Source organism: Diadema antillarum, unplaced genomic scaffold, assembly GCF_040938485.1.
Source record: "Diadema antillarum isolate AM-2024a unplaced genomic scaffold, OU_Dant_1.0 seq00000507_RagTag, whole genome shotgun sequence".
Lineage (NCBI taxonomy): Eukaryota > Metazoa > Echinodermata > Echinoidea > Diadematoida > Diadematidae > Diadema > Diadema antillarum.
In genome coordinates, this window is record NW_027271462.1 from 793,522 (window position 1) to 1,056,612 (window position 263,091).

A 263,091-nucleotide genomic window follows, 5' to 3' on the forward strand; every position below is an offset into this window, starting at 1 on the left:
TGAGAGGCAACGCTTGGCATCACACATAATGCTTGTTAATGTCCAGATTTCGTTGAGTTTAAAGACGTTAGATCACCGATCACGATGATTTGTAATAATGAAATAACTGCATAGAAGACCTTTCGTGTAGATGTATTTTACTAACACAGCAGCAACACTAATGCACTCTGAACGGATTTCGTCGCAACAATCAGATCATATTGGAATAATTCGATTAAAAAAACTTGAAACCCGCGTCGACGCGATAAATTCGTTTCCACAATTCAATCTGCTGTCTCGCTGCTCTTTTCGCACATGGATAACATTGAACTGTTCGTTATTCGAATTTGTTTGTGCAAAATATCCGTATGAAGGTGAGTTGACTGTAAGAGATTGGATGAGCAGATAGGTGTATATGAGTAGGTTGAGTGTTATCTAGGGCCATCAAACAAATTGGTCGCTGAGGCAGGATGACTTTTTCTTGTTGTGGTCTCTGTCTTCTTTATAGGTTTTTTGTTTTGTTTTTACCTAGTCATCGCTCTCACCCTCCCTCTTCCCCTCAGACTCTCCCCAGAGTACTGTCGTGATGTACGGAGCTTCAGGCTGGAATGATTGTTCGTGACTTTTAATGGATGAACATCTCCCGATGCCGTGACCTTTGCCAAGGACTTCGTATTGGAGTAACTTTAAGCCACTTTGTAATTACCCGTGCGCATGTTGGTACAAACAGCCTTTCTACATTTCTCAGTTAATTGATCAGGCACTCCACTCGTTTTCAAAGCGACATTATAATGCATTAAGCTTGCCCTGTCTGACTTTCATGGATTCATGTTCAAACAAAGGATGAACTTGACCTTAATGGTCTGTCATTAACAATGTGGGAAGCCGAGAGAAAGTTTTTAGTTTCTCCTGTGGTTGTGTGTTTGTGTTTATGAGTGCATTGTTTTTAACAATGTATATTTCGTGTAATATGCTTATTGCTTGTGTCTACAGGAAGAGTCTGAGGATCCTTTTTTGGTGTATGCTTTTGTACATGACAAATAAAAAAACTCTGAATCTAAGTTCACCAGTGCTTTGCATTGACTGCGTTAACATTTTTTTTAATGGTGCACCACATCCATCTGACATCAACAAGTCGTTCATGAAAGCCTGGTACATGTATTTGGCAATAATGGAATATTACATCGTTGTTAAATACCAGGCTTTCATGAAGAAATTGTACATGCCAGGTGGATGTGCTGGCGAACACCATTTACGAGGATATGGCATGCATGGATAATCTTTACACCACAGACGCATATATCAGTGCATAAAAAACAACAAACAAACAAACGAAAGAAGCCATAATGTGTGTTGGTATACACGATTTTTTTTTCTGCTCGTGCGCAAAATTTAATTGCGAATTGGCTTTTTAGTGGAATAGGGCAATTAAACCCGGCGAAATTCTGGTTAGTGATAACGTTAGAGTAAATATTAGGGTTAGGCTTACTTATAGGCCTTAAAGTTTGGGTTAAGGTTAGGATTGGGTTCAGGATTAGGATTAGGGTTAAGGTCAGGGAAGGGTCCGGGGTAATTGCCCAGGGGTAATTTCCCTAGACCCCGTTGTCAGAATGAAATCACGTGTGAGAGCCAGCCCCTCCTTCACCTTCCGATAAGCTGTAGCTTCGTTCCCGATGGCTGCTGCTGGGGCCTTTGAAGAAGGCTTTCCCAAAGTGGGTACACCCTATGTATTCTTATGTATATTGTGGAAAAAGGTCGGGTTCATTAGAGTTCTGTGGGTCCGAGCCACGAGCCCCTTCGCCCCCCCCCCCCCCCCCCCCTCCTTCTCCTCCTCCACCGGCCCTGTAGTTTGCATAACATGCCGTGCGTGTGACTGTGCGCAGCTTGCGGACGCGCGCATTGATCGATGATTGCAACTGAATGTGTAAATGATCTATTCCGTTCGACCCTATCTCCTCTTAGTGTTTGATATTTTTAATTTCTTTTTTTCACTAACAAAACCAATATGGTCAGTCGCAACATATTTACAAAAATAACCCCATGTGGGTAGTTATACGACATTTTCCCAATATGATGGGTTTTTAAGTGATTTTCGCTAATTTTCTCTCTCCTTTTGATGATTTTGTTCTGCTGGGAAGAGGCAATGCCGAATGCTGACACAATTTCGTGTGGATGTGTGGATTTCTGTGTGGGCGCCTCCGGGCGGACATTATGTGAACGTGATCTTGTCTACCTTGACGAGGAAAAGACAAACAAATACACACACACACACACACACACACACACGTATGCACGTGTGAAAAGTTTTGAATACAGCAGTATGGGCTGTTCGTAAAATTTTCGCGGTTTTTCATAATGGAAAATAAGTTATAAAGGTAGAAGCACCAGGGGTAGGTCTGGTGACTAATATCCTTGATTGCAGGAATCCTTAAGAAGATGTCGACTTATATTTCATTGTACCACTTTTTTCTCTGTCATCAGGGTAGCACTATTGTTTATTCTTACTCGCATACCACAAACACACACACATACACAACCAAAAAACCAAAAATAAAAAAAAATCATATAGACGTTTCCATTTACTCAATCCTAATAATTGCTGTTGTTGTTGTATTATCATTATGTACATAATGCTGTATCTTACTTCAATATATTTCCCCGGATTACAATGCGCTTAGAAACAATTAAGCGCTATATAAGTGCTATTCATTATTGTTATTATCATTATTATCATTTTCATTAAAGAGCAAGAGGAAGAATATTCATTTGTATTATGTGCATAATTATATTGTACATCTCATTATAATACATGTTCATACACACACACAAACATCTATCATTTCAATGTACATCTTGGCACACACACATAATATTATGTGGATTCTGAATTGTAAAACGTAGTGAACATGGTTCCGTTTTCTGTGCATCATACAAAAGAGAACATAAGGTGTCATCACTTTGGGTCGTCCCCCCTCGCCCCCCCCCCCCCCCCCCCCCCCCACACACACACACACACTTCTTTTTTTATTTGGAATTACGTAAGTGGATCTAAAAAGAAAAAAATAGAGATCTTAAAGTGTGAGCGCGGTAAGGTTATGTTTTTCCACTGAAGACCTTTTTTTTATTTATCATTATTATTATTTTTTTTCTTTGCTTCTCAGCAAACCCGGAAGTGGAAGGGGAGAGATGAGCTGAAGATCTTTTTTTTTTCTTTTTTGTTAGCTTATGAAACCACGCCGGCCCTGGTGATAGTGATATACGATAGCCCACGTAATGAAAGAGCATATCAGCTTTCGACATTCAAAATGAAGAGCGCGTTAGCCTTGGTTGTGTCCATGCCCTTAGCGTGCTCTGTCCTCTTCATTTCGACCTCGTCCGCCCCTTTCATTGCTCTATCACCGGGCTGCTTCCACCGGGCTACGACCTCGCATGGAACATTAACTGAATTGCAAACATCAAACATTGACTCACTTTCCCTCGATCGCAAAATCACGTTTAATCAGAAACAAAGTTGAAATTCCAGCTTGAATATCAAAAAGCTCTTTTTTTGTAATGTAGGGCCTACTTGTTAACAAGATACGTGTATATGTGTAAGGGAGTTCACGGTTGTGATCTGCGCATGTGCAGAACAAAGGTCAAATGAGAATGTCTGTGTATTTGCCACTGACTTTAAAACGTAAAGAAGTCTTGAGCAAGTATGAGAATCTGAATTATGTCAGTACAATGTATGTGTTTCAGATTAAATTGGAATGTACAGGTGTAAGTCATTCATCAACACTGTTTAGCATAATCTCTCCATGTACTTTGTCAACATTGATTTGATACAAGATGACATGCTTCAAGAAGGAATTCTTGATCGCAACACATGTCCATGTTATTTCAAAGTCTGTACTAACCATGAACTCCCTTATTTGTATATATATATATACACACACACTTATATATATATAATATATATACAAATAATTGTATACCCTAATAGGAGAAGAGAGAGAGGGAGCGATTCATTCTGCTCCAAGTTTAATGTAAGCGAAATGTCAGCATCAATTACCCATATCAACATATTATAACCAATATAATATCCTCAATGTCCATATCAGTAGGTACCTCTCCAGTTTAGTCTTGGTAGTATAGGCGCGATAGAAAACAAGAAAATTGAACGAATAAATACGATTCAATCCGTTCATACGAGTGTATTAGTATCCATGGCGACGACAATATGGAAGCAGGAAGACAATAAAAAAAATGTATGTAGGCCTACATAATAGATGTTTGTATCATCGTGTTGTCCAGGAGGCAAATACGCGGATGAGGCGCCGATATTTTCTGGACTTATTTCAAAGAACCATGAATGAATCATGAACAACTCAAAAGTTTTCGGCGTACGCTCAAAACAACACAGGACACATATCCGGAGTTTAACAAATTAATCGATGTATTGGGTAACAATAATAAACATTAGTGAGGACATTGGTAAGAATTACCCACACAAGATACCTTTGGGACAGTCTTAAACGCCCGAGGCGATAGCCTTGCCAAATTTGGATTGAGTGTTTAATCGGTATCTGGGGAGTGTGGATAACTATAATTAATGCTTTCACAAATGACGTGCGTTATTTGTTTTATAAAACGATGAAGCAGATCCTTGTCGTTTCGTAAATCACCCTCATCTCAAAGTCCAGCCGAAAGATTTCAAACATAGGCGCATTACATTCTGCAGCGGCCATTTTCATGGGTAAATGAAACGACGAAATCTTTTATGGTCACCATCTTGACATGAAAGTGCTAATGACTGGTCATTATACTTTACTTACGACCGGTTGTAAGCACTCTACAGTATGTCTTTCATAAGCAAAATAAATGCCTGCGAAGTCACATGTCCGCTTTCAATCAATCGTTTGATTAAGATCTGCTTCATCTGCTTAATTATTTCATGATATATATATATATATATATATATATATATATATATATATCATATGTATCTATAACAAATAAACTGGACAACAAAAGAAAGTACCCACTTCTATCAAAGGCTGTACACAAAAATTCACCACCTAGAAATGAACAATTTTTCTACACAGGTATGCTGCAATATCCATTAGTAATCACACACAATAGCAAGTGATTCATCTTTACTACAAAGAAAAAAAAAATGACATGCACAGCATCTTGGTCACTGAATCAAAAGTCACAAAATGCAACAGAATGAGCCTTATAAGCCTTACAAGACGTGGCATAATTTTCCTGATGGAAGCTTGCTTAGACCAGAGTAAAGTAATGTCCAGTCTAAAGAGCTTACTGATTTTATTCTGAGAATTAGCATAATCACGAAGGATAGCATCCTTAAATACAGAATACACTCATTAACATCTTTTTGACAAAACTGGTGTTCACTTTGACATATTGGTTGTTTTAAAAAGTTATCCATTCAGTGACCGTTTTTGCATGGTGGAAAGTGCTGTTGTGTGGGACTTTTGATTCAATGACCAAGATGCTGTGCATGTCAAGTTATTCTTTGTTATGAAGACATTCACTTATTTATGTGCATGTGATAAGTAAGGGGCATTGTAGCACACCTGTGTACAAGAATTGAATATTTCTAGGGGGTGAATTTTTGTGTGTGGCCTTTGACAGAAGTGGGTACTTTCTTTTGCTGTCCAGTGTATGTATAACTTACCTTCTTGTGAATCTGATAATACCCATTGTGAGTACGCCATCTGATGTTTGCACGTTTATGGGATTAACATCGTGATAGACAGCACTTTTAAATAATGTGAAAATGATTTGGCACACAGCACACAGTAGATGTACAATGCACGTAATACAAAACGCGCGTGCGCGCGCACACACACACACACACACACACACACACAGTGTGAAGATCAGTGTGATGTCCGCAGGTCCATTAGAGAGGTACAAATAACTACTAGTCTTGTATTATACATTGTATTATAATTTCACTTTTTCACAATACCATTACAGACGAATTTGTTGCCACACTGCACAGTCCAACGTCAAACTCAACTGAAAGAACAACGGCATCCTCTTAACACACATTGTACAAACTCAATCCACTTTCCTGGCGATTCAAGTGCAAATTTACAAAAGCTGGAATGATTAAAACAATCCATTCGACGGAATGATACAAAATATCTCAAAAAAATTCAGAGCAGATATGCTTTCAACAAATCTTTTGAATATTCAACGATATCCTTCCATAAATATAAATACAATGTTGAAACCATTTTCTTGTAACCTTGAACATGTACATCCTATTTCGGCAATATGCGGCATTTCTGGTGTGAATGCTACTGAAACACAAAGCTTTGAAAATAACCCTGATATTTCTCGCGATCAAATCTCGTAATATTACTTTCAAATTATAGACAAGCATTCTTTTCTCTCCTCCTTCGCCGATATATCCCTATAATGGAATAAACAACGGCTAAATTAATCCACACGCAAAGCTAGTTCGTTCATTATACGTAAAGATAGACCATTATGATATGAAGACAAATCTCCAGCTTAAGTTTACATGGTAGCACCCGATAAAAATGGAAATTAGGGAATGGGATGAATGCTCTCGTAGAATATTGATGTACACAGTAATAGTGTTGGGTACATGGAAGTTTACATCCTTTTTGCGACTACTTTGGATTTACGACACAACTTGGGAGGACACAGTGTATTTGTAGATAACCACACGCTGGAAATAAACCTGACTGTCTGGCTTTTATCAAAGTCCCGTTATACTAAGATCGCAAGTCAAAGGATTCAACTTTCCAAAGGTGATTTGGTATGCCTCAACTTTTGGCTTGGGATACTGTATCTATGCTTATGGATCAATACATAATCACTTGCTAACCTATGTGGTACTGACATTTCCTGGATATCTTCCATGGAAGGATAATTAGAGTTTGATAATATCAAGACAAAAAGGGTTTTGGCTTCTATCTCGAGAAAAGAGGCCTGCATGTCTTTAAATACGATACACAAATACATCCAATATGTTACGCGTTTGTCTGAGCAAAAACCAGGCGTCTTCTATGCCATGAGCATAACGCAATCAACTACACCAATAACATATTTATAAAGCACTTTGAGCATAATGAAGCAAACACTATATTGTCATTGCAATGAATACATGTACATGCATAATGCATTGAGCACATTATGTGATAATTGATGGTGAAAACTTTCAAAAAGTTCCATGACCATGGACGAAGTCATGATTCAAAATGTTTGCGTGCCGTTTTGCCATTTCTGGCGTGGTAGCATTTATTTACTCACATGTGTTAATATTGTTGCTGTTGTTTCCTTTTTCTTCGACGCACTCTGAAGACGCCAGTTTCGTTTCATAGCCTAATTACAAAACAATAATCAGTATCCTAATCCAACTTGAATAGTAGACCCACCATTAAGCAAATGTAATGCACTTAAAACATAAGATAATGGGAAGACTTCACTTGAGTAATCCATTATGGTGATCTGCAAGTTGGATTCAACGGAACGACCTTGATCTATGGATTTGAAAGACCTGTCAAAAACATATCTTTACTGCTTTTATCCACGGCTTTTATCTGATCTCCCTCATTTTCCCCGATGATACATTCTCGTGCGAACATCAATAGTATTATGAGATGTTATCAAAAGTGTGATCTGATTTAAGGTATTTAAAGATACAACCTTGTATATCAGAGCAACCATGCCACTAGTTTTAAGATGATACATGTACAAAAACTTGCAAAAAGAATTGCATTGGCCCTAAAGTTCTTTTGGCCCTTTGTTTTCCTGCTTTATAATATTTACGATTAAGGCTAAATAAAACAGTACATGACTGGACACTTACTGCACAACATCTAAATTGATTGCACACTTTCAAAGAAGGAGCCTGCCAAGAAAATAGATAATAAGGGCACGTTAACACCCAGCATGGCACACTGTAAAAACATCGGTGTTAGATTTAACACCATGGGTGTTAAATCCAACACCGATCAAGTGTTAATAGAGGACCACACCCACAGGTGTAGAAAATGTATTGTGATGGTGTTGAAAAGTGTTCACCTGGCACTTCGTAGTGTTAATTTGACGCTGCTTGTGGTGATATTTTTGACACTGTGCTGGTGTTAATTCAATGATGACACCGCATGGTGTTGATTTGATATTGGTGGTGTTAATGTCAATGGTATAACACCCGTCCAGCTTCAATAAGAGACCACACCAACTGGTGTTACTGTGGTGTTAAAGTGTTTGCACATTTTTTTTCAAAAATCACGTACTTTATCGGAAAATTCTTGATCGTCTTGTTGAAGTTCAAAAATCAACAAGAAGTGCAGTTACTAAGAAACTCTTCAAAAGACAATTTCATATTTTGAAATGACACCCAGAGGTGTTAATCTTACACCATAAATGAGCACCGAAAATTTAACACCAGCTCGGTGTTTCATATTTAACACCGGACTTTTTGCAATGTAACGGCAACAGGCACGTTTTTGCTATGATGCGCCAAAAGGAATCATGTCTTCTGGCGCACCACAGTAACCAAAAAAAAAAAAAAAAAAAAAAAAAAAAAAAAAAAAGGACCGTTGCTGTTACTGTGTTCGGTGTGTAAATGGGCCTTTAAGCTTATACAACGTATACAGTACCACAGTCCCTAAATCATGTCATGTATATAGCAAGCCATGATGCTCCTAATATGAGATGATGTGGGCTCTTCTGACTACAGATTCCAGCATGGAAGCCTTGCTGTTCTCACAGTTTGTCAGAGTTAATTTACAAGAGGGATAATCATGCATTTAGAATTAAAGTTTGGTAAGAAATGAAAGACTACTGCACATGGCAAGACTTTGATGATCAGTTTACTTAAAAGGGAACGAAACCCAAATATACATGTGGCTTGAGTGAATTACAGCAATATTAGTTGACTATTCTAACATTGAAAAATTTTTACTTTTCTAGCATAACGAAGGAGCACTTGACTTACCTAGTCCACAAAGTAGGGGAAATAAAATCACCCTAACTTATGTAAGTAAAAATTTGAGGGAAGGCATACAATGTGTACTTTTCATTTTTTTTTAAATGAAATTTTGTTGAACTTTCTTTGTTTTCGTTACATTGTTCTTTATGTGTGGTGTCACAAACTGCAGTAAAGTGATGGCTGCACCAAATTTTCAAAATTCATAAATTTTGAACCAATTGTCTGATTTTCCTCAGACCTTCATTTCCATGTTCTATTATAATTGACTGCATTCACTCAATCCACACATATTTGGGTGAAATTGTCCTTTAGGCCTAAAGGGTAATGATGACTATTTCACACTGAGCATATTCTGTAGCATTTTGAAACTTGCGACAAACTTCAACTTATTCACCAATAGCACAGAGTACAGACATCATTGTAGATGTCACACTGCACAGGAGAACAGTAAGCATTATGCACACTTGTTCAAAAGTCTGACACACGTTTTTTAAAGGGTTGGTAAACTTTTGTTGAGATGGGGTTTTAGGATTCCAACTTTTTTATGGCCATTTTTTTTTTTTTTTAGCTGATGTGAAACCTCTAATGAAATATGAAAGATAGTATCATTCCAAGGGGAATTCAAAGGTTATTTGATGAAAATTGGTTTTGAAATGGCTGAGATATCCAAAAACAAAGGGATCTTAATAAAAGGTGGGACCCACCTTTTAGTAGGATCGCTTTGTTTTACTTTTTTTTACATCTCAGCTGTTCTACAAATGTACGACCAATTCTCATCACATATATTTTGAATTTCTCTTCGAATTGTATGCTCTTTAACAATTCATAAACTGGTTTCTAAATATCTCATAAAAAGTTAAAAGCTGAATCCTCATCTCAACCAATACTTTGCTGTCCCTTTAAGAGCAAGGCTAACCAGATCTGCATGTCTGGCTGAGAACACCAAACTTCAGATGTCATCAAGGTCATCAACATGTCACTGGTATATTCACAAAAATTACAATTCATAACCAAGTTTGTAAGTCTTACATGAAACCTACTGCTGTACACATCTTGAATTACCAGTGTGTGTTTGTATGCGTGTGCTGGTGTCTATGTTTCTTTGCTGATATCATCCACAAATCATCCTACCCTGCAACTTACATCTCTGCACACACATACATTGTAAACTAGTCTTTACGAATACTAGATTATGTAAAATACACTGGCCTCCATCAGTGTGTAGACAATGATATTAACAAAAAACCTTGGGGTGCCAACAGTCAAAATTTAATTCTAATCACTTGCCAATATCATCCAAAAGACACTGCTTTGTGTTTTAAATTGCCAGTACACAAATATTTCAGTTCCCACCATATACAAACAAAGCTACACTGTAAACTGAAAATACAGTATGAACGGACAATAGGGACGGTGATGTAAATTCCTTATAACATGACTCAATAGAAGGAATCACATGTATATGTAGTGCACTAAAAGTTTGTCCATTAATTTTCTTTGGATAATGATCAATTAAGCACCATGCTCACTTAGAAAAGAATCAAACTGATGATGCTGCTGCCGCACTGACAAAAATTTTTGGTTCCATATTCAAATACAGATCGTAGCAGTACAGTATCATCATATCAATTTAACTCTTGTAAATGCAATAATGTTCTATCTCTCAGTTTAGCGCCCTCTATTGTCTGCTTCAGATCAGTGAGTTCCTTTTTAGGCATGTCATTTGTTACAAGGAGCACATCATCAATGCTCACTGAACATTTCCCTTCCCTGAGAGCAAACTGGACTATGCTCCTCAGCTGTTCTGAATTCCGAAAGAGGTTTTGGACCCTGGCTCCGTTTGGCAGGCGAACTGCCAGAAGTACATTTGCAGATGGATCCTCGGGCTCTGAACTGCTTACTACGCTTGATCTCGATGAGGCCTCCGCATGACTCGCGCTTTTACGTCTGGCAAACTGCTGCATACGAATGGCTCTCCGCGATACGCTCTTGGCCGACTGAGGGGGAGGTACTGGCCGTGGTGCTGTCCTTATCTCCATCTGCGACGATGATCGCTCGAGCACTTTAATCCTTTGCTCCCTGATTTCACTGCTCTCTCTGTCAACACTTGTTGGCAAGCTCGGACTACCTTGAGGTGATCCACGTTCTCCATGATCACTTGGTGGGTGGTTGTCCTTCTCCTGTCCAATTCCTGGAAGAGGCATATATTTGGCTAGGGAACTTCTAGCCAACACTTCCCTTTGGGCTTGCTGGCTAGTGTGGAGGTCTTTTGACATTGCCTTGGAAATGGATGCGACAGCTTCACCACTCTTGCTCTCTCTATTCTTACTGCTATGGCCACTTTTGACTGGTTGAGAGGATTTCAGTTTCAGCTTCACCTTCAAAATATTCCCTTCACTCTCATCCTCTAGGCCATCGCTTCCGCAGCTCCTGAGACCACGTAATCCACCAGGTTTGGGACTAGAAGAGCTGGACAATACTGAAGAGGATGAACTGCACTCAGCATCTGTTTGATAGCCTTCTGGTGTGGATACTGGATTGCTCAGTCGAGAGCAACTTCTCGTTGATGGGGTCTCCACGGCAACTGCAAGCTCGGGATGAGGACGATCATCACTGCCTGATGTCCTCTCTGAAGATATAGTTCCAGCAGAATGATACTCATCATCCGACCCATCCCCTACGATACTCGAAAGGTCAAGTCTCGGAGGAAAAATGCCTCGATGCTCAACTGGAGAGTCTCTCGGTAATGATGGCTCTCCAACAGGTGATTCTCTTGACGGCACCCTGCGACGCAACTCCTTGGGCTTTGGTTTATAACTGTGCTGCTGCAGCACTGAGGATTTCTTGGGTGGGGGAGATGGAGTGTAGCATGAGATACCACTATCCTTTGTCTCCAGCGGTAACTTGGCTGATGCTCGCTGTTCAGACTGCTTAGCTTCCATGTTGGACCGTTGACATTTTGTGTAAAGTGTGGCATGTTAGAGACATCAGGGAATGACTCTGTGAAATATTGCTGTCCCCCATGCAAATGACGCAATTGTGGATGATCAGCAAACAAATTTGTCTCAAGAGCTTCTCTGAAGAATCATTTAAGTTATTGTGATTGCTGAAAATGAAGGAAGCAGATGATCAGCAAACAAATTTGTCTCGAGAGCTTCTCTGAAGAATCACTTTAGTTATTATGGTTGCTGTAAATGAAGGAATCATTACTGCCAAAACACTGCTGCTATCTGATGCCAACCCTAATCCGTTTCCCACGGTGACTTGCAGATGCTGATGTTCAACAATCTTTCTCCATATTTCCTTTGATTTATGCCCTACAAGAAGGAAAGAAAGAAAAAAGGAAGTGTTCAGTTATACATAAACTATCAAGCTCACCCAGGAAAAAAAAACAACAACAAACAAACAGATAGACAGAAGCAAAATTTCACACAGCTGCTAAATACATGGATACGATATAGTACATTTAAACACAGTAATGGACTAGTTTAAATGCAGATACGTTATCTTACTTCCTAGTATGACCTAACAAGTTGTTGTCATTGTCATGCTTGTGCAATGTCAATTGTATGCTACACAGTTGTTCTCCATGAGAAATGTTTCTCTTTCACATTCCAAAAAGTGTCTTGAAAAAAACAAAACAAAAACAAACAAACATCAAAACTTTGTTTACTCTGCCTTATCTAGGATCTCAGTGACTCTTTGGTAACTTATAAGTTATAAAAAGATTTAATTTATGCAGTCCGTAGTTCTCTTCCTCCTTTAGTAACTCTTCACGCTAATATGTGCTTTCACGATGTGTAACAGATGTCTATCTTTCAACTTTCCTGCGTTTCACTAGCACTGTTTGTATGCAGGTACAGTACCCAGGTCGGCAATTGTGCACTCCTACACTAGGTCTACAACAAATGACAACTAACATGATTTGCAATAAGTGGGGCCGTGATTCTTGCTCGTCCGGAGTCATAACGGGATCGGGAGAAGCTGGGACAGGTTATTATTTAAAAAAATGAAAAATAAAGACGTGTTCAGCCTCAAGGCATCTTGATTCTACAATCACTCAAAATAAAATAAGATATCAAGTCAACAAAAAAGTTAATACGTTTCTAGATCTAGTCCATAACTCACCTCACGTAGCTCATTACGAAGTCTTCGCAAAGTCAGTAAATTTCAATCTTGATAGCGTCATGTTGACAAGGGAATATGTAGGTCAAAGGTCAAACTTTCAATACGCGTAACCCACATGGCATTCTGCAGAATGATTTTTTTTTTTTTAAAGGTAACTCCCCCTACTAGTATCTGACACCTCTCCCGACGTGTCATTTCCGAAATTACATCTTTATTCTTTTGCATACTCGTGAAATAGGCCCATCTTCAAAGTTCAAACGTTGATATGTATAGTTCCCTTGGTAAATTTTGATGCTCAATCATCAGTGGCGGATCCAGAGGAGGGCGCAAGAGACGCGTATGCCCCCTTTATTTATCGTTAAAAACAAAATAAATAAAAAGAAAAAATTAAATGAAACCCGGCAGTGGCACCAAAAATAGTAATCACCACAACCCCCCCCCCCTTTACAGAATTCCTGAATCCGCCCCTGATCATGCCTGCGTGATACCTTATTCAAAGTTGGAAATATCCTGTAAACTGTTCCCGTGATTGGTTCTCGCAATATTATTCCTGACGTTTTCTAGGTCCATTTTTATTGGGATTGAGCTTTCCCAGGATTATATTCGGATTTATTTCATTTATTCATTCGTTTGTTTGGTTGTTTATTTTATGTATGTATGTATGTATGTATTTATTTATTTATTTATTTATTTATTTATTTATTTATTTATTTATTTATTTATTTGTTTATTCATTTATTCATCTATTCATTGATTCGTTCAGCCATTTATTCATTTACTTATCTAATCACACTAACATTCACTTCTGCTGATATCCAGCAGACCTGCTTTTTCTATATGATATACAGCATAAATAGTCTTTCGAGTAAAAACGAACAATATGAAACTAACAAAACAAACAAATAAGCATTTATATATATTATTCTTTACAATTATCATTCTTATTTTTCATCACGATTACTGTTATCATCATCATTATCACTATAACTATTACCTTGATTACCATCATTTTTATGCATGCTTAAATAGACGTGATAGACAAGAGCTGTTCTTCAAAAACCAAAACATAAAAAATAAACTCAAGTCAACAATCCCAATAGAATGCGACTTTCTGGACTATCTGTGTTCATATATTCTACAATGATCAAATACTAGTAATGTTTACACTCTAATGCCGATGACGTGGCTATCTATAATAAACTTTAGGGGAATGGAACGAGAACAGTGTTTAGTATCTTATTTTTGTTTTGTTTCTGCTGATAGGCCTACTACGTGTATTACATTATCAACATAACTTGCGTAATTTGTGGTTGCAAGAATAAATGACACTTTTTGGTGACCCCCCCCCCCACTAAAATAATGATAATAATAACAATAATAATAATAATAATAATAATAATAATGATAATAATAATAATAAAAAAAAGAATAATCGCGATGATCGCTATCAAAGGTGTGAATTATGAGTATTATACAATCAAACCTGTCATCTGCTAATTCTATATTGTACATGTATTTCAGAAAAGTGACTCAATTAGTATCTTGTTCAAGCTATTTTCCAACTCATATAAGAATCATTCATTCCTCTCCATTAAGGATATCAAAATTGGTTACCATAACGAAGCATGTGACACCCCTAGCAGATTATCCGCAATGTGAGACATGATGGAAAAAAAAAAAGAACAAACAAAACAATAAAACCTGTGTCCGTGATAAGTCATAAATCTAGAGCTTATTTCTGTTGTGTTTGGCCTTGGGTCGGTATAATAATGTTATTTGAGAGCGACTCCCCCCCCCCCCCCCCTGCCCTGCCCCCTGCCCCCTGCCTCCCCATGCATGCCCCCCCCCCCCCCGTGCACATCGTTAGTTATAAGTAGCACACACATCCTTCTTTTAAAAAAAGGACAACAACAGCTTATTTGAAATGTTCACAGGGCCTGCGCAACGGGGAGGGGGGGGGGCTGGGCAGGAAAGCATTGGCCACCTTCCCTCCTCCCCTATTTTTTTTTTTTTTTTTTTTTGCATAATACATATTCTAAGGTCTTACGGGACTCTTACCACCCCCTCCCCACTTTTTCGCAAAATATTGTTGTATAGGGTTTGACTTTTTTGTTGTATATCCTCGCTATTCAGCAGCCGATATGTTGTTAGAGGAGTTTGATTTTGTTGTTGTTGTTTTTTTTTCTTGTAAGCAGATTTTGGGACACAATAACTGTCATCCAGAATGTCTTCTCTCCATCATCAAAATGAATCGACGTCTCTGTTCCCACAAACTGGACCTCTTCACTTTTAAAAACGTATCACCGGCCCTGGGGGGCGTTTCATCAACGAGTTCGTCGGAGTTTTCACCGACAAATTTGCTATCAGCCAATCAGACGCAAGGATTTCATTAGATTTTAACAGTTGTCAGTGTAAATCCTTGTGTCTGATTGGCTGATAGCAAATTTGTCGGTGAAAACCTCCGACGAACTCGTTGATGAAACGCCCCCCCCCCCCCCCCCCCAGTCTGAGTTTGTATTTTGTTTATGTTTATTTTTGTTTTGTCTTATTGAATTAGCACACTGAAAGAACTACACAATAAATGAGTTGAAAGAAAAAAATTGCAATTTAATGAATAAAGAAAGGATGAATCAAAATGCTGTTTGTAAACAAACCAACCTCCATGTACTGTAGCTACACCACATGGCGAGCGCACCGAATAACTAACTCCCTGTGCGGCAACAATAGGTGTCCGTCACCTTGACGACCAACACAGCGGCCGCATCAACAATGCAACTCGTGCAGCGCTCGGATACCACACGTACACGTAACCACACACACCGTACACGTTGACGTTGTTTATCGGCGATCTCCAACACACAATTGTCTAGTGTACTGTGTACATGTACCTGTTGAATGTACCTGCACAACAATCCGTCACTCCATCCTTGTGAGTTCGGAACACGTACACCTGCTGACTCTCTTCTCTTCTCTGCAATATTTGAAGTTTTTAGAATACAAAAATGGCACACGGAGATCCTAAAAAGTGGTCGCTTCCTGGATGGAGAATAGAGCAAAGATATTCAGGGGGTGTCCTCATTGGCAACTGGTCCGAAGAGAGACATAAGGTAAGTTTCTGTAATGTTTTTCGAGTTTCTTGTACTGTGCACGAGATACCTGCACCTGTTGCATGTTTGGTGTTTGCGTGCAGCCGACGCTGCCCCGCTGGTATTTACCTAGTTACCGCTGTTCGCTTAATTTGTGACGCATTATATACGTTAGAAGTCTACCGCACACACTCAAGTATAACAACTAACGATAGAAGTATAACAACTAGAAAACAGTGAGTATTTGTAACTTGGATTTAGTAATTGTCCATTTTTCAAAATCTTGTATCAAAGAAAAATAAACTGTGCAATAAAATTTTACTGGAATATCTTTCCACCGTTTATAACTCTAACGTAAAACGCGTAGGGTCTACGTAGTTTTCAAAAGGTTTGAAAAACTTTTCCAGTTGAATTGGTTGTATCAAATGTTGGCGTTCTCTCCAAATAGATCGACGATTGTGCGTGAAAAATGTGTATGACTAGAAGTTCTAGATCTTAGATACATAAGAGTAGATGCCTATTTCTAATTTCTTCCAATTGATCTGTAGAATCTAGATGGAAAATGGGCAATTCCCCCTACACTTTTTAGAACGTGTTGTCCAATTTGTGTTCTAGCAACATGTATTTCCTATGGCCTAAGAATGGCAGAATGTAGTCTGTAGAATCTAATCTGTGCTATAAAGTCATGATGTAGACTAAAGATCCCAAAGTAACGTGACACAAACAAATTACCAACTATTGCAACAAGATTTCCAGACAATATGTAATACAACAGAAGGTGGAATGTACTTTACAACAAGAAGAGATCTCTTTAAATTCTATTTGTGGAACAAGATTGAATATTGTGTAAACTAGTCTGACAGTTCAGCTCAGTCAAGCATTCATATCATGTTGTCTTAATTTTTTTATTCATATTTGCAGTTCGAGAAAGGAGCACACCGGAATACATCAACTCAGCGAATGGATTATGTCCACAATAGGAACTTCCAGCCTGATATCATGACAAGAAGAGCAGCTAAAATGAAGAATGAAGTGAGTTTTGAAATTTGTCAGAATCACCTGTAAATAAAGAGCATAATATTTGCACTAGATCTATGTGATTACCCAAAAAAAAAAAAAAGGGTCATGTTGTATACTAGGGTTTTCTTCTTTACTATCTTTACAATGTTACATGGAGGTGTGACTTTTTGTCACCAGACAAAAATTACTTTTAATTAAACTTTTTGAGTTTCAATCAAACACTTTTATATCCATTTCATATCAAATATAGTTTTGATTATCTGTCTGTTGTTTCCAGAATTTGATTGATTTGAATTGACTAATGTAGAGTTTAAAAATAGATGAGAATAGATCATCTTGATTTTGAATACTTACATCTGTATATTTAAATGCATGTTGCACAAATTGAAGATGAATTCTTCTTTGTTACTCCAGTCTCGTAGAACTTTTTCAGAAGAAGCCAGATTTGCTTAGGGACTGAAGTTTCAAAATTACTGACTATTTATAGAGACAACTATGAGAGTTTACATACATTGTAAGTAAGTTCACTATGTACAGTCCCCTCAGAAGCATGTAGTCACACAGCCACAGGCCTGTCTTTAACCCCTTCTTGGCCATAGACTTTGGACAGTGTGTACAACTTCACCCATCTGTTCCAATCGACACTTGAATCCTGCAGGTGATTAACAGTTTGTTACAATCGCTTTTTTTTCAGGGTCTTGATCAGACGCTGGTCTTTGCCCACCACAACAAAGACTTGAAGAATAACCTCATCTCCTGGTATGACGAGCAGTTCAACAAGCGAGAGCGGTCAGCAGAGGACACCCTGCCAGAGCTCAGGCACTGGGATGGGCAGAAACTAGCCTGGGAGCCCGAGAAGTCGGATCATCCTCTCAAAGGTACATACACCCACCAACTCCTTTTTTTTTTTTTTTTGTCTTTCTTTTTGATTTTGAAGTCAATACCAGGGCATTTCTTGGTTGATTCCATTGCTTAGTAGTACCATTGGTACTCAACAAGTTCTGTGGATTTAAGAGCACTATTTTTGGTAACTATGCGTGATATGGAAAACCTCTCACTGTTGTGATTTAACTTTTCATCAGCTAATGGAAGGTCATATCAAGTCAGTTACTGAGAGGATAGAGATCCTTGTTTCAAATGTTTTTTAAGATGATCATAATTAGGTGATGCTTGTATGCACAGATGAGGTGGTATTATGTCAGCTACATTGCTCTACTGATCACAACAATGTTATTGACGCATCTCCAATCTGCCCTGAAACTTTAGATTTCTGGTTTTGTTGGCATTTTTTTTTTTCATTGAAGGCTTCTTGAACATGTCTTACAGAAGCTTACACAATTAAAACTGTGTCCTATTTTCACACAAGCATTGGTCAACCTATCAATGTCTGTATTGTGTATTTACACGTACCAAATTTAGATATGAAATTTCATTTCTCTTGTCAATTATTTTCTTGCCCTTTGTAGGGGAGCCTACTAACTTTGGATTGAAGTCTAAGCTGCAGAAGAAATGGTACGAAGAAGAGGCTGCAAAGAAACTCGGCGAGTATCACACGACCTACGGTCTTGACTACAAGAACAAGCCCGCCTCCGCACTCGTCAGGCAGCATTATGCGCCACAGAGGGCGCTATCATCGCGCATGCACCCAGTGAACAAAATCAACAAGGACTTAAATCTGCGGAGCACGTCGATTCTCCAGACACCCGAGGACGTTCACCTCAAGACGCGTGCAGAGGCTGTGACGCGTCACCACGGACCTCCCCCTGTCTCTGTATGATGACATCGCTGTTGTTTGAAATTGTTTCTTTCTCATGATGAACTTGCCGAACAAAACAAAACACTTCTGACCAGTGACATGCAGTTTTTTGTGGAAAATTTTTTGCTTGACCAACTTTGATGGCGGTCACATGATGGATCATGTAGATGTTATCATCCAAGGAAGCACATTTCATGATGATGAATGCAAGGGATTACCGGTAGAAATTTTGTAACACTGACATTGAACAAACGAGAGAAATATGTCCTCTCCTTCCTCAGTGTTTTCTGTCCATATGTATCACTGACATTGAACACACAGGAGAAATATGTCCTGTCTTTCCTCAGTGTTTTCTGTCCATATGTAACACTGATATTGAACACACAAGAGAAATATGTCCTGTCCTTCCTCAGTGTTTTCTGTCCATATGTAACACTGACATTGAACATACAAGAGAAATATGTCCTGTCCTTCCTCAGTGTGTTCTGTTCATCACTAGAGTACAGGATGACTTCATGAAACATGCAATATTATCCATGTTTATGTAAAGCATGCTGAAATCCGTCCGCAGAAATTGGCATTATAAGTTTACGTGGATGGTTTTATTTTTTTGTGGGTTGTTTTTTGGTTGTGCTTTTGGCCAATCACATCAGTCCATGTAACTCTTACCTGTGTGCTAATGATCTATGCAAAATGAGGTTTCTCTTTGTATTTCTTTTGTATTCTTACCGGGTATTCATCAATAAAGAATCACCTGTGACTTCAGTAGTGTCAGATCTGTAGATTATTCAGTAATGTAATTGTCTGTCCAAGGCTGGTATCATGATAAAGGTTTATGCAAACGATAAAATTGTTTTAGTAGTTAGCTGGTCGTTCTGTGTTAAATCTTTCTTCCAAATGCAACATGTCTGATGGTGGTGACAAATAATGGTTTGTTCCTGAATCTGGATTCATTCCATGAAATCATGTAAAACATTGATGTGACAGATTATTGCATCTGACATCAGATATGTAACTTTGGTGAAATCATGTAGTGAATGATTGATGATGTGAATTGAAGCTATAAAAACAGATTTTCAGTTTCACTTTCTTTGCTGCATTACCTACATTGTAACTATAAGAAGTCACATGATTTTATCTTGAATGCCAAGATCCAGTCAAATTCAGTGGAAAATCAGTTAATAATGAGATCCTTGGGACCAAGACAATTTGTTTTTCATATCAGATATTTTTAGTCAACAACAATACAAACAAAGGAACTTAATTCATGGGGACCAGAGAAATCGATTTGTTATATCAGGTATTTCGTTATATTAGATCTCTTTATACAATGTATCGAGTTACCACCGTATGTTATTTTCATGAAAATTATGTCGGAACTATTTCTGCATGTATACTCTGCTTCATGTAGCATTTTTTTTTTTCAGAGCCATCTTTTGATAAAGTTTATGCAAAATCAAGCATTATTATGCAACAAAGTGATCTGAACAACCCGCCTGACTTCTGATACGAACATGTTTGTCCGCTATGTGGCAGCTTGTGTGTATTCTATGCTATGCAAACTTGTATTTATTGACTGTTGGTGTAAGCATGTAATATTTTTAGCCTGTATACATGCATATGGAACATTTGTATATACATACAATATATATGATTATGGTAGCTACATGTATATCAGGGACCTCCCACCCCCTGGCTGTATATTACAATGAGCTTGACAAGAACACAGCATTTATCAATAAAACAATGGAAAATTGAATACAAACAAGTTGTACATGCATTCTTTTGGGAAGTGTGCCTGAACTTTCTTGCTTTTGCGTCACAAGTAGATATGTAGCAAAGTTTTAATACATTGCAGTACATGTGTACAACATGTCAAGACAGCACAATACAAAGAGAGATGGCAGTCTCTACACTGTATTGCTTTAATGCTGTTCCCAGACATCTTGCATACATGTACAAACATGCAGTTGTGAGACCATTTCTCCACTGAGCAGATTCCATTTCCACTACTGTTTTACTCTGGACTGTGAAGTCTAACACCAAGGGTCTTCATTTGATAGAAACATTTTGTAGAAAGAAGGATACATACCGGTAATATTCATGTATGTGTGGATGGATGGATGGATGGATGGATGTAGGTAGATAGATAGATACATACACATACATACATAAACACACTACATACATACGTATGTACATTCGTACCCATATCGATAGAAGATTGATGGATGAGATTGATTGATGGATAACAGAAGTGCACTGTACAGTGCACTCCTGTTATAACACGATTACAGTGAAATTCCCCTCACAAAGAAGTTTAACTGTTAACAATCTTTGGACACAAGCATCACAATACAAACCAGTCTGACAAAAATACAGTCCACTAGAAGCTTTTTTTTTTTTTTTTTTTTTGGTGTTGACAGCGGCAATTTTTTATCTTTTATTGTTCAATTCTAACCATTTGGCATATTTCATACAAAATCATATCATAATCAAGAACTGCAATTTGTCTGTCAACATGATTTCCACGATGGTAATGATATGTGGAATACATTTCCTTGAACAAACTCCACACTTTCAGTTGTACACAGCCCTCCATAAGATAGAACTTATTTTTTTTGGTAAAAATCACGTAGAGCACATGCCAGAGCTTCCTCAATGGAGCAATGGTATAAAAATTTGTATTATTGATTACAACGAACAGAGATAAACAAGAAAACAACACAAAAAATAAACCTACAACTGCATTTATGCCAATTACATGTTCATGTACACTTTGTAGAAATAGTAAGTACAAGAGAAACACAGGTTTCTTTTAATCTTCTTACAATCAAACACACCATCAGATTGATTTGCTGAGGAAAATCCCCCAGCATTCAAGTAACATTGTTTCACCACCCCATCATGGTGAGTCTACACACATAGGGGCGTATCTTGTGAAAGTTATGAATTCATGGGAAATATAATCCTTTGTGTTAGAATGCCCCCTTACAACAACAATAACAACAAAACGAAAAGTCGAGATTAGTTCAGAATGCAATTGACAAGTTATCATAATTCCCCAAACATCAGAAATGCTCCTCAAAAAGACAAGTTTACCACATGAAGTGAGAGATGCAGAGTTTCCCTTTAATATCACAGAAAACAACGTCAAGTGTCATCTTAGACAGGTATTCTCTTACCTCCCTCATAATTGTGGCTGCATTGCAAGAAAGATCACTGAATTACTGTGGCAATCTCCGATTATCAATGCTATTACTGTGCCAAGCGCACTCCTCATTCACAGCCATGCATTGCACTGCCTGCCAACGTGTTTATAAAACATTTGACCCACCACACAAATAAGGAGACATGCTATCGCACATACGGTCTGCCATCACACTTGAACACTGGCGCAAATTTGCCGGTCGGCCGAGACACCTCCCCTACAGTGTCCACAAGCATAACCGAGGGGTAATATATTCAAGAAAGAGGAAAGAAAGAAAAAAAAAAATGTAGAACACATGAACAGAGGAGAGCCAAGGCATATATAGAAATATCATTAAGTATACTGACCTGAAAACACCATTCCAGTTTCTGTCCAAATTTGCTGGAATCTATTACCATCTAGATCAAGGTATACTATCAAGAATCAATTTGAAACTGTCAAAGTCTTGTAGACATTAAGGTGGTTGTACATGCTGTACAGGTCCTAGGCACTTGCTTAACTATGCCTAACATACACCAAAATTTTCCCCTCAATATAAAAAATAAATGAACGCTGCTGGCACCCTCCAGAGCAGAGGGATTAAAACCCACTGTGTGTTGTGAGAGCAGAAAACCTAACAGTATTGTACACACTGTCTAATGTCAATGGAACAGACAGGGTTACCCAAGCATTCACTGAACTGCAGAAACTGGGTTTTGCACTCATAGGGATCTACTTTTATCATACTACCAACCCTGTAGTCAAACAACAGCATTACGATACTTTTGTGTGCCCGTTTCCTTTCTTATACTACACATGGATGCAGCATGAAAGGTACGTTAACACTTCACATTGGCTGATTTGGTCGACTCACAAAAGAATATAATGTAAACCAACAAATTTTGTTACAAGAGCTGCTAACTTCTTATTACATGTTAGAACCTTACAGTCACTGTAGCCCTTGATATCACAAACAAAACATGGCATACATTACAGTAATTCAGTGTATACTACACATGCCATGTCCTGAAACTTGATACATATTGCCAAGGAAAATTTGTAGAAACATTTGCATGAATAGAAATAATGAATAGAAATAAGTGTGGATGATTACCAAAAAAAAAAATAATAATTATAATAAATAAAACAATTATACTCTTCCCTAGACAGTTAAATACAATTCATATAATAAAAACAGAGACCAATGTGGCAGTTAATTCAATACTTCGATAAGACAAGATTAACTTCATACCCAATACTCACTGGCTATACGTACATTAAGAACCCTTGTGCAAATCAAGAGACAAAGAAATCAATGACTTTGATGAAACAAAAACAAAAAAATCTTAAAACTGTACATAACCTAAACAAAGATAAGGACTAAATATACTCAAAGAACTTGCTATAACACACATTCCTGCTAAAGACAGACTTTAAAAAGTTGTGAAATACCACATGGATAATACAGAAAAATATGTATATATATTTTCTTATTTTTCAATTTACAGCACTAGTGAAATAGAACGTGTCAACATAAATTAAAAGAGCAATCCCCAGTGTTCTAAATAAACTTAATCTACTTAATCTACATATTGTCAAAGTCATGTTCAAGGAATAACATGAAAGATGGAAATGAAGCAAGAATAAACTATAACTCCACCAAAAACCCTCTTTTCTTCTTCCGAGTTTCATATCTTATGAATTCTAACGGCATTACAAATTGTTTCAAAACATCTTTTAATGCTCTTTGAGATGCCTTCAAACTAGCTTGGAGTAGCCTTACACTAATGATTTAGCCAAGCGGAGGAAAGTGACTATTTCCAACAAGGAACTCCTATGAATGAATGGCAAGGTGGAGACATTTTAATAGGACTTTGAGGATTGAACAAAACATTTTCTTCTCTCCGAAGCAATCTGAAATGCTCATGTGGATAACTGTAGGGACATCACAAAGGTCACACTTCCTCATCTATTATCATCTAGCAGATTTTTTTAATGCAATGCACAGCAAAAGGCATCTCAAAATGATTACATGAAATGGGAAAAGGAGGAGGGGCGTGGGCCATATTCTAGCGTTTGAAAGAAGGGCCCCAGCGGGGGGCCGAGGCTGCCGGATTCGAGGCGGAGCCAGGACCCCCGATGGTGGGGAAGTCGTTGATGTTGGAGGTGTCCGGTGGCTTGCTCCAGGGGGCGTCACGGATGACAAAGCCTGTGTCCTGCCTCTTGGGTTGCTCCTCAGTTGAGCGGCTCGGCGCTTTGGTGTATCGCTGAGTCTCCTCTTCTTCCTGGACATCAAAGAGCTGTGAAGGTGTGACAACAAGAACTAGATTGAGCTCTCTAAAGCTGCCGTAACCCTGTAATTTCACAATGTTTTAAACTTCTGGAACACGTCTTGGAAATTTGCTTATCCACTCACACTGGCAGGTAAACTTCTCAAAGTTTCAGTGCTTAGTATACAAATGACCCACAGGTCTGAGTGCTTCAGTCGGAATTGTGTGCATAAGGTAGCTATGGAATGCTTAACCCATGAGGCAAAGCTGAGCGGGTTTAGGCTTAATTCCATAGTTACCGCACGCGCACTACATTCCGACTGTCGCACAAAGAGACATGTGCATCATTTGTGTTATAGAATGGGTAAGTTTCTTACCAAAAATGAATTTTTTGATCATGCTATCCTATGACAAATTCACTGGATGCATTTCCTTTTGGCTTGCCATAGACAAGAGCCCGAAAAATCATGCATCCAGTATTTACTGGATGCATGATTTTTTAGCCAATAGGTGTCTCGTACTGAGTGCGCGAACGCTTGCTTAGTGCGCGAACTTTTGTTACAAGTGCGCGATAACATGTTTACCACTGTGACTCAGCGTGCAACCAGTACAAAATCAACACATAGCTCTTGACCAATGAGATCGCAGGATTCTCATTACCCATTCTATAATAAATTTTGTAACTTATGGTCACTGGTGTGCATGCGCAACAAAGAAGGTACGCGCTATCTGACTTGACAGCTTCAGGGGCACTGCAAACGGGAAGTGGACTGGTCGAGTGACAAACTTCACGGAATTTTAGTTCTATGTGTTCAGACTAGACATGCTTCAAGAAGATTTGTGGAGGTTTGGTACAATTGCCCCAGTTTTAGTGGGAAGTTTTGCAAGTTTTCAGGAATTTTGTGGTCACACTGGCAAAACTTCAAGAGCTTAACCTTCAAGAACAATGTTGCTAGTGTGCCGCAGCTTAAAAGACAGATTACAGTATCCCCCTTGTATACAATTTTATATATTTTGCAGTGAGCTCTCTCACAGATAAATCCACTCAGCCTTGGCAAATTATTACAGTCTTGCAACACACTCTCTGAAAAACAAACCTACCTCTTCCCAATAAGGTTCTCCAAATATTTTGTTACATTTTGTATAAAGAAAATGCAGATGAGACAAACTGTACAAACATCAAATTGACCAACCAACAGTACAAACATCAAATTGACCAACCAACAGAAACATCCTATGGAAATATAAGCTTCATATTCTTTGCCAGTATCAATCAGCCACACACTCTTAAAGGGATTGTACAGTTATGGTTGAGACCTGATTTCAGGTTTCTAACATTTTTTGGTGAGATAATGAGAAACCTCTTATCAAATGTGAAAGAGCATGTAATTCTATGAGGAATTCAACGTTTATTTGATGAAAATTGGTTTTGAAATGGCTGAGATATCAAAAAAGAGCGATTCTAATAAAGTGTGGGACCCACACTTTATTACGATCGCTTTGTTTTACTTTGTTTTTTGATGTTTCAGTCATTCCAAACCTGATCTTCGTCAAATAAACTTTGAATTCCTCTTAAAATGGTATGTTCTGTACTATATCATAAGTGTTTTCTTGGTATCTCGCAAAAAGTTAAAAACCCAATTCTCATCTCCACCAAAACTGTACTATCCCTTTAACAGAGACGCCAACCTTGTAAACAGCATTGTGGCATTCTGCTGGCTTAAAAGGAGTATTTTTGGTGGAGAAGCAGTATCCTTACCCTATATGAAATAGAAATGTGTCATAATACAAACCAGCATTTCTCAAGCTGTATTTTTGGCCAGAAGAACAGCACAAATACAACATAAAAGTAACAGTTAGCATCTCTGCTTGAACTCTTCTTGAAACTCACATATTCCTCCTCCAGGTTCTTCAGATAGTCGCAGCATTCGTCCACGGCCTCCGCCTCTCCCGAGACGACGACCAGATTGGGATCGGGGTCGTCCTCCCGCGGGAAGCGGATGTCCACTTTGTACGTGTCCATGATTCGGTTTGATGGCCTTGCCCCTGGTACCGATCAGCCGCCTGTGGATGCGGTGATCGATGGTCAATTTCTGCACTACCTGCTCCTCCTGAAGTGCGGCGGAAGGTTTGGGGGGAGGTGAGAACAGAGAATGAGGGAATGTAAAATTAGGAAGATAATATTTCTCCCAACTGAGATAATTTACTACCATGTGATGCATACAAAACCTCCACTGACATGCATTCTTTGGTTGAGAATGAGAAGGGCGTTAACCCTAACTAGGCCGGGCTATTTAGGTAGTTGATAGAGCCGGGAGGGGGGCCTCCCAGCCCCCCCTCCAGATCTCGGCCATCGACCGCGCGATCGCGACGAAAATTGGCACACACACTGCTTATGATGTAATCTAAAATACCATGAAGTTAATTTTTCAAAAAAATCATCATTTATGCTAAATTATGCTAATTTATGCATGATGATGCATAAAATCAGACTATTTGGCATAAATCACAAAAATAAGCTCAAAACAGGCACATTTTTTGTGTAAATATTCTTTTTAGTGTCCCTTAGCAAATGTAATTAAAAAAAATTGTGATATCAGAAAAAATTCTTAAGTATTTTATTGTTTTTTGAATTTCTTATGTATTTCTCTGTTTTTGGACTTTATGTTTTTCATTCTATTTTTTTTTTTCGATGAAATTTGTCCGCGACATCGCTCCCGAACAAGAAAATATGTTATTCATTGATTTTAATCAATAAAACACCCAAATAATCATGCTTTTATGAAATTTGCCTAGTAAGCACAGTTTGCATTGAAATTGTACACGAATTAACGTTTTTGAGCAATTTTTGGTCTGACATGCATGTACATATTATGCGTAACTTTGGAACCGCACGGCCCGGGCGTCGCAAATTTGGTGTCAAAAGATGCGGGAAGACTCGAAAGAAAAAAAGTCATGAAACGTCGCGGCGATAGCTTTTTGCGAATGCGGAGCACATCGCGCGGGAACATCGAAGGGGGGGCCTCGGAGGTCCCCCCCCGGCCCTAGTTAGGGTTTAGTTGCCTCGAACACTATGGGTTTAGTGGCAACTTAACACCCTTATCATTCTCACCCAACAATATGTTTGATTTCTTTTGAGGGACTAGGGCCAAAATATGGTGAGGGTTTTAGCAGGAGCTAAAATTCATGTCTGATTATCTTGTAAAAATAATGATTTTTCAAAGAATCTAACTCTGACCCTAAACACAGGACCAGCATAGCATCTCTGTAATCTAAACAAACTCACTCTTACACTGACAGCATGCACCTATGCCAACAGCCGACCAGGACACTTGCGCAAATTTGACTTCCGCCCTGCCCCGCATTATGGCATGCCAGTGCGCTTTATTTAGTGGTTCATAGTCCATTTTTGGTCATGTCGAATTTAGAGTAGAAAACAAAAAATGCATAATTAATTTGTTTTGGTGGGGTTCTTATTAAGTAAACTGCCTACATATAGTGTTGTTTTTGTGCCAGTTTTGGTAAGACTAAACAGTCTCAGACACAAAGCACAGTACAAACAGTAACTTTGCACAGGCATCATGGCCATTGCATTACAATTAATTTTAACTACAAATCATACAAACTAACAATAATATTTCACATATGAAACTCATTTAATCAGGTAAATGTGCACACACACACACACACACCACACACACACACACACACATACAGTACACACATCCGGGTCCCATTTCAAAAAAAGTTGATATGACAGCAACTCTTCCTGGAATGGCAATTGTCATGGGAACGACGAATCCAGTTTTCTGATTGGCAGTTGCAGGGGAAAGTTGTCATTCCAACAAGAGTTTGCTATCTGAACAACTTTTATGAAATGGGCACTGGAAATTTGTATGTCACCACGTACCAACTCCTTGACGATGGCCAAAATTGTCCTCCTTGGCTGCCTCAGCATTGGCTTCGTATCCCTGGATGGTGATGCAGTCCTGGTTCTCATGGTCCCGGGCGGGGAACTGGATGTTGACTTCATGCTTGGTGCGGATCTTGCCAACCACCGCCCCCTTGCGTCCGATGATCTTGGGGTGGTACTTGGGGTCCACAGAGATCTCAAGGGTGAAAGCCCGCAGACGCTAGAAAAAACAAACAAACAAAAATTTGAAAATCACAACATCATCTAAATGAAGTGAAGGTCAATTTGCTTTCCAATATTACGACGAAAATTCACCATTGTCAGAAATAGGGGTAAAGGGGGTCAGTGATAGATCATGCATCTGAAATTCAGTTTTCAACATCAGCCTACCAACTCATCGATGGAGAGATTTCAGCAGGGCAAGACCAGACAGCAATGCTTCATGAAAAAGTCATGAGAGATAACTGGACAGATATTATACAAATATTGCCTTTTTTGAGGTGTAATGTAACACTTCACCTCACCACAGGAGAAATCTTTTCCCAGCACTCAGTGCTGGGGGAAGTTTTTGTCTCAAGGAGAAAATATGATTCCTGAGGGACTGTCAAGTATCATATTACAACAAAAAAGGCAATATTTGTGATATAATATGGTCTACATAAATACACAATATTTCATTCTAGCCCCATAGGCAGCCAAATTCTGGAATTACATTGCCTGACGTGTCATCGCTGCAACTGATATAACATTTTCAATCCTAGCGCCATTAGTCACATGACTACATCAGGACCAATCACAAACCAGTATTTATGGAGACCATTCAATATAAAAAAATGTTTGTATCAGCTTACCCGGTCTTCTTGCTCATCATCCAGCTCCCTGACCCTGTCCTTGAGGGCCTGGACGGCCCGGGCCACATTGGATGGGGTGCCCCTGACTCTCACGATGTCTGACTGCTCACTCGCTGGCGGTATGGTGATGTTCACCTGGAACAAGATCACGCAAAAATTACAAAACATCAGTACAGGGGAAATCTTCGTTAACCCGTTGAGGACGAGTCCCGAGTATACTCGGGCAGGTGTCTATGGGAAATGCGCGTTGTAGCAAAATCAATCCGTCCTCAACGGATTGAACTGCTTCATGTGACTTCACAACTGTCGGCATTATTTTGAACAACAGAATACAGTCATGTTCAACGGGATCAACATCACAAAAAACTTTTACAACAGCTTCTCATCTCCATGAAATTGTGGGTGTCATATGTATCACAGTTAAGACATCACATTGTCTCATGTTTAGACACCGGGTAGTTTGTAGTCCTCGATGTTAGCATGGCACTGTGGACAGCTGCTGACATTCCCACATCAAATTCTTGGATGTACTGCAGGAGCCCTATCCCTTTCCAGATTCAGTGTATACACTCATTAACTCATTGATTCCCAGGAAGCATGGACGGTTAAATTTAAACAATACTTTACTCAATGATTACTAAGAGACAGGCAGCAGTACAATCCCAACCCTTTCATGGGTTAAGTGAAAGCAATAATTAACTTGCTGATTCTCATGGGACATCAAGCAGTAAAGCCCTTATCCCACTAAGGGCAAAGTGCAAGCAATGATTAACTCCTTGAATCTCAGAAGGCAAGGCAACAGTAAAGTCCAATCCCTACCAGGGTAAAGTGCACACAATAATGAACTCGTTGATTCTTGAGGGCCAAGCAGCCCTACAACCTTAATACCTTCACGGGTAAATTCCAAGTAATAACTAACTCTATGTGCGCCATGGTGTAAGCCCCCTGTGTGCCATGGTGCAAACCCCCTGTGTGCCATGGTGTAAACCCCATGTGTGCCATGGTGTAAACCCCCTGTGTGCCATGGTGTAAACCCCCTGTGTGCCATGGTGTAAACCCCCTGTGTGCCATAGTATTTAGAGAAGTATGTCTTGCATGCTTTAGAAAAACATTCCGTTTTTCCAAGGCCATGTAAGTTTTTATAGAAATGTTTATGCTAGACATATATGTAGTGGGCAAAATTGTAGAACAGTTTCTAAGCTTTGTTGTGATGTGAATTTAATGACAAAGCTATGATTATTGTTCTTGCAAATGGCCAGTAGCTTCATTAATGTTCAGGTCTGGAAGGCATGACTTCTGCAGGCACGACCACTGCAGAAAGTTACAATTTACTTGAAAAACCTCTATGAAACACCACTATTCTATCACAAGGCAGTGCCAGCTACATGTACATGTGTGAGGAATTAAATTGTGCGTGAAGCTTTCATTGTACAGTGGCATTTGGTGATTCATCGTTCTGTTGGGGCGGGTTTGTGCGTTCAAGCAATATAAGCAAACTTGGCACATCGTTGACCGAGTCGAGCATGCGAATGTGACACATAAAGAGTTAACTTATTCATTCCTCACATCATTATCCTCCATCATACGTCTGACTCCAGCTCCCTTGGCGCCGATGACATAGCGGTGGTAGTCAAAGGGAACCATCACTTCCTCTACGATCGGAACCAAAGCCTGCACAGGAGAGAGCAATGAGAGAAAACCAAAAAATCAGAACAACAGACACAAACTTTTTCTAGCCTTGTCTAGAGCTTGCATAATCATCTTAAAGTGATTTCAACTGCTGTTGTTTTCATAAATTGAAGCATCAGTTCAAAATTGTCCTTTGTTGTCACTATGGGCAAGTCAGATTGCATATCAGTTGGAAGATCAAGTGAAAAGGAGAAAGAAACCAGCCTGGGATTTGAACCTGTATCTTCTGCATGACCTTAATAAGGAAGAGTCAGAGAAATATCTTTAATTCTCTCAAGAAAAAAAAACAAAACACCTTCTTCAATCATGTAAAGTAAAACTGGTAACACAGCATTAGGGACCTCTCAACTACCAGGAACACGGTAAATGTACTACTGCACATTACGCACAATTACCTCTTAATTCAAATCTTCCAAACTTTCCTTGAAAAATTTGAGTAACTTATGTTTTTTTTTTAGAGTGCCTTTAAAGCAACTTGATTCTAGGAAAGCAATTGTTTCTTTTGGCCATGAGCAACAGAAATGAGTGAAAAAAAAACTTTGCATTTCTGTGCAGCGCGACTAACAAAAGATTAAGAAAATTAAAGAATATCACATAAAATTACACGGCACAATACATTTGAAAAAATACAGGTCCATCACAGGTTTATAGCACAAGTCCTTCTCACCTGACATGATCTGAATTAGGAGTAATTTCTTCACTGGTGGTTAAATTAAAACTTTCATTACAAAACAAAAATGAAAATCCAAGCCAAACATGAGAACAACCTATCATAGCAAAAATGAAACAAAAACACACATCCATCTTCTACTAACAGAGACACAGACACTTTACTTGGTTAAATATGCAAAGCTACTCGATCGGGTTTTTGTTGGCACAGATTCCCAGTTTCTGTTTTTTCTGGGGTTACAATTTCCTTTGAAGCTGAAGAAATAAGAGACTTCATACCTTCAGGGCTTCCTTGGCGTTCTCACAGTTCTCCTTCTTGCCGGTAATAATAATGATGTCCTGCTTCAGAGGGGCCCCATCTTTGTCCCCGTTGGTCTCACCATTCACTGGCTCACCTAGAATCGCATCAAAAAATGCATAGAACGGTAAATTTTTGCAACTTTGACTGGCCAATCACAAGGGGTGGAGATGGGAGGGCTTCGAGGGGAAAAAAAGGCACCTCTTCAGAAGGCACAGTGAGGAATATTTAAAAAAAAGGAAGGTTGAACCATTAATCCCTGAATAAGAGATTGGTCGATGCATTTGTCGTTACAGTGGCTTTCATTTATTCTAAGATTCCGTCAGAGAATCTAGCTGCAATATTGATGTGATTCATGCTACTTACACAGATATGGATATGTGGGGCATCGCATTGCCAGTGATATCTTCCCTTTACAAAGACCCTTGAGTTACTCCATTATTGAAATGATGGTCACATTGGCAAAAGATTGCGAAGTTTAAGATCCAAAGGTTTGGCAGTGTGACTGCAAACTTCAAAAAAACTTCTTGTGTGTGAAACTTTTCGTGAAACTTCCCATCCCAGACAACCTTCTCAATCTTTGGGCAGTTTGAACGCCAGCGACTGAAACTTCACAAAGTTTATCACGTGACCTGTACACCATCTGCTTACTGGCAGTGCCTCCAAAGCATGCAGTCATTGTGATGTAAATGTATGCATGTTGACAAGGCTTATTCTCAGAAAATTGCAACTCTTAATTCACATTACATAATTTGAATGCTTTAGCCGCCACGCCTATGGGGCTGATCAAAGGATATGACGATTTTTGCAACCATCAGAAGCACACATATAATATACAACTTTAAAAATGACATACTACAGGACAAGTAGGCCTGTCTTTGAGGAGAATGCCAACTTCATTGAAAACACTGTTCCAGATCTTTCATCTCGGTGCTTTGCAAGTATGGCAAAAACAAAAAAAGTAAAAAAGGAAGCAAAACATCCAAAACTCACTGGCAGGGGCGTTCCTATCGGGGAATTTGATGTTCACTTCGTGTTCCCTGGTGATGCTCTGGATGCGGGAACCCTTCTGCCCCATCACTGTGCCGTGGAAACGCTGCGGGATCACACACTCAATCGAGACTTGTTGCTCCTGTTACAAAAACAAGCACGGTAAAGAGAATCGTGACTTTCTTTGATTTGCCACCCACAGAACAGGAGGAGAATATTCTTCCAACTAAACGTCATCCAAAAGATTTCACCTGTTTGCATTTTGCCATTACAGGGGTTTGCATGAAAGCGCACATAGGAGCACGCAAATGGGGTGATACATTTCAAGCTAAGGACTGACTCCTATTACAGATTATGCCCTACAAGTCATTCTTCAAATTGTACAATTTTTGTCCATTACAGACTCTTCCCACTATAGTCATTGAGCTTGCCAGCTGCAAACAATTGTTCAGAAAAAAAAAAAAAAATGTGCAATGACATCAATAGAAACACCTAGCTCTTATATTTCTTCAAGAGGTTAGGGTTTGGGTGAGCATAAAGCTAACCCCTGTGATGTAAAGATAGACATTCAGAGATTTACACACATATTTTTCTTCACTAATATTTCTGTTTAGTGTGTCTACAGAAAACGAACATAAATGACTTCCATATCATGAAATTACTAAACGTAGTAAATATTCAGCAATGACTTCATACCTAAAGGTGCACAGCAACTGAACTTCCTAAAGTCTGAATTTTGGTTACATAACAAACCATTGGGAGAGTTGTTATATGATGACTTAGTCGTATCATCTGATTCACATATCAGGTGAGTGTAATCTACATCTGTATCATGGAAATACAAAAAACAAAAACTAGAACACTCCACAATGTCTTCTGTTTAAGGTCACATCGTTAGGTAGTTGTTACATTTTCTCCTCCTTTTCATCATAAGTTGAACTTAAAAGTACCGTAAAAGTGGATATTTCTGCGCGACTAATTTTTCGCGCTGGGCCCAGTAAGAAGAGTTTCACATGTTTTTAATTCTGCGGAATCAAGACAGTAATACGGGAACATATGGCAAGCAAAAATATTTGCGTGCTTTTATTTTTTCGCGCTAGTGTCTGGCTGCGCGCAATGCGTGAAAATTCAAAAACTGCAAAAATTTTCACGTTTGCAGTATAGTTTTTCTTCCTGGTCATAAGGAAAAGACATCTCCGAGGTCATCACCCTCAGGATGAAGTCATCTGCACTCACCAGATCGGAGACAATCTGCAGGATGCGGTTCTTGGCGCCCTCGACACAATTCTTCGCTCCCTTGATGGCCACTTTGGTGCTGCTGGAGCCGTTGCGGGGGAAACTGACCGTCACGCCGCCGTACTCGTCGCCGATCTCCCGCAGGACCTGGCCGCGGCGGGCCACGAAGTGGCGGTGGTACTTGGTGTCCACGTCGATCTCCGCCTCGACGATGTTGTCCTGGTGATACATAACACAATGAAATATAAAATATAAGTCTCCAACATGCTGCAGTGTTGTCCACTTTTAATGTTAACCGAGCCTGCCAAAACATTTTATCATTCTGGTAGCACAATGAAAAATATGGAATTGCAGGTGAACATGCTAGTAAACTAGACATTTTTTCAGTTGCCCCGGGGCACAGGGTGGTTTATTGCCACTTGGTCTAATATCACAGTGATGGTCTACTTCCCAGGTCATCTAACACCACCAAGACTAAACTCATTTGGTCTACTATCAATTTCGTCTAATGCCCATTTGGTCTAATCCTCACTCGGTCTAATGCCCAGTTTGGCTAATATTCCTATCGTTTCATCTAATGACCAGATGGTCTAATCACAATTTAGTCTCCTTGGAGTATTTCCCATTTTGTCTAACAAACTGTGGGTATTAGACAAAATGGGCATAGCCCATCTGGAAGTAGACAAAATGGAAATGAATCCAAATGGTAGCTGGACTAAATGGTCATTCAACAAACTGGTTGTAATTGGAATGGGAATAAGACCATGTGGGTTGAGACCAAATGGCTATTAGACGAAGTGCGAGTAGACCAAGTGACAGATCCCCCACAGGGCCACTGCTAATGTCGAACCCTGCCTAACTGCTTGTTATCTATCCACTCACCAGATCCTTGATGAGGCTGGAAAGTCTCTTCTTAGCCTCCTCCACAGCCTCCTTGGTGCCGATGATCTGAATGAGAGTCTGGTCTTCGTCTTTGTCATTGGGGAAGACCACTCTGGCACCGGTCTCCTCCCGCACTTTGCGGATGTTGGCGCCTCCTCGCCCAATGAGGAAGCGATGGTACTCCCGCTTGGCGTGCACGTCGGCAGTGAAGCTAGCTTGCTCCTACAGATGGGAGACAGGCAGATTTTAAAGGCATAATTTACCATTTGCGGATGAAACAAAACCCCAGCATTAGTGCTTCAAAATAGGTCTATTGTAAAAATGTGAGTCAGGGATAGAAACAAACACTGTAAAATTTTGAATCGGTAAAATCGATGTCAAGTATTGCTAAATATACAAAATGTGAACAATAGTTATGACAAAAATGTTTCCAGACTAAACTGTGTACAGTTACGGTTTATTGAGAAAAATACAGATGTCTCTTTATATTTCAGGCTCTATCGCGAAAGTTTTATATGTTAAGATGTTTTGTGGTACAACAGACCTACAAATATGCATTAAATGTCATATCTTGAAAATTCTTTAAATCACTGTTCCCATAGGTAAACAGGACCTATAAAATGTTACAAGTAATCAGTTATATCCCCATTCTACAGAGATTTTCTCTCATTGGTCACTCATCAGAAGCGAAGTACATTACCGTCATGTATGTTGCTTCTGGCCACCCACCGAAGTATATCGGATCGTAGTCTGATGAACCCGACTTGGTTGGTTGACTATCATGCGAGTGTCAGACATGTCGCGCATCATCCTCAATTGGACAATCTTGCCTCATCGAATCACCACCCGACATGTCTGACACTGACCTGATAGTCGACCAACCAAGTCGAATTCATCTGACTGTGATCCGATACACTTCGGTAGGTGGCCAGAAACAACAAACTTTGCTTCTGATGAGTGACCGATGAGAGAAAATCTCTGTAGAATGGGGATATTAGTCACAACTAATCACTGAATATTCATGAATGTTACATACAATAAGGCTCTGCACTTTAAATGACAACTTTGCAGTGAAGATTGCTGCTGAGGCATGTATCCCAAAGCGAATACACACATTCATCTCGCTGCAAAAAGGAATCATGTGCTCCTTCTTGGATTACTCTTGACCACAAATGAAAAACTAGAAAAGCACTGGTCGTGTATTCATCCCTCATCTCTTGTTAAATTTGTGAACCCTCTAGATGACTAAAGCCAGAAGGCCAAAGAAGTTAACTTGCTTCATGCAAGCTGAAGAGAAAGCTTGAAGTGTGGCCAGAATCCAGAATCACTGTTTAAATCTCGTCCCAAGAATTGTGCAAATTTCGACTGAGTAAATGTGCATGACACATCCTGTAAGTCAACAATCATCTACAAATGCACACGCATGTGCGCATAGGCACAGTTCACGTTTTGCGCCTGTCTTGGTCAATGGATTAAATCTATTCTGTAAGTTTGAGTCAAAGTGCCTTTTTGAGTGTGAGGGTTGAAGTTCACTTCAGGACAGAAACAAACAAGGTCACAAATCATCAGTTTATAATCTGTACATGTATGTATTCACTGTACAGGATGCCACATTATGTCAGGATAAACTATTTGCCATCTTATTCTCGTGCCTAGCACACAGAAAGTACGACTCTGTCTTGGTCAGGAGGGGGGAGGGGCATTCTCACATATCATCAGTTTATAATCTGTATGTATTCACTGCACAAGATGCCACATTATGTCAGGATAAAATATTTGCCATCTTATTCTCGTGCCTAGCACACAGAAAGTACAACTCTTTCTTGGTCAGGAGGGGGGCAGGGCGCTCTCACCCGTTCATTGGTGAGGTCCAAGAGCTGTTTCTTGGCCTTGTCCACCTCTTCCTTTGGTCCGCGGATGGTGACCCGGTCGCTGCCGGAGCCCTCATTGGGGAAGTGGATGTGGACACCCCCGCATTCCTCCATGATGGCGCGGATCAGGCGCCCCTTGGAGCCAATCAGGGACTGGTGATGCTTGCTAGGAATGCGGACTTCCACTTCTGTGATGTTGGCCTGAAGAGTGGTAACAAAAGATGATCATGGTAATAATGATAACAGTGATAATGACTAATCATGACTTTTAAAGACACTTTTAATTCAGTAGTGAAAGCAGTCAGGATGATAACGAGCAAAAAGCAGATGAAACGAGAGGTTCATTTAATCATGCCAAAGCGGTAAGACTTCAAGGGCACTTCTACATTGAAGAGATGTACATCTTGCCTTCTTCATAACTCTTGAATACAAGTTTTACCCATGTCATCAGCTCGACAAATGACAAGTATGAAATGATTTATTCTCAGTTCCCGTGTTCACATTACTCCCCGCACTTGATGACCACAGCTGGACGCCATCAATTTTACCCAAAGGTCACTCTCCCCTCCAAATCTTGTTCCCGTACCCAACTTGCTTCAAGGGGACAAGTCCCAGTGAGAGTTCACTTAATGGTTTTTGAGGAGAAAGTACCACGGCGCGGGACTTTTCCTGCATCGCGGGGACTAATGTGAATGCAGGGTTAGTTACTGCAGAAACCTTTTTGGTCTCCATACCTAAACAACCCACACTCTAGATACAGTATCATTACAACAACTTCCACAAATCGATAAATTCTTTAAATCCCCGTTCCCACATGGCTTCCCACGTCTCCAGTTTCCATAGCAACGGAGGACTCTCACCAGCTCTCCTTCGATGGCCAAAATCCTCTGCTTGGCTTTCTCCACGTTGGCCTTCTTGCCGGTGATGACGATGGCATCGCTGTCACTGCTCTCAGTGGGGATCTCAATCCTAGTGTCCGTCTCTTCCTTGATCTGTGAGCAAAAGAGAGAAGAAGTTTGGATAAAGTGATGGGATCAGCAGCTCAAGTGTGAGATCGTTGCCATTCACCACCATGAAAATCGGTGCCTAACACACTGAAAAGATTGGAATCGCGCCAGCTACGTCGGCTAGTGGGAAGTCTCTCTCACAGCGTTCAATCTAAAGAAGCCTACAGATCCAGTAAGCGAAAGTCTCATCAAGCAAAAGGTAAACTGATTGTGACAAAATGAACTTTCAACCTGTGGTCCTTCACAACCTCACAGAGCCCAAACACCTGTGATCACAACCGCTGCTAACCATTCTCATACCCAGTTCCAAACCACTGCCCAGTCTTGTGTAGGGATACTTCACTTAAAACCAGCACTAAGCTATAAAAAAAACTGTGCCACTATTACTTCAATAATCTATGTAGACTGGGTTGTCGGAACAAAAGTGTATTCTTCAGTCACACACATAATAAGAGAGCAGTGGACGCAACATTCCTGAATTGCCATTTCATTTCATTAAGTGATTACACAAGAGGTCTCATCTCAATTATGTGTGCAAAAATACAGAATTAATGTTTTTGAAAAGTTCTGAATATTTTTCTTCTGATATAGAGTCACAAACCTCATAATTTGAAAGGTTGAAAGATAACTATACTTGCGGTGATCACTTTAGCCATGTCTTTGAGACTAAATTGTGTGCTTGCTAAGCATCCTCATCTCTCTCTCTCCCTCTCTTCTCTCTCTCTTTCACACACAAACACGCGCACACACACACACACACACACACACACACACACACACAAACATACACACACTATATACACAAGGGCGCATAGAAAGACATGATTATGCTAGAGGAAAATGGCAAACATTCTTGGAAATACGATTTGACAAAGCACACAAACACATTACGCAACACCTCGCGACGCAAGGAGAAAATATTGTTAAAAGCATCCAATTTGTAAAAGGGAACCACTATCTGTACCTTGTTGATGGTTGAACCCCCCTTGCCAATGATGTTCTTGTGGAACTTCTTGAAGATCGGCAGTGAGATTTGGTAGTTGTTTTCAACCTGCACAAAAAAAAAAAAAACAAGTCCATTAAGAAAATGTCACATCATCAGCGCTCAACAGACCTGAAGTGGTCGTGCAAAGTGCAGGGCAAGAGTGTGAAGAGAATACACAGTCTTCTGGAGATGCAATTAAGAATCCATGTTAATAGGAGGACATGTTCTGGTCAAAGTGGGTCTACATTGCATTTTATTTTTCTAGGTAGGTTTGATGGGAACTTTGCATATGAATCATGGTGCATTATTGCAAACTATCACATATATTTGCTGAATAAAAATGATAATATTCACACAGTATGTCAACTAGATCAACTACATTGTGTATATACTATGTGTGCCTGTACACTTTCAGCAAGGCCACAAAATTGAGCATTTTTCATCAAATTATCATGAAATGCTACAACAGTATGATGACAAGCTTAAGAATTTAAACAACGGTAAGCATGAACTAGGCCATATGATCATGTACTAATTCAGGCAACATTCACCAGCAACGGCAGGATGTTAGAAGCCTATGTTTGAGAACTTGAGAAATTGCTAGTTCACCTGAATGTATTTGCAGAGCTCAAAGGGCACAAAGATAATAAAATGAAGGGGGGAATCACTTTGTCGGGGGAAAAATATTGCATTTAGGGGAAAATATTGCTTTGAAGAAAAAAGAAAGAAAGAAATAAAGAAGCAGGAAACAAGAAAGAACTCACTAGTTCCTTGCTGAGTTCCTTGAGGAATCTGAAGCAGAGATCTACTTCCTGTTTGGGTCCACGCAGAGTCACCACATCACTCTGTCTGCCTGGGTCTGGGAATGCGATTTGAACCTGGCGGAGAGAAAGCATTCGCAGGGTAAAATAATGCTGAGGATGTGCATTGAACAGCGTCTAACATCAACAACCGAGTTTTGAAATCTTGCATTTTCTTTCATTCAAACAGAAACGTAATTAAAAACTAGAAAAGCACTTGGAGAGCACAAACCTCCTCCAATCCAGCAACCCACTTCCAAAGGGATTACACCACAATCTCTTTCTCATTTCCCCCCTTACACGCATGCAATTTCCCAAAATAGAAGCCTTTTGTTCACGACATTGCACGGCGCCTTGCTCGAGCAGAGCACGCACTTTAGTGCGGGTACGTAAACCTCCAGTACGCGCAGCTTGAACTCCAAATTCATAGACCTTATATGCCCCCCAAAAATGAAAAGTCCTTCAAAAATCCATAAAAATTCCCGGATCACTAAACAACATTGAATGAGGTGTTCCTTGTGTCAATATCGACTTTTCATGCAAGTTTCATTTTAATCCATACACATGTTTTTTTAGTTATTTTGCAAACAGACAAACCAATACCGATGATCACTTAACCTCCTCCTTCCTTGGCGGAGGTACAAAATAAATATCATTTTCCTCTTCAAAAATACAGCATAAAATCAATGAAATTAATCGATAAAATCTACAACATGGCACACATTGATTATCACGAGTGATAAGTCAAGTCCCTAATGCTCACCTGTTTGAATTTGTCCCTGATATCTTTGATATATTCTCCCTTGGTTCCAATGATGGTACGATGGAACCGGTGCTCAATGAGAATGTCCCTCGACTTCTCATTTTCCTGCAAGTAAATCATGTCGGATTCCTCAATTCATTGTCAGAGGAGGCAGGAAGGCATTTCAAACATTTTGTGTTAACAGTATCCCAGCCACATGCACAAACAGTCACATGTATGGATTTCGAGACAGATTTCACTCAAAAAATGAATATTCAACAATAGCGATGTATACTGTAAAACAAATGTTCGCATGCATTTTAATTTCAGATTCGCGTAATTAAAATGCACATGAAAGTTCTTATCTACACTATACGCATTGAATGTCAGAGGCAACTAGCGAAAATTTCATGCCGTGAAGAAGGCCATCAGCTCCAATTCGCGAAAATTTCATGCCGTGAAAATATCATGTTTTAGAGCAGTAATGAGTTGTACGTGTATCTAAAATCTCCTACACTGCATTCACACCTGCATGTTCAGACATTTCTCCAGAATCCACCAAAAGGACTTGCAACAACGATAGCAAAATGTATTCACAGATACACCTCTGAATCTTCTGAGACACATTCACAGCTACAGGTTTAAATGGCTTGTATAGATTTCATGCAAACAATAAGACATTTCACAGCCATGGCAGCATGTTAGCGTGGTTCAAAATTAGGATTGAATTTCAGAAATTGAATTTTCAATTTAGGACAAAATGTCTTTCTTGACTTGTGAAACAGGTTCATGAAAGTTTTCTGGCAATCTCAATCCAGTTACGAATATAGAACAATTACGAAAATGAATATTCAATTGTAAAGGAAATGCACACTATAAGAATTACCTTTTGAATATAAATATTCAACAAAAACGCAAATGCATATTCATGACCTCCCCCACTGAGAACCCAAGCACAAATAATCTCACCAGTCGCTGGGCAATCTCAAGAAGCTCCTTCTTGGCCTGGTCGATGCCCTCGGGGCTTCCCTCAATGCGGATCTTGCTGCTCTTCTCCTCGTCGCTAGGGATACGGATGGACACGCCTGTCTCCTTCTTGATGCGAGTGACTGGAAACGGAGAGATGACGATGATGATGAATACGCCAGTTTGGTGTTAGCTCATCGGCACATTGGGCCGAATGACCCTTCTTTTTTCCTCAGTCAGTTAGAGGCACTTCACTCTTTTTAGAGCGACATAATGCGTAAGCTTTACGTAACAATTTATGGGATCATTGATCCTGTTCAAACAAAGAATGAACTTGCATAGACCAGATGACCAGAATGATATGTCAATTAACACTTTGAAAAGCATCCATTTCATTATTTTGCATTGAATGTATTAACAATCTCTTTCTATTGATATTGCCAAATACCACTTTTGCTGTCAAGTGGATATGCTGGCAAGCAACATTTCTAAGGATTACATGAATAATAATTACATCACATGTGCTTATCCCAGTGAATTCAAAAACCAACATGCCTGTTGGTACAAATGACCTTTCTTCGTAGGCATGACAACTTACAAATCGGGAGTTGTGAGACAATTTTGTGGGTGGCTGAATTCATGATCAGGAACACAAATATCTATCTGCTTGCATGCACTTAGCAAATAAGCATGTGCATTAGTAATGGCGGCATCTGTGTGCAATTCCTGCTTACAACTGCGAAATATTCACTGCCTGCAGTAACAAACAAATTTTAGCGTCAGAAAAAGTTGGCATGACCAGGAATGACAGCAGAGTGCCGCTCTATTTGGTAACACAAGGGCTGCACGATGGGTGCATCATGACTCACTGTTGGCGCCGGCCTTCCCAATGATGTGCTTGTGGTACTTGGGGTCGATGTCAATCTCGTCGAAGGAGAGTCGGCTCTGGAGGTCGCGGGAGATCTCCTCCAGGGCCGAGCGGGCCTTTTCGACTTCTTCCGGAGGGCCTTCGATGGCGATGACGTCACGCCCTTCCTGGAACTCCACATGGACCTGACATATGTGATAAAACATCATTGTTTAACCATGGCTGGACAGAAGCAGTGGCCCAAGGCCACTAAAAATTGATGTCGCGCCACCAATTTTTGAAACTGGCTCACTTTTAGTGGCCAATTGGGCAACTGAGATTTAAAGGGGAAGGCTAGTAACTGATCAGTGGGAATCAGTGGAAATGCTGGGAGATGATTGTTCCAATCCTTATGGGATTCATTCAAGAGTTCATTGTATATCTATTGTTGTGTGAAAATGATTTGCCTCAGAATGGTCTCATATTCAAGTAATGTGCAGTTTAATGCTTCCAGGTTAGCGTCCCTGGTCAGTGACGGAGCATTAGGGCGGTGAGTTGGCTCAGTCGGTAGCGCGTCTGCCTCACGATCACGCGGCCCGGGTTCGAACCCGAGTCTGGACTGAGCAATGTTGTGTGTAAACATACCGTCCCCTCTAGCAAGAGGCAAAACACTCTGTCCCTCGGATAGGACATAAAATGGAGGTCCCGTGTATGAGAGAGTCACAGCTCATGCACGTAAAAGATCCCGCTTCATTCATTCATCGCAAAGAGCAGGGTGTCTAACCCGGTGAAGTGGTCCTACCCCACATCCAACTGGACCCCATGGAAGACCAGCTTAGTGTAGCTGAATATGGGCTATCCAGCCATCTTCACAGATGGAAAATGAACAACAACATTAATCTGCACATTACTTGAATATGAGACCGTTCTGAAGCAAATCATTTTCACACAACAATAGATATACAATGAACTCTTGAATGAATCCCATAAGGATTGGAACAATCATCTCCCAGCATTTCCACTGATTCCCACTGATCAGTTACTAGCCTTCCCCTTTAAAGTGGTTGTTATAACTGTTTTTATTTTTGGGCCACTTCAATTTGTTGTGTTGTTTTTTGTTGTTGTTGTTGTTGTTTTTTTGTTGTTGTTGTTTTTTTTTTTGGGGGGGGGGGCACCAAAATTTCAGACTTCAAGATCTTAGTGGCCTGAACCAACCATCAGACAAAAAAGTTAGAGTTGAGCTCCGGTACCTATTATCAGTCATCCTGCCAGAAGTGCCTGCATGCTACCAATTCTCTGAGCAGAAACAAACAGAAAGGCAAGCAAAGAAGACAACTACATCAACAATTAACTACATTTCATAATTTAAAAAAATATAACAATCACTCCATATGGACTTCAGATATTACTGCATACACAATTGAAACTCAGCAAAATCAAATATCAAAGTTTGTAATCATCTTTCACATACCGAAATATCACATACACACCTCAGCATCAAAGTATGGTGCCTTCATCACGCACTTAAACACAAAGGTTCCAAATCATACTCATTCAGCAATTTTTTTTGATGGGGACAATTCTGAAGAAGAGGAACCAACCTTCGGCAGATTCTGAGTGATGTTCTTCACATTCTTGCCCTGCCTACCGATGATAAACCTGTGCAGCCAGGCGGGTGCATACACCTCCTCCAACTTGATACTGTTAGCCTGACAGTTACAAGAGCAAAGCAAAAGACGGAAAATATTCAATATATTGGCACTGGTGTCTCTGGAATTAACCATTTCCATCAGAAAGAATGTACAAACTAAAATAAGAACCAAGCTATTAAAAGGTAATTAAAATCTTAGGTATAAAATGGGGGGCACCCACATGGCGTGAGATGGCTATCTTGAACCAAGTAGTAAGAAGGCTGCATTTAATTTTATTTGGTTAGAATCAATTTATTTTACATGACTGCAAAGGAAGCAATGAATGCTTGAAAGCAAGTCACATATGGTCTAATGGCTTATAATCTCCTCTAATGGTCTAGGCAAAGAGGATAAAGTGTCCTACCTAGGGGCGCAATCATCGCAACCAGGGGATTGACCCCAGCACTTCATGATTGAGAGTTGATGTTTCTTTCCACTGAGCCATAACCACTTCTCTAGCCATTAAATAGACAGCATGTACCCACTTTCCCGAGAAATAATATACCCCTTTAAATGTATACTCAAAAGGCAAAATATAGGGCAAAACTCATTTTGTATCTGTGTTTGTGTACACTAGAGTCATACTTTTGAGAAAATGTTCTTGGGAATGTGCAAAATAGGTTGATAATTTGATCTCCATGAACAATCACGCATTACACTGGTGAATAAGAAGACAGATACTAGAGAACTTGTCTGAGAAAAAGACAGGAAATATCACAACGTTCCACTGATGATTTATACCATGGTGAAGCATTCTAAAATCTTGACAATGTTGTCCTTCGACAAAATGTCAGAGGAGAGTCCTCACCTTGGCGTAGACCTGGGTGATGGCCGGTCCAAGCTGGTTCTGCTCACCCCTGAGGGTGATGGTCTCAGAGGTGCTGTCCGTCGGAGGAACCTCCACGGACACACCCGTCTCCTTCAGGATGTCGGCCAAGTTGGAGCCGCGGGGCCCGATAACGTAGCGGTGCTGTGACTTGCGCACCTCGAGAGAAACTGTGGTGGTCTTCAGCTTCTGTAAATCCAAGAATAATGACTGTTCACTTTCATTGAGTCTCCTAGCAGGTGCAGGGTGACTGTCTCAGTCTAGCATAATCAAATGATTCTGTATATAAGCTGTTATTTTCACAAGGTTTTAGTTTTTGTGAATTTCGCGAATCATTGTTGGACCGCGAATTTAACAACACGCGGAAATGTCGCCATGTACTTGGGTAATAGCGCACTTACGATATGCGAAAACAACATCTCCCGAAAATATCCATGATCTCCTCATTCGCGAAAATAACAGCTTATACAATACATCGTATGTCCAAAATACAGAGTCTTTGTAATCTCCCTAAAACACGCTCTCTTTAAACTGTCACTGCTCGTATTGCTTAAGTCTTCAACTGGCACTGAACATGATTCTGCACTACTATAGTGTTATGCTATACTATTATGCACTACTGTATCCTAACTTGAAAACACTCCCCTGCCTCTACATACAATTTGCATATCTTCTGCACTCTGTCCATTCAATACATAGGTGGATAATTGCAGTGTGAATGAGAACGTCAAAGTGGTGTGGGTAACAAAGAATCGGCCACGAGCCTTGATCGGTTCCGACAACTTGCCTTCTCCTCGTAAGTCCTCAAAATGACAGCCTTGGCCTCGTGCACCCCGTCCTTCTCGCCAGCGACGACAATCTCGTCCTTGCGAGCGCTGAGGGGCGGGACGCTGATCTTGGCTCCGGTCCTGGCCGACAGTTCCTGGATGAAGCAATTCTCTGGCCCGCAGATGAAGGGGTGGTACTTGTAGGGGACGATGAGGCGCTCAAAGGCCCTCTTGGCCTAAAATTTAAAAATGAACAAAAATACCTTTCAATCTTCTTGAGATGACAACGATAGAATATAAAGATATCTGCAAAAGCAAGCAAACATAATCTGGGGTGCATTTTCAAAACACAAAGAGTGTATCAGATATATTTTACCCCCGTCAAGGGAGGAGGTTATGTTTCCGTTACTGTTGGTTTGTTTGTTTGTTTGTTAGTTAGTTAGTTTGTCCGTGTGCAAAATAACTCAAAAAAGTAGTTAACTGATTTGAATGAAACTTGCAGGAAAAGTTTAGAATGATACAAGTAACAGATGACTAAATTTTGGTAGTGATCTGAGAATTTTGGGGGAATTTATGAAGGATTTTTGATATTTTGGCAGGTAGGGTCAATGAGCTTGGGAGTTCAGGCTGCGCATACTTGAGGTTTGCATGCGCGCACCGAAGTGCGTGCTCTAGTTTGTGCTAGGGCGAGGTGCGTCGTGCAGCTGAGGGTTTATGACGTAACAAAGGCTTTTGTATTGGGAAATCGGGCGAATTTCAGCACACGATGCTCTAAGTACCTATGGGTGGAAATCACTGATATCTCTATGGAAGAACAAGATCAGTGGTGGAAATGAGCTGCATGCTTGGCGGAGGTCTGCGCTCTCAGAGTGCTTTTCTAATTCTCAATGCATTCATGGTCCCCAGTGGAACCTCAGCTTTCAAATGACAAACATGATGACTCAATTCATTTGTAAATACTCTCATCTTGCAAACTTGACACCATATGATTGCAGTACATATCCTCATGAATGCTAACATCTGAAATTTCATTTATATTCTCTCACTCATTGCTCATTTGAAAGAGCCACTGCACCAATAAGGGATGAAAATAACCAGATGACTACTGATCATTCCTGGTCAGCATGAGTCATGTGTGTGTCCACTGCTCCATGCACTTTTTGGTTTTCATGTGGTAAACTTCTTTATGCCATGCAAGAGAACTTAAAGGTACAGTTTACCTCTGGGAGCAGTGATTTACAAAATGTTCGAGATATCACATTTGATGCATATATGTAGGTCAGTTGTATCACAAAACATCCTACCATGTAAAAAATTTGCAATAAAGCCTAAAATATGAGGAGATATCACTATTTTTCTCAATAAACCATAACTGTAGATGGTTTAGTCTAGAAACATTTTTATTATAACTATTGTTCACATTTTGTATATAATAATAATAATAGCTGGTTTTTTATAAAGCGCATTTCACACACTTCAGGGTTTCAATGCGCTTTACAGACTATTATTACCCCGGTCACTGGATACATTATTTCCAACCAGCACTAACAGTGCTCATTCTCCACTCCCTGGGGAGCATTCCAGCCAGTCGCAGCCATTTTACAGGCGCGCACATGCTGATCAACCAACATAAGCTTTCTCATCCTACCGGGTACCCATTTATACTCCTGGGTGGAGAGCAGCAATGTGGATAAAGTGCCTTGCTGAAGGGCAAACGTGTCGGGCTTGGCATGGGCTCGAACCCACGAACCATACCACGCTCATGTCGTTCACAGACGAGCGCTCTTATCCACTCAGCCACGACACCTCCACTGTATATAACACTTAACATTAATCATACTGATTCAAAATTTCACATTGGTTGTTTCTATCCCTAACTCACATTTTAGAACTATTTTGAAGCACTAATGCTGGGTTTTTGTTTCATCTGTAAACTTGGTAAATTATGCCTTTAATGTTCACTTTTCATAAAGTCTAAATATTGATATTTCATTTTGGGATGTCATGTGTGACCAATTACATGCATTGATGCCACTACATGGAAGTCTGCAATACTAGGGTAAGAAGGTGAAGTCAACTAGAGGAAAAGTCAGTATCAGGACTTGCGAATATAAGTTCTAAATGTAAAACTCTACATGGATGCACAAATATTGCTAACAAAGGGAAGGGTTGTTGATAGTGCCCCCTCCCAACAAAATCTGGGCAGGTTTTGGCAGCTCTTTACAAACCTGTTCGTCGGAGATGAGCTGCAGCTCATGCTTAGCCTGGTCGATGCCCTCCTTGGGGCCCTGGATGCGGATGAGGTCTGAGCTGTCCTCAGTGTTGGGGATGGTGATCTTCGTCATCGTGATCGTCTCCAGCTCCTTCAGCTTCTTCCCTTCCTTGCCGATGATGAAGCGGTGGTGGTCTTTTGGGATGGCGATCTGGATGTTGGCCTACCACAACGAACCAAGACAAGATACATTCTCTTTCATTTGAACAGGAATGTCAACCTTGTAAACATCACAGCAGTATTGGCAATCTGGATGTTGGCCTACAACATCACACCAAGACAAGATACATTCTCTATCATAACAGGGATATCAACCTTGTAAACATTGCTGCAGTAGTCTAAAGGCAAAAAAGGGCATATTTTTGGTGGAAAATTAGTATTTTTACCCTGTCCTGCAATAGACATATACGGAACATATGACAATTTGTGAAAGATCCTATTTTCACAAAACCCAAGTATTTTTGGTCAAATACCCTACAAAAAAATTAAACAAGAGACAGCTGGCATCTCTGTCATAAACCTACACCCTCAACATTAGTTTTGCTGTTTGTTTTTTTTTCTTCTCAATTGTGACCGTGCATCACAGAACCAACAAAAAGTCACACCTCTTGATTTTACGTGAGGACTCAAAAAAAGGTGAAGCGGGTCAACCAAGCCAATTTTGAGTTTTTCAAATTTTCTGTAAGAGCCATTCTTCCTCTACACCATTCTTGAGTTTGGGATAATAAAATGAATGGGAAAGTGGGTTTTCAGCGGTTTCTCTACAGCCCTTTTTTCTTAGAGTAAAGTGATCAGGTATGTCTTAACCCTAAAAAGGCCGGGGGGGGGGGGGGGGGGGGGGGGGGGGGGGAGGGGTTTGAATCAACCCCCCCTCGACATTTTTCGCAACTACTCCGCCGCGCGAAATTTTTTGACCGCGCCATTCGCTGACTTTTTACTTTCAAGTCTCGCGCATCTTTTGACACCATTTTTGCGAAAATCGTGCATACTGTTACGATGCTGCATAACGTTTTATACATGCCTGTCAGACCGAAAATGGCTCAAAAACGTGATTTTGTGTATAAAGTCTATGCAAATTGAGTTTTCTTTTCTTATTCATAAAGATATGATTATTTTCACTTTTAAAGGCTGAAACTAATTAAATTTAGCATAATTATGCTTGATATAGGTTCTGTCATAAATTTTGTGGAAAAAAAATGATAAAACAAAAGGTCGTAAAAACAGAGAAATACATAAGAAATTCATAAAACAATACAATTATAAGAAATTGACCAATTTTTTTTTTCAAGTACATTGTTAGGAATGCTACAAAGAATGTTTTCACCAAAAAGTAGGATTCTAGCTTTACTTTCTGATTTAGAGCAAAATGTATGATTTTTATGCATGCATTAGCATAATTAATTATCATGACGAAAATTTCCATTTCTTTTTGTATAGCTTGGTAGATTACGCCACAGGTAATGCACGTGCCAAATTTCATGGCGATTGCGCGATCAACGGCAGAGATCTCGGGGGGGGGGGGGGGTTGAATCAACCCCTCCCCGGCCACAGAACACCAAAAAAAGCCTGGCCTGGTTAGGCTTAAGAGGCCACTTTTCATTTCCTGAAAATGTTCTTCACTTTCAACTCTAATAACTTTTGAAAGGATAACACTACTGCTTTGAAAGTTGACATTACTCATGGACATAATGTGTTGATAGAGCATGCTCAATTTCAGCTTAATCTGATAATCCCTTCATTGTTGTTGCTGCAGTGGTTTACTTCCTGTTTTTTGTCCCACTCATCGCACAGGCAGCAAGGCTTAGTAAAGATAAAGCGCTTGAATAGACCCTGTACTTAAGAGCCTCTTTTCTCAGTTTACACTTTTCCAGAGTGTGTGATTTCTTTCCAATATTTAGATGGGTTAGCAGAGTCCATTTCAACTGAGTTATACATCATTTTAAAGTTTAGAGTCTGCTGTTTCAGAATCTGCCCTTAACAAAAAATCCACGTCTGGCCACTTTTTTGTTGGTTTTGTGGTGCAAGGTCACAATTGTACTTTCAATTTCCCATGTAGTCCAGTTTCCATGCATATATGCTCAGCTCATAGAATTTAATACTGCTTATATAAACTCATCAAGCAATATCCTGTGGTGAATCTTTGTATTCAAATGACATCATCCCTCTCAAATTCTAAACAAAGGTGTCCTTTATGCTCTAAATTTGGCAAACAGGTCTGGGAAAAAGAATAGTTTTCTTCTCATGCTATTACATTAGATAGCCCTACATGAATTTTGTCAAGAATATCAGTGCATAGGTCTGAAACAAAGACTAACAATCATATCCTGTTTGGCATTGATTCCATGAGGTGTTTAAAGGGGACCTGATTTTCAGACTTTTACATTTGAACAACTATAAATTACTCCTTGTAGTTTTACTGAATACAGAGTTTCAGAATCTATAGTGATTGGGATGAGGAATTAGAATGTTTTCAAAATTTAAACAAATCGCAATGAACAAGGATGATGACATGGCAGCCTCACTATAAGAATGCATGAGTTGGGGCTCACGGAAGCACAACAAAAAAAGAAGGAACATGTATGCATAGATGATACACAGGTGAACTTGCAAGCAAGCAGTATTGTAATGGAATTACACTGCCACATTTCTGAAATATGTGAGGCTCCTACATGTATGTCATCAACACTGTTCAGTGTAATTTGTTTAAGGTTTTTCAAAGTATTGTTTCTCTGCTCATGGACCACAATAAATTCCACAAATCTACACATGGAGCTGTCGATTTATGTACTACATGATGTGAAATTATGAAAATCGTCCGGAATGCCCGTTTAAAGTACCTGGGTCTGCAGTTTGTTCATCACTTCTCTCCTGGCTTTCATGACCGCATCCTCCTTACCGGTCACTACGATGGTCAAGCTCTGGTCCTTGGCCAGACTCATCTCAATGCTGGCATCTGAGAGAGAATCAGAACAGCATTGTTTCCATATTTCTATTTACAGATAGACACCCAGATACAAGGGGCCCATTGCATAAAAGTTACTATTATGGTAGCTTTGCCATCCAATGGTAACTTCCATAGAATTCTTGATTTTGATTGGCTGTTGAGTATTGTTACCATGGTAGTTACCATTGGATGGCAAAGTTACCACAAAAGTAACTTTTATGCAATAGGCGGCAGATGCTTGCTTTGAGTTTGCTATTAATGCATTACATATGATACGAAAAGCATAAAAGCTCATTCAACACTAAAAGACTCATAACAGTTGTATAATATCCATGAACTAGAAACAGATTTTCCTTTTAGGAGAACTCCAGCTGATTTTCAGATTTTTACACTGAGCTATAAATTGGTTATACCATGGCTCGACACTAAATTTTTTGTTTGGTGGCCCGATGGGGCCACCAAAATGCTAAATTTCAAATTTTTGGTGGCCCAAGAGAAAAATTTGGTGTCCCGAAAAAAAAACAACAATAAAAAACATTACAAGTCCTTTTTTTTAATGAGTCAAATATTTAAGATTTCTGATAGTAAGAATTAGAAGTTGGACATATCTACTCATAAATAAACTTCAACAAACTTGCAACACTCACTCTCAGGCATTCATTCAGTCCTTTTCATCCATCCTTTGAACAAATTTAAATGCTAATTTCCGGCGCAAAAAGTTACGAATTTATTGACATACTTTTCAAAAAATTTTGGTTGCCCGAGGCGGGCCACCAAATTTGCCCTTTTTTTGAATTTGGTGGCCCGACTTTCATTTTTGGTGGCCCCGGGCCACCGTTAGTGTCGAGCCCTGGTTATACTGAGTACAGAGTTTCAGAATCTATACTGATTGGGATAAAGAATAATAAGGGTTTTTTTTTTTCAAAATCTACAACAAATCACAATGAACAAGGATAATAACATAGCAGCTTTAACGTAAGAATGTATGAGTGTGGGCTCAATGAAGCAGAATAAAAAAAAAAGAAAGCATACATAAATTCTACACAGGTGACCTTATTACATTGTAAGTAAGCGGTATTGTAATGGATTACATTGCTACATTGCTGAAATATGTGAGCCTCCTCATAGATTCTTACAGTGAGCCCCCACTCATGCATTCTTATGGTGAAGCTGGTGCCTTGTTCAGTGCAATTTGTTTGGGGGTTTTCAGAGTATTGGTTTCTCTGCTCAAGGATTTGATCACTGATTAATTCCTGAAATCTAAACATGGAGCTGTCGATTTAAAGGACAAGTCCACCTTCATTCACATTAGGATTGAGAGAATGCAGCAATATTAGCAGAACACATCAGTGAAAGTTTGATGAAAATCGGACAATCCGTTCAAAAGTTATGAATATTTTAAGTATCTGCGCAGTCACTGCTGGATGAGAAGACTACTACAGTGTATGATGTCACATGCGTACAACTATATAAGGAAAATAAAAAGAGAATTTCACAAAACTTTACTTTTTGAATAAAGTGCACATTTCTTCGACTTGCTACTGAAGTATGTTAAGGGTAATATTATTCCCCCTGCTTTCTGAAAGAGAGAAGTCGAGTGTTCTTTTGTTATGCAAGAAAAATGGAAATATGTTGAATTTTCTTTATTCTTTCTTTATATTGTTGTACTCATGTGACATCACAAGCTTACTTAGTCTTTTCATCCAGCCATGACTGAGCAGAAACTTCAAAAATTCATAACTTTTGAACGAATTGTCCGATTTTCCTCAAACTCTCACTGATGTGATCTACTAATATTGCTGCATTCACTCAACCCACATGTCTATGAAGGCGAACTTGTCCTTTAAGTACTATATGATGTGAAATTATGAAATTTGTCTGGACTTCCCCTTTAACTCCCGTTTCTATCAATGATGTGAAGAGGAGAAATTTATCTTTTACATTGAACTGCTCTTCAGAATCCTATCAATGGTGCTTACCTTTCAAAGGGAATAACAAAGTTTTTGAATTATTGATAAGAAAGCATCTTTTAGTCTATTCCTCATATTTGTACTGTAATAATGGTAAAGTTCTAAAGGCTATGACTTAATGATATACAACCTTTCCCAGTGTCCACGGGCGACTGCGACAAATGGTTCCTGAACACACAAGAAACATGTACATCCTACTTTTCTGGTCATTCTGATAATTAAAGGAACTTTATGTACAAACGTAACTCCATCCAGTCCACTATTCAATACGAAATTCTGCTTTGAGCAAAAATAATTAAAATAAATGCAGCATCCAGGTTTCTGAATGTTCCTGACCAGGAACGAATCAATGTAAATTTCATACTACATGAATAGTGCATGATCTCATACACAATGCAATTAGCCTAAGTGCAGTACAGAATAGCTAAGGGTCTGATTATGCATTTGGAACACATAGTCAAGAGCAAGGCATGAAAGAGCATACAATATGTGCCAAGTATGCAATGGCAGTATATTTCTAGCACTGTAGGGACACGGGAATGCCCATGCCAAGTATTTCTGGTTATAGCACACGCCACTGCACTTCCAATGAAAAGAACGTCTGTTGCATAGTGGCCATTTAGCCAATCACAAATCATGATATGAACAATGGGTCCTATAAACATATAATTTTATGCTAGAATACAACTTATCATGTTCATTTGCCTTCGTTTGGAATTTAAAATTGTTATACTAGTACCCATCGTGTAGAGTAAAGGTAAAAGCATTAGCATTAGCAGGTCACTTACTGTAGTTTTTCATGATGTCGGCACAGATCTTGCTGGATTGGCTTCCGCTCTCACCGAAGCCTTGGTTCATCTCCTTGTAGCGGCGCTCTTCTAAAGGCACATGGAACACCTGTCAAAGGAGTGGACATAGTGTTGCATAAGAATTCACAAGAATCTACCCCCCCCCCCCCGAGAGAATATTTCATATAGAGAGAAGCGATGTCTCTGCAAAAACTTGAGCAAGATTATTTAACCCTAACTCTGAGGCCCCCCCCCTCGACGTTCCACGCGATGTATCGCTAACGCGAAAAGCTATCGCCGCGACGTTTCATGACTTTTTTCTTTTGAGTCTCCCGCATCTTTTGACACCAAATTTGCGATGCCTGGGCGCACGATTCCGAAGTTGCGCATAAATATGTACGTGCACATCAGACCAAAAATTGCTCAAAAACGTGAATTTGTGTACAATTTCAATGCAAACTATGCATTCAGGCAAATTTCATAAAAGCATGATTATTTGAGGGTTTTATTGATTAAAATCAATTAATAGCATATTTTCTTGTTCGGAACAATGTTGCGGACAAGTTTCATCGAAAAAACAATGAAAAACATAAAGTCAAAACAAAGAAATATATAAGAAATTCAAAAAACAATACTTCAGAAATTTTTTCTGATGCCGCAATTTTTTTTTCCTATATTTGCTCAGGGCACTAAAAAGAATATTTACACAAAAAATGTGCCCATTTTGAGCTTTATTTAGTGATTTATAAAAAATTGTCTGATTTCATGCATCATTATGCATAAATTAGCATAATTTAGCATAAATGATAATCTTTTAAAAATTTAACTTCGTGGTATCTTAGATTACGTCATAGGCAATGTGTGTGCCAATTTTCGTCGCAATCGCACGGTCGACGGCTGAGATCTAGAGGGGGGGCCTGGGAGCCCCCCCCAGCTCTATGATCTACCTAAACAGCCCGGCCTACTTAGGGTTAAATGTCAATAAATGGCATCTCACCACTCTTAACAAATACTACCAACAAGTCAAATTATTTCCAAATTGCCTCTTCCTCCTCACATCAATCTGTGGCAAGGTCATGAATGACTTGAAATCCATCAAGCATCAGCTAACTCTACTCCTACATGTAGGTAGGTTGCTTAGGCAAAATGGAGCATTTTGAAACAGGTAGGATTCAACATTAGAGGTGCTCTGGTGGACCCGGGCCACAAAAAAAAAAATAAAAAAAATTCAGGCCACCAAACTTCAAAACAGCTTCAAAACAGCTTAACGTTTGGTTGTATGATCAAGCAACCAAGATTAAAAATGGATTTTTATGGGTTTTTTATTTCCCTGTTATTACATTTCATTCTCAGGCCACCAACGTTTCAGAGTTTAAGATTTCAGTGGTCCACAAGGCCACAAGAACAAAAAGTTAGGGTGGGGCCTCATAAGAAGCCATGAGGTTGCAGTCAACATGTCCTTCATTTCGTCACTGCATCATGTTGACTGATGGACGAACCACTCACCTGAGTAATTGTGGAAGACTTGACTGCCATTTTGGCATATGAGGGTCCGCGGCCGCGCCCACTGACACCCCGGCTGGCTCTGCCCCCCACGCTGGCATTGTCCATGGGTGGCATGGGTGGGAAGGCCTCATCGTAGGTGGGCGGTTCCTGGGGCTCGTAGGCTTCTGCCTCAATGGTGAAACCGTTGGGGTCGACGGGCGACTGACCCGGCCCGTAATGGGCACTGCCATCGGGCAAGTATTGAGGATCCGTACTCATGGTCTAGGGTCGTGATCAAAGTCAGACAGTACCACTGGAAGAGAAAAGGGGTGAAAAGAAGAAGACAGGGGGGAGGGAACAGATGCAAAGAGTTAATGGGCACCATCATGATATGGCATTGTTATCAGAATGGCAAAAATTACATACGCCTTGATCTAAGAGTAGTCGTCTGGCGTTATCGACTGCATTCAATTGCGTAGTTCAATAATTTTCTGTACGATCAGTGTACTATGATACTCTCAAAACACGCAAATGCATGCAAACGTCCACGTACGCAGCTAGGTTGGTGCTGCCACGCCCCGCCGCGCCGGGCCACTGACCAGGCAGCCGCAGCAGCGTCGTACTCATGCGGATGCATATGGCTCGATGAGGCAATACCGATAGGCAGTATATGATATAGCTGTGTGTAGATGGAGGCGAACGAAGGAAATGTGCACACACCGATGGTCTACGCGCGGCTACTATTGCAGCGCGCACTAGTGCGTGCTGATTTATCAAAATCAATATTTCACAGTTTTGGGCGTTTTTTGTGATGGGATAAGAATTTTCTCTAGAGTTCTTAGGACATGCTCTCACACCTCTCAAATTTACATTTTAGGGGAGAGATTCCCTTTAAAACATATCCGGATATACTTGTGTGCTACAGACGTCTCCCAATTTGAATTCGAAAATATATCCATAATTCAGGGAGACTTTTATTTTCCAGTCAGGGCATGAAGAGATACATCCAATTACTAGTAATCAGCCTCATGTAGAACTAGAAAGACTTTAAAGCTCTGCCTGTAGTATAAGTTTCACTGTAGGGTGGGGGGGGGGGGGGAGTCCTTGAGATAAGAGACATGTGTACTTCAAACAAATTATCAAACACACAATCTGGAGCAAGTACAGCTGTATCTGCACACATGTACACAATGTAAATAGAGCGTTTTGAGAAATTGGCAACCTGAAGATGGTGCAACAGCAGTTCAATAGGTCAATGAGAGACTATGAAACAAAGGCATTTTAAACTCTATACATGCATGTACATTTGTACTACTTTTGGCATTTAAAGTACAGTCAGTGTACATCTGTAACTACAAGACCCCGTTTGTAGTGCGGGGCTAGGCCGAGCCCAGCAATTTTGTCCTTTTACACTGCAGGGCTCAGCCGTGCTTTTGATTCGAACCTTTCAATATTTTGTCGTAGTGGCGCTCTGCTTGTAAACAAATGCAATTTGGTATTGTCTGGTTTTCAGACCCTTTGCCAACTGAATTCCGTGGCAACAAAGTCGCCGTTCGGGAAAAGGCCTTTGCCGAAGGAAAAAAATTCTTTGCAGGACAAAACCACCTTAAACTATACTAGTTTTCGACGTTGAGGGGGTTAATATCCTGAATAGCGAAAGATACAGGCAGAGGGTTTGGAAGCAAGACTAAAATTGGCTGCGCATTTGGCACAGTATGCGTTTACACTGCGTTTACAGCCGAGCCGCGGCCGAGACCACCTCCAGAGCGAGACCAAATGCGAGGCCAATTTTGGCCTCGCATTTGGCCTTTTGCGCGTTTACACTGAAATGAAGGTGGGCTGGGCCGCGGCCGAGCCGCGGCCGAGCCTCGCACTGTAAACAGGGTCTATTATCTACTATCTACAAATAATGTGACACTTGTAAGTAAATTCCCATGGGAGCATACATTGTATTCAATCCCTGATTTCATTTGGCTTCTGTAGTTAAACATTCTGATTTCACTCTTCCATACATGTGTTCATGAAGAAGCAAAATTCTTTTTTCCCTATTCTATAAATTGTGCTGACACTGTTGCCAGGGCTGCACACTAACCCATTTTTTCTACTGGTCTGACCTGTCTGTCAGACCAGTAGGTGCCCAGTTTTTCCATCTTTTACTGGTCCATTCCTGAAAAAGTCACTGGTCACTGGTCAGACAGTGGTCTTTACTGGTCTGGACAGTTGGACCAGTGCCAGTATGCAGCGTTGCTGTTGCAGACATCCGGGCTGTGTGCATTGTGTAAATCAGTTAAGACGGTGAAGATATTCTCTTTTCAAGACATAAAAGACATTAAAGTTTTCAGGAGTTGTTGAGCCATGTATTTGTAGTATTGTTGAGCCATGTAGACTTGGCAGCTCTGCTGTTGTACGTGAACTACTTTGAAGACAATAGACAGGGCAGTGCACATTTGCTTGAAAATAAAAACAAGGAAAACTTAACAAGTGAAATGCGTAGCAACACTCGATCAAACAACAAGATCTTTGGTTTCATTTTGATTAGGATAGGGTACCATGCAAATTGAACTCTGATGACACACTAGACTATTGGGTCATTAGGTTACAATCGTGTCATTTGAAGTAGGTTGTTTGAAAGTACTTACTGAAGCGGAGCATCCGTTCCAACAGTATCACAGTACATGCTGAAAACTGCATTTATTTATTAACTGGTATGGAGTGTTTCAAGTGAGTCTTACAGTACATTGTACTTGATGCAGTTTATCTGCATGCTATACAGTACATGTACAGTATGTATGAGAGAAGTTCATATTGCTGTAGGAAATAATACATCAAGGTGGTCCATAACTTGAAATTTGAGCATGTTGCAAGCTCAATATCTGAGAATACTCCAGAAATTGCATGTGCGCAAAGAGTGCACATCACGAGCATGTAGTGCGCATGTAGTGCACAAAATTTCACGGCATATCGATATCTCTCTTTTTGCTGCTTATATTCAACGTTCTCTCTCTTGTTTGCACACAAATATGTCACTACTAGGTAGCTTGATGTTTTTTTATATTTATACATAAAATTTATTTTGAGCTTGTTGCAAATTCTTGAGGATGTTGCACAAGAGTTGAGGATGTTGCACAAGAATCTGCAACATGCTGAAACCCCTCGTGGACCACCGCTCATTACACGTTTGCGCGCAAACAGATATCTGCTTATAAAATGCAAGATGTCAACAAAAGGCAAAATGCAGACCCCCACCCCCCCCCCCCCTTACAGTACATGTAGGTGGTCTTCAAAGCAGGTAAAGGACAAGAAAGCAATATTTGGCTCCCTCACTCAACGTCTGTTGTTGTTTTTTTGTCACTGAAGGACAATGAAATCTTGACACTTATTTTTGGAGAGCAACTTACTGTGCAGTTTATCATAGGACCAACCAAGTACTGTAAATGCTATCACATTAAAGACATTCAGCCACAAAAAAAAACCCTATAAAATCTTATCCCGTTTCATCAGTCTTTTATTATATCATCTACACAGTTACCGATTTACTAGCCTGACCAGACGCCGTGCGAAGGACGCACTTGCGTTCAGCGACAGGGCTGTGTATAGTAACCGATACTAACCGAACTACGTGGACACACACCCAAGCCTCGCCTGCGTGGGTGGTTTGTGTGATTTATGGGGTCAGGATGGATAAAGGAGGCATAAAAATATTCACATAACTGTTGTGGCTAGCAAGGATGTTAAAAAATGGAAGCTATTGTATCGCAGACTTACTGCCAACTTTCTCACACATGATCACGGCAATTTTATGTGATGCAACATTTGTGAATAAATGTAAAGTTTGATAATCCTGCAGTGGAGAGCAAAGCCTACAGTAGGCACCCCCAATGGCACTAGCTGGCGCTGCCGCGTATGTGTACCAAAATTCAATATGCGCTGTGCGTCACTGTATCCCCATAGGCACTTACCAACGAAAGTGACAGCTGCCTTCAGAAATCTAACTTTTTAACAAGAAGAGAGAGGGTGCACGTCAACATCGTCGGACGTTTTTTGGGGGGGACGCCAGCCAAGCTCACAAATATCCTTTAAATCTTCAGTTATTGTTTTGTATCTGTTTACAAAATTGATTGTAATGTTTGTTTTTGATTATTTTTTTGCTCTTGTGTTGAAAGTATCAAATATGTCTTGTTAAAAAGTTAGATTTCTGGGGCCTCCCCTCGACCGCTTAGATGTTCACATCGGTGTGTGGTATGCAGTGCTGTGTTGTAGTGTATAGGTGAATGCATGATATCACAGCCATGGATTCCGGTCATTCACACAACCCAACCTTCTGCTTACAGTTGTTATTTTTTATACTGCTGTCATACAGATTCTTCCAACCCCCACCACCCATAGGAAATGCCCTGCAAGAGGAGTTGGTTACATCTGCAGCCATTTCTTCTCGTGGTGGCCACAAGCTCAGCTACATCAAGCTTACCAGATTCCAACACAATGAACAACAGCAGAAACGTATAGCATCTCTGCCTATCATCCCTCATCCTACTTCTTGCTGGGGACGTACAAGTCAACCAAGGACCCAGAGGTAAAGCTGCTTCTGTTTATCCCTGTGGTTATTGCGAAAAACCCGTAAACTGGTCACATCTTGCTGTGTGCTGCGACAATTGTAGTATATGGTACCACAAATCGTGCGAGGATTTGGACTCCAAAGACATGTCTCGCCTTGGCCATGAGAGTGTAGTATGGCACTGCTACAAGTGTGACACTGTAAACATTGACTCCTTCACTTTTAACTCGTTTGAACTTCGTACAACAAATGAATACTACCCGTTGTCTGAAGATGCTTCCTTCATCAGTGCTGCCTCATTTTACTCAGAGAATCCACCCAGTCCCATCTTTGTAAGCAGCCCAAAGTCACAGGGTGAATCAGATAGCAAGCTGTCAGCGCTACCTAGACGTCGCCACCGTACATCAGACAGCAAAAATTCTAGGCAAGCTTCATCTACCAACTCAAGTATTTGCATGGATAAGAAAACCAACCTGAGGGTCCTCACAGTCAACTGCTGCAGCATAAAGAAAAACAAGTCTGAATTTGCAGCCGCAGTAAACTACATCAAGCCAGATATCATCTGTGGTACTGAATCGTGGTTGACGGGTATTAAGCCTGGTTCATATCCTGCCCAGGACGCAATCAAGTCATCAGAAGTTTTTCCGCAGTCCCACATATTCTACAGGAAGGACAGGGAATCAGCCGGCGGGGGAGTTTTTGTTGGAGTCTCAAAACACACAACATCAGACAACAAACCTGAACTCTCAACAGAATGTGAAATAGTATGGAGTAGGATCAAAGTCAAAGGGGAAAAAGACCTTTTTTGTGGCGCTTTCTACATGCCACATCGGCACATGGAACACATTAGACAGTTACGGAGCTCATTGGAAAAAGTAATGAACACCTTACGAGATCATCACGTAATCCTGACAGGTGATTTCAACTGCCCAAACATTGACTGGGACCACCTCACTGTTTTACCAGGAGCAGCCGAGAGAGAAGTACAACAAGCCCTGATCGATCTCACGTTGGACTTCGGTCTTCACCAAATCCATGACCAACCAACCAGGCAGGAAAATATGCTGGACCTTGTCTTCACCAACAACCCTTCCCTTGTGAAGAGTTCAAACAGCACACCAGGCATCAGTGACCATGCTATGGTTGTCACAGACTTTGAGATCCTGCCCCACATCGTTAGACAAAACCAGAGAAAATGCTATATGTTCCAGAAAGCCAAATGGCCTGAAGTCAAGCAGGCTATTACAGAGCTATCTTCAATGATCCAAACTAAAACTCAAAACAAGGAGGACATTGAACATGTATGGTCTTTCTTCAAATCATCACTGTTCAAGATTCTGGATGAAAATGTACCCTCAAGGATTATGAAGGGAAGGAAATCTCTACCTTGGTTTTCCCATAATTTGAAACGCATGGTCAGGAGGAAGAAGAGACTCTACAGAAGGACAAAGATAACACAAAGCCCTGAAGGCAAGAAGAGTGCTTGGAAAAAGTACACAGAGTTCCAGAAAAAGTGTAAGAAATCATTCAAGGAGGCAGAAGAGAACTTCATCCTTTCCTCAGTACTTCAGGGGCTGGAAGAAAACAACCCAAAGCCATTTTGGAGATACGTGTCATCTAAAAGGCAAGATCGCACCGGAATACCTGCATTGAAACAAGCAGGAAACCTTGTACATGATAGCAGACTTAAGGCCCAACTTTTCCTCCATCAGTTTAAGTCAGTCTTCAGCCACCAGACATTCACCCTTCCTGAAACGCCAAATGTCTCTAGGCCCCGAAAGATCCAAGACCTACGCATCACGGTTGCAGGTGTTGAAAAGCTGCTTAACAATCTTAACATCAACAAAGCAGCCGGTCCTGATCTGATACCAAACACCGTATTGAAGGAGTGTGCAGCTGAACTTGCTCCTGGCCTCACTGCAATCTACAGGTCATCATTAAGCACTGGGTCGTTACCATCTGACTGGAGAGATGCACTTATTTCGCCAGTCTTCAAAAAAGGTGACATTCATCAACCCTGTAACTACCGCCCAGTTTCCCTTACATCAGTTATATGTAAGCAACTGGAACACATTATTTGCCGCCATATTTGTAAGCACCTTGAAGATAACAACATTCTATCCACATTAAATCATGGCTTCAGATCTGGCCACTCCACTGAAACTCAACTCCTCACTGTAGTGCATGATCTCTTGCTGGCCCACGATAAAAAGACCCAGATGGACATCATAATACTGGATTTTGAGAAAGCCTTTGACACCGTGCCTCATTCCCTCCTTCTTCACAAACTTCGCCTTTATGGTATAGAAGGCCCTATCCACCAATGGCTCTCATCATTCCTCACCAAAAGACAGATGAAGGTAGTAGTAGAAGGGGAACTCTCCGGCTCAGCAGCAGTCTCCTCTGGGGTACCACAGGGAACGGTATTGGGCCCTCTACTCTTCCTATGTCACATCAATGACTTACCAAATGTTGTCAAATCCCAGATCCGTTTGTTCGCAGACGACTGTGTCCTGTACAGGCCAATCACATCTCAACGCGACCATGTCAGATTACAAGATGACCTGTCCAGACTCCATGACTGGGCACGTACATGGGGGATGAGATTTAACACTGCAAAGTGCCAAGTGATGAGTATTGACCAGAAATCGTCACACTTCTACAGCATGGACGGTCACATCCTAAAGCAAACACCCCAAGAGAAATATCTAGGAGTTATATTATGTGATGATCTGAAATGGACCCCACACATAAACAGTACCACCAAGAAAGCAAATGCAGTCCTAGGACTACTCCGTCGCAATCTCCAATTTTGTCCAGAGCAATGCAAACGAACAGCATACATTGCCCTAACACGCTCGGTTTTGGAGTATGGAGCATGTGTGTGGGACCCACATCTTCAAAAGGACATCGACAACCTTGAACAGGTACAACGCAGGGCTCTCCGTTTCATCACAGGAGACTACACATCTAGGACCCCTGGCTGCATCACCAGCATGAGGCAGAGGCTAAACCTACCCACCCTAGCATCAAGAAGGCAGGTACTTAAATTATCATCCTTCTTCAAAGCGGTCGAGGGGTTGGTCCCGGGTCTACCCATTGAAAATTTTCTGACCAGAACAAGACCTAAAAGAAATATCAAAATTAAACAGTTCAAAGATCACAAAACTCAGAATATTCTTGAAAGACAAGTGATAAACCACGATAAAGGGTTTAAAGTTCATCATTGTAACACAGAGCAATATAAACATTCATTTTTTGTGAGCACCCCCCTCGCTTGGAATCACCTCCCAGCAACAGTGATGAACAGCCCATCTCCAGAAGTCTTCAGAAGCAAGATAGAAAAAAGCCACCTTTGTTACGATTAATTTAGTTCGCGCCCTCTCTCCCCGCTGCACTATACCACATGGTCCGGCAGCGTATTGATCCAGATCCAGATCCAGAAGCTGGAATTTCAGCGCAAATTGTGATGATTCGTGACGATATGTACCAAATTTGCAGCTAAAGTTCGTTAAGTTTCGTCTTTGTTTGTCTATTTACCTATATCAAATGCAAACTTCATTATTTTGTTTGACATTTTTGGAAAGCTTAGGTGATGAACGATTTCTTCAATGCACAACCTAAGCTGCACCAGCTAGCGCAACAGATCTGTAGTAGCTGTAAGTACTAGGGCACTGCAAGACCATTTTCAGACGATCTCGAGTCAAAGTTTGCGTGTTGTTGCATTTTCTCTGCGCACGCAGGAACAAACCTGTGCGTGCCTCTATAGGAGTTGTATACGTTGAAGTTTGCATACAAACAAGTACAATAGACATACATGTAATTACTGTCAATGTTATTGTGAATACGGACGCGCACAAGGTTCGATCACAGCTATCGCGCGATACTGGCAGTGGTTTGTGGTCAAAAAAGCAACACGTAATTTCTTGCATATTGTAATCAAATTTCGGGGTCAGTTTTTACTGATTAAAGGCATATTTTTGAAGTTCCAAGGCACAAAGTAAGATTTTGTGGTTTTTTACTTTGCAAGTGTTCTTTTGAAAAACGTAGAACATTTTGGGATTTCTAATTCTATTGAATGAGCCTACACTACCTAAAGCACACGATATCGCAATTGCGCAGTGTTCGATGTGTCAGCTACGCAGCAGAAGCACAGTGAGGCAGGCCTTTAGTGACCTTATCATTTGTCAAACAGCGTTCCATACAGCAAGAGAAGCTTGCCAGCTGCTCAGTGCGTGGTGGTTCATGGGATATCAAATCACCTTGGCAGAGACTCCAACCCCAAGCACCTTCTGATCTGGAGATTCTCCCACCTGAAACCCCAAGCAAACGGGAGACTCCAACTTGATGTGCGCGAAGTTCCTTGCTGCCGGGGTCCAACTCTAGGGTCCTAGATGTTATCTTGTGCTATCTAAGGCTTTTTTACAACATACGATGACACAGAGTAAGAAATCATTTCAAGCGGGAGAAATTAAATCTCAAGCGGGAGAACAGGAGATTTTGCAAAAATGGGCTTTCGGCGGGAGATCTCCCGTTGCAAACGGGAGAGTTGGAGTCTCTGCCTTGGCGTACGGGGAATGAGGTAGGCCTACCAGTACTACGCAGTAGCATAGCAGCAGTACTGATATTCATAATAAAGGACTTTAAGTGCATGGTTGCCATGAAATTTCAGGTGGCTCTGTGAGCAGGTGATGAAAATCTGAAATTAAAAAAGAATGAAAAGAAAGATTGTACCATTTGTGGATGTCTTCCTAAGAAAATTTCTGGAATCTGGATCGTGCGACTCCAGGGCCAGCCAGGGTAGGGATCCAAAATAAAAACCAATTTAGCACTGACTACTGAGCAGTTAATTTATCATTTATTTTCATTAGAATCTAACAAAGTAACATTAGAACATATTTCTACTTACATCTATAATCAACTAATCATATCATGATGTAAATTCGTCAAACAAACGTGATGTTCTAACGTTCTCCTGAGGAACAAGGCAAGGCGATGATGCCGATGGCTAAACCATAATTATACATTGGAGATGCAGCGACATATACATGTAAAGCCATTAAAGGGCCTAGGCCAGGTTATGTGTCAACGTGGCGTGTCACCCCCATTCATTCTCACGCGAGAGGCAGTGGTGCGTATGAGCAGTGAACGCTGTCATTATATACACGCAAACGCACAGGAACACAGGCACTTCGTCACTATAAAGAAACATTCTTCGCAGAAAATCTGGAAGATGAACATTGTCACAAATCGCACACAACTTACACGAAAGTGGTTACTGTTTGCCGGGGAATCCGTCCTAGTGTTTTCTTCTCCCCTTTAATCGCTCCACTTTTTGCGATTTTCAGTTATACTGAAAACATAAAAAGTTTCGTCCCTTTGCGCAGTGTAGTCCGTCGAAACGCAGACTAAACTGTGGCAATGACAAGTACAGCAGTCAGTGTGAAGAAGATTCATACGCACATATACATACAGTACGTACATCATGTATTGCTTACGTACGTACGCCGCGGAGATGGCGGAAGTGCGGAGCACGACCTCTATTTTGATAGATCATTATCAGACAAGTAACACCATTGGCCAAGAGTTGACACATGGCTACATTTCATCCAATGAGCATTTGCTTTCTGGAATTGCAGCGGAATCTACTCAGCACTGTGGTTATCATTGCACCTGTCGTAAATTCCCACCGTACCACGTAGGAGAAATTTATCGTGTGTCGTACATAGAGCCCGTCGACGTCGGATTAGAACGATGAGCTGATCAAGTCTGCAAAACCAGACTCCCCCTTTCTATTTTCTCAGCTTTTTCCTCTCTTCTGAATCTTTCAGGAAGAAAAAATCCTCTATAAATGCTGTTTCGTAATGGCAAATAATGATAACAGTAAATCCCTTTCTGAAGTACATTGAAAAATCTCTAATTTTTGGACGAACTCTGAGATCATCTTGCAGTTACAGATGAGTTCGCCCAAAAATTAGAGATCTTAACCCAGATACTCAAGGCAACTTTGTTATAATGATTTGAAAGATAGGGACAAAATAAGAATAAAATGAGGGTGTTTAAAAGATAAAAAATGAAGAAGTTCTCAGCCGAAAAAAGGGGGAAAAGTACAGACAGACTATTTATAGGCTCCCCACCCCGCGCCCTTCATTTCTGATCAAGTGATACTTTCTAAATGCTTATTAAATTAACATTTTTAATTTTTAATTGAATATGGCGTGAGGTTGCAATATGAAAGCACAGAATTGAATAGTAATTTAAATTGTGTTAAATGTGCTGCTGATAGCAATTTTGCTCAAATTATAAAGCATGACCATGTCCTACTTACTTAATACAAGCAAGATCAAGGGGCATTTCATGAAGCATTTTGTCCGACAAAGTTGTCAGACAAATTTGCTTTCAGCCAATCAGATGCAAGGATTTCAGTAGCTTGTAACAGTTTGTCGGAAAAATATCTGACCAAAACGTTTCATGAAATGCCCCCAGATATATACTCCGCATAACACGGGTTCATGTTAAGGTAATAATAGACCTATATATCCATTTCGTATTACTGATCAATCGCATCTTTCAGGAAAGACTCCGAGCCACCTTTGTTTTGTTTTGCATTGTGTGTGTGTGTGCATTTGTTGTGTGTGTGCGGTGTGTGCATGCGTGTGTAAGGTGTGTGTGTGTGTGTGTGCGTGTGTATGTGTGTTTTTATCATAACAGCGGCGATATCTCTTTTTGACAGGTATAGGTTTTTAACTAGTTTTATAATTTGTCTTTTTTATCATAACAACGGAGGAAAGGATGGGTAATTATGTATGGGGGAGTGGGGTTTCCCTTTATTTCTTTTTTTTTCTCTCTCTCTCTCTCTCTTGGGGGTGTATAGTAAAGTAGTACAGTATGTAATTATTATATGGCTAGGAAGGGTTAGTGATCGAGGAGTGGGATGGGTTTTATTTATAATATACTTTCATTTTTTTCATTCGGTCATTGCTGTACTATTGCCATTTTATTTGTTATATTGAAACATGAAAATGTATAATTATTTCATTTATCTTTAAAAGAATTATTCCCATATTTTTTTAGCTGAGTAATACCAAAGAAAATTGATGTATTTGTATTATTTGATTGGAAGTAAATAGATATTATTTGAAAAAAGGGTGTGTGTGTGTGTGTTATGTTTGTGTGTATTTGTGATGGTGATCTGCGATGTTCGTTAAAGATGAAACATCGATTATCGAAATATGAGATATATTCCGATCTTTCTCTGAGTTTAAAGTGGTTTAAAGGTTAATGCAGAAATGATATGTAATATATACAATTCAAATGATTGTCAAGGTAATTCTTTCTTAAGAGGAATGCTCATTTTCCGGAGATCAGTCACCGGATCACAGAAGGTGTAGGGAGGTTTCTCCATCTCATTTCCGAAGTACCAAGGAGTGACCAAAAATGCCAAAGTTTTACTTGATATCACCGACAATAACAATTCCCGTTTCATTGTTTAGGGAAACTTCCCAATAGCAGAAGAAAGTAAAGGTGCTTCTTGCAATGTCTGGTCGAGAGTATCACGAACAATAGTTCCGTGCATTCAGTGGGGATACAGGCCTTTTCTCGAGAGACGTACGGTTTCACGAGTAAGACTTCCTCGGCCCGGAAGTGGGGCAATGATATGTCAGAAACCACTTCCGCCGGGCTTTGTTTTTCACCTTTTTTTTTTCACTTTAAAGTGTCAGAGGGGCAGCAAGAATTGACATTTACTTGTGTGTATGTCTAGAGGGATAGGCTTAATGTGGGTCAAGAAAAAGGGTAATTCATTACTTTTTAAGTGTTTTCTTTTTTTCTTCATCGCAGAATTTGGTATAGAAAGTAGTCGCGAAATTGTCGTAAGGTGTAGTGTTTACAGATTCCCGCATTCACGGATTTGCAAAAGAACGGCTATCGCTGAACTTTGAATGACCGTGTTTTTAATGAAAAGGAATGAAAATCAATTTGTTTCAAGTTGAAGGTTTCAAGATTTCTGCTCGTGTATGTGTGTGTGCGTGTGTATTTGCGTGTTCGTGTGGGCGAAGGTATATCGTGTGCATTTTGCAGTGACTACAACTCTCAACTCTCCCAAGCTAAAGCAACAGATCATTGACGATAAGAATAACAAAGTACTTGCACTTTCTTTAACTTGGTCGTTGGTGCAAGCTTTCATAATCATGTTGAATTGGCTGCTGATAGAAAAATTTTCCTATGAAATACAAAGCATTGTCCTCCTCCGTAGGCCCTTATATGTATTTTGTATTTATCTTGAGATTGCTATGTCATGCCCGACTGTCATAAAGATTTTTTCTCTTTTACATTTTGGATTGTTTCTATTGAATTAATTTTCTTTTGTCACTGGTTTGGTTCCATATTTTTCTTGCTATTATTATACATGAATACACACATTATTTTGTTATCTCTGGTTGTTGCATCGTGAATATTTCGTTATTTTTGGTTGTTGCACAGTGAACACGGTTAATATTGCTCTTCCACACAAGTAATATTAATCAAGTTCACTGTGCATTTGGCAGTATAGCTAATTGAGCAGCTTCTCACACCATAATCTAACATGAAACCAATATTAAGAAGAAAATTAAAATGGAAGAAAAGTTATTAAACTATGTATACTATGTCTCGTAGTATTCAAATTCTGTCAGATGTCCCTCATGAGAAAGTATAAAATATCTTTAAAAAAATAATAATAAATGGCATTGACTAAAGTTAAAGACGTGAAGTTCAATTTATTTTTTTTTTCAGTTATCTTGCATGTCTAACCGTTTGATTCTCGCGTACAGTTTTCATATCTGTATAATTTTGTGTTCTTGTTTTTTCTTTATTACCATGTCTGTAAGTTTGTATTTTTTAAAGTTAAATTGTAATTTGTATGTGATGCAGGGCCCCTTGGTAGAGCAGTCCCGAGTTAGCTGAAAGAGCTATATCATGCTAAAAGAAAACAGAATGAATAGATACATAGATACATAGATAAGTAAATAAATAAAAAAATAAATGAATAAACAAATAGATGAATACATACATACATAAACAGATAGATGAATTACTTGATTAATTAACAAATAAATGAATAAATAAATAAATAAATGAATAAATAAATAAATAAATGAATAAATAGATAGATAGATAAATAAATAAATAGATAAATAAACAAACAAATAGATAAAATCTTGATTTAAAGAAAGAAGGAGGAAGAGAAGAGTGTAAAAAGTTTCTTTTTGATCACCTGATGGATCCCATAGCAGGGAAGTTCCCCTCCCTCATCCTCTCTTTCTCTCATTCATTCATCAACTTATCTCTCTTAAAGGGATGATATAGTTTTGGTTGAGATGGGGATTCAGGTTTCCAACTTATTTATGAGATAATGAGAAATCTCTTACAAAATATTATAGAACATGCAATTCCTAGAGAAATTTAAAGTTTATCTGATGAAAATTGATTTTGAAATGGCTGGGATATCCAAAACAAAGCGATTCACCTTTTAGTAAAATCACTATATTATGCTTTACACTGTTTTTGGATATTTTCCTCTGTTACATTTACAAGGAAAGCATACAGAATAATATACTGTAGCCGATACAGCTCATTAATTCAAACAATACACAGAATTTTGTTGTACTCGTTGCCTATTTATTCATTACAAGTATACATGTACTTTGACAGCATTTACAAGGAAAAGAGAATGACAACAGTTTTACAGCAATACAGCTGCAAGCACACACAATTAATCAATTGACTCATCACTTGAACAAAACAAAACAAAAAGTAAAGAAATGACAACCTGTCATCAAAGTACACAAATTGACAATCGAGCAATGGATGGTTGACGGATAATGTAACATTATCCTCATATACTGTACATCTACAGCTTCAGGAATGTCGGCAGCATTCAAACATCATCATCCCTGACAGATGCTATTTTTTATGGCACCAATAGTTGGGTGTTCTTCACTCTATGCATCTTTTGTATCTCCTCATCTTGATGGTCATATATATTCCTCTACCTTTGATGCACAATTAAATATATCATGTGTGTCTATCTCTTTCTCTCTCTCTCTTTCTCTCACAATCCTTACTCTTATCATCATTGTGATGGTTATATATATTCCTTTACTTTTGATGCACAATTAAATATATTGTGTGTCCATCTCTCCCTCTATTTCTCTCACAATCCATACTCTTATCATAGTGATGGTTATATATTCCTTTTCAACTTTTGATGTATAATTAGATATGTTATGTGTGTCCATCTCTCCCTCTATTTCTCTCACAATCCTTATACTCTCATCATCTTGATGGTTATATATTCCTTTACCCTTGATGCACAATTAAATATATTCTATGTGTCTATCTCTCTTTCTCTCACAACCCTTACTCTTATCATCTTGATGGTTATATATTCCTTTACCCTTGATGCACAATTAAATATATTCTATGTGTCTATCTCTCTCTTTCTCTCACAATCCTTACTCTTATCATCTTGATGGTTATATATTCCTTTACCCTTGATGCACAATTAAATATATTCTATGTGTCTATCTCTCTCTTTCTCTCACAACCCTTACTCTTATCATCTTGATGGTTATATATTCCTTTACCTTTGATGCACAATTAAATATACCATGTGTGTCTATCTCTCTCTCTTTCTCTCACAACCCTTACTCTTATCATAGTGATGGTTACATATTCCTTTACCTTTGATGCACAATTAGATATGTTATGTGTGTCCATCTCTCTCTCCTTCTCTCACAACCCTTACTCTTATCATTGTGATAGTTATATATTCCTTTACCCTTGAGGCACAATTAAATATATTCTATGTGTCTATCTCTCTCTCTCTCTTTCTCTTACAATTCTTGCTCATATCACCATGATGGTTATAGGACCTACATTCCTTTATCTTTAATGTTTTGACCTTTTGAGCTATTGTGCCCCCATCTCTCTCTCTCTCTCTCTCTCTCATTTAAAAAAAAAAATCTCTCCTTCCTCTCTTTGTGCGAACAGAGGTGACTCTTTTCTATCATTTCACATTTAAGGGAAGCGTCTCTCCAGAAATCAGATAAATTATACAGTCTGCGTAATTGCCATGTGCATCACAATACGAGCATATCCAACAATAACGACGCAAGCCGATACCACCAGTAATAATCATACATGTACAATGGAGGACAAATGCGATCATTACATGACAAGACATCAAATTTTGAGCTTCACATTAATAGAAGATACTGAATTTCATCTTTGGCCATATAATCAGGTAATTGACAAGATGAGGTCAGGGTAAAGTTTGCCTTTCGGGTTGTATGACGCTTCATTGCTAAATCACAGCCTATGCTTTCATTCATGATTTTCAACATTTCTTTACAAGCATTGTATCATCTTTCTTACATCAAATGGCAACATTTCATTTTCATTTTCATTTTACTTAATTTCCAACAACACAAAATACTTACAAACACATACACATAGAACAGTAACAAGAAGACAATGCCCTATGATGTATGGTTCTAGCGGAAGCTTAGAGATCTTTAAAGTCGTAATTCAGAAATCATTCTATCATACTTCACTCATTATTATAACATGACACCCATGATTGAACAAGAACCCAATGATTGCTGAGCAACCCCATTTTGAACTGATGGGACCAAGCATTGTTAATTTCCCACGGACGATGGTCACATGATTAACTTTCTTAGAATATAGAAAAATCTTCTTACTAATTTATGCTATATGCATATATAATCTTTGTATTTATGCCGTGAAGACAGGATGTGGGCAGTGTATAAGAAAAATTAATGTATTGGAAATTATACACACTTGAATATACATATAGCAAATTCACACCACATTTAATAAGTTGGCTTTCATGAATAGAGTAGAATCTCACAGACCAAAAAAGAAGAAAGTTACAGAATTTTCAAGTTTTCCCATGTCATCACAAATCAGTGTTATTAAGCTGCAAACCACATACTCAAATTGGCAAAGGAAATGATGTCATCACCTTCCTATCCTCTCATTAACTTCAAAAATCTTCATTCAATTTTCCTCCCCTTCAGAGATGAGATCTATGAAAATAAGATGTTATCCTTTGCATTAAATAAGTATAGTCCTGTGAAACCCTGGCAAACAAGGGTTTTGAAGGAGGATAGAGTCTGGAGTCGATGAATCATTGAAACATGAATTTACTATGCATATGTGTGTGTCTGTGTGCATGTTTGTGTGTGTGCCTGTGTGTGTACAAAACATCATGAAAGTTGGTGAGATGATGAAGCCATTATGGCATCCTTTCCAACTTGTAGGTGTTCACTGAAAACATAAGAAGCTAAAATAATCATGCAACTTTCTACTTTATAAATGTCTGATTTTGATGAAACTTCTCTTGAAATGTCACTTTGCCTGTTGAAGTCATCTTGAATGTCATTTGACATTTCACATTTAGCACATTTATGTGGAACAAACTGGTGATTCAGTTAATTTGTCAGAAAACTAAAAATATCAATCTTATAATAGCAAGATCCTCATCCTTGGTACATCAAATACCAGTACCATGTTGTCTTCCTTGTCTTTCTTTTCCCCTGAACACTACACTAGGTGCCATGGAAATTTAATTTGCATTTGAGAATGACACCAGAAAGGCTGTAGCTCCAAAGAAAAAAAAAACAGTTTAGTATTCACCACAGCATAAACAAAAAACAGGGTGTCCCTTCACAGTAGTAGAACAATTTGCATTCATTGTATAATGCCATAACTACATAAGTGCGGTATTTACTACATCATTATATCCAAATTCTGGCAGCTGATTGCTTGTAGATAGGCTTCTTCTGACAGAACAGTCTGCAACTATTGTGCGCTGCGATACTCAATTATTAAAGAGGAACCTACTGAAGCAACCTGTCAATTCTTATATTTTTTCTTTCCCATCATTTTTCTTGAGACACACACACATCCTTTTTCCGCAAAGGGAGATAAGCATGTTACAAGTTACATGAAGGATATGAAGATGACCAGTCTGTCTTTAAAAACCAAAACCAAAACTAAAATGAAAAATAAATACATATAAGTCGCAAAATACTGCTTCTAAATCTCCTCTATGCCATACTGCATATTTGTTATGGTCACACACGGACGGAATGTGGGTGATTTAGTGACCCATTAGGCATACCTTTCTTCAATATTATCAATCAAAATACTTAATACTTATCTGCATCAACATTTCTCCGTTTATATTTGATAGGTGATGAAGCACAACGTTGCTCCACAACTATTCTGCCCTGTACTTGAGAGAAAGTTTAATGAAAGAAGGGCAACACTCCCAATTTCGTTTTTTTTTTTTTTTTTAAATCTTTCTCTTCCCTGCGTCTGCTTCTGTCAGGCTAAACCCACCTCAGGTCGGTCATCATTAAAAACAGGAGTTTGGTGAAACACAAACTAGTGTACCAATAAGTGCAGAGGTCAATTTATGTTTGGCGACTATGAATTCGCAACCTCTCCAAGCGACAGAAACTGGTTGATGATCTTGCAGCAGTGTGTATAGAGAAACTCCAAATTGACTTAAAACAAACAAACAAACAATGAAACAAAATAAATAACAAATATACAGTGTATGGTGTTGAAATCTACACCATATTTTTTTACAACATGCCATTCATTTGCAAGTGATTAACAAATTGCCCCACATCGACACAAATACGGAGATCAGGAGGTCATAAGTTCAAATCCTGCCCAAGTACGTACACACATGATTTCTTTTGTCATGGCTACTACTAAAACACTGAGCAATTCAGTGCTTATTTACATCAGTGTAGAGCAAATTTGTTAATCAGTTGCAATAAAAGCAACTTGACGGAAGTAATTCATGAATTTGAATGCCATTCATTTCATTACCACCTTGATCACTCCAAGGGCTAAGTTATGCCAAGGCAATGGAGTTTTCATTGGACAAAAACTACACCCCTTATGTACTTCTAAATAGTTTTTAACATGCCGAGACTGACCATGGACTGAGAGAAGGGGGGAAAACCCCTGAACATATACACAAAGGAAAAATGGAGGTAATACTATCAGAAATTATCATACTCAACATTTGTACAAGTACACAAACATTGATACACGTGTAGTACAGTAGTGTAATGATGAAGATGACACTCGCCTATGCTTTGTAAATACAGTATGTACACCACATAGCTCGTACTACTGATACACTGTACACTGTACACAGAAAGTACATTCAACAAAGTAGACTCATGTGTGGGGAGACATACAGAAATTCACAGAGGGATGGGTTAGAAATACACAGACACATCTACCAGAAGGGCATGTATGATTGCAATTGTTCCACATGTTGTACTTTCAATTGAGGCAAAAAAAGAAGAGAAAAATAATAACTAAAAATACAATTTCGAATAATCATAGGCTTACCCATGTCTCAAATTGATACAGTTGCATAATTCCTTAAGAGTAAACCACTGTGGCAATTTTTTTTTTATATTGCCTGGTAGTGTTATCATCATTATTACTATCGACTGCATGCTTTGGGCTGATAGGAAGTACTGTATATGTAATATATTTCAAGGTTAAGTTTCAGTTAAATTTGCGAACCAGTTGATAACAACTAACAACTCGCAACAAAATATTGCCTCCCAACAACACAAATGTGCTGTATATCATTTCCAAGGTGGGAAACTCAGTACTTTTCCTCTTGAAAATATAATATTCACTGTCTTCTCATTCCATCACTGTGCCTTTTTAACCACTCTTGAAGTTGATTTACAAGTCCAAATTTGTGAAATATCATAGCATATACAGTTCTTCCTGCCAAGCAGCATTGTAGGTTTTATTTTTTCTTTTTAATTGAACAGAAGGCAGAAAGTCCCTATATCCACTGCAAAGAAGAGATATAGAGAATACAGGACTATATATTGCCATACCAATCCATGTGTAGTCCCACCTACGGTTATCTGTGTTCTCACTTTGATTCCAGCTGAGAAACATGGGGTGCATTGCACACAGATCCAATTGTACCCTGAACTGAAGGACATCTGGACTACACTGGGGGTAAAAACATAAAGTCATAATGGCATTCCTATTACCCTAGTCAATAGCGTCCTTTTTAGCTCAGAGTAAATACTCTGTAAAAAGTACAATCAATGGCGATCTCCCTCATACAACCATTTTTACTGTTGGTTATCATCTAAGATGGAAATCCCACCAAACCATGGCAGTAGTGGCAATGGTACATGGTATCTTACTCCAGGGCAGGTAATATGAGATATTAACAATGTCTTAGAAGAGTACGATGATTCATACACACGTATGTACATGAAAAAATAAAAAAAAAATTGGAAAAGCAACCTATCTCCCGAAATAAATATTGGACTATTGCAACTTGCCCTGTGGATACTTATCCTCCTCCCCCCATCAACCAGTGATGGGGCGTTACTATGGCCAATTCAAACAAAACATACTGACATATGGCACTTGTCAAACAGCTTTCTTTTCGCGAAATATTTTCGCACGCTCGCCTGGCAACTTGCACGATAAATATATTACGGACACTGTCCCAAAATGTTACTGCACGGCTACAGCTTCAGTGAGTCAAAGATACAAGCAGAAAATTTACCACAACATACCATGTTACACTTACAAGGTATCTACTAACTAGAGACTTGGCTGAAAAGCGTAGCGACTACAGCAGCATACCCATAAAAACAAATCTCCCTCGCTCTTTGTACATGACTGCGACACAAGTGGACAGACATCAAGAACATGTAAGAATTTTAGAACACAAACATGTGTCCCTGCACATGTAAAATGCACACCCTTTTGTACTGGTCAGATCAGATCAGATTCACACAACCCTGCAGCACAAAGCTATCAACAATTCATCTTCAGAAAAAACATACAAACTGACATACACAGGTCTCCTGTTTTCCTCTCTCAAATAAGATTGCAGTCGCAGTTGACTATGGCACAAAACATTGAAGAGAGTTAACATGCACTAAGACAGCACCATACTATAACCTCAACAGCAGGACACCCCTGGCACCAGCGAAGCAGCATCTACCATCAGGGCAGTTTGCGCTGAAAGATTTGATGAGCTATGAAAGAGGCTGGATATTTCATTTCAGTTTTCACATAGCATCCCAAGGTCACATCTTGATGTATCCTTTAAATCTCAACCTTGGTATTTCATGTTCCATTTATCAAAAGCATGAGTCATTATCTCACATTGTGATACTTGGCATTGTACAAATTATGTCTACTTGATTTCACTCCATGAGCTGGAAATAAGAGAGGAAAAGCGACTCGCCAACCTCACTGTTTTCCCTACCAACATTTCTTATTTGAAAGCAGTTATTTATACATATCATCATCAATTGATTGTGTGGGCCTGGCAAAGGTATACACAGAGCTCTGAAAGGACACAAACAAATCTGTTTATTCGACATGTTTCTGTCATGATCTGTTTATGATCATTTCAATGGTACACTCTGTATCTGTAAAATATCTTCAATGTCTGACCTCAAACATACACACACATTTACACTCCAGTTGACTTGGTCCCATCTTATGAAATCAATGTTGGTGAAAGTGAATGTCACTTTTCATCCTCGACAAATTACATATTTGGCCCTTGAAATGGAAACTACATTCCTGCATGCCAAATCTACAAGTTGCTGAATGTACGTAGGGAAAAATACTAGAGCCTCAAATACTCACAAATTCTACAAGCCCATGAACACTTTCATTAAAAAAAAGAAAGTTGAAAACATTGAAATATGATATAACCTTCAACACAGTGATTTTTTTTTTCTCTCTATCGACAAGACAATAAATGTCAAAGTGCAGTGGTTTGCATTTTTTTCCCCCCTGGGGAGTGTTTCATCAACGTTTGTCAGCGCTGACAACTTGAATCACCACAGTAACAGTCAGTGACCAGAGCATCTCAGCCAATCAAAACCAAGGATTTTGCTGAAATTGGTCAGCACCGACAGTTGTCAGCGCTGACAAGCGTTGATGAAACACCCCCTAGGACTGTCGGTGTTTTGTGTTCTCCTTGACGGAGGCAGTGATTATAATGGTTGCTGGAAAGTTGTTATGGCAACAAATTTTCACCAGTGGTACCCTGGTCATCACTGGATTTAACCTCTTGTGTACTTTGAGCGTCATATAACATTCAAATTTCATAGAATTGTACACATTGTCAAAAGCCCCTGGCAAAGAAGGGCTTATATCTGTACTTACAGTACACTCACGCCACCCCCAGGGGGAGCGCACACATGCCATATCCAACAATGATATGTAACCCTGCATTACAAAACCAACGGCGTTGCACAACCCTATTTGTGAGGACTCAAAATAGGTGAAATAGATCAATCAGGTAAATATTTAGATTTCTATATATTCTGAAAGAGCAATTCTTCTACATGATTCTGAAGTTTGGGATCATTAAATGAATGGGAAATTATCTCTTTTTCAATTCTTTTAAAGGGAAGATAAACCCCAAGAGCAATGTGGATTGAGTGAAAGCAGCAACATTAGTAGAACACATCAGTGAAAGTTTGAAGAAAATCGGACAATCGATGCAAAAGTTATGAATTTTTAAAGTTTTGGTGTGGGAACTGCTGGATGAGGAGACTACTAGAGGTTATGACGTATGAGTGGACAACAATACCAAGAAAATATAAAGAAAATACTACAAAATTCCATTTTTCAAGAAAATTACAAATTCCATCAACTTGATATTGACATTTGTTAAGGGTAGCAATTATTCCCCCTGCTTTCTGAAAGCGGTTGGTCCATTGCTCTTTCATAATTCTAGAAAAGTAAATTTTTGTTGAATTTCCTTTATATTTTCTTTGTATTGTTGTCCACTCATACGTCATATCCTCTAGTAGTCTCCTCATCCAGCAGTTCCAACACCAAAACTTTAAAAATTCATAACTTTTGCATCGATTGTCCGATTTTCCTTAAACTTTCACTGATGTGTTCTACTAATGCTGCTGCTTTCACTCAATCCACATTTCTCTTTGTGTTTACCTTCCCTTTAATGAACATTTTTTTTTTTCTCTTCAGTTATACATAGGCTTTCTTGAATCTAAAAATTCAGAGCATGAGAACCCTTTATACACTCTTATTTCGCATTAGTCATCACACTCAGAGAGTATGCAAAATTTCAGTGTAATCTGATAATCCCTTCATAGTGATTACTACAACATGGAGTTTTACATCCTATTCTTTGTCCCATTCATTTTATAGAGTACCGCTAGGTGAGATTCAGTACTTGAAAAGACCATTAAATTTAAAGCTTCTCTTCTCAGCACACACTCTTCCAAACAGTGTACTTGCTTTCCATTTATATTTAGATAGGTGAGAAAAGTCTACTTGGATTTGGATTTATCTATATATCATTTTAAAGCTCAGAATCTGCTCTTTCAGAATCTGCCTTAACTAAAAATCCATGTCTGGCCACTCTTTGGTGGTTTTGTGATGCAGGGTCACATATAATTTCAGCTAGTCGGTACAGCGCAAGGATTAACATTACAACGGAGCATTACAATAAGGGTTTGCCCTCTCAAGTCAGGAAATGGCCTTACGTATTACACAAATCCCCAGTCACATGGTAAAAGAAAAAAACAAAACAAAACTAGAAAGAACTAGAAGTTTGGCAGTACAAAGTGGCAACTACATCAACAAGAGGAAATACAGAAGTGATGAATGTAATGATGATGAAAATGATAATGATGATAATAATAACAATAATGATAATAATAATAATAATAATAATGATGGCAATGATTACAATAACAGCAGCAATAATAGTAAGATAGCAAAAATAAAAGCTTACATAGTGCACATATCATCATATTCATACTGATGTTCATGGGATGGACAAGACATCATTTTTTGTGAACTACCATTGTAGCTTTTCCATATGTCATGAAATCTTTGCTATGCTTGCCAATAACTTTCATGTGCCATGTGGTTGACAGTCTTTGAATCTCTACTTAAATACAGATTTCTATGTTAAAAAACAAAAACAAAACATAAACAAAACATTGAGAGCAGGGAGGCGTTGTATACTACTGCACAGAGGTAAGATGCATGAGGTAAGGAAATGCCACACGAGAGTGCTGGACTATCTACACCGTGGCAATAGCTGGTGTAAGTTACTAGATTCCATGGTCCAATCAATGGTTCATTCCATCACAACTGGTGAAGATGTTCTTCCCATTGTGCGAATCCTATGGATGAACCCCCCTCCCCTCCCCCCCCCCCCCCCCAAAAAAAAAGAAAAAGGAAAAGAGGACATGGTACCCATGATGTGCGGAATGAGAGTCGAGGGAATGGTATTTGCACTTTAAACAAAAATACACACAAAAAAAAAAAGAACCAAACAGAGACAGCATTAAAAGACCCATCTGCAGAAACAAATACAATGATAAGGAGTAACCTACATTTAACCCAGAGTAGCAAGGTGATTGCATACTTATATCTGCCCAAATACTGGCTGACCCTAAAGGCACTGTAAATTGTTACTCTATTATATAATTGTATACTTACTGAAACTTTTTTTCCTTGTTTGAAAAAAAAAAAAAAATTACAACAAAACATTGCCATCAATCTAATGAAACACACATTACCCTTAATTCTTAATGACAATGGATACCATTCTCTAAAATATACACTGTTTTAGACCTGTGCGGACCATCTAATAGGCAGTTTGACGACTTCAATTTAGGGAACAAAAAAATATTGCATTTAATCGGATATCACTTACGTTTTCAAAAGGAAAAAAAAGACAAAAACATTTTGACAACTTTCTGGACAGACCAGTTGTGAAAAACACAAAAGATGACTTCAGGTCACACATCATTAATGAAAGCATGAGTACTGGTTTGACTGAGGTTTTGTTTCGAGCATGCTGTTCTCACTAATACACGAAGCTCCAAACCACACACGCAATATTTTTGACATCGCAGACAGTCCAAAAACCTTTGACATTGAACCTGTCATTCTCATTTCTGGTTTTGCTGTTGTGTTTCTTTAAGATAGCAAGCGCGGCTCCTGAGTAAAATTTGTAAAGTCAACTATGCTTGACTATCTTATCATTCTGTAACATCTGAACATCATCTTATTCCAGATTTTGTTTTTCTGTATCTTGAATTATCATGAAGTATTGTATCACATCGCCTCAAATTCAAATGAGAAAAAAATATAAGATGATTATTGAATCACCACCCGACAATAAAATAGAGCTGTTTAAACATGATCTGTGTGTGAAATAAAAAAGAAAAGAATTGTTTTCTACTGATTACACTGGAATTGATTATTTTTTTTATCAAAAAACCAAACAAACAGAGATTGTATTTGTTGATATTAGTTGCAAATGGCAGTATATCACAGCAGTTATCATTTAGCTTCATTACATGTGCGTGGCAGCTGCAAACTCAGTACTGTGTGAGGTGTGCTACTAAACCAGCACAATTATCACGAGTGCTTTTCAAGCACATTTAAGTTTTCGATTGGATATATTCTGGGAAAAGTCAAGGTGCAAATAACTGGACTCGTTATCAATTCTTGAGGTGTCATAACAATGAAGAATGTGTTGCACTCACATACACTACAAATACTACCACTATTCCGTAAACGATATGCATAGATCACATGGAGAAAACAAAATGAAAGGAGAAATACTCTGATAGATCCAGGAGAGAGGGCAAATTTAGTCGCATTTCAAGTGACGGACGAGGTTTAACATGACTCAAAAAAACAACAACAAAAACCTCTCTGAGTCAATATTTGAGTATACACTGTAATTAGTGCATGTGACGCATTCAGGTATACACTGGCATGACTTCTTCTGTAGCATGTTTTTACACAACACATGACACAATGACATAAAGCACATGCCGAGAAGACAACACATACATTGTAGTGACACTTTGAGACTTTCGACGCCAATCACTATGTTAACGCTGTTTCCGGCAGTCTATTTTGCACTCATTTAAACACAGCTTGCACTGTTTTAATATTGCATACTGCAGTATTATCGACACATAAAATGGCTGACACTAACACACTCAGAGCACATAAGCTTAAATACCACTCTCCCAACAAGCACTTTTACCATCGAGCTACACACGTGTTGTCACGCCAGGGCCTCTCCGATGAAATACAAAGACGCAATGGCATTTGTTTGTTCAGATTCGCTCGCAGAAAAAGCCACCATTTTGATGCGATCATGAATGAGCCCCTATCGAAAAAAGTGATGTTCCCGCTCCTTCTTTGCACATGTTGATGCAGAACAAGTTACATGCAATTCGAAGAAACTATGGTCCTGATCCCATAGGCAAAAACTTTACCGTGTTCACTCTTCACGCAACGGTTTCTGTTCTGCTATGTATCTCTTTGAGTATCGTTCACACAAACTGCAAGTCATCTCTTTTCACTGAGCCCCAAATCATAACTGCTGCTCCATCATACTGTTGTGGGAGCTCCACGAGACGACGACATCGGCGACCGTGACTCCCACGCTGCTCCGCCTGGTCGACATGCCCGATATCGTCGTCCACCGGTGAGTCTTGGGGTCGTAGCGCTCAGCGCTGTTCAAACTGCTGCTGCCGTCGTTGCCGCCGACAACGTAGAGTTGACCATCCAGCGCTATTGTGTCATGTGTGCTTCTGAGGAAGTGGAAACAGAATTCGTGAATAGAACCAAAACTTTAATTTCTTGACAATGAGCATCAAATCTTAACAGAATCATCCCTGATGCTCCATGAAAATATTAAGAAATAAATTTTCTACACTTTATATTTCAGTTTAAGAATTGCTATAATTCAATAGAAAAATACAAAATACTAAGAAAAGTCCATGAAAAGTTCTGTGAGGTTGAATACAATCCAAGACATACTGTGCTGTCCAATCAAGTTTGGGAGATGCACAGAAATTATCATCTTGATGGTTAAATTGGCAACTCTAATTTTTACTGTGTATCCTTGGTTGTAGAGAGACGAGATGGAACTTGTCAAGTTCATTGTATCTGCATAAAATCATACGAAACCTAAGAAGCTTGGCCAGTTTCAAAGAGCAACAGAAGCTTTGATCTTCTAAACTGTGGTGCCAATTTTGAGAATCAGTTATAAATTTAGCAATTAATAGGCTTTTGAAATGTTACAATCAAAACAGACGATTATACATGAACAGCTTAAGGCTCAAATGTAAGACGATATCCTACTCTACCGTATGAAACACTACTGTAATAATAAAGTACACTCCCGTTAAAACGAACACAGTTATAACAAACTTCCGGTTACAACGAAGTAAAAATTCAGGGTGCAACATTATTCACTCTATGTATTTTTACTGTTTATTTGTTCAGTTATAACGAAATTTTGATATAACGAAAGAAAACTGCCAGTCCCGAGAACTTCGTTATAACGGGAGTCCACTGTACATAGTAAAATACAGACTAAAAAGATGCAGCACAAACACTGAAGAAACATGGTTTGTGGGATTTGACGGGTCAAGATACAAGAATTCCGTCCGGGAGACTGGACACTGACCTGCGGATGGACATGGAGGGGAGCGGCTCCCACAGGTTGATCTCGGGGTTGAAGCTCTCGGCGCTGCTGAGGCACATCGCCCCGTCGCTGCCTCCGACCACGAAGAGCTGGTTACCGATGACGGCCACGCCCATGCTGACCCGCCGGTTGATCATATTTGGCACCGAGGTCCAGGAGTTGGTCCGGGGGTCGTACTTCTCCACGCTGGACAGGTGTGAGGAACCATCGTAACCCCCTACAGCATAGAGACAGCCACCTGTGTGGCCATGGGGGGGGGGGGGGGGGGGGAGGAGGGAGATACAAGATTGGCATGACAGTTGGAGGAGAAAAGAGAAAGATGCAATGGCGTTGGGGATTGATAACTGTGATCGGTATCGTTTGCCTTAATCTGACCATGATCAGTGTTTGGAGTTTGATTTAACACAGTTGTTTGGGAGATAGCACTAACTCTAGAACTAGCACCAAACTTGAATTCACCCATTGTGCTTGCCCGAGAAGACCGCTTTTTGGTTAAAGATGAAATGAAGAACTGACTATTTCTTGTATTCAATATCACAGGAAAGTTGGACTTGAGAGAAGAGCATGTTTTAGCTCTGATATGATACCACATGATTTCTCGATCCCAGTAGCACACCTGGGGTACCAATACTACACTGAAAGAAGCATCTTTCTATTAAAGGACAAGTTCACCTTCATAAACATAAGGATTGAGAAAATGCAACAATATTAGTAGAACACATCAGTGAAAGTTTGAGGAAAATCAGACAATCCGTTCAAAAGTTATGAATTTTTTAAATTTTTGTGTTGGAACCGCTGGATGAGGAGACTACTACAGCTTGTGAGTCATATGCGTACAACAGTATAAAGAAAATGTAAAAGAAAATTCAACATATTTTCACTTTTTTCGCATAATAAAAGAGCACTTGACTTGCCTCTTTCTAAAGGCAGGGGGAATAATATTACTCATAACATTTGTCGGTAACGAGTCAGGGGAATGTGTACTTTTTTCAAAAGATGGAATTTTGTGAAATTCTCTTTATATTTTCCTTATATTGTTGTACGCATGTGACATCTAAGTTATTCATACACTGCAGTAGTCTTCTCATCCAGCGGGTACTGCACAAAAACTTCAAAAATTCATAACTTTTAAACAGATTGTCTGATTTTCCTCAAACTTTCAATGATGTGTTCTACTAATATTGCTACATTCTCTCAATCCTTATGTTTATGAAGGTGAACTTGTCCTTTAAGCATCCTGTCACATGTACACAACCCCCTTTAACCCGTTGGGGATGAGAACTGAGTATACTCGGGTAGGTGTCTATGGGAAATGTTTTAGCAAAATCAGTCTGTCCTTAACGGGTTAATACGCAAGAGGGAAAGAACAAAAAATGGGTGTCAAGGTCTTTGGAGACAAAAGAAAATGAAAGACATCACACATCAACATAGCAAACTTTGTGGATAGGTGGGACTGTTATACACTGTACCATACCATTTCTTGATCAATTCCACACTTGTAGTGCCTTACCTAGTGCAGCTACTTTAACGTATCTCCTCCTCGTCGACATGGCGGTGATCGACGACCACGTGTTGGTGAGAGGATCATAGCGTTCCACGCTATTCAGGCAAGACGCACCGTCGTAGCCGCCCACAGCGTAAATGAGCCCATTGAGGACCGCAATGCCGAGAGAGCTCCGTTTGGTGCCCATGGGTGCCACGTCAAACCAGGAATGGGTCTGGGTGTTGAAACACTCCACTGAGGCCAGGTCATGTGATCCGTCGTACCTGTAGAATGAAAGCAAAGCAAACTTGCTGACACACACACACTTCCACTGATATGTCTTGCAACCTACACGTATGCAGTTCCCCATACTATGGAGAGCTTTAGAAAATATCACAGGAATTAACACAATATGGTATCAAATGCCAATTTCTAAATAAAAAAAAGAAGACAATTGTTCTCTTGCACACTGGGAAAAAGTCAACAAAATAATGATTTTACATGCTTATTCAACAGCGCAAAATTGTTGCTGTAATGAGAAACCCACATCCTACAAGCTCTGTATTTTTAGTGGGTCCCTCCCGGGTTTTTTCACACACTGCATACTGACAATTATGTCACTTTCGTTACTTATTAACCAACCATTGTAATGTATCCTTACTGTCAGTTTTCAATAATTGCTTTCTTACGGTTCTATGTATGAATTTATATGCATCATTTTTGTCACTGAAGAAAGTGAGGTGTATGTTTATATGTTGGATTTCATAGTGTAAAAAATGAAATGAATTTGAACTGAACTGAACTGAACCTTTGGCAACAAACAACGACCAGTTAAAAATTTTAGTTGTGGTGGTCACTAGGGAAGTATTACACAGTGCCTATTCTGGTAATAGTCAAAACGGTTCCCAGATTGGGTATTGGGAAGTGGTTCAGGGGAATGATAGTAAAATGTGGCTGGCATTTGTGATTGAGTATAACATTTAAGATGACAAGGGTTGCAGGACTTGTTTTCTATCGATTTTTGGATGTCCCATGGCAACAAGCCCTTCAAATTACTCACAGAGTGCACTGTTTTGACAAATATTAGGTTACTTTCAGGGTTACAAATGGCCTGATGAGATGAGATAATCTATACTTTGAAAGTAAACTTTTCAAAAAAACTCACCCTCCAATGGCGTAGATCATCTTTCCGATGGCCGCCGCTCCTAACCTTGCCCTCCGGGTGTTCATAGTAGGCATGGCACGCCAGGAATTCAGGGCTGGTTCGTAACACTCGCACTCATTGTGTATTGCAAACAGACTGCCACCACCTGGCCAGAAAAAAAAAGGATACAGTACATCAAACTGGAAAGCCTTATCTAAAAGTGAAAAAAGTTACATCTAGTACTCAGCAGATTACTTCATACATACAGAGTATCTCTGCTCATTCCTACAATTCACCCTATCCCAGCATTCCTTCAATATCTTCCATCCAGTTACACATACTGTACATCAATTCTTCTCTTTTTTTTTCTTCTTCTTCTTCTTCTTCTGTTTTTGAAAGAGGGTTTCTTTAACATCAAGATACTATCGTCTTCTCTATGGAGAAACCATGTTAAAACGAGCTGGCTTGTGAGTTACTGCTTTGAACATGGTAAATTTGGTAAATTTCCTTGAATGTTTTGAGCTGACATCTTTTTTGAGTGTGTTTTCAACCAGGTACCAGGTAAACTCTGTTATAGTGAGATTTCGCAGCATAATAGATTTTTTGGTCTCTTGTCAGATGCCTTGAAAGTCACCCCTATCTCTATGAGTGTGAATCGCCCTCCCCTTCCCATAGTGGGGTGGCTTAGTGAAATTATCGTGACACGGCGGACAAAAGCATGATTTTTTCACCAAAGGTACTTCATGATGTACCTTCTCAAAAAATAGGGTGCTCCAAGAAAATTGATGCTGGGAAGGAGGTCAGAGGTCAAAGGTCAATGACCTTTATTTGTGAAATAGGTTTTTTGGCTATTTCTCAGGTCAGGAATATCCAATCTGGATAAAACTTGGCAGGAAGAATATTGAGAACAAGTAAAATATTTTGATTGAATTTGGAGTGAATTTTCCAAAGGTCAAAGGTCAAAGGTCAATGAACTTTTCCTAAAAATCATGTTTTTGTTTATTTCTCCAGGTAGGAAGATTCAATTTTCACAAAATTTGATATGAACGTTGTATAGAAGGTACCAAGAGTATAAACCAGGGGTCAAATACAATTGTTGATTTGTGCGTTGCCATGGTAACCCAAAACTAGGGTTTTTTAATTGAAGTTAGTTACAGGAGGCTATTTTCCAGTTTGGAAGAGATTCCATTTGAATAGGTACAACTGATCGACGGGATGTATAGAGGTTTGAAATACTTTTCATTAGTGTTAAGTGGTATGTTGCCATGGCAACTACATATATAGATTTTGGTTAAACTTAAAGGAAACTTCAGAACTTATGAATTTGAAGAGATTTCCATCAGGGTTGGTATAATTGATCAACAAAAAAGTCGCCAGACAAAGATTTGTCACCTTTATAGCATGTGGGTTGAGTGAATGCAGCAACAATAGTAGAACACATCAGTGAGAGTTTGAGGAAAATTGGACAATCCGTTCTAAAGTTATGAATTTTTGAAGTTTCTGCTCATGCAGTCGAGGCTGGATGAGAAGACTACTATACCTTGTAATGTCACATGTGTACAACGATATAAAGAATGAATAAAGAAAATTCAACTTAAATTATTTTCGCTTACAGAAGGATACTCGACTTCTCTTTCAGAAGGCAGGGGTAATAATATTACCCTATACGTCAGTAGCAAGTCAAAGAAACTATGTGAACTTTATTCAAAAAGTATGGTTTTGTGAAATTCTCATTTTATTTTCCTTAGAATGTGCGCATGTGACATCATACACTGTGGTAGTCTTTTCATCCAGCCGCGACTGTGCAGATACCTTAAAAAATCATAACTTTTGAACGGATTGTACGATTTTTTCCAAGCTTTCTGTGATGCTTCCTACTAATATTGTTGTATTCACTGAATCCACATGTGCATGAAGGTGGACTTGTCCTTTAAGGACAGATTCTGAAAGAGCAGACTGTAAGCTTTGAAATGATGTATCACACAATTCAAAGGGATTCCCCTAACCTATCTAAATAATAATACCGGTACTGGAAAGAAAGCACACACTCTGGATAAGTATGAACTGAGAAAAGAGGCTGCATTGTCTATTTTAGCGTTTAATCTTTACCAAGCTGTCTCATGTCATTATGTTCATCTTTTCTTCCCCCCTCCAATTTTCATTTGAGTTTGTCATTATTAATTTTTGATAATAAGAACGATGCCATAAGGCATTGTTTCTTAACAATGCTTCAACTGCTCCTTCAGGTCCAAAATCTACATCAATATATATTTTCCTGATCTCCTCAACATTCCTCCTTTTTGTGGATAATCAAAGGCAAAAACCCAAAATTAGTGCTTGAAAATTATTCTTAAGTGTGAGTTACGGATAGAAAGAACCTCTGTAAAAAAAAAAATGAATCTGTATAATCAATGTTAAGTATTGTTAATAACACAAAATGTGAACAATATTTCTATGATAACATGTTTCCAGACTAAACCGTCCGCAATTATGCTTTAATGAGAAAAATACTGATATCTCTTTATATGTTTGCTTTGATTGCAAAAACTGTATATGGTAGGATGTCTTGTGATACAACAGGGGGGCATTTCATGAAGCAGTTTGGTCAGATATGTTTTCTGACAAACTGTTACAAACTACAGAAATCCTTGCATCCGATTGGCAGAGAGCAAATTGGTCCGACAATTTGTCGGACAAAATGCTTCATGAAATGCCCCCAGACCTACACATATTATGCATAAAATGTGATATCCTGAACATTTTTTTCAAGTCACTCTCCCAAAAGTGTATATATAGGACCTTTAAGTTTTTCTTGTGTTTGTTCCTGGCAGATTACTAGTACACAAATGCTCCAATCCATGATGACCTAACGGAAATTAAGGAAATTAAAATGAATATACTGAAAACCAAAACTACAGATACAAATAACTTACTTCATTCTTCTCTCCCCACCCCACCCACCCCTTCTTTTTGGTTTCTTGATATACTAGTAGATCTAGCTGACTTTGATAATTGTCATTATGTAACATCATCTTCAATTGACAAGGCGATAAAACTTAACAATCATTTCATTATGGTGCTGGACTAATGGGGTTAGTTGAACTATATTGTTTTTAATGTACTATACTTTTTCCTCCTATCAATCACATGTATTTTGGGTGGAATGTATTTTTACATCAAGCATCATAGAATCAACCGCCTTTGGGGTCGGGAATTTTGTCATATTATATTGTGATTTAGATTCTGCTCTATGCTGATTTTGTTTTATTTCTATCAACTTTTTAAACTTCCCCATAGACTTTGTTCACCAGCCAACTACATCCCACCCTCTTTGGATAATGTGAACCAATCAAACATTGCTTTTACTTTTTAATAACATGTCAATACATAGCTATCAGGCCAAAAATATTCAAACCACTTTAAGTCTTTATGAGTGAAATGACAAATATCGAAATATTTTTAGAAATATTCAAATTGTCTAAATTCAACTTCATCTATGAAAACAAACTTTTAACCTTTTTAAACATTTGAATAACCCCCATAAGAAATAAGAAACATATAGAGAGGGGAAGTGCGGACTATAAAAATTGCTTACGGGAACCAGGTAATCCCTGCGCTAAACCTATGGAATTCACACAATCTTGGAGGAAACGGGTTAAATTTGTTAGGAAATATGTAGGGCAATACCCAAAACCTTAAGTTCTCAATGGAATATGCAGCTCTTCTACTGGTAAACTAGTAGTTCTGGGAGAAAAAAATGAGCTGTGACAGAGTCCTACACCTGGCTCAGTCATTGCCCAAGATTTAAAGTGTCTGAGCCAGAGTCACATGTCACTCTTTGCCATTTCTCTACAGGAGGTAGACAGTCCTAAAAAAATCCTTTACCAGAAATTATATCAAATTATTTAATGAAAAGGTGCTTAAGAAAACTGGACTATTCTAACACACCTCCCTCAGGTCTGCAACACAGACTAACCACCTGTTACTATAGGAAAACCAGTAAAAAATGGTGTATTACTGTAAACATGCACATAATATGTCGTGTTATGGGTCTGAATTTTAAGACTAGCAACCATGTACATTGCATTGCATTGTACAGAAACCTGGCGAATGCCCTGTGTATAGTCTTTGAATTCAGACATTATTATTATGTACAAATTAAGGGCATTTTCTCTTTTTTTCTGTTAGCGGATTTCTTGGAGCACCCCCTAATTTTGATCCTCACATATATACAAATGTCTGAGGAAAAAATGACACTTTTGTCCGGCGTGTCACGATTATCAGTATATTTGTCACTAAGCCACCCCACTACCATGAGTATGTGACATTATATCACAGTGGGTGAGTTTGTAGAATTTACCATACAGCCAAGTTTGAGGGAGTGCCATTGGGGGAGCCTGAAAAGTTTCAGCCCAGTGCAAGAGGGCATAAAAGGCATATTCCCTAGCCCGATCTCCCATCAACAAAGCTGGGTAGATCAGATCGGTGTGAAGAAAATACAAGAAACAAAAAGACGATAACGTCTCTGCAACGAGCAGGGTGCAGTGATCCAACCCACACACCCGCACTAAAAAACAAGTGAATAATGCCGATCCCTTGTGATTCGCCCCTGGTTACTAGCAATAGTCAGTAAATGGTATCAACCAGGCACATTGTGCCACACAAAGAAGGAGAAAACTTATCAGGGAGGAGGGGGTTAAGTGATCATTGGCATTGGTTTGTCTGTTTGCAAAATATCTCAAGAAGTTGTGAACGGATTTGAATGAAACTTGCAGGAAAAGTGAATAATGACACAAGGAACAGATGATTCAATGTTGGTTGTGATCCAGAAATTGTTATGAATTTTAGAAGGATCTTTTTTAATCTTTTAGCGTACAAAGTCAATGAACTTAGGATTTCTAGATGCGGGTACTGGAGGCTTACACACATATACTAAAGCACTAGCTCTGCTCGGGCAAGGCGCTGTGCAGCTGAAAGCTGATGAGGCAAACAAAATACTTCTACATGTATATTCTGAAATTGCATGCATGTATGGCTGAAAATTAATTGGTGGCTTGGCTGAGGTCTGTGCTCTCCGAGTGCTTTTCTAGTTAACTCTTTGAGACTCGCAAAAACTCACCGATAGCAAAGAGGACGGGCACCTGGGACGGGTTCTGCCGCTGCCTGGTCCGAGCGGTCTGCATGCTGGACCTCTGCTCTGGCAGCAAGTGGTACTTCATGGCCTCGATCAGCAGGTCCTTGCAGCCATTGCAGCCCTGGACTAGCGGGTTGGCCTCCACCTGGCTCACCAGGAACTCACGGTTGAGGAGCGGTAGCCGTACATACCTCAGGAGCTAGAGGACAGGGGACAGACATATAAAGGGCATGAAGAAGATGAAATACTTTGGAAATTGGCAGCAGTGAAACAGCTATGTTATATATGAATGAGCCAGCCCATGGTAAACTTTCTAATAAAACATACAGGTCCACTTTGTACAGGAGTGCAGGTTAATGCACATCACAATGTATTACATTGAGTTAAATGAATGACTGGACACACAACTTAAAGTAAACAAATATAGAAATATAGAGTGATTGCAGAGATCAGTTTTATATGATAAGGAGTTTTTAGACAGTCACATAATTTCACCAAATTTTGGTGAGCCTTCTTTGGTAGTAAACCATAAAAGGCAATGACCTTATCACACAATTCTCCCCCCCCCCAAAAAAAAAAGATAATAATAAAATAACAAAAATGAAAAAATGAATCTATGTGGATGGATTTATTTGAGTGTAAATTTCAATGCTCTGGCACATATAAAGACCATTCCAAATGATCATCAAACACATGTCCATGACCTCACCGCATCATATTATAACCTTTGAACCCAATGAATTGCTGCCATTACCTGACTGATGGCGCTCTTCCTCTCCTGCTCGTTGAACTGGATCCACTGGATGACGGCGTTGAAGACCTCTTCCTCCGACGTCACATTCAGCTGCTCGCTGGAAACCATCTGCTCCACCTTTATCACACCAAAGAGAATAAATCTTGTTAAGTCTTTCTGTACCAGTGACTTTGGACAGTGTGTTCAACACTATATAATAATAATTATAAACTCCAAATTTTATTGTCCAAGAAAGGAAATTCTTTTTGCCCAATTGATCGTGGGCCCGGCAGCCACTGAGCAGTGCCAGATCGACGTTGCTCTAACCTTTTCAACTGTTGAACGGCAAACAAGGTAGCAGCAACTCCCATCTTTTAACGTCTTTTGGTATGACGCGGCCGGGGTTTGAACCCACGACCTCCCGATTGTGAGGGGAGCCGCTCTACTCACTGAGCCAACACATCGGTCCCAATAATTGTTTTGGATATAAACTCCAAATTTACTCCCAATATATATAGGGTTTTTAGTGCCAATCGGGACACACATAGGGTTAAAGGCTAACAGACGAAAACTAGCTGAATTGTAGTGAAAGAATTTACCTCAAAAGAAATATCAAGCTGATAAGCAGATATATCTTTCTTTTAAACTTTGCTGCAGGGCTGCAAATCTTTGGTAGCATGAAAATTAGGGACTCTAAACACACACAGGGTTAAAGGCTAACACATGAAAACTAGCTGAATTGTAGTGAAAGAATTCACCTCAAAAGAAATATCAAGCTGAAAAGCAAATATCTTTATCCTAATTTTTACTGCAGAGCTGCAAGCCTTTGGTAGCATAAAAATTAGTTACACTGTAGTTCTTAGCAACCTCAAAAATTCCTATAATTTTTCTTTCAAAATTTTCATCATTTTCAATTGGCCCCTTTTCAAATATTTGAAATCTTCTGTAATTATATATCATAGCACCTCTTCAAATGATTCTAGACATTTTCATTTCTGCTGGAGTGGATGCAGCAGAGAAAGAAGTTGGCTCCATCCGCTTTCTCATTAATGGACAAGTTCACCTTCATAGACATGTGGATTGAGTGAATGCAGCAATATTAGTAGAACACATCAGTGAAAGTTTGGGGAAAATTGGACAATCCGTTCAGAAGTTACGAATATTTCAAGTATCTGCGCAGTCACAGCTGGAAGAGAAGACTACTACAGTGTATGATGTCACATGCGTACAACTATATAAGGAAAATAAAAAGAGAATTTCACAAAACTTTACTTTTTGAATAAAGTGCACATTTCTTTGACTTGCTACTGACGTATGTTAAGGGTAATATTTTTCCCCCTGCCTTCTGAAAGAGAGAATTCGAGTGTTCTTTTGTTATGCGAGAAAAATGGAAATACGTTGAATTTTCTTTATTTTTTCTTTATATCGTTGTACTCATGTGACATCACAAGCTATAGTAGTCTTTTCATCCAGCCGTGACTGAGCAGAAACTTCAAAAATTCATAACTTTTTAACGGATTGTCTGATTTTGCTCAAACTCTCACTGATGTGTTCTACTAATATTGCTGCATTAACTCAACCCACATGTCTATGAAGGTGAACTTGTCCTTTAACACATTGCTGACATCCTGGGGAGATATTCAAAAGGTTCTGCAGTGAGTCAACTCATCGTAGTGGCTCATAAAATTGTCAAATTCTTAGCATGGTTTCGATTAAAGCAAGGCAAGTTACGGTTTAATTAGGCTTAACACGGAATGTGCTCACTGAGTTTTCAGGCAAAGCCAAATTGCTAATGTTCCAGTGCTTGGATTATTCAAAGCGGCAGAGAAATCACAGTACCAGTACACGTAGTTTACTCCAGTACAAGATTTTTTTCAACATTAATAACTGCAAACGAGTAAAACGCTGGGAAATCATACGACAAGGGAATATAAAAGTTATGGGCACAATTCATTCCATCAGGATCAATAGGTATCATAGACAATAAATGCCTGCCAACCGTGGCAAAATATGCACATGCCACTCCATCATGTGCTTGCAAAACAATATGAACAGGGCACTCTGTAAACAGAAAAATGACACATTGAGGTTTTAAAGTCCAATACTACACCATGTTTAAGTTGACAAAATCTTTGAAGGTTTTCATGGTGGTAGAACATTAGTAGTAAAAGGCTTTACGGTGCACCACATATTCCTTCCTGGGTTTGTGTGTAGCCCTGATAAGAGCCTACCCACTCTAGACGTTTCACTCTACAAGCATGTTCTTAATATTTTCAGGAGAATTCTCATGAAGGACTACATACACACTGTTTATTTCTTTTTTCATCTGAGAAAATGGCTGGACAAGCCCAGCTGCACTAGCTGGTCTTTCATGGGGTCCAGTCGGGTGTGAGGGCTGGTTATCAGGGTTCCCACAGAAATTTGAAAACAGAATTCCATGACTTTTCCATGATTTTTCCATGACTAAATTGCTGCTTTCCATGACTTCCTTTCTGGCACGATTTCCAAAATCAGTACGTTATGATGGCCTCCACCTCCCCTCACAGCCATCCATTCCACCCACTATCTTACTCATGACATGTACATCTATTATCATTAGCATATGGGCTGTTTCTGACCAGGGTCAGCTTTCCACTGGAAACTATGTCCCGGGACTTATGTAGAATTTGGGATGTCACAAAACTGGGAAAAATGGAAATCATAAACACCAATTATAATAGCAGAGTATGATCACAGAGTATGAGAGTTGCGAGACATGACAAACTGGAAAGCTGCCATAGCCAAGAGGTAAATGCAATTCCATGACTTTTCCATGACCAAAATCCCCTTTCCATGACATTTCACAAATTTTCGAAATTCCCTGACTTTTCCCTGACTTTCCATGACCACAAATTTTTCCAGGATTTTCCAGGATTTTCCATGACTGTGGGAACCCTGGTTATGCACCCAGCACTTAGTGATGAATGAATGAAGTGGAATCTTTTATATGCATGAGTTGTGACTTTCTGACACACAGGAACTCCATTTTTGTCCTATCTGATGTCCGTATGACTAGATACAACATTGCTCAGTTAGACACATGGTGTTACCGTAAACCTCTCTTCCTCAAACGAACTCACCTCCTGCAAGGGAAGCTGGAGGAATTCCTCCGTGTTGACCACGTGGCAGAAATTGTGGAGGGCGTACTGTCGGGACGACTGCTCCAGGTCAAAGCAGCCGTGGGTGTCGGCGAAGCGTCGGATGCCCAGGCAGTTGGAGGGGTCCAGCTGACCCACGAGGAACTTGCAGCAGGCGTCCCGCACACTCTCCATCTGGAGCAAGCTGGCAGCGGGGAGCAGGGCCTGGGAGCATCATCCAGGGGTGGGGCAAGATGAGAGGGGTGGGTAGGGAGGGAATGGGGAAAGACTTAGATAGATACTGTATACACCATATATTTCACCAGGGGTTTTTATTTTTGCGAATTTCACAGTACGGGTGCTATTCGTGAATCTAACAATGGGCGAAAATATTAACTCTGATCCTCACATGAATGTGACGTACTTGCGTACATTTTTCTATCCATTGCTGTACTTCACGATCGCAAATTAAACCACTCACAACATTGTCGGGAAATCCTGATACACAAAGAGATTAGACTTGCTAGATGCATATAAGTATTGAGTCCAGTTTAACCACCATGAATGTAGTAATATGAGTGAGAGACAAGATTTTGATAATGATACGATCATTATCAGATTCATGATGATGTCATCTTACAGGAAATCTCTATCACAGAGAGATCAAACACAAGAGACCACTAACATTTTGTGAAAAACCTTCAAATCAATAAAACACATATTTAGCCCATGAACACACAGAAGATTCAATTTAACAACAATGTCCAAACAACAAACTGAATACAGCCAAACTATTATCACCCTTGCCAAGGAAAATAATTTTACATACTCACTTCTTGAAGGGTATACTTTTCACAGTCAGATTATAAATACATTTTATCAGCTTTCAATTTCATTGTAAGAGTCACAAGAGAGCATGTGTGACATAAAGAATTTTGAGAATTATGTACAGTATTATTAGAAAGTCCAAACATTTCTGCATCTGTGCTCATGTGTAAGAATAGGAACAGCCAAAACTCACACAGAGCACATATCATTAAACCTTCACCCCCCTGCTTAATAATCTCTTGCTTTCATTATTAATGCCTTCTCCGTTTTGGACTAATTATAGACATAACAATGTCAAAATAACTGAGCTTGGGTATTTGTTCCAGGTTCATTGTGACACTGCCAGCAACCAGGGATAGCCTAGTGGTAGTGTCGCTGCCCAGAAAGTAGTAGATGACAGATTTGAGTCCCATAGTTCTTTTTTTTCCCCAACGTGTCTCCCTCCCCCCCCCCCCCCCCATGTTTGATGAATTACAGATCAGCAGTTGCGATCTTACAAATATCATTTGCAGAGGAAGACAAATTGATGAAAATTCACAGCCTCAACTTGTTTACTATACCTGGACATTTCGTTCCCCGATCACGATCTTGGCTGTGTAGGCAAAGGAGACTAGCAGCTCCACGGCATCCGAGTCGATTTCATGGAGCGTGACCTCCGACCTGTGAGATTCTGACATATCATCTGTCAAAAAGAAAGAAAAAAAGGAGAATTTAAAAAAGAAGTATTATTAACCTTGGGATGCTAAGTTTCAACCTTTAAACTACAATCTGTGAATGAAATATGACATACAGTAATCTCTCAAAGATATAAATAGCTGATTCTGACTTACTTTGAAACAGGTTGCTATTTCTCACGAATCTCATCAAATGATGTTAAAGATTGTAAAAATTAACTCAGGAACTCAATTTGACTTCTAAATTTCAATCAAAATATCTGTCAACATTTCCCAATCAATAATCACAGCATGACTGAATTCCAGCGATAAAAGGTCGCACGTTGCTGCTTACTTGTAAACATGGCGTGGAAGTACGCACTGCACGACGCCAGAACCAGCCTGTGCGCCCGGATCTCGTGGTCGCCGACCCTGAGCACGATGTCGCACAGCGCCCCCTGCTGGCGCATCCTGTCCATGGCCAGGAAGGAGTCATTGGTATGTCGCTGGGCGTGGTGGATGGTGTAACCCCCAGAGGGCTGGCCGCTCCCTCCCCCACTGCCGCCACCACTGCTGCCGCCTGGACTGAGGCACTGGGAGGAGTGGGTGGGGCTGAGAGGGGACGGGGTCGTGACCCCCAGCACGGAGCTGGGTCGTTGACTCCCCGACGACGGGCCGCACGACGCCCCGCGGGGGTTGCCGGTGGTGTTGACGTGCAGTGGCCCCAACTCCATGGTACGATTCCTGGCAGGGATAACAATCAATTTCACAACATTTTAAATTACATTTCTGCACATTACACATCTTATATGTTATGTACATGTATTAAAGAAAGGACAGACGTAGGATTATTTTTTCTAACCATATCAGGGATGAGAAGAGCTATAGTGTTTTCAAAGCAGAACCAGGAGTAATAAAACCCTCCCTAGAAAATAGGATCCTGTATTAATCGCTAAAGTCAACACATAAGAACACACACACACACACACACACACACACACACACACACACACAATTTATCTTTCCTGGATACATGTGTACATCAGCAATCAAGATACAGTACTTACAAATGGGATTGTACGGCAAGCACTGTACAAGCAAAATTTTTAATTCTTCCACTCAGCTTCCCCATTTTGTGTGGCGAAAAAAAAAGACAGATTTTTTGTTCGATTGTTTTAAATCGATTTGCCTCCTAAAGAAAATATGACGGTACCTGCTTCGTAAGGCTATGCCTGTATCAAAACCAATACCCCATTTATACTAAGCAAAAAGAGGGTTCTGAAGCCTTCCATAGCAGCCTTTCAGCTCGGTATACACAGAATTCAGAAAAGGAGATCCGATCGGATATTAAGGTTCTGCAATCACCTACAGTAGGTGGTTTTTATTAGAGCCTCCTATAGCAGTATAAATGCTACAGGGTTCGAGAAGCGGCTTTTTCCCAACCCAGAAGTTATCACAGGCCATCGTCAGCTAACGTTTACAAACCAGCCATCATTACCAATCACCCTGCTAAATGACGCACAACTTGCACACTTTCGTGCTCAATCATGTTTGCCGTTATGTACGAAATTCAAAAGCCTGTGCCGTGTATCAGAGGGGAGCTCGGTTACCATGGGAACAGAGCCAGTTGGGCTTTCTTGGGCAAACCAGCCCAAGCAGTACAAACAGACAAGAGATTGGTTTTTTGAGCGCGCTTTCGAAACACCTCAAGGAGGCTCTGAAACCCACCTGCATGCTGCAGTATAAACAGGGCACAAGTCTTATTGGCGGGATGTCATTATGTAGGCCACAAGCCTTTTGCGTGCTAAACTCTAACTTTCTATTGACGAGGCATGTCATCCATTGCTTCAATATGGTTGCGGTATCAAAGCAATTGTCTTTTAGAAACATTTGCCGGGGAAAATAATTAACCTGTTCAGCAAGTTTGGTTGCAAGAGGTGAAACTCTGATGAGGTAAGATGGTCAATTGCAGAAAAATACGCAAACACAAACATACACACACATACAATTTTGTAGGTGCACAGTGACAAAAATACAATATTTTGGGGTACATGTAGTTTCGCTAAACAATTCACCATGCACACATGGATCTTTAAACCTCAAAAACCAATAAAAAACAGAAAAACAGCAACAACAGCAAAACACTTGATATTCTTTGAATTCCATCTACAGGTCACCACAAAGGAAGTCCAATGACCGAGATCTGCGCTGCAGGGTGAACCCTAGTACATTTCAGATATCAAGGGAACCATTAGTCTTGGCTTCCGGATTAAATTTCAAGTTTGTCGGAAAGTCTGGCCTGCGGTCAGGTCAGACAAATACCAAACACCGGCACTATCTGTCATCTCAAGAAGAGGTCAAGACTAGGAACGGAAAAGTGGGACGAGGGCAAGATGTCAGCTTGCTTGGCCCCTTCTCCTTAAAGATACCCCCATTATGAAGAAAATAAGGTCTCAATAAAAAAGATTAATGCTCAATACATGTAAATTATATACAACATTATGCATCACAATTTGCGACCAAGAAATAAATAGGAAGAAATGCTGATTTTTATTATGTGTCGGTCCTCTCACGGTGAACACTCCATAAATGTACAATAGTTTCTTTCATTTCTTACCTTTGGGGACATGACAAAAATTTGATTTTTCTTTGTAGTCTACATCAGTTCAATTTAGCACAATTCCATTTCCAATAATACCACATGATAGTATGCACACAAGTTGTACCTCAAACAACTAACATACATACAGTGTACAAGCAGGGTTAATTATACAGAAAATAAAAACGAACAAACAAAAATAACGGCATGCTCCAAAGTTGGATCAACTCGGTGCAATTTACAATATACACCCATGTTTTTGGGAAAGGTAGAATAAATCAGACAACATACCAGTACTGTAAAACATGATATATTCGCGGCATGAATTTTTCGTGAATTGGAGCCGACGGCCTTTTTTGCGGCATGAAATTTTAGCGAACTGCCACTGGCATTCAATGCATATACAATGTAGTGTAGACAAGAACTTTCGCGTGCATTTTAATTTCGCGAATCTTGGCGCTCGCGAAATTCGCGAAATTAAAATGCACGCGAACATTCCTCGTTTTACAGTACCCTTTGTACATAATACAAACAGAAAAATCCTTTTATGATAAAGAAAAAAAAACATACAGCCATTCAATTCAAAACACTGTTTTCCACATCGAAGTTTTTGTTCTTTGTTTGAATATTCTCTGCCAAGAGGAAGATGACCATTGTCTGTTTGGTGCAGGAAAAAAAAAATCAGTTGTATATTGCCATGAATATCCTGGACAAAGACAGTGACCACGCTTGACCAGTAGAAAGGAAAATCAGGCAAGCAGAAGGTCAAGCACACAACCTCATTCACATATCACCACTCTGTACACTGTATTCATACACTAATAGGGCCCTACATCATTGTACTCTGTACTCTGTTCTCATACACCAAGGATACTATTAAAGGGATGATACAGTATTGGTGGAGATGAGAATTGGGCCTTTAACTTTTTGCGAGATTACCAAGAAAACACTTTATGAAATAGTACAGAGCATATCATTTTAAGAGGAATTCGAAGTTTATTAGATGAAAATCTGGTTTGGAATGACTGAAACATCCAAAAACAAAGCAAAACAAAGCGATAGTAATAAAAGGTGGATCCCACACTTTTATATTAGAATTGCTCTGTTTTGGATATCTCAGCCATTTCAAAACCAATTTTCGTCAAATAAACATTGAATTCCTCATGGAATTACACGCTCTTTCATATTTTATAAGAGGGGGTTTCTCATTATCTCACCGAAAAAAGTTAGAAACCTAAAATCAGGTCTCAACCAAAACTATATGATCCCTTTAGAAGCTGTAGTATGCTAGCACTATGTGCAATGCACTGATTTTATACAGTCACATAATATAGGTACCTTGGAACATTGTTCTCATAGACTAAGACTTACCACGGTACTGTACAAATACACACTACACTAGTACAGCAGTGTACTTGTACACTGTACAAGTTGTACTCCATGGTACTTTCTGCTAAAAAAAAAAAGAAAATATTACTCACCTGATGTCAACTTGGTAGATTTCATGCAACTCTTCAAAAAATATCTCAGGCATACTTCAAGCCCAATAAAAAAAGATTGCAAATTTATACGAACACAAACTTGGAGCAAAAGCTTTGAGTAGAACTTTTCAACCCAGCATCAACGACACTAAATATAGTCTGTCATCAATTGGGAATAGTGCTTTCACCTCAACTGTTCCACTGAAAAACAAGTCCACAGACTCTGTAGACCTCTTGTCGTAAACACAGATGATGAAAACCTTTCGGCCGTTTATATGGTTGATTCCTCATTGCAAAACAAACATCAAAATGAATACTGTGACCTATCAGACTTGTTTGGCTTTGAAAAGCTCAAAATATGAAATTCCAAGCTGACAAATATTTTAGGTATGCCATTCATACTTGAACTATATGTAAAGTTTGAGCTCTACTCATGACAACATTTTTGTCTATCACACATTTGATCAAACAAAAGTGGATTTGTTGACAAAATTTCGGGATGTGGGCGGGGAATACACCGGTGCGAAGAGCTTCACAAAAAACAAGGTTAGGTCGTTGACTGTCAGAAATGACGAGATCCACCCGGATACTAGATTCCACGCATGGATGCACACACATTTGATAGGTTTATTGTTAAAACTTGATTACACACCGTCAGCTGGTCTGTTATACAATAGATGGTGTAATAAAGAACAAATCATAATTTTAACAAACTGCGGTTCAGGGAAATAGTCCCCCCCCCCCCCCCCCAAAAAAAAAAAAAAAAAAAAAAAAAAAAGAGAGAGAGAGAAAAACGCACACAATATCATCTTGATCCAAACATGCTGCAATAACAACTTCAAAGAATAAAAGTTCCCTAGAGATGTTTACCACATTAATCATAGTTTTCACCTTCAAATGCAATAAATAATGAACAGCATACAATGCAGATCACTGTTGCTCTTTAAAACAAAGAGCAGTTTTTCCCTTGGAAAAAAGAAAATCATCTGTTGATGGATAAATGCTAAAATCTTTCCCAAGACCATCAAATCCAAAAGTGGAAAAACAGAATTGAAGTTTCATATTTATAAATGTTTAATTTACAGAGTTTGCAAAGATTGGCTTCAGGGAATTTGCACCCATGGTGACTCATTAGAATCGCATGTTTTTGAATATTACATGAAAATCTTCCATTTAATATCAAATTGCAATTTTAGTTGATATTGTACTCAGCAAAGCACAACTGTCGTGCGGATTAAATTTCAACATGCAAGTGATATTTTTGTATATTTGTTTTTTATTGCTTTACAAAAAAAAAAGTATTTTATTCTGGCTACTACACAAAAGCAGTATGCTTCACAAAATTGTATATTGTGTGAAGTAAAACAAAATTTTCTGACAGATAATGGTAGTTCTAGCACCTTACCTGAGTCTGCGATAATACGATGACATGATTCCTTTGAAGACTTTGTATCGTTACTTCAACACAGTGATGATACACTTGTATATTCCGGCATACTTCAAAATATATTCCTATACACCTATCTCTTGTCATCCAAAAAAAAAGTCTGCAGGTCATAAACAGTGAGGTAAAATGGAATCTCTTCAAAAAATGGCATCTACTTGTCAACAGAGAAGTAAAGTTGAATTTCTGATGCGGCTATCCATGATGTACACCACGTGCCATGTCGGTGACAAATTCTGTCCTACAACAACTTGTGCTCTTCAGCTCTGTCAAAGTGTTTGCAGTTCCCACTATTAAACAGTCATGATCAAAAACAGCCGATCAATTTATATACAAGTAAACATTGTTAAATGGGAGGGTACTTGTGCAGGTCATGTGACCAAAACACACCTCCTGCGCCCAGCCTCTACACACACAGTGAGTCATCCTTGTTAGGGTCACACGGCAACGGGCATTGAGTGCCAAAGTGGGAGGAGGATGTCCTCTGTTATCCTTCTGATACCATGATCAGTTTGGGGATGATCTAGTGTGAGAAGTATCCTGGCCCACTGATATGACATTACAAACATGTCAAGATCATCTGGGTAGATTAGATAAGGGATCACAAAAGTACACACATACTCCATTCATCAGATCCATATTATACTTTAATGTGGGCACTTATACAGTACTTTATAATATGGGCACGTACCAGTACACTTAACTTCCAAAAAAGGGAAAAGAAGAAATCACCAGTGGCCCGACCCTCAAACAGATATTAATTTCCTGAACATGAAAGTTCATCAAATATTTTATACCTCTGAGATCTGTGAAATTTTTGTAACATCCTTCCCTTCCTGCCAAAGATATAAATCATATCCTACAGGCATGACTTCTGACATTGCACCAAGAACATAACTATGCTCCCAACCTTTCCACTTCTACTTTTTCCTGTTTCTGTTCCTAATATGCACATTTGTTTTGTATTTGATAATGATAAGGGTCACTACATGCCAGAATATAATTAATCATACCAGCATCTACGGTAAGCATACAAAATACTCTAACCAAGAACGTTCGTGGCATGAAACTTTCGTGTATAATTAGAGCTGATGGCCCTTTTCATGGCATAAAACTTTTTGCAAATTGCCTCTAGGACTCAATGCATTGTGTAGGCAAAATTTTAACATGAATTTTAATTGCAAATCTTGGCTCCTTGCATAGATTGGGAAAGTTTCAAACATATGAAAATTTCTGGTTATACAGTAATGTACATATTAAAAAGTCCTGCAACAGTTATTGCATATTGTACATTTCTATATGGTTACCTTTTCAGTTTTGATGGTTGAAATTGAAAGATATTCTAAAAATTCCTTGCAAAATTGTGTGTTAATTTGCATGTTTGACTTGCTGCATTTAAACACTGATTCTAAACCAAATTTCTTTATCGTCCACAAATTGTAACATACGGTACTTCTGTCATACTGACACCGCAACAATTTAATAGGGAGCTTTAGATTTTGACGCACAGACTTTTGAGACAACAAGTGCGCTGGACGTTCTCCTCTCCCCTGCGTCACGTTGAAAGTAGCTTTAGATTACGCTGGGATGCAACATATAAAAAATAAAATCGCACCCCATATGATCGGTGCATGAAGTAGTTCTCTACGTTGCAAACTGTGCGGACGTAAAAATAGCCCAGTACGCGTAGTGAAAAACTCAGGCGACGCAAGCTAAAAATAGATCGACTTGACGCGCGCTTCTGCGCAAGCTCAGAGCATGTTTTTTTCCTTTGAACGTCCGCGCGTCTAAAATCTAAAAGCTCCCTAATATCAAGTCTTCTGTACTATTGAGGTTTATTCACGGTATCATATGCTGTTTAACTGTATGATATGTACCTGTACCATACAACATTTGTAGTAATGATAATGGTTGCAATTTGTATTGTGCTATTCAAATGTAAATCCATTAAATAAATGCTCAAGACGCATTCAAAGAAAAAGGGATTAAGATACAAGAAAGAAAGAAGAAAAGCTCAAAAATCATGAGAAAGAAGTATTATCAAACTTTTTAACTCAATTGTCAATGACCCTGATATTGATGCATTTCTTAATACTGTAGGTAAGGTGGTAATGAATTACACACTAATACAGTAATGGCCCAGCAGATGCAATGTAGAGTATGGTCCGCACACTTCATGCATTTCTGCACACCAAAATTCAAAGGAAAGAAAAGAAACAGAAAAACTGTTAAGCTCTGTCGCATCACTTGCAGAGCATTTCCAGTGGGCAACAATGTGTGAAAGGTATCATGTCCAGCAAAATATAAAGAGAGAAAAAAAGGCAGAAACTACACTAAAGCACATGTGACAATACACTGTGTGACAGTGAGTCATCCAGGCATGTTTCATACGATACGAAGTATACAAATGTAGGAATTAAACTGAAAATTATTCAATAACTCCAACCCTTGAAAACTTACTTGTACATGGTTGCACTATCAAAGAGGAGCCAGCGTTGCATTTTTGAGAAAGGATAGGAAAAATTCGCGTAGCTTGCGACTTGCTCCAGTTCGTCACAAAAACTAGGGACAGGTTTTGGGGAGCTCCTGCTTATATACTTACCAACAACTCCTGAAACTATATAATTATTCCTCTTGAAATTCTTTGAAATTTTCACTCATGATGAAGAACAGCACAGGAAGTCCACAACATTAAGTTTGAATGCATTTTGTCCCAAACAAAAATATTAATCACAAAGAGCTGGAATATACATGTATGCCCTCATCCTGGTTTTTGTTGTGGTTTATAATTAAAAGCTGCACTATGTATTGTTGTCTTCCACCGGAGCGGCTGTCCATAATAAAAAAGGGGACCCCCCCCCCCCCCTCCCCTGCAATATCAGAGAAAATCAATACTTTCCAGCAATGGCTGGGGACTACAAGTTTGTAAAAGGAACAAACAGAGATTTTTGTCTTTTTAAATACAAATTTCACCTTCAATACAGGACACAAGTGACTCAATACAAAGAGACCACAATTACACCTCTCACTTCTAACAGAAGGCCAGTTGATCCTCAGAATAAGCTTTCGGGCTAACTGATTAATCATGGTCCACAGCCTTTTTTTCATATAATGTACATATCTCTTTTGACAAAGTTTGGGCTAACTGACCATGAAACATCCCAAACCAGGATAGAGTTTTTGACCATTGTAAAAGAAAGTCTACTGTGGAATCTGCTTTCCTTGAATAATCACACTATTCACAGAAAACATGACACCTGAAAGGTACTATGGGGGAATCACAACAACAACAACAACAACAACAACAAAACCTAACTTCGGTGAGAAATGTTTTGTGTACACAGTGAACAAAAGTGTCTCAATGTAGGGTTTTGTTCACAAATTCTGAAATGCTGGCAATCAGACATTCAAAGTTGTCTGAAACACTCAGACTCTTTTTTATATGGAATTATGGGACTTTCAACAACAAAAAAAGAAAAACAGTGAAAACTTTGGATTCAAAGTTAATGGGTCTTGATTTCATGAAAGATGTCAAACAATCTTCTTGTTGCGCAAGACAGGCAACTCATCACTGCATAATTACATGTCAGAGGTACATGTTTTCAATCATAGAACTTAAATTCAGATCCATCAGCCCATGATCATCTACAAGTCCACAGTAAAGTACTGGCAGACAAGCATGAAACTGCTTGGACACATAGGGCCTAGTTTATCTTTGATACGATGTACATATGTAGTCTACAAATTAACATTTGTTTAAAAAAATAGGCATTAAACAGCATGATTTTAATGCCTGTTGTGTTATATTCAGAGGAATATATCAACAGATCAAAATGCATCAGGGGCCTAATCTTTCATATTAAAGTTAAACAGTGTCTCCATGTATTAAGTGCATCCGTCAAAAACTTTACAAGTGTATTACTGTCTTCCTTACACCTGGAGTCTGTTTCATGAAGTCATCACCATAAGTCTTCACATAAATCTCGGAATGGCCAAATTCGCTCATGTACTACATACATTTGTACGTCTGTATAGTACAGTGTCACTTATACAAGTATGAGAGACATTTGATGAGAAGTAAAACCCATTTCATGAAGTCTCTCATAAGTGTGTCATAATATGAGCAAAAAATCTTATGAAATGGACCCAGGGCTGTATTGCTACATTTGGTTTGGTCTTTCTCTGAGGATCTTTTGTTCAGTGTGTAAAGGATACCAACAAACCTCCAGTCAGGCAATTCTAGAAATTCCTCAGAAATTGCTGGATGAATGATGAGTTTGGCCCTCAAAGCCGGACACGCACAAGCCACACTATGAAGTGACCAGGGTTACGTACAATGTACGTCACAGGTTCTCATGACTATTAGAAGAACTCTTTCAGGTTATGCGAGGTAAAAATGATTCATTGTGGTCCAGTAATGTTGCAGTTCTCTTAAATTTTGCCCTAGAATAATGTGTCAACTGACCACTAGACATTCCACACCAGACATGGTTTTTCATTTGAAATGTATACAAACGTGTAGTTTACTTTCAGAATTTTATAATTCAGATTGTGAATTTTCCTCTCATGAATATCAATTGTGCACAGCTGATGTTCAGAAAACAAAACAAAACAAGAGACCCGCGGGTCTAGCGCTCACCTGAGTATCGCAAGTTCACCTTTCACGCAGTCACTAATCTAAATTATTCACAGCTCTACCAAAATTTGACGAGGCATTCTCAAGTGGAAGATGAAAATGTACAATAAGGGCCCAATTTTTTCAAGATTCCTTAATTTGGGGGAATTGGGGCCCCCTGGGGCCCTCTGGGTGGGGCATGGTGCCCAGTTTGATAAATTGAGATCCTGACCACCTAGGGATGCTACCTGCCAAGTTTGACAAAAATTCATCATGAGGTTTTCAGGAAGAAGATGAAAATGTACAATTCAGGCCCCCATTTGGACCCTTCCAACCACCCCCCCCCTACCCCCAAGAGGGGCACCCCTGGATCTCCTATGAACAAACTTGAAACTACAGTCATTAATGTACTCACTCATAGTATTATCTCAGCTCTATAACTTCTGATTCTAGAGAAGATTTTTAAAGATTCCTTCATTTGGGGGGTTTGGGCCCCCTGGGGGCCCCCTGGGCGGGGCATGGTGCCCATTTTAACAAATTGAGATCCTAACCCCCTAGGGATGCTACCTGCCAAGTTTGGTGAAAATGGGTCATGGGGTTCTCAAGAAGAAGATAAAAATGTACAATTTAGGCCCCATTAGGACCCCTCCTCACCCCCCCCCCCCCCTGGGTCCCAAGGGGGGCACCCCTGATTCTGCCATGAACAAACTTGAAACTACAGTCATCAATGTACTAACTCATAGTATTAACTTAGCTCTATCACTTCTGGTTCTAGAGAAGAAGCTTTTTACAGATTCCTTAATTTTGGGGGGTTTGGGCCCCCCTGGGGGCCCCCTGGGTGGGGCATGGTGCCCATTTTAACAAATTGAGTTCCTAACCCCCTAGGGATGCTACCTGCCAAGTTTGATGAAAATCGGTCATGGGGTTTTCAAGAAGAAGATGAAAATGTAAAAAGTTTACGCACGACGCACGACGGACGACGGACGACGGACGACGGACGACGGACGACGGACGACGGACGACGCACGACGCACGACGCACGACGGACGCCGGACGAAGGGCGATCGCAATAGCTCACTTGAGCCTTTGGCTCAGGTGAGCTAAAAATCATATGGAGGCCAGATTTCTAATAATTGAATATAATTTCTGAAAATTGTTCAATGTTGCTTTTTTCCACACTTCTTGTAGCCTCTCTTGATCACAAGAAAATAGCTTCAGTTTTTGTACCGAATAAATTTCTGTTCAGACCTGAAACCCTGGGGTATGGTACATGATGTACATGTTGTACATGTACATGTTGTACGATGTATGTGAACAAATGTACTAACTAGAGTACTGGCACAGTCTGTTGGTTAACCTTGCTCAAGTCGACCTTGCATTAAGTTGAATAATCACCCTAGTCAAAGGTCTTTTCAAGTCCTCTTCTCTTTATATTCTATCAATTTTTATCCCTTTAAGTCAAATTTTCTCTAAGTCGAAGCTATTTCTTCAGTGCAAACAGATTCGACTCAGGTGAGGTTGACTACAATGTGTATAATGTCCGATGGTCAATTCAAAACATGTACACTGTACTACAAACAGGCAGGCCCTACATGATATTGGTTGATGCATGGAGGAGATGTACACTGTACAGTATGGTGTCAGCTGTTTTAATGCTCTGTCCCAAGGAATAATTTCCATAATGCAACTCATAATGCACACAGGCCTCTAGGGAATAAGATAAGGGAGTGTTCTGATAGAATAGCCATAGGATAGATCACTGGTACAAAGTCATGCAGTACCATTATACAACAAAGCTCTATATTACATGTGGTGTCAGTAACCATGACTTGAAATACAGATCTACGGGCTGTATTTATGCAAGATCTTTACACTCCTGCACCCTAAAAAGTCACGACTATTAAGGTAAACTATTATCCTTTAATGTGATACCATCACTATTAATAATCATTCAAGCTTTATCATCAGCACTCTTTACACTTGCCATAGTGATCAGAATCTTTAATATAGACCAGTTCACTATAAAGTAGTCATTACCATACTCAAATTGTATGCATGTTATCATAACAATGGTGGTTGCCCCTAACAACCAGAAAGCTTGCCTGTGGTTTGCCCAACATAGCATCAACTTATAATGCATGTAAACTGGATTCCAGGTATCATAGTTCTGATAGGTGCAATGAACTATAAAATGTACAGCAGTTAGTGGCCATGTCCTCTGGGATAATCTATGCATAGATTTGAATGCATAATTGTATTGATAGTAAGGTCAGTATTGATATAGAAAACATGCTCAAGTCATCATCACTGCTAGTTTATTACAATTTTTCAATTCTTTGTCCACAAGTAAGATTATACAAAATCCTTATCAATGCTATGGTTTTAATGACATGATATGATCACTGCAAAAATTGAATTTGCTATCAACTCATCATGACCACCACAACCCCATCTGTATCCCTTTTGATGCTACTGACAATCTGTCAGCATACACGATTGTACATTATCATTGGCTTACTAAGATGGTACAATTGTAACACTAAAATGGTTTCAAACTGCTCTCACATGCCAGACAACATTATCACTACAATCTGGAAATGTAATACATTCACCACGATGCAATGTATGTTGAGATTACTCACAGCTGACGCATTGCATATTACATAATTTAAATCCCTTGGTGATAACCATCTTTTATCAGTTCTTCATAAAGCTTGGCAAGCAAATTAAAAAGATGAGGACCTTGTACTGTGGTGATACTCAAAGCCATGTAAAACATCTTGTATTTTTGTACACAACACACTGGAGGAGTATTCAACAAGTGATGAATTGTACATGATACATTTCTTCATAGAGACTCAACAAACACTGCATTTCATAAAGAAGAATCTGACATGTTTAGAACTGAATCTTCGCCAGGTTGCAGGCTCTTTTTGATTGCAGCCACAATCACATCGATTCGACACACACAAGACACGATCTGGGACAACTCACCAGCATTCTATGCAAACAAAGCGTTTCACGCTCACGCACTCACCTTCTCCGTTTCATGGACGTTGCATCGGCACGAGAGCTAGACCATTGTCAGACTTCAGGGTGGAGGACAAAATAACAGAAAACGGTGTTGGAGACACAGGTCAGATGGAGGTACAGAATCGCACAAAAAGTCCCGCCAAATCCTCTCCTATTTTGAGATCCCCTCCTGCGCATGAAGACATACAACAAAGAGGTTATTAGTACAAAGGAATGGAGACAAACGATACACGGTGAAGGGCACCGGTGGAACAACTGGCCGGTGGTGTTCGGGTGGGGGGGGGGGGGGGGGGGGGAAACCACACCATAATGAGCTTACTCAGATGTTTAATTGCCAAATACTACACACACGCACACAAACAGTGTGTGTGTGTGTGTGTGTATAGTGTGTTTGTGTGTGACCCACACACCTCCACGTACACAGTTATACACTTGTATATACATGCATTTTGCATAACACAAAAACATAAACACTGATTTCACCTCTTTAGGTTCCTCACCCTTCGCTGAAAGGATTTGTTCTCATGCAAATAGCGGCACGTGCTGCGACAATTGCGAGTGATTGTGCTATAGCCCAAAATAACCTGGGTACCCCAACACCAGATCAATGTATTTCATTTATTCTTTTTCCAAGGCATCACAGCACTCTTGGTTATCGTCATGAGAAATCTTTTGTGTTTTCACAATCTGTGCTATTAATAACAATGCACACTAAACTTTTGCATTCATTGGACTCTTTCTCTAGTGGTAAAAAAAGAAAGAAAAGAAAATAGAATCATAACCCTGAGTAAATAGAAAACTTGTTTTTCAGTTGAACACCTGCAATGTTACACATGACAACCCAAAGTGGAATGAACTCCAAAGAAATGTCAATCAAACCTCAAATGAAAGACAATAAAGACAACCTACAAGTAAGTTATGGTCACATGAACCATATTAATGTGCATTCCATTCTCTTTCAAAGGCATTCACAATAGTTATAGTTATCTTTTTGACAAATATTTTATGCACACCATCATGACCTACAGCATAGTTTTCACAATCTTTGTCACCACAACAATGGTTGAATGTCATGATAACAATGAACACTAAACTCCTGCACGAACCCAGAGCTACCAAGTCTCACACGTTCTGCGTGAGACTCAAGCATTTAGGGGCCGTCTCACGATCTCACGCATGGCACCCATTTTTCTCACGCATCAGGCGAAGTCTGTAACTTGGGCCTATAATAATGAGCATAGCTCAAAAGATTTAAGTGATGGTTGCAATTGAAGGTACATTTCCCTTTTGTCTTTCAAAATAAGTAAAAAATGGACATTTAAGTATGCACCTGATCGCACCATTAAGAGCTACAAATTGAAAAAGCTCCCTACCGTAGGAGGCCACAGGAGGGGAAAACCCCTCCCACACCCTCGCTCGCTGGCACATTCGCACGCCGAAATGCCGAGTGATGCCGAGTCATGAAAATCTCACTCATAAAAATTTTTTGAACTTGGCATCCCTGCGAACCATTTCTCAAAAGGTTTAGAAAAGAACAAGATATTGAAGGAGTAACCCTGAGATGATGGAAAATATGTTTTTAGTTGAACTCCTCTACACATGACGAACCAAAGTGTCCAAGAAACATCAATCACAGATTGAAAGACAGACAATAAAGATGATTTGAGTCATGGTTGTATGATCCTGAGGTTTGTTTCATCAAAGTCTTGTGAGAGACTTTTTGCTCAAAGGACACGCTTATGACAGACTTTATGAAACGGATTTGAAAGTAATGTGTAGCTACAAATGATCGACTTTGGCCATTCTGAATTTTATGTAACGACTTTTACATGATGACTTCATGAAATGGACCCCAGGGGGTGTTTCATAAAGCTGTTCTTAAAGTTACGAATGAAAGAACGACTGGAACACATTCTGATGTGCTATACTTATCAGAATTTCAATAATTCAGAACAAGAACTGATCACCAGTCATTCTTAAATTTACATGTAGCCTAAGAACAGCTTTATGAAACACCCCCAGGTGTATTTGTTTTCTTTGAAAGGCATCACATTATTATTTCAAGAAATATTCTGTGCATGACTCTAGTGACCTACAGGGAGGCTTTCACAATCTTTGCCATCACAGCAATGTTGGAATACCGTACATCTCCAAAAAAATTACAATGGGACCCTCCGCAATGATAACTTGAGATATAGTGAATCAATCCAAATATAATTTCAGGGTATAAAACTATAACTCATTGCCCACATCTTACAGACAACCCCATTTGATTTGCTTCAGTGGTCAAAGAGAAATAAGGAGTTTTGTAGAGCATGTCAGGAATCTCTTCCCTCCAAGTTTTGTCCATTATCTTTACACATTGATATGCAGTTCCAAGAGCATCCAAGTGCTTTATCTTGGAAGAATCTTTGAAGAATGTGACCCATGACATGCTTTACAACAATCCACATTTTCTGCAAAATAGAGATAAGATGTTATACTTCAAGACCCTAAAGTAGCATTTAAACAGTTAAATCACATTGGGAGTTATCAATGTAAAAATCTGATTGTAATTTTTTTGCGGGACATACTGCATTGTGAAAACAATGCACATTGAATTTCAACAATGACAGTTTCTCCAATGTTTCAAGAAAAAAGAAAAGAGTGAAAAACCCTGAGTTGATGGTAAATATGTTTGCAGTTGAACACCTCTCGTGTTATAACATGTGTGAAAAACCCTGAGTTGATGTTAAATATGTTTGCAGTTGAACATCTCTCGTGTTATAACACGTGATAAACCAAGGTGTCCAAGAAATGTCAATCAAAAATCAAAAGAAAGCCCTCAGGGATGACTTTCGTCATGGTTGTGCCATCCAGGTGTATTTATTCTCTTTCAAAGACATCACGTTATCATTTTGAGAAATATTTTGTGCACACCTTAGATTAGTGACCTACAATGTACAGGGAAGATTTAACAATCTGCACCATTAGTAGGACAATGTGTGAATGTCGCAATAACATTGCACAATGACCTCCTCCGTGGAATTTTCTCTCATGGTACGAATTTTAAATGATAAAATGAACAACCCTGAGTTAAGGGAAAATATTTTTTTCAGTTTAACACCTCTAATATGACATATGACAAAGCAAGGTGTCTATGGAATGCCAATCAAAAATGAAATGAAAGAAAATAAAGATAGCTTCAGTATTATGATCCAGGTGTTATCTGTTTTTGTTCTTTTTTTTTTCAAAGGCACATGTTTTCATTTTAAGAAATATTTTGCACTCACCCTAGTGACTGAAGTTTTCAAAATCTGCACCATCACAGCAGTGTATAGTAATGTAATGCACAAAGTACCTTCTACATGGAATGTTTCTCCAATGGTAAAACAAATCAGAGAGAAAGAAAACAGAATATTCCTGAATAAATTTTTTAAAAACTTGTTTTCAGTTGAACGCCTCTAATGTTACACATGATGAAACATGTTGTGAATGCCAAAGAACTGGCCATGAAAATTAAAGATAAAGACAATAAAGATGACCTAATGTTATGGTCTATGAACTGGGTGCATTTATTCTCATTCAAAGGCATTTCATTGTTTTTTTTTATTTGACAAAATATCTTTTTGTACACTTACAAACTGTCAATGACCTGAAGGGAGGTTTTCACAATCAGTGCTATCGTGGCAATGTACGGTGTATGAAAGTCACGATAACAATACACACTGAACTTCTGCATGGAATTTTCCTACGACTTTAAAATAAAATGTCAAATGAATCGTATCCATGAGTGAAAAGATCGGCTGTTTTTCAGTTGAACACCTCTAATGTTACACATGACAAACCAAAGAGTTGTGAACTCCATCAAGATGCCAATCAAAAGTCAAAAGAAAGACACTGAAGATGGCTCCAACAGTTGTAGTCAAATGTAGCCAAAACAAGTACTTTTTTACAGTAATAGCAGGCACTTTTGTGGTTTCATAAAGTTGAGTACATGATTCAGTGTACACCACTCAAGATTTTAACTGAATAGATTTATAAAATTTTCTAATATATCTTGAAAGTACAAAGAAACCTGTTCCACCAGTCAAGCACTTCTTTCACAACCAATTTATCAAACATCATTAAATCTTTGAAATAACACCATACCAATCATAACAAATGTTTGATTGTAAGTGAAGTTAAGTTTACATGCTGCAGTATTTTATGAATTTTTGGCTAGATATTTGTGAAGTTTGTGTCAGTCCCAGACTCATGCAACAAGTTCTCAGCTTTATTATAACAGGGTGTTCAGACACATTTTTTTTTTACTAGAACGGTATTTATACTGTAGCTATATGATGAATTTACACGTCTGAACACTGACTAACGAAACAACATACACTGTATAATAAACAACGGTCAGAGCATCGTTTCGAACTAGAACTCGATAACGAATCAGCAATCCATGGTGTCCATTGTGCGTCTGAACGTATGGCAATCATAACGGTATAACTTGGTGGGGCTTAATGGGAGTGCGCACGAAAGGTGACCCCATACACATGTAGCTGTCACTCATGACCATTTGATGACAGCATGCGCAGTGGGAAAATGCACATTATCTATACAATGTTTTCCAGAACAGTCAAGATTAGCGTCTGAACGGTCTGTCGGCTATACGATGATTCTACGTTGTTTCTCTTAACATAGAGTTTGGTATCACTGGCTTGCATCTGAACAGGGGATTCGTTGCCAATCTGATGGATTTGAGCAAGTGTTCAATCATTAAGTATGAATTGATGCGCAGTTTTTCCAAACACACACAGTGTCACAGATTGAACCATTGTTTTGATTTGCCTCCCTTGTCAAAACAAACCAGTCTCTTCTTTCCCTGGGTCACCACAAGAGCTGACCCCCAAAAAAGAGCCATTGTGTCTCATTCATAGCTTTTTAACATAGACAGCTACCACCGCAATGTTATTTTCTTCTCCTCTAGTGCAAATACAGAATCATTCTGCACACAAATACTGAAGTAAACTGCAATTTCTATCCTTGCTTTCACACGTACTGAGAGTGCTTAATTTGAATGCTGAATTACAAACAGGATTGCAACTAAAACTTGAATCATTGTTCCTTTCATACGAATGGGGAAGGCTTTGCAGATTCTGCAGGGTTGAATTTTAGAGTGAGAAGAGGTTTGGCTTCCTTCTTAGTTCCCATCAATCACTCTTGAGCCGTAAGAAGCACACACTTTGACTGCAGTGTGAGCGTTTGAGGAATGCAGTCTTTCTTTGGAAGTGGCTGAAAGGTCATCGTAAGCTCCGCCCCCCAAAACACAATTGGAGGTCAATTTACGCTCACTCGTTTCGCTGCTTACATTTGTAATTCTGGTGAATGTGATTGGAAAGCAGCTCCACCTTGACCGTCATTTGAAATACGATTGGAATTACGATTCAAGTCACCCTCCACGATTCCAGTTTGCACTCACATGGCAAGAATACTTAATTTGAAACAAGATTCTAGCGATGCCGCATTACAATCATGTTCAAATTTTAAAAGCACTCTCATTTACATGTGAAAGCTAGATGAGTCCAAGTCTATCAATGGCTAGATCAGTCTAGTGCCACAATCAGAATCTTGTGGCTGAGGACTCAATGTAAAGTTAGGAGATCTGTTGCCAAAGTAGCTATAAATTGGAATTCATAGCTCTGACCATTTAATTGACATTATAAAATGGGTTCAAGAATGTAGCCAATAGGAAGCGCTGAAATGAGTCACGTGTGCTTTGGTTATTCTAGTCCCATTGCACTGCGTGTTAAATCCTATTGCCGATCGTCTGTGCGCGCGGCGGCTCCTTTGAATTGCATGCATATGCGCTGTCAATCCTGTAAACAACTTCTAGTTCAGGCTGCCTGCCGGCCGGCCTTTCTTCCCTTGTGCATAACATGTGTGGCGTACGTATACTCTTATACGTACAGTACAGTAGACCAAGCATTGTGGGACCGGACGCGTACATGGAGTCACTTTGAAGGGCAAATCCAACGATTTAGCAGGTTAATTCTCACGCCGTTTTCAAAGTATGTTGCCTAGTAGGCCTATATGAGGAGTCTATATCAAGTCTAGTTTAAGGTAAAGGGTGCATATTCTATGTAAAATAAGTAAGTTTTCATGCGGGAACTTAAGTGTCCGGAAACCCAACCTCCCGTCAAATATACAATGTGCGGGATTTCCGAGTGCGACGTGCGTAAATGTTTGGAACGAACATCTTCGGACATCTTGACCCACAAAGGTACGGTACGTGAAAAACGCTGTTAGTTTTCGAATTTTCGACTCATTTTATAAAACAAATGATGCACAGGATTATTTCGTGGCGTTAGTGGAGGCGTATAGCTCACTCTCGGGTATTTACAATGTAGTGCAACATACACTCGGCTTCGCCTCGTGCATGTTTCACAATTGATACCCTCGAGTGCACTATACGCCTTCACTAACGCACTCTATCCTGTGCATCATTTGTATAGTAATCAATGGGCAGATAACATCATTACAACAGAACTAAAAGGGTATTTATAGCACAAAGCCATAACCACTATGAAATGAAACAAATAGGATTCATAAGTATGAAAAGTGGAAAAAGAATGGAAAAGTATTAAAAATTGTGATGACACTTAGGGAATAAACCCCTTTTTACAGATTTTTTTTTTCTTCAAAATTTTACCATTCATGTCATAATCTGAAGTTTCGTAGAAAGGTTCTGAATCTGCCAAGAAATATTGTGGCATTACAGAAGTTTTCAAGAGAAAATGATATTTGAGGTGGAGCTGGGGTCGGGAACAATATTTTCCAAGTGCGCCATGCTGAAGGTGAAATAAAAGAAAAGTAAATATTATGCACAGTGTATCATATTCAAGGCTACTGAAGAATGAGTGTATTGCATGAATGACTCTATAGCCCTTTTTATACTTGTGTTTCTTAACCCCGTACTTTCTCTGACCCAGGACTATCGTTAGTCCCGTACTAATTTTTTCAGCTTTTTACACACGCCAATAAGTCCCGTACTAAGCTCTTGTCCGGGGCTAAGGAGAAAATTGACCTTTTGACACTCGTATTTCTATTAAGTCCGGTACTTTCCAAACCACATGAATATTTATGATTACGCTGTGCACTGTACACGTACACGCACGCACCGGCAGCACTTGATTATCTCGTTTCTCATTGGTCAGTGGGGGTCGGACTTTGTCTCCGTCGCTTAGCCCCGGATTATTTTTTTGTTCTGTTTACACTCGCTTGCTTGGCACCTCAATTGCGGGGTTAGCACTGCAATTGCGGTGCTAACCCTGCTATTTTGCAGGGCCAGATAGTACCGGACTATCGGTGGGGCTAGCCCACTTTGGCAAAAACAAGTGTAAACAGAAAGTGGGCTAAGGAAAGTCCGGTACCAACGGTGGGGCTAAGCCCCCCCCCCCCCCCCCCTAGCCCCACCGTTGGTACGGGACTAAGGAAAAATTTGCAAGTGTGAAAAGCCCTGTAACCGCTTGCTCTGTAAATGGTCTGTTTTTCTCTTCAGGGAATTCTCTTTTCCCCTATTCAGAGTATCTGAAAAAAAGGTATCATCAAATGGAGAAAAAAAATATCTTTTCAATGATACTGCACTTGTTACATTTTTAACAAAACATATTTTTAAAGATATCATTTAGATCATCACATTACTTTCTTTACTTTTCATTAACTTTAATTCCAAGTATCTCAAGCTGATAAAAATGAATAAATCTGTTTATTGCATTGTAACACTCTCCATTTGTTAGTATTTCCAAATCCTTTCTACAAAATTAAATCTTCCCAGAGGTCCATTAATCTTACATTCATAAACTTTGCAGGATCAACATTAAATTTCACTATGTATCATACTAGAATTTCGTCATGATTTCATTAGATCTTTTCGCTCTCTGTGTAATTCCTCAAGTGTTCTAATTTCAAACTGTACGCTTTCTACAGTATGCCTGTAGAAGGATGAAGCAAGTTCCTTGGAAGTCTTTCCTTCCATGCTCCATATTTGCCTGGCATAGATTGTTGAAGTACCTATGTACAGTGTACTGGTTATTTTCTCATCAAAAACAAGGTACAATGTACATGGGTACCACATTGGGTATCTTAAAGCAGACAATCAAATTGATTGGTTGTCTGCAAGTCTAAGGATTCCCTCACCGCTTTTCACATATTTTTCCAGTGATAGAAATCTATGTGACATTAAATCACAAAATTGCATAGTCAGTATCTCAGATACCATGTAGCAGTTCATATTGATATTCAAGCACTTTTTTGCTTAGAACTCCACGTTACAAATTAACATAATGGTAGTCACTCACACCTTTCAGCATGGTTCTTCTTCAACTACTCATGAGGTGCCTCAGTCATTTAGTACCATCCTGATTAATGAGGTACACTCAAAGGATTTGCAAGGAATTACAACTCAGTGGAGCAGAGTCTACTTTTATTCTGTCCATTGGGCCAAAGCAGGCATGATTCACAGAGGCCTGACAGTGCATCCCATCATGCTTAAACCACTGATTCCACGACCCATATCATCATACGAACAAGCTATACTAATTTGTATGTGTATTATTACTCATCACTGGGTGACAAAGATAGCCCCCTCTTTACGTCCACAGATGTACACTTGTAGCCTTGCATCCAGGCTGTGTACATGCCCTATTCCCTAATTGTAACCATGGTCAGCGAAGTCTCACGCCCCGTACAGTACTTTGCAGTCCCCCAAAACACAGCACAACCTGTGGAGGTCTTGCCATGTTAAATGTAGTACCTACATGTATAAGACACCTGGGACTCTAAACCAAAATGGCGCAGAGTGCAAGCCCAAGTCTGGAATGGGTCGGAGGTAAATGTGCCAGACAGCTTAGCACAAGTCTGAGGTAACCTCCACAAGTTGTCTAATAAGCTGCTAATAAAGCTCTGTAACCCATTACACCAAGATTCTTTAAAATCCCATAGACCAGGTACCCACAGGCAACATATTTCAAAGAAGTACAATAATTGTACACCTGCATTTGAGAAATTAATCTCTCCCTTAAATCTCTAACTAGCTGCATAATTTATGTAATTATTGTTTTTTACACTGCAACACGAAAATTGATTTCAATTGCAAGCGTTCACACAGGCCAAAGAAAATCACTTGGCTGCAATGAAGCACTTTGAATCTTCAGAGTGCGCATGACTAAACAGTGACCAGAGCACAACCCTGGGCAGCTGAGTGTGCAAAGTTTGTGTAGACAGCTGCATTATGGGCTTATAAAAATTGACAGTTTCGTCACGCGCTATTCACACATGCTACACTGGGCAAATTAACGCAAGAGAAAAAAAAAAGTAAGGCTGGACTGATTGTCCATTGCAATATCATAAGCATGAATAATAATTTTTTGGTGTTTTTTTTTTCTTTTTTGCATTCACTGTGAAAATGGAATTTCCAAATCATTCATTTTAGGTGTGTGTGAATGAACCTCTGGACTGTGCTGGGTGCAAATGCAACCCCCCCCCCCCCCCCCCCAAGAATGAAAGGTCCACTTTTTCAAAAGGTAATATCACTGTAATTGTAAGTCTCATCACATATTCACTACCTCAACATCGTTACAGTGTCTGTAACTGAAAAATTGTTTTAATAATAACTGAAATGCCTTTGTGATCCAGTACGCTGATGCCATGGATGCATCAGTCATGACCCGAACACTGTTTTCACATTTAACCTCACTTCCGCACAAACTAGAGAAGATGAGGGTCCAGCCTCTCCTGGAATTTCCTGGGATTTTCTGGGGGATCACTCCTCCCTTGATTTTTAAAGAACTTTCTACATAACCTCATTTTTATCAGTGACTTTTTTTAGCATTTTGATAGATTTTGCATTTAAGCAAACCTGCTAAAAAGGTTTAAAAGCAAACATAAAAAAAAAAAAAAACTGACCAAAAATTGTCCAGATATTCCACCAAAAGCATGCACCAAATCACTGACTTTTATTTCTGAAAATGCCAGAAGCTCCCTCATGGGGGAGAAGGGATACACCCTTGCCCCTTCTCTCCACTTCCATAAGTGCAGATCAAGTGGTGACAGATGATTAGCTATTCACTTTGCATCTATAGCTGAATAAGTTAGTTTTCTTATTCATTTTAACTCATAAAATAGCATAATTCTACCAATTTCAAAATTGTACAGGCTCCCTCGTGTGGGAGGTAGCCAGTATGTCTACCCCTGAAGGAGGATTAAGAGATGAAAATAAAATGATTTAGCCATTCATATTGTTTCTAAATAGTTATTTTCTTACTTTTTGATTGAAAATTTGCAGACATTCTGCTTAAGTGTGCACCAGCCATTACAAAAGCTCCTTTGTGTATAGGAGGGAGAGACACCTTCCTCCCTCTTCGGTCCACCCTCTGCTCTACATATAGGATGCATGTAATATGCAATTTATCAAAATACCATGAATTAGCCACTCACAACATCTTTGAATATATGTTTTACTTTTTCTACCTTCGTGTTTTAAAAAAATTTCAAATTTTCCACAAAAGTGTGCGCCTACAACATGTAATCCCTCAATAATAATAATAATAAACTGTCCTTGTATAGCGCATATCACATTCAGGGAGAAGTCTCTATGCACTTTAAGAATGAAACAATACAAGTAAAGGAAGTAAGGTGAAAATGGGACAGGTAAGTAAACAATAGAAAATTAAGATTATATACAATAAGCTGACACTGAGAAACACTGATGGCCATGAGCCTTATCATTGCAAAAATAAATGTGTTTTCAACATTCTTCTAAATGAATCAATTGTTTCAGCATCTTTGATTTTATCAGGCAGACTATTCCATAATTCCAATTTCAATTCTAGAAGTGAAAAAGTTCTCTCATTTCTAAATTTAAATCCAAGGGACACCCCCTCCTACCCCTTCCCCTCCTACCCCCTTCCCCTTTGGCCCACCTCCAGAAACTTTTCCCAGTAGACCGTAGTTATGGGTAAACTCAGCTTAGCGGGTAAACTCAGCCCCTAGCGCGCACATAATGCAAGTGGCTGAGTTTACCTATTCATAACTATGGTACTGTAAAGATCAACGCATGCATGCACAAGCAAATCAAGAGGTGGCAATATGATTTAGCCATTGCCATTCACACTGTCACATTGAATATTCTTTTTCATATCTTTTTACATGAAAATTTTGTGTTCCATCAAAACTAAACACTGGAGCTACCACTGACCCTTGTAAATCCCCTCCCATCACATTGGGCTGCAGTGATCAAAGATAATGCCCAAAGGTACGACTAGCAACTTCTTGACCTATCCGCCCGCTATGCACGCCCCCTCTCTTACAAAGTCCTTCTTAATGTTAAGTCCTGGCAACGCAACAGGGTTTGCGCTTCAATGATTATCATTAGTTTGTTTGTGGAACATAGTGGTAAAGACATGTTTCTAATTGTTTAGCATTTTAACACTGGTTAAAAAGAAAATGTAATGTGATAAGACTACAATGGCATTGGCAGTCATCAATCTCGATTTAGTCTCGCAAGAATGAATGACATTCATCACAAAAGAATTATTCTCATGTCAGTCATGATTGTCATTGTAATAGAACCAGATCAAAAAATGAAAGCAATACCAACAAAAGACAAAATTTACAATGGTGTGTACGAGATGTCGGCATGCAAACAGCGAACTGACATCAACAGTGGAATTGGCTTAGCTTCACACTCGTTTACTTTGCAATCGTGCTGCTCCAAAACACAAAGAAAGCCTGCCTGCCTGCCTGGTCGTCGGCCAGGCTCATTCATTCACACAACACACGGAATAGGGTTTGCAGACAATGATTTCAGCATCGCAGAAACCATAGCAAGTCCTCCCAAGAACATTGAAGAATCTATCAAATTCGGATTAAATCGTGTAAAAGAGAGAAAACTTACTGCAATAGTTACACTAGCGCCGATAAAGATTCAAAGAACTGCAGCTCGTTCATCCATTCCTGCAGCAAGTTGATTATTGTGTTGAGACCGAAACATCCTTTGTCAAAAAATTCCTAGGTCTCTTTATTACGCGATACTACTGCTTACATTACATACGCCCTCGCATCGCAGCAAGCTTTCAGCCGCCGAGAGTTATGGGAGGTCAGTGCAGTGAGATATCACACGGAAGAAGCAGAGCTGTAGACAGAGCTCAGCGAGTTTTCTGTGTCCGAACGTCGCTGACCAGAAAGTGGAGACGAGGTTGCGCTACGAATCGTGCCATGAATTTTCCCATGCATACACACACTGCACACACACACACAGAGCCATATAGCCCCCAAGGCATGTCCATACCATTACATGTACAATTGTGTTTTCATCCTGCGAGAAAGTCACCGCCCTCCATATAGTAGGCCTATACAGGTTGTACTAATAATAAAACTCTCCAAAAATACAGAAAGCGTCTAAAAAGCGAGAGTGTATAGCATAGCTGATAGAACGGCGCGGAGCTGGCTGGAGTTTGAAGCAGAGCAGCACCATTCTACCTCTCAGACAAACATGCCATTCTTATAAGCTGCTAATGTTATGAAGAGTTAGCTGAACTCTGTCCTCTGAGTCTGAGCTGAACAGTCACACTCACAGATTGCATTGTGATTGTCCTACGAGCTTGAGCTCGCTTGTGTGTGTGATTCCTTGGCGGAGGCGGAAATGGCGGATCAAATTGTCAAGAAGTTGTCCAATAAAGGGTTTGACGCGGATGAGTGTAAGTCCAGTGATAGAACTAAGCAATTAGGGCCGTAAAGTACACAATTGCCAGAATGTATCTATAATTAACCTGTAGAGTGTCTACTAGTATGTAGTAGTGTTAAGAATAATTAGTAATAGAAGTAACGTTAGAACTCTAAAGTTTATTTTGCATTGCGAGTTCACCATCCATGACCATCGTAGGCCCCCCTTCTTAATTATGTTCACATGATGTGTAAATACCATAGTTATGGGTAAACTCGGCCTAGCGGGTAAAGTCGGCCCCCAGCGCACGCAGTACAACTACAAGGTGTAAATTTACTTGTTTACTGCGCGTGCTGGTGGCCGACTTTACCCGCTAGGCCGAGTTTACCCATAACTATGGTAAATTAACTTCTTTAGTTTTACAATCTAACATTAACAATTACATTAACTACTGATCGTAGATGGATGTGGCCAGTGTCTTGGGGATGGAAGTTTGGTTTTAAAGAAGGCATCATAGGCTCAGGGTCACCTCTGCTCTGGAAGGGGGATGTCACGTCACCCCTTCCCATTCCACACCATGGGATAGGGAGCTTTGACAATTTTACATTTTAATTAAACGAGCAGTCTGGTGCACACTTCAGTCATTGTTTCAACAAATAGCCTACAATGAAGCAGCATTAACTTTGTGCCGGGCTTGGCCCCTTGGGTGTATCGAATATTCAGAATATAATCAGACTTCAGAGACTTTGCGTGGACTTCTTTTTTCTTTTCTTTTTTGCTTTCTGAAATTCTATTTGGATATGACTATTATGAGATCCTGCATGAGAATTCGTGTTTCAGAATGAGACGGTCAAAATTAGATGAATCCTGAGTCTCAAGCTTGATGCATGAGAGTTGGTAGCCCTAATTATCGTTACATGATGTAACATGGTTAGTTTTTCTAATGAATTCCCGATTTCAGATGTGCTGGAGATAGCCTCAGGTGGGGACGTGTATCAAGACTTACAGGAGCACAAGCAGAGGGTGCAAAAACTCAACGATGACACCGCCGTGGCCCTCAAGAAAAATGTCTACCGCAACTACACTCAGTTCATTGAGACAGCCAAGGAGATCTCTTGTATCCTTATTGTCAGATGGCTTTGGAAAACTACCAAGGGAAATGCTTTGATTCCGAAACCAATTTCTTCTCATATTAAGGCCAAACTTTTCTTGTGTATCATGAGCAAAAAAAAGAAGAAGAAGAAGAAGAATTATAAAATTAGTGAATAAATGGAAAATGGTTGAGTGAACCATACTCATCAATGATCTGAATGAAAACCATCATTCACAACTTGTATCTCTGTATAAATAAACTGTGATGATGATTTAGCAGGCTAATGACAACTTGACAAAATAGACCAGGGCTTTCTTGCTTGTATTTCAACACAAAGTAATGCGAGAAACTTAGTTTCTCGCAGTTGGGCCCAAAAGTTTTACTCAGTATCTCTAACAAACCGCATCCAAAAAAAGAGAAAAGTTTAAACTTTATCCTGTTTGTATGCTATCTGTTATTGCTCAAAGTACTCTACATGTGTGTTTGTAATTACAAAGAGCTGAAATTGCCAGTAATGGTTGGTCCTCAGTGAGTACCAAAGATCCTACACTCCATAAGATGATCAACTCCCCTGATTTTACACGGCCGCTGGTGAAACGGAAGTGGCTGCAACCCGCTAGCGTTGAGCAGGTATAGATCGAACAAGTGTTAGCCTTTTGCAAAGGCAGCTTGCAATAATTTGTGGGCGTGCACAGTCACGAGTGTGTAGCAACCTGTAAGCGGAGCTGAGCGAGCTATGTGCAGGTCTACCGCTCGCTGTGACCAGGAAGGCGAAACAAAAACTTGCTGTGTACACCGTCCTTTGGAAATCGAAATAATGATAAACCTGCTGATGGTTTGGTGTAGCTATTGATTCAGTGTAATGCACTGCACCAATTCTTAGATTTACTCATGATTCTTTACAGAAAATTCCTTCTTTCTTGTCTTAGCCTGTCTTGGTCCTACACAAACATATCAGGAAAGTACGGCTCACCTGGAAACTTTCGCCGCTCAACGCTAGTTGGCGCACTCCTTAAAAATCCCACAATTCCAAGCAGCAGCATTTTACTTTTCGACTGAGAGTTGACTGTTTTATGTGGTGTGTGGGATCTGTGATTGCACTTATGTCCTCAAGCTTTACTTGGTTCTCAGTTGGAATATAACTGAACCACTGATCTCATCTGTAAAGGAAACAGTTTCTTGATATAATCTTGATCCATTCATGCTGTACAATTGATTGAAGCTGCTGTATAGCCATGTTACCACGCTTACTCTATGGGGACTTGCACACATTTTCCAGCAGAGGCTGTCACCAAATCATGTGATGTTATGATTGGTGTATACGAGTGTATCTAGGCGATGTGCTAAGTAAGATGGCGGCACGGTGGCTTCAAAGTGATTTTTCCAGTGAGACATCCAGATATTTTCATTAGAGATCAGTGGACTGAATTAGATGCATCCAGAGCCCAGCTTTCCCTTGACACATGATTTGCTGCACAGACTTGGAAGGAGAGATGTACCAGCTGAGCCACATCCTGACCGAACAGAAATCCATCATGACGCAGCTCCTCGACATGTCACTCGGTGGCAAAGGTAACTGTACTGCCCTCTATAGCCACGGTCACACAATGCAAAACTATGCGTACACGGATAGTTTACCTGCCTGATAACTTCCAGAAGTAGGATATTCCATATGGTACTAGATATTACACTCTAGTAGTCATCAAAATAATCATGTTGTACTCTCACAACCAAAACAGAGGAGTAGAATTTGCTATGTGCTTTAGATTTCTGTACTAGTATTTATTTCATATAAATACAGTTTGGCTTGAAATTATAACTGGACTTTCATGTGGGGATTTAAGGATTAACAGAAGAATATCTTTGAAATGTGTGTATTGTGCTAAGATGTGTATGATGATAGATTTACATATTTTCTGCCTCTAGTCATACATGTATATTAATTCCACTTTTAAATCTAAATTTTACTCCAAATCCATATTCCAGAGGATGCAGGAAGAGATAAGAACGCTCCGCAGGTTGCTGAGGATCACAAGAGGACGATAGCCTCCCTTCTCGACAGAGTTGAAGGCTGCTCCGTGAGTTGAAGTTTCTCCATTTCTTGTTTGAAGTGATGAGGTCTGTCTGTTTCTACAGGTGTTGGTCGGTTGCAGTGAACTACTGGTAACCCGGGGTCCGTTTCATGAAGTCACCACATAAAAGTCTTTACACAAATCTCAAAAATTCCAAAGTTGCTCATATAAAGTTATGAGAGACTTTCAAAGAGAAGTAAAATCCATTTCAGGAGGTCTCTCATAAATATGTCTTATGAGCAAAAAGTCTCTCATAAGACGTTCATGAAACAGACCCCTGGTGTCTGTATGCCAAAAGTAGAGAGGAATGGGTTGACAAGAATTGCTAAATGGGCTCCTTTCAATCCAGATAAAAATTCAAATCAGATGTTTACTTGCATTTAGACATGTCCCAGAACCATCAGCATATCTGAAAAAACAAGGAAAAAATACATGTACATGGATTGTATGCATGCATATCCACATGAATTGTGTATGTACGGTGACTGCAGATATTTTCTGCATTAAGCGGCATTTCATAGCCATAACGAGCTTGGTACAAGTCATATCAGCTCATGAAACACCTGCATATCAGCATCTACAGAAAAAAATGCAACAAAATTTAATGATGAGCAACCAAAGTTCATATCAGTATGTATCTTTCTACTTTCAATTTGAAGTGATACAGCCATTAGTCAATATGACAATAATGGGAAAGTAATCATGCTGTTGATTGATACCGTGGTAACCATGGCTTCATCTAGAAAGCATTAATCTATATTTAGGCATTCTGAAAATTCAAACCTGCATAACATGATGGCATTGATACATTCATATTTGTCTGTTATCATTTCGCTCAATGGCGAGATGACTTGCAAGTGCCAGCTCCCTTATAGATGGCTCAAATCATATCTAATCAAAAAAAGGTAAAAGCAGATATTTCCTTTTAAGATGAAAAGCATTTGCACGCATTAACCTTTGGTCCGTACATTTATGAATTTACGCAGACAGCCTTCCTACCTCTAGCATTCAAGGAATGTGGCCAAGTATAAAGAGGAAATGTGTCTTAATCTGGCTGTAGCATTTGTCTCTCTCCCTCTCTTTTAATCTTTCTGTCTGTCTTTCTTTCATGTTTTTGTCTTCTCTTCGTGTCTATCCTTTCTTTTTTTCCTCATTAGTTCCGTCTGTTGTTCATTCGTTCTTTTCCTCCTCTCCCTCTCCCTATAAGCAGAGGATAGCCGAGGTCCCAGGCCGGTACATCATCTACGATGCTGATTTGATAGAGCTCGACACAGACTCCTTCCAGGAGATCCAGAGGGTCCATGCCTACCTCCTCAACGACAGCTTAGTCACCACCACATTTATCAGGAACAGGTTAGGAAGACACGCCTCAGCAATTTGCCCCCAGTTTGCATTTATTTTCTTCCAATTCTATTTCAGTAGTTACACGCTGTCAGTTGTTTTGCTTGGTTTTTAGCTGGTTTTTAAACTGTCGGAAATTCATCTGATGTCAATGAAATCTTGGACAGGTTGATTTTGTGATGTGATCTAGCTTACTTCAATACCTTGCAGTCCTGCAGTTTGGATAGCTACTGATAGTTGTGTCCCGTAGTAATGACATATTCTGAAAGAGTAGGTAGAGTATGAGACCCTCTAAGCCCACCTCATACCGTGCAATTTTGTCTCGCAATAACTTGTGATGTATTTCAATGCAACTCTGAACAATGCTCTCTATGGTAGGAAGTTGAAAAATTGTCTGCTGTTGAATCGCACTCGTTCTCATACTGTTCGCCATCTGACAATATTCTGTGATGCGACATCGCATCACAAGAAATCGTGCTGTATGGGGTGGGCTTTGCACACTGGTATTCTGTAATTGTGTGATGGGAAGGAGAGAATTAAGATAGGCAGTGTTAAAGTTTTTATTTCAGTCAAAAGTCTGCATGTGCAGTAGCATGACTTTGGCATGTGATTCAATAGCAAGTGGACACATCAGCTTTCCCTTATGGTGAGATTGAAATATCTGGCATTTAGCCCGTTCCATACGGGAACGTGGTGGCCTGTGTATAAGTCTATGGGGATTTTAGAATTCAGAATGGAATGGGTATATGGTGCGGCAACTGTGCATCCTCACACTGCAGTAACAACATCCGTTCAATACGGTAGACGAAAGTGTGGTTAAGGTAGAATATAATTATGAAACACTGAATTAAGTTGATTGACAGAGGTTATGCACATTTTGCGGATTCTGCCGATTGTTACTACTGCTGCTGGAGAATTGTGTAATCGGACAGAATAGCACTTTGTGTTTGCAGTGAGGGTTGTGGTAGCTCAGAAAGTATAAATTTCTCATTTCAAAAATATATGGATTCGCGACTGTATGTGTCTTCAAGACTGTCTAGCATTTTGAACGGATCACCTTGTCATGCAAAATCACAACAGATACTGTTTGAGGTATTAAGAAATTTCTGTCATTAAATTTTTTTGTTTGTTACTGTGATGGACATGGTGTGTGATGTGTGGAATTTCTAATACATTTTGTTTTACAGCTTCGTCTCAGGGTAAGACGTGAGGATCCGCAATGTGTAACAACTGTCTTTTCATACTCATCAAAAAAAGAAAAGAAAAGAAAGACAAGCATCATCTGCGCTTAAGGGGCAGTTTCATCCCCTCACAACAGCACTCTGCTTTATGTTCCAAAGTCATAACACTGATAAAGATCATGGTTATTATATCTTATCGCACCCACAAAAACTGCACCAAAATACCAACGAGTCAATTTAAGAGAAGCTAGGAACATGAGCGTTTTGCTTGCATACTGCGCTTCCCATGGCTCAAATCTAAGTTTCTTTTTAAAAAATTAATTAATTAATCAAAAAATTATAATAATCTTGACTGATTTACCTGTCACCATTTTCAAAAATCTAAATATGTTATTCTTATGCAAAGATGTACGTCTTAAGTTTAAAATGGAATTAATTTGTAATTTGTTTTGGTTTGTTGGCCTTTTGTAGATCTATGCAATAAAGCACATTGCACAATTAACCGTTTTTTCTCATAGGCAAATAGAAAATGTACATCGGTTCTTAAGGTAACGTGCATACATCAAACATACCAGTACTTCAAAATCTATGCCTTTTGAGTTCTAAGATAATGCAAATGCAGTTTAAACAATGTTATCATAATAGCTTAAGATGATACAGTTGATCCATATATTTTTTTTAAATTTTGCATCAGCATCATGATTTGCAAAACTTTTTGTTCATGTCATCTTTCTATCAGACACAGATGTGTTTTTACATGAGTTGTAAATTATGTTGTTTCATTCTAAACTATTATCCAAACATTTCCTGTGTTTCAGAAATTTAAGCTTAGATTTGATGGGTCATTTCTGGAAAAAAAGATATTTACAAGCATTGAAGCCAAATTTAATTTTTCAAGTGTAGTGTTGCTTCTGTTTTTTTTTTTTTTTTATCATTATTCTTATTGTTATAATGTACATTTCGTGGATGTGGGCTTGTTGGGAAAAGAATATGGATACCAAGCCTATGTCTTGTGTGTTTTTTGTCATGAAAATAATGCTCATAATTTTGCTTCACCATGTCATATACTCAGTGCACAACATCTTTACAGTGCTTGATGATGATTATATAATGAAAGTGTCATATGTATAAAGATACAATTTGATTTGAAATATTTGTCATGGAATTACTGCGGTAACAGTCTTTGTGTTAACATTTATTTCACCAGCTTTTGGTTTGCTGTGCATCTTTCATTCACACTGTTCTACAAGATGGCTCATTACCACAATAGAAATATTTAGGGTGATTATTTTGTTAAACATTGCCATTTCAGCAAAATGTATTATGTCACTACAAAACCCTGCACACGTAATTGTCAACATTCCATAGCCAACTCTGCATACCAAGATATCTTTGCCCACAAAATCTGAATAAAGAAGCCAGAAATGTTTCTGTAAGATTTCTGCTCTTAGTGATTTCCACCAGGTGGTAAAGAAGAACATCTTTCTTCAGTTTTCCATTTCACCAGTATACATTGTATGTGACGTGTCAATATTGCAGCTTGTCTTGTCAAAATCAATATGTGTACCAAAAGCACAGTATCCCTCAATTTCATAACAAGAGAACATTAGTTACCAATAGTGACTGTCATGAATAATCATCAATATAAATCCAATATATGGTGTACAGTCACAAACTGATATTTGCATCATGCGTGACACCATCGCAGGTGACCAAAACACAAAAAATTTGTTTTCTGTGTACTGTATTCTTGTAGCTAAGAATGGGGTTATTTGATGCTTGCTGCTCTCATGCAAAGTGCTGTGTTAAGATTATATATTGAGAGACTCTCAAGGGTTGACTTTTTCCTTGTCTTCTGATCTCAAAATTTGGCTTAGGACTTTGTGTGACTCTTAGTTGTGTTTTTATCTTTGCAGGAGAGGGCCGGTGCGATACAAATACCAAGCACTCTTTGAACTGGACAGTTTAGCGGTGGTGAATGTGCGGGATGTCGGACGTACGTTTAAATTTTCATCATTTCAATTATGCTCATCACATTAACATTCTTATTTTTCTTGCTTTTGATTGTATTGTAAGTCTCTTGTTTATTTCGATATCATTGTCAGACCTCTCAACCATTCTGAATTTGGAAGAAAGAATCTTAATTTTTGACCATTCCCAGCTCTTGTTTGAGTAGGAGTTTTCTATTTTTTCTTGATAATTTTACTGTACACTCCTATGGGCATTGCTCTTTCTTTCCGACTTTTGAGCCAAATCATCCCTATTTTTCAGTCAGAAAGGTTGGGAGATCTGTATTGTGATTCACAAATTTCATCATGGACTATGAAAGATCCTTATCTACACTATGATTTGTTTCTTGGATACAGTGAAGTTAGAATGGAGTATGTTTGCCGGCATGTAAAAATGCAAGAATGACATGTACATGCCGTATCGGGGCAATTACCCCCAGAGGGCAATTACCCCCCGGCTGTCTTAGCCTGAGCAATGAGCGTTGCCTGTGGTACATAGTGGTGACTTTCATTTACATGTCAGGGATTTTTGTTTCTGCTATGTGTAAAATAACGGTAGGGCTAGGATTGGGCAAATTGCTTGACATATGTGTCACTGCTGTAGCTGCCCTTTTGAGTGCACATAATGCCGGTATATCATCAAATGAGTGTGTAACATATGAAATTGAACTAGTATTAGTTTTTGATGCCATGATAGATGTTATCATTTTCCTAGTTTAGTGCATATGAAGAGTCTTCAGTACTTGAGACCTATTTTTGATGTTTTCTCTTTTCTTCATTTCCTATGATTTCTGGAGACAGCTGTGAAGAATGCTTTCAAGATTCTCCGGTTTCCCGACCAGCATATGTACTGTGCCGAGTCAGCCAAATCAAAGGTAATCTTTCCTTCATATTGAGTACCAGTGAAATGTTGTGTAGAAGCTAATTCTAACTTGGGAGCATTTGCCCAAAATTGTACTTCACCACTTGCTTAGGTATTTTTATGGACCTTGGGGAACTTCATCACCATCATAAATTTTTATAGATTTTTTCTATGACTATGCATTGCCCTTAAAGAAGAAAAGGAATATAATGCTAGGTGTTCCAGCCACACAAAGAAGGATTATTATGCAGTCTTTGCTATTCACACTCAAGTACAATGTATGAATTCATCTAAATATTAGACTTTGTATTACTCTCACACTTTAGCCATGGTCACATGGTAACTGACGATGGGTAAATTTGCTCCTAGCTTCGAGTTGTGTTCTCATGGTGCTTATCATCAATGATAGGACTTGTAGATCGCCAACAACGTGCTACACTCGATGATAAAATCTGAAAGTGCAGTACGATGCGTGCAGTGATCTGCTTTTATGCATACCCAGCACAAATGTTCATTCAGTACTCACAGGGGTTGAGCCTAAACATGAGCTTCTTGTTTACTGCATTCAGACGGGCCTGTAATATAACCATGATGCTCCACATGGGGTGCCCTTATCATGGAGCTGCATGTGTCCTAACCACCAAATTACTTGTGACTAGGTTTTCTGTAATGTACTGTAAAACACGATATTTCCACGGCATGAAATTTTTGCGAATGGGAGCCGATGTCCTCATTGTCAGCATCAAACTTTCAAGAATTGCCTCTAACATTCAATGCATATAGTGTAGACAAGATTTTTACTGTGCATTTTAATTTCGCGAAACTCGGCTCTCGTGAAATTCGTGAAATTAAAATGCACGCGAACACTCCTCATTTTACATTAGCTATCATCACTGTGTACATTACGTACATTGTATGAGTTACGTTCACATACAAGTAGATGTATACTTGCTGCATCAAAAATTAGGGACCTTTCAGGCACAGTTAGCGAACTTCAGGTTGATTATACTTTATAAAGGCAGGGCAGCTCCTTGTGAATCTGACGCTTACCATCTTGAAAATGTTTGTGAATTTGCAGCGAACTTGGCTGGACAAACTGGAGGAGGCCAAGAAGATCCAGGTAGCAGCCAACAGTCAGAGGAGGGAGCTAGCTGAGCAGATGAGCATCGATACTCCAGAGGGCAAAAATCGTGAGTACTTTCCTCCCCCTCTACCTCCCTCCCTAAGCTACTGTATATGCCATATATTTAGCGAGTCTAAGTTTTCGCGAATCGGGACTTCCGAACATTTTTGCGAATGGTTAAATTCTCGATCCTGGAGTACTGTACTGAATGGAGAAATGTATACGTGTACGTCATATTCGTATCTGGATCAGAATCAATATTTTTGCATGTCTTTAATTTCACGAATAGCACCTGACTCGCGAAATTTGCGAAAATAAAAACCTCGCGAAATATTTGGCGTATCATAGAGTATTCATTCAAAGTGTCCAGTATTCATCACCCTCTCAGATGTTATACAGCCGTGATGAGGGTTGGAATCCAAGAAGCCTGAACCTTATCATCAGTGTGCTTATTTTCACTCATTCATTTATAAAAGAAGCATAAGGTATTGATAGTTTTCATACTTCGTATGAAAAAAATTATCAAGTCTACAAGTGGAAATTTAAATGTTTAATTTCCTTCATGACATCAAAGAAAGTTTTTGGGGTTTTGTTGTTGTTTGTTTTTTTTTTTCCGTACAGCTGGTTTCTCCCCTCTTTGAGGTTCCAGTTCATTTTCACATTTCTCTGAACCTATTTCTGTAGAGATCATAAGTAGAATATGTTTGAGAACTTGATCATATTCCAGTACAAATGTAGACTGTGTTCACATGTAGAGTATGTTTGTGGGTTCACCTGGCTCTTTTCACCGTGATATGTGTACCACCACTTTGATGTATCTTTCCTTATTTTTCATTTTGCAATATGATGTCTTGCAGTGAGCCAGCTCATCATATTGCCTCTACTATATCTATTTGATTGGTCTCTCTAATTTGCTTCCCACCCCCCTTGTTTCTTTTTGCTAAGCTCTGTGTGGAAGGGCCAGGTTTTTTGTGCTTCTAAATGTATTAAGACACGTAATGCACAATACAATTTTTTTTTCATCTGTTGCTGCAAATTTCTGCCTACATGTCTTTCCTTTAGCTGCAGTCAGTGGCAGGGTATGAGTTGTACGTGCATGTCATGTGGGCAGATGAGGTGGATAAAGAGATGACAGAGGCCGTGTTCGAGCGCTCAAAAGTAAACTGAACTGTACCGAACAAACCGTACCATACTGCACCATACTCTGCTAGATTGGGAGCGTTAAAGCAGTCTGTGGAGATAGCACACCGCGTGAATTGTTTTTGGACTCGAGTCAGAGGGGTCACACGTCTGTAGCAACAGGGTCATGCTCTTGGTGCACTAATGCTACAACAATTGAGTATACAGGTGTCCCGAACAAAGCGAATCTACACTTTGCAACATGACGTTGTGCATGCTACCCACATTATTTTTCTCGTGCCATCTTATGGTGTGGTACGCTTTTGAACCACTTTTTGTTTGTTTGCTGTATGCCACAGTAAGATATGGTACTGTATGCTTTTGGAGCACACCAGGAAATAGTTCACTGTTTGGCATTGTACATTACGTGAAGGTACACTTTTGGAGCTTTCAAACCCTCTTCCTGCCCGGGTACAGTATTTTATGATACACTTCAAGAGAGTGCTGGAACGCACCCTAAGTTACAAGTGATTGTACAAAGGAAAGGAATAGATTGGTTGCTTAATAATTCAGTGAATGAACAAATGAAATCACTTCCTTCTGCATGCTCACAGACTTGTCAGTTCACCCGATTGATACTTTCTTGTGCTGATGAAAATATGTCCACAAATCTACATTCGTACCTTCTCATTTCTCCTTCTCTGTCTACACATTGTACCTTTGTAAATCAGGAGTGGGTTTACTTCACGAGCTGAAATTTTCGCAGGCAGATGTTTTCGTGAATTGCCACCAACAGGGACAATTCTAGCACTGAATGTTTTTACTCTGGGATTTCCTGTACATAAACAAGTTGTGTGTTCTGCATTGGAAGTACTTTTTGTACTAGCATGTTGTTATGCCCCAGATATTACAACATCATGGTCCAGGCAGTGTGCTAGACCTAAAGTAGTCACTAGTTGCTGCAATCTAGCATTAACATGGTTTGATTTTTTTTTTTTTTTAATAGAAATTATATAATGGCACGTTGGTGCTTTGGTGCATTTTCATATTTGCATGTTGTTATTTTTGTGGTTCAAAGGCGATCTGTGAAATTTTCGAAAATGAAACCACCACAAAAAATTTCAGCTCGTGCAGGAGTCATTTCTTCTCAAAAATTGCGTGGTGTCACTTACTTCTTCCTTACCTTTTTCCTCCCACACATGATCTGCATATTTCCTGTTCTCTATTCAGCCGAAGAAGAGGGTAAAGCCAGATACAATGCATGTTGCACCTCGGTCATGGGGCACGATTGGCCGGAAATTTCAGTTTTTTTAGTTCTTTCAGCACGTTGCATAGAATTGCTTGTAATCATCACAGTTTTCTTGAGTTCTTTTTGTTCATCTGTTTTGGACTTTTTTGTTCTTTTTTATTTATTTTGCAAATGTATCAAATCAAGATTTTTTTTATTTTTTTTAAATTTGCTGTCAGGCACAAGATGTAAATCATGGATTAGAAACTACAAGATAAATTAATTATACCGTAGTGCTGTATTCCATGGAGGAAATTGCTGCACAACTCTGTTCAAAGTGTGCTGAAGACATATTTTACAAAAATGTCATTTAATGACTGAAGAAATCTACCCCTTCTTGTGAACTGAAGGAACTAAAGCTTTTGTTTGTTTACTAAACTGATTATTGAGTTTTAGGCAGGTTAATACTTCTGTACAACCTGACAAAGTTAGATTTTCAGAGGCATGCATAAATCACCATCTTATTGTTGACTAACTCATCTGTCATTTATGAAGTTTGTCATCTTTTCTTAAATTTTCATTTTTTTTATCAGTCATAAATTGCCACCATATCTCTGCATTCACATAATGAGGTTAGTGTATTCAGTTGAATACAATATATCACATCAGTGAGCACTGTCAAGTTCATTACTTTTTGTCCGACAAAAAGAGATGAAATTCTTTCCCCATATACAGTGTACCATGCAATATCTACAGTAGATATGTTAATCCTGACTAATATGGATATTATTTGGAATTTGTTTTCAATATCAAACCTGTTTTCATTCTTGATTTATAATTTCAAGTGTAATTGCAGCAGGGACTTTTCATGTTGAGTTTTGAATTTGCATGACAACACTAACTCTGTATACTAGACATAGATGTTATGGATTCACTATCTAACTTTGAATGAAGTTTACAGTTGATGTTTTCTCGACTATACACAAGACTTCTGGTCTAGACACCTTCCCCAACGGTCCCAAGTCACAGGTCTAGTCTTAGTGTAGATATGTGCGTTTGTCGCATGTCGTAGCCCCACATGATGTGCCTGTTAACATGCTGTTTAGAGTTGTTACATGATAAATTTTGAATATTACATCACTGAATATGTATTCTCATGAAAAAGGCAATATGTCCAGTTTTGGTCAAGGTCAAGTTCAAGCTACACATCCATTGATGTCACTCTATAGAGATGTAAAGTTTTCCTCGTGAAGAAGTGAACTACAGTGGTAACATCTTTTTAAGATTTCTTACCAAAATAAAAAGGAGACTGATAGTCTCAGTGCCCCATTATATATACAACTCTTTTGTTGTTGTTGTTGTTTTGTCAGTGGTACATTGTAGTCTCAAAAAATGATAGTCCTAGAGATATTCTCCAAGTTTAAAGGCAGACAAGGTACTCTTAAAACACAGGGGCGGATCCAGGAATTTCATAAAGAGGAGGTGCCTTTACAAGATTAGATGGGGGCACACACTCCCACCCACCCCCATTTTTCTTCTTTTTTATTTCTTTTGTTTTAACAAGAAATAAAGAGGGGGCGTGCGCCCGGTGCGCCCCCCTCTGGATCCGCCATTCAAAAGGCATTATGGAAGTGAGTTTTAAGTTTGTTGCAGCATGCATGCATGAAGAAATGGTTATGAAATGAAAATAAACATCACACGATAAGCAGCTCTAGATAGAGTAAAATGCCAAGGGACAGATGAGAACAGAATTGCTGTCACAGTGTCGGGTTTGTAGAGCACAATGAATATTTTACTAGATGTGAATAATATATAATTAGTGTTTACATAATATGCTTAAGGAGTGATACTCTACACTCTCTTTATAATTCCCAATGAGATTCATGTAATATATCCTGACAATGTGATCTTTGCCCCTCTCAGCTTTTGCAGAAGACGAGAACCTCTTCCTGCAATCGGTTTCCATGGAGACCAGCATGCTTCAGGTTGATTGGCTGCTGGAGCTGCCGGAGGACCTCGACATGAGCATCGCTCAGAGGAATTTTGAGGAGGCTGTAGATTTCATACTCAGAGGTAACAGGGCTCGCCTGCATAGCATTCTTTATCAGAGCTCAAAATTTCTACATAGCGATGATTAATTTCACAATTTTTTGTATTCTGATTTCATGGACAGTCAATGCATGGTATCAGTAGAACTCAAGCCACTAATTATCAAAAGTTTGGTTTTAAAAAAAAATCAGACTCTAGATAAATGTGTTTAGGTGTTTTTTGACCATTTCTTGCAGCACAGCAAAATGTACACATGGGGACACTCATGCAATGTAAGGAGGATTGTCATTCGGGTGCACAATGCCTGCACAGCGTACGAAATAAATAAGATGAGATGAAAATATTAGTGCAGTTTTATTGTTGTACCAGAGATATGGTATGTGAAGTGGGCAAATTTTACAAACCATGATATTCTACATTTCTAGCATCGGTACAATGTGAATCAATAGCTGGTCTACCATCATCTCTTGATGGATGGGACTATGAGTGTTAGTGTTTTGGTGTTATCATTCTATTCTCTTGGTATGGCTATCACATTGACAAAGGAATACTAATATACTGTTTATAAGTGAAAGTAGGCTCCAATTTCATCAAAGTTTGCTTGACATCATGGTGTTGTTTCCTCACTGCACTTTCATGAGTCATCTGTATGAATTGAAGTGACTCTTCATAACTTTTATGATGTAATATTTTGAAATGTATCATCAATACTTTTCATATTGTACTCACATGTATGAATGATTTTGTACAACTGTGAAATTTCTTTGATACATTCATATTTTGGTTTGTCCTGCAGCAAATGAATACCTTGATCAGATTCCTGTGGGCCCAGCGCTGAAAGAGATGAGGTAATTGTTGAACCCTTGACAGTTTGAAGATTGGAGTTTTCGTATACTTGTAGGCGTGGTATACTTTTAACTAGCTTTCATGCTGCAATGGTCCCATGATCCTGAATATAGAATTCAAGGCCCGTATCACCATTTGATATCAGCAAACCAAGTATTGATCATTTGATCAATTCTTGATGAATTATTGATCATTTGGGGATTTTTTTTTCCAGCAGATCCTGAGTGGCGGCTTTGATGATGTAGATAGAGATGACGAATTATGAAGTAGCATTTATATAGGGCCATTTATTTGTAGAAACAATCAATGGTACCCGGCTCCCGCATTGTGTCACACATCATTCACAAAGTTGATGGAAAAGATGAGTCTTCAGTTCAGATTTGAAGGTATCAAGGTTGTTACAATTCCGAAGTGGGATTGGTAGACGGGTTCCACAGACGTGGCGCAACCAATGAAAAGGCTCTATCCCCATAGCTCTGGCATCCTTACCAATCTCTTATTACAAAGGAATTCACCTCAAGTGTTTGTTGTGGATCTAGTGAATGCAGAAATATTTGTAGTACACATCAGTGAAGTTTGATTTTAATTAGACAATCTGTTCTAAATTTCCAAGTTTTCACCATTTGCTTGGAATCATGTGCTGTCATTACTGGATAGGAAGACTACAACAATTTGTGAGGTCACAATTGGGCAGTGATATAAAGGAAGTATAAAGAGAGTTCCACAAATTTTCATTTATTTTGTAAGATACAGAATCCTGATAAGAAGGAAGTGAATTTCAATTTAAGGACCACAAATATTACTGTATATGATTTGTAGGATCGGAGTGACTGATTCTGGATGTTGGTTGTATGGAATGTTTTGGTACACAGGGCTAGAGTTGACCACAGGATAAAGCAGCTGACCGACACACTGACCAGGGAGCTTCAAGTGTCACCTGACCGGTCACTAAGGGGCGGGCCCCAGGTCACCAGGAGGGCTGTCACACAGCTTATCAGGCTAGGGAGAGCCACACAGGTGGGAGGGGCTTACTTTCCTTTCATGTTGTTTGTGGGAGTGGCTAGCTTGACTTTGGGGTTTCTGTGGGAGGGGCTAGTTTTTGTTTTTGTTACCACTGGAAAAGCTTTCATGGTTTTCATATATTGGTGGGAGGGACGAGTGGCATTTACATCATGAGTGGGAGGAGCTTACTTGTCTGTCATTGATTGTGGGAGGGACTAGATTGGTTCTTAGTGTCAGTGGGAGGAGTTAATATCGTTCCCTTTATTTTGTGGGAGGGATTAGCTGAACTCTCATTGTTAGTAGAAGGAGCTTCCTTAGCTCATGTGAATTAGAGGGGCCTCCCTGACTGATTAATGTAGTTAACATTGAGAAATGGAAGATAGGGACTTTATTCCTTGCTAGTGTTAAAAGAGTTGTGTCCTTCTTAAAGACAGCTGTGTGGCATAGTGTATCTTATGTAGGATGATTTGGAGAGCTTGGTAGTCGCCTTTTCTGGCAGGAAATAGGGTGAGATATCAAGAATAAGAAGATTTCTTAACAGTCAATATATTTCTCCCATTAATGTATCACATTAATTGAAGGGATCGGTGCAATATAGTGCTAACCCACACAATAGTCATTTTGAGATAATCGCTGTTGAATCTTTGGAAAGTCCATACATCGTACATTAATAAAACATGAATGCATGCATTTTTTACCATCTTATTGGTTGAATTCAAATATGACATTTTCACGGAGGTTAGAGTGAAGGATAAGGATTATGAAAATGCATGTAAATCAATTTTGACAAAAGTGTGGGTTAGCACTATATTGCACCGACCCCTTCAATTCAAAATAGCTGTGACATGTGTGTAGTAGTGTTCCCAGGAAAGCATTTGTTGCATCACAATTTCCATGACTTTAGTAACTTTACCCCAGAATATAAAGTATTTGACAAACTGCACACTCACCTTTTTTTTCACTTATGTTCTAATGATACAAATTGAGCATGTAATCTCATTCATGGTGAGTAACAGCAAAATTTAAAAGCAAAAAACCTCTGTATCTACACTCTCTCTGCAAAACTAATTCCCTTCATTCTTACATTAAAAAAACCCCAAAAAAATGCAGATATGGTAGCGGATGTGAAGGTGATTTTTGTCATCTCAGATGGTGTAATCTTCTTTGATTCTTCAAAATATTTCTTGAGCTTATTACAGACATAATGCTTGTTACCCTAGTTCAAGTAGACTAAATATTTCCCTGGTATTGATAGTGGAATCAAGGTTTTCAAAAACAAAACTACTGTAAATAGATTTCGAGCAAAAGAAACAGGACTCACATGCCCACTTTTCCCCATATTTTCCAGGCTTGCGATCTCTTCCTGAAGAATCGCAGTGCGGCCATCAAGCAGTCCCTGAGGCAGCTGCGTATAGAGGGCGCCACAAGCCTGTACGTCACCAAACTTTGCCATGTTTTCTTCAACCACATCATCGAGACGGGCAAGGAGTTCCGGTTCACCTTCTCCCAGAATCAGGGATGCTACTCAGGTACGGTATCATTGGCACTTTGCAGTTCAAATGTTTGGATGTCTGGTGTCAGAAACAAAGATTAAACAGTTCACCTTCAGTTGTATTACGTTTTCTCTCATTTTCTATGCCTTGAGGTTCCATTGATTTGATACTTCACGTGAAGCCCAATTGAAGTGATTTTGAAGCATGAAAAGAACAATTATTTTTGTCCCCGCCGAACGAGTTCGAGCAGGGGACTATGAAACGGGCTCCGTACGTGTGTGTGTCCGTGTGTCCGTCCGTCCGTGTGTCCGTCCGTCCGTCCGTCCGTGTGTCCGTGTGTCCGTGTGTGCGTCCGTGTGTGATCAAAATCTTCAATTTGCTACTTCTCTGTCATTTCTGAGCCAATTTTGATTCTGTTTGCTTTATATGATAGCACTACATGGGAGCTTTGAAACTTCTACACAGAATTTCAGTTGTGACCTTTGACCTTGACCTTTGACCTATATTGTACATTTTGCTACAAAATGCTACTCCTTCGCCATTTCTAACCCGATTTCGATTCCGTTTGCTTTATGTGATGGCACTAGGTGAGGGCTTCAAAACTTCTACACAGAATTTTGACCTTTGACTTCTTTGACCTTTGACCTTGATTTTTTGACCTATATTGTACATTTTGCTACAAAATGCTACTCCTTCGCCATTTCTAACCCGATTTCGATTCCGTTTGCTTTATGTGATGGCACTAGGTGAGGGCTTCAAAACTTCTACACAGAATTTTGACCTTTGACTTCTTTGACCTTTGACCTTGATTTTTGACCTATATTGTACATTTTGCTACGAAATGCTACTCCTTCGCCATTTTTAACCCGATTTCGATTCCGTTTGCTTTATATGATGGCACTAGTTGAGGGCTTCAAAACTTCTACAAAGAATTTTGACCTTTGACTTCTTTGACCTTTGACCTTGATTTTTGACCTATATTGTGCATTTTGCTACAGAATGCTACTCCTTCGCCATTTCTAACCCGATTTCGATTCCATTTGCTTTATGTGATAGCACTAGGTGAGGGCTTCAAAACTTCTACACAGAATTTTGACCTTTGTCTTCTTTGACCTTTGACCTTGATTTTTGACCTATATTGTACATTGGCTACAAAATGCTACTCCTTCGCCATTTCTAACCCAATTTCGATTCCATTTGCTTTATGTGATGGCACTAGGTGAGGGCTTCAAAACTTCTACACAGAATTTTGACCTTTGACTTCTTTGACCTTTGACCTTGATTTTTTACCTATATTGCACATTTTGTTACAAAATGCTACTTCCGGCGGGGACATATGTTACGCACCGCGTAATTTCTACTTTTCCTTGTTATAAATTGCATTCTTTCTTTTAGTCCAAAGTATGAGAAAAAAATCTCCTTTACCATGCTAGGGTACAACTTCGAAAAGCTTTATATACGCAATGTATAGGCCTACTGTATTTGCTATATGTTTTAGTCTAATCTATCGCATATTGGAACATCCTGACAATTAAGTGAGTGGTTAAATTTGTAATTGTGGAGTACAGTAATGACTGGAGTAATGTACGTTTGCATGTCGCACTTAACCGGGATCAGAGTTGATATTATTGTGTGATGCTGAATTTGCGAATGCATGTAGCTGACTTGCGAAATTCGTGAAAATAAAAACTGTGCAAAACATATGGCGGAAACAGTATATCATCCTCATTTATCTCAAGTGGAATACACAATCATTTTGTCATTGTTCATTTCCATCACCAACATCACCTCCCTCCCCCCCCCCCCCCCCCCCCCCCCCCCCCGCCCTTCACCTCTATCCACAAACAGCCTTTGTAGTGTGGGCGAAGGCGGAGCTCCGTAGCTTCGTCAACCTGTTCTCGCGGCAGGCTCTGGCCAAGCAGACGGCACTCTCCACAGTGGCGGAGTGTGTGTGCATCGCTAGGACCTCCTGCGCTCTTCTCTCCTCCATCGGATTAGACCTCCTCTTCGCCCTTAACGGCCTGACGCTGAAAGGCATCCGGGAAGTCCTCATCTACAACAAGGAGCAATTCATTGAAGCCTCGCGGCATCGAAATGTGGTACGTACCCAAGACCAGTGCCATATATAATAAAGAGAGTCTGGGCAACTGCTAAATTGGACGCCATGTCGTTACTCAGTGTTATATTACACGTTAGAGGGTTAGTGTGTATGCTGAGATGTCATAATGAAAGCAAGCAATATGAAGGGTAGTTAGCAATAGTCACTGTGTGTGAGGGCAGTTTGGTAACGGCATGGTTCCACTAAGATCATGGAGCCAGTTTTGACCAATTGCAGGCTTCAAAACTCACAAGTCAGAAACTGAGTTGGCCAGACTCTCTTTGTACATGTACACGTATATAGCATTGCCCAAGATTGGTTGCTCTGAAAATACACGTGTATATCTAAACTAAACCTTTGAGTACGCATTAATATCATTTTGATCTTCACTCTTCAGACAAGCCTGTGATGCCTCCTGTTTAAGCCACAAAACTTCCATGGTACCGGTGGCTCACTTGTAATAGTCAGCATTACTTTGTAGCAATATCTGGTTTTAACACCTCTTCAGGGGTCTGCCCACTTCCGCTAAAATATTCCATTTAGCAATAAGAGCATATATTTTGACGTAGATACATCAAACAAATTCTGAAGCTGTCCAAGTAACCATCATCCAGAGATGTACTGATTCAAAATTGCAGTGATATTAGCAAATAAAGTTGCCAACCTTCATGTACTCCTCAATCAATGAAGTTGCCTTGGTTCCACAAATACATGATATACAATGTGTACCTCACGCATGTGCTGTTTGTAGATGAAACTTTTAATACCAGATGGTTTAGTGGCCTAATACTACAGTACTTCAGTAAAAAGCTTACTGTAGCAATCAAAGCTTTCATGGACAATGTCGGTTATTTTTCTCCTAGCGCTTGCAAGCTGTCCTAATCTTTAGTGAATATTGTTATTCAGGTGGCTATTGACATCACAAACAGTATATGAGCAATGCATGCAAGCCATTCTTATGTAGAAATTTTAGAAGAACAGGGTCTTACATACTGTATACGCTATAATTTTCGCGTACATAAATTTTCGCGAATTGCCGCTGTCACACATTTTGCGCGAGTGGTTAAATTCGCGATTGGGGGACCAGAGAAAATATGAAGTGGCAAAGAAAGTGTGAATTTTCAACTTACTAGCAAATAAGAATGATACTAGTTATACACTGCATGAAAAAAAACTTGTATTACCAAACTCTGCAAACTAGTAAGTTAGAATTCAACATTTTTGAAGTGGTTAAGTCCATCGCGCTAGATTTCTGACGAGTGGTCCCCTTGCGATAATGGATTGGCTCTCTACAGACCGTAGTACAGTATTCGTAAGTAGACGTGGACGAGCGTAAACAAGCTTAGCCAGTATGGTCTGTTCGGTAAGCCGTGACATGGTATACTAGTACTGAAATGTTCGTATCATCAAGGCAAGGGATTCATTTTGGAAGGTAATATTTTCGCGTGTTGTTAATTTCGCGAATAGCTCCCGACTTGCGAAATTCGCGAAAATAAAACCCCCGCGAAATATATAGCGTATACAGTAACTTTGTCTTACCACTTGCCAGTGTGGACAAGCAGATTTTCATTTGCTGCAAAACACTTGCCTGAAGTTTACTTTTATTTGCCCAAAAAGAAAGTCCAAAATATAAGGAAATAATATAGAAAATCATGTGTTAGTGAAGGGCTTAATAAAATACAATCCCTGGAATAAAGAGCACTTATTGATTCACACGCTTAAACACAATGGAGTAACAAACTTGGTCTGATCAAGTGTTGCCTGTGCATTTCACTGGGGCTTCTTCACGTAAGTGTTGGAGAGTTGCTGAAATGAGATATAAAGTGTGTTGCATCACTAAACAGCCATTACATTTGGGCTTCTGAATGGTTGACTTTGTGGGTTTGTTGGGGTGAGGTGTAAGTGAAAAAAGATGGCTTCATAACTTTTGGCTTGCTCATTTCAGGCAAGCATTTGTTCTCATTGTTTCAGAACACTTGCCTAAATTTGATTTTCACTTGCCTCGGGCAATTGGGCCAGTGCTTATGTAGCACCTTGCAGAATAAACTCTGTCATCTATGTAAATGAGAGATATGAATGATGTCATATCCTGTGGTCATTTCCAGGAGGAGCGGTGGTATCCACTCAATCTGAAGAATCCCAACGCTGCCAACAATCTAGTCAAGGACATGCAGCAGCTGGGATTTGACAAGTTCAGCCAACTGGTGTATGGTAAGATCTCTTGCCATGCAGCTATCAGCCAGTCTTTATATCACAGAACATTGAAAATACCTTGAGCAGTTACACACAAGAGAAAAATCATCAAGCTGCGTTTGCACCATGTTCCCGGCGACCACATCAGCCCCATTTGGCCGAAACGCAGTGCGCCGTGGGTAGATGAGACATTCTCCTATTTTCTTACCTTCGCATTCTGGTCTTCTTCGTTTGAGTCCTCACCTCGGTAAACATATAGCTATCAGACTAGACTGTCAATATTTTCCATCATGTCCCGCTACGGACCGCCTCCAAGTTTTGTTACAGTCTATTGCGTGCTGCCGTGTTTCCTTGCGTTCACCCCATTTGTGACCGTGCACCTCAAAACGAACATAAAGTAGCACACACTGATTTTGCGTGAGGACTGAAAATAAGTGAAATGGGTCAACCTAGCTGAACTTGACTTTTTCATATTTTCTGAAAGAACGGGTCTTCTTTTACACTATGCTAAAATTTGGTATCATAAAACGGGCAGGAAAGTGTGTTTTTTTAGCAGTTTATCTCGAACATTTTTGGTAGAATAGGGTGATTAGGTGTGTCTTTAGAATCCCTTTTTCATTTCTGAAAAACCTTGTCCACACTCTTCACTTTCAACTTTAATAACTTTTGAAAAGATAGTGCTACTGCTTTGAAAGTTGGCATTAATTATGGACAGAATGTGTTTATGAGGCATGCTTAATTTCAGTTTAATTTGATAATCCCTTCATTGTTGTTACTCTGGTGGTTTACTTCCTGTTTTGTGTCCCATTCATCGCACAGCCAGCACGGTTTGGTAAAGATTAAGCGCTTGAATAAACACTGTATTTCAGAGCTTCTTTTCTCAGTTTACACTTTTCCTGAGTCTGTGCTTTCTTTCCAATATTTAGATAGGTTAGGAGAGTCCATTTGATTTGAGTTATACATCATTTTAAAGCTTAAAGTCTGCTCTTTCAGAATATGGTCTTAACTAAAAATTCATGTCTGGCGACTTTTTGTTTGTTTTGAGGTGCAGGGTCACATTTTATCACGGCATACAAAATTCCTCATTAGCACCGGGAATGCCGTGGCAAAGTTTTTGACAGTATAAAGATCTGACACGGCATCCACGGCTATCATGGCCTGCCAAGTTTGACTATCCCGTCTCACCGCGTCGTTTCACGTCCATCCCGTTTATTCCACGGTGGCCTGAGACAGGGCTGCAGTGGTTGCCGGGAACATGGTGTATATGCAGCTTTATCATTATCATTAGAATGATGATTGTAGTTCATCATTAAAACTATCTGGCTGTACACACTGCACCTCCGAAACCATGATTTGAATATGAATTCTCCAGGTGGTTGGAAGGCCATGTAAGTCCTGCTCTCCAAATCATGTTTTAGAAGTTGAGCTAGAGACAGGAGAATCCATAATGTGATCTGAGTGATTATTTCACTAGATTTCACCTACAAAGTAAAATTCGAACTTTTGATTGAAATCTATATGATCGTGATTCTAGTCTGGTTACAAACAATCTACAAATCATTATTGCGGAATTCTTTCTCTAGAATTACCATTCAAATGACTAAATTTTCTCTGATGTTAACCCCTTGTAGTCTCTGCACCTTGCTCAGTTTGCTTCTTAATGCAGCACACTGTAGTTACATGGTCTTCAGGACATACAGATCACCATTCTTACTCTGATATCTTGTGGTCTCCAGAGTGCTCTTTGTTTGAGAGTGGTACAAATGTTCTGAAGCTGAGAGTAAAGCTCTGAAATGTGATTAAAGCATTTTAGCAGACATTGTATGTGACTTGAGAAGTGGAATGTAGAGTAATGTAAAGCAGACAAATCATAACTTATAAATCCTTTGCTCATTGAAACTACTTCCAGAGATATGATCTAACTGAACTAGGCACTGCAAGGAAGCATGGACTTTTTTTTTTATCCCTGCCTGCGAATGCCGCCAGAGGCATTGTTTTCTTTTTCATATGACAGGGTAGTAGCCATTTGATTCAAAGGCTGTTGTATTAAAGCAATATTTGACTGCAAGTCTTTCCTGTTAAATGTCTTCTTCGACGATGAAAAGAAAATGGGGAATGCTGCAATACTTCTGACTTTCCAGGGTTCAATTCATTGAGCTGTCAGAATTTCCTATATAGTGTTTGACTTTGAGAGAACAGTGTTTCCCAAATTTGGACTCCTGTGGAGGTAAAAATGATGCTATTCCCACTGAACATTTTTGGATAATTATGTAGCAACTATATTTAGCAAGAATGGCTGAAGTAATGTTACTGTTTAAATTCTTAGAGGCGTGTATGCAGAAATACCGCTGTTTTATGAGAATGACTCAAATATTTGACAGTGCTGATTACTGGATCCTAGAATAATGTGCCAATGCATTACATGAGGGCTCACATGCCTAAGGGCAACAGTATACAAATATTGACTGCTCATGAGGATGATGGTGGAAATTATCAGTCCCGAGGTGCTTTTCATACCGACCCTTCTATCACCCCGAGGCGTTAGCCGAGGGGTGATGGAAGGGTCGGTATGAAAAGCACCGAGGGAGTGATAATTTCCACCACCATCCGAATACAGAGCAGTTAATATTTGTTTTATATACCTCATCGTTTAAGACTTAACCAAGATCTAGGGCTAGGCAAATACGAAGTAAATTCTAACTGTTATGCCTAAACGTTAGCCCTAAAATCAGGCCACAGCCTGCGCTTGCTTGCATGGTTTTCGTGCATTTCGTAGACTACCCAGTACGCACGGTACTCACAGTTAAAGTCACACGGCCTTCGGCGAGCTCCTGCATAAAATCTTGGCAGAAGATTACAGTATACATCCAGTTTTCCGTCGCTCGTGTTTTAATTCGATATTTCCAACATGCTGAGATTTGTCTCTGCTTCGGGATCCTAAGAAATCCTGAAGACAAAGTGTACGATCTTTGATCCAGCTCACTTTAAATCACGGAGGAGCGCTCGATCACCATGCCACGTTGAAACATGCCTGCTGTGCGCTAGTGCGATGATTTTGCATTTGTTTATACGATGCGCGTAGTGAACGTCCTTGGAGGGGTTGCGGACACCGCGCGCGAAGTGTAGTGTACTTGTTATGTGTACAAAAGTCGCGGAGGGGTTACGAATTCTATCACGAGGGTATTGCCTTTCTATCACGAGGGTTTTGCCTTTCTATCACGAGGGTTTTGCCTTTCTATCACTTACATGAAACCCTAAGGCAGATAGACGGGACTACACCTTGTCACGTGATATACTTTTGACCAATCAGTGATACGAATCTCACTTATGAGGTATATAATAAAATAATTACTTAAGTGAGCCCTATCCCATGTATTGCTTCCCTGTTCATACTTTGTATTATACGTCAACTGTGTCATTTCCATGTGAATGCATGTTATGATATTATTATTGTAATTTTCATCGGCTGAATAAATGATAATAATGATAACAGGACATGGAAATATAGTTATATTCTGGGTATTTTCATTCCTTAATTTGATAGGTAGTAAAATGATTTATTGTATCTCATATGCTCTCTTGTATGTTCGTGTATATGTTTTTTTTCAACCAACAGACAGCTGCTTTGTGAGTCTAGCCAGCAGCACTGTTGCATTCACCAAAGTTGTCCTGGCATTCATGAAGGATGCCCTTAGACTCTATCTCCCAGAGGTTTGTTTGCAACACTTGTCATACAGTCAACCTGTCACATGCAACCTCATTCAGACATAGAGAAAGTGGGGCAACAAACATTAAAATATAATCGGCAAATATATTACAGATTTTCTCTTCCATGACATAGTCCCAGAGTTAAACCCCACCAGTAAATAGAATGGGTGGAGATGTCCGTGTATGTCCCTGCTGTGCAGAATGATTCAGGGCACTTCTGTTAAAACAAACACAGCCATAGCAAAATCTCTGCATAACAAAGTAAAAATTCAGGCCTCAAAATTATTTTCCTTCAAGTCTGCGGTGCAAATTTACCTAGTCGTCTTCCGTTACAACAAAATTTTAGATATAACAAAAGAAAACTGCCAGTTTAGAAGACTTGGTGATAACAGAGTTGCCTGTATTTTGGTTTTAAATGCAAGTTTCAAATGTTCTCATGTTTGTCAGACATTGTCATTTGCATTTCAACTGCAGTCTTGAGTTAATTGCTGACTTACATTGCATGCTACTGTAACATTTATGTCATGTTTGACTCTTTGCACATCGTGTATGTGAGCCCTTTTTTATGAAGAGTTATTATTGATTGTATAGTTGATTTCAATCATAAGTCTGTGGCAGCCTGTGTGTTTAGGAAATTTAAAATCGATTATATCTGTTGATAAAACGGGGCCCTGATATATTAGAGTGGATGGTGGAAATATCAAGATTGACATTGAGTTTTAATCAAATATCTCGCATAGCTTTACCCCAACATCGTGGAGGTTCTGGTGGAGGTGTTTGATAACCACATCCAGCTCATGGAGAGTGCTGTCACGGCCGAGAGATTTGAGGAGGAACGACAGTTTATCCTGAAGAATGTCGACTACATCTTCAAGATGCTCCTGCCGCTCATCGAGAAGAAACTGTCGGTGAGAATCTCATTTGTCGGTTTCCATTTCTCTTCATTTTGTGTTGGTCCATCTTCTTGACAAATTTCAGAAGAAAATTGTTCTGTCTTTGCAAACTGCAAATAGAGAACTGCATAAACATACACACAGATATGTATGCCCTGACCTGATATGTAGTCATGTTGCCAAAAAAGTTGCCATTCCATACACCAAAAGGACATACATGTAACATTGCAATACTACCATAAGATTATGACAAGCTGCGGTCACACTAGCAAAACTTCTAAGAAGTTTAACTTTGAGAACGCTTCACCCAGTGAACTTTGAGATCACTTTGTGAAGTTTGCTCATCTGTTCACACTGGTGATCAAACTTCTCGAAGTTTCAGTTCTCCATATTAATTTCTCAAAGTTTGGGCCACTGGCACACATGCACAACAAAGAGGAAAGCACACACAGTCTGACAGTTTCAAATGCATTTCAAACAGGAAGTGGACTGGTCATGTGACAAACTTGATAGCAAAGTTTCAGTTGTGTGCATTCAGGCTGAACAAACTTCAGGATTTGTGGGGGTTCAGGAAATTTCTCTAATTTTAGGGGGAAGTTTCACAAGAAGTTTTGCAAGAAGTTTTGGGGATGTTTGGCTAAACCTCGAGAACTTTAAACTTTGAGAAATTATGCTAGTGTGACCACGGCTACAGTAATACAAATGATTTGCTGCCAGTAAAACAGCTATCATATGAGTGATATCACAGGAAGATCAAGTATCTCGTGATTATACTGACATCAGATTTGATAATGGATCTGATTTACTAGCTTGCCAAATATTTTACTGTTATAAGAGATTAGTGGAAAAATGAGCAACGAAAATGGGATTCCATCGGGATTCGAACCCGAGACCTCCGGATTGCTAGCCCGGTGCTCTACCAACTGAGCTATAGAAAGCCCATGCTCAGTGTTCGTCACAGAAGCCTGTAATTCTCAATGCTTGAATGGTCAGAAGATAAGAGGACAGAATTGCATGGACAGGCACTTTTACTACAGTAGAACAGCAAATTGATCACAGAGCGATGGTTTCAGTGTTGATATTGGAAGTACAGTTTGCAGATTCTAAGCCACCCACTTGATGTTTACAACTTTGCTGTGTGCCCTATCTCGTAGGATGTCGCTGGTCGGAAGGTGAGGGAGCTGCAAGACCTTCAGAAGCGCAGCCAAGTCATCTCACAAAGAGTCAGGACTCTGGGTGTCTTGATCTAGCGTAGGACCAAAACAGCTCCCAACTGTTGCAATTTTTTTAATCTTTTTTTTTTTGTCAGCAGTTCTCTCCTCTGTTTCCATTGTGTTTTCTGTGTAATGCTAAAAGCACTGAAGGTACAGTATTTGTCCATCCCGTCACGGCATTGGATAAAGTCTTTGAAGTGAACATCTGGACCATTGGCATTGTCCCAAGAAAAGTGCAGAGATGCCAGCTGTAACTGTTTTGCAGTATATTTTTTTATTCATTTTTTTTTTTTTGCCAAACATACTGCAGGTTCGTTGGGAAATACTGTTTTTCTTACATGGTATTCCTGCACATGTATGTTGCAGGAAATGTAAAAATACTGTTTTTCCACCAAATTACCTCTTTCCTGCCATCAGATACTGCAATGCTGTTTCCAGGTTGACAACCCTGCACGTGTGTAGTGTGATTCAGACAACTTGTGTATAACTGGTCAGGTTCGATAACGACATCATACTTTGATGTACAGTGTACTCCCGTTATAACGAACACGGTTATAACAAAATTATGGTTACAACGAAATAAAAGTTTGGGCCACAATGTTATCCACTCTGTACTTTTTTATCGTTTATTTGTTGGATTATAACAAAATTTCGAATGAAAGAAAACTGCTGGTCCCTCGGACTTCGTGATAACAGGAGTCCACTGTATAGGCTGCATGCTAGTAAAGTTGTGAGGATAGGCTCCAGCAAGGAAGCAAACCATTTCCTGCATTTTCCATTTCTTCTTCTTCTTCTTCTTCTTCTTCCAAGTAAGTGCAGTCCACCATCTGGTGTATTTTCGCACTGTTTGGCGGGTCTGGTGTGATGTATGTACAGTGCCATACAAATAACTACATGATAAACTAAGTGCAGCTAAACTCAAACAGCATTCCCCTTCTATCGGAGCCGGAGTTTCTATACTATTGTACCTCCTGCCTGAAACTGTCAGCAGAGGTACATTTGATGAGGGCTTCTGGCAGAGAGTTCCAAAGCCTTGTATGGAGTCAGGAAAGAATGATCTCTGGTAGAGTACGGTTCTTGCAAAGGGTACTTGAAGCTGTAGACATGGTAGACAGACATTGACCCAGTACAGTTTTGACAGCAGATAATATGTACTGTGTAGGCCATATACGTGTATCTAGCGAGTCCAGTTTTTTGAGAATTGGGACTTCCCAGCAAGGTCACGACTGGTTAGATTTGCGATCGTGAGATAGAGAAATTAATACAGAAATGTATGTGTGCATGTCTCTCGCATTCATGTCAGGATCGGAGCTAAGTGTAATATTTTCATGTGTTGTTAAATTAGCGAAAAACACCTGACGCACAAAATTTGTGAAAATAAAAACCCCCCAAAATATGGTGTATACAGTAGATGGACAGATAGAAACCTATGATTGATTTCGTTGTAATTAATTATTTGTACTCCAGGGCCCTGTTTCATAAAGCTGTTTGTAAAATTACGAACAGCTTACGAGCGACTGGTGATCAGTTCTGATGTGCTATACTTATCAGAATTTCCATAATTTAGCACAAGAGTTTATCACCAGTCGCTCGTAAGTCGTTCGTAATTTTACGAACAGCTTTATGAAACATCCCCCAGATATCACAAAATCTGGTTGTTTGTATGTTTAGTTGCAAGTAAACTAGTATTTAAAACTTGCTATCGGCCATGTTTTCCAGGAGCTCCTGACATCATAGTCATGGACACAATGGTACTGTAATTCTTAAGTGATGTTTGGTTTATTTATTACCTCCGCCAAGGGGGGAGGTTATGTTTTCGTTACCGTTGGTTTGTTTGTTAGTTGGTTCGTTCGTTTGTCCGTGTGCAAAATAACTCAAAAAGTAGTGAACAGATTGTGATGAAACTTGCAGGAAAGGTTGAGAATGACACAAGTAACAAACGATTAACTTTTGGTAGTGATCCGAGAATTTGGGGGGAATTTATGAAGGATTTTTGATATTTTGGCAGGTTGGGTCGATGAACTTGGGAGTTTAGGCTGCGCGTATTTGAGGTTTGCATGCGCGCACTCAAACCGCGTGCTCTAGTTTCTGCTAGGGCGAGGCGCGCTGTGCAGCTGAGGGTTTATGACGTAACAAAGGCTTCTATATTGGGAAATCAGGCGGCTTTCAGCACACAATGCAGTACGTATGGGTGGAAATCACTGATCTTAAACAAGATCGGTGCGGGTGGAAATGGGCTGCATGCTTGGCGGAGGTCTGCGCTCTCAGAGTTCTTTTCTAGTTTTTGATATGATTTCAGGTAGGCAGTAGTTTGTGATTTGCATATCATTGTAAACTGTTGAGCATTCCCACCAGAGATAGCGGTGTTCACCGTACATGATGCAACTGATACTCCAAAGAGACGACAGGATTACACATGGCGGTCTATGTCGGGGCCAGAACTTTGATCTGCACAAGACTGATCTTAATTTTTTTGTGGTGATCTTTCTCGGTGCAAGATCATCTCCGCAAACATCATGTGAAGTACAGTAACTCTGGTGTCTAATTTTCCTGGCAATGTTTAGTTGGCTTTTAGGCACTTGTGCCTGGCAAACTTTCATAAATAAAGTGAGGTCTTTTTCTTTTGTCACTATTTTCATTGGTCAGTCTGAATGGTCCTTGTGACACAGCTTCATTAGCTGTCCAATATCATTAAACTTTTTTGGGGTGGTTATTGGGGGATGAAACTCACACTTACACCCATCTGCGGACAACCCTTTAACAATATCTGTTTCTGAAAACTTTGCGGAGTACATGTATTTACATACAAAGTGTAAGTAGCAATGTGTCATTTTGTTATTTAGATTTTATGTAAATGTGCATGTAGCGTTTATGGTGTCCATATTCCAGAATGCATGATTACTGAATTTATGTAAGAAGTTAAGTGCAATATGATTGATACTATTAAAGACGTCATTGAAAAATTGTTGAAAAGTTCTTCTTCTAGCGTTTGCCTGTACTTTACTACTGTACTCGTATTTGCTTGTACTTTGAATTTGCTTACGACGGTAGGTAGGCCTATGTTGGGGAATATGATTATCCTCATCCACAATCAGTGATTTGTTATCACGCCGACAAAGTCTCTAACTTTGACCGAGGAGGTTCAGTAGATGGGGGTCACAACATTACTTGACTTTACATGTCTTTACACTAATTTGACATACACCGTATCAGTTATAAAGAGTTATACATTGTACTGTAAAACATGATATTTTCGCGGCATGAAATTTTCACGAATTGGAGCCAACGGCCTTATTCACGCCATGAAATTTTTGCGAGTTGCCTCTTACATTCAATGCATATAATGTAGACCAGATCTTTAGCGTGCATTTTGATTTCACGAAACTCGGCTCTCGCAAAATTCGCAAAATTAGCATGCACTTGAACGTTCCTCGTTTTACAGTACTTGAAGAGTATACCATATCAGTTGCATTTGTTGGAAGTGATAGGAAAAATGATTACAAAAATTGGCTTTCTGGTTGGGGTACAGTTTCACATATTTTCTCAACATATAGCTCAGATTTGCACTTTTGCACACATTTTTGGGATGGGATTTACTTTTGTTCTATGTGCTTTGTCATTTGCTGAAACTTCATTTCATTTAGTAAATAAACAAGCAAAGTATATCCAACATTATGTTAGCATTCAAAATGAATCTTCAGATTGTTCAGAAAAACTGGCATCGAACCCTGATCATTAAAGGCACAAATGCACCTGTAGGATTCTTCTGTGTATCCATGGAAAACATGAAGCTGTTTGGAATAATTACAACCAGTTGGAAGTCCCATCTCTTGAACGTCCTTTGGTTTGACACGGGTAACACGGGTAACTCCATGATCAGACAAGTACCTAGTAACAGCTTCAGTATGGTGTGTACATGTCTGTGTGTGTGTGTCTGTCTGTCCTAGGAGTTACCACAGTATTTGGTCTGTCTGTTAGTGTGTATTTATGTCAGTCTGTCTGTGTGTGTGTTGTGTTCCACCAGTGCTATCTCGAAGTTCTGCACAAGGGTAAAACAGGTATCATATAACCATCTTAATATCACAATAAGAAACCTCTGCGGTAAAGAAATATTTGTTTCTACACAAATTCCAACATTTATAAGTTCATTCCTAAAAATTCTCAGCAAACTGCCCAGGGGGGTGTTTCATAAAGCTGTTCGTAAAGTTACAAAGGACTTACGAATGACTGGTGATCAGTTCTGATGTGCTATACTTATCAGAATTTCAATAATTCAGCATAAGAACTGATCACCAGTCGTTCATAAGTCCTTCGTAACTTTACGAACAGCTTTATGAAACACCCCCAGAGTACTTATAACACTGATATTGCAAAGTTGTTTAAGCACACAAGTTTAAAGAATCATCCAAATAGGACTATTTTGTAACATTAATATATTAAAGTTCAATAATGGAGTCTTGCAAACACAAATATATCACATCAAATGAGACATTGTGTACATGAAAAATGCTTCTTTTAATCACAAAGCAAGATCTTAAATATAAAATAATCTTTTTAGTTGTTCAAAAGAGGATACACATACTACCACTTCGGAGTGTTGTGTAGAAAGCAACATGATTTCTTACGACTTAATTCACTTTATGTATATCACACAGAATTTGTAAGAGAGCTACACAGCATGTCACAACGTATTACTGAAGACACATTCTATATCAATAATTCAACACTGAAATGATGGGCAGCTATACGAATGTTTACAGGTTTGTAGGCTACATGTAGGTGTAGAAATGACACTTGTAGAAGTGGTTTTGATACATATAAGAGAGTATTCGAAGCATAGTCAAGCATACTGTTCACCAACACTTTGCAAAATTAGTAAAGAAAATAGAACATACCATACATTATGCAGAAAAAAATTAGTCAGTACATGTGGTGATACGTTTCTCTGGACTTTTAAAATGGCAATGCAGGCTTTAATACGTAATGACGATGGTTTAAACCAGCGCTTCTCAACCTTTTTCAACCCGCACGCAGCCCATTTTGGATCCTACAGACTTTCTCGCGACCCAGTTAAATCAAATATGAATTTTTTATTTCATTTCCGGCTAACATCGCGGGTCAATGGTTGAGAAGCGCAGGTTTAAGCGCAATTTTGGGCAACATTGTGAATAAGTGCATACACCGTAATTGCTCAAAGTTATTGCTTCATTTTCAGGCTTGGCACAGAGGTGACACAGAAGTTGCAAGAACTTTATCTTTTACATTGTTCTGAAAGATGAATCAATGATGCTCCAGGGACACTAATTTATGAAGAATCTCACAACTTTGCCAGTGGAGTAGACATTCTATGTGGCTCTAATCGTCCAAGAGCACTTACCGTATATACAACTTGTAGTATCGAATATGTGCATTACAATCTTGGCATAGAGAAGTCACAAGGACCAGGGAATTGGGGTCATTTCATATCATAATTTTTTAATGGTATTTTGTAATTATTATCTGTAGTATAAAAAACATTTTCTTTTTTTTAAAGTTTCCACTGGACCAAAGAAGAAGAGGAGACAACACAGGGTGTTTTACTACTGTATTTAGATTACCTTATACCCAGTTTGCAATGCAGGTCTACAGTACCTAGCAAATGAAAAGTTCAGCTGATAGGCGAGCCGCATTTACTAGGTGTCTGGATAAGTTGACTTGGACTTGATATGGTTGATGCAAAAAAAGGGGGGGAGGAAAGTATTTTCTGGTCTAATAGGGTAATGTAATTCCATTTAAATGGCATCCGAGTCCCAGAGGATCAATCTCACACAATTACACTGTACCTCAGGTGGAATTCATGACGGTAGTTTAAATTTGTATTAACGGTTTCCATTTATTCCATGGATTGGAACAAAATGGGCTTAACTCGAATGCAAGAATCAGTATGCCTTCCATATTAGACGTCTGCTTGCCACACATGCCGTGTCACATGCATCTAGGAACTCAAGCTTTGCACAATCCATGGACAAGACCTACACTCCTTTTAAGAATTCCAGCCACTGTGCACTTTTTGTCTACTCACTTTCACTTGAATGGCCAGAAAAACAACATTACACTAAGGCGGTTCCGCATCTCTTTGCGACACACAATAATGGGCATTTTCACCCAGGATGATGCAAGATCAAGTAGTGATAAGATATATTGTAAGATAGAATGATGATAAAAAATCAAGACAAACCTTTGGTTAAAATCTACAGTAAATCTATATACAAATCGAAACATACTATGTAAACATGATAACTTACAAATAATTGAGAAGAACAGAAAGAAAGAAAGAAAGAAGAGGCAAGCTAAATTGCCGACATAAGATGTAGATATCCTGGAAGCACAATGACACAGCCAACAAATCCTGAATTAGAAAGAGGAAAACAGAGAGACAGAGATAATCTATTATCATTGATCATACAACAATAAACCTTCAGACTGATTCTTATACTAGCTGCGGTCACACTGGCAAAACTTCTCGAAGTTTAACTTCGGAAAAACTCTGCGAAGTTTGCTCACCCGTTCACACGGGTGGCTTAACTTCTCAAAGTTTAAGTCCTCAATGCGTTCTTGAAGTTTGGGCCACTGCTGAGCATGCGCAACCCAGAAGAAAGCGCACACTGTCTGACAACTACTGATTGTTCCCTAAACAATGCACACACATGCATCCCAACGAGCATGTGCTTCGGAGGTACCGCAAGTAGGAAAAAGACTGGTCACAAGACAAACTTTACAAAGTTTTAGCTCCAAACGTTCTGACTACACAAACTTCAAGAATTTGCAGAGGTTCAGGAAATTTCCCTAGTTTGAATGGGAGAGGTTCAGGAAATTTCCCTAGTTTGAACGGGAAGTTTCGCAACAAGCTTTCAGGAAGTTTGCAGTCAGTCTGGTAAAACTCTGAGAACTTACGCTTTGCATAGTTTTGCCAGTGTGACCACGGCTATGGTGTCTGTAAGATATGTCACTCATATCTTACATATGACACTCATATGTAAGATATGACACTCATGTGTTACATATGTCCATCACTCTCATTAAAGCAAGTCTGGAAAACAGCTCGATATTCAGCAGAATATGGAAAAGTATCACAGAACATATATTATGCACATATTTAACAAGTATAAGGCGCAAAAAAAAAATTATATAAAAAATACATATGTGTACAATCGAGTTGATTTTTCACTGAAGCGTTGTCCTAGACATGGGCCATCAAAGTACATGCACATAATTATAGCAAAATGCTCTACATCACTTTTCTTCACTGTATTTCTTTGTACTGGGAATCAATTGTAACACTACGCCCAACAATTCTTTACCCCTGGAAAGACTACACCTCATTGACTTACAGTTGTACCTGATTGAAACCTCCTACAGGTAAAAAAAGACATGAATATGCAAATGTCAAAGTCTGCACCATCAGCATGCATATTCCGAGGCCTTGCATATTTCACTCTAACCCGTTGGGGACGAGTCCCGAGTATACTTGGGCAGGTGTCTATGGGAAATGCATGTTGTAGCAAAGTCAGTACGTCCTCAACGGAAAGACCCCAGAGCATGAGGAAACACGGGTGGCCCAATTAAATTGATCTTCATTTGCTGCTCACCAAGGTACATTTGAAAACCTTGAACAGCTCGGGGTCAGTGAAAATGTGTATCAAAGCATACACTCATTGGTAACGGTTGACTCAAGTCGAGATACTTCGGCTGTGTGTGTACATACATGGTGATTAGCGATAAAGCCATACACAATTCATTACAGGGATTCTTGAATGTATGTGAGCGGAGTCTGCTTTCCTACTCTATGGATTCTCACACACTGGGTCTTTAATACAATCTGGTGGTTAGTATTATTGCTTTTAGTTTTCTGAGTTCTCGAACATATCATTTTCATCCCAGATTTAAGCCATCACCTGCTGTTAATTAGTGAATCATTAAATAATGCAAAATAGTTGCTTGTGATTAGTACTCATGAAGATACATATAGTATGCCACAGTGTATGTGTAGCTGAAATCAAATAACAATAGTACAATAAAAAATTACCCCAGAGCAACTTTCAACACATATCAATAGAAAATGACAAGTTCCCCATCTTCACCACCAGTAATCATTTCTACAGCCTGACACTATCTGCACTTTTGTAGTTTGTTGAACATATTTGACAATACAATCACTCTGTTTTTAAATTAATTTATTCTAATATTCATCAAAACTCTAAAAACTGAACTGTCAGATCATACAATGCATTACGAAGGCTATTCTTTCTTTCTTTCTTTTTGAAATTATGATTATTCAGAATACGAACTAAACAACAAAACAATCCAGGGTCTTTTTATATCAAAATGTGGCCGATATTACAAGTCTTTTGATATACACCGTACAACAGAGCAATCCAGCACATGAGCTAAAAACTGTTGACACTCATAAACCAAATTCACCTGTAGACAAGAGATCTTGGTGTATTTACCCATCATTTCAATCACAGTCCCCTTTTCTATCATGACTACAAGTACTCTCAGTTTAGTGGCAGTCATCTCATTAAGTGGCATTTCAAAAATCCCTCTGCTGGGTGTGCGTTTTTTTTCTTCATATCTCTTATAAATTTGGCATAGATGAATGTTTGAGCTAGACATGTGTTACAAAGATGAAGGCAGTTAAAGGCATGAACTGGTTGGTTTTGAATCAAGCAAGAACAACGATGACTGCAGTATTCAATATTGCTTTTTGGAAAGAGCGACAAGCAGCGATAGGCATCTGTGATAAGAGCAGATGAAGCTCCATAGTATAACATTCTATAAAATCAATTACTACTTAGGCATTTCAAGCAAGAAAATGAGACGAAAGCTATCCTTCTTCACGAAGTACATGGTAAATGCAAGTCTTTGATTTGAACAAATTACAAGGTCTAACTAACTGATATACGACAGAGACATCTCAACACTATATCATTTGCCTGCTATTGATAAAAAGACTTTTCAATAAGTCTGCTACAAAAAGACTTTCCAGGAAGTAGGTTACAAAAATGTAATTACTGGTATACCATGTCCACTTTGTGTGACTAAAACCCACTTGCTGGGCCAAACATACAAGAAATCAGTTCTTCCATTCTGTCTTTCCACACATTGGCAGCATTCAGAATATGTACGAGAAATATGATAAAGACAGTAATTTCAGATTGTGCAATGAACGCTTGATTCCATTAATGCATCCAGTAAGGGCAGCTTGCACGGAATCAGCTAATTGATGGTGCAGAGTATGTTCACAAATAATTCTTGACTCTTTTTTTTCCCTCCTCAAAACAATATCTGGCTCAAATACCTCATCCTTTGCCATGAAAACTCCTTAAAACCTTCAATAAAACTACTCACAACTGTATAAATGGCTGCAATTAGCACAGTAGTTCACCTTAAATCAAGCACTTTGGTATGAGTTATCGCTTTCTTTTTTCATAGCATCATAATGCAGTATTACATTTTTTTTGTGAAATACAAAATTTTGTCAAACTCACAAATATCAAAAGTTGCCAGCACTATAAAATCTATTGTGTTAGAATCCAGAAAAGGGTTGCAAATTAGTAAGGGATCTGGTCTGAATTTCATAAAATGCCTATATGGAGAAAGGTAGGGAAACATCTGAAGCCTTTTTTGTTTTGGGTTGTTGTTGGTTTTTTTTTCAATGAGAGTAAAAAAGAAATCATGAGTCAAGCTTGAAAACTTCAATAAATGTTAAGAATTGGCTTGACACAAAAGGAAGACTAAATCTGATGTGGAGGTATGCCTCAAAGTGGTGATTTCTTTGTTCATTCTTAAAACCTTTTATGTACTTTGAGTATCGATTGACACAGAAGACCACATAGTGTATTTCACACTGTCCAAAGTCCCTGACACAAAAAGGGTTAGGTCAGCATGGCAGACAACTTATAATCATCTGTGAAGCAAATCTGTCTTAGTGAACAATAAATAAATAAATAAAAAAAATCCCTCCCTACCCACTCCCCTTGCCCATCACATCCCACCCCATTCTATGAAACATTCCAACATTCCGACCATCACCCAGAGAACTTGTGTTTTTCTTTCCATTCTGTGATTTCCCTTGGCCACGCCTCCTGCCGGTAACCATGGAAACTGTGTGGTTTCCTTTCTGCCACGCCTCCTGTGCGGTGGTGAAGCATGGAAACTACGACGTGATGTTCTGGACCGCCCTCCCATTGCATTCCCGGCACAGGATGTGATCGTCCAGGGGGTAGCAGCCCCGCCCGTCCGCCTCCGACGACAGCTGGACCCCACAGTCCTGTAAAGAGGAGTAGTATAACATGTTCCTTAACAACACAGACTCACATTTTAATCTCTGTAGCCATGCAGCCTTACTAATCTGAAGTACAAACACCTTCATTGGGGCAAAATTGTTGTTTGGTCTTATTTCCCTAATCAATATCCCCATTCATAATTCATGCATCACAACTAGCATCTTCACGGGTGAATGCAGATATTAATTACAGTTTGTACGTATACCTTTCACACTATCAACTAGAAAAGTACTTGGAGAGTGCAGATCTCCACCAAGCAGCTCATTTCCACCCACATACACCCGTACACCTATGCTGAAAATGTCCCTATTTCCCAATGATAAACAATCCTGAGGTCTCTACCTTAGCTTCCTCCTGCGCCTTGAGCGCGCGCTCAATGCACATATGCCTCAAATACTCGCAGCTTGAACTCCCATGTTTGTTGGCCCTATTTTTCAATGACAAAGAATCCTTCAAAAAATTCCACTGAAATTTGCGGATCCAGACGGCAATCCGGATCACTACCAAAATTTAATAATCAGTTCTTCTTGATAGTGATTTCCACCTAATATCATAGTCCTACATATATATCACTTGCATGATTACATTCCTTGACCATCCAAACATACCCTCACTGCCGACCAGCCGTCGCTGCCTCCGCCGCACTTTCTGGCCAACAGCGCTAAGGCTCTGAGGGTTGCAAAAGCAAGCGCGCCATCTAGTGTTCATGATGGACCCTACCAACGATAAAGAATCCCTCAAAAACTTCAACAAAAATCCTGGATCCAGACAGTAATCCGGATCACCACCAAACTTTATTCATGTGTTTCTTTTGCCATTAATTAACAACTTTCCTGAACATTTCATCCAAATCCATCCATAACGTTTTGAGTTATTTTGCAAACAGACAGACAGACAAACAGATAACTGAGACAAACAGACAGACAAATAGACAGACAGACAGACAGACAAACAGACAACTGAGACAAACAGACAGACAAATAGACAGACAGACAAACAGACAACTGAGACAAACAGACAGACAAATAGACAGACAGACAAACAGACAACTGAGACAAACAGACAGACAGACAGACAAACAAACAAAGCAAATGCTGGCATAAACGTAGCCTCCTTGGTGGAGGTAATATTTGCTACTTACGCCTACATTTCATCACATTGGTGATTTCTTACAGATGCAACAAAGTGTTATGCATACCACAACCGCTCAATTTCACCTCACGCTCCTCTTGAAAGGAAAGGAAACCCAAACCCAAAGAGCAATGTGGATTGAGTGAAAGCAGCAACACTAGTAGAACACATCAGTGAAAGTTTGAGGAAAGTCAGAGAATTGATGCAAAGTTATGAATTTTTAAAGTTTTGGTGTTGGAACCACTAGAAAAGGAGACTACTGGAGGATATGATGTCATATGTGGACAAAAATATAAAGGACATCATAACCTCTAGTAGTCTCCTCATCCAGTGGTTCCAACATCAAAACTTTACAAATTCATAACTTTTGCAATCTTTCATTATCAATCACTACATGACGCATTGAGAATTGACCAAACACAAACGAAAAGGAAAAGATTGCTCAAGATTTCTCCTCTCAGATATTAATATTCCTCCGTGCAAACCTACGCAAAGACTATAGCACTAAGCTACTTCTACTACTATTGCAACTAGCCGAGCTTACCTCACACTTGTAGCACTGGACATGGAAGCTTCTGTCCAGGGCAACGATGCGCACGGTTTCCTCTTGACCATCGTCCGGCATAATCGGCTGCAGACACACCGAGCAACGAGGCGCAAATTTCCTGCAAGGACAGAACAGGCATGGATATATGACTCAGATGACTATACGACGGCTTACTAACATAGTGTAAAAGTGGACATTTTCGCGCTCAGCCAGGTAAGATGATTTTGGTACATTTTTAATTCTACTGATGGACACGACAACTGAGTGAGCAGTTTCAAACAGCTAACCACTGCCATGGCAGTAAACTTCTTTGGTAGCACATACCACGGTAACAGGTATACTCTGGTCTGCCTTTTACAACATTTAATTCACTCATGGCACAGGACTTGAGAATGAAAAGAAAATGGCAAATAACACAACAGTTCGTCGGGTGCCCGTGCATTGGCCGTTAATGCAATACAATTTGTATTGCGTTAACGGCCAATGCACGGTCACCCGACGAGTTATACCACTTAAGTATACTTACAAGGTGTATCTTGTAATGAAAATATTACATTTATATACAATAAGCAAAAAAAAAAAAAAAAATTGCACTTTATCAGTCTAGATTCACATCACAGGAAGTGCTGAAAATTTTTCTTACTACAAAAATTCCGTAAACAGTATTCAAATTCAAAGATAGTTTCTCCTTGAAGACATCCTTGCTTGTTCTACACCAGCAAAAATATGACCCTTCGTTGGTCAAGTGCATGAGGTGTACTGACAACACCAGCTCAAACTGCAATTCCTGAAAGCATTCCCGCATGCAGCAAATTTGGAACACTTGCATTTTCTGGGTCATATTGTATCTATTAGTGAATTTGACTACTCCACGCTTTCCATTTCATTTGGAAAAGGCAAGACTTTTTCTGAATTGCAATGTCACTACAACCAAGAGGTATATGCTAGAAAGAAATCTCGGAAGCTTCCAACATTGTGCCTCATGAAGGGGACTGGTGTCTGGTGAGGAAGAGTGGTGTATAATCCTTTCTCTTTAATACCTATGGAAGTCTTCAATGCAGTGGATCTGGTTTGTGGCATCCACCGTGAAAGGGACACCATCCAGGCTCTTCCCACAGACCACACAGGTAAAGCAGTCGGGGTGATAGGGCTTGCCAGTGGCTCTCAGAATCTGGTTGGAAAGAAGAAAGAATGGGTAAAATAAGGATGATTCCAAACAAAACAATCATGACGCTAGATTTTCTTATGATTGCATAATTGATTCAGAACTTCCAATATATCACACAATCTGATTTATCTTATCTTACAATATATCTTGCAGACCAGGAATCCCCATTGTAAACCCTCCTCCTCCCCACTTTTTCTTTTTCTTTCTTAAAAACAGAAATCCTCTGTTATGCAATTATTCTCGAGACCTGGGCCCTGTTTCATAAAACTTGTTATCAATATCAAATTACGATAGTTGTTATAAGCTACTGAAATCCTTGCATCTCATTGGCTGAGAGCTAATTTGTCATAGAAAAGTGGCAGTTGTTACTGATAACAAGTTTCATGAAACGGGACCCTGATTTACATCCTGGCAAATGAAATATCCAGTCATAGAAATTACTGCTTGTCATGGTGCAACATGTTAACCCACTTGCATTCAATAATTTGTAGAGACCATTTAAGTATTGTTTTATTCTGTGTAGCCTTCAGCAACTCACTATTCACTCAGGCAAAGAACAAACACAATAACAACAACTACTGATGCTCAGTATGAGGCCTGCTATTGTTATATTTTTTTATTGTTACAATCAATCCCAGGACTACACTGATCTGTTAAGAACTGCAAAAACATGCTGAAAAAAAAATCAGTTAAATAACAAAGGTATGTAGATAAGTCTGAGGAATAAGATAACATCCCCCCACAAAAAAAAACTATGAGTAAAATAAGTAAATAAGTACATAAATAGATAAATAAAGAGAAGATATATATCAGATAAGACAAACAAAATACACTCAACATAGCACAGAAGAACACAACAAACTACATCAAATCACACAGGACAGAACGAAACGGAAGCAGACACAAGAAAACTCACTCTGTCGGTGATGGGCTTGGAGCACGTTGAGCATCTCTCCAGCGAGTTGACGTAGCAGGCCTCGCAGAACGCCTTTCCTTCCAGCGCGTAGAACGGCTGGCCCCGAAGCTTGGTGTTACAATTGTTCTCGCAGGTGAAGCAGTCCACGTGGTAGACCTGGTCCATGGCCGTACAGCCGTTGTTCTCCCCGACCACTTTATTTTTGCAACGGGCACAAATTCCTGCAAAAACACACATGCAATTTCAATTTCAGTTTCAATTTCAATATCAGTCTTTATTGTCCATTCGGAAAGTCTTCATTTCATGTCTTACACATATCAAATACATCAAACATTAAACAAAAATCACAAGATATTCATCATGAATACAATTTTGACATATAATGCCACCATGCTTGATTTGAGATCTAGCATCCCACCAAAAATCTGACACTTCATTTTACTATTGATTTAAATATTGCACTTCTGAGAACAAAATTTAACACCATCAAACAAACACGGTATATTATTTTTTGATGTGCACATATCAGGTCTAGGAACATAATCTAACATTTGCTGCATACTAGCCTGACAATAGTTGTTCCTAACAATCCAAATACTTGTTTACGTCTTGTTCTACAACGTACATACAAGTAGCAACAAGCACTGCATGGCCAATAGTGCATGCAAACTTCAATGCCAAGAGTGCATTACAATTAGAAGTAACAGGCATAACTGTACAGCTTGTTACCAGGGCCTCTATAAAACAAATTTGTGTCACATGTGAATGTACCATAACAGATATCTTAGAAATTGATATATGTGTGAAGAAAATCTGACTTTTTGCTGTGCTACTGGTACATGTATCTCCATGCAAGAGTTGCCATGACAACTGCATCATTTAACTTTCAATGTGAAGTGCTGTAAACAGGATACATTGTGGTATTGAAATCTATACAGTCCACATCCTGTTATGCAGGCAGAATCTACACTACACGGTAGTGTGGTATCACATGGCCAGCAGTGAAACGCCTTTTCTGGCAACACAGTTACTACAGTATGTAGAGTCAGCAGTATGAAATACGTTTCTTCTCCATGACCTCAGAAGTATTTACAGTTCCCGCAAAGAACATGGACAGATGTTTGTGGACTTAAAGGACATGTTCACCTTAATCTATGTTTTGATTGACTGAATGCAGAAATATTAGTAGAACGCATCAGTGAAAGCTTGAGGGAAATCAGATAATCCATTCAAAACTTACAATTCTTTTAGTTAAAAGTCAGTGAAGATATGTCACTGGATGAGAAGACTAACAAGGAAAAGTAGAAATTACGCGGTGCGTAATATATGTCCCCGCCGGAAGTAGCATTTAGTAGCAAAATGTACAATATAGGTAAAAAGATGAAGGTCAAAGGTCGAAGAAGTCAAAGGTCAAAATTCTATGTAGAAGTTCTGAAGCCCTCACCTAGTGCCATCACATAAAGCAAACGGAATCGAAATCGGGTTAGAAATGGCGAAGGAGTAGCATTTTGTAGCCAATGTACAATATAGGTAAAAAAATCAAGGTCAAAGGTCAAAGAAGTCAAAGGTCAAAATTCTGTGTAGAAGTTTTGAAGCCCTTACCTAGTGCCCTCACATAAAGCAAACAGAATCAAAATCGGGTTAGAAATGGCGAAGGAGTAGCATTTGGTAGCAAAATGAACAATACAGGTTAAAAATCAAGGTCAAAGGTCAAAGAAGTCAAAGGTCAAAATTTTGTGTAGAAGTTTTGAAGCCCTCACCTAGTGCCATCACTTAAAGCAAACGGAATTGAAATCGGGTTACAAATGGCGAAGGAGTAGCATTTGGTAGCAAAATGTACAATATAGGTCAAAAATCAAGGTCAAAGGTCAAAGAAGTCAAAGGTCAAAATTCTGTGTAGAAGTTTTGAAGCCCTTACCTAGTGCCATCATATAAAGCAAACGGAATCAAAATCGGGTTAGAAATGGCGAAGGAGTAGCATTTTGAAGCAAAATGTACAATATAGGTCAAAGGTCAAGGTCAAAGGTCACAACTGAAATTCTGTATACAAGTTTCAAAGCTCCCATGTAGTGCTATCATATAAAGCAAACAGAATCAAAATCGGGTTAGAAATGGCGAAGGAGTAGCATTTTGAACATTTTGATCACACACGGACGGACACACGGACGGACACACGGACGGACGGACACACGGACACACACAGGTACGGAGCCCGTTTCATAGTCCCCTGCTCGAACTCGTTCGGCGGGGACAATTACAGTTTTGATGTCACATGCGTAGAGTGATATATGAAAATACAAACGCAACTTTTACAGGAAACAGTCAAAGGACAAGTTTACCTTTATAGACATATGGGTTGAGTGAATGCAGCAATATTAGTAGAACACATCAGTGAGAGTTTGAGGAAAATCGGACAATCCATTCAAAAGTTATGAATTTTTGAAGTTTCTGCTCACTCAAGGCTGGATGAGAAGACTACTATAGTTTTGTGATGTCACATGTGTACAACGATATAAAGAAACAATATAAAGAAAATTGAACGTATTTTCACTTTTCTCACATAACAAAAGAATACTTGACTTCTCTCTTTCAGAAAGCAGGGGGTATAATATTACCCTTAACATATGTCAGTAACAAGTCGAAGAAATGTGCACTTTATTCAAAAAGTGAAATTTTGTGAAATTCTCTTTTTATTTTCTTTATATCGTTGTACGCATATGACATCATACACTGCAGTAGTCTTCTCATCCAGCAGTGACTGCGCAGATACTTTAAAAATTCGTAACTTTTGAATGGATTGTCCGATTTTCCCCAAACTTTCACTGATGTGTTCAACTAATATTGTTGCATTCACTCAATTCACATGAATATGAAGGTGGACTTGTCCTTTAACTTTAATTGTTTCTCATAGAAGGAGTATATACATGTATGTACTACATTGTAATGCACTTACTCATAGTGGTAGACAAACGAAACAACCTGATATCCTAGATTTGTAGCCATTTGTATATTCAATAGTTTCTAACTTATTTCTTCTATGCTTGCCACTTTTGTAATAATATTATATTTCATGTTTTGTAAGTATGTATATTGCTTTAACTATTGTACATGTGTTGTACTCTCATACCTCTGAAGGGGGTCGACAGAGTTAATAAAATATCATATCATATCATATCATATCATATCATATATCATATCATATATCATATCATATCATATCATACCATATCATATCATATCATATCATATCATATCATATCATATCATGAGGGAATCATCAAACCCATACATGCAGACATGAAAAGACTACACTCGTATAAGACAAAAAGTCATGTCCATCTCACTAAAATTTTCAGACTTTAATTCTAGGACGATCACTCAACTCACGGAGGTACAAACTGCTTGTACCGTCTCCATGCTCAACTCCTACAGGGGGTATGAATCACTAGAGTAAAACCCCTCACCCACAGCTAATACCAGCCAGAACACCAGCCCTACGCTAGCCCAGTAAATCAGGGGGATGGGCCTTGTAAAATCTGCTACATTCACCGACAAGGCAGGGTGACCCTCAGTAAGGGTGAAGGACCTTGAAAGAAATTCCCCAGATGCCTTTCATTCCAGCCACAGAAGATTTAAAATGTGAAGTCCAACAGATCTCAAAAATTACCAGTTGATTAGTTTCTGTTTGATGCATTAAGGCTGAGAATACAATATATCCACAGGATAAAATGTAACACATTTATTTGCACAAAGTTATGAGTATGAAATGTACTAAAAATGAATATGTCAACTTGGTGCTTTGATATTATTTTTTTAGATTTCTCTCTAAATCATTACCCAATCCAGTAATTTATTTCTAAATGACCATATGCTTATATATGTTGCAGAAATATGAAATGCACACCGGCCAACCTTGGCTCAACACAAAATGTGGTATTGAAAATTTTATATCAAAATATCACAATGGTAGTTCATGACAGCTTTAAGGGATATGTCATGTAGCGTCATGCTTGAATAATGGCGTAACAATCCTAGAATGCACAATATCATTAGCAGCAATTGCTGACGCACCGAAAATAAGAGACATGCACATAGTTCATATCTGTCCATAAAACTTCCTAAAAGCTAGGCTAAAGATTTCTACCCTTGAATTTCTGTACAGCTCATTCACTGTGATCAAATGATCAAGGCTAGGATAGTGACTGAGGGCATCTAGAACCAAAGAGCTTAAGGGCCAACTCAATGCTGCTTTCCTGATGTGCACTTCACAAACATTTATGTTCACCCTCAATTTTTTTTTCACTTTTAAAGGGATTGTACAGTTTTTGTTGAGACCTAATTTCAGATTTCTAACATTTTTTGGTGAGATAATGAGAAACCTCTTATGAAATATGAAAGAGCATGTAATTCTATGAGGAATTCAACGTTTATTTGATGAAAATTGGTTTTGAAACGGTTGAGATATTAAAAAAAAAGAGCAATTCTCATAAAGTGTGGGACCCACACTTTATTACGATCGCTTTGTTATACTTTGTTTTTGGATGTTTCAGTCATTCCAAACCCGATTTTCATCAAATAAACTTTGAATTCCTCTTAAACTGGTATGCTCTGTACTATATCATAAGTGTTTTCTTGGTATCTCGCAAAAATTTAAAAGCCAAATTTTCATCTCCACCAATACTGTACCATCCCTTTAACATGCTAAAATTTCAAAAGCTGAGGACCACTCTGTAATATTGCTGAGTATTTTATATTAAAATCATATATTGATTGTTCAGTATAAACTAAAGCTCCCCTTTTAAAGCTTACCATCTTTGCAGAGTTGATGCAAATCATGGAGTAATTTGATGGAAAACATCTTCTTCTCTTTAAATCCATTTTAGTAAGAGGACATGTTGTCGGGATCTGTCAGCAAGCTACTTGAAGATCTGAGAGGCTGCAGAATCATGACATCCCAATGGAATGCTGCTTTGATCGTCTGTCTACTTTCCATAGGATTGCAACTGTTTTCCCACATTTTGTTTCACAACATGCATTCATAAATGATGGCCCATGCTATGTGGTACGTTCTTTTAGGTAGCCTATTGTTTTGTAGGAGTAGGGGCATAATATACTGTATACGCCATATCTGGCAGGGTTTTCATATTCACAAATTTCCTGTGCTGAGTGCTAGTTGCAAATTCAACAACACAAAAAATATCAACTCTGATCCAGACACGAATGCGACGTGCACATTTCTCCATTCATTTCTGAACTCCACAATCGCGAATTCAACCACTCGCCAAATGATCGGGAAGTCCCGATTTGCAAAAAAATTAATCTTTCTAAGTATTGTAAAACCAGAAACATTCGCGGCATGAAACATTAGTGAATTAGAGCTGATGGCTTTTGTGCGGCATGAAACTTTCATGAATTGGCGATTGGCATTCAGTACATTGTGTGTGAGACAACAACTTTCGCACGCATTTTACTTTCTAAAATCTTGGCTCCTTGTGAATTTGTGAAAGTTTGATGCACACAAAAATTTCTGGTTTTACATAATATGGAGCATACAGTATCTGTCTTGGTGAAGCACACTGGTATACCACACTTTTCTAACAGTCTTTCAGAATATAGTGGGGTAAGGAGAAGTAAGAGTTTGTTGTAAATAGAAAACAAACTTTGAACGTAAGACTCACCAAAGAACTCCCCTTCAGTCTCTCCCATGCTGCCCATGTTAGCAACAAGAAGATTGGTGAGGGCGTCAATCTCTGCCTCCGCTCCCGACTTGGCCGGTGCCGAGATGGGCTGGTCCGTGGGCTTCGGCACGTGGTAGGACCAGTCCGGCCCCATCGGGCCCGCTGGGGCTGGGGCTAGGGCTGGGGCCGGAGCAGGGGCAGGGGCTGGGGCCGGGGCCCGCGCTGAAGGTGCGGCGGCTACGCTCGATGGTTGCCTGAGAGAGATTGGTAGAGACATGCATTCTGAGTGTTAATATCACATCGATTAAAATGCCAGGTCGTGTCCAGTATATTGGTAGCCCTCTCATTCCTAATACAATTACATTGTGAGACACAGATGCATATTCAATAGTCATTTAAACAGTTATAGACCAACTACAGTAAGAAACACTGTAACATTATGTTAGCCATAATGGGGGTCTTCCACAATAAGAAAGAAAAGTGATTCAATAGGTATGTGTCAGGTGCATTGCTCTGTCAGTGTATAAATAAACTATTGCTAGCCCCTCCCCCACCCATAACGGCTTAAATAAACATTTACATGAAAAACAGAACCAAAACCGAACAGATCTAATAGTCTACATTGTACTTCACTACTTCACAAAATGCTTTATAGCTCATGTGCCAATGCTATGTATTATATGCTGCCACTACACAGCTTCATGAGACACAAACACAAACCTGAAAGCATTTGACACACGGCTTAATTAGAATGGCAGATACATGGCTACAGCTGCACATCTTGAGCTGTGGAGGCTGTCGGACATTTCTTTTCGGAACTTACCTCCTCCCTCGCTCCCTGTAATCCATTGAAATACTAGTAGGAGTGTGAAACTATCCCAAAGTGAGAGAAAAAGATCTGACCACGTTTAGATCTCTACTTTCACTCTAGCTAGACCAGACACCGAAGTGCATCCACGACATCAATCTCTATCAGACTCCTCCACACCAATGCAGATGCGGCTCAGAGCTGGGCGGCCGACTGAATTGTTTGTGGGGATGGGCTGCTGGGGAGAAACGTGCAACCCGACCCGTGCATTTAATACTGGACACAGGATGTGAGTAAGGGGAGGGTGGGTAAGTCCAGACTCCATCTCCCCCCCCCCCCCCCACTCCCCCCACATCTGGAATGAGATCTGTCGACGGTGCCCCATTCACATCAGCGGAAAAAAAGGGCAATCTGAGGCGGCTCATCAGTTAATGACAGTGTCCCCAACATGAGTAAAGACATAACTATGATAGGACACATTCCCTGGAACCACTCCAATCACAGTATGGTGTTCTCATAAGACCCCTTTCACACTGGTGCAATAAGTCAAGCATTTACAGTTTTTGTACATGCCAGCCTTAAGGACTGAAACACTTGGCGACCGGACCTCCTATTTCATCAAGGCAGAATGAACTCACAGAGTATGCAGACAAATAAGACATAATGCCAGCACAACCTTCGGGATTTAATCTTGATTGAAGCATGTGTACATGTACATGTACATATGCACATTCATATCTTTCAAGTGGGAACGGGGTTCGGCATCAACTCGAATCTTTCTTGCTTTCAATCCAGGAGGAAGTTCATCTAAAATTATTCGGATCCATCATCCCGTTTCACTCACAGGATGTATCACTCATCTATTTTGGTGCAGAATGAGCAGTACCAAGTATGTTATCAATCAGTCGACACAGATCAATTTTACAATTTAGGCCAGCAAGTGACAAAGATCGATGAAGCTTTAGGTGACATTCCTCTCCCATTCATATCAACTCCGATACACCGTAAAGTCAAATAAATTAAAATACTTGAATCTTTATCAAAATCACAGGAATTTTGTAGAATGCAAAGTTTAAAATGCATTCATGTGTGTAGAAATTACAGTCACAAACATTATCATCATATCACATTCACAACTTCCACATGGCTGTACGAAGAAATCTCACTAAAATCATGTTTTGGGTTGATAGTCTGGCAAATCATGACCCCCTTCCTTTTTAATTTGCTATTGCTACATTAAACTTCATCTTGACAATAATTTGATGTTAGTGATACAAACTAAATTCATGTTAATTTCAGCTTCAAAACAGAAACTTATTGAAAATTTGCACTCAGGTTAACGGGAGACTTCCCAACTGATAACATCATAACTTCTTTGGATTCAATCTTATATACTTTAAAGATAATATAAAGTTTTGGAACCTCAAAAGTTTCCCTGAATTTCCTTGTCTTAGTTTGTGTTTCAGGTTAAAGTACCTTTCATATAACTAACACTGTGAGACTTACTCGCCCCAAAGTGCTCTCATGTCTTTAATAGTAATCATGCAATTATGGTTTCGTACCAGAGCCGCCGCCGTTCGACGGCGAGGTAGTACACGTATTGTACGAAACCATTATTGCATGATAACTGCGACCAGCAGGATGCAGCCCCATACAAAACACGTGTACGCATAGCTAACTGCGACCAGCAGCCCCATATGCATAGCATAATGGGGCTTCGCATTGTAGCATTCAGGATCATGACAGATTTAGTATCACGGGTAAATATCAACTTAAAATCCAAAAATTTCTTCAATTTGAAGTCTTACCAATTAAGTTGAAGTATTGAAAACAGGCTTTGGGCAACGTTTGGTTCTGCCAATAGTCCCTTTCTGTTCAAATTGATGACGGAATGTGACTCGGTCGAGAGGACCTTGGGAGAGCTACATACACTGAATACTACGGCCAGCGCATGCGCACACATCACATGCGCACAAATTTAAAATCCATGAACTGATGAGATGTTTGTGCGCACATGCGCATGTGCTGGTCGTAGTATTCAGCTTAAAAGAACCATCTTTGTAATAAAATCTGTTTGTTCTCAACTATTCTGTTGGCTTCTGTTGTTTTTCTATGAAACTATATACAGCTGAAGTATTTCCCTCCGTAATGTAACGCCAATCAGTGGAACCACACACATACCACAACGAAGCAAAATCATTCAAATGTTTGGAAGCAACTATACTGACATCGCAAATACGTCAGAACTATCCATTAAAGGAAGTAGAGCATTTTCCTCCACTGCGACATATGACAAAACTTCTGGTAGCCTAGTATACAAATAGTACAGACTGATCATACACCATATGTTTTATCATCCAAAGTTTGCATATATCCTAATTGATAATGATGCCATTATTTTCACTTCAGATTTTTTTTTCTTTTGCAATGATCTCAGAATTCCAAGAATTTGTGATGGGGCTAATCACCAACATGTTCTAAATTTTCCTTATGCCACTGAGCCACGATGGCTCGTAAATGACTGCTCATGTCCCGGGCCAAATAACCACCCACATAAACCTCGCAAACAGATGTAAACAAACAGCCTATTCCAGGCATCATGCGAAGCAGATGTGACGTATGTTCAAACATTTTCCAGTAGCAATCGTGCACATTCGCGACGATGTTTCTACAAAATCTTTCCTTGCTACCAATGAAGAAGGCAGCAACAATAAAGACAGAAAAGATGAGATATATACGCGTGTATGTCATGTCTTTGGAAGTTGAAGCGTATTGCTGCTTCTGGAATATATAGTTGAAGCTGATTTTCAAGATCTGGGCTCCATGTCATAGAACGTTTCCATGATGATAGCAACTCTTTGCTACGATGGCAAGCGTCATGGTAATGACAAGAATCCTGCTTCCCGATTGGTTGTTGCAACAAAAAGTTGCCTTTTTTAGCAAGAATTGATATCCTTGAACATTTTTTGTGAAATAAGACCCCAGACTTTTTAACTTTGACAAACACTTTGCTTTATATCAAAGCAAACCTCCACATCACTCCATTACGGTTAGCCTCCTTCTTTATCAACAACCACAAAATTTCAACACTTCATGCTTTGGCACCAACATCTGAGACAACAGAATATTGTACATGGCTGTCCCAAAGTTACAAATACCACACTAACATACGGTAAGTCCAAAGCTCTTGCATAGTTCATTACAGTGTCACAAATACCGAAGTGCATGGGTTCATGCCGGTCCAGATATGGGCAGTTTATCTGAGGTTAAAGGGACATGATACCACATTCCACATACGAAAACATGAAAGCATCACTACAGCTGCATTCACACACACTGGAAATGAACAGTTTTTGAAAATCTACTTTTGGCAACGCTATGCAAAAAACACTATTTTTTGTGTGTGGGCACCCAAAAATTTTGAACTCTTACGTTGCACATCGTGATGCGAAAAATCAGTCCCACTTGAATTTCTTTTTGAAATTCTGATGATAATTTGTCCTGTGAGGTATGTGTGAATGACACAGGAGGGCACAATCAAGTTTTTAAATCCCATAATGCAACTGTCTACAGCAGGTCCATACACTCGGAAACTGTTCACTTGTTTAGGTATGGAAGCTCAGTCTTGAGATTCTTGAGATTCAAATGCTTCATCTGCAAGTGATTTTTCTTTCTCCTTTCATTTTGACTTGATTTCTCTTTTCATTCCGTGTACGGTCAAACAGAGCTTGCACTGTGCACCGGCACAGTGTTGTTGACATTGTTATGGATGTTCAATAGCACCACTGCCGTTTGAGTGTTTACAGTTATATGCGGCAGGGAGAATTTGTCCTGCCCAGCATGTTCTTGAATACAGTGACAAATAATCTTGATTTTGGCATTTTGATTGAAGAACCAATAACTCCTGCGTGTGAATGCAGTTATTGACCCTTGACCCTTGACCCTAGGGAGACTGACCTGTAGGAGGGTTGTCTGTAGCCGGGCTGAACGGCAGGGTGGGGCTCGTTATACGTCTGCATGGTAGGGGGAGACTTGGGTGGGTAGCCGGACCCCATCCCCTGGGTGAGCTCTGGGGGAGGGGGAGGGAGTGGGGCGTCATCTCCATAGGGTTGGTCAGGCGATGGGGGTGGGGGCAGATCATCATTCTTGTATGGTGCGGGGGCATAGGACTGGAGACCTGCGAGAGATATAAAAAAGTCTTAAGTTGAATAGTGACCACTAAAATCAAATCAAATACATCCCATCTAATGACTGTTAGTGTTACAACACTTGGGTATGCTTTGCACTATATGGGCACAATGTTACACAAAGTAGATGTCTACAATATTAGGAGAAATGTGCCTCACTAACCGATTTACATGGATGATGAACCCTGATAAATGATGCTGAACACAGAGAGAGCTCATATGATGCTACTCTTTGTAAATACAGTGTGTGTCTGACAGAAAACTGCTAAAATACCATTAATCTTATAATAAATTTCCTATTCATCAAAAAACCCAGTACATACACTGTTGTACATCCACTTCCAGACCAAAAAAATATCTCTTCTGTACAGGGTATCACTTAAATTCCGCTTTCTAATCCACTATCTTCATTAACACCAATATATATACTTTCAGCCCTTTGAATGCATATATCTGTACATTAAACATTCTGTTGTTCTCTAACCATACACCAGTTCTTCTCTATCCCTTTTTTTTTCCTCCATCTTTCTCACTCTCTCTTTTATTTTGACAGACAGACTCACAAACTCTTTAACAGACAGAGATACACTCACAAATTCTTTCCCTCCCTCTCTCTCTTAAAGTTATTATTTACCATTTGCGGATGAAACGAAAACCTAGGTAGCTTTAGTGCTTCAAAATAGTTCTAAAATGTGAGTTAGGGATAGAAACAACCAATGTAAAACTTTGAATCAGTATAATCAATGTTAAGTATTGTTAAATACACAAAATGTGAACAATAGTTATAATGAGAATGTTTCCGGACTAAACCGTCTACAGTTATGGTTTACAGTATCTTCTAGGCTTTATTGTAAAAATGTTTCTTATGGTAGGATGTTTTGTGATACAAGAGACCTACACATATGCATCAAATGTGATATCCTGAACATTTTTGGAATCACTGCTCCCAAAGGTACAAGACCTTTAATATTTCATATATTAATGTACATAAACCACAGGAAAAACAAGTGTGGCACTTGAAGGAATGTTGAACTTGCAATATATCATGTACTCGTGCAATGTAACCCTGTACATCCTTTTCTTCTTCTTGACTGCGTATATTAAAAGAATCTCTTTACCATACAACGGCAAGGACAGACAAGATCGAAAAATCTTGTCCTTGCTGTCTGGATGTCTTGGCTCACATCCCAAACAATGTTCCTAACAGCCTGGGGGTACGACCAATGACATTCGCCGACTCTCATCACACGCTCAAGTTTCACATTCTTTGGTGGATGGAACAAAGGCGGTGTCGGGTGTTTGGGAAAACTGGGCACAAGTCTGGCTTGAGGAGGCCCATCATTCTTTCAAACAAAAATAGTGACAAGGGAAAATGAGCGAGTATACAGGATAAAATAGAAGATGAGGAAGATTTTTATTTCCATTCATTAAATTCCTCGTCATCTTCTGGAATCCTACATTATAACTTTGCTCACTTAGAACTGAAAATCAACTCCCTAGATTGTCATTAACTTTGAGACCCCAAAAAATGAAATTCTGCATTAAACATGAGGGCAGAAACCAGATTTCTCATCATTTCTTTTTAGAAGAGAGGTTTGAGTGCCAGGAATGCAGGTGATGCCAACCCTAGCATTCCTACATCAGTACTTAAGGAAAACGTCAGCTAAGAATGAAAATGTTTTAGCCCCTGCAGCATGGGGAATCAAGGGTGTCCCGATTCATTCCCTGCCCACCTGCGTACATTCGAAACCCACGAATAGCACCTATCAGCCAATATGTGCATCTAAGCTTACGCTCATCGGTAACTGTCAACTCCGATCGAAATTTTTCGGCTGTGCGCGCACCTACATATAGTTCAGTGATAAAGCTATACATCATTCGTTACGGGGAGTCTCCAATATATCCAAGCCAGGCCAGGATTCCCCCACTCCGTGGTATCCCTATACTACTGTGACTTTAAGGACAGGAGAGTCTGGTTTGCTTCCTCGATGGAAATGCTTTCCATGCTTGGCAAACTCTTTCGCTTTGCTCGCAGCACATGATGTGACGTTATTCATTATTTGTAATCCAATCTATTCCTTTGTTCCCTCCTAGGTGGGGGCTGGGGGGGGGGGTGTGAAGTCAGGGGGTGGCGGTGAGATGCTGTGATACATTATAGGAGAAATAGAAGGGGATGACATGGGAAGGATTTAAGAGAGGGAAAGAGATGGGAGAAGAATGGAAAAAGGGGGATGGAGATTGAGCAAAGGTGAAAGAAGGGGAGGGTAAAAGGGGAGGGGTAAAAGGGGAGGGTAAAAGGGAAGGGGTAAAAGGGAAGGGGTAAAAGGGAAGGGGTAAATGGGAAGGGGAATGAAGGGAGGACAGGGGAGGGAAGATGGGGAAGAGAATGTATCAGAGGAGAGGGGAGGGGCAAGATGGAGAATAGTGAGAGTAAGGGAAATGATAACAAAGGGAAAAAGACAAAGGAGTGAGATGAGATGGAAGAAGAAGGAAAAGGAAAAGAAGGAAGATGACAGAAGGGAGAAGAGAGGGGAGAGACTGGCAAAAGAAGGAGAGATAAACAGAGAGAGGAAAAACAGTAGAAATGGAGGGGAGAGAAGGAAGTAGGAACCCTATACATTAGAACATACATGTAATAGAAGGTAAGGAAATGAATAGAAGAGGCTTAAGACAAGAACTGGTAGAAATAGGGCAATAAGTCTGAAAGGAATGGTATAGTTTTGGTTAAGATGGAAGACCAGATTTTAACTTCTTGCGAGATAATTAGACACCACTTATGTAATATTAAAGAGCGTACAATTCTATGAGGAATTCAAAGTTTCTGAGATGAAAATTGGTTTAGATATGTCTGAGATGTCGAGAAACAAAGAGGTCCTAATAAAAGGTGGGTCCCTCCTCTGAAAATATTAAGACCACTTTGCTTTACTTTGTTTTTCATATCTCCGCCATTTCAAAACCAATTTTCATTAAATAAACTTTTAATTCCTCTTAATAAACTCGTATGCTCTTTTGATATTTCAAATAAGTGGTTTTCCATTATCTTTCAAAATGCTAAAACATGAATCCCCATCTCAACCAAAACTATATCATCCCTTTAAGGTGAACTTGCCCTTTAAGAGGAAAGGGGGAGATGAAGCAGTATAGGAAGAGAAAGATGGTGAGCTGAGAGAAGGGAGGAACCAATGAGGGAGGGGAAGGGGGGCAGTATTCGCCCCTGTCTTCACACCTCTGGCCGACGCATTGTCCGCACTCCTCACCCCAAACTATGACAGCAGTGTATCGGGTTACGGGGCACAATGGTAAACTATAACCTCACAGCACGCTTCGGTATGTTGTTCTTGCATGCTAATGGTTTCTCAACAAACAAGGGAGCCTACATTCACCTACAAACACATCGTGTTGTACCCAATACATACTGTAAGTAACCCATACATACACTGTACATTGCACTGACACTAAGATGGAAGTACCATGGTCTTTACTTGCTACTGGGTTCATTCCAAAAGTAAATGAATATTGGCTCTCGATGATACATGTACCATCTTTTCATTATCAGAGCTGAAAGGAATGAAAGGAGATGGATATGAATAAGAACATGATGCAGTGTAGAAGAAGAAAGAAGAAGAAAATGAGGAAGAAGTAAAAGTCGTAGATTTTTGGCAGTGGTAGGCAGTAGTCACATGATCTGACCAGTCTCGGGTACGTTTATGAACTCACTGCTGGCGCATAATGAAGGTTTCCACACAATTTTCACTTTCAGGGAGTTTTGGGGCAATTGATAAACGCAAAGCTGTTTTGATTATGGGGTTAGAAACATTAAAAAAAACTGCTATCTCAAATGTGTTGGAGCCAGAAATGCATTTCTGTGGGGATGATAAATGCTAAGTCATTTTGAAATACATTTATAGCTGGGATCTGCCCATGCCAATCACTGCCAACTACACGTCTCCACTCCTCAGGTCAAACTGCGCAATGGAGCTATGCAGTGGCAAGGCCTCCCTCTCAACTCATAATAGAGATCTGATAAACGCAACAACTCAGAGAAACAAAATCCAAAAGGCTTTTGCAAAAGTGTTTTGATAGTGGGGATCAAACATGGGAAAGATGATAAACATAGCCTTGGTTAATTCAAGTTTGATCAATTTTCCTGGCTTTGGCCTCTGCTGGTGTCAATTGTATAATCTGGATGTCCAATGACTTATTAATTTGCCTGACGTAAATCAAGAAATAAATCTAAAGAGCCAAAATGCAAATTTGGGGATAAACAATCCACTGGACCATGAAATATTTACCGCCACAAACACTGGGCAACAAGACTGCAGACCTTCTGTGCAAAACTTGTCCACGAGGGATGACGAATTCATTCCACGGTTCGGCAAGCTTATCACGCCTCATCGCGCAATCCCTGTCGTATCCAATCATCACGCTGCTTTGATTCTCGCCGAGTGCCCAGCCAGGAGGGGGTAAATTGGTTGATGAGGACATGCTACTGGGATGCAGCGCACTCTCTCTTTCTATCATTTCTCCTTTCTACCTGCAATACAAAATACACCTGCACGCTTGATTTTGCATGACCTTGTACTAAATGTCCTCAAAACTTCACTATAGGGAGAGGATAGCTATGGATCCATTGTAGACTAGATTAAAGGACAAGTTCACCTTCATAAACATAAGGATTGAGAGAATGCAACAATATTAGTAGAACACATCAGTGAAAGTTTGAGGAAAATTGGACAATCGATGCAAAAGTTATGAATTTTTAAAATTTTTGTGTTGGAACCGCTGGATGAGGAGACTACTACAGCTTGTGAGTCATATGCGTACAACAGTATAAAGAAAATGTAAAAGAAAATTCAACATATTTTCACTTTTTTCGCATAATAAAAGAGCTCTTGACTTGCCTCTTTCTAAAGGCAGGGGGAATAATATTGCCCATAACATTTGTCGGTAACGAGTCAGGGGAATGTGTACTTTTTTCAAAAGATGGAATTTTGTGAAATTCTCTTTATATTTTCCTTATATTGTTGTACGCAAGTTATTCATACACTGCAGTAGTCTTCTCATCCAGCGGTTGCTGCACAAAAATTTTAAAAATTCATAACTTTTGAACGGATTGTCCAATTTTCCTCAAACTTTCACTGTGTTCTACTAATATTGCTACATTCTCTCAATCCTTATGTTTATAAAGGTGAACTTGTCTTTTAAGTCATCTAGGATCGTGTTTTGCAGCTCTTGACCTTCAGTAAAAAGACCACACTACGATGATGACTACCGGTACCACTAATAATGATGACTAGATCAAAGAATAACACAAGAATAAAAGATATTAATCAGCTGAGAACGAGTTCTGAGTATACTCTGGCAAGTGTCCGAGATGGGAAATGCATGTTGTAGCAAAATCAGCCCGTCCTCAATGGATTAATTAATAGTGACATAGAAACAACAATAAGAATGATGATACTAATAATAACAAAGAGAATAAATGGAATTACAATAAAAAAGATTTATTACCACCATCACCATCATAATTCTGACAATTTTCTAACCAGAACCCCTCCTGTATATATTCAGTAAATTAATGTACCAAGAAGATATTCATTCATACATCCAACCACTGTCATTCACCTTGTTTGTAGTGTAATGTTTGTAAAATTCACCCAGTGAAAAATGAAAGAACATATCGTCGCTGCGGTGACAAGACCTTGTATCTGCAATTTTGGTGAAAATGACCTTTTTGGATTAATGGTCAAATAATGGGTTAAGTGATGTCCTGTCCAAATTCCAACAGTCTTACTCCAAAAATGAAGCCACCGCGGCATGTCAAAGGAAAGGCTATCCCATTCACCACAGTGCTTTGGCCGCCATGTTTTTTGGCTCTCCTGAACATTTGACATTTTGTAGATACGAGGTCTTGTCGCCCCAGCGACGATACATTGTATGTACCTTGTGAGTTGCATGTGTTTTATGTTACTTATTTTTTTTTCCTTTGTAGTGAGAAGCTAGTATGGTTCCCTCTATTATTCACTTTTTTCTTTATTCTCCACTACTGCCCCTCAATGTTTTTTCTTATTCTGAGGGATAGGTATGCAATTCATTTTTTTTTTGTTCACATGACATGTATAAACTGACATTGTCATGTTCTAATCCCTTGGTGGTCTACTGTCCTCTTTCACAGTTTAATTTTTCTTTTTGGGAAGGTGCTAGGGGATAGGGGGAGTTGGTAAGAATATTTCCCTAGTAATGACTTTGCCATATACGAGATTAATGAACTTCACTGCCCAAGGAGATCTTAATTGGCTTTCCTGTTAAGCGCTGAAATCTCATGGCTACAGACGTCAGGTGTGAACGGTCCTAGTTCTTCAGATACACACCAGCATGAAAAATGTATGGCACTTTCACACTGAAGATATGAATAATTTGCCAGCATCATGATTATTATCTTTATTGCATTCATCCTTTGCCCAATTTTTAACTTCAAAATGATTTCTTTCTCTGAAATTATGCAATCATTTGGGAGGGAGAATGGGGGACACAGAGACAAATCTCTGACTTTAAGAGACTGCAGTAGGTATGAGGACAGTCAATACGATTCCATAACCCCTCAATTTTCAGTAGGATATGATCAATGAAAAATAACACAACTACTAATACAATTACACCTGTAACACTGAAATCAAAGTTATCAATATTGATTCATAATGATGATGATAACGATGATGATGATGATGATGATGATGATGATGATGATGGTAAGTGGTCATCTTACTATCTTTTGATCATACCATAATTCTTATCTTTGTTACTACTGATAACATTAAAAACTGATCTTCTTTTTTTTCTATTTAACAAAAGTTACTTGTATAACAAAAATGTTACTAAGATCATTTTTCACAAAAATATATTACCCCTACCCAACCCCTCCATTCCACCATGCTAAGCAATATGATGGTATTTAGCCAACATACCAGATGGATGAGGAAGGGGTGGGTGGAGGGGGGGGGGGGGGAAGAAAAAATGCCCAAGTCAAGAGACACATGATTTGAATGTATTGTATTTGCCTAGAGGCTGGGTATGTTTGAAATGTCGATCCTGATCACAGTTTACAGCAGTAAAACAGACGAGAAAACCTCCCACTGGGGAAGAGTTAAGCCTCAGTACATGACTGTAGACAGACTAGGATGGAATGCTTCTTTCCTACTGTCATTACTGCTTTTTCTGATTTTTTTTTTTCTGATGGGTAAGCCCCCACCCCCATGCCCCCCCACCCCTCCCCCCCCCCTGCCCATAGTCCCTCCAGTTTCCACAAGATTTGATCAGTAATCCTAGCCTGTCTACAGTAGTGTAATACTAGTACTGATAAATTTATTACCATCATCACTATCATTATCATAACAATAGGAGCATCTTATGATTATAAGAATATGAGATCATACTATTATTATCATTATCATTATTATTACTATCATTATTATTATTATTATTATTATTATTATTATTATTATCATCATCATCATCATCATCATTCTTATTATTGTTATTATTATCATTATTATTATTATTACTACTACTACTACTACTATTACTATTGGTACTATTAAGACTATTATTGTTATCATCATCATCATCATCTTCATTACTAACAATACTACTCTCAAGCACAAATATTGTAAAACATGATACATTCGCAGTATGAAATTTTCGCGAATTGGAGCTGATGGCCTTTTTCGCGTCATGCAGTTTTCGCGAATTGCCACTGGCACTCAATGCATATAGTGTAGACAAGAACATTTGTGTGCATTTAAATTTCACAAATCTTGGCTCTCGCGAAATTCGCAAAATAAATATGCACGCGAACATTCCTTATTTTATAGAAGTCTTTGGCAAGCTTCTTTACTTTGATTTAAATTCTTGCACACACACACACACACACACACACACACACACACATTAAAAACAAGCAAACTAATCTCACAGTTTCTCTTTTTAGCCATCTAGGGTATAATATAGACTACTTTTCTCTGGATATGATTCTTTCATTGCCAAGTTCCACAGCAGAGCTTAGAGCTTTATCAGGAAGTGGTGATGGGCAAATGAACGTAAACCCCCAGTCGATGAAAAGAACATTTTATGGCTGATTTTTCCCTGCGTACCAAAGAGAAAAAAAAAAATGGCATGCGGAATATGAATAGCCACTGGCAATCTGTCCACACATAATCAGTACAAATGATACTCAGTAGACAACATTCTTGCTGAAATTGATTTTTTTTTTTGGTATGGCGATGGTCCATAAATCAGGTGCCAGTGATAGGTTGATGGGGGGACCAAGATGAGGATCCATAGTGAGTAATGAACATGATGTACATGTACCCGCTCAATTTACATCATACATCATTGAGAATCAGGGTATGATGGGGGGGAAGAGAGCAAGAAAAATATGTAGAATCACTTTGTTTATAGCTGTTTCTTATTTCATTGCTTTATCCTAAATCTATGCATCTCATCTTTCATACACTCACTCCATAAAGCTTTACATGCTGGCATGCTTTACTATCTATTTTGTTGTTGAGCTGTATCAGCTAGAAAATTGAAGAAATCATTAGATGTAAAGAATCATATAAACACATTCATGCACCACATCTCATTCCGCTTTTGAAAGTCTGCTACACCTAATTAGAATTCACTATGCCCAATCACGAGTTACGACACCCATTTGGAATATACTACAGCCCACTGAAATTGAATGTTTAGTGGAATATCATTATTGTGACCAATAACACAGATGATGACAAAACTTCTATTTAAACCGCGAGTAGTAAAAATGATAGTGACAGCAACAAAAATTGTAATGATTATAACAACACATATCATCATTACTATCACCATGTAAATTCATAAAATATATCCATCCTCGTCAAATGATTGACAAAGAGCTATCATGTGACTCGTCTTCAATTTAGTTTACGAAAGGCCCAAATGTACTTTTCACAGGGTGATAGTATACTAATGACCAACAATTCATCTGTCCTCAGCTGCATTGCCTGTGTTAGTTTTTATAAATGAGTGCTGTGCAGTTAATAGCTTGGAACTGGTGCAGGCCTGAGCATCTTGCAAAAATGGCTGCCACAAACTTTGAAACATGTCACCATTTTATGAAACAAATAATGCCAGGCATTAGTAAAATCACCTACCCTCCAAAACTTTTGAACAGTCAGAAACACATTCTGCTTTGCCTATTGTTTCCTACTGTTCAAAGGTTAGTATAAGGTAGACAATTCTAACCAATACCCTGTGTAATGTGCATTATTTGTATACTATAGTTATGAAAAAAATCACTCAGTATTATTTTTATCTACAATTTATCTTATCTAATATTCCCTAACATTCATATATCATAGTCTTGCTCATTACAGCTCTCTTCCTCATTCCACTTTGGACAAGCCTGGGAAACAAACCTACCAATACACACACACACACACACACACACACACACACACACACACACACACACACACACACAAGGTGTTCACCTGTCTCTGCTGTCAACGAGGCAAGAGATTTGGGGCTTTAACCCCTCCCTCCATCTCACCATCCATACATCCATCCATCCCTGCCCCCAAGCAACCTCATCATAAATGTCAGCTGGTGTGGATGGAATCACCATCCAATATACAGCCACTGCTTTCCCCCTTGCAGAAAAGGGGTTTCACACTTGCCGAAAACACATTTGAATGTGATAGGCCTATCTACAAACTCAATTTGTGCAAATTGAGCAATACCAGCAAGTATGACACTCTGCCAGCCAACTTAGATGTTGTTGGGTTTTTTTTCCAAACAAGGTCTATTCAATTGCAATGGGTCAGTCATGGTAAAGAGGTATTCACAATCAGTTTTGCACCATTCAGAGTGCTCATTTTCAGTAAGAATGGTTTGACCACTTGAAACACAATTGCAGAGGTGGAGCCATGCTTAGCTTGACCAGTCCATCCTCATATTCGCTTCCATCACGGTGGGAACATACACGGCCAGAGTGTCATGTTTGATAATACAGACCATGGGGTTCATGACGAAACACTCGTGTGAAGTGCCTGTGGCAATTAGGAATTAGTGAAGATTGTCATCTCAGTGCCTGAATGCTCCATATTTCCCAAAACAGAATCAGAAATAGGTTTCAGAAATTGGATTAATTACAAGTTATTTTGTTCAGTCTGAAATCCCTCAGAGCTAGCTACCAATCTACTCACCCAGGTCACTAGCAATCCCAAATATTCCAGGCCAGAGAAATAAAAAGAGAGAGAGAAAAAGAGACAGAAAGAGAGACAGAGAGGGAGAGAAGATGTGGGCGGTACCACCTTTACCAGAGGTATGAGGAGCCAGTTCCATCATTCAAAGAATCATCCACTTTCATTTTCGTTTACAAAGTTTGAATGCCTCTTACCTATTTAAACTGTCACAAGCAATCTAAATAACATAGAAACTCATAGATATTCAGGTACTCTAAATATCACCATAAGATGCCACTTTGATGGGCAAGTCTTAACAAAGACTTTAAAAAAAATAGGATGATGTAGGGCATCTTTGAGATGGAGGCATGCCATATGTTCAATAAAAATCATATGCATTTATGTGTAACATGGACCATTTTATTCAGGTTGCAAGGGGAAATATCACTATGAAATATTCTTTTGCATCCTTCCTATCATCCTGTATCTGTGGGAAAATGTCATATATCAAATAAATATTGTAGGTAGCTTATGCAAGCGTTGGACAAATCTCGATCAAGCTGTTGGCATGCTGTGGATAGCCTTTGATTTTGTGAAGGGAGAAAGTAACCAAATTTGAATATATGCTGGGACAATGTTCCAATGCTGGGATGAATATGCGTTTTCCTTCTCTTTGCATTTGTTTTGTTTTCTTTCTCTCTTTGTTTGTGCTAATTTTTTTTTTTTTTTTGGTGGGGGGGGGGGGATGGGGCTTAATATCTCAAGGTTTGGGTTACATTTCAAGAATAACCTGACGCTAGTACACTCCACATGAAATGACCAAATATAAAGTTGAAATTACAAGGCAGGTAACACTAATCCTGTCGGCACCACCAGCCTAAAATCTTGTTGACGTTCTATGCAGGGAGGTGGTCCCACCTCCCTGTTCTATGTAAAGATATTGCCCACTGGACTGGAAGGAACAAGGAAATTTCCCAAACATTAGCAACAACAATAAATTTCTCCTTGATAGCATAGTAATTTGAATTGGAGCAGTAACATTTCCCTGCACAACAGATCAAAAACTAAGAAGGAATGAGTCAAATTGGTAAAGAATACCCTCAAATTGGCAACAATGGTTGCCATAGAAACTATGGAACAAGAGTGAAGATCTACTAAGACATCCTACATGATATCAATAGTTACGTTCAGACGGCAGGCCCTAACCTCGAGGTTAGGAAACCTCGAGGTTTAGCTCTTGCCCCCTAACTACGACGTGTGTCCACACGACGAATCTTAACCTCGAGGTTACGAAACCTCGAGGTTAAGCTTCTGCCCCCCCCCCCCCCCCCCCCCCCCCGTAACTACGAGTGGGTCCCACTCGATGTTAAAACCACAAAACCGGAAGTTTCAGCCCACACTGCTAACAATGCGTCTATTTATTCTTTAGTCTAACCCTGTCGGACTCGCTTACAGGTACTCTTTTTCTCTGTCATGGTATGCAGAGATAGCACTGCACTGATGACTTTATGCCTTTATGAAGATATTCGTCGAAAACATTTTTTTTTTAGCGTCGGAGAAGAATATAGAATACAGTAGCGAGTTTGACGTGTTCAGTTTCAGAGATCAAGTGCATGGGAAGAAAAGATGATGTTGTTGTGTCGTGCGTCATAGGTTTTTCACGTGTAGTGTATTTGTGGTGTACGTTTGGGAGGTTGACCCGGAAGCAGAGGGAAATTGTGGGGGCTGGAGTTTACGGCGAGGTCACTCTTAACTTCGAGTTCGTTGTTTTTTGTGTCCACACGGTGCTTAACTACGAGTGGGGACCCCCCGCGGCTCGTGGTTAGAGCGCTAACCATAGGCCCATTTACACTTGCTTGGAAAAATCGCGATTTTTCTAAAATCGCGACATTTGGGTGTAAGTTGCTAAGCAACTACACCCAAACGCCCTCGAAACATCGCCAGAAAAATCGCCAGCCGGAGTGCGATTTTTTGAAACTTCGCGAAGTTTGAGGCGAAGTTAGCGAGTGTAAACCCAAGCCGCAGAAATATCGCAATTTTTCATCACGTGACTTTCGGTATCGGATTGCACCGGGAGTTTACGCGCGCTCCCCTCTTTGGAACGTGTAGAGAGTACGTCGGTCACTGGCCAGAGTACTACACACACGGTATAGACAGCTGTGTACAGGTCTAAACGGCCAATCCTCGATCGGCTCGTGGTCTCTCACCTCCCTCTCCCTGATGAAACTAGTACGTGAAAACTACTACATAGCAAACTTGAAGTTCTCCAACCACGTATCATCACCCCATGACGAGTTAACAAAATTATGTTCTCCCAGAAAATGCGTTGATTCAGATTGTGGGAGTGCCCGTACTGCTCTCGATATACATTGTTTGTGGAATACAGGAGTACGTAACAAGTGTGAGTTCTTGCTGTCGCCTGATAAAATACCAGTCCTAACTTCCAAGTCCTACTTCTCACTTTCGTCATATCGGCAAAATTTCATGATCCTCCTGAATGCTGCTGTAGATGAAGTTTTACACACCTACTACGTATGTGATCTAATACAGCAAGCTCTATAGTTTTACCGTAAGTAAACAGTCGCGAGAAGCACAAATTTATGTGTGCATTGTACTGATAAAAAGCCCTGCTCAACATTCCAACCAGCTGGCTGTGATCAAAATACGTGTATACTGTATACTGCACTGCAGTGAAAACGAACAGAATAGCGCGCGCTTCCACTCAGCTGCCGTGTTGAAAAGAGGTAAATTACGCATGCGCACTACCGACCAAAAAATCGCGATGTTTCGTGTGAAGCTCAAACTTCGCATGCTTTTGCGCAAGTGTAAACGGTGGACGAAAATATCGCGATTTTAAAAATCGCGATGTTAGTAAGTGTAAATGCGGCTCATAAGATTTCTTGTGGCTCGAAACATCGAGCAAACCTCGAGGTTTGCTAACTACGAGTGCGTCTTCACGGTCCCTAACTACAAGCTCTAACCTCGAAGTTTCCTAACTTCGAGGTTAAGGGCTCCCGTCTGAACGTAACTAATGATGTTAAATAGAGGTATTCATTCATAGGACCATCTCAAGGGGATTTGCCTACTTGCATTCCTTGCAGATCCAAAGTTCATAGCATCTCTGCTGACCCTCAGCCTAACAGAATTAGCATTGAAAAGGGAGTTCTGGCTCCTGCCCTGTTCACACTTCTAAAAGGAGGCAAGGGGCAGAGCAGGGCAGGTCTAAGCTATTAAGGTAATCACATTATCAATTTGGTAAGCAGGTTAGGAGACATTTTAAAGTACACCTCCAGTCATGGCCTACTCCCAGGAATGAGAGAGAGAGAAGAATGTCTAGATATAAATGTTTATATCATTCATCCTAATTCACTCCAAGACATCAGACTTTCATCCAATGTGATTCCATCATTAATGGTCGCTGCAAGGCAGAAACGGATTGATGCATGAGACTTGCTCTAGGGCCCCCGAACATTACCTTTAATTATCCCATACATGATAATGCCCCAATCACATTGGGGTAAGGGTTGGGGTGAGGAGGGGAGGGAGATAAAGAGAGGGGGGGGGGGTTTATTAACCTTTACCCTGACACGGCTTTATTTCCTTCACGTAAGCCACAAGGTATGCATTGTGTCTGTCTTCAGGTTTTTTTGCTTTGAATATTCCACAAAACTTACTCCAAGGAATTTTATTGACCTATACTGAACACTATCACCCCCCCCCCCCCCATTCCTTTCTTCATCTATTATCTGAACAATTCGTATAGTTTTGGAACGCCATCAAAATGACTACTCCCATATAACACTTTGCTCCAAAACTCAGTCAACCACAAACCTTTCTTCCTCGAAACTCTGTGTGTCATACAGATCATTTAGGATGACAAAATTCAGACGGGAAATGCTTTGGGCACCAAATCCTCTGAAATCAAATTTTATATCATCCTCTCCGTTATTTTGTTTACAGACTGTTGTTATAAAGAAAAAAAAGCAGTACATAGTCCCATATACTTACATTTATGTCACTTCCTTTTAGAGTGCATGATCACCTGCAGGTATATTACTTGCAGTTTGTCTACATTTCTCACAGGTGAGGATACAAGATTTGCTAAGATTCTTGAGCAAACAATGACAGACAAAGTCTCAGGTTGCAGATTTCCTCTTTGTGAGCTGTGTGATTAGTCTAGATAATGTGACTTACACCGAAGAGTCCATTAATGAAAGAAATTGTACTTTTTTGAAGGTGGGCTTTGTCCAGCAGAATCGATATGACTCATGCATGCACTATGATCTCAAAGTCAAAACGCATTACATAAGCTGGGTTGAAATGATAAAAAAGAAGAGAGGCGTAATTGGGGCAGTTTCTATCATTAGCTCTTTGTTAAGTGTCCGATTCTCACGGAGGAAACGGGGTGAAAAGTAACACCACCTTGAGGTGAGTCACACGACACATCACACATCGCTTGGTAATATCTTCCCTCTACTTTTCATCTCACCGAGTCTCCTGATGATGCCACTGAGACAACCGCCAGAGAATCTTCAGAACACCGTTTAGCGAGGATGTCTCATAAGTGAGAATGGATGAGCTCATATCATCCCTCCCTTCCTCCAACCTCCCCCCCCCCCCCCCCCCATCCATACCCCATCCCAACCTCCCCAACCCCTTACGGAACAAGATAAGGATGATAGCAGGGGTGTAATGATTATTGTCATGCATAATTTCTTCACGTACATGACGTCTGCCTCACCTAGGAACTGCTTCATTAATTCTGTTAGGTACTTCCAAATTGGCACCAATAAATATTTCGCAGGAGTTCCCGAGAGACTTCAAGACGTGATTCATACCAGCCAAGCACTGTCAGGCTGACGTCATTTCAAGTGAAATTCACCTGGTACATGTATGATACTTTTCCAATCAAATTACTGGATCGTTCCATTTCTTTCTGGATATTGTAAAGTAGCTCTAAAATGGAAAGGGTCTTGCATTATTTACAACCTCCACAAGAACAAATTGGTTTCTACAGATATTTTAGCTAATGTCATTGTAGCTATATCATATGATTTTTCATTAAAATCTGTGTCCTGGTAAAACCTTTTGATGTGCATCGCGTGTGCTGGTATAGACCCTTCATCTATTCTCCTTTCTCGCCTCTTTCCTGTACTCTTGTCTCTTTCTGTTTCCTCTTTCAAAATAATGTACTCTTTTCTCTTTTCCTCTTTTTCTTTCATTGTGTTCTCTATCTTTCTCTTTACAAGAGAGGTTGTTTGTGTTTGTTTATCCGTCTGTCTGTTTGTTTGTTTGTTTGTATAGGTCTATATGTGTTGTGTACCTTTTATATTATGTTTAGCAAATTGCTTTCTGATGTTATTTAGTTTTTTTGTCCACGAGGAGACTGCAAAATACAAGTTCAGCTTTTTAGCATGTCTCCTCCATTTCCTGCAACTTTAGTTTAATTCAATTTTCATTTGCTCTTGTGATGCGTAACATTGTAAACTTAACATATATTTCTTTGTTACTACATTGTATTGATGTTGTATTATTTTGTGTATGAAAATGTTGTTGGAAATGAAATAAAATGAAATGAAATGAAATGTTGTCTTATCCCTTCCCACTCCCTTTCCTTCACTCCATGCTTAGATGTCATGTCTTTATGGGTCTTGAATGGAGAATTTTATTTCTAACTTTTTGACATGACTAACTGTAACATGGACCCGTATTTTTATGCCGTCATCATTACAGCTAAACTCCCTTGGGCTCCATACTTAAATTACAATTATCTTAAATGGGTCATAAATGCAGCTTAAATGAAGCATCTTATTTTGGGCTCTGCTCGACTATTAGGTTCCCTTTTTTCAGATCCCACAGAATATATTTTTCTTAAAAAGTTTGATATCTCCAATAATTAGTCACTGTTTTCATTTTGTACAGGTTCAGATGAGTATGAAATCCCCCCCCCCCCAAAAAAAAAAAATCCACACCACGAAATATTCCAAGTGAATGGGGTTCCAAAGAGTGAGTTACATGATGATGAAGTCAACTCCTTGTTGCTTCACTGCCCTGCGATGCCATGAAACCTGAGCGTACACAGCAACATCATTACTCAAACACTGAATTCTCCGGAATGCCGATGGAAGGTACCAGCGACTGCAGAGGACAAAAGGCTGAGGAATTTTTTATCTTCTTTCTGTTTTTTAATGTATCCTCACTTTCCCCCAGCCATTCAATTAGGGACAGTTGTATCCCCCCCCCCCTTCTGTCCAAACAGCGGAAAGGTGCGAGATCATCAGGATGCGTCAGATATTCATCAGAACACAAATCGCTCCCTCTTTGTCCAATTCCAATCTCCCCCTTTCCCCCACCCCCCCCCCCCCCCTCATCTGACATTATGGGGAACAGGTCTAATTGGGCGTGTCCAACATCCAATTTCCATGTCCCAGCTCCCAAAAGATGGTGTAATTCGGCCCATCGGCTATTGCCTCAGCAATAAAGGACAGCAAAAGGAGGGGAAAAAATGTAAAGAAGTTATCTAGGGCACTGTGCTATCTGATGCTGATCATTGTAGCTTCTTGTCAGACACATTCCTTTGCTTATCTAGTCTTCTTTCAAGGCTTACTCACTTTAAGACTCATTGCCCTCGCAGTATGCCTATACCGTATGTCATATCTTAGAACAAACTGGCTGAATATCTACTAACACACCAGCCCAAATATTCTGAATTGCATGAAGTGCCGAACATTCAATAGCACCTTACTACAAAACTTGCATTAGAAAAATAACACACATGGACATAAGAATCAAGATCGTTTCTCATTAAACAAAGAGAAAAGACAAGTGCCAAATATTTGACTACATTTTAGTCTGATAGTCATTCCATTGTCTATACATCAGGTACAAACCAGTTAGTATTTATATTTTTTTCAGTGTATAAGTGCAAAGACTTAACGGTGAATATTTCTTTTCTGGTGATTAATCTCTGCAATACTTTGTATCTTTCACAAAGAGACTTATTTCTCTTTTAACTCATCTGAACACATGATGACTTTTTTTTTTAACAATCAACTGTGTAATCATTCTGTGGTTTTCAAAATATTCCACATACAGATAGTGTGAGGTTTATGCGCATTATAGACTTCCATGTCACACTGCACACACACATAAACATACACATACCTTCTCTCTCCCTTTTTATCTCTTTGTATTTATCTACCTCTTCTCCCTTCATCTATCCATTTTCATCTTTCTATCCATCTTTCTCTCTATTCATATCTATCTCTTTTTCTCCTAAACTCTTAGCTCTCTCTCCCTGTCTATCCTATGACGACAATAAAAAAAAAATCTTTCTTTTTTTTTTCTTTCCCAAGCCTTTTATAACCTTATCTTAAGCGCAACGAATGTGATAACAACTGAAATTTCTTCATCCATTATCTAATCCACTATGGTAGACGACGTACTGGAAACACAATCTATTTTGTAATATTCATCTATCAGTGGAAATTCACCATCAAATATCTTCACTACCACTTTTTTTGAGCTTGGCATGCATGATGTTGAAAATTGCACAGAAAATGATGCACTTCAGGCTACCTTTAAAAACACATTTTTACTTTGTTCATGAATTAGGCCTACTCAGTTCACCTACCTATGATGGAATCTTATGAATTTTGCCAAGGGAAAGCAAAATCGACTGATATAGAGACATACATCATATACGACTCGGGACATGCAACATAAAAACATCATCAAATGTCATATCAACAACTTCTTGACAAAGAAAATAATGAATAGCATTCATCAGTCAGGTCGTGCCTGATAAAGCATCAAACCTTTTCAATAGGAATATCATTGACTGAAAGATGTAACACAAACTTGTCATGATGCCCACAATAATTGGAGGGCGGTCTTGAGGGAGGGGGGTGGGGGGCGTGTATATTAGCATCATCAAGAGTAATGCTGTCATGCAGTTTTGTTGTAAAAAAATGTCTTGAAATCTTCCAGTCAGCAGATTTCAAAAGGGCAATACATGATTCTCGAAATGACTCACGACAATCTGAAAAGCTTAGCAGGTGAGTGCTAATTGACGTATACCATACCAAAGTTGAGAAACCTATTGTTACTTTTATATATGTGTACCTTGTATCAAAACAGATTATAGGTTTTGCTAAAATTTCAGAATGTCATTGTCACATCTGCCAATCAAATGTGAGTATTTGAGGTGGTTTTTTTTGTTTTGTTTTGTTTTTTTGGTTTTTTTTTTGGGGGGGGGGAGGGGACCAAAAATCGATACCATGAAAACTTGTGCGACTCATGAGAATTCCATTCATTAAGTTTGGATTGATGCATTTTATTGGCCACTTACAGCGGACTTATGCTATTCAAACCGAGTCTTCAGTATCTCTCTTCACATGAACATATCAAATACAATACATCATTAAAGTAGAAGGAAACATTTCACTATGAAACAACATTGCACAAAATCTGACATGTTAAGAAATTAAAAAAAATAGGAACTTGAAATGTCAAATTATAAATGTGAAGGGAAACACAGGTTATAATAAAACAAAACACCAACTCAGAACACCGCTTATTCATAAAGCATAGCTTGCGCTTTGAACTGAAAAGAAAATTAATTCTATCGTAACATGATGGAAGAATATGTAACATGTAAATATGATATGATATTGTGTAATGATGTAAAGCATGAACACATAGTACATGGAACTGAAATGAATAATATGAAGCAAATTGGCAACGTATATGCAAATATAAGATAAATAGATTTTACAAAGAGAAAACTATAGGCAAAAAAAAAAACGATGTATGCCAAGCAAAACGAGAAAAAACAGCAAAAAAAATGTGTGAGGTGTTTTTGAAGTGCAATCAGTATGGTTCAGGGATATATTGCACAATGAGTCATGCAGATAATGCTAGATGGTATCATAATTATATGGGATCAATGCACAAAGACAGAGTTATACATATTCATGAGAAGTGTTGCTGACTGCAGTGGTACAAGAATAGTGAATTAAACAAATGTGTGTATGTGTGCACATGTGTCTAAAGTCTAACAAATGACATGCAAAGTTGGTAAATAATCAATTAGCATTTATAATTAATTCCTACCACAACTATACAGTGGATAAACACTTGTATAAAACACCATTACTTTTTTCATTTTTTTTTTATTTGATTCTATACTTTGCCCTAAAAGTGGGTGAAAAAGGAAACTTCATTGTATTTTGATGATTGATGTTTAGCAAGCAAGCAAGCATTAAATGAAAGCTCAAATAATACAGGGTTTCTCTTCTATTTTGGCTGAAATATGCTTCCGAAGCATTAGCTGCTTTGGCATACAAATGTATATCTAGTTATAAAACTTTAAATATAACCAGGGCTTGATACTCAGAGTTTTCTCTGGCTGTCCCTTTTGAGCCACTACAATCTTTCAATTTGGAATTTGGTGGTCTGAAAAAGAAATGTACCTGCCCAAAATAAAAAAAGAAATAAAAATTTTCATTCTAAATTTTAGCTGCCCGACTGGGCCACCAAAAGTGAACCTTTTTCTGGAAATTTGGTGGCCCGACATCAATTTCTAGTGGACCCGGGCCAATGGGCCACCACTATAAATGCTGAGCCCTGATATAACCATTAACATAATACGTGTATATGCATTGTGTACTGTTAAATTTCCACTGTACATTGGGCACATTTTTGTATTAATTTTTGAAATTGACTTTTTGGAACACTGCTATTCACTGTCTAGAGTTTACCAGTACATCACCTGCCCATTGTATTGGTTTGATGACAGCAATAACAAAAACAATAAGAACCAAAATACAAGGCCTCAGAAAGTTGCCCCCCCCCAAAAAAAAAAAAAAAAAAGAAAAAGAAAAAAGAAGTCATTTCAAATCATTAACATTCTCTTGTTAAACCTAAAATCATGGTAATTACTTTGACTGGACATGAATTCAAGCTACACAACTTTAACAGTATAACTGTCGCACTATAAGAAATCTGACTCTAGAAAAAATCTTTAATGTAATTATAACTAGCTTATCAGATGCCATGTTTATCAAAAGTATACTGAAACAGCAACTGCATGGGCACAAATTGCACAAATTTTACAAATGTGAAACAAGAACCAATGGCAATACTGTATGAGGAAGTCAGATTTACGACTACAGCGTGTAGATCTGTGTTGGTGACTTGAGTGACTTTGGCTTTGGCACAACACTAAAGGAAAAAGGAAATAGATTAGACCACAACTGAGAAGGCGTAAAAGGGCATCAGAAAAGAAAATAAAGCAGCAAAACTATGAGGGCAATATATTAGACAAACAAATTGAGATAACCACAAAATAATAATTGACACAATTAAACAGAGAAAATAAGTGAGCAATGGCTACAGTACGTGATAGAGATACGGAAACTGGTAGAATATGTTAATTTCCAGGAAAAGCGCGCGACTACCTCTAGCGTTGCTGAGCTCGTGATGGCGTTGCGACGTTTTAGGCGGCGGAATGGGCGGTGGCCCTGTCAATAGGTCAAAGGTCACCAAGCCAATATACCCAGTTAGCAGATGCAGCAGGAAAAGATAATAGAAATACGAGGGGGAAAAAAACATATTTTCTTGTAAAGACATAAATATTAAAGAGTTTGTGACAGAATCAACTTTTTTTGACAAGATTTCACACATACTCAACAGTCAGAGAAACCCCATGTCAAAAGATGTCATGAAACACCAATGGCTTTTAATATAAAGGTTTTGAAATTTATTACTGAAAGAAGTAGAGTGTGAAAAACCTCTCCCAAGCACAATTATGGCTGGCATGTAGATTACTAAACTCGGGCATTTGCGGCAAATGTTGCAACATCTACCTGTGTCATTGTAAAGGCTTTTCCATCATCAAAAAGATCTCATTTGTTAAACTTGTTAATAAACTTGTTTGATGCCTAGAAGGTTTTTTTTCCCCATTGAATGTCTCAAGAGCAAGTAATAAATCATATATCTATGATTGACAAATCTCAAACGCGTTTTAATAGCTAGTCACAGTTAGAAGAGTTTTGAAGTCTGAGCCTGTTTTTTGAACATTTGACCTCTGAATTACAGTTGGAAAGTGAAGAGCCAAAGCTTCAATTTTGATTCGCTTTTAGGCCAACAAACTCACACTCTCTGTGGAAACATACATGTACCATGGCACATGCATGCGTGTGGGTACTTTTGCATAGATGGGTATTTATAGCTGTGGATTTTGACTGACAGGCCGCACAGTATACGGCAAGCTACCCATGGAATCTTCAGTGCGGTTTGTGTGGACACTCAATTCAGCATCCGCACAGCCCATAAACTCAAACGCAATCGCAAAATGTCTTTTGCCGACGTGATTTCAAACAAGATCTTTTGTGCTGCCAGAAAAGCCTCTATTTTGTGTCACAATCTCACACCATTACATCGAGAATGCTACTCAATGCGATGATGACACACACTTGAAGCCTTTGCACATGAATCACCTTTTCTCCTTCGTCGTCTTCCGAGACTGAAAATGGTAAGCCATCAATGTCTCCAACTCGACTCTTAACAGCGAGCACGAAGGAAGATGAAGCATGTGGGACTATTATCGTGGCATCCTCCAAGCTCAGTTTACATAAACAATTTACAAGTCCCCATAAGATTATTACCATCCCCTTTGGTATCACACTGATGAACACTGCCATACAGTGCAACAATTGTTTCACTGTTGACATATCAAAGAATTTCTTCCATGCAACGTACCCCTATGTTCCTTTAATCACTCAGCGTCAAAACTTGGTGAATTTTTGCCCAAAGTATTTAAATAATTACCTTAAAAAAATACTGTTATCATACTTGTGCATAGTTACACATGTACACATTGATCAAACAAACATGTTGCTTTAATATTTGGACTAGTGAATTATTAAGCAATGAACATGATTCTGATAAAATTTCATGCAACATGATTCATGATGATATATTGATCGCTGGCACAGATGCAGCAGAGTTTTGTTACTGGAGAATGATATTAGTCAAACATCCACTGAATCTCTGTCAAATACAAGTATAACACAGCATGCGATGTAACATGCCATTTCCAAGAAGTACCAAAAGTTACTCCCATCAAAATGCAGATATAGCAATCAGTACTTTTGCTCATCTTTCACCTGACATACAGTGTATGTAGAGCAATGTGGATTCATCATTCTTTGAGTTACATTGTATGTCTGCACCAGCACTTTATTTTGCAACATTTCGACATCCATCATATTTCATTAATATGCAGCATTGCAATATTCATTGGGAGGAGGTGGGCGAGAGACTTTTGGATGATGTAGCAGACTTTTGCAATCCTGTATTCAATATACAGCAGTTATCTCTACAATAAACACACATTTTCTGACATGCCAATAATAATAAAAGTAATAATAATAATAATAATAATGATAATAATAATGATAATTTGCATTTATATGGCGCTTTATATGGGTGTTTCTAAGCGCACAATAAACATTTATTAATCTACTATCTCACTGTTTAGTCTAATTCCAATGCTGAAAGATATTTCTTCTCTGGCCAAAATAAGAATGAGTTTTTCTTAAATTTGCAACAAAGAATTGCACTGTATCTTACTGTTAGTGTTTAAATCATCCTTTCCACCAGATCTGAAAGAGGAAGAGAAACTTGCTGCACACATACCAAACATTCAGACTGGAATTAGGCTAAACAACAGATAGACTGGAATTAGGCTTTATACATGGTAGCACTGCGAAATTTGAAAGACAGAGAGAGAGAAAAAAGCCATAAAAGAAAAGACTTCACCCTGATATTTGAAAAGCACAGCTTTGAGAAAGAGAAGCAGTTCAATATGATTCACAGCAGAGCGCAAGTGTTACAACATTTTTGTTGTTGAAGACGTAGCACTTATGACAAAATAAATTCCAGGTTAAAAGCTGAAATTTGTTTGCTTGCTCCCTGTGCAAGTCAGGTGCACTTACCTTTTGCCGTTCCTGCCGGTTTATAATAGCCCGTAGGTTTGGGCAGTGTCGGGGGTGCCACACCTATTGGGTCAGCGGGTTAGTGTTTTGTTCGACCAATGGATGATGCAAGCGTGCAGGGCGGAAAGATGCATAATCAGAGAAGGGAGAATGGAAACAAAGACAAAGAAAAACCAGATGATTAACGACTAAATCTACTCAAACATTCTACACTACACTGGTCAACTATCAACAACATTCAATGCTATAAAATAAAATGTGTTTGGCTTGTTTTATATTTTTTTAGAGTGTGTGTGTGTGTGTGCAAAGGGGCATTGTAAGCCTAGATAGCTGATACACTGCGTAGCACGAAGTGCAGAACTATCTAGCACCCAGCAGAAGTTACGCCAGAGACTTTATACTGTACGTCCCCCCAAAAAAGAAATTACAACGGGACCCTCTGCAATGATAACTTTAAAAATAGTAAATCAATCCAAATACAATTTCAGGGTATGAAACTATAACTCATTGCCCACATCTTACCAAAAACCCCATTCGATTTGCTTCAGTGGCCAAAGAGAAATGAGGAATTATGTAGAGTATGTCAGGAATCTCTTCCCTCCAAGTTCTGTCCATTGTGTTCACACATTAAAGGATAAGTTCACCTTCATGTAGAAGTATGTGGATTGAGTGAATGCAACAATATTAGTGGAACACATTAGTGAAAGTTTGAGGAAAATCTGACAATCCGTTCAAAAGTTCTGAATTTTTTAAGTATCTGCACAATTACTGCAGGATGAGAAGACTACTACAGTGTGTGATGTCACATGTGTACAACGATATAATGAAAATAAAAAGAGAATTTCACAAAATTTTACTTTTTGAATTAAGTGCACATTTCTTGGACTTGTTACTGATGTAAATCATAAGGATAATATTATTCCCCTTGCATTCTGAAAGAGAGAAGTCGAGTGTTCTTTTGTTATGCGAGAAAAGTGAAAATAAGCTGTATTTTCTTTATACTTTCTTTATACCGTTGTACTCAAGTGACATCAAGTAGTCTTCTCATCCAGCCATGACTGAGCAGAAACTTTAAAAATTCATGACTTTTGAACGGATTGTCGGATTTTCCTCAAACTCTCACTGATGTGTTCTACTATTAAATATTGCTGCATTCACTCAACCCAAATGTCTATGAAGGTGAACTTGTCCTTTAATAAGCAGTTCCAAGAGCATCCAAGTGCTAAGCTTGACATCATGACTCATGACATGCTTTACAACAATCCATATTTGTCTGTGACCACTCAACCAAATCGAATGGGGTTTTCTGCAAAATAGAGCCAAGATGTTGTATTAAGACCCTGAAGTAGCATTTAGACAGTTTTTAAAATCATACTGCAAGTTATCAATGCAAAAATCTGATTGTAATTTTTTGGGGGGACATACTGTAGGCCTATATGACACATCTTGATACACCTGCCTGACACATTCCGACATCACACGACTATTATTCAACATGGCCAACTACACCCAACAGTGAACCAATCTATGGTAATATAGCCTACTCTATAGGCATTCATACAGTACATGTACACATAACACCGTGTAGTTTTCCTAGATCACCTTTGACTCGGCATAGCAATGCAAGCATGCAGCTGCCATTTCCAAAGCCTGTCTCTCCTTCTACTGCACCCGCTCACACACCGCTGCAATTTTAAAATGTCCAACACACACATTAAACCACAACGAGCCACACTTCCACAAACTTTTACTCACGTTTTTCCTTCCTATTCATCACAAGGAGGTCTCCCAACGTGAAGTGGTATACCACCAAGAGGAGAATATCCACCACCTCGGACTCAAAACACACCCAAGAACACCATTTGGAGCGCCGATACACACCCTCATCCAAAGCTGGTCCTTCATAGGTCACACCAAACTACTGTAATCTCAGCATCACCAATCAAGAGCCGCAAAGAAGTCGGGAGTTTCTCCGAGCTCTTACCTCCCCACCCCCTCCCCCTTTTCTTGGTTCAGTCATCCCCCTCAACTGGGCAATAAAAAAGACCAAAAAGATAACAAAAACAACCCAATAATCTATCAGAACACCGATTATAGTCCCAACATTCCATCTGCATCAAATTTCAATTTCCATTCGCGCTGGATTGTCGCGCCTCCCAAAGGACCTGGCTGGTAATAAAGGGAAAAAGGAAAATTCGTTTCAGGATGCAGAAGAGGGTAAGGGCACACACGGTGGAGAAGGAGAGGGTTGTGGGTGTTTTTTTTTTTTCCTAAAATGTACCGAAATTTCTAAAAATTTTGACCCTTTAGGGGTCTAGTCAGTTGTATCAGCCCCACGTCTGCATACCACGCATTCTAGGTCAAAACACATTGGAAAAAATATGAAAAAATAAGGAGACAAAAAAAGGCAGGTTGTCAAAGGGCAGATTAGCCTCTATTTCAGACAGTAGCTGTATATTACTACTGTGAAATTCATAGACAAGAAGGTATTGAGACTGGCTGGTTTCATACTCGGGGTTACTCATGGTCACTCTTATCTATTGTCAATACTTGTACATCTATTTTGGGCCTAACTCTTATATGAAAATGAATGAATGCATATAACATGATTTACAATGACTGACATGTATTCTGCTCCATTGTCTCCAACTTCTAAGATGAATTCACAAACAAAAGAAGAGAATCTAGTCTTTTTTTTTATGCCACATAATTTGGAACATACATTGTACATTTTGACGTGAATATACATTGTACATGTACATCCTATGTACAACAGTTTGTAGGTCCTACACTCTTTTTGTACGCTGGGAACTTTGGCGATGAATGTGAACAAGAGATGATGTAGGCCTACAATGTGAGGCTCTGGGGCACACACCACACCAGAAAAGAAATGGGCAAAGTTCACTCTTATTTTGAAATCCTGTCAGAAACATGAGGGCAAAGTGTAGCATAAGAATGAATGATTGCAATGAAAGAAACTATGTTGAGGCTCCATACAAAATATCAGCAGGTGCTCCGAAAGCAAAGACCTTTGCAGAGGTACTGTAGCTCATATCCCCCAAAATATCGTGCAATTGATGAAATATTTCAAGTTATCATTTGTTCCTTGGCCCATCTCTCTAATCATTTCTAAATAGTTTTTTAGCAAAATCAGTTTGCAGTTTTTTGCAAACTCTGCACAGCTGCGATGTTCCACACTGCCAGATTTTTTGCAAAGATCTGCTGATGGCAATTAGAACAGAAAAATGTCAGCTCAATCTATCCTCCTTGGCAGAGGTTATACACAGTCCTCTATAAAAAAAAGTCCTCTCAAAGACTTATAAAATTATTCATAATTACAAATTCTACCTCCTTTACATGATGATTCAAGACAAGATTTAATAAACTATTGAGGAAAAAAACAAACACAATTCTGTATCATCATCCTCGCCAAGCCAACAGTAGGCTAAAAATCTTTGGTCTCGTGTTCTTCTAAAAACGTGTCATCCAGTAACAGACTCTACAAGCAGGCAGGATTGTGAGTGAGACTACAACCTCAAATCCTCGTGACATTTCAGAACTCTGCACAGCTGCGATGTTCCACACTGCCAGATTTTAATATCGGGTGCCAATGGAAAATCTGGGTCAGAAGGAACCACAGGCGCACTCGCAAATAACATTGTAGTTGAACAGCTTTACAGGTTCAGGCGGTCTGAGTCAATAGTTCATATCTATTTCCACCCAAGTCTCTGAATTTTTACATAACATTTACATCATTTCCAGTTCTGACCAGCAAGAAAATCTTCTTACCTGTAAAACTACAGTGCAGGGCTACTGACATTCGCATAAATTCAAAAACAGTGCTATTCCAAAGAGCAACCATTCTCATTTATAAATGCTGTGATATTTCTTGGTATTTCTGGCAAGTAGATTAAAGCCTATTGCATAATATGCATATCTCCAACGGCAACTGGGAACTAGAAAAACACCACTGTACCATTGGTGGTATTTTGCTGGCACAGTTCACACTCAACTCTTGCAAGCATATTTTGCGTGAACTTTAAATTACCATCTTAAATCCAATGGTATTTTGCAATATACATTGTATATTTCATTGTGTAGGGCCTATTTTGTGGTGTATTGAATTATTACTTCATTATCATTTTTCATACAATGACTGCTTGTAAAAGCACAATCTGACTCGTAGGGTACAGTGTACACACGTTTCTATTAACCTGTTGAGGACGGACTGATTTTGCTACAACACGCATTTCCCATAGACACCTGCCCAAGTATAATCGGGACTTGTCTTCAACGGGTGTATGTTCTACAAAGGGTACCTGGGTTCTCAAACACTAAAGGTGCAATTGACCTTTTAATCAAGAATGCATGAAAAAATTAAAGATTATGAAATTATATATGTTCACCTGAATCCATACACATACGCCTACAAGTGTATGTCTGGGCAAAACACCCCAGAAACATGCTGTCACATAACTGCATGGATCTTTTAGTAGAAAAAAAAAAGACAAAACATGAAAATTTTTGCTCTTTGGCAGTAAAAATGCTTCTATCACCGTGTCTTATCAACAGCTAGACTGGAAGCTGAAGCCATTAGCTGGGATGGAGTGTCCCTGATGGCTCTTGAATTGCTCTACAATCTGTAACCTAAGTGGCTTGGTGATGACTGTCATATTTCAACTGGTAATAAGGCATGTGCATGACTTTGTAGGGCCCTCATACACTTTGTATAGCTACATGTATGTATCATGTAGATTGGTATTTTATTATCAGGCACAATCATTTATTTGATCAATCAGAGTGGCCCTGTCCTTTTGACTGGACAATCTGAGTGCACAGTTATACTATATTTGAGTACAATGTACCTTTTATGTTTCATACTTGTTCTTCTGATCTGTTCCATGTTCCTTTAAGTTATGTTCTGTTTTTATACATATGTAGCACTTGGAATTCCAATTGCATGCAATATATTTACTACTCGAGTTCTGTTTCCAGGCATCAGAAATTAACAGTTTTGGCAAATCAATTCTTGTAAGGCGATGCGAACACTGGTCTAACCTGATATTTTTTTATTTATTTATTTTTGCAAATTTTCGCGATAATTTGCCTGTGCAGCATGGCGGAGGTGAACTGCACATGAAGAAACAACTGACATTTTTTAAATCCCAAAATGCAACTTGTCATACTGGGTCTGCACAACTGGGTGGCTGAGGTCATGCTCTGGTCATTGTTTTGGTACAGTGTCTGTATGGGCAGTCTGGAGATTCAAAGTGCTTCATTTTCCATCTGAAGCCCTTTTTACACTCGTGTTTCTTAACCCTGTACTTTCTCTGACCTAGGACTATCGTTAGTCCCGTACCAATTTTTTCAGCTTTTTACACTCGCCAATAAGTCCCATACTAAGCTCTTGTCCGGGGCTAAGGAGAATATTGGCCTTTTTACACTCGTATTTCTTAGTCCCGTACTTTCCAAACCATATAATATTCATGATTACGCTGTGCACTGTACACGTACACGCACGCACTGGCAGCACTTGATTAGGTCCTCGTTTCTGATTGGTCAGTGGGGGTCGGACTTCGTCTCCGTCGCTTAGCCCCGTATTACTTTTTCGCTCTGTTTACACTCGCATGTTTGGTACCGCAATTGCGTTTTAGCACCGCAATTGCGGTGCTAACCCTGCTATTTTGCAGGGCCAGATAGTGCGGGACTATCGGTGGGGCAAGCCCACTTTGGCAAAAACAAGTGTAAACAGAAAGTGGGCTGAGGAAAGTCCGGTACCAACGGTGGAGCTACAACTGTAAGGCCCCCTCCCCCCCCCCCCCCCCCTTAGCCCCACCGTTGGTACGGGACTAAGCAAAAATTTGCACAGTGTAAAAAGCCCTTGAGTGATCTTTTTACCATATGTGACAGAGGCAAATAAACTCAATTTTTGCATCACAAAAACCGTTAACCCTTGTGTGTGAATACGGCTCTTGTCAATCAAGCTCAGGGCAAGCTCTCTGAGCATCAGAAACAAAATTTGCTTTGAAGGTATTTCTAAAAAAAGTTGATGATACACTGGTCTATTTATTGCTACAACAGTATGCTGGAACTTTCCACAGTAACCTCTGCTCCATATGAATCCAACTTTGGGAATAAAATATGATGCATGTATAGTTAATCCTGCAAATACATTAATTTCAATAATAGACTGGAAGAAGGTGTTTCTGCAAAGTAAAATGCAATCATCCACTTCTTAATCTATAAAACTAAAAAACAGTAAAACAAAAAATGATGAGCTAGAACATCAACAACTTTTGCAATTTTATCATAGGCCTATTAAAAGGACAATAGACTTCCCCCTACAGAAACATTCGGCCACTGCACATTACAAAATTAATAGTCATGCTTTGAAAAAAAAAAAAAAAAAAACAAGACAAAACCTACAATTAAGGGCTGTGGAATTGACTGATGTCACATCTTTTATACGTGACAGAAATAATTGGCAGATCATCTATGGCACCAATCTACAATTGCACAGTTTCATATTCAGTTCCCCATTTATGCCAACTTTTTTAATACACAGCTTCATTCCCCCACATCACATCTGTTTTTAGAATTCCACTTGACTGCTACTTTACAATTGTAAGAACAGTATTCAGTTTACAGTTCCTCAATCTATCACACCAGATGTTTCGCTCTCGCCCACTTGAAAACACTCCCTGCATCAAGATTTTGTTATTGAATAGTTTGACAGAACAAATGCTTCTTTAAGAGCCCAATAGTAGATGATACGATCAAGTACCTTTATGAAGTACCGGTACATGTATATGGAATCATTACTATATCCTCGTCTGTTAGGGAATATAAAGTAGATTGAAAGCCATGATTAAAGGCAAGATCACAGTACTTACAGAATGAAAGAGAATGTGTTAAAATAGCATTAGTACATTGTATTTTCTCAGCATATTTGATAGAGGCATGATTGGAACAAACCCCACAGCTGATTAATTATAGCCCTATATTTCTTAATAATAGAAATCTCTATTTAAAGTCAACTTCTACATGCTTTTTATTTAGAGTGACATAATACTGATAGCAGTACTGAAAGCTTGTCTGTGTACAAATTGTACCAAATGAACTTTCATGCCAAGTTCTAAACAGAGTAAGCAATGAGGATGACACACTGATTGAAGAATTATAAAATTGGTTTTAAAAAATCCTGTCTTGCATAATTGTATCCACACATTTTTACATATATGTATATAGAGAGCAGGTTTAGAAATTGTTTGAAACCTTGTTTGGGCATAAGAAGATAGAGCTACATGTATAAGTACTCATTTACACTGTCTGCAGCACTCCTGCGTGATTCTGCCCTGAGCTCTGAATTGGACTAACAAGAAACAGATTTAAAGGTACAGGAAAGGAATGCAAGGCACGTACGGGCAAATTGCACTTTTGCAATTCAACCCTTACATTCTGCTTTCATTCACTCTAAATAATTGAAGAGCCAAAAGAGCCTCAACGCACATATATGGAGGAAGAGGAGGAAGAGGGGATAAAATAACAGTTTCAATAGATGGATTTTCTACTTTGACCACTATTACTTCCACTTGGTTGTAAAGGAATAGGAACAGATTTACTCTGCAGCAAAGATGCCAGCATTTTACTGAATAATCAAGATTTATTCTTCAGAAGGTTCTTCACTCATGCTGGTATCCGAGCACAAAAAATGCACACTATAGATCACAATAACCTGTAGACAGGCTGCAGCATATTGATAAAGGAAATATAAATGAAAGGACTTCTTTGCCACTGTACAAGAATGGAATCACAGAACTTTTTAAACATACATATATACTGTATTGGGGGGGGGGGGGTGGACAAATGGCAGTTCATTAAATGATGGGACATGCTTCATTCTCGAGTCTTAGGTTCTTTACATTACATGTCAGACATGTATCTGTCCTGAGAAATCACACAAAACATAATTTGCAGGCATCATACCAGTTTTATGGGCATATGATAACCGAAAAGAAAAAAAAAATCTGAAAGTGATTCACAAGATGATTTTGTGCAAGTGATTCCATTCAGCATTGTAGATTTGATTTGGGACTTTGGATGTCTCTAGAATATGAACACTCCGACTAGTCAACATTGTCATACTTTCGGTTGTATTATGATACAAAACTTTCAGTTGTATTTATACAAGACACAATACACACAATGAGATCACATTGGAGGAAGTTTATAGAATAAAGAAAGTAAAGAGGATGTCTGAAGTATCTTAGAGTATACCAGAGGATCAAAATGTGGCTCCTGCGACATTAACGAATGTTGCACGTTGCCATGTTACACAAGACAACCATGGTATTAAAACTAACAAGAAAACAGTAGTCGGCCTATAGGGCAGACGGTAAGGAAGTTTTGCTGGTACTGGGTCATGATATGGCGGATGTGGTCCACCCCAGCCAGTTTCTCATGACATCCAATCAGGAAATAATAGCAGGAAGCCCGTCACTGTAATACGCACCACACTGCCGCTAGCTACTCCCACACATCAAAAACAAAGTCATCCAAATATGACAAGGAAGGAATTCTTTGAAACCAGAATATAAAATCCCTACAGATGATACATGTTTAGTGCCTGAGATGATTGCCTCATATTTGGGTGTTTGTTCACAGTCTAAGACAAACCCTTAAGAGCTTCCGCTATTAAAAGCATTAGTACTTCCTTTTTTCCTTTAATTTGTCAGTTTATTTGATATCTAATTTTGTCCACAGCAGAAAAAAACAAACAAACAAAAGTATAGTTCTTCTTCTTCTTCTTTTTCTTCTTCTTCTTTTCCTTCTTCTTCTTTTTCTTGTTATTATTATTCCTCCTCCTCTCCTTCTTCTTCTGCTTCTTCTACTGCCTTCTGTTTTCTACGTATGATTCTTGAATAAATCATGTGCCATTTGAGAGAAATACAGTATCCAGGTAAAGTGGAGAACACATGATTCACTTGCCCAGACACTACCCACAACTTTCTACTTCAATGTAGTTGACAGTGAGAGCTGCAGGAATTTCGTTGTAAAGGTGACTAAATGTCACATCCATGTATGCATTGCGAATGCCTAAGAGTCATTTCAGGATTTCATGATTCACTGTGTAATAGCCTAAAAAAAAAAAAAATAAAAAAAAAAAGAATGAATGATCAAAGACAAGAATCTCAATATGAAAGGTCCTACAAACTGTACACTGTATGTACACCTTCATAGCAAGCAGTAATTCTGAAAGCTTTGGAAGTGAAAAGAAGAATATCTAACTTCAATGCAGTACTTAATGCAAATGTTTGTCAGTATCTACACATCTACTTTTCACTTCTGGTGTTCCGTATAAAGAGACATGCCACACAAACCAATTCTCTTAGGCCTGCAGGATATTATGTCAAGGATATAGGTTTGTTTAGTTTTTGTTTTTTTTGTCCAGACTCCTGCTATATCACTTTCTTCCACTTGTGTGGGTGGGCTTCTTCGGCTCAATTTCAATTCAGTTTGACTACCAGGAACTATCGGTTTATTAAAAATTGTGAAAATATATCACATATGTACACTGTACATACATTATTGTATAGTGGAAGAGAACCAGCCAGTCACTGCTACATTTGATCATTATTGAAGTGTTTTATTGGTACATTACAAAATCATCCATGAACAACATTGATATAGAATAGCTAAATCTGTGGATTTCTCTTGTACTACCAGCATACAATTGGAAGCTAAATATTGCAAAAAATTCTGCACAGTCCATGGAGTTTTGTTATGCAGCAAGGATTTCTGTCAATCAAACATATCGTGTCTAGGTTCAGTTGTATAAGGTAGGCCTATATAGAAACTGACATAATGTAAGGAAATAAGATGTCTCATTTATTAAAAAAATACTTACAAAATTTTGTGAAAGAGGAGATATGGGCCTACACTGTGATGTTTTTGTTGACAATGTGAGTTTTTATTGACAAACCTTGACCTACATGATTCTCAGTGAGTCATACATATCATTCATTACGAACAAAATAATTCAGTCTCCCATGTACAATGTAGGAAAACTATTTGGGGCAATTGATACTACACTGGGTTCCTGACATTAACACAAAGGAGCAAACTTTTACCATAAATTCAAAACTTTTATCTTCAAACATCAGTATCACTGAAATGTAGAACAAATCAGCCATTTCTGAAATCTGTTCGTGCCCATGGATCAAAAACAAAGTGCTCAGAGATAATCATAGTACAATCACTGCCATATTTGGGCATTCCCAGAGTAAAATTCCAAACCGATGACTGTGAGGCAGTCAGTGGTTGTCGAGGTCAAAGGTCAGATGTTGTCTGCGCCCCACGGACCAGCAGGGTTCACTGCAGTTCCACGCAGGGATCTCAAGTCATGACCGCCTCCACTGCCAATTCCCTCTAGCATTCTACAAACCCTTTTGTCTCTGGAGCTTATCATACCCTTGAACTTTTGGAGGTCAATCATCTTTATCAGGGAGATGGGGGCTGACCAAACCTCCCCCCATTTTAACCATGAGAGTAGCATATACACAGACCGTTCGTGTAGATTTTAATTCATGGATATTCCTTTGCCTACTGTATTAAAGCTTAGTAATAAACCTTTTTATTCACACCCTCTCCATCCAATTGTTTCAGTAATGACAATGTATTCAAATTCTATGATGATTTGTACACTATACATAAGTTGCCCATTTCAACCACAAAGCTTGCCGGAGGCTTGCCCAACCTAGCAACAACTAAGTGAATTCCTGCTTAAAGGACTTGAAAACTGTACTGGTTACCATAAACCTTTTTTGAGAACAGATGCACATCAACATATATTGTATGCACAACACACACACATTGTAACACATAACACAATATGAACTGGCTTTACAATGTAGCTCAGCTGTAGTACCCCAGCCCTGTGAGCAGGAGGTGACGTGGGTTCAAATCACAGGCTAGAGTCCTTTCTTTTTCAAGTCTTTGGTTTTCATAATAACACAGATCAAGCATAGGATCTTAATATTCAAGGAGAATAACAGCAACAAAGTAAGTCTCTATAAATTTGATTTATATGCAAGAAAAGGCTGATGGAAAAGCTCACTGCCAGAGTTATATTGAGAGATGGTACATGAACAAATTTAAATATTTTTGCTACCAAGATAATTTTTCGCTGCATGAAATTTTCACGAAGAGGAGCCGACACTGACAGCCATTTCGTGGCAGGAAATTTCTGCGAACTGTCACTGGCATTCAACGCATATTAAGTATAGACAAGAACTTTCACAATGCATTTTGATTTTGCAAATCTTGACCCTTGCAAAATTCACGAAATTAAAATGCATGCAAACATTCATTGTTCTACAGTACTTTTGATAGTAAACCAACCAACTGAACAATGCCCTTTGCACACACTCTTTACTGCAAATGCTTGAACCATAGAGAATTCTCCATGGAAACGTACACGTAGTTTACATGCCGGCACATCACAACAATCAAAATGACAACACAACTATTAAGATTCTAGCTAGAGGTACACTGTACATGTAAGTCACATTTCACTTTCATTCAGTTTCATTTATCCTTGCAAACTTTCTTTCAAAAGTGCAGTTGGTGCAATTCCATGCATGTGATACTAGCACACTCTATACCAAACTCAAATACAATCTTAAAACTGTGCTCAAAACAAATAGTATCAGAAAAACATGCAGATGATGGTGTTAAGTGACATCAATTTGTGCTGGTGTACATAATACAGAAGGCTTCGTCCTGCATACAAAGCTAAATTCTAACTCTTTTTTTCTCTCTTCTTGCTTTCATTCTCATTTTTTTTTCAATCAACGTGCACTTCAGTTTAGCTTTAAAATTCATATTGCAAGCTGAAGTCAACATTTAGCAATCAATCTGTAAAAAATATGAAATTTTAATATTCCAGTGGATCATTTTAGGCTTTGGGGGGGGGATCTAAATTTTAGATGGCATCCCATTACTTGTTCAGTACCATTCAAATTCACATTTACAGGTCAGAATACATTCTATAAGTGCCATGGTAATCAAGCTCCATCTTATTCTCTTTTGTTTTCTTTTTCTTTTCTTTTTTCTTTGGGGGGGGGGGGGGGGGGGAAGGCGCTTAGTATTTTGATTTCTGCTTAACTGAATATCTTTTGTGGCAGTGCAAAGACTTGGCATGTACGATCACAATGTGCAACGAGGGTCAACAAAACTCGACACAGAATGGAAACATTTTCTTGCTCTACCACAACAATAGATCTAGACGTGATGGATTACAGACATGTAACAGTGATCCTCATTAGCCATGCATCAGATGGGGTACACAATCACAAGTTCACTTCACACGAAATTCCTAATCCTTAAGTTTAGCACAAAGTTTTCAATTTTGATGATGATTAGCTTCTAGTTTAGACCCATTCTACATTATGCACTAAAAGATCTGCAATCTTACAGACGTTGTAGGTAATGTTTAGAACCATGAGATTTCTTAGGGTTTACGCTCAGTATCAACAAGCCGTGAGGGGGTCCCCACTCGTAGCTTAGAGTTGTGTGGACACAATAACGAACTTGTTAGTTAGTGTGACCTCTCTGCGAACCCAATTCCTCCTTACATGTAGCTTAAGGGTCAACCTGTAGTGTTGTACACTACAGTAAAGATCGCCAGCACTGCATGTGTTATGTATTTCTTCCAGTTCTGTGGTTTAATCACCAAGTGGGGAATCTTGTCAAAAAGTTGAATGTTAAAGAGTAGATGTTGTGTGAACACAGGTCATGGTTTAAAACTTCAAGCTAATCATCAAAGTTAAAAAGTTTGAGTTAATCTTAAAGATTAGAAATATCGTGTGATACTACAGTGTCACATGACAAGCATCAACCGCATGAGTCTGGGAAGACCATCATGACCAGTTTTGCCAGATCCACCACAGAATGCTCTTGGGTTGTTTGTTGTGGTTGTCATTTGTTCTTTTCCCCGCTGATATGATCTGTCACATGTTTTGGTAGTGATAGCAGAATAACTTGGGAAGGGCTGCGAATCAATCTCTGCTCTGCTGTCAAGTTTTGAGTTCAAATCATTTCAAGGAACGTTGCCCAAAACAAAATTGATGTCTCTTCTTTACGGGCATTGGCAAGACTTTTGCAAATGAGGATCACTTGTTCAGTCATTCATTTGTAAATTTCTTTAAACCTTACCGAGTGTAATAGAAACTGTAAAGCATCTCACATTTGGTATACCCGTAGTTATATTTAACAACAATCAAGAACTCGAAGTTTTTGTGTCAGTGTGATTACACTGACGTTACCCCACTGAAATACATTGTATTGTGACAGTTGTGATACAGTTACATGTACATTGTAAGTATGGTAGAAAGGGGGAGAGGTGTAACAGAAAGAAGGGGGGGGGGGGGGGGGGTAGAGTGTTGCAAGCTTGAATTTGACTCACCCTTTGACCCAGATGGGGGCAAGGAGTTCTGGGTCCCGGGGGCACGGGGTTTGGGGGCGGCCACCGGCGCAAACTTGCGCGGCTGGTTGCTGTAGAACTGGGTGGAGCTGACGTGCTGCGTGTACACGTTTCCGGGCCGGGCCTGACCGTTCTGGTCGCCGATCGTACCCATCCTCGCTCGGTCACCATCCATGTCCTCAAACTTCTGGTTCAGCCTCTGGAAGGTAGTCATGGTGACAAGAGGTGGGACCCTTGATTCTGGCTGAAGATGGTGGGGTTGCTGTGTGCTCTCTGTAAAATGGCAAGCATGGACGACATTGAGTGCTTGTCACAGATGGAACAGGGGATGGCCTTTCATCCATCAGCAGAATTTATACAGCAAAGAGACAGCAGCACAAGAGTGTTCTTACAAAACACAGGTGTGTTCTTACCTAACACAGGCGTGTTCTTACCTAACACAGGCATGTTCTTACCTAACACAGGCGTCTTCTTACCTGACACAGGCATGTTCTTACCTGACACAGGCATGTTCTTACCTAACACAGGAGTGTTCTTACCTGACACAGGCATGTTCTTACCTAACACAGGCAGGTTCTTAAGTGACACAGGCATGTTCTTACCTAACACAGGCAAGTTCTTACCTGATAGTAACACAAGTGCCTTCTCATCTACCACAAATCAAGGCTTGATATCATGTACGTACTGTACATGTAGTATTTCACATGTTTATGTAGTCATCCACAACTGCAGTACCCAGATCAAGTTCAGGTCTGTCATCATTTTAGTCTTAAAGGGACTGTACAGTTCTGGTTGAGGTGAGGATTTAGCTTTTAACGTTTTGCGAGATATTCAGAAACCACTCTATGAGATGTCAAAGAGGGTGCAATTCTAAGGGGAATCAAACGTTTACTAGTATTTGATGAAAATCCATTTTGAAATGGCTGAGGTATCCAAAAACAAGGTGAAACAAAGAGATCCTAATAAAAATTGTGGCCTGTCACCTGTTATTATTATTACTTTTTTGGATATCTCAGCCATTTGAAAACCAATTTTCATCAAATAAACGTTGAATCCTTCTTAAAATTACATGCTCTTTCATATTTCACAAGGGGTTTCTCATTATCTCACTTAGGAATGTTATCAACCTGAATCCTCACCTCAACCAGTACTGTACAGTCCCTTTAAAGTTTCATTATAACCTTGGTCTCACTATGAAGTGGCTTGCAATTTAAGGTACAGACCAGCTGACAAGCGCAACAAAGACACCCGACCCCTGCACTTTTTCACAAAACATTTATTCATTCTAAATGTACAGTAATGAAATTATCATTACAATCTCAAAAACACACTTCTACCTTTGTTCAGCATTAGCAATAATATGATGCAAAGAATCTATATATCATTTTGCAAGCCACAGCATTCAAGCTATCAACATCCATTTAAAGGGAACCATAAAAATGCCCATTGCAGACAACATGGATGATGTACATTTAGATAACATAGTACTGTATGTATGGTCCAACACAGCCACAGAATGCACATTGTTTTTTAAAAAGTTTATTCCTTATTTTTGAAAAGGGAGTACAAAACCACACACTGGCTTACTGGGGGATACCCCTGTGGATTTTCTCTCTATCAAGTGAAATGTTCCAGCACTTGCCTATTGACCGATTCTGTGACGCGCTACACTGTATGTGTATTTTTGGCATGGGCAGCGCCATTACGCGGTGTCTCAGCCGACCCCCCCTTCCCACTCCCCACCCCTCTCCCTACATTAGCACGCGCGCAGAATGAAAAACTGCTTTAGCCAATAGGCGTCTCGTACTGAGTGCGCGAATGCTTGCTTAGTGCGCGAACCTTTGTTACAAGTGTGTGATAAACATGTTGCCCGGGGTGGGGGAGAGCAGGGGGGGGGGGGGTCGGCTGAGACACCGCTATGGCTGCGCCCAGTGCCATAAAATGTCTGCTGCCCTCAACGAACCCGAATCGGTCAATACTCAACACACAATATAACGTGTATACATGTAGCGGATATTGTCCAGGTACTCAAGCTACAAGCGAGCAAGAAACTGACACTATTGTATCTTTACAGGCGTATCCGGGCAATTACCCCCAGAGGGCAATTACCCCCCGGCTAAATACTGGTTAGTGGTAAGCTTAGAGTAAAGACTAGGGTTAGGGTTAGGGTTAGGGTTAGGAGTATGAGTTAGGGATAGGATTAGGTTCAGGATTAGGATTAGGATTAGGGCCAGGGGAAGGGTCCGGGGTAATTGCCCAGGGGGTAATTGCCCTAGACCCCTTTACAGGTAATACTGTGCTTGGTCATGCAATCAATGATGGAGCTATCTTGTAGCTCCATGAATCAACCAATACTTCTAGCCATCTGCATTATGATATTTGGACACAATGCACAAGACCTAGACCCTTTCACATAAAGCGTTCCAAAAAAAAAAGTATGTTAATAAAGAATCACCTGGCAAAGCAATGACTCGCGTCTTCCAGGGTATCACTCCCTACAATGCCAGATAAATCTACTTCAAATACCACAAAGTTACCGGTGCATTTAGCAATCAATACAAGTGGAGGGCATTGTACACTTGTACACTGCTGACCGATTCAATCAAATTGAAATAGCCCAGCCTACTACCACTTGAATGACACCATAGCTTTAACGTAGCACCAGCCAATATTTTGACTGGGTCCAATAGTGTCACATTAAAAAGTTTAGTGTTTCACAGTGCCATGTTCACAAGAACTTTATTTGTCAGAGTATCAGTAATCTAATCAAAAAATATCATACTGTATTTCTTCCTTTTTTAATATTTCAGTATTGCAGTGTTTCTATCATAAGGGAAGTTGCAATAAGCTTTGAGCAAGATATCAATAGCTACAGTCTATCGCCATCTTCTATTCTCCTCAAATTAATAATGAGCAGTGCGAATTTACATCAAAACAAAGTCTCTACATGCACCTCAGCTACATCTACATCTGTATAGCTGATGAATTGTTTTAAAGGTGCATAGTTCCGATAGTGTAGAGGGTGCTGTTGATGATACTGCCGATCACCGTTAGCATTGATACGAAGATTGCCGAAGTTGAGCTGTCATCAAGAGTAAAGTGCATAGGTGTTGCTACAATTTGTAAGTAACGTTGCCTTCGTTGTCTTCCCTGCACATCACGCAGTCTGTAGTAATGCTAGAATGTGTGCATATGTGCTTGTTATTATGACATCACAAAAGAAGTTTGCTAAAGCTGTCATCCCCCTCAGCCGAATCATGAGCCGAACTGTGATCGGACCACTGACTACATGTACATGTATGTACAGTGAATCGGACTTCTTCGGACTCGGGGAAGTGGGCCACAGCATAAGCACTAAAGAGGAGTCGATAGCGTACGTTGTAGGTCTCTATAGGAAACTTGCATCATGCGCCCGCGTACGCATTTGACTAAAACACCGGGACCATGCACCTTTAAGAGAAAGAATATTTGTTGAAATTGTGATCTACAGATCCTGAAGTCCACTATCTTCATTGTCATTACACACATAAATCATCCTTTTTACGAAACAGCACATATTTTTTGTACCGAATTGTGCATTATGATGAAGAATGTGACAAAAGTGACAGCATCATAGTTTATCCACATTCATAAGATTAACCATAAATCCTCAATTTGATAACATGTGCAAACATTTTTAGACAAGAGCATGACGAAATTTCGAGTTGCAACAATCCCTTTGGACATGTGAACACACCCTCACAAGACTGGACTTTGAATCAGTTCACCTGTGATATCATGTAAAGGTTTTGTCCTACAGGTCAGCAACACGATCTGACCGGCAAATCTGCAACTGGACCTTATACAAATGTTGGTGAGTATAACCCAGGAGCAATTTCATTGACAGAGACGGGGAGTGAAATAGATTCCAGTAACAACAGCAGCTGACTGGATCATCAACAAAGCAGTTTTCATAATACAAGCGTGGCTGTAACGGTTTAACCTTTGAAGAACACAGTCAACAAGACAGGAGTGTTTACAACCCACCATCAAAGGGTATCGGTAGTTCCATAAACCCACAGGTAAAAACATTTCTGACATACGAACACGTGTTGCAATCATTCAGAACAAACATCCAAATCTAAAAACAAAGTCGTTTTAAATCCACGCTGTGTTAAAATAAATACCAGGTACATGTATTACCCCTTAACAGTAACACTTTTGCATGCTTTGAGTGGTGACTGGCACAGAAAATTTCAAAGCGTTGTATGCACTGTCTAAAGTCCTTACACAGAAAAGGTTAACAAAATTCACCTGAAGGAGTGATTCATACCGTACACAAATATTGGGAAACAAAACAAGAAGAATCAGCCACGCAGGCCAACAATAAATGGGAACTCCAGTCTATCACACAACTGATAGACCCACTACGCAAACAGACACACACTTTTAAAATCTTGAAAGGGTGCCCAATTGCCAGACCCATTGTGCGTGTGTTTTGTGTCTAAACCACAACAAAGACGGGCAATCACCTTCAATACAAGCCTGGGCCGTCCTTGCAGACAAAAATAAATGTTGATAAGCCTTGTACAAGGCTATGTGCACATTGCCCAAGTCCCATTTTGTTTATTGCCATAGAGTAGATCAGATTTATATCACCACCACTACGATGTAGCTTGTACACAATAACATGGGAAAGAAGAGGTAGAGCAAGTGACAGGGGTGATGTTGAAGAAGCGGGGAAAACTATCTTAACCCTTGCACGAAGAAAATGTATGACCTTTACAGTTGTACAACAGTTCTCTGGAGAAATACAACGTACAATGTAAATCCCCAAATCCCATTCAAATGGAGAAAGCGTTATTGCTAGTCTGCTACATAAAATCTGACAGAATAAATCACTATGCACCAGAACAATGTCAGGCTATCATCGTACAGTTGTCATTATACCAGAGCTACCAAGTCTCACGCATTCTGAGTGAGACTAAAGCATTTAGGGGTCGTCTCACGATCTCACGCATGGCACCCATTTTTCTCACACATCGGGCAAAGTCTGCAACTTGGGCAACTAATAATGAGCATAGCTCAAATTGAAGGTATATCATCCTTTTGTCTTTCAAAATAAATAAAATATAGTCACTTAAGTATGCACCTGACCGCACCATTAAGAGCTAAAAAATCGAAAAATCTCCCTACTGTGGGAGGCCACCGGGGTGGGGGGGGGGGGGGGGGTTGGACCCCTCCAACACCCTCGCTTGCGTGCACATTCGCTCGTTGAGATTCCGAGTCATGAAAATCTCACTCATAAATTTTTTTTGAACTTGGCATCCCTGTTACACAGAGACACAAAGACAAACACTGTTTTGAAACCCTTCGTAACTGAAAACACAAAACCAATGAAAATATATCGGCTAATTTCATCTTGGAACTGGGTAGGCCCTACATTAATTAACCCATTGAGGAGAGTTTGAATTTGCTACAACACGCATTTCCCATCTGTATGGACGCTTGCCCAAGTACACTCGGGACTCATCCTCAAGGGGTAAAGTATTCAGGACTGCCAACATTCAGACAGCACAAGTAGGAATAGTCTGACAAGAAATCAGGGAAAGTATCAAAGGGAATCTCTCCCTTAAAATTTAAATTTGAGAAGTGTGAGAGCATGCTCTAAGAACTCTAGAGAAAATTATATCCCATTACGAAAAATGTCCCAAACTGTGAAATATAATAAATCAGCATGCACTAAATAGAAGAATGCTGCTTAAAATCCAAATCCAAACCAGAGAAAATGCAGCGCTACAGTATCACTATGTGCACCAAGGCCTGTAACAAAATCAGGAATCCATGAGCGGGCAGTGTCCATCTTGCGCATCGATAATGAGTACGGTCAACAACGTCCACTGTTTTTTAACAGTCGACAGGTCGCCTGAATATCTCGCAAATTTCTTTGCACTTTGGCTGATGCCCGAGTGTTTTCCTTTCCCATTGCTTGTGTTAACTCTGCTTTTCCGAAATGCCAGAGGGGTCAACTTCAATAATTTTGAAGACATTTTGCCCCCCCCCCCCCCACATGTAATACGCTACAGTGTACATACACTGGACTTTACATCTGAATTTCTGAATACCGGTACCTTTGATTGCTTTATTCAGTGCTCTGTGTAATCAAACACAGACAGCACTGAGATGGGGGGAAAATATCGATCGGGGAAAGCGTGTTGTGTACATTCTATTCATCAAACAGTAATTTACACAAAGTTTGTGAAAAGCCAGGTATGCAGAACAGAATCTTCAGACGCTTGGCCGGCGGAGTTTGCCAAGAAGCGGGCATTCGGAGGTAAATATTGGCAGAGGTCGTGGAGGTTGAAGACACAAAACCTCACTGTGTAAGGAATTCTAGAAGCATACATGGTCACAGTGAATCGCATTCAAATTCACAGTCTACATAAGTACTATCTTGTGGTAACAATTTTAAAGGCATTATTTACCATTTGCAGATGAAACAAAAACCCAGCTTTAGTGCTTCAAAATAGTTCTAAAATGTGAGTGAGGCACAAAAACAACCATTGTCAAAATTTTAATCAGGATAATCAATTTGTAAGTATTGTTAAATATACAAAATGTGAACAACAGAACTTTATAATGAAATTGTTTCTAGACTAAACAGTCTACAGTTATGGTTTAATGAGAAAAACAGTGATATCTCCCTGTATTTTGTTTTCTTACAAAATTTTCATATGATAGGATGTGTTTTGCGACACAACTGACCTATACATGCATCAAATGTGATAACTCGAAAATTTTTAAAATCACTGCTCCAAAGGTAAACTGTACCTTTAATAAGAGACACCCCAATATTAAATCAGGGGGCAGTTTAATACTACACTGTATCATCTGACATAGATTGTATTACAACATCATATTCACAAAGCCTATTTCTTTTCAGTTTAGGTTTAACAGATATAAGACTCATTTTCTTGCTACTAGCATTGCACAAAATTTAAACAAAAATCTGTGTTAAAGGTCCAGTTTACCTTTGGGAGCAGTGATTTGAAAAATGTTCAAGATATCAACTTTCATGTAGATGGGTAGGTCTGTTGTACCCACAAAACACCCTTCCATATAAAATTTTTGCAATAAAGCCTAGAATATAAGTATTTTCCCAATAAACCGTAACTGTAGACGGTTTAGTCTGGAAACATTTTGATTAAAACTATTGTTCACATTTTGTATATTTACCAATATTTAACATCGACTTTACTTATTCAAATTTTCACAGTGGTTGTTTCTATCCAGTTAACTCACATTTTAGAACCATTTTGAAGCACTAATGCTGGGTTTTTGTTTCATCTGCAAATGGTAAATTATGCCTTTAATACTGATAAGCATTCCCCTGTACTTGCCAATATGGCAGGTGGGCTAGTGTCCAGCATCCTACAATGTGCAAGTGTAAACTATTTAAACTTGTCCCATTCTCTTGGATGCTCCCGACAGAATCGTGTGTTAGTTAAGAGCAACAGACAGTCTGACACCTGCTCATGCATACCTGTAGTCTTTTTGTTGTTGATTCATTTCTCAAAATTGAAAAGCCAGTATTCAACTTTCCATTTCCATGGCAACTGTGACTTACTCTTGTCACTAGCTTCCATGAAAAACTGAATGATGCTGATGTTGGCATCATTCAATTCTTTGAACAGCAGTGGAGGAAAAAAAAAGAAGTGAATTCTTGCAAACTGGCCATGAAAGTGAAATTACACACACCATGTCATCATTTCCCATGTGGCATGATTTCAAATCCATTTTTCTCTCCTCTTCCCCAGAGGAAGTTATTAGCTTCAAAATACTTCCTACAGTACACACACTTGACTTGTGAGCCGCTTTAATAATTACAATTACATGCAGTCTATGCAAATCCTCCCCCCCCCTTTTTTTTTTATTTTAGATGAATTAGCACAACAGATGGATTTGACATCATGAACTAATAGGATAATCACCAAAGGTACGCTTGCCCTCCGGCTTCGTGTGATCAAAGTACGGCCAGCTGCATTTCTGCGTAATGGCCAGACGATATCAACATGGACGCTATAAACACGCGAGAATGGCGATTTTTCATCATAAATGGTGCACTTTTTAATTGAAGTTTCACCAGACAAATGGGGGAGAAACAACAGTGACAACAAGGTGAACAAAATATGTGGGGGAAAAAACTTGGCACTGCTTCACCACAAGACTGCTTGTTGCCAAAAACAGTGCTAAGCTTTACCAAGGTTTCCAGCTTAGAGTACTAATGGATTGCAAAATTTGAGGAAAACACAAGCAAAGAAAAAAAATAGAATGTTTATCTGTCTTTCCTGTAATCACGAGTCAACAGCAATATGCTGAAAATAATGTTATTAAGTTAAACCTTTCTTGCTTGTCTTCAGTAATTCAGCACTAAATCTTCAGACAACTGTTATTAAAATTAAAGGTCCTGTTTACCATTGGGAGCAGTGATTTAGAAAATGTTTGAGATCTATCACATTTGATGCATACAATTGTATGTGTACATGTACGTCAGTTGTATCACAAAACATCCTACCATATAAAAATCTAGCGATAAAGCCTAAAATACAAGGAGATTTCACTATTTTCCTTAATAAACCATAACTGTAGACGGTTAATAGTCTTGAAGCATTTCATTATAACTATTGTTCACATTTTGTATACTTACATTGTAACACTGATTCAAATTTTTACATTCAAGGTTGTTTCTATCCCTAACTCACATTTTAGGATTATTTTGAAGCACTAATGCTGGATTTTTGTTTCATCTGCAAATTGTTAATTACACTATGCCTTTAAAGAACCAGAGTGACACTTCATGACTGTGTTGCAAGCAAATTCAGTCCCACTATACATGTAGCTATGAAAGATAGAATTGGATGATTGGATCACATGTCATTGCACTTTCTAGCACTGGTTTTACAGCATCGCCTGTTCATAAAATCTAAATCACTATTAAAGGCACCGATTTCATTGACGATGAATGAGACATTATTGTGTACTCAAGTTGAGTTGAACCATCATTTTCATTCACAAACCCCATCTTTTTATGATCTCCTTACAATTTTACATGGGAACTGTTATGGCTGTGCTGTACCAGTACATTGTATGAGACAGTTAGCATTTTGTATCATCATAAATTTTGCATCATGATATGTCACATATGCGGTTAAATACAATTTGAACATTAAAGCAAGCTGTTATGTCCCATCCAAAGAATCAAGCAGCGATGATAAAGTTCTTTGCCTAGGAGCACGACTGCAGCAGCAAGGGGGCTCAAACCAAAGTCCTAGTATCAGCAGCCTTTATATGCAGTATATTTTCCCTCTCAGTTCCTTACATACAATTCCTTCTACTGTTTGAGTATTAAAAAGTGCAAGTTCTTTGTCTTCACAGATTTAAGGGAAAACAACATCAGAAACAAAGGCACTGTATTACAAAATTGTACAATATTGTACTTGGTAGTTTATCACAACAAAATATGGACAGGTGAGAAGTACAATGTAAACATGTGATCCTAGAGACGAACAACAATCAATCCTACATAGTATGTATACTCATACTCATTCCCATTAACTTTAAATGTGAACCTCCCTCTCTCTTTAGATCCATTGCTGCTTGGCATTACGTGCCTAATGACAGCCGTGTTGAACAATCCTTGGCACCAGACACAGTGACTGATGACACATCCACACAAGGTTTCCACAATCCCTACGATCCCACGACCGTAACCTAGAGCCCTTGGGGCTAGAGCAAACACAATTAGTGCATGCATCAACTTTACAGCTCGAGTTGTACAAACTGCCTAAAGTCTAGACGACATGAAAAACTTGATGGGCCACAAAACCTGAAAACAGGAAGCAATTCTTGAACCAGAAAACATGTATTAAAAAAAACGAGTACCAACTTCCAAGCATAGATGCTGAAATGTTGAGTGTTATGCTGTTCACATGAATCTTTATTATTCATTTGAAACTGAACAAAACAGGCAACTGTACAAGTTGTATGTCTTTTATCAGAAGGGAGATTCTTTAACCTCAAGATGTACAGTTGTACAAACATGCAATCTTGTTGTATGAAAATTCTACTTTTCAAAGCACTTGCGAATATACAGATGACTAATGTCGGAAGTAACGTTTTTTGCTTTCGGCCACCATCCGAAGTGTATTGGACTGCAGTCTGATGAATCTGACTTGTGTTGGTCGACTATCAGGTCAGTGTCAGACATGTCGGGTGTGATCCGATGAGCCAAGATCGTCTGACAAGGATCACAAGTGACATAAGACTGTGCATGCCTTCAAATGTTGTTTTGAAATACAAAAGTCTGAATTGTATGCACATTTGTTCTAGTTTGTTTGTATTCTACTATTATTGTTGACAATTTAACAATGCGGCTCACTCACTAGTGTACATCTACGAAGTACAGTACATTAGCACTTTGGTCCCAGGAACATACTAAGTGAGAAAACACTTGCATCCATAAAAATCCTGCGTTGAATGGCCATGAGGGTATCGCAAATAATTGAGCTGTTTATTGTATTGATATAAAAGGGGAAAAACTCAAGTCCAGCTGAGGTCGTCCAGTAGGTTGATGTTTGTGCTGAACCAGCACTGTAATTTTATTATACTAGATGTAAGAACCTTTTCTTGTGCAAAACACATCCTTTTGATTCCCTCTCTGAAGGGACCATATACATTGTTGTAGAATAAGATCAGCATTAACCAAAGAGCTTACATTTTACAACAAATTTGTAGGGTCTAGATACAGTGCACTGCCATTGTGACAAATACAGTACATGTACAACAAAATTCTGATTACAATGACATTTAAATTCAGACAGCAACATCATACATTTTAATTGTTTATTAGTTCGGTTTTAAAAAATTTCAATATAACGACTCTGATATGATGGCAGTCCATATGGTGGAGGCCTTCAATTTGCCATACGCCCTTTATCCATTATAATTACTCTACTATTGCGCGGAAAGACATAATGTTAACAGTTAGTGTAGCACACAAGCAACCAAGGAGTAACCAAATCATGGAGTGCATACTCATGTTACAAAAGTCCAAAACATCATTGTACTGTAATCATTAAACATCAAAATTTCCAGTAAGAAAAATCTCTTTGCCAAAGACTTAGGCATTAACAGTCATGAAAGACATTTCAAAAGAGAGACGACTACCATTCATGTTTTTATGCTGCCCAAATAGTTAGGTGACACTGACAGTTCAGGGGTGTATCCAGGATTTTTTGTGGGGGGTTCGTAATCACAATTTTTGGACCTCTATCTTTGCGAGGGAGCGGAGCGACCGAGCGGGGGAGGGTGTGGGAGGGGGGTGTCCCCACTCCCACGGTAGGGAGTTTTTGAATCTTATATCTTAAAATGGGGCCATTTGGTGCATACAAAAGTGACTTTTAGACATACTTAAAAAAAACCATTTACGTTAAAATTGGTGATAAAACCTGTGTTGGTCACTTACAAGTTCGTGAATCGGTATTAAAGTTGAAAACTGCATTTAAAAAAAGTTGCTGACTAGCTACACCTTCCTGAGTACATAGTAAAAAGTTTTGCGGACCATTTAATACGAGTATTCCAGAGCAAGAGTTGACGATACTTTCAAAGATAGTCAATCCTGCCCAACTTTGCCTCCGAATGTAGTAAGAAAGGATTCTAGAACCTCTTTAGCAGTGTCCTAGAAGCAAGTAAGGAGCAGGCGAGTGCAAGAAACCGCGCGTTGCTGCGCCGCCCAGCTGGCAGGCCGTGGCGGTTGTCATAGGGTAAGGCGCGAGTAATAGTAGGCCAGCTGTAAGTGTGTAGTCTAGTCAACCAGTTTGATGAGTTGCTGATGGGAGACAGGAAAATCGGTAAACTTGGCAGTGCGGCTTAAGCATTAGAAATAACGTATGGCAGATTAAAACTAAGTTACGGGATTTACGAGGTTTTTGACAATTTGCTGGAACACCACCTGCCAGGGCCCCGTTGCATAAAAGTATACTATTATGGTAACTTTGCCATCCAGTGGAAACTCCCATGGAATTCTTGATTTTGATTGGCTGTTGAGTATTGTTGCCATGGTAGTTACCATTGGATGGCAAAGTTACCACAACAGTAACTTTTATGCAACGGGCCCCTGGTCACTTTTTTTTCCTGTTGTATATAGATAGGGTAAAAAGCCCTCGAAAAACAAAAATGTCTTTTACAAAAAGTGGACCTTTTGAAAAAGTTTTTTGGGGGTCGTACGACCCTTCCGACCCCCCCCCCCCCCCCCCCCCCTTTGCATACACCCATGCAGTCATGTACGTAATGGTAGTAGTGAGACCGAGTGTTAAAAGTCACTAGAAAACGTGACCGTCGTAAGGTAAAAATTCTCCTGAATACAGCTGTAGGCTTCTGTCTCCATTTGATGAAGTGCCTTCCTTCAAAATACCATAGTAATTACAATGCACAATAGAATGTTGTTTTTTATTCGGGGGGGGGGGGGGGAGGTGTCATTAACAATACAAAATTACAATAGACTCTACGTTATACAGCTTACTATAAAATATGAAAGTCTCTTTGACTTTTACAAGTCGCAACAAGACTTTGCTTTGTAAACGTCATTAGATTGATTTGACTGTACCTGCAATCAAGGAATTGGGAATTTGTCAGCTAGAATGTCGAATAAATTTACAACGGCTACAGAATCTCCCAGAATGATTGAGTGTCCTTAAAATTACTGACTCTGTATGTGTATGTAGTGGCAAGTAGTGCACACAGTGTCACAATTTCTGTTTTACTGCACACGTAATGGAGAAATGACATAACTATTCCAGAAGAGAAGAAAATATTGGCTACATTTTCAATGTTTAATACTTGATAGAGTCTACATAGTCTTCAAATCGCCTTTCAATGAGGCATGACGAATAAACTCTGCTCTCTGTGCACCATCCACACAATCCGTGTACATTGCTACCAAGAGCTTCACGCCACTGACGCCATAACTCCCCCCGTGGAAAATGCACCAACACGCCAGTCAACATAGCAGCACGTTGACTCAGAAACAAGGAGCCGAGATAACTACATCAATTCATAAAATGGCTAAAAACAATCTTACCAAGATATGATTGTAGTAGTGACGAGATGACGGTGTTCAGTATCTCTGTAGCACTGTAAAAGTCATGCACGACAAGCCGAAAGATTTTTTAATCCCGTTTTTTGAAGAAGGTGAAGTACATCTAACGTTACACTCCTGCGTTCCCACACGTAACGTTCCAGCACTGTTGTGTATCGTACGATACACAAAAACGCGACGACGACGCGATGCGATTCTTCTATGCACGCCCTCTATTGTAGTTCTCAGTACGTCGAACGCACAGCTTGCACGCTCTGCTGAGCAAGCGAGAAGTCGCGAGGCTGCTGGAAATAGCTGCGGTTGAATGCACCTTGACGTATCAGTCGCGAATGTCTTTCGCATGACATAATAGAACGCTATTGATAAAAAAGGGGGTGGGTCCTGTATGATTTGAAATCGAAACCTTGTGACGAGCAAGACAAATTCTTTATCTTTGAACGGCGCGTAAGTTACTTCCGGTTCGATCATAATATCGACTTTTCTGTGAAGTCATGAACGCTCATGTGCTCCCAAATATGGTGCGGTAAATAATTGGAGTGATTCACTAAAGCAGTTCAAGGATATTATAGGCTTACTAATGTGCTCGCATTGTGTTGACTGTCATGTAAACTGTTGTGATGCGCTGTGTTACGCGGACTTATTTTTTTTCGTTTTCTTTGGTTGTTCTTTTTTTTCCCCCAGTGTGTTGACTCCGCGATTTTGATTTGTTAGTTTTGTTTGGTCAGGTTTCGATTGTGAATGTTCGAGAAAAGCCAAACATTGGTAGACTTTAATGTTCGACTTTGGACTGGTTCACGTACGTTTAACAAATTGAATGCTGCGTCACTCTTAATTTTTTCGCAGTTATGATTTATAATAATGTGATATGATTACATATTTCATCTCTTTTTCTTTCACTTAAAACAATTTGTTTTGAAGGAAGAAGTTACCCCTTTGTGGCACGATTACAGAGATCGATTTAAGTATAATATTTTCTTTTATGGAGAAATAGATAGATGAAGACGTTGATCATAATATGAGACATAATCCAATAACTAACGCAGTTTGACAAACTACTTAAGAACATAATATAAGAACATAATATATACCTATTTTCGTATAGGGCTGCCGTATAATATCCCCAATGTAATTACCAATATTTTGCTCACTAGGTCTATAAAAGTTGCAAAATGAATTAGGCGATTTAGCACCACCAATCCGTGAACAGTGAAATAGTAATTGCAGTGCATATTGCAGATAGCTGAAGATTCAAAGCACTTTACTAACATTCAACATGATATTCAAGATGCTGTCCATAGTATAAAAATTCATTATAAAACAAGCAAAGTAGGTCGTTCCAAGAAGGCAACACAAACTTTGTAATGCAGGCCTTATTATACTTCTTCATTACTCAACATACATATCGAACTGCATGTTTCCATAATATATAGCAATGCTATTTTTCTTTCAAATCTATTGTCGATCATTACTCTAACAGCTGGATATGAAGAGTTTGTTCGCAAAAACCGATAAGTCCATATTTGCCAAATGGAGATATTTGCGATTAAAGGTCAAGAAAAATAAAGAGAATTGAATAAGAAAAATGTTGCTTATTTTGACCATAGCTTCAAAAGTGTACCTTTATATGTAGTGACCATATACTATTTTGTACATTATGACAGAGATCGTACTTCAAAATCTTCAAAAATCTACTTATCGGTTTTTGCGAACAAACTCTTCATAATTATCATGTTCCCGACAAGTGAGAGAAACGCAGTGGGAAAAAAGGAAGGCCATTAAACTTAGATCACTAGACGAAATATAGGCACCTTTTTTATATTAATGGTGGTTAAAACAAACAGGATCAGCCTTTCAAAATAGCATTACATTATTTTCATTTTATTTATTTCATTTCACTTATTCATCTTTATTTTCAACAACAACGAATATAAGTGTAAAATATATCAAGCAAAAAAAAAGCAATATACATATTCTACATAATATCAAAACAAAATAAAACACGCAATAAAGCACTGTGAAGCCTAGATGCATGATAATAAGTATGTAAATAATGTTATAGTATGGATGGAGTATCGCATTCACAGTTTTGTCATCATCATCATCATTATCATATACGTAAGGAGAGATCGTGACAATCACCGAATGAATTATTCAGACGAGTAGCATTTGACAAGTTTGATTTTGTTTCAAAAAGTTGAACTTGGGCTAATAGACAGGGGAACGGGAGGGGGCTGGAGCTGCTGCTCCGATCTCCATGAATAAATCGGGGGGTGGGGGCGGGGGTCCATTGGTAATTTAAAAACAAAAATAAAAGAAAAATTCTTCAAGGGGAATAATTTAACCCATAACATTCCACAGTTTCAGCTGTAAGCTTACTACTTTATTTGCTCTAGTTCCGGAAGTCCATCTCTAACCAGTTTTCAGTTCAGTTCAAATTTATTTCCTATATTTCTACTTTCTCACTGATGAGATTACAAAATGATTGACAGTAAAACAAGAAGACAAAATATATATACATTTTCCATTCAGTGTTATTCCTGAGAGAATGGACGAGTTGAAACGTGATAAAAGTTTTTAACTTTAATGATTATCCTCTCTCTTTTATGACAGAGCTACCAAGTCTCACGCATTCTGCGTGAGACTCAAGCATTTAGGGGCCATCTCACGATCTCACGTATTGCACCCATTTTTCTCACGCATCGGACAAAGTCTACAACTCGGGCCTATAAATACGGAGCATAGCTCAAAAGATTAAAGTGATAGTTGCAATTAAAGGTATATTTCCCTTTTGTCTGTCAAAATAAGTGAAAAATAATCACTTAAGTATGCACCTGACCGCACCATTAAGAGCTAAAAATTGAAAAAGCTCCCTACCGTGGGAGACCACGAGGGGGGGGGGGGGACCCCTCCCACACCCTCGCTCGCGTGCATATTCGCGCGCCGAGATGCCGAGTCATGAAAATCTCACTCATAAAAATTTTTTGAACTTGGCATCCCTGTTATGATGACTTATACGCCTACGTTAATAGGGATATGGATATTAGAATAATATCATATACTCAGTAGTAAATACATATTATATACACACCAACATACACACAAGGCAACACATCTCATGTTTTTCGTGTTTAAATGCCTTTATATTTTAGTAGATGTCTGGCATTAACTCATATGCTTTGATCTTTAGTCATCGATCTTCAGTTCTATTGTCTTGTATAATTAAACGTTTTTAGAGCGTTCTTGTTGCCCCAAATAATCTGCGAGGGATCACGGTATGGAAATGCTTGATTTAAGAAAAGAAAAAAAAATGTACTACGAAAGGAATTGGATTGATTGGTAATTAGGATAGTGACGACGATGATGAGAATAGGAAGATAACAATAATATGAATATATTGATAATGAAAAAAATGATGATGGCAATAATAATGATAATAATCATAAAAAGACGAACTAGAAGAGGGGAAAGGGAAGAGAAGAAAAAGAAGAGGAGAATGGACAAAGGCAATGGGCAACGCACCGGGTCAGACAGTCCTTCAAGGTGTTCATATATTGGACGTAATAACCAGAGCACTGTTATAAAATATCTAGGAAAATATCTTTCTGCATAAAACTCGTATCTCAATGTCAGTTTTGTGGTTGTGCCCATGGCTATCTTTCTTTCTTTCTTTTTGTATGCGACGACCTACAGCTACAGCTGCTACTTGTTACGGAGCAACCCTGCGCAACTGATTATAATGACGCTTACTCGTACTTGGTACTTGGTAGTGATACTCCAAAAGACCCCAAGCGGAGTTTAAACTGGAGGTGGCGGCAGAGGGTGGACTCAGTTTGAGAGAATATGATTTGAAACCATGGTCTTAAAAGTAGTTGAATTAACTTGAGAGACTGCACATTGAGGAAGGCTATTCCATGTCCTTGTGGTTCGATCGAAGGAAGAAGGAATTCCTGTAGGGCCTACATTGTAGCTGCCCATGCAATAAAGTACAAGTTGACAAACAGGTACGACGTACTGTTGTGAATAAACACCTGATTGCAACATATATCGTCCCGTTTGTCAACTGGTACAAAACATCGAAGGTACAACATTCAGCAACGAAATCTTTAAAGGAAAAGGAATCAAAGTTAACGAACCATAAACAAGCTGCTTACATGCGATATAATGTTCACCAAAGAGTTTCACTGTAGCTGCCCATGCAATAAAGTACCAGTTGACAAACGGGACGATTATGTTGTGAATAAACACCTGATTGCAACATACATATCATCCCGTTTGTCAACTGGTACTTTATTGCATGGGCAGCTACATCTGTGTTGCTAGCTGGTACCTCGAACTGATTTGAATGCCCCCGCCTACTTCGATCTGGTTTAGGGCAAATATGGTCTGTGTGATGTATGTCGATTTCCTTATGGAGCATCTTATAAAAACAGGATAAGCAATGTATTTCCCGTCTGTGTCGGAGTGAGTTCCAGTTTTAGTGAACTAAGCAGCTGGGTGACACTTTGCTTCTTGGTCGTACAATGTATGTGTTTGTAACAAAACGAGCAGCCCGTCTTTGGACTTGTTCGATGGAGGAATATTCTTGTTTGTGTATGGGTCCCAAGCAGCGGTAGCATAATCAAGGTGAGGACGGACAAGGGTTAAATATAACTTTTCCTTCACAGATGTTGAACAGTTGGAAAAATCTCGTCTGAGGAAGTTTTAGACAACCGATGCTTTCGTTGTTATGGTGAGTCTGGCTGTTCCAGCGCAAATCGTTTTGAATATGAATGCCGAGATATTTAACTTGTTTAGACTCTTCAAGGGTGATGCCGAGAATGTTGTGTGATATACTCCCTGGAGCTCTTTTCCTGGGTCCCGTTGCATAAAACTTTGTTAGCAACCTCAAAAAATTCAGGTTGGGATTTGCCAAACCTGAATTTTTCAAGGTTGCTAATCTAAGAATGTAAAATAAGTTGCATAAAAACTCTGGTTGGGAGCTTCCAACCGGAATTTTGTGATTTCAACCGGAAAAAAATCTGGTTGGAGTTTGGATGCAACAGGCCCCTGGTGACACGCATTGATTCACAGAGGGATTAAATTTCATACCCCACCGGTGTGACCATTGTACCAATGTATTAATGTCATCTTAGAGGGCATTTTCGTTGTCATTTGATTTATTTGGCGATACAACAAACAGTCATCAGCAAATAACCTCGTAGTTGATTGTTGATTATTACGGAGCCTGTAAATAGAATTGAATGTTTAAAGGAGATGGCCTACAAGAAAGAAAAAAGTGAACTTGACTTTGCCATCCTTTCGCACAATTCATCGCTTAAAAAGAATGTTTTGGAAGAAACAAACATTATATATAGGCCCTAATGGGAGATCAACCAGTCCCGACGTACATAAGCAAACAGTTTGTTTAGCTGCGTGCAGAACCAAGGAGGTTTTATACATGGTGTTCCAACTGGCTGTAATTATTCAAACAGTTGTCAAATTTCTATTGGTGTACAAAAGAATTCCACAGGTGCACTTGTGCCTTTGATGATGGATGTTTCAGGCCGCCGTCTTGCTGAGCAATCTGAAGATTCATTTTGAACGTTATCATAATGTTGGCCATATTTTGCTTATTTATCTATTAAATGATATGAAATTTTACTTAATGATAAACCATGTAAAACAAAAGTCAATTCCGTTCAGAAATTTGCCCAAAAGTAAATCAAAGCTGTATTATGTGAAAATGTTTAAAACTGTAACATCCTGGAAAGCTGGTTTTATCACTTTTCCACTTAATTTCCACAAATGAAACTAATATGGAATAATCTTCAAGTATAATTCTTTATTGATAGATAAATTATATCAGATTAGTACCCGGGTATGCCCAGTCGAGTGATTTTCATCTTCATTTCAGCATTTTTTGCTCAATTTCTCTTCACGCATCCTCTGTTAGTACCACATACATGTACCTTTTTTAAGAAGGGATAAGATAGCGAAAAGTAATTATCATCACAAAGTCTTCCTTTGAAAGTGGCTGGTGATTATGCAATGAGACACGAGTCAATTGTCTTCGTATCTCCGGGGCAGATCCTGTTTGGCACATGCTTTAAATATTGTTGAGCGGCGGCTTCGAACATGGGTTCAAAGGGAATAACTCTCAACGTTGTTACTCCATCTCTTCAACCTCCTTAGCAGAACTTACGCAATATTTTTCCTATTTTTCACCACTAGAGGGAGCTAGAGCATTCCATAAGAGCACGCTGAATTCAAAATGGCAGCGCCCATTGAAGAAGACGAAGGGCCGGCTCCTTCCGATGACTTCTACGCAATCTTGAACGTCCGAAGAGAGGTACGGCTGCAACTTTTTTTTTTGAAATAACTCCTGTTGTACTTCTGCTCTACATTATTATCTCATTTTAACCCTATTGTTTCCAATGAACTTTTCAAACGGTCAGTAAATGATGATGCCATTGAATGCCGTTCCTGGCCAAATTATAACCACTGCGATGCCGCCCGCGCGCCCGGCCGTGTGTTGGCGCGTGCTCCGCGAGACCGGCTAGCTAACTAGCTGCTAGGGTGATAGCCCGACACCGGGTACATTGACATTGCATCATCATCTTGAAGATGAAAATTTAACAGTTAGGCTTTTCATTCTTGCTAGCATGCGCCATGGATATTAAATTATCATGTACTACCATGTATGTAGTTTCACGTTCTCCTCTTGTTCGTTGACTTGTAAACAAACCAGGCCAGGGGCCGTATTCTGAGGGCTTTAAGTGTCTTTATTAGCACTTAATTACCAAATTGGTATTCTGAGAGCTTGATTAAGTAGGGCCTAGGGGGTTTATTAACTACCATGACAACAAGCGTTTTGGCGGGAAAGTCTTACGCGCTTGCACTTATCAATGCGCGTACACCTCTGAGAGGACTTATTCACTTAATCACAGAGTTAATTACAAATCGGTATTCTGAGTAGGTGTAGGTCTAAGTATGAAAGTTGATGGAAAACTTAATGATACCAAAGAGTGTCATTAACTACTCCGATATCACACATTTTATTTACAGAGCTTTTTCTCGGCCACAACGATGCTTACCGTCTTCGGTAACCGAGGAGCGGTTGAGTCTTTGTCTCTTGTTGTCATGGTATCCGTAGAATTCAGAGAAAAAAAGAAATATAGAGTAACTGCGTCAGTAAGCGGTCGTGCAGCCGTTCGCGGCAGGTACAACATACACGGTAATATACAGCCTGATTATAGCTAAACACAGCGTTGCACTGTTACATGCACACTACACATATACTAACACACTAGCAATCAACAAAAACCAACCGATAAAATGGGCACGATCTCTGACGAAAGTGAAATTTTCTCACCTAAATGACAACATATCGCATCCAAAATGAAATTTTCGGAACTTCTTAACATAACAGTTAAGAAACAATGGTCCAAGAAACTGGATTTTTTGTCGTTTTCTCGATGTTCATGGATTTTGAAAACATATCCTCACGTAAAATAGAATTTTCGCGAGCCGATGTGGGCCGCCATTTTTTTCGGAAAGTGGATGTTACCATCGAAAAAAAATGAGAAAAACACAAGAAAGACATCAACAACACCGCCAGAATTGCGATCTTGTTTGCGGCCAATGCATGTGCGCACGCTATTTTCACGTGCTTTCGCAATGGGAATTGGCGCTTACGCAATGTTCGCGAGACATGTGAAGGCGTTCAGCTAAAGATCGCAGAGCACGCGCGTATTGCATAGGGATTGTACATCGTGCCGCAAGCAGAAATACTACGTCGCATATCGCCCTTATCGGCGAAAATTGTGCCGGGTTTTGCTCTGGTAAATTATGAAAACTGCATTGGTCATTGGTAAATTTCTTTCATGAAAACAATTGCGTTAATGAATAATCTTGTCTAAGATATATGAAATGGTTGAAAATAATTTGCCTGATTTGTTTGCAAGTTGGAAAAACTCTTAACAATGCTTAAACTGCCGCAAACGGGATATTTTACTCTAGGCGATCTTCGGGGAATTTTGTCATTTTATGTGAGCTCCTCGCGTGCGTAGGTGAAGGGTTGTAGTCAAAGACCGAAGTGCGCGCACGGAGCTCTTGCGTTGTAATTACAGGGGGTGTGTGGAGGAGCGCGCATTGAGGGCATATTTGCGCGCGTGATCATCATTTCGGCTTCTAACAACGCTTCTGATTGGATGGAATAACAATTAAATGGGAGGAACCTAAGATAATTATAGGGGACTTAATCATACCTTAATTACGACCTCAGAATACCACCCCAGCATTTCAGATTAGAGATCTTTGTTAGACACCCTATCATATTTGCAAATTGTAGCATAAATTTACTCATGTGGTAGTATAGACATCCCCTCTAAATCTAAATCAAATGATAACTTGCATTCTTTTATTTTTGTAATGTGTTGCGTGTTATCAAAATTTTAATGCACTGGAATGGATGCTACAGAAAATCTAACTTCAACCAGCCCAATGCAAAGTTCTGACAATAGAGTGCCCTGGTATTGCCTGGGTGGGCCGTGGGGTTACAAGAAATCATGCTCAGCACTCAACAGCATACAGCAATGATTGAAAGAATGTGTTTGTGTGTGTGTGTGTGTGTGTGTGTGTGTGTGTGTGTGTGTGTGTGTTTTATTTATTTGTTTTTGTGAGTGTGTTTTTTATTTATTTATTTTTGTGTGTGGTTTTTTTTTTTTTTTTTAATTTTTATCTCAAGAATGATTTGATTACGTACACAACCGGTATAAACTGTAACATTGACCATGAAATATATTGAATAGTCTATTATAGAAAATAGATAGACTTATAGTCTATTACACTATTGTTGACAATGTGCAATGAATTTCACAGTGCATTTATGATACTTTTAGTTCCAGATACTTTGTGGCTAGAGTTTTAAACTTCTACTTCAGTTCAGCTATCCGACAAATTGATATGTTTTGTTAAATACATTTTGTACCTGCAGCTTTATTCGCAATTTCATTAGAAACATTAGAAATGACTGGATCTGCCAATTTAACTAATCACTGCATATGTTCAGGATTACAATACATACAACAGTAATATCATACAAAGAATTATTAGCAGTCTAATTAGATATAAATTTCTAGATACGTTCTGCTAGACCTAGATACGGTATACTTATAAACTCAGAATTGATCATTTGCAAGAATTCAGTACTGCTCTGACTGAAATTTTGAGAAGCTGTGATAGTACTGTTCTTATCAAATGCAAGTAATTTTCAAGAATGTGAATATTTTTGTATTCAATGTTATTGGTTGACCATCAATAGGAAATCATGTCATGCCTTTCTAACCCATCTAACAGAAGTTGTTAGTTGCAAAAGGAAAACAAATGACATACAGTACAGAAAAATCAGATATTGGCTGCACAGACTTACAAGTGTTCCCAGACATAGGCCTCCTGTACACTAATACATTTTTCAATAAACTGTTTTTAGTTTTTATCTGATGATCTTATTACAATTATTTTGATGGGAGGCCTACTAACAAAGTAACATACATTAAATCACCATGTCAGTTGATCTTCCATCTGAGCTTCAATCAAATATGAAAATGATCCAATTTAGGCGAATCAAACTCCAAATTTACAGCTTTCAAATGCAAAACTAATTGCACATTGCATCTCTGATCATGAGTATTGAAGAATTTGTTGTTCATCTCCATGGTAACAAACATCTTTGCAGGCCTCACAGGATGAGCTGAAAACGGCGTACCGTCGGATGTGCATGCTGTACCATCCAGACAAACATGGACAGACGGCAGACAAGTCCTCGGCAGAGACCATCTTTAACAATGTACAGCAGGCCTATGAAGGTAATCTACAGTATGTCCCCCCAAAAAATTACAATCGGATATTCGCATTGATAACTCCCAATATGATTTAACTGTCCAAATGCTACTTTAGGGTCATAAAATATAACATCTTAGCTCTTATTTTGCAGAAAATCCCATTCAATTTGGTTATAAGCGGTCACAGAGAAATATGGACTATTGTAAAGCATGTCATAAGTCTGATTCTTCCAAGTTTAGCACTTGGATGCTCTTGGAACTGCATATTAATGTGTGAACACAATAGCCAGAACTTGGAGGGAAGGGATTCTTGACATGCTCTACAAAAGTCCTCATTTCTCTTTGACCACTGAAGCAAATCGAATGGAGTTTTCTGTAAGATGTGGGCAATGAGTTGTTGTTTCACACCCTAGAATTGTATTTGGATTGATTTACTATTTTTAAAGTTATCATTGCAGAGGGTCCTGTCGTAATTTTTTTTTTTTTTTTTTTTGGGGGGGGGGAGGGGGGTTGGACATACGGTACAGAGGCTCTTCCCAACAGAATGGGTGTACAACTGCTTAAAATTCATTTTGGGGAAGTTTGCAGTGATGAGTGGTTATCTTCTGTGGTCATGCTCTTTTCTGAATAAATCCTACAAGAAAGAAAGAGAAAGAAAAAAAAAGGTGTATTTGGATGAAAGTATGCCTGTATGGCAATACAGTGTATCTGTGCAAGAGTGGACAACGAATGCATCTTGCAGTGAACACAAGTTTGCATCAGATTTCAATGTAGTGTGATCATTCACTATCTAGAATATTTAGGATATTGTGAGCTTGAATAAAAAGTTTGCAAATTTGGTGGCAAATTGCCAATCATTGGAAACTGTCAAATCAATGAATAGTTCGTCACAGTAGTAATATTTCAAGACAAAGTGTGCATGTTAATGTTTGTGCACCGAAAAGGCAGTCCCATCTGCACTCTTTAATTTTTTCGACAGAAAATAGAGGAATATGTTAATATGTTTAGCAGAAGGGCTATTTTTTATCCACAGTCACAATACTGCAAGGGATACTATGCACCAACCATTTTTTCTTGCATATCAATCATAAGAATTAATGGACTGGCTTCTAAAGTCACTGATATCTTTGCCAGTCAAATAATTGCAGCTGTTATTCTGCACGCATGGCCTGATGGCTACATCTCTACTCTATCCTATTGCGCAGTTCTTAGCGATCCATCCAAAAGAGCAATCTATGACGTGTACGGGAAGAAAGGCCTGGAGGCAGAATGGGAGCTGGTCCCTAAGATGAGATCCGCCCAAGAGATCCGCGAGGAGTACGAGAGACTAGCCAAGGAGCGAGAAGAGAGGAGACTTCAGCAGAGTACCAACCCTAGGGTAGGCTTGCTACCTTCCCCTCATCCATAGATCTGACTATCACCCCATCCATCTATCCATCTATTTCTGTTTCCTCTCCATCTCTCACTCTATGCCTGTCTTCCCGTCCATGTATCGCTATTTCTCTTTATCTGTATACACATCTTTTTTCTACCTTTGTATATTTCTGTCAATTTCTTTATTCATCTTTCTATCTTTATATATCTATCTATATCTACAGTCATTGTTGCTCAAGTTGACCTCACATAAGTCGCATAATCGTCCAAGTCGAAGGTCTTTGCATGTCCTCTTCTCTTTATAAATTTTATTGATTTAAATCCCTCATGAGTCAAATTTTCCATTGGTGAATTTGCAGCTATTTCTCTATTCTGAATAGATTAGACTGTATTCACTATCTTTTCGTCATTCTGTGTGTATATCCATTTATCTATCTGTCTGTCTGTTTATCTGTCTGTCCGTTCACATACATTTGCATTGTAACACTAATGGTTTAATGACTCTTGTTCCATATGTTTGCAGAACATACAATGTTTATATGTGATGTCGGCAACTGAAGAATTGATTTGTGAAAAGGAAAACTTCATAAGATTTGTGAATTCCAATGGTGTAGTCCTAATATTCTCTGCGTGTGATTGACTGCTGTTTGCCAATTATAAGATCACTTTTTTTTTCCACCAAAGGAAAGCCCCACTCACTACTGCTATGTGAAAGAGAGCCAAAATATGCAAATATGATGATGATGTAGATATTTGTAATGGTCATGGAAATGAGTGATGATAATGATGATGATGATGATGATGATGAAAATGATGTTCAAAGCAATTGTTTAGTAAAGTTTTAGTGAAGCTTTACAGACAGAGGTGATCACCAAAGAAGCTTTTTTTGAGACAGTCATAATCCTTTTTATGCCTCCGCAACGAAGTGGCCGGAGGCATTATGTTTTCGGGTCGTCCGTCCGTCCGTCCGTCCGTCCGTCCGTCCGTCCGTCCGTCCGTCCGTCCGTACGTCCGTACGTCCGTACGTCCGTACGTCCGTCCGTACGTCTGTCCGTCCCGTTTTGTTTTTGTCGATATCTCAAGAACCGTGTGGTGGTTTTACATCAAACTTGGTATGAGGGTATATCCTTGGGGGATAATACTTTGTGTGGATTTTAGGGTCACTGGGTCAAAGGTCAAAGGTCACAAGTTATTTTGTGGAAAAAAATTGAAATTTCATGTTTTTCTCCATATCTTGCAAATGGTTCAAGGTATCTTCATGGAACTTAGTATATATGCTTGTACCGATGGGCAGTGATTATCTAGGGAAGTTGGGGGTCATGGGTCAAAGGTCAGGGGGTCAAAGGTCAAGGTCAACTCCTCAAAATATCACTACTTTCCTTAAAATGCAATATGCCTGAAGGTTGTTTTTTTTTTACTTGATGTATGGCATGTATTACCCAATATATATTTTTGGGGAAGCCAAAAGGTCAAAGGTCAAAAGGTAAAAGGTCAAGTGAAAGTGCTAAATTGCACTTTTTCCTCCATATCTAGAAAGTAACTCAAGGTATCATCATGAAACTTACATATTTATGCATGTTCAACCTAACAGTGATTCTCTTTGGAACTGTGAGGTCAAAGGTCAAAGGCCAGGTCTAGATAATGCTATTTTCCCATTTGATACTGAAATTATACTTTTTCTCAATACCTTGAAAATTACTCAATGCATAAACTTATAAAAGGGTCAAAAGTCAAGTAAAAATCATCAGTTCCCCAAATACCTGCACTCTGATATTTTAATCATTCATCCAATTGAACCTAGTTCTAGGAAAGTGAACATTCAGCACATTTGTGTCAAACCTGTCATTTTAATATTTTGCCACTAGTGTGAAACTGTCATCACACATTGTCAAGACATAGTACTATAGACCTATTGGGAGAACCATGCATTATGGCGGAGGCATATCAGTAGCCGTAGCGATATATCTAGTTCAAGATTATTTTTCTTTTCAGGGTGTTATCAGCGTTGGTATAGATGCCACTGATGTGTTTGACCACTATGAAGGATACGAAGAGGAGTCAGGGTAAGAATCTAACTTCTTTTTCTGTCTCAAAGTGATTGTTCATTTTGCATCATTTTTCTAGTCTGTAGTCATAGTGTGGTTGCCTGCTAAATTTTCACACCATTCAACATCTTATTGTAGTATGGCTGGTTTGTGCAAAATTAAAGTGTTATTATTAGTATTGTTGTTGTTGCTGTTGTTTTTTTTTTTGGGGGGGGGGGAGTGATGTGGGTATGACAAGTCGTCTGTTGAGAATGAGAAGGGCGTTAAGTTGTCTTGAACACTATGCGTTTTGTGGCAACTTAACTCCCTTATCATTCTCAACCGACGAAGTGTTCTCAAGAATTTTCTGCCATTTTCTGTCAGTTATACCAGGGTCTTTCAGGTACTGTGAATATGTATGTTAGTATTGTACATGGCACGCATGATTGTGTTCTAAAATCCTCCTCATGCATACTGTAAAACGAGGTATGTTTGCGTGCATTTTAATTTTGCGAATTTCGCGAGCGCCAGGATTCGCGAAATTAAAATGCATGTGAAAGTTCTTGTCTACACTATATGCACTGAACGCCAGTGGCAATTCGCGGAAATTTCATGCCGCGAAAAAGGCCATTGGCTCCAATTGGCGAAAATTTCATGCCACGAATTTATCTTGTTTTACAGAATTCTCAAGCAGCATAAAGATGGAATGAGATTTTTGAAAGTGAATGAAAGCAATCTGTTTGTTATGTCTGTTTGTAATCTTTCCAGTGGCCTTCCTCTAATAGAAGTGAAGAACATGTCCATAGCCCAATCCTTGGATACGCCTCTCACAACCTCTGACACAGCCACGTTCTCAGGGAACCTGCTCACTCAGAACGGGAACGGGACCGGGAATTTTTCTGTGTCTCTCCGGAGGGTGACGTCACCTCAGGCGTGGGGGGAGGTAAGACACTTTCAGGTTCTTTGGTTAAAGGTACAGTTTAGCATTGGGAGCAATGCTTTAAAAAATGTTCGAGTTATCACATTTGATGCAAATGTGTCATTGAGTTGTATCACAAAACATCCTACCATATAAAGAATTTTGCAATAAAGCCTAAAATATAAGGAGATATCACTATTTTTCTCAATAAACCGTAACTGCAGACGGTTTATTCTAAAAACAATTTTATCATAACCATTGTTCACATTTTGTATATTTAACAATACTTGACATTGAATATACTGATTAACATTTTTACAATGGATGTTTCTATCCCTAACTCATATTTTAGAACAATTTTGAAGCACTAAAGCTGGATTGTATTTCATGTATAAATGGTAAATAATGCCTTTCATTTGGAAACATGTTTGGTCCTTTTGCTAAAACATGCACACAGTAAAAACAATTGACCCAAATCATCTTATAAGTTAGAAATATTAAGCAGTAAAATTGTTATGTCCATAAGAAGATGGGGGAAGGGGTGGGCATGTGGGGGGGGGGGGGGAGGTGAGGGATGGGGATGGGCGGAGCATGCACTAAGCACTTGGCTCCTTCATTTATATAATATGACCAATGCAATAGAGATGTTTGAAACACACTTTGGCGATTTGGAACACCAAATGTATCTGTTCTCAAGAGGTGATTCTAGTATGTGCTGATCTGATGCAAGATAAATACACACTCAATAATAGTTCTTCATTAATTAGAGCTAAAGGCACAGTCCTTTAAACTCTCCTTGGTTCATATCATTGTAAACTTTGATAGGAGTAAGATTATCTCTGTCTCTAATGATTATTGACTCTCCTAATTTTGAAAACCTTTTGTGGTTCACACGATACATATTCCATGTCCAACACAGCCATGGCTTCTAAACGTGTTGTTATTAAAGTTACATGTAAATAAAGTTACCAAGAATATCTGAATAATAATGCGGTTCACTGGTGTCAACTGTTGCCATTAATGAATACCAACTGCAGCAATTAGCTGTTATCGATGTTGGTCTATTTTGGTTAACTTTAAACACAGCAGCCAATCTTTGCTCTGATTCCACTTTTATTTCACTATAATGTATAATCGTGTTACATATTTCATTCTTTTCACTCCAGTTCCAAATCTCAGGTGGCAATGGTCCTTCATTTGTCATGAAGTATTTCAGGAATATATCAAAGAGAAGGTGAGATTGGTCCAGATTTGACTTTGTGTCAGGACTGTGATTGATTTGAGATCAGAGATATACCTGGGCCCGATCTTGTTATTTTTTGCAATGATTGAAAGTTAGTGTGATATGTTTAAAAATGTTGTGAGCAACCCGTGGTGGGAAAATGCTATATTGAAAAGCAACCAAAATCATTATTGTTGAATCCTGGGTACAAGGTGTACGTATATCAATTTTTGGCAGCCATCTTGTCTCAAAATTCTCAAGGATTCAAGAGTTGCATTGTCCAGATTCGGATTCAGCACCTTCGAAATGGGGTGAAACTGTCAAAAAACACTGGGTGATCAAGAAAACAAGGTTGACACAGACTATATTTAACTTATTCTCCCATCTTGTAAAGCTAGACTGCTGTTAAGGACTTTGCATCGCCTGTCAATTAATGATTTTGATTATTTGTGTTCTTTCTTCGCTCTCATTTCTTCAGCTTTGCCTCATGCTCAGGGTTATTCCAGGTCACTCCTCAAGGCATGGTTGCTCCCGGTCTTGTGATTGGTATGTCATGACCAGTTTTCACTGATGGATGTTGTCATTCATGCAGTCTATGTAAAATGTTTGCGATTCTAAATGATAGAGGAATAAGAACGGAAAAAAAAAAAAACGGCTAATGGACACATTTGTGTAATGGTTACAATGCACAGATCAGGAATTGGCTTGCTCTTGGGACTTCTGGAAGGAGAGTGGTGTTTAAATTTTTTGGGGAGTATTGCATTGTTGTATACTTTTGCAAGGCTTTTTATGAATTATGAGCACCTTAAAGGGATGGTATAGTATTGGTGGAAATGAGGATTAGGCTTTTAATTTTTTGCGAGATACTAAGAAACCACTTATGAAATAGTACAGAGCATGCCATTCTAAGAGGAATTCAAAATTTATCTAATGAAAATCGGTTTTGGAATGGCTGAGACATCCCAAAACAAAGTAAAGCAAAGCGATCGTAACAAAAGGTGGGTTCCACCTTTTATTAAGATTGCTCTGTTTTGGATATCTCAGCCATTTCAAAGCCAACTTTTATCAAGTAAACATTGAATTCCTCTTGGAATTACATACTCTTTCACATTTCATAAGAGGTTTCTCATTATCTCAACAAAAAATGTTAGAAACCTAAAGTTAAATCTCTACCAAAACTACACAATCCCTTTAAAGGATATTATAGTCATATGATGAAAGCTGCCAAACTGAACATCATGCTTGATTTACGGACATGCAAACAAGCATTCACTTTAGTTCCTTGATTTGAACATCCATTTCTTTTTTTTTTTCTTCTTTTTTTTTGGCTCAAACTGTCACTTATTTCTTGCTTCTATTTCACCACTCATATTTCAGCTCAATTCAAGTAATCAATTGATTACTGTCATACCATGTGCACATGCGCAAGCTGCTGGTGCATTTTTAGGGACATGTGACCATCTAACTACTGTCAACCTTGCCTGAGTCGAATCTATTTGGACTGAAGAAATAACTTCAACTCTGAGAAAATTTGAATTATGAGGGATCAAAATCAATAGAACATTAACGAGATGAGGACTTCAACAGACCTTTAACTTATGTGAGGTCAACTTTAGCAAGGTTGATTATATGTTCACAGGATCACACCCATGTCATGTCATGTCCATGAGGGTATTTATCAGCATGTACAATGTAGCATTCATGTAAAACACTGATTCAGTTAGATACATGTATTGTGCGCAGGTTGTGCCCTCTGCTATAAATTTTGCTTTCCTCAGGGTTGCGTCCCTCAAAGATATGATTTTGTGACATGCATAGATTTGTATTTAAGCAGAGAAAACAAAATGTGATTATCAAAACGAAACATAGATTAAACAGTGCTCAAGTATGTACGCTCATGATTTCTTTTATCATGGCTACTACTAAAACACTGATCAATTCAGTGCTTATTTACGTCAATGTAGGGCAATTTCTCAATCAGTTGCAATGAAAAACATCTCGACGGAAGAATGTCATGAATTTGAAAAAAAAAAAAACAGAAAGTGAATGCAAATCTTTTATTAATTGGGTCTCTGGTTTATCTCTAGTGGGAGCCAGACAGCTTGACCGACACATTATGGGCTACCTGACGTGGAAGGCTGGACTCCAGTCCTCCATGACGTCCATGGTGGTCAGGGACACAAAGGACAGCCACCTGTCTTGCCAGCTTCAGGTAGGCAGGAGAGAATAGCGGAAGAGTTTGGTAGGAGGAATGAAAAGTGATGCCTTCCTACCAGTAGGAAGAGGTTGGTAGGAAGAATGAAAAGTGATGCCTTCCTACCAGTAGGAAGAGGTTGGTAGGAGGAATGAAAAGGTGATGCCTTCCTACCAGTTGGAAGAGGTTGGTAGGAAGAATGAAAAGTGATGCCTTCCTACCAGTAGGAAGAGGTTGGTAGGAGGAATGAAAAGGTGATGCCTTCCTACCAGTTGGAAGAGGTTGGTAGGAAGAATGAAAAGTGATGCCTTCCTACCAGTTGGAAGAGGTTGGTAGGAGGAATGAAAAGGTGATGCCTTCCTACCAGTTGGAAGAGGTTGGTAGGAGGAATGAAAAGTGATGCCTTCCTACCAGTAGGAAGAGGTTGGTAGGAGGAATGAAAAGGTGATGCCTTCCTACCAGTTGGAAGAGGTTGGTAGGAAGAATGAGAAGTGATGCCTTCCTACCAGTAGGAAGAGGTTGGTAGGAGGAATGAAAAGTGATGCCTTCCTACCAGTTGGAAGAGGTTGGTAGGAAGAATGAGAAGTGATGCCTTCCTACCAGTAGGAAGAGGATGGTAGGAGGAATGAAAAGTGATGCCTTCCTACCAGTTGGAAGAGGTTGGTAGGAGGAATGAAAAGTGATGCCTTTTTACCAGTAGGAAGAGGTTGGTAGGAGGAATGAAAAGTGATGCCTTCCTTCCAGTAGGAAGAGGTTGGTAGGAGGAATGAAAAATGATGCCTTCCTAACAGTAGGAAGAGGTTGGTAGGAAGAATGGAAAGTGATGCCTTCCTACCAGTTGGAAGAGGTAGACAGGAGAGAAAAAATGATGACCTCCTACCAGTAGGAAGAGTTTGGTAGAGGAATGAAAAGCCATGCCGTACTACTGGAAAAAAAAGGGATTTGTGTGAGATGTGATGCCTTCCTTTTGGTAGGAGGTTGTTTGTAAGAGAGATAAGTGATCCCTTCCAACTGGTAGGAAGTAGTAAGAGGAAGTAGTAGGAGGAAGATGATTGGAGGGCAAAAAGTTGCGCCTTTTTACCAGCATGGAGAGGTTGGTAGGAGGAGAGAAAAAAGATGACTTTCAAGTGGAATGAAGAGATTTTGTTTTAGCAGGAAAAAGAGGTGCCTGCCTACTGGTAGGAGAGGGTTTGTAGGAGGAGAGAGAAATGATGGCTTCCTACTGGTGGAGGAGGTTGGTTGGAGGAGAGATGAATGATGCTTTCTGGTAGGGAGATTGGTAGGAGGAGAGAGAAAATGATGCCTCCCTACTGGTAGGAGGAGGTTGATGGAGAAGAGAGAAGTGAGGCTTTCCTACCAGTAGGAGGAGTTTGGTAGGAGAAGAGAAAAAAGATGCCCTCCTACAGGAATTAAGCAATTTGTATTTTAAGAGAGAAGTGATGCTTTCCTACTGGTAGGAGGAAGTTGTTAGGAGGAGAGAAAAATGATGCCTACCTACCTACTACCTACCAGTAGGAGGAGATTGGTAAGTCTGTAGGAGGAGAGAGAAGGGATACCTTCTTATTGGTATGAGGAGGTTGGTAGAAGGATAAATTTGTCCATTAGGGGAAACAGAGGAGAGGGAATTGCAGAGACTCCAACTCTCCCGCTTTCGACGGAAGATCTCCCGCCGAAAGCCAATTTTTGTAAAATCTCCCGTTCTCCCGCTTGAGATGCAAGTTCTCCCGCCCTTGCTCTGTGTCTCCCGCTTGAAATGATATCTTACCTAGTATCATGTCGTAGTATTGTATACCGTAGTATTATTTTGAAAAATAAGCATGAGATAGTACGAGAGATCATCTGGAACCCTATATTAAAGCTTCCAGGGCGCCCTTAAGCGGGCCCTGGACCCCGGCCTTAAGGAACTTCGCGTTTCGCGCTCATGATGTGCGCTTTGCGCACATAAATTTGGAGTCTCCCGTTTGCAAGGGGCTTCAGGCGGGAGAATCTCCAGATCAGAAGGTGCTTGGGTTGGAGTCTCTGGAATTGTCAACCTCCAACTGATTGGATTTTAAGAGGTTATTGCTTGTTGTAGCTGGACGGCATATAAAATGGAATAAAGAACAAAAGAAAGCAATGAAAATTCAAATTGTATTTAGCCCCAAAGAGGAGACACGATCCCCCAAGATCATCAGCAACAATGGCAACAACAAATTGAAGCAAGCAAACAAGCAAAACATTGACAAAGCAGATCTAGTAAGAAAACGTAACACACAAAGCTCAGATGTAATATGGAGAATTTATTGGATGTTTGTCTAATTTTAAGAGGGAATCAATTGTGTGATCATTTCAGAAAAATAATGCCCCCCCCCAAAAAAAAAAAAAAAAAAAGAAAGAAAGAAAGAAAGAAAAAGAAGCAGCAGTGTTATGAATGCATTCTGTTCTCTCTTCAGTTTGGGATACCCAACACCTTTGTGAGTGCCTCGTATACCAGGAAATTCTCCACCGATGAAGCCCGCCTCACTGCCTCCGTTAAGTGAGTACAACTCAATCATCTATGATCTGGTACAGGACATATTTGATTTCAGAATAGGATGAGTGAAATTGTAAAACTTTTCATGAATGGACTACAAAAATGTTGACTATATTTACAAAATGCAGTTTGGGATCACTATTTGGATGATGTGATATACGTTGATAAGCAATTCTTCATAAAGAATTGTATTTGTTTTGCTGTTGCTGTTTGCTTTCATCAAAGACAGGTGGTTTCTTATTTCAGTTGTTTTGATGTCAAATCATCATATTTATTAATTGATCAATTAATGTTTGTTTATTTATTTATCTGTTTATTTGTCTAATTATCTTTCTTTAATCATTCATTAATCTCATTTCTATTTTCCTAATAGAATCAACCAAACTTGTTTGCCTTCATATCACAAGAATATTTCTTAGCTTGTGTTGACCCTCACTCCATTTTGGAATATTTCAGGTTGGGAACATTTGGTGTGATGTTGGAGTATGGAGGAGAGAAGAAAGTCTCCAAACACAACCGCCTTGGTGCCAAGATTAGTGTCGGCTATCCGACGGGAGTTTTCCTGCGGCTACGGTAAGTTCTTTGAAGTGAATACCAAGTATCAATAGACTGATCCTCTTTCATCCTGTAGAAGATGCAATCAATCAATCAATCAATCAATCAGTCAGTCAGTCAGTCAGTCAGTCAGTCAGTCAGTCAGTCAGTCAGTCAATCAATCAATCAATCAATCAATCAATCAATCAATCAATCAATCAATCAATCAAACAAAAATGATTTATCCTTGTATCATACAAAATAACTGTGGGTGCACAAGTGATTTAAAAGAAAAAAAAAAGCTCTGCTGTTCCAGACTCAAATTTGACAAATTGACATGTTCGGTGTTTATCCAGGGCCCATCGAGCCAACCAAACACTTGTCTTCCCCATCCACCTGTCGCACGATGTCAGTCCCCAGGCCATCTTCTACGGCACAGTGGCCCCCTTGTTGGTGTACTGGCTGGTCAAGGTGCTTGTGGTCAACCCTTACCTGCAGCAGCAGAAAGAGAGGTCAGTTTGAACTTGAGAGGTCAGTTTGGACTTGAGATCTCTGAGAAAAGGCAAAAGTTGAATTGATTGAAGTGATATTTAGTTATGATTGGTATATGACATGACCTTTTTCTTCCCCTTGATTTGAATAAAAGCAGCATTTTTGTCTCGCCCACCGGACGTGAAGGCGAGACTAAGGGATATAAATGGCGTCCATCCGTTGTCCATCACAAATGTTAAAGTTTACCTGCAAGACTCTCTTATGATGCATAACTTGGCAACTGTTACAGCAATGGCATCCACACCCAAACACTTGGATGATAGAAGCACTAGGAGTATCTTCATGTTATGGTGTTGTCGGAGGTCATGTGATGATGTCAAAGGTCATTTGAGGTCATATATTAAAGAGTATGCAAGACTCTCTTTTCTATGTTAAAGTTTACCTGCAAGACTCTCTTTTGACAAATAACTTCACATAAGTTGCTTGGATTACAACCTAACTTGGGTCATAGATGCACTGGGGGTACCTTCATGTTATGGTGCCGTTGGAGGTCACAGGATAAGGTCAAAGGTCATTTGAGGTCATACGTTAAAGTTTACTTGCAAGACTCTCTTATCACACGTAACTCAACATACGTTGCTACAATGGCAATCAAACTTGGGTGATGGATGCACTGGGGTTACCTTCATGTTATGGTGCCGTAAGAGGTCACATGATAAGGTCAAAAGGTCACAGACAGGGGTCAACGAACTTTTAGGGCCCAATGTTAGTTTTTATGGCGCGTTTTGATTATGGCTCATAACTTTTGATCCCTTTGTCTGTTTGTGACCAAACTTGGATGGTAGATGTCCCTTGGGGAGGTGAAGGTCATCACAAGGTCAAAGTTCACATACAGGGGTCAACAAACTTTTAGGGCCCAATGTTAAGTTTTTATGGCACTTTTTGATTATGGCTCATAACTTTTGATCCCTTTGTCCGTTTGTGACCAAACTTGGATGGTAGATGTCCCTTGGGGAGGTGAAGGTCATCACAAGGTCAAAGGTCACAGACAGGGGTCAACAAATTTTTAGGGCCCATTGTTAAGTTTTTCTGGCGCGTTTCGATTATGGCTCATAACTTTTGATCCCTTTGTCTGTTTGTGACCAAACTTGGATGGTAAATGTCCCTTGGGGAGTTGAAGGTCACCAAAGGTCATAGGCGGGTCAATGAACTTCTGGGAGTTAGAAAAATATTAATTTCTTGTACGCGAATGGGCGAGATGCAATTTGGCACTTGCCTTGTGTATGAAGAAGAAGATTTTTGAAAAGTTTAGGAAAGTCAGTTTAGATGGTGATTGTGTCCAAATAGACTTTACTCCATTCCAGGGCCCCCAAGAATAACAGTGTCTACATCACTGATTGGGCTACCCCGGGTAAAGAATACTGAATAAATAAATAATTAAAGTTTCTTGGGTCCCAGTGGGCTGAGAATCGGTCTTCCTTGACTATCGGCTTTTCTGCTGTTGCTCAGTACTGTTCATATCAAGTTTGATTGTGCTGAGAAAACTTGTCACCCTGGAAAGATTTGTGTGTTTGAGCTTTACAAAATATTACTGTGGCAAGTCACAAGTTAGACAGACATGCCCCGGTGAGACCGCATTGAGTTATAAAAAAGGGAAAATTTCTGTGCAAACTTTAGAGAAATTGACAAATGACTTTCAGTATCCCTCAGTGAGAAGACATTGGCATTACAAGGAACCTGTGGGAGATACAATGGACTCCCGTCATAACGAAGTCCTTGGGACCAGCAATTTTCTTTCGTTATATCGAAATTTCATTATAATTGGATAAATAAACAATAAAAAACACAGAGCGGATAATGTTGCAGCCTGATTTTTTACTTCGTTGTAACCGGAATTTCGTTAATATCCATGTTCGTTATAACGGGAGTGCACTGTGAAGGCTTAATAAAATGATAGCTTTTATGCGTATTTTGTCTTCTGCTTTTCTAGAGATATTGATGAGCAGAAGAAATCCAACAAAGACGCCATGGAGCAAAAAAAGAGGGAAGCACACGCTGCTGTAAGTAAACTTGATTCACTGAAAGACTCAAGGGAGCCAGTCACTTTTAACAGAGAAATTTTGGCGTAGTATTTGGCTTCCTTCAGCAAACATCGTGCTTGCATTGATGCCACAGAAAATCTTAAACCTTGTCTGTGCTTTGAGTGCCGATCGGCACAGAGAAGGTCTGTCCAAAGTCCCCAACACAGAAAGAGTTTGGTAGCATCTGTGTGTGATACACAGTCAAGTCTTGTGCAATGATGTTTACAAGTTCTTTGTATATTCTTGAAGGCAGTGTCACGTCATGCTAAGATAATTGACCAGGCAGGTGTGTAGCTATGCTGGGGGTAGTCAATGGGTCTGTTGCAACTTTCTAAACATTCATACTTATGAATCAGTGGAGGAATGCAAGTGTTAAGAAGGCTCTGTGTAAGAAGTAAGGAGAAATTTGATTGTTTGCAAGCCATTTACTATCAGGTAGTGTTGAACTACAGTTCATTAAAAACCATGTAACATTCAAATGTACATGTATGAAACCATAGATCGATGATGCAATTAATACCTGTCCACTGAACACCATAATCTCTTACAAAACAATAGCTACTGCCTATGTGATGAAACTGAGCCTGTGTGAGTAGGCAATTAAAAAGCAATTGAATTTACACTACATTTTGAGTGGATTCACACTCATATTATTATGTATTTGGTTGGTTGCACCAAAGCATTATCTCACACTGCAGTCACAGCTCAGATTTGATGGGAATTTGAACGAGTGAAAGTACTACCAAGTGGTTATGCAATAGTCTCAGCAAGACGACACTTCAGAGTGCTGCCTTGGTCTTATCGAAGGGATATTGCATTGGATGACAGCTGATTTTGGCATTTCCCATTCTTAGAAGACCCAGGGAGTTTTGTGATAAATCCAAGGTCACACATAACTTCTGTAGACCCAAAGAAAACCATGATTCAAATATCATAATTGGAATCAGAATCTGTGATTGTGTCTGATTATAATCGTTGACTGTTTCTGGTTGAATTCTCAGGTGAGGTTAATGGAGGACATGATGAAAAGAATAGTTGACTTTGAAGAGAGCCGCAATGGACTGATCATCAAAGAAGCCTGGTACGGCAAACTGGTCTCGGCCGGCGACATCGGCAGGTCGTCCGCTGAGGGCGACTTCATCGATGTCAAAATCCCACTGCAGTGCCAAGTGAAGGATTCCAAGCTGATACTCACCGATGTGTCAAAGGTCAGTAGTCACCCGACCTTTGACCCCGTCAGCACTGCCAACAATCATACTACACAATATGTGCATGATATACAGTGGTAATCCTGTGAGTGTTTTCGGACTGAAGGAGTGCAGATGAAACGTCTCTCGTATTATCCGCAAATACTAGACTTTGTATGAATGCTGCCAGAGAAAGTACACTGCACACCGGTTTAACATTTCATAGTGGCTCCATCTTGGCCAAAACTCTGGTATATATTTAGGTGTAAAAATAATGGCAATGGTCAATTGTGCTGATATGAATTATGCGTACATCTTTAATAGCTAGCGAACAGAGTCTGAACTTCACACCTCTTTGCCTCTTAGAGTAAGAAAGTCAGGAAGCTAACAGCTACTCCCATTACAGATGAGTGAAATGAATCCTAATAAAATGATTGGCTGTGAGCTATCACGTGACCAAAGGCCCAAATATATGTGTTACCAGGTGTTTGTGTACTAATGACCGGCACTAGCAACGACTCGGCCACACAAAACTGCATTACCCGTTTACCAGGTATGCAGTCAGTTATCTTGGAGCTGGGTGCTGGCCTGTGAGTCTTGGGAAAGTAGCTGCCTTGGAACTTAAATGGTGGCTTCTTTTTATAAAACAAATAATGCACATTCCTGTGTCAGGCATTCACAAAATTATCCACTCTCCATAACTTTTGAGTGGTCCAAAATTTCACTTAGCTTCTCCTCACGTGTTTTGGACTGTCCCAAAGTGTATTAGGTGGATTATTCTTCCCAATTATCTTTATGTTGAGCATTACATGTATTTCGTTTACTATTAACGTTTCAAACGCTCTTCCCCACAGGTCAGTCTTCCCGGGTTCTACGACCCCTGCATAGGTGAGGAGAAACAGCTGAGGGTGGTGTACGAGTTCCGCCAAGCTCTCCACGAATGCACCGTGGGCGACACCGAACAGCTTAGGATACCGAGGCAATGTGAGTCACAAAGCCTATGACTCCAGTAAAATTGGATATCTTAGCAGTGTTGTAATTTTTGTGCATTTTCCGCAACATATGAAGCACGCATGGAAGTGTTAATTTTTGGCTTGTTATATATAATGTTATTTTATATCTGTGCTTCCGCAGAATTCAAAACATGTGGTCATCTTACTGAGCTGAGTGCAAGAAATAACTTGTGCTAAAATTTCTGCTTTTGCAGTGCTTTTGTGGTAAAGTGCACTCCCATTATAACGAACACAGTTAAAACGAAATTCTGGTTACAACAAAGTGAAAATTCAGGCCACAACATTATCTGCTCTATGTTTTTGATTGATTATTTGTTTGGTTATAGAGGAATTTCAATATAATGAAAGAAGACTGCTGGTCCTGAGGACTTCGTTATAAATAATTGCAGTCCTCTGTACTACTTGTGTTATATTATGCTTGCTGAGAGCTGCTTGACATAGAATACCAAAGTGTGAAGTCATAGTAATTCATTGCTATGGAAACTGGTTCTAAACAGTCTCACATAGCCTACATACGGTTTATCTGTGAACGCAATGTTTTCTAACCATTTTCTTACCCGGTTCCATGCCGCTACCTGGGGGGCGTTTCATGAAGGAACTTGTCGGATAAAATGTCCGACAAGTCAATTATATCCGACAAGTTCAGAGAAATCAGCCAATCAGACTAAAGAATTTCTCAAAACTTGTCGGATATAATAATTGACTTGTCAGATATTTTATCCGACAAGTTCCTTCATGAAATGCCCCCCCCTGAAGCCATGTGCAAAGATATCTTTCTAGAAACTAGCACTAAGCTACAGTGGACCCCCGTTGCAATGAAGTCCTCAGGGACTGTCAATTTTCTTTCGTTTTATCAAAATTTTGTTATAACTGAATAAATAAACAATAAAGATACATAGAGTGGATAATGTTGCGGCCTTAATTTTTCCTTCGATGTAACCGGAATTTCGTCATAACTGTGTTCATTATAACGAGAGTGCACTGTATAGCAAAAGACTGTAAAATCATCACTTCGATACTGTGACGACAAAAATGCTTGACATTGTAGTATATTTCTCTGCTGTGTTGATCTACACCCCTTAACCACCATGGTTCATGTAGATACTCTGCATGTGTGTGATTGAGTATGATCACACAAGATAACATTTTCTTTTGTCCCATGTATTGTGATTTATTTTAGGCTTCTTGTATGTTTAAACAAACATTTTTGTATGTGATTGTCAGTGACATTAGCACTGATTCACCTTTATCAACCTTTCTCTGTCTGTTTAACTCCGCAGCTCACAAACTAGATCCAAGTTGAAACCTACTTGAAAGATGGGATTATTGAGGGTGCTTGGACAGACCACATGATGACTGCCTGTTGCCTGGAGACACGGCCGTTTTAGTCAAGAAACCTGCCTCATTGCACATGGACCACTCTCATAATGTATTCAAATTGTAGTCATATTCCCACCACAATGCTTGGTTGCGTAGTGACAGCCTGGGGGCATGATGGAGGCTTGCCTGATGTAGCAACAACCCATGTATGCGGTGTGCATTGCCATGGATTTGAATGAAGAGAACTTCATTAGCATGTACCAGGGAATGAAAAGCTACCGACTATGTGTGCCGGGATGAATCATCATTATATTTGAATACATTATGAAACTTGCTTGTAGTGCTGAACATACATTAATGACATTAACATAGTATTGGATTTCTCTGTCATTTTAGGTTGAAAAGCTGCTTAGTTAATTTACCTCTGTTTCTTCATGTCCATCCATAGTACAATTGTTTTTTACTTGGGTATGTCAGTTTTTTTTTTTTTTTTTTTTTCATTCGGGAATATATTACAAAGAAGTGCTTATTCTCATCAAATAAAAGGACCTGGTGATAGAAAAGAGCATGAAATGTTATAAGACTACAACAAAATTACCATGTTCTTTCTGTGGGAAGTACAGATTTTGAAGGGAATGAACACATTTGTGTTTTCTGTCTTGTTAAAAGGTTTACCACAATTACAGTACAGCTTGACTGATCTCGCCATGCATTTCATATTTACATTGAATTACAACCGAATTCAACTAAAGAGTATTTGTGCAGGGGATCCCCCTTATAATATAGACCTAAAAGCCATGACAAATACCTTGTTATATCAGGTTTTTCACTACATCAAAATTTAAAAACAAAGAAAAATAAGGAGTGTGGACTTGCAAAGTCATCTTGTTGTAAGAGGTTTTGTCATATCTGACCTTGTTTTACTACGGTTCCATGTAGCTGCAGGAGCATTTGAAGGATAAAACATCCGCCATATTGAATACCTAATGAAGTCTTTTTGATTGGGTGACTGCAGTGAAAGAGTTTTCATCATGTGACATGACTACAAGAGATTGAGAGGATCTGTGACTCACAAAAAAAGTGACACTTTCAAGTGACATAAAACAAGTGACACTTTCAAGTGACACTTTCAAGTGACACTTTCAAGTGACACTTTCAAGTGACACTTTCAAGTGACACTTTCAAGTGACACAAAAGAGGTTGTCAATGAATCTTATACAGTGCACTCCCGTTATAACGAACACAGCTATAACGAAATTCCGGTTGCAACGAAGTTAAAATTATGGCCGCAACATTATCCACTCTATGTATTTTTTATTGTTTATTTGTTCAGTTATAGCAAAATTTTGATATAGCGAAAGAAAACTGCCGGTCCTAAGGACTTCGTTATAACAGGAATCCACTGTACTGTCATTTTTTTCTTTGCATGAATGGAATCATTGCAATCTTAATTTTTGTTGTTCATATACATGAAGAGAACAAAACACATGTATGCAAATTTAAGTTTGAAGTGAACCTTTATTCATATTCTGATTTAGTACAATACCAGCCAATTCCCCCCCCCCCAAAAAAAAAAGAAGAAGAAGAAAAAAAAAAAAACGATGTGAAGAAATAATGCTGGTAAATGGCATTCAGCAGAAATGGAACAGAGGCTCTGAATACATGTTTAAAGTACAGAATTCTTATGTTAACAGTGGCAAATCCAGAGGGGGCGCAACCGGCGCACGCCCCCCCCCCCCCCCCTGTATTTTTTGTTAAAAACAAAAGAAATAAAAAGGAAAAAATGAAATGAAAGCTGGGAAGTGGCACCAGAAATATTAGTTGCGCCCCCCTTTACAGAATACCTGGATCCGCCCCTGGTTAATGTATGGAGGGACACTTTCCGTGCTGGCAGGGCAATTGAAGGTTACAGCCACATTAATTTTGGGTAAGAAGCCTTACCAACAGAAAGAAGCTACAATGTACTGTAGATTGATTAGACCTGTATGTACGCCTGAGCCAAAAAATTGGAAATGACATCCTGAACTTTTTTTTTTTTCAATTTTTGTCACCATTGTGAGATTTTGGAACAGGGAAAGTCATCACTACAATTTGTCGGCCTTATGCCAAAAGGCCCTTAACAGTGTACAAAGTCTATGTGTTAAGGGCCCTTTGGCATAAGACCAACGAATTGTACATTACAAAACTAGGAAAGTGTATACCTGGGGGGCATTTCATGAAGCGTTTTGGTCGGATATTTTTCTGACAAACTGTTACAAGCTAGTGAAATCCTTGCATCTGATTGGCTGAGAGCAAATTTGTCCGACAACTTTGTCGGACAAAATGCTTCATGAAATGCCCCCCGGGAGCACTCTTACACGTGTATGTGCAGTCCTGTTTTCCCAGGTGTGTCAGCATTACAGTCTACTTGGCTAATTTAATGTTTTGTTCATTATGCACATGACATATTTGTTATAAAAGAGCCCTATGAATTTGATGTTATGCTGTTTATTCTTTCCAGAGTGATTTTATTTAGAGACAATATTTTGTTGTTTAACCCATTTAAGACTTGTCTCGAGTATTCTTTGGCAGGGGTAAATGGGAATGCATGCTAAAGGAAAATCAGTCTATCTGCAAAGGGTTAAATATGCCCAATATGATGTATAGATTGTGATTTTGGCAGGTTATGTCAGTGAACAGAACTCTCAAAATAATACAGATAAACAAAATGTTGAAGCAAGCAATCCCTTCTCCAGAATATCTTTGTTGGAGAATCCTGTCCTAAGAGAGGTTTTGTTTGTGTTTTTTTTCTCAGTGATTTTAACTGTGTGTATACAATGCACTTGCAAAGCAGTTCTTTTTCTTTTAAGCTTCTGGAAAAAAGAACAATTTCCGGAGAAAAGACCAGGCAGTGGTCATAAAAGTTTTGAATTTTAGCTCAGTCTGAATCATTGTGTCAGGTCGGTGCTTTTGTACTGAAGGCAGATCTGAATGGTGATGAGAGAAAGATGAATCTTGGATTCTTTGTCCCTTCTGCAAAGAATTTTTCAAGTTTTGTGCAGTATTTGCAGCTTGGGAAGCGGCAATGTGATGTAAGCGCTGCATTTGATCAAAGATGGGCATCTTGTGTTTGACCAGTCTTGACATACAGTTGTAGTGTGGATATATTGTATATTCCTGGAGCGGGAATTTATCTGCATTTCCTGATTAAATATATTTCAGTGGAATAAGAGATTAAAGGAAAAAGAAAACTATTGCTTTTCGTGTCTGTGTGTAATTTCAAGATTAAATACAGGGAAACAATATTAGAACGGAGCAGCTGGGATTGCCAATTTTACGTTGTTATAACATGTACCTTGCAACTGATTGACAAATTGCCTTACACCACCATAATTAAGCACCAAATTGATAAATGTTTAGTTGTAGTAGCCATGATTAAAAAAAAAAAAAAAGAAATCATGGGCATACATGAAAAACAACTCAATGCAAGAATTTAATTAACATGAACATGCATCTTGTTATAATTTCGTGTATACACACAAAAAAAGAGAACAGTTAAATGCATTGATGCTACTGTATATCAGAACCTTCAAATTCACCTCATTGAAAGCAGTACTCGTAATCGAGCTCATTATGTATTGTGGTTTTCCTGTACAGACAAACCCCATCATACAGAGCATATATATAACAAAAAAAAAAAGTAATCCAGTTTTGGAGGGCTACCATTTCTTAATTGCCAGCTATGGAGAGTGCAATGGTACATGTAGTTGTGAGGACAGAATTCTTCCTCTTTCCATTGATAGATTATTATGTTGGACGAATGTTGTGTTTAGTGCAATTTGACATTGTCTTTAAAGTTCATGTGCTCAGTCAGTTACATGTCATGCAAGGCATTTTGTCAACATAATAAGGTATCAATAGAAAGAGGAAGAGTTCTTCTTTCCTCATAACCAACATTGTGCTCTCCATATAGCTGACAAGTATTGAATTGTAGCCCTCCAAAGTTGGATTACTTTTTTTTTTTTCTGAGACCGCACTGTATAAAGATACAATAGATACCGTGCAGAACTGATGTGCGGACTATGAAGTAATGATATCACCTCTTCCGTTTTGCATCATGACTGTAACAAATATCACTTCCCTACAAACTCAACTCTTTAAAATTCCATTCATAACTTAATTTAATGTCCAATTCCAATGAAAATTCCATCAGTTTGTTTTTTACTGAAGTTCACAAAGTCAACTTAAATACCGGGTTTCATTGCACTGTACATGCAAAAAAAAAAAAACCAACAAACAAAACAAAACAAACCAAAACAAAACAAAAGATTGTACAGTTGTCTGCACAATTATCCATTCCCCTAAATTTCTTAGGTAATTAAGCCAATTTCTCATATAACTAGAAAAGCACTCTGAGAGCGCAGACCTCCGCCAAGCAGCTACTTTCTACCGATGATTTTGCTCTTCCCAAAGAGAATTTTTCTCCTCTCCACCACTGGGGAAAAGCTATTTGGGCTCTTCCATAGAGATCAGTGATTTCCACCCATTGGTGTACATGCTGAAAATCGCCCGATTTCCCAATATAGAAGCCTTTGTTACGTCATAATCCCTTTGCTGCGCAGCGCGCCTCGCGCCAGCAGAAACTAGAGCACGCACTTTAGTGCGCGTTTAAAACTTCAAAAATGCGCAGCTTGAACTCCCAAGTTCATTGACCCTACCTGTCAAAATATCAAAAATCCTTCATAAATTCCCCAAAAATTCTCGGATTACTACCAAAATTTAATCGTTTGTTACTTGTGTCATTCTCAACCTTTCCTGTAAGTTTCATCCAAATCCGTTAACTACTTTTTGAGTTATTTTGCACACGGACAAACTAAAAAAAAATCATTACATTTCAAATTTCATCTTATTTGCAAAACAAAAGAAATGCTAGGATATGTATTTTCAAGGCTTTCAAAACTCAAAAAGAAGGAAATTTCAATGTTACTATTATTTTTGCAAGTGAAGTCAAACCCAAAGTTACTTCAGTTGGTAGATGACAACTGAATACTGTACACAAAATTCACACAGAAGTCTCATTATTCCATCACTCACCTATTAAAGAAAAAACCACTAAAAATGTTCAAGGTATGGATAATTATGCTGTCAACTGTGTGTGTGTGTGTGTGTGTGTGTGTGTGTGTGTGTGTCATTTGTATCATTACGCAAAAGCAGTACATTGTACCTGTGTTTTGGCAAGAAAGATACTGTATCTATACTGGGAACATAATGCTCACCTCGCATCACAAATTTTCAACACATCATAGGAAAAACTAGTAAGTCATCACAATGTATCACCTCTCCGTTACAAAAGTTTATTACAACAAAATTGGCTCCACATATCTTAGCAAAGTGACATTGGCTTCCACTGCTGTGCACATGAATAGACTGGATGAAATGGTACATCACAACACAGCATTGTGATATTACACACCATGACAGTACGTGTATCTAAAATTGGGTTAATGACGGTCATTGGTGTCGCAGACAAAATTGCCAAAGGGAACTGCGCATTCCGATGCTACAGTTTGTCTCAACACAATGAACATTGTACTATCTTGTAATTCATACTTAGTGTGCTTACTGTCTACCCTCACACTTGTGGATCATCCGTCATCACCATGTTTAAAATGATCTGTGGAAATTAGACACATCCCTCTCAAGAACTTATTTTCCAGATTACGACATAAGCTTAAATATTTGTGGCTACCCCCTTCCCCTCACAATTCTTGTGCTAAATTGTGCAAATTCTGATAAGTATAGCACATCAGAACTGATCACCAGTTGCTCCTAACTTCTTCGTAACTTTATGAGCAGCCTTATGAAACAGGGCCCAGATGGTCGACATAAAGTTTACAGTATACATATACTTTGTAATTACTTCGATTACCCCCCCCCCCCCCCCCCCCCCCCCAACTTACCATTTGTAATCTCTTGGCATCACCATTGCATTTCTCAACATTTTTGCTTGCACATTGCAATAACATGATCGGCACTTTCGGTTGTGTGAGGATTAACTCTCACCATTTTCATACAAGGGAAGCCTGTTCTAATTTAAAAACATAAATTAACAAAAAGCCCAAACAATTTCCTTGTTATACCAGAATTCTCACTACATCAGGGTAGAAAAGAAAACAAAAATAGAGAGACTTCAGTCCTGCAAAATCCCGTCGTTCTAAGAGAGTTTAGAATACACATCGACCTCCTTATAACCATGTTCCACTCTGTACATGGGCTGAGTGAACCAGACTAATGACATAGGGAGGAGTCCAACGTAACATACGACAGCAATATCTGGCAAATAGTATCCAATCACATGTGGCATCTTATCATTAGCATCCTCAAAGCACAGCCATTAGAATTTCCTTTGAGGTAGTTTCTGACATCCCCTTTGATTCACTTGCTAAGAGTATCTCTTTCTACCCCTCTGGTACACCACATGTAGCAGCACAAACATCCGTAAAGTCTGTCGAGACTGCCGACTGAAACAGTGAATGACTGCTCTGTATCAAGATACAGTGGAAACTCGATATACGAGATGGTCGGGACCGAGTCGTTTTCCTCGCTATAGCCGATATCTCGTTATATCAGTAGGCATAAAAGAAAGCATAACATAAAGACATTAATTTGCACATGTGGGACTACCCATCATCTTTCAATCAATACTGATAACTTGGTAATGTGTGTGAGGTAATTACTCACCTTTATGGGTAAGAAGATGTTTTTTCGCCAATTAAATCTGATATCAAGAATGTTTTTCTTATCAATTGTAGATGTTTGAATTTGTAAATCTAAATAGCTTGCAATTGTGTGAAGATCGTCTGTGGATTGGTGTGTGGTTACGGTATGGGTGTGTGTTGTGTGTGGAAAGCTTGAATATGGTCTGCACAATGCTGTGTGTGTGTGTGACACATTCTGTATCATTTACATTATGACTGCGTGTGTGTGAAGATGGGGAATTCCCCACGTAGAAAGCCAATCACAGCATCAGATTGCCTCACACTTGCTAAACGTCATGATGATGTCATATATACGGCCGTCCCACCACATTTTCTGCATGTATCAGTGCGCCCACACACACACATACACGTACAACATGCGGTGCTAGCTGTAGAGTGAACTGAAGAAAATATGTGTGTACAAGACAGGTTTTGGCGCATCGAGCTTTACAATCTCGGAACATGATAGCACAGGCGAAGTAAAGCTTTACCCGAAGACATTTTGCTTTACCTCGCTATATCAGGTTTGATTGGCTATGTTTTTCTTTGTTTGGAAATCACAAAATTTATCTCGTTATAGCAGTTATTTCGTTATAGCCGATCTCGCTATAAGAGTAGCATTTTACATAGACTTGTGTGGAAGGAAATTTGGGACCGGGAAAATTTCCTCGTAATAACCGATATCTCGTTATAGCAGTGTTCGTTATACCGAGTTTCCCCTGTACCAGTCTATGATCCTCACAAAGCTGACAGACAGAATTTTGATTCTGCTGCTCGGGAAGATCAAGAACTACAATTTGTTGTTCCTCGATTCACAAAGGAGCGCATGCTGAACAGAATCAAATTCTTTATCTCTAGCAAGAGCACCACTGCTTCCACATGGCTCTGGCATAACAAGCACAATGTTTCACACAAGTGCATTTATAGTATCCGTCTTATTTTTTCTTGCTCTTAGCTTTGCTGGAAATCAGCGGTCACCATGGTAATACCACTTGCCCTTATTCTTATTTAACTGCTTAAATAAGTAACCGATTCTCTTGTTCATGTTGTGCCTTGCTTCTGGTCCCATTTGGTACCCCACCATCTTTCGCTTCCTGATCAACATCTGCAGTTCGTTTCCTTTCCAGCCGCGCATCCACCACGGTCCCGTCTTCACGTTTTTCTTCAGATCATACGTGCCGTCCCCGAGGATGTCCTTGTAGTCGTTCTCGCCGAACAGCGCTCGCTTCTCCGTCCAGTAGTCTCTCTCGGGCTTCTTTGGAGCTGGGAGTTTCTTCCACTGGATCAAGGATTCCAATGATGGTCTCTCCTTGGACAAAGTTGGACCTGAGTGATGGGTTCACACGAAGAACACAAATAAAGTACTATGTACATGATCTTGGTCTAACAGAGGTTCCAAGATATTATGCGGTAAAGCATGTTGCCCATGATTTGACCGTTTCTATGAATAGACCACTCTTTCAAATATATGTAGGGTAAGAGCACCAGTATTCGGTCAGCTACCAGTATTTGGTCACTTATCACTAGTCACCAGCCAGTAAGTTCAACTGTCACACACACGCAAATCACATCAATTCACATACTGGCACACTCATTCACAACAGGAAACTCCCTTAGCCCCCTCCAAAAATCCATCCAAAATCCCAAATTATACCGTCAAAAGTGCAGAATCGGCGCTACTTTCCAAAAGCGCGCGCGGATAAGGCCCAGTTTTAAGAGTACGGGTTGCCGAAAAAGCGCTAAAAATAGAGAAATAGGCTGTTCTCTCACGGGACATTTTGCTTATTGCAAGCTTGGAGTTTGATGGTATCCTCAAAAACGCAAAAGAAAAACAAAATTTCCATACATGCCGATACAGTGTCTCAATGACAATGTACAAGGGTTGAATGCAAGTGCCGAGTCCCCACTATTCGGTCACCAACAGGCGCCGCAACGTCCCCGATGCAATTTTGCGCCAACAAGGTAGTGCGCCCGTGCGTTTTTCAGCTGCCTTGAACACGCATTGACTTTGAACGCACATATATCGCGTAAGGTGATACATTTTGCGATTTTGTGAAATTCTGTGTGATATTTAACAAAATGAAAATTGAGATTAAAGAAATTTGATTATATTTTACATACATTGCTGTAGATATGATGTATGTATGTATCATTTTAGTTTGAAAAATATTGCAAAAAAGCTGAAGTGACCGAATACTGGGGATGTTACCCTAAAACTGTAAAACGTAAGTTCATTCTCTCCTACACGTTCATGAATAAAAAATGGTGTAAATCAAGTGTGAAATTCAAACTAAAAAACTAAAAGAATTCAAACATGCATTTCTTATCGGTGTAGTAGTAGTAACAAATTCATTGCGCGAAATCTAGGAGTCAGTTCTTATCATGGTCGAAAAATACGATGCTTTACCAGAGAAATTACTGTAACAGTTGTTTAAGTTCACACACCTGTAAATTTTGACTTCACCATACTCTTTATACAAGATCTAACATTTGAAGTAAAATGTAACTGCAGTTGCTTTAAGTATCATTCATGTTTCTGCAAAGTTGCAGTTATTTTACAAAATTTATCATGATTTATAGGAGATCTAGAAAATATCTAAAACTAGATTCTAACCGTTAATTTAATGTATTAACCTCTTTACAACAAACCATCTGGCATCCCATCTTTGTTCAAACAACAGGACCATCCGAGATCAGGCAAATAACATTTGAGTAATTAATTCAGTTCGGGAAACCCACTCACAAGGGGGGCCCCTCCTTATAAGTAACCCGTCCCCCTTATAAGTAACCCCGTCCCCCTTATAAGTAACCCCCGGGGCACCCCTTATAAGGAGTCTCCACGCTTTTTTGCAATGCAACGCGAAAATGAAAGGACTGCGGCAATTCGCTTGATTATGTTTATAAAGCTTCACAAGTTTCCTAGTTACTCACGAAATTTGAGCAAAATCGGTTCGAGGCATCATATCTAAAATCATGGATTTAAATGCGATGTCAAACGACCCATGCGAATGCTGAAATGCGAGCGATTACTGGCGTGAGTGTCGCCAGGCGCGGCGGCGCGGCAATGCTTGAGTGCAGACGTGGCGACTGAGTACGGAGACTTTCGTACTCAGTCGCCACGTCTGCACTCGAGCATTGCCGCGCCGCCGCGCCTGGCGACACTCACGCCAGTAATCGCTCGCATTTCAGCATTCGCATGGGTCGTTTGACATCGCATTTAAATCCATGATTTTAGATATGATGCCTCGAACCGATTTTGCTCAAATTTCGTAACTAGGAAACTTGTGAAGCTTTATGGACATAATCAAGCGAATTGCCGCAGTCCTTTCATTTTCGCGTTGCATTGCAAAAAAGCGTGGAGACTCCTTATAAGGGGTGCCCCGGGGGTTACTTATAAGGGGGACGGGGTTACTTATAATGCACTTGTCAATGTAATGACTCACCCCACTACCCCCGGACATGGGTGCGTCATTTCCTCGTTTGGTCCGTCAAATTTGTGACCCAGGTGTACGTCATTTTACCAGCTATGTCCGTCAAATTTTTGACCGAGAGGTGCGTCAAAATCCCATCATTGTCGTCAAATTTTTGACCGAGGGGTGCGTCATGGTACGTCACTTGGCTATGGAAAATAACACGCATTATTCTGAACCGAGGGGTGCGTCCATGGTATGCACTTGGCTATGGAAAACTGCACGCATTTTTGCACGCTACCAGTACCGGATACACGTACGTACCGCGAGTGAATTTACAGTGAGCGCTTTCTCGCGGCGGCAAGTGAAAATCAAAGTCGGGAAGCGTTTTGGAGTAGGCCTCAGAGGGAAAAATGCTTGCCCGAATCTGGCAAGCAAAATGATTTAAAAGCCACCCTTTCTCCTCACATTTTCTTTCCAACAAACTCATGAAATCACGCATACTCAATCTCAAGCCAGACGGACTGTTTAGCGATATAACGATTTCAACCTCACAGTACTAAATAGTAAAATCAAAGATCGTATACGGAATTCCGTATACGATCTTTGGTATACCGTTGCGTGGTGCGTACTGCGCGTACCTGCAGTAGCAGGCAAGTCGAGTGCAAAGTCGAGTGTTAGTGGTGCGCGACTCGCTCGCTAACGCTGTGCAATTCGCAAGTGAGCAGCGTGCTCGTTATTCCTCATCGAACGTACATCGTCCATGTGTTGCATTCAACCGGACTAGAAATGGCCGCGCACATACAGCGCATCTGCAGACAAGTCATGGCCAGGTACGTACGTGACTATGGATTGCATGCACACATACATTCGGAATATCGTAGCAGCAGAGTGATGTACATGTACGGTGAATGACGGTACGGTGCTTACAGGGCCAGGGTAAGGGAAACTTGCCGAAACTTTGACAAATTGTGTTTACGAACTGAAAGAAAATTAAATTGCGTGAATAAAGCGTATGCAAAAATCCTTTCAGTATTTACGGGGTGCGTCAAATGTACCGAGGATGTCCGTCAAGAAAGTGACCTAGGTGTTCGTCAAAAACCCCGTGTTGTCCGTCAAAAAAGTGACTGTGGTGTTCGTCAAAAACCCCGTGTGGTCCGTCAAGAAGTGACTGTGGGGGTGCGTCAAAAACCCCGTGTGGTCAGTCAAAAAATGACCATGACGCACCCATGTCCGGGGGTAGTGGGGTGCGTCATTACATTGACAAGTGCATAAGGGGGACGGGTTACTTAAGGAGGGGCCCCCCTTGTGAGTGGGTTTCCTGAACTGAATTGATGTTTTATTCGATCTAAGGGAAGTAGACCATATAAAAAAGTATATTAAATACGCATTGAACATGTGACACACTTTGGTTCGCATTCTTCGTATAATAAATCCATGCGGTTTCAACTGGAGACTGTGGCAGCGTCATACTCAAGTCCGGCCGCCATGGGCATGGAAACTACTGAGTACTGTATACTCGTGCAGCAGTCCAACACCATTTTCAACTCGTGGGACCATGCTACATATGTATGGAGAAAGCTTGAGCATAAATGAAATGAAGTTGTCGTATTGCATGCTTTTTTTTTTTCGTCGAATCATCATCGATTCAAGACTCACCATTAGAAAACAATCTTCGTATGCTCTGTAACTTCCAAATTGTTGAAACATCGGTGAGTAACGCTTGTCTGATTAACGACGTCATGTTGGCCGATGATGATCACGCTTCTTGAAACTTGGTCTTCGTCATTGCTGATCCGCTAGCGCGCTAGCTTCACACTCGTACAATGTGGCTTTGGATCCGGTGTGTGTGTGCGTGATTATTAGTGCAGTCAAACCTGTCTATAGCGGCCACCTCAACGTAAACGAAAGTGACCTTTTGTACACACAGGGCGCGCGCGTGTGTGTGTGTGTGTGTGTGGGGGGGGGGGGGGGGGGGGGAGGAGCGCTGACCCCCACTCTCTTGCAGGCCCGTAGCCAGGATTTTTCAAGGGGGGGTGCGGTCACTAAAAAAATGGACCTTCGGTACCAATACCAATGATGACACACACACACACACACACACACACAATTATATATATATATATATATATATATATATATATATATATATATATATATATATATATATTCTTTGGACGACCGAACTACAAAAGTTGTATAAGAATTTGCGCGCGAAGCGCGCAGCAAATTGTGAATTTTGACTGTTTTAATGACGTTTTAAAGTCTCGAGGAAATTTGTATTTTTGTCTGTTGCATGCAATCGCGTTACGGTATTTCATCTAGGAAATAGTAAAAACTCATTTTGCCAGGAAGTTGCAAAGTTTAATTGTGTTCGAGACTCTGCGCGCGTAGCGCGCCGCAAAATTGAGAATAGTGATTTTCCTGGTGTTGTTTTAACTTTTATTTTTTCTATTGTATACCCGCGTTAGCAGGCCTGAAGCCAGGATTTTTAAAGGAAGGGGGGATTGCGTTAATTAACAAAACGGTCCTTTGATACTGTCCCGGGAGGGGTAGCGACAATTAAAAGGTGGACACCATGCTCATACATGGACTTTCAAAATGGCCCCTAAACGAGTAATGATCATATGATTTTTTTTGGGCCTTAAAAACAAGTATTCCTTAAATGTTTCCTGCACCCTAAAGAAGTACTTCATCATGATTGAACAATATACCATTTTCCCAAATTTCGGCCTTTTTGATACCCTTTGATTATATACGCTCGTACATCACACTTTCCATCTAATCCGTGAGAAAAAACGACCCCTATTACGCGTTTTCTTTAGCGAGTATGGTCACGGTGTCCACCTTTCAGTTGGAGTTTTCCATCCCATTGGATGCTGTTTGGAAGATGAAACATTCACTTTACTATACAGTATATCAGCCGTTGGTAGGCGAGTTTGTCAAAAACGAAAATAAATAAGAAAATTTTTAAAACAAAATGAATTGTAAATGTGAACCATTTATATTTTGCCTCCTTGTGGTAGGATATTTCCAGCATTTCCGAACTTTCAAATAATCATTTTAGATTTCATAATATCAAAGGTAGTAGATCCGATTCGCAAACATC

General features: G+C 39.3%; 8 protein-coding genes across 8 annotated transcripts; 3 read left to right on the plus strand and 5 right to left on the minus strand.

Annotated features, from left to right (window-relative positions):
* Positions 1 to 10,584: 10,584 nt before the first annotated feature.
* Positions 10,585 to 11,901, minus strand: LOC139733998 (uncharacterized). Its single transcript, XM_071644804.1, has one exon. The coding sequence runs from the start codon at positions 11,899 to 11,901 to the stop codon at positions 10,585 to 10,587; it is 1,317 nt and encodes a 438-aa protein (XP_071500905.1).
* A 4,132-nt stretch (positions 11,902 to 16,033) lies between these two features.
* Positions 16,034 to 19,171, plus strand: LOC139733955 (cilia- and flagella-associated protein 107-like). The gene is made up of 4 exons (XM_071644768.1): positions 16,034 to 16,194; positions 17,095 to 17,205; positions 17,888 to 18,071; positions 18,660 to 19,171. The coding sequence occupies exons 1-4, from the start codon at positions 16,090 to 16,092 to the stop codon at positions 18,968 to 18,970; spliced, it is 711 nt and encodes a 236-aa protein (XP_071500869.1). The 5' UTR covers positions 16,034 to 16,089; the 3' UTR covers positions 18,971 to 19,171.
* A 2,199-nt stretch (positions 19,172 to 21,370) lies between these two features.
* On the minus strand, positions 21,371 to 64,876 carry LOC139734037 (vigilin-like). Its single transcript, XM_071644844.1, is given in 26 exon segments — positions 21,371 to 24,439; positions 26,301 to 26,441; positions 26,443 to 26,520; positions 28,320 to 28,343; positions 28,345 to 28,542; positions 29,174 to 29,308; positions 30,740 to 30,844; positions 31,811 to 31,926; positions 32,823 to 32,961; positions 34,056 to 34,274; positions 34,938 to 35,159; positions 36,791 to 37,009; positions 37,669 to 37,800; positions 38,780 to 38,866; positions 39,565 to 39,678; positions 40,364 to 40,468; positions 41,312 to 41,451; positions 42,178 to 42,361; positions 43,757 to 43,864; positions 44,655 to 44,861; positions 45,460 to 45,675; positions 47,668 to 47,874; positions 50,549 to 50,664; positions 53,414 to 53,522; positions 54,920 to 55,211; positions 64,719 to 64,876. Coding segments are annotated over 25 exon segments (3,810 nt in total). The 5' UTR covers positions 55,178 to 55,211; positions 64,719 to 64,876; the 3' UTR covers positions 21,371 to 24,208.
* A 16,067-nt stretch (positions 64,877 to 80,943) lies between these two features.
* LOC139733956 (kelch-like protein 2) lies at positions 80,944 to 120,360 on the minus strand. The gene is made up of 11 exons (XM_071644769.1): positions 120,249 to 120,360; positions 108,330 to 108,494; positions 95,509 to 95,897; positions 95,061 to 95,182; positions 93,676 to 93,897; positions 90,578 to 90,694; positions 89,809 to 90,022; positions 84,711 to 84,855; positions 83,573 to 83,829; positions 82,045 to 82,300; positions 80,944 to 81,163 (listed from the first exon to the last, which is right to left on the minus strand). Exons 2-11 carry the CDS (start codon positions 108,341 to 108,343, stop codon positions 80,944 to 80,946), a joined length of 1,956 nt encoding a protein of 651 aa, XP_071500870.1. The 5' UTR covers positions 108,344 to 108,494; positions 120,249 to 120,360.
* Positions 120,361 to 120,764: 404 nt separating this feature from the next.
* LOC139733999 (exocyst complex component 8-like) lies at positions 120,765 to 148,576 on the plus strand. The gene is made up of 17 exons (XM_071644806.1): positions 120,765 to 121,050; positions 121,978 to 122,133; positions 123,589 to 123,681; positions 124,096 to 124,187; positions 125,392 to 125,534; positions 128,620 to 128,699; positions 129,514 to 129,587; positions 130,653 to 130,764; positions 134,968 to 135,117; positions 135,890 to 135,941; positions 136,812 to 136,956; positions 138,290 to 138,470; positions 140,283 to 140,533; positions 142,638 to 142,743; positions 146,342 to 146,436; positions 147,174 to 147,341; positions 148,481 to 148,576. Exons 1-17 carry the CDS (start codon positions 120,996 to 120,998, stop codon positions 148,574 to 148,576), a joined length of 2,049 nt encoding a protein of 682 aa, XP_071500907.1. The 5' UTR covers positions 120,765 to 120,995.
* Positions 148,577 to 158,582: 10,006 nt separating this feature from the next.
* Positions 158,583 to 210,227, minus strand: LOC139734038 (lipoma-preferred partner homolog). The gene is made up of 9 exons (XM_071644845.1): positions 209,990 to 210,227; positions 196,525 to 196,587; positions 193,984 to 194,046; positions 173,074 to 173,293; positions 168,309 to 168,562; positions 162,631 to 162,851; positions 161,587 to 161,717; positions 160,544 to 160,664; positions 158,583 to 158,852 (listed from the first exon to the last, which is right to left on the minus strand). The coding sequence occupies exons 1-9, from the start codon at positions 210,219 to 210,221 to the stop codon at positions 158,739 to 158,741; spliced, it is 1,419 nt and encodes a 472-aa protein (XP_071500946.1). The 5' UTR covers positions 210,222 to 210,227; the 3' UTR covers positions 158,583 to 158,738.
* Positions 210,228 to 229,358: 19,131 nt separating this feature from the next.
* Positions 229,359 to 250,910, plus strand: LOC139733957 (dnaJ homolog subfamily C member 11-like). Its single transcript, XM_071644770.1, has 15 exons — positions 229,359 to 229,470; positions 232,858 to 232,987; positions 234,169 to 234,341; positions 236,330 to 236,400; positions 237,130 to 237,304; positions 238,447 to 238,514; positions 238,981 to 239,048; positions 240,590 to 240,714; positions 243,129 to 243,211; positions 243,665 to 243,781; positions 244,099 to 244,254; positions 246,225 to 246,294; positions 247,317 to 247,523; positions 248,357 to 248,486; positions 249,796 to 250,910. The coding sequence occupies exons 1-15, from the start codon at positions 229,393 to 229,395 to the stop codon at positions 249,816 to 249,818; spliced, it is 1,674 nt and encodes a 557-aa protein (XP_071500871.1). The 5' UTR covers positions 229,359 to 229,392; the 3' UTR covers positions 249,819 to 250,910.
* A 6,518-nt stretch (positions 250,911 to 257,428) lies between these two features.
* Positions 257,429 to 261,758, minus strand: LOC139733958 (large ribosomal subunit protein mL51-like). The gene is made up of 2 exons (XM_071644771.1): positions 261,642 to 261,758; positions 257,429 to 257,898 (listed from the first exon to the last, which is right to left on the minus strand). Exons 1-2 carry the CDS (start codon positions 261,724 to 261,726, stop codon positions 257,540 to 257,542), a joined length of 444 nt encoding a protein of 147 aa, XP_071500872.1. The 5' UTR covers positions 261,727 to 261,758; the 3' UTR covers positions 257,429 to 257,539.
* Positions 261,759 to 263,091: the final 1,333 nt, after the last annotated feature.

Coding starts and splice junctions, on each gene's coding strand:
- LOC139733999 (XM_071644806.1), top strand. CDS start 120,996: ATGGCGGATCAAATTGTCAAGAAGTTGTCCAATAAAGGGTTTGACGCG. Junction 121,051..121,977: donor AGGGTTTGACGCGGATGAGT/GTAAGTCCAGTG, acceptor TCCCGATTTCAG/ATGTGCTGGAGATAGCCTCA. Junction 130,765..134,967: donor TACTCCAGAGGGCAAAAATC/GTGAGTACTTTC, acceptor TGCCCCTCTCAG/CTTTTGCAGAAGACGAGAAC.
- LOC139733955 (XM_071644768.1), top strand. CDS start 16,090: ATGGCACACGGAGATCCTAAAAAGTGGTCGCTTCCTGGATGGAGAATA. Junction 17,206..17,887: donor CAGCTAAAATGAAGAATGAA/GTGAGTTTTGAA, acceptor CTTTTTTTTCAG/GGTCTTGATCAGACGCTGGT. Junction 18,072..18,659: donor GTCGGATCATCCTCTCAAAG/GTACATACACCC, acceptor TGCCCTTTGTAG/GGGAGCCTACTAACTTTGGA.
- LOC139733998 (XM_071644804.1), bottom strand. CDS start 11,901: ATGGAAGCTAAGCAGTCTGAACAGCGAGCATCAGCCAAGTTACCGCTG.
- LOC139733956 (XM_071644769.1), bottom strand. Junction 95,183..95,508: donor CTTCCACGCCATGTTTACAA/GTAAGCAGCAAC, acceptor TCTTTTTGACAG/ATGATATGTCAGAATCTCAC. Junction 83,830..84,710: donor ATGATCTACGCCATTGGAGG/GTGAGTTTTTTT, acceptor TTCATTCTACAG/GTACGACGGATCACATGACC.
- LOC139734038 (XM_071644845.1), bottom strand. CDS start 210,221: ATGACTACCTTCCAGAGGCTGAACCAGAAGTTTGAGGACATGGATGGT. Junction 196,588..209,989: donor GCCCCCATCTGGGTCAAAGG/GTGAGTCAAATT, acceptor CTGACCCAATAG/GTGTGGCACCCCCGACACTG. Junction 168,563..173,073: donor TACAGACAACCCTCCTACAG/GTCAGTCTCCCT, acceptor AATCTCTCTCAG/GCAACCATCGAGCGTAGCCG.
- LOC139733957 (XM_071644770.1), top strand. CDS start 229,393: ATGGCAGCGCCCATTGAAGAAGACGAAGGGCCGGCTCCTTCCGATGAC. Junction 238,515..238,980: donor AGGAATATATCAAAGAGAAG/GTGAGATTGGTC, acceptor TCATTTCTTCAG/CTTTGCCTCATGCTCAGGGT. Junction 244,255..246,224: donor CTGCAGCAGCAGAAAGAGAG/GTCAGTTTGAAC, acceptor CTGCTTTTCTAG/AGATATTGATGAGCAGAAGA.
- LOC139733958 (XM_071644771.1), bottom strand. CDS start 261,726: ATGACGTCGTTAATCAGACAAGCGTTACTCACCGATGTTTCAACAATT. Junction 257,899..261,641: donor ACGAAGATTGTTTTCTAATG/GTGAGTCTTGAA, acceptor CCCATCACTCAG/GTCCAACTTTGTCCAAGGAG.